The sequence below is a fragment of the Myxocyprinus asiaticus genome, chromosome 6 (assembly GCF_019703515.2).
Source record: "Myxocyprinus asiaticus isolate MX2 ecotype Aquarium Trade chromosome 6, UBuf_Myxa_2, whole genome shotgun sequence".
Taxonomy (NCBI): Eukaryota; Metazoa; Chordata; class Actinopteri; order Cypriniformes; family Catostomidae; genus Myxocyprinus; species Myxocyprinus asiaticus.
In genome coordinates this window covers 46320570-46608927 of record NC_059349.1, presented here as the reverse complement: position 1 = coordinate 46608927, position 288358 = coordinate 46320570, and the positions used below count along the sequence as shown (strand labels likewise).

The 288358-nt window shown below is 39.3% G+C and overlaps 3 protein-coding genes across 3 annotated transcripts in view; all 3 read right to left on the bottom strand.

Moving 5' to 3' along the window:
• The window catches only part of LOC127443107 (ephrin type-B receptor 1-B), a 412296-nt gene extending 403656 nt beyond the window's left edge, over nucleotides 1-8640 (bottom strand). Inside the window, exon 1 of the mRNA XM_051701623.1 lies at nucleotides 8431-8640. Within this exon, the coding sequence (XP_051557583.1) occupies nucleotides 8431-8500 (70 nt within the window). The 5' untranslated portion in view covers nucleotides 8501-8640. The remainder of the gene's footprint in view (nucleotides 1-8430) is intronic.
• Nucleotides 8641-64711: 56071 nt separating this feature from the next.
• Nucleotides 64712-197951, bottom strand: LOC127443113 (glypican-1-like). The gene is made up of 9 exons (XM_051701632.1): nucleotides 197473-197951; nucleotides 127880-128038; nucleotides 99165-99556; nucleotides 75923-76088; nucleotides 74701-74831; nucleotides 74146-74262; nucleotides 73907-74037; nucleotides 71041-71216; nucleotides 64712-68725 (listed from the first exon to the last, which is right to left on the bottom strand). Exons 1-9 carry the CDS (start codon nucleotides 197615-197617, stop codon nucleotides 68517-68519), a joined length of 1626 nt encoding a protein of 541 aa, XP_051557592.1. The 5' UTR covers nucleotides 197618-197951; the 3' UTR covers nucleotides 64712-68516.
• Nucleotides 197952-243409: 45458 nt separating this feature from the next.
• Nucleotides 243410-288358, bottom strand: part of gpc5c (glypican 5c) — a 260885-nt gene continuing 215936 nt past the window's right edge. The window contains exon 9 of the mRNA XM_051701629.1: nucleotides 243410-243933. Coding sequence (XP_051557589.1) covers nucleotides 243779-243933 — 155 coding nt within the window. The 3' untranslated portion in view covers nucleotides 243410-243778. The remainder of the gene's footprint in view (nucleotides 243934-288358) is intronic.

Here is a 288358-nt window from a genome sequence, read left to right as displayed (position 1 = left end):
GCTTACCGAACCGTGGTTGGCGAACCGTACGGTTCGGGTTTTTTTACCGAGAACCATTACATCCCTAATAGACACACAGCTATAGAAATATATGATTATATCGGCACAGCCCTGGTTATGACCAGGCTTTTTAAAGACATTGCAGAATGAAATGGTTTTAATGTCAAATTTTGCATGGAAAGTGTTAAACATCTAATCAAGCTAAAAATATAAATATATATATCACGAATGTGTTAAAAAAAAAAAAAAAACCCATCTCAAAGCGTGTTAACTTTGGCAACCCTCAAAAGGTTAAAGCAGATTAATAATCTTTTGTTGATATGGACAAGGCAGGTGAGTTGAGGTCACCTCAGTACATGAATGGTAGTGATTTGTCCCTGCAGTGAGTGGAGATAAACCCTGCTTGGGTTGCTTTTTCTCTGACAGAACAACAGTGTCAGTCAGAACATTGGCTCAGTCTGTGGTGAGGTCATTTGATAAAACAGACTCGGACTACAGCAGGATCAGAGGACAGATTTGATGTGGTTTGTAGTGGGGTGGCTTTAGATAAGACATGTTTATTTGGGCCAGTCATGTGGGAACAAAAGTCTTCAGCGATGCACTTACCTACATGACCGCACTCAGACCTCTTTAACGGCGAGGGCTTGACCGAGGGTTTGGATGTCTGAGCGTGTATGCATGTGTTAGGAGGCTAGAGTGCTTTCTATAACCTATTTGATGTTTCCACAGAAAGAAAAATCTAAAAATGACAGGCACTTAAAATCCTGATTGAACATTTAAACCTACCACACTCATAAACACAAAAACAGAAATCATCACACTTGAGTGATGAATAAAGTGGCATTCTTTTTAATAATTTGAGAAAGGCCAATTTGAATATTTACTAATGTGTGCAGTTTAATGAGAAACACATGCGTGACATAATGTTGATTACCACAAAAAATTATTTTGACTTGTCCCAACTTTTTAAAAAAGGCAAAAATCACTGAGTGACTCCAGCCAGGTCTCCTAAGAAACCAAATTGGCCCGGTTGCTAGAGAGGGTAGAGTCACATGGGGTAACCTCCTCGTGGTCGCTATAATGTGGTTCTCGCTCTCGGTGGGGCGCGTGGCGAGTTGTGCGTGGATGCCGCGGAGAATAGCGTGAAGCCTCCACATGCGCAATGTCTCTGTGGTAACGCGCTTAACAAGCCACATGATAAGATGCGCGGACTGACGGCCTCGGACGCGGAGGCAACTGAGATACGTCCTCCGCCACCCGGATTGAGGCGAGTCACTATGCCACCACGCGGACCTAGAGTGCATTGGGAATTGGGCATTCCAAATTGGGGAGAAAAGGGGAGTAAAAAAAAGAAAACTTACAATGGAACTGAATGGGGCCAATTTTTGGAGGGTTTAAATGCAGAAATGTGTGAATCACTTAATTTTTCTTTTAAAACTTGTGTATTATTTGAGCTGTAAAGTTGTTTGAATCGTCGTTTACTGGGATCACAGGGTTTTCAGCATTAAGTTGTCATGGCAACGAAGCTGTAAAGTTGGATATAACTTTACACAGAAAAGGTTAGTAAGCGACGTTATCACAATACAATCATGTTAATAAATCATGTTAATATGCATATTGTATTATTAATAAGTCTTGTGGCTATACTAATGCTTACTGATTGGCCCCATTTACTTTCATTGTAAGTGTCTCACTGTAACTAAGATTTTTGCCTTTTTTTTTTCTTTTTTTTTTTTAGGAAAATAACATATTTTTTGTGGTAATCAACATTATGCCACAATGCTGTGGACAGAGCTTATCTTGTTTCTTCAACTTCAGGCACTTTCACCAAGGGGCCAATTTTTATTAAGACGAAATAATACAAATCATATAAAGCAAAAACTTAGTTACATTGAGACACTTACAATGAAAGTGAATGGTGCCAAGCCATAAACATTAAAATACTCACTGTTTCAAAAGTATAGCTACAAGATTTAAACAATATATAAAGGTCTAATTATAACTGAATCAGAAACTTATTAATATGCCTTCATTATTTATTTGTGGTACTTTACAAATGCCTTTTACATTTAGATTTTAATGTTTTAGCCTCGTCCTAGACTCAAAACTATGAAAATCCATTATAAAATTACGAATTATTACATGTTTAAAACTATTAAATTCTAAACAAAGAGTTAAATGCATATAAACCATTTCAATATTTACTGTGTAAAAATTATTTCTATACATTTTTCAAAAATTACAACTGTCCCACATCTGATTTTGACCCTAGCAAACTACTTGTACTTGGTAACCAATTCAACAAGTGTCTGTGTAGAGCGTGCTAGACATAAATGAGACAAGAAAAAAACAATTTAAAATTTAAGGTAAATATTACTTTACTGGGCATCCTTTCTAATCAAACTGTATTTTGCCACATTATTCCCCAAAAAATTGGAAATTAGGGATGCTCAGGATTTTTACAGCCGATACCAATCACCGATCTTCTTGTCACCTGATCGGCCGATACCAATCCCGATCACTTCACTTTTAATCAGGATGTCTGTCATAACTGGCTATATGTAAGTTTTCTGCACACTGTCACTATTAATTTAATTTTCCTCTTCCCAGTAATATCACTTTGCCTAGTTTTTGCTGACAAAATCAGTTTATTAAAAGACTTTAAAACAAGTATAGGCTAACAAAATATTATCTATATTAAGATAAGATATCTCTACAAAAAAATTAAGCTTAGTGTCAAACTGAAGACAAACTGATAACCCAAAGGTGCAATTAAACTTAATGTGACATTTTTGGTTATTGATTCCTTGTCATTATTTCATATACTTATTAATATTCCTTATTTTATTTTTGCATTATATTTAATACATAATATTATGTTATCTTAATATTGTATAAAGAATTATATTTGTAAATGCCTTCCCTGCCTTTTCATTTAGTTGTATGATTGTATTAATAGTTAATTTTTCACTTGTTGCTGCTTGAACTTTAATGAGGGGAACACGTGCTCTCTCATGAGGGAAAGAAATGAAAGGAAGGTGGAGAAACAGTGCAAGTTTCTGGACTCTACGGGTGCTACTATTGTTAATGAAGTTTAATTGGGAGATATTTAATAAAGATTTTTGAATTACACCACATCTTGTAACTCGCGTTATAACTGAGATGTCTATGCCCGGCGGAGACTGAGAAGCTGCCGCCACGAACGATAATAAATACCATTTCACAGCTCGCATTGTTTTCCCTTTGCATTGTCGCGTGTGAAACGCCACATTAACAGTACAGTACACAAACTTTTCATATTCGCCATACCTCTGCGATCCCCTGATGCAACAGTGCTGCTGATGTCTTAAAGGAGCCGCACGTCTTTTGCGACATGAGTGATCGGTTTATGCGATCGGACAAATTACCGATCACCGATCGAGTCATAGGACGCAAGGCCGGATCTACAACCGGGCCGATTGGGCTGGTGCCCAGGGGCCTCTGATGTCTAAGGGCCTCCTGCTGACGAGAGGAAATAATTAACGCAGCATTCTGAAATAGCTGAATCCCGCTTGCAGAGATTCAGTCTGAGATGTGTCCGCTTTCTCTTAGCCAATGGATGGCATTTTATGAACATTTTATAAATAAATAGCTTGTTATTGGCTTTTGTTTCCCAGAAACAGTATGGACCAATCAGAGGCCAGTATTTAGCACCGTGCCCATTTTTCACATTAGCAGTAGTTCATATTGATGTGAGGTTCATGGGGTACGAATGTAATAATGGAGTTTCGCCGGTCATGTAGTGGAGCCAAAAAAAGAAAAGTAAAGAAAGATAGATAGATAGAGAAGCAAGAGAGGCTGTAGTGTTGGCAGCAGTGCCAAACATCTCAAATTATATATATATATATATATATATATATATATATATATATATATATATAAATTAAAAAAAAGGAAAATATCTTAAATGTTGACTCCAGCCCCATCGACTCAGGAGGTGGATAAGCTATCTATCTTTCTATCTATCATATTTTAGCTTCCCTTAGTTAGAAAAGCTAGCTGTCTTTGCCTTGCTAATTTGTTTTTACTTAGAAAAAAACTATTGGTGTGACAGGTACAGCTGGCAATGTCAGGGCAAGATCAGTGTGTGATGAGGAGGGCATAGGGAGTGACGACACAGGTACAGAGGAGAACGGGATTAAGGACGACGAGCATGTACAAGATGAGAGTAAGCTAGCTATCTGTGCAATTTGAACAAAAAAGCTAGATATTGCGATTGCGATTTTAATTGCAATTTTGGTAAATTATTTTCCTTATGTTCAAAAATGCATTTCATTGTTCAGAAACACATTTCAGGAGGGAAAATGGTCTTTGCATAAATTATAGGTAATAGTGTTGGTTATAGGTTTTTTTTTTCTTCTTAGGCTATTCCTTAATCCAGTGTTTCCCAACCATTTTTCTGCCACGGCACACTTTTATTTTTTTATTACGAATAAAAAATCCCACTACACACCACTATCCTACTAAAACCATCATTGATAGTTTTCCTTTTCAAGAACTTGTCCATGTTTTCTTCTGTCTTAGTAGCGTGTTTACTCGTAATGTTCGAAATTCGGCTATGCAAAAACAAGTAACATAGGTACGCTGTTTAATGACGAACTGGGTAATGAAAAACCAACAAATTTGCATCTTTTCTAATTTTTAGATTTGTTCATGCAAATTAATTATTACAATGCCACAGCAAATATTTTTTTTATTTATGTATTTATTTACAGGGCTCCAGACTAAAAAATTTTAATGTTGAATGAATGCTCAGAGAGAATTAGAAAAGATTTTTCACAGAAGGAAAGCTCCAATGTATCCATAGTTTTACTGTGGTATTTGCAATAAGATAATAGTAACCAAAAGGTAAAACCACGATTAGCAGCAACCACAAAAAAAATTATCATTTTTCATAAGAAAAACACATCCAGAAATTAAATTGTATTCCTTCACTTCCCCGATATATCGATATAAGTTCATGGTAAAAAATAAATAAATAAAAAAATAATAATAATAATTATATATATATATATATATATATATATATATATATATATATATATATATATATATATATATATATATATATATATATCTGATGTGTGTGGACTGAAAGCCTTACCATTTCTGTCTGTTCATGGTGCAGAATACAGATTTCTCCTTTAATTCTTTTCATAGCTGTTTAGAATGTTAGGGCCATTTAATACGATTTTAAATAATGTATTCATTGACACATTATGGGTTTTCATAGAGGTTTTAAACAAATAATCAATGCTGAATCCACGACCCAGCCCATGCTTCTTGCACCGCTGTTTATGATGATCTGCGCTCGAGACCAGTCCACATGTAAATACATTTCTCTGCACTGATCTGTCCATTGAGCCTTGAGCCACGCTGATTGATCTGGGTAGAGCCATTTCCTTTCACGTTTTGAACGTTTGCCTTTTAATATTACTCATCCGCAACAAAAAACGACAGCGCACAGAGTCAGCCAACTTTGTAGTCGTACCAGTGCGACCTCTTGCAAAGTTTAATCGCACTGTTTGGGAAATATTTCATATCAGTCTGGAGCCCTGATTTATTTTGTGGAATTTGATAATTTTCCATGGCACACCTGACAGTCTTTCACGACAAAAAGACAAAAATGACATAAATCTCATTTAGAGCATGTACAATCAACATTGGACATTGATAGCAGACAAATTAACAAAACTAATATTGTGTGAAAAATTTTAAACCGAGACTTTACTTTCTAGAAGTCCACAGTGCTAATAGTGCCCAAGGTTAAAGAAACACCCATATCTGCATTATATCGGCCACGGTCTTTAAATATTGATCGATCACTATTAGGTCACCTCCTGGTCTCGCTGTACCAAAAACCTAATTTGCCTTAAGAAATGACCCTGTTCTTTTAACCACAGACTGCTGTTGGTATCACCATCTAATAAATAATACCTCACCTAGTATGATTTATGTTTTAATAATGTTTCACAAGTGCTGTACCATATGTGGGCATTCATAATTCATCAGATTTATGGTGTTATTAGGGACTGCTGGTGCACTGTACTTTAAGCCCACTGATGCATAGAAATCAAAGCAGAGTCACTCCAATTCCCACTAACCCAGATGGTCCCCAAGACCCTTGTCTTCCTCACAATTACACTTGCGCTCTCTCTCTCTCTCTCTCACACACACATACACAAACACTCTCTTTTCCTCTCCCTCCCCCATCCCTGTTATCTCCCCCTATCTCGTCCACCCGCTCTCTCGCTTCCTCTGAAGCACACATGGCTTTGACATATTGTTTGTGGTCACTGGGCTGCTCTGGCAGTTAGGAGCCATAATCTGATCTCTGACTGATACGGGCTCAAGAAGTGACTAATGCACACAAATCTACTACAGCAAACACGTTTTTAACCACAAAGGCCAATTCCCTTTCAATTAGCCACTAAAGAGGGGATCGCCAACCCCATTCTTTCCATCTGGCACCTTCAACAACACTTCCTCCAACCTGAAGTAAAAATAAAAAATAAAAACTCTCCTAAATAAATTTAAAAGGTGCTATTGTTTGTTCAGTCTGACTGAAATCAGAATGAGACACATTATGGCTTTTGCAGACGTAATTTAGTGCTGATTGTCTGTATTACATTTACATTACAATATGCATATGCATCTGGCAAACGCTTTTATCCAAAGTTACTTACAGTGCAGTGCGGTGCAAGCTATAAATTGTATAAGTGCGTGTTCCCAAGGAATCGAATCATGGAGTGGTTTATTTTACGATTAAAAAAAAAAGTGCACACACTTAAGCAGAGTGCTGTCACAATTGTGCATAAATAAAAAATGTTTTAGATACCCAGCAACACAGGGATGCCCAACAAACTGAGTGAGAACTAAACTCAGACTTGCAAAGCATAAACCTCTGTGCCAGTACGACTGTGTGCATTCAGACAGAGAGAGGGGCAAGGTGAACAGGTTGGTGATGGAGAGAATTGGACAGGCAGTAGAGATGGAGACAAACAGAGAATCCCTTCATGTTGGCTGTGTGTTCATTACAGATCTGGAGACCAATCACACACATACACACACACACACACACACACAAACACAACATCCCGAAATGAACGTCTGATTTCTGGCAAGGGGACAACAACCAGTCATCCACCATCTGTCAAATAGCAGACAAGGAGGGAGATTTTTTTCACTCTCTCTGTTTCTCGCTGCTTTTCTACGGGTGATTCGGTTTGATTTTCAGAATAAATCATACACTAACGTGACCTGAATACAACATGATACTGGTCACCACCAGTGATTTTTATTCCCAAAGCAGAAATAAAGTGTTTAAGTGCCTCCAACGCACCCATTCTCAACATTTAGATTAGTAGTCAACCAATATGGGTTTTCCAAATGGTTTATTCTTAAATTACTCCCCAATCCTAAATATGTGCCCCAGTCGCCTTCAGCTTGCTCACAGGGGTTCTAAATACAATTATTATTTAATTATTTAATTTCTACACCCATTTTACAGTCATATTTTACAAACTACACAATGGTCACTGTAAGATATTATAGATATTACAGTTTCATTTTATTTATTTTTATTGATGCATGATCTCCTGTAAAGCTGCTTTGAAACGATGTGTGTTTCAAAAGCACTATACAAATAAAAATAACTTGACTTGTGACAACATTTACGTTTTAAATGGACATATATATATATATATATATATATATATATATATATATATATATGTATGTGCTATAGTGTTTTTAAATGTATGTATGTGTGTGTGTGAGTATATATATATATATATATATATATATATATATATATCAGCACCTAAAGAGCGTTATAAAAAGTCTGATCAGTTAATTTTTACTGCCCAAATCCTGCCAATCACAGGATACCTGGTGCCAATTCCCACTTTAACAAGAAATACTCCTTTTTCCGCAAGAGAATTAGCGTAAACAGCAATTAATAGCAAAGGTATGAATGCAAATGCAATATTTACGACTTTAAGATCATCCTCGGTAAACGCGTAAAGGTGTGTCTGCAAAGAAATGGCGCTCATAAAATCGTACCCAAGTAATCCAACCAGCCAAAGTCCTGAATTTCGCTCTCATTCATTCCAAAACCTTCAGAACCAAAACAAACCCACTATAACAGAACCGCGGAACCACTACAATATAAACTGCTTTCCAACTTTATTTGATACCAACATTGTTTTTTGTTTTTTGTTTTTGTTTTTTTGTTTTTTCGTACTCAATTTAGCTAATAAATTTCAGCGCAATTATCGGTGAAAACCCAGCGCGCTCCACGAAACAACTTGAAGCGCGGGGCGCGCGTGATACACTCCACGGAGCGCGTCAAAGAGGCAACACAGGTAAAAGATGAAATCCAATATTTACCTTCCATCGCGAAAACCGCCGAAACCACGCACAAAATCTGTATTAATCCCACAGTCATGGTAAAAGGCATTGGCCGCTGCCGCGGTGTCCCCCTTTATTTTGGAAAACCGAGCGGCGTGGCGTGCGCGTAAAATCCGTCACTTGTCACACGGAGTGATATTCCAGTGGGCGAGCGGCGTGGAGACACATCGCAGGCAGTAGTAAGGAGTGAGTGGATTCTGTCACGGATGCGAAGCTCAGAGATGAGAGAGAGAGAGAGAGAGAGAGAGAGAGAGAGAGAGAGAGGAACGGAGAGAGACGAAAAACCCTTTAAAACGTTACAACCAATCACAGACTGTAAACCGAAATCCACCAACCAATGGTCTTTCCTTCCTGCATGCATTGTTATACTAAACAAAAACTTTTTCAGTGGCCTGTTTTAAGCGAGAATATGTGCTCGGCTGGAAGAGAACGAGTGCCCTCAGCTGGACAAAAATGCTCAAGTTCATGTTAAAAGCATCTATCAAGAGAGATGCGCCCTGGTTTGTGCCATTCTTATCTGCTGATGACTAATAGTGTAAGAATAAGTGCCTGACGTGAACCTTAATAAAAATGACATAGTGTTCGCAACAGGTACGTGAGTTATAAATCAAATCGTCCCTTGTCTCTCTAAAGATCTGGGCACGTTGTAGTAGGCCTGTAGATGATGGGAATGTAGAAAAAAGATGTAGAACTGGCAAAAAACAGGACGTATTTCATCATGCTGTGAGACTCAGCCACAAAGATAAACTGCAATTACGAACGCGAAAGTGGCATTCAAATTAGAGGGCGATAAGAATGGAGACACAGACAGAATGAGAGACTGTTGATAGTTGCACTTTGGGAACACTTAAGATGAAGTACTACATGCGAATAGGATATTTTTTTATATTTAAAAAAGAGGTTTGTTGGTTTAACCTAATGTATTTAGGTAAAATATTATTTTTGAATTGAATAAAAATAAATTATTTATTTATTTATTTGTTTATTTATTGGTTAACAAATGCGCATATTAAGTGACCCCACAGAAAATTTCACAAGTTTTATTCCATTTTGTCAAAATGTTATTGAACAAAATATTTAAAATAACACAATGCATGTAAGTGAACATCATTTTAGTGATTTTTAAGACAGAATGGCCATAAAAATTATATTGAAAAAAAAAAATAAGATTAATTTCTACAATGGCATCTGAAACTGAAAACTATTGATTTTAAATGATGCCGCATCCAAGCCACTAGGTGTCAGTTTAAGTCCAAGTTGACACAAAGACAAAAGTTACTGACTGCACCTTTAAAGCAAGTGTCTATATATATATATATATATATATATATATATATATATATATATATATATATATATATATATATGTGTATGATATGAGGTTCACGATTCGATGTAATCTTGATTCTATATAATAACAACTGAATGACAAAATATTACAGAAAATTTTTTCTTTTCTTAAAAAATGAGCAAAATGCACATTATAATTTCTCATCAAAATAAAGTTCTTTAACACACAATATAAATGCTCAACGTTTAAATAAGAGTTTCTCTATAAGAAAAGATCACAAACATATAAGCTTTCAAAAATAGTGGGGTACATTCAGGCTGATCAGGAACAGAATAAGCAATAAAACTGAACAGAACCTGACCTGAAAAAAGTATGTGAAAGTGTGTATTTATCTTTTAATAATTTGTCTGATATCATTATGAAAATCAAAATTGAACTTTGTAAAAATACAAACAATATACATTATATTAATTAATATATCATGAAATTGTATATATAATAATGATATGAGCTATCACTGTTTGAAATAATGTGTCAGTTGACAAGTAATTACATGGAGTTTACATTCATTTGTATCCACCTTTTTCCTGGGGGTCTTAGTGGGGAAACGAATGTGGGTGGGACTTCTGCCGGAAGTTGTTCTACAGCATTCTCTAGCTCCGGCTGCAGTCATTTTAAGACCCTGTTTACAGATGGTAATAAGATGCGTTTCAGATGATCCAATCGCAAATGGTCAGCGCTAAATATAGTTGTAAACGGGGTGCAAAATGTTTTGTGATTGGATCAAAAAAACAATACAGATGGTAGTCAAAAACCACATTGCATCTGAGGTTTAAAACGCCATCCTGATGCGTCCCAAAAAGCAGCAGCAAAGCACCACTTCTCACCAGTCAATCACCCAACAAACAAATGTTTAAACTTACATGCGGATTTAAAAGGAAATAACCGTCCGATCAGAAAACTTGAAAAAGCCATTACATACCCAAGGATGAGAACGTCACGGCTCTTTCTCAGTGTGTCTGTCTGATTTGAACATGCAGTGTGGCAAGATGACAAGCACACACATCTGAAGCTGAACTAACACATGTACTCCACTAAAACAACTAATAATTTTGCCCGGAATGTTGCTTTTGTGCTTAGATTAAATCTCAACTGCATCTGAGAGAAACAGCGCGCCGTTTTTTTTCTTTATGACTTTTTTGCAGTTTATTACCGTTAGTAACACACTGATATAGTGATTGATGTATGTCCATACAAAATCATACATGCTCTCCTCAAAATCCCAACACCACAATGAAAGAATGAATGGATGTATGCCGAACCACAGCTGTGTTTACTTGACAACGGAAGTAACGCCCATGTTTCTCGCTAAGCATCACGGGACGTAGCAAAAAGTTGGAAAAGAAATGCTAAAAAGGTACCGTCACTTTAAGGGTTCAACTTGCATCTCATTTGTTCTGGTTCAGTGAACGTTAGTGAGAATCTCTCGGTTTCTTTAGCGCATCCATGCTGTGTGTGATTAAAATTACTATTTCTTTTTACTTTTTTATATGACTGTAAAGAACAGAAAGGATATTAAGACACATTATTCAATGAAAGTAGAGTGCGCCTCATCTTTGATGGACACACATTACTCAGAGGAAACAATCCGTTTTAATCTCAAGCACTTTTCATCAAAACAAGGTGATTTTCTAAGTATTCCAGCACTTCAATTTCTAAAAGCTAAATTCAAGCACTTTAAGAACCTTGTGTGAACCCTGTAAACAGTGTAGAAAAAAAGCGCAGTAGTGGTAAAATCAAGCGATAGAGAGATTATGATGTTTGACAGGTTATTTCATTTATGATCGCATGGACTGAAAACAATATTGCAAATTTCGAAATATCGAGTTATGCCACGATATGGTTCGTCATTTTTTTGGTATATCATCCCATCCCTAAAGATGAACATAAAGGGGATACTTGTTAGTGTTTATGTTTTGTTATGTTGAGATTTAGAAGAGTTTGTGTTATGTTGGAATTTAGGGGGTTATCATTATGGTGAATAGTGGAGCCTGAGCTAAATATTTGGAAAGGAAGATGTTGCATATTAAATTGACTGTTCACTTTGTTGAGCAAATGCTCTGCTTACCATAGCATAGTTTCTAAACTACAATCTTTATTGCTTCCCACCAGCATGTTTCTAGTATGCTACAGTAACATTCAGTTTATTTATTACATAATTAAATAAAATATATTTATTTGAGTTACAATGACATGTCTAATTTTGTTAGGTTTACCTAATTCAAATAGGTTCTTTCTACACAAAGTGTTTGTGTTGAGATTACATAGTAATTTTAAATTATGAAACAAATTTCAAACACGTGGAACCACAGTCCACGACTGAATCAATCTTGTCTGAATCAAACTGAACTGAATCATTGTTTTGAGTGTAATAAATGTACCCCTATTTTCACATTTTGAAATGTATTTGTGTTAACTGGAGCTCTCCTCATTAGTGCACGGAGCTTAATAAGGAGCGGATGTGAATTAGTTCGGGCTGGCTGTGCGCAGTGGGGCACTGCTGGGGAACCACAGTTCTCGAGTCCCGACTTCACAAGACTGCAAGACAAGAACAAATACGACCTGTCGAGTGCACACACACACACACACACACACCAATGCGACAGCGCACCTTGTGTGTGACGCACAGTCAAACATGTGCGCAAGCCTTTCCAGCACCAGCAGAGCTGTTGTGAAAGTTGTGTGTGCATGCTGGAGCTGTCATTATCTTCATAAGGGCAGGAGGAAGACATTTGCATTCAAATTGGACAGTAATTGCCCTGCAAAGTCAAGGACATTTTATAATCTTATTTCTGCAAATGGCACACGCCATACTGTCTACTCTCCCTCAGTCTTTTCTCTCTGTTTCTCCTATTTTCCGCTTTTTTTCTTAGGCCATGTTCAGAATGGAATACTAGCATACTGCTTACTACATATTGTGCAGTATGCACTGAATACAGCCTGGTGTTTTTTATTATTAAATTTTTTATATAGTATGTGTAACAGTACACATTATGCAATGATAAAACATTTCAAACAAAGTACTATGCTACATTATTACATGACCTCATTACATGCCTGTTTAATTCATCGAGTGATGTCCAGTTATCATCTCGGACATAAAACTTTTTGTGTTTTTTGGTTTTCTTGCATTTTGTATCCCATTTTGCGAGAAAACAGTCAGATCAGAAAATGAGTCAAAAAATCAATAAAAAAAAAAAATAAATAAATAAAAAAATCATGACACAGCGGTAAAGTTAAGCACATTGTATTTTAGGACAAAATATTATGTTTACATTTTAGCAAATGTAGATGGTCAACTTAAAATGAGCACAGTATGCATACTGCAAAAGTAGTCAGAGTAGTATGGTAGCATGCTATTCCGAACAGCCTATTCTACAGTATGTTCACAACTGCACACTACCATACTACTCATACTATTTTAGAAGTATTCAGTATAGGGATGTCAAAAGTACCAATACTTCGCTACCAAGTTGATACTAAAATAAAAATGATGTCACGATTCCAGTGTTTCTCCAGTACCGATAGTACCGAGCACCCGCACACTGTCTGACTGACACACGACTGCTTCCAAATGCTCACACACGAATTTGACATATTTGGGGGAAAAATACATTTACAATTAATCAAATAAAAATTGTGAAATGTCCTAGTGTAATTATTATTCTGTGAAAGGCTGCAATCTTAGTCTGCTTGAGCTCCGTGCTTTAAAGTGAATGTGTGAAGCCGACCGCTCACACACTAGAACTCTAGTGCGCACTGTGTGTGTGTTGTATAAGATGACAGAGCACAGCACTCATCCACTGTGAAGCGTACAGCACATTGTGGTGATGGGGGCATGGTTGTGTGTCTGTTTGCGGGAGAGGAGGAGTGGTGTGGCTGGTCAGGCTGGTTGACATGATTTCTAACAGCTGTTTCTTGTTACAGTGATAGTGGGGAGAGACCTCAAAAGCAGCCAAAACACACCAGAGAGCAGAGAGAGAACGAGTGTGCAGCATTGGCATCTGTTTACACTGAGTGTTGAATCTGTGGCGTATTGTGAAGATGTTTATGTTTATTTTGAGAGTGTTGATTATTGAACTGAGTGAAACATTGAAAAGAGTACAAACGCTGCACACAAAGGCAAAGAAAATAAAAGCCTCACCTGAAGCGTGTCATTGCACCCCGTCCCCTCAATTTCCACCCATGAAACCCTGACGTGGTGTCACACACACATGTAGACTATATACACTGAACAAAATTATAAATGCAACACTTTTGTTTTTGCCCCATTTTTCATGAGCTGAACTCAAAGATCTAAGACTTTTTCTATGTACACAAAAGGCCTATTTTTCTCAAATATTGTTCACAAATCTGTCTAAATCTGTGTTAGTGAGCACTTCTCCTTTGCCGAGATACTCCATCCACCTCACAGGTGTGGCATATCAAGATGCTGATTAGACAGCATGATTATTGCACAGGTGTGCCTTAGGCTGGCCACAATAAAAGGCCACTCTAAAATGTGCAGTTTTACTGTATTGGGGGCGGGGGGGGGGGTCCGGGGGGGTCCGAAAAACAGTCAGTATCTGGTGTGACCACCATTTGCCTCACGCAGTGCAACACATCTCCTTCGCATAGAGTTGATCAGGTTGTTGATTGTGGCCTGTGGAATGTTGGTCCACTCCTCTTCAATGGCTGTGCGATGTTGCTGGATATTGGCAGGAACTGGAACACGCTGTCATATACGCCGATCCAGAGCATCCCAAACATGCTCAATGGGTGACATGTCCGGTGAGTATGCTGGCCATGCAAGAACTGGGATGTTTGCAACATGAGGTGATGGTCGTGGATGAATGGCACAACAATGGGCCTCAGGATCTCGTCACGGTATCTCTGTGCATTCAAAATGCCATCAATAAAATGCTTCTGTGTTCGTTGTCCATAACATATGCCTGCCCATACCATAACCCCACCGCCACCATGGGCCACTCGATCCACAACGTTGACATCAGCAAACCGCTCAAACACACGACGCCATACACGCTGTCTGCCATCTGCCCTGTACAGTGAAAACCGGGATTCATCCGTGAAGAGAACACCTCTCCAAAGTGCCAGACGCCATCGAATATGAGCATTTGCCCACTCAAGTCGGTTACGACGACGAACAGCAGTCAGGTCGAGACCCCGATGAGGATGGCGAGCATGCAGATGAGCTTCCCTGAGACGGTTTCTGACAGTTTGTGCAGAAATTCTTTGGTTATGCAAACCGATTGTTGCAGCAGCTGTCCGGGTGGCTGGTCTCAGACGATCTTGGAGGTGAAGATGCTGGATGTGGAGGTCCTGGGCTGGTGTGGTTACACGTGGTCTGCGGTTGTGAGGCCGGTTGGATGTACTGCCAAATTCTTTGAAATGCCTTTGGAGACGGCTTATGGTAGAGAAATGAACATTCAATTCATGGGTAACAGCTCTGGTGGACATTCCTGCAGTCAGCATGCCAATTGCACGCTCCCTCAAAACTTGCGACATCTGTGGCATTGTGCTGTGTGATAAAACTGCACATTTTAGAGTGGCCTTTTATTGTGGCCAGCCTAAGGCACACCTGTGCAATAATCATGCTGTCTAATCAGCATCTTGATATGCCACACCTGTGAGGTGGATGGAGTATCTCGGCAAAGGAGAAGTGCTCACTAACACAGATTTAGACAGATTTGTGAACAATATTTGAGAGAAATAGGCCTTTTGTGTAGATAGAAAAAGTCTTAGATCTTTGAGTTCAGCTCATGAAAAATGGGGGCAAAAACAAAAGTGTTGCATTTATAATTTTGTTCAGTGTATATTGTTAAATCACAGCATGTGTGCTTTAATGAACGCAGGGCCATGTAGCAAACTGCTAAACCAGAGGTGAGAAGCTTCCATCAAAAACACATGCCAAAATAAATGCTCACATAAAAAAATAAAAATAAAATCTTGGTTCAAAATAAAAAATAAATGCCTGAAATTAAAGAAATTGCGACAAAAATATATTACAAATGTATAGTAAAATGTAATATTCACTCTAGTAGTAGTAATAATAATTATGATAAATAATAAATAATGATTATTAATAATAATATTAATAATAATAAAATAATAATTCAGTTAAGCAAAATATACAAGCAAGAGTGCTTTTGTACTGAATAAATTTTGGCTTTTATTCCCCTTTTTCACCCAATTTGGAATGCCCAATTCCCAATGCGCTTTTAAGTCCTCGTGGTCGCGTAGTGATTCGCCTCAATCCGGGTGGCGGAGGACAAATTTCAGTTGCCGTCAACTCGCGCATCTTATCATGTGGCTTGTTGAGCGTGTTGCCACAGAGACATAGCGCATGTGGAGGCTTCACACCATCCACCGCGGCATCCACGCTCAACTCACCACGCGCCCCACCGAGAACGAACCACATTATAGCGACCACGAGGAGGTTACCCCATCTGACTCTACCCTCCCTTGCAACCGGGCCAATTTGGTTGCTTAGGAGACCTGGCTGGAGTCACTCAGCACACCCTGGGATTCGAACTAGTGAACTCCAGGGGTGGTAGCCAGCGTCTTTTACCACTGAGCTGAATGATGAAATTAAATTTACTTCATGGAATTCTGAAAAAATAAAATAAACAGGAAAACAGGATTCTGCAATTTCACTAGGGTCCTAATTAAAACACTTCAGCAATGCATACTTAATGGAGAAACACAAAGGAAACATGCATTTAAAAAAAACAAACAAACAAAAAAAAAAATTACCTTTTAAATAAGCTAAAGGAGTGTGTTCAATAGTGCATTACCATATTAGCATATTTTTGCTGTGGTATCCAATTTGGTATCGAGAACCTTGAAATGTCACTGGTATCGATACCCACTACTGAATTTTTAGTATCATGACAAGCCTAATACAGTATGTATGCAGTATAAATTAAAATGGCAAAATAAAAATGTCTGAACTCTGAACTGAACATATTTAAATAAATATGTAACATAGTGAGGTCAGTATTTAGCATACTACTATTTTAAACATTTATTATTGCAGTATGCTAGTATTCTACTTAAGAATTTTTTCAGTATGCAGTGTATACAGTGCAATGCAACATCAACCATGAAATGAAAACATTTATCGAAATGACATCTGAACTCATTTGAAATTAAACAAGCAACGAAGTGAGGTCATGTGACAACAATGTAGCATACTATTGTTTTATTGTAACATTTATTGTTGCATACTGTTTAACACACAATTTTTTTAAGGCAGTATATAGTCTGTACTGAGCAGTATGTAAAACACTAGTATTCCATTTATAACATCCTTAGGCCACATCCACACTAATACGTCCGGTTGAATACCTCCCATCCGCACTTGAATGGCATCAGTGTCTCTCTCTGAGGTGTGCTGAAACAGATGGTGCAGACAAAAAGTCCTACCCCAGCGACAGACAGTAGACAGGAGGGGCCTGTAGACCAGCTCTGCTGTATCCACTTCTACAGTTATCAATAGATGTGGCTCATGCAACCTGCCTCCACTCTTTTCCAGTTCAGCTCATCTGCATCCCATCAGACTCATTTGGCATTGGTCGCCCTGCACCTGATAGCACTCAAAGAGCGTCCACTACAACCATTGGTCTCTCTTTTCCCTCTACACACACACACACACACACACACACACACACACACATACAAACTCCTCTCTGGCTCCTATCTTTACTTGGTTGCTTTCCTAATATTGATGAGGAAATCTAATCCTGCTCCAATAATTTCCTCAAGGCCCACAGCCTGACCAATCTATGCCAACATGATCATCACACAACAGTATTGCATTGCAAACATACAGCATGCTATTTGCCCCAATACAGTAACAGCAGAACATGTGTTGCTGTATACTGACAGAATATTGATTTCGCCTGGCAAATTACAGCTACAGGCTGTACATTCTGAAACACCAGCAATGGCCCAGAAACACACTTCCAAGGCTGAAAACACAGCTGTGTGTTCGGAAAACATGAGAGGAATCAGCACGGGATGTGTAAATGGGAACATACAGTACATATTATTATACTATTCTTACTATACCTGCAGTATATACAATTGTTAGTTTTGTAACAGTGATACAGTTATATTTGTAACAAAATGTGTTCCTTAAAAAAAATGTATGAATGCCTTTGCATTATATAACAAAATATCAAATCACTGACATTTAATTTGAAGATACATGGAACCTTGTCTCAAAGAATCGCATTACTATAAACACATTTTGCAAAATGATTTTTATGTGGCTTGTATGTGTTGCAGCAGTTTCTGTGTGAAATAAACACTAGAGGTGCTATAACAATGACTTTTATTCACTTTTACACAAATCATGAGTAAAATGGTAGATTATCAGTTCATAAATACTAACTTTTCCCCCTGTTCTTCACACAGTGTTATCTATCAAATAGAACATGTATTGTAATGTGATACAGTTTAACATTTGCATTACATAACCAGCTACATTTACAAGCTTATTTGAAAATGACCAAGTTGTGCGGTAGCTCTACTGATAGAGCATTGCAGAAAGGAATTTTTTATTTATTTTTATATATAAAACGCGATAGCGTATTAACCTTAAAATCCTCATCTGTTCTGGAGAACATTTAATATGCTTTTAGTGGCACACAGTGGACATTTCACCTCTGAACTGCCACATTTGTTTTAAAGGGTCATAAAACACTACAACCAATTTTTTGAGATGTTAACATGTATAAATGTCTTGCACACAAGGGAAAAGAATGTTAGCATCCGTTCTTTTTATTTCAAGAGGAAAAGGGTTAATTTAGGGATTTTTCTGGCTCTTTTTGTCTTCTGTGTTTGAAATGAACATCGAGTCAACGTCACAGGTCATGATGTACCGGGTTTAACTTTCCATTTAATTTCAGCAAATCTACGTCACGGGTGTACTCTATATTATTCATGAGAAAGCGTGGCCTTTACCCTTTGACAAGTGAGTCATTGCCATGCATGTGACCAGCACTTCAAATTCTCAATCAGCGCCTCTGTGCAGAAAATAAAGTTATCTATGGGGTCCTACGCCAGTTTTTTTCTTTAATAAGGTCATAATAAGCTGAGGTTATTGCTGTTTCAAGGACAACAGCGGACAGTCACGTGCACTTAATCTTTATCAGCACACTTGGTTGTGACTGGTTAATGTTGTGTCTATACTGTACACCTATATGGCAAAAGGTCCGGCAGTTTATGAATTCTTTCCTTTTTTAAGTTATTTTATTGAGTTTACTTGCATGCAGACATAAAAATTGTAGTGCACTATAGGTTTGGTTTGAATAATTTTGATTTGCTTTTGTGTCTTTTCTATAATCTCCTTATTATTTTAGTGTTGTACTGCACCCAAAGCCACTGAGCTCAGCGTGAGCCACGTGGCAAAAATAGGCGCAACACCGAAACTATCCGCTCACTGCCATGTCTGGGACGCTTCAGGGACGTGTCACCTTGCGACTCACGCTTGCAGTGGGAACGCTGTAATCTGTTAATATGGGCGCAGAAACAAAAACGCGCCGCTCACGCCCCGCTCACGGAGGATGTGTGAACCTGGCATAAATGTGTTAACCAATCTAAGCACTTATATTTGTAAATCATTGTCTTGGAATAAGTTAAAGTTATTAAAGTGTAAAAAACATTAACATATATTTGATACAAAGTACATGGCTTGGCATTTATTTGAGTATTAAATTACAGATATAAATTACCAGTGTGAGTAATGTATTCTGAGCTTACAAAAGTGTATAATTAATTTGTGCATTCTTTTATGAGCAATTGTGAGAATCTTTGATGCTGTTAACTGCATTATTAAAATAAAGCTGAGTGACTGGATCAGACAGTTGTTGGGTTCACTCCCCCTTCTCCCCTCACTCCGCTGTTGATCACGCCCACTTTGAGTGCATCTTTTAAAAATGTGGTGAGAGCTCAACTGTGCTGAAACAGGGGGGTGCTTTAATGAACCACGTAATGTCATTTCGCAAAACTTTTGCCACAGTCATGTAATTTTCATATTGCACAAGCACACTTTTCAAGTAAAACATTTAACAAAAAGAAGTTTGTTAGGTTTTAAAAAACACAAAAACGATAGAAATTTGGACACTTTCTGGTTGACAAATTTTGCCATATGCCCATAGTCAATGTGATGAACTACAGCTGTGGTTACTCTTCTAGGACACTATGTGAATGTGAGGAGAACTGACTTTATACTGTACATCCACTAATTACCTGGAGACCAGTTGATTAAAAGCAATTGGCCATGAAAAGTGCTAGCTAGTTCTGAGAAAATGTCTATCATCATTTGTTTGCAGATACCACTTATTTTGATATTTGCTATCTAATGCAATGACATTCAGAACATTTTAAGTGTGACTTAGGTGCCCATAAACTTTTTATAGCCACGCTAGCATGTATACTGTGTGCACTGTGTGTGCAAAATGTCTGTATGCGTAGAATATTCACTACTGTTTCTAAAGGGTAGTAGGCAGTTTACTGGACAGTATTCAGTAAATAATAATATAGTATTTGATTTCCAAACAAAGCCTGTTTTATCTTTGCATTACCAAAATGGCCTACTAATGGGTGTCTTTGGATGTGGCCATTTATTCCAGCATACAAGAAGCATATGAGGTTTATAATGAAAGTTGCCTCCAAAAGTCTACAGTTGCCCTTGGATCTTTGAGCTGTGCTGTTATTCTGCCACTAATTGAGCTATGCTGTGGTATCCAATTTGGTATCGAGAACCTTGAAATGTCACTGGTATTGATACCATATAATGTTGCATTGTGGGACCCTGGGTAATTGTAAATTTTCAGGGAAAAACAGCAGTACAAACTTAAACTTAACTCTGATAACCGTCAGATTTCTCTACCGGTATATATATTTTAGGACTTAAACAGATAATCACATTCTACATGTTTTACACTCTTATAGTGTTTTTCAATGGAGTTTCATCAACAAGAGTAAGATCTAAGGATGTAACTCATTAAAATTCAAATCGCAACTCAAATGAATATATGAAATAAATCATGACCCAAACATATTTTAACAAGCATGCAAGAGCCAACAACAATGACTAATAACAGCTTGTGCAACGAAAGAGTTGGAATTGTTAGGGAGAAAGTGGTGCAGTATATAATGTGGCTGATTAAATTAAAAAACTGGGCAGGTGTGCATGTAACTATAGAAAGCAATTAATAAAAGTGTGATGACAGGGACCTATGTTGACCAAACTGGGTGTGGAATATGGCAAATAGTGTTAACCTTGGGCAGGAATCTCATCTTAAAATGATGAAAATGAAAACGAAAATTCCGAGAATCCAAAAATGAAAAGTTTTTGTATTTGTATATCATCAATTTGTAGGCAAATTTGAATGATATTTGAGAGCAATGGCAAAGGGAATACAATTTTCAGTGAATAACTTAAATTTCAGTCTGTTCCTCACACATAGCTATCGTATGGCTTCAGAACACTTTGAACATAGTGCACAAGTCGTATGGACTACCTTTTTGGTTCTGTTATTGTGCTTTTATGTCAGTTTTGGAACTTGACAGCTCATCACTATTCACTTTCATAATATGGGCAAGAGCAGCTTGGACATTCCACAAAATATCTCCTTTTGTGTTCCACAGATGTAAAAAAAGTCCAAAAAGCCCACAGTGATTCATGACATGGAGTCTGTAACTGGGTAAAAGGGAAAGGAGGAGGCAAGAACCGGCTTGACAATATAAATAATAATTTAATGATTAACTTAAAACAAAAGACATACAACACAAACGCATACAGGGCATCTGCCTGTAGCTCTCTCTCTGCCGAACTGCCGCCTCCGGCCGCCTTTATCTCTCTCGTCGGCTTGATTAGCCTGATTAGGGGCAGGGCATGCGTCATCACGGCCTGGCCCCGCCCTCCTCCTTGCCACACTCCTCCCTCCATTGCTTCAGACCAGGGAGCCCGCAGGTCTTTCCCACCTTCTTGGACTTGGAAGTGAGACAAGGGGAGGAAAAAAAAAACACCAAAAAAAAAAAAAAAAGAGAGGGAAAGGCCAACACGGAGCGACAGCGGGAGAGAGAGAAAAAAAAATCTTACTCACCATTTCTCTGATACGCCGTAGCCACCCTCTAGTGGATGACAGCCACTCCTCCCTGGGTGGATCGGAGGCAGTCCTCTGGCCCATGGCGGATGGAGCGCCCTGCTGCGTTTTGGTGGATGGTAAACCCATCCCCACTCGCGAACGGCGGTTTTATCTTTGACCCCGCCACATTTTAGCGGCCGGTAAGGGTCTCCTCCGCCCCTGGCCGACCACTTCTCAGTCCCCTGGCGGATGGCCGTGGCTGCTCTTTTGTGGTGGATGGTAGTGGCAAGGACTCGTATCCCTCCTCCTTCCTGGGCTTCGGCACCAATGTAACAGGGTAAAAGGGAAAGGAGGAGGCGAGAACTGGCTTGACAATATAAATAATAATTTAATGATTAACTTAAAACAAAAGATATACAACACAAACACATACAGGGTAGCTGCCTGTAGTTCTCACTCTGCCAAACTGCCACCTCCGGCCGCCTTTATCCCTCTCGTCGGCTTAATTAGCCTGATTATGGGCCAGGTGTGCGTCATCACGGCCCGGCCCCGCCCTCCTCCTTGCCACAGGGTCAAATTGCATTTTAATGCATGATATTAAATTGAGGTGCCTCTGTATATTAAACACAGTCACAATCTTATCGTTTTAATATTCCAGCAAAAGTGATTTCCTGTGCCAACACAAATACCCCATGTAAAGCTGGGTCTGTGTCCTAAGTTTGAACAAAAACAGAACTGGAGATCTATAATGTGAACATATGAAGACTGCTGTAATAGAAAAGAACAAGAGCATGTGTAGACTTCACAATCACATCAGAATGAGTGTGTGTGTGTGTGTGTGTCAGCTACAGAACTGGGGCAGAGTTTTACACAAAGCACAGCATTTTGTGTCACTCCTACTGTCTTATGCTTCCTCTAGTCTCTGAGCCCATTCATCATTTTTAATGGTGTCTCTCTGCCTCCTTTCTGTGTGTGTGTGTGTGTGTGTGTGTGTGTGTGTGTGTGTGTGTTTACTGTTCTGTGGATTAACAACAGTGTGTGTTTTGTTTTTTTTTTTGTTTTTTTTGTGGTTTTTTTTTGTGAAAAAAAATTGTCATGCCTATTTCTGACACACAAAATCCAACCTTTATCCTCTGGGTCATCTCCAGAGAGCAACTGGAGCCTAGACCAATCAATCCCTGTTTACACTCCGCGAACGCACAAGAGAGCGACAAGAAAACACACACACAAACTTGAGTTGAACTTGCACCTTCACACACATTTGCATTTTGGTCATGTTCACAATCACAACATGAAGATATACACATAAAAAAAAAAAAAAAAAAATACAAAAAATTAAGACTGCTAACTGAACAGAGTGATTGCAACTAAAATCAATACTGGCTTTGTTTGGGCAGTAACACTTTACAATAAGGTTCCATTTGTTAACATTAGTTAACAACATGTATTAACATTAACTAACAATGAACAATAATTTCACAGCATTTATTAATCTTAGTTCATGTTAATTTCTACATATAGTAATACATTTTTAAAATCTAAAGAATATGTTTACATTAGTTAAACTGACATAAACTAACAATGAACAATTATATTTTTATTATCTAACATTAACATAGATGAATAAATGCTGTAAAAAATAAATGACTCATTGTTAGTTCATGATACCTAATGCATTAACTAACGTTAATGAATGGAACCTTATTGAAAGTGTTAACCGTTTGGGCTTTATTGATACTGGTGTAGAAAGAGAGCAAGTGAGAAAGACAGAGAGAGCAAGAGAGAGGGGAGCATAATAATAGTGAGAAAATCGAGACAGCTCTCATTTCAAATGAGTCACTTTTAGTCAGGGCTACAACACATCAGTGGCTATTAAAAAGTTAATAACAGGAAACTGAGATCTAGGAAACTGCCAGGTAACAAGATATAGATATTACAAAATATAGATTTAGATATTTAAAAAAATGATTCACCCAGAAATGAAAATTTTGCCTTCATTTACTACCCCTCATGTTGTTCCAAACCTATATGACTTCATTTTATGCGTGGAATTACTCTAAAGCAGGGGTATATATATCACTTGTGAGCAGAACTTTTTTATTGGGCGTTATTTCCAATCAAAATATGCTAAAAGTGTACAAATATTATTTAACTGAGTGCATTTAGGATACATAAAATGTTAGCTATTAAATTAGCCTAAGTAAGACAAAGAGGTTGGCCTTTTTAATTAAAAAAACCTTTTAAACCCTGTCATTTTAAACACAATACAGAATTTTAGACAAGGTGGAAATGACACAGTGGTACACAAGTAAAAAAATTTATAACATTATTGTAAAAAAAGGTTTTATCAAGACTTTATAGAAGTCCTCAGTGCTAAAAGTGCTTGAAGCTGAAGAAACACCCACATATGTGGTTTGGATCAGGCATGTAAACATTATATATTATGTGTCAGATTTTTGCTATATGAACAAAGTCTAAGACACTATAAGGGCTACTCCCCCACAACTAATGAACCAGTGTGTTTCATAACTCCAATTAATAAGGTAGCTACTCAGAAAGACAAAACACAGAGTTCAAAACACTGGGACTAAATGTGAAAGAGTTATTAATCTGCTCAACACAGACAGATGGGTCCTGCTCTCTCCAAACACACAAGCACATACACACACGACTGCGTCTGTACGCCTGTGCTTTCACAATATCTATGGAATTCAATTAAGAACTTCCCAACTTTAGTTATGCAGGTGGGTACATTATATCATTAGCTCAAAGGAAAGCATGTGTATGTTACTGTAAACATAGAGAAGCTTTCATAATTAAAACTCATCCCCTGTTTGTCATCTAAGTCTCCCTGTAGCAGTCATGGTGATCTTCTGTTTATTGGATTTTGGTTGGATTAATGAGCGTTAACTTTATATGTCTTCGTTTGAGACTCTGATCTGACAGTCTAACAGAAGGTGGGCAGGTGGCAGCGGGGAGCTGACCTTTGACTTTAATTTATAAACATGACATTATCCAGTCAGGAATGGGTGATCAGTGAACTCTCTTACAGCTAATGTGACAGAGCACACAGTGTAACCATGTAAGATTCACATATCTGCCTTTAAACCTTCAAAACATTCACAAAACAAACACATTAAACTTTTACAATAAAGGTTGTTAAACATTTCCAGGGCTAACTGGTGTTTCGTTCACCCCAAATGCATGGCAAGTACATTTTTGGGAAAGGGTATCTGTTTAATTTAGATTTTCTTTAAATAGCTAGTGAGATGGAAGATGCCACTGCCTTTTTGTAACATGACTACAATAAATATATATGCAAACAATTTTAAAAATAACTTAACTTTTCTCATATATTCCAGATGGCAAAAAGATGTAAAACGTTAAAATGGAATGCAGGATTCTCCTTGCTTTTTGATGCCCTAACCATTCGCATGACCGTCATATCAGTGCCTATTCAGTATTCAGCAACTTGGCCCAATGAATGGCACCGAAATTTGCTTGTATTTCTGTCCTCCACTGTATAAAATATACATTGTAAATTGTAGATTGTATTGTGAATGTAATGTGTTCACATGAATGGTCTATTGTTGCATGTTGAACAGATTTCAAATATAACTGTACCTCCACATACTGTTGAATAAAAGACATTCTGACTTGATTCTTATCATAACTTTAATCATATTCTTAATGGATGAAAACACTGGAGTCTCATGGATTACTTTCATGCTGCCTTTATGTGCTTTTTGGAACTTTACATTTTTGTTCACCAATCACTTGCATTGCATGGACCGATGGAGCTGAGATATTTTTCAAAAAATCTCAGTTTGTGTTCTGCAGAAGAAAGAAAGTCATACATATCTAGGATGGCCTGAGGATGAGTAAATCATGAGAGAATTTTCATTTTTGGGTGAACTATTTCTTTAAAGGGATAGTTCGTTCAAAAATAAAAATTCTGTTATTCTACATAGGCCAAGTGCAGAATATGGACCCTTTAAAGTCTAAATCATTAATATCTGGTAAATATAATGACTTGTGGAAACCCTCAGGCATGCAAATTTTCTGCAAGTGCTCCTACATGCTTGTTCTGTTGGATTCATTCAAAAGAGACACACATATACACTTACAACCTTCCCAAAACCATTTTCTAACTACTTGCCAGCAGAATGTTTCAAAGTTTTCTTTGTTCCCCTTTGGAAAAACTGATGTTCTAGAGATAATAATAGCATAAATACTACATTCTCTCTTTTCCTTTGACAATTGCAGAGAGACAGAGAGAGTGAGAGCTTCTTAGATAAACACTTTCCCGAATGAAAACCCTGAGGAAAAGCTTGTTTTTTTTATTTATTTTTCAGGTCCCCATAAAATCTCCAGACTCACACACACCAAACCATTACTGGAGCCTACCAGTGACTGCAACTGACAGAAAAGCTTTATCGTATCACCATAACACACAAAAACTTCTCTCTAATCTCTTCCTGTAAAACGTTTGAACTTTACCTCCCTGAGCCGGTGGTGTGGTGAGAGCTGGCGAACTGTGACTGAAAAAGATAGAGGAGATAGATAGAGCAGCACTGTATATGTCTTGGGGTGAGGGTCAAACGCTCTTACCTGCCAGCGCGATATTTAAAGTATGGCTCCATTTCTCTTATACCAAAATTCACAGCAGGACAGGAAACCTTCTAAAACCCAATGTCTGGCTCAAAGATTGAACAACATCTAGTTTGTAATCCCAAATTTTAATCCCAAAAAAAGTGTTACCTTTTTCGATGTTGAAATACTTTCTCCTATCCCATCTTAACATGTAGAGACAACTACAGGAAAAGTTATTCTTAGGTTTATTTCCTCAAAAAGTGTAAACTGTCTCTGTGGCACTATAAAAATATTGCTCTGTTTGTCTGAGCGTCTCAACCATATGACATAGCAACACTGATTCAAGCAATGGCATGCATTTGGGGCGGGACTAGCTGTTTGTTCGATAAACGGCAGATATTCAGGAAAGCTGTTTGAAAGCAATGTTTATTTTTGCAATTCTGTTTAGTGCCGCTAGTGGCACAAAAATTACATTCTTTAGATTTAAAGCTGAAGTATGTAATGTCTGCGACACTACAAAAAGCTTTCCGAATACACCTTTAATCTGCCATTGGTCAAACAAAGAGATAGCCCCCCACATCCCCCCAACTCACACCACTGGTTGAGTAATGTTGTTGGGGCGGGTCGTAATAAATAAACAGGAATTGTAACACACGGTGTTTACAGTTTTCGAAAAATAATTAGGATATAATAATGGGATAGGGAAAAGTATTTAAACAGAAAAAATAACATACTTCAGCTTTAAAGGTGAAGGCTGTACTTTCTGCACATCTAGCATCACCATATGGAATTGCAAAAATAAACATTGTTTTCTAACAGTTTTCCCGAATATCTGCCTTTGATCTAACAGCTTGTCCCGCAACAAGGTGTTTCCTGAACACCTATCATTACCCTTCTCCATCTACAATTGGCCGGACAAACAGTTAGTCCCGCCCTACACCTATGCCATTGGTCGGGTCAATGTTGCTATGTCAGGCTGGTCGTGATGCTCAAACTAACAGAATAATGTTGTAATATCACCACAGTGTTAACAATTTTGGGGGAAATCAAACTATGAATGGCTTACTTAGCTGTCTCTGCATATTAAGCTGGGATACGTATAGAAGCCAGATTCCACCACAGAATAAAAAAAGTAGCCTAATACTGAATATATGTCTCCCAACATATATGTTGCTTGTGACTTTATTTCTCGTAATTATGAGATATACACTTGCAATTTGCAAGATGTAAAGTCTAAACTGTAAAACCTGAAGTTAGCAAGATATAGTTGTGACTTTATAATTTTGCAATTGGGAGAACTAAAGTTGCAGAATTACCTATTTTCTTTGATTTCCTCTGTGGCAGGATCAAGGCACCATAGATACAAGAAAGTATTTTTAACATAAAAAATAAATAAGTACATCACTTTTAAGGGCATTAAAACTTAAAACGCTTCCCTATTTCTGTCTCCAGTGTGTTATGATTCAATTATGTGACACTAAATACAATAGTCTCGTGATACCAATCAGTCGCCTTTTGTTAGTACAAAAAGAAACATATTTGGTATGACATTTCTGCAGTCTGACAGCATAATCCTACTGAGACAAACCTCATAATCAAGTTCACATCACATAATTGTAAAATTCACAAAGACACATTATATGACTTTTGCTTTATACAACCCTCTCTTTATTGCAACACATTGCAGAAATCTAACAGAAATTTGAGAGCACTGATTAAGTAAGTTCTAGCAACAGACTAATTTACCCTGCTAGGAATTCACATAACACCAGCTTCAGTCTTGTTGCTGGCCCAAGGTGGTCTACCAGCCTTAACAAACTTGACCAAGATGATGATGATACCAGGTCAACCTCAGCCCCACAAGCAAGTAATGCCTGCTGCAACACCCCTTGTGGCAATGCTAAGAATGCAACAAGCACTTGTCTATTGTTATGAATTGCGCAGACACATTTCAGAATGCAGTGTGAAATCGAGTTTGCGTATCGAGAAGTGTTTTTGTTCATGTACTTCTGTATGGTATGTTTCAGGCCTTAGGCCTTGTCCACACTAATACATTTTCGTTTGAAAACACATACATTTTGCTATGTTTGGCCTTCTGTCCACACTGAGATGATGTTTTTGTCCAGCAAAAACGGAGCTTTTCGAAAATGTGCTCCCAAGTGGATACATTTGAAAACGTAGTCTTCGCATTGTAGTGTGGACAGCAAAAACAGAGACATTGGCAATTCCATGAAAATGTCAACCATACCATGGAAAAATTGCAATTTCAATATTATTTAAATTCATCATGCAGTCTTGATGGGTATTATAACGTAATATAATATATCTTAGAGGTCGAAGTCTGCAGATTTCAAAGTGTTTGGAATGGTTTCCCCTCACGATGTAAGTGCTGCTTTCACAACTGTCATGTTCATAACGAAGAGATGTCACATCCGTAATGCTGTTTTTTCCCCATTTATGTGAAAACAAATATGAATAAAAAATAAATATTACATGTTCTTAGGAGCGCCAACCCTTCTAAATTCTGTGGCTATTATTATTTATGGATTGGGCATTTCAATTCACAGAGTTTTTACAAAGTGTGTGGTCTCCCAAAAACTTGTGTCCATTTTTGTCACATCCGTAACGCAAGCTCATATTCTGATCTAAACTGGAAAAAAAAACTGAAACTTTTCTGATGTCTGGACTCTATCTGAAGGGGTCTATGATTATACAAAAACATATTGATATACTTGTAATAAGTGCTTTATATATGAAGTTAAATTTCACATTTTCACTGATTGTGATATTCGTAAACGATGAAGTATTTGTTGTCATGTGATGCAGTCATGTGATCCATTAAACCCAAAACAATCAAAGAAGGAAGCTCATGTTGTAGCAACTTTGTTGTACCTGCTATCCATTTTATAGCATTGTTTAAGATAAATGTTACCTTGTACAACCTTCAAATATTCCTTCAAAGGCATTGGGAAGTTTACTTGGAATTGCTGTCCGGTGGTGGAACACTAGGACAGTTTCATACCATACAGGGCAATAACGCAGTGCCACACTTCTTACATTTTTCCGCATGAGCAGTAATGGGGTTTAAGTGTTTTCAGACATTTCAGTGTGGATAAGCAACTTTGGAAAAATGTTTGAAATGTGGACAGAGAGCGTTTTGAAAATAAAATGTTTTCAAATGTATCTGGATTAAAGTCTTAGTCTGCATCTCTAAAACCCTTCCTAGGACAAGATGCATCCTCTCTGGGACTAGCCAGAAGGTAACAGCCAGTGGCATTTCAGGATAGGGGTGATCTATAGCAAAGAGGCTATGCACTATGGTACCATAGGATCCGACCATCTTATTCTCACAGCGCGAGGAGAGGGATGAGCATTTAGACAAACAAATCATTTCAGCACAAGATTGCTCTGGCAGCACAGAGCTGTTCCATTACCACGCCACAGCTATCTGAGTAACGCTCAATTACAGTGTCATTAGGCTGAAGAGTGGTGCTGCCAGCCACCGGGAAATGAGGGGCTGACGAGAGAGAGATAGCGGGAGACACTGAACAAAGAAGATACTAGAATAGATTTAAAGAGCAGAAGGCAAGGCTTTGCTAAACCATTTTAACTGCAGCTCAAGACAACACTGAAATATGTCAAAGTATTAAATGTATTTTAAAACAGGGGTTTCTCAAGCTGGGGGCCGCAAGAGGGTCCCCGGAAAATTTAAAAGAAAAAAAAAATGTAAAAGAAAATAAATTGCCATTATTACTGTTCTACGTTCATTTTTACTCTATTACTCTCATTATTACCAGAGACTATCTAGCAGAGACGGGCCACTTATATTAAAGGGGTCATGTCTTAAGGAATACAATTTTCCTTGATATTTTGTCAAATAAAAGGTCAATCTACTATAAAAACATACAGTAAATTTGAGAGCTCAAAATTTAATCCCCAATGCATTAAAAGCATTTATTGTAACCAAGCTGCAAAAATGCCTTGATCTCTACTTCCACGACTTCCCTACGTCATTTGGGGGCCCATTAAAGGAATAGTTCATCCAAAAAATTAAAATTATCTCATTACTCACTTACCCTGATGCCATCCCAGATGTGTATGACTGTCTTTCTTCAGCAGAACACAAATGAAGATTTTTAGAAGAAGATAGAGCTCTGTCAGGGTCCTCATAATTGAAGTACACGGCTGCCAGCACTTTGATGGACCAAAAGTCATATTTAGAAGCATAAAAGTAATCCATGTGACTCCAGTCGACCAATGAATGTCTTCTGAAGCGATAAGTTTATGTTAGAAACAAGTCGATAATTAAAACAATTTTAACTTTAAATCAGCCCTTTCATCCAGGGCTCTGATGCAGTTTGAAATGGCCGAACTCTTGTGTGACATTCGTTCTTCTGTTGTAAATAAGCGCCGCTTCCGAATTCTCACATGAACTTGCTGACACGCTTATGCATGCTTTGCATCAGCTGCTGGCAGGAAGCGCTTTTTAAAAGATAATAACGTTAGAATTGTCCATTTATTATTTACACAAACTTATCATTTTGCTTCAGAAGACATTCATTGATTGACTGGAGTCATGTGGATTACTTTATTGCTGCCTAAATGTGACTTGTAGGAAATTAGCAACTTTGTGGCAGGGTATATTTACAACTGCCAGCATTCATCACCAACAATATGTAAGAATTTTATATGTAAATTAGTTTAGGAATCTTGGCCGCATTCGACCACCATTATATGAAGGATAAATGACAAACGATCAGATTAGTAATCTGAATAAAATTTCTCCACCATTAAATATGTAATACAACAGGCTTGTTGTATCTGCTCACAATTTATATGTAAGGGATTTTAGCTCAAAAAAGGAAATTATTATTCATTTGGGGAACATTGAAAAAATTAAAGTGTACATCTGATCACTCTGCCATGCTGAATTGATATGACACATCTGTTAACTCTTTAGAATAATACTATTCTCATGGCCATCGAAAATAATATCACAGATATGTTGAAATATTGTTCGAGCATGGAGTGTAGACCTTTAAGAATCAATTGACAAGATTATTTATCAAAACTCGAGGCAGTTGATGTGCCAACGTAGCCGCGGGCCCGTCCAGGAGCCGGCGGCTGCGTGCCCGTTGCATACAGCGCCCCAGCCCGTTTTGGAGGCGTCTGTCGTAACCACGACGTGCCTGGAGACCTGCTCTAGGGGAACGCCTGCCCGTAGAAATGTGAGGTCGGTCCAAGGGCTGAAGAGCACATAAAGATTTTGAAGGAAGGGTAGAGCATCACTCACATCTACAATGTTCCTTTGAGTATACTGAGTCTGTTTTAAAGAGTAATATCCACAGCGAGGAAAAAGTCTATTAGATAACTTTCTACAATAGTTTGTTACGTGTATGCCGAACTTTAAAAACAATCATCTCTAGCTACTTTTTCTTAGCAACACCTACTTGTTTAGTGCTGTTTCGTAATTACATTTTGTTTTCTTTTACAAATTTTTAAATGGAACGAATTATTCTCGTTCGTGTTTCAGTCATGAACGATTATTTTTATGAATTAATTAAATGAAAATTGCTCAATGACAAACTTATAACACCCAAAAGACGTTTGTTTGTTACAACCAGACAAATGCAAAAAATGGTGTTAAGTAAACAAATCTTTTTGATGAATGGATTTGAAAGTGTCATTTAGTTTAATCAAAATCCCCCTTTGCTACTTCTCCCAATATTTATTGATTGGATCAAATAGTAGTTATTCTACTGAAACCTCTGCAATATTGAATATGTTCTTAAAGGAATAGTTCACCCAAAAATGAAAATTTGCTGATAATTTACTCACCCTCAGGCCATCCAAGATGTATCTGAGTTTCTTTCTTCATCAAAACAGAATTTAAGACTTTTAGGATTTCATTTCAGGTCTCCTCCTCTAAACAATGCAAGTGAATGTCCTCCATTTTTTGACAGTCCAGAATGCATATTTAGGGTGCATCAAAATAATCCACACGACTCCAGTCAACAAATAAAGTTCTTCTGAACCCAAACGATTAATTATTTTTAGAAACAAAACAATACTTATATACCTTTTAACTACAAATGTTAGATTCCGTACATTTCTGTGGCGCGCGCTCATGAGAGGGATGACGTAAGCTCGTTGGTAAGGTCACGCGTCACGTGGAGGAGGAGACAGGAAGCGGGACATTGTTTACAAGAGATGCAGCGCTGTACAAAAGTTTAGTTGTCTTTGCTGTAGATTTGTATTTGTATGAGTGTATTGTTCAAAATGGTCATTTGGTGTGTTTATCCTGGATGCTTCAACCTTCAGAAACCCCAAAGAAAATGCACGCTGGGAAAAATATTAACTTTTCATCGATTGCCTATACGTGATTTTCTCAGAAATACAAAAAACTCTCACTTGTTGCACATAATTTGGGTTCAGAAGAACTTTATTATCAACTGGAGTAGTGTGGATTATTTTGATGCACCCTAAATATGCATTTTGGACCGTCAAAAAATGGAGGACATTCACTTGCATTGTTTAGAGGAGGAGGCCTGTAATGAAATCCTAAAAGTCTTAAATTCTGTTTTGATGAAGAAAGAAACTCAGATACATCTTGGATGGCCTGAGGGTGAGTAAATTATCAGCAAATTTTCATTTTTGGGTGAACTATTCCTTTAACACATTTTTCTTCCAAAAATATGTTAAAATAGCAATACAAATATGATACTGATATGGGAAAGGGGCAGTTAGAATGTTCAGGAAAACTATTTAAAAACAATAATTATTTCTGCAATGTTGTTCCGTGCAGCTAGTGGTGCAGAAATTACATCCTCCATGTTTTTATACCTTTTTAAAGAGACAGTATATTTTCAATAGAGATAATAAAGACAAGATAAATGAAAAAGAGTTATGTAAACAAATAACTATATGCACAGGGGTATAACAATATTATTTATCATTTTTTAATTTTTAATTTTAATCATTTTTACACACAAATCTGTCAAATAAAACTTTAATTAAATAGGAAAGGGATTTAAGGCTCTACAACAATCTCTATAATGTTAACAATATGTTAAAACATCAGAGGAAGCAGAGATGCTTTGGTGTTTCTTGGTCCCTCTAATATAATATAATATAAATATATAGTTCTAATTTTAACAGTACAAAATGTAATTTTCTCTTCGTCCATCTAGTGTTCAAATATGAAATATTACACAAAACAATAAATATATTAAGATTAAAGGTGTATCATAAAATATTTTATCATCTACAGAGTAATCTCAACACCAGTCTCCTAGAAGAAAATCTCAGTCATTTTATTCACACAATGAATAAACTAAAAATTGAAATAAATAATTTGAATAAAATTGAAACTTCTTGTATTATATTGAGGATTCCTCTCTGAAACTGTAAAACTTCCCACACCATAACCTTTTAAATTGAGGAAATGTAGAGTGTTTTCACTGTGTTCTGTGCACAACAAAAATACAGAGTCGACCAAATTAGCCAGTGACACGTACACAGACAGGCAGGCTGATAGCCAACAAATTGACCTTCTGATTTGAGCGGAGACCTTTACTGGTGACTGGCTCCTCGTTCACACAAACACATTCTAGCTTCACATCAATACACACACCACTCAGCCATCCCATAATCTCCCTGTTATCATCCCCATGACAATATGCAAAAGGGCCTGGGGACAGAAGCGCTACACTAAATGTCGGAGCTTGATAACAAACGACATTTTGCAAACAATTGGAATATTCCTGAGCGAGCCTGGGGTCATAACCTGATACTGCTGTGGCAAAATGAGACATTGTTCTATGAAGTCACTGCCTCACTTTGACATGCATTTCAGAAATACAGTCAACAGTTTTTGAATTTTATCTCAAGTATGTTTGCTTCGACTTTTTGAGAAATGCTTAAAGTTTAGGACTCTAACTTCAAAGAAAGAGTCACTTTCATCTTAACTGTCTTGAAGCAAGCCTCCCGGGCAGACCACAGGCAGTTGTGTTCGGATAGCCCAGGGATGTACATAATATATTCTGCATATCCTTCTAATAACCTGAAACCCATGAAGAGCTCCATAAACCTGCAATCATCATCAATTATATTGTGTTAAAATGGGACTGTACCAAAACAGTTTGATTGCTGCAGAATTGGGAGTTTTAATGTTACACATTAACACAAGTTGCTGCATATTGAACTTTTAATTTTTGTAATGTGTATTATGTATATGAAGCCCACTTTTGATACCTCAAAATCTGTCATATATTTATATATAAATCTCATGAAACCTGTCCAGAATATCATATTATATATATACATATATATATATATATATATACACAGTGCATCCGGAAAGTATTCACAGCGCTTCACTTTTTCCACATTTTGTTATGTTACAGCCTTATTCCAAAATGGATTAAATTCATTATTTTCCTCAAAATTCTACAAACAATACCCCATAATGACAACGTGAAAGAAGTTTGTTTGAAATCTTTGCAAATTTATAAAAAAACAAAACAAAAAAAAAACAACAACACATACATAAGTATTCACAGCCTTTGCTCAGTACTTTGTTGAAGCACCTTTGGCACCAATTACAGCCTCAAGTCTTTGAGTATGATGCTACAAGCTTGGCACACCTATTTTTGGGCAGTTTCTCCCATTCTTCTTTGCAGGACCTCTCAAGCTCTATCAGGTTGGATGGGGAGCGTCGGTGCACAGCCATTTTCAGATCTCTCCAGAGATGTTCAATCGGGTTCAAGTCTGGGCTCTGGCTGGGCCACTCAAGGACATTCACAGAGTTGTCCCGGAGCCACTCCTTTGTTATCTTGGCTGTGTGCTTAGGGTCATTGTCCTGTTGGAAGATGAACCTTCGCCCCAGTCTGAGGTCCAGAGCGCTCTGGAGCAGGTTTTCCTCAAGGATGTCTCTGGACATTGCTGCATTCATCTTTCCCTCGATCCTGACTAGTCTCCCAGTTCCTGCCGCTGAAAAACATCCCCACAGCATGATGCTGCCACCACCATGCTTCACTGTAGGGATGGTATTGGCCAGGTGATGAGCAGTGCCTGGTTTCCTCCAGACATGACGCTTGCCATTCAGGCCAAAGAGTTCAATCTTTGTTTCATCAGACCACAGAATTTTGTTTCTCATGGTCTGAGAGTCCTTCAGGTGCCTTTTGGCAAACTCCAGGCGGGCTGTCAGGTGCCTTTACTGAAGAGTGGCTTCCGTCTGGCCACTCTACCATACAGGCCTGATTGGTGGAGTGCTGCAGAGATGGTTGTTCTTCTGGAAGGTTTTCCTCTCTCCACAGAGAAATGCTGGAGCTCTGTCAGAGTGACCATCGGGTTCTTGGTCACCTCCCTGACTTAGGCCCTTCTCCCCGATCACTCAGTTTGGCCAGGCGGCCAGCTCTAGGAAGGGTCCTGGTGGTTCCAAACTTCTTCCATTTACGGATGATGGAGGCCACTGTGCTCATTGGGACCTTCAATGCTGCAGACATTTTTCTGTACCCTTCCCCAGATCTGTGCCTCGATACAATCCTGTCTCGGAGGTCTACAGACAATTCCTTGGACTTTATGGCTTGGTTTGTGCTCTGACATGCACTGTTAACTGTGGGACCTTATATAGACAGGTGTGTGCCTTTCCAAATCATGTCCAATCAACTGAATTTTCCACAGGTGGACTCCAATCAAGTTGTAGAAACATCTCAAGGATGATCAGTGGAAACAGGATGCACCTGAGCTCAATTTTGAGTGTCATGGCAAAGGCTGTGAATACTTATGTACATGTGATTTTTTTTTTTTTTTCGTTTTTATTTTTAATAAATTTGCAGAGATTTCAAACAAACTTCTTTCACGTTGTCATTATGGGATATTGTTTGTAGAATTTTGAGGAAAATAATGAATTTAATGCATTTTGGAATAAGGCTGTACCATAACAAAATGTGGAAAAAGTGAAGTGCTGTGAATACTTTCCGGATGCACTGTATATTGCATTAATTTGTTTTTTTGGGGGTTTTTTTAAGGAAAATTTGGTGGGTGTACATGTTCTCAATTGTAATGAAAATAATGTCATGGTCAGCAAGATCACTACAAAAAATAGTGTAATGCATTTCATTACGTTTAAGTGCATTACTTGGGTTACACATATTTCTAAAATAATATTATTTATTTAAAATACATGTTAAACATGAATTATGTTTATATGTGTGTGTTTCTGTGAAAGTTGAGGAGTGAACATCCCATAAAGAGACTGTAATAGGAAGAAATGCATGATGTGGAGTGTATGACTTTTGTGTGACAATGAACAAGGATTAAAAGTGATTATTTTTTCTATAAAGTAATCAATAAATTCAGTAATCTGATTACAATTTTAGAAAAATAATTAGAAATTTGTAGTAAAATATGACTCTGTCCCTCAGTTAATTTTCTTCATGGGATTTGACATTGAAATACACAATAAAATACAAGATCTTACATTTTTGTACTTGATTACTTGTCATTTAGCAGACACATTTTCCAAATTCACTTTTTGCCACAAATGTTTGACACCAGAAACTATAGTAACAGCAGAGAAGTTCCCCCTGGAGCAGCGTGATATGAAATGCTGTGTTAATGAGGTGTTCCTATTTCTCAGAAATACAAAAAACTCTCACCTGTTGCACATGACCCAATGGGTGCACCAATCAGAGGAGAACAAAGAACTGGGACACCGTCCAATCCATGAGCTAATTAGCAATTCTAAGAAAATGTTGGCTCCCTCAGTATTGCCCAAACAAGCCTTCATTGTGAGTTGTTTCTCTCAAGATGTAGCAGAAATGTCTCCAGCCATGTTTAGACATACAACTGGCCATTATTAGTGATGCAAGCCAAAATGTTCTGTCTTTAACAAGAAATTATACACACAAAATGCTGTACCTGTAGATTTTAAATTCATATTTGAAAAATTAAGGCTAGTATGGTACACTGTATTTACTCTGGAATGGACTAAAACTGGAAGTATTGAATTAATGGTGCTTGCATAAGGCAATCCTCAGAATCCTCAGAATCAGAATGATCTTTATTGTCAAGTATGCTAACACATCCAAGGAATTTGTCTTGGTGACAGAAGCTTCCAGCGCACAAAAAATACAACAAGACAGAGATAATAAAAAATAGATTAAAAATAAAAAGCGAAAAAACATATATATATATATATATATATATATATATATATACACACACACACACACACACACACATACACTGGTGGCCAAATGTTTGGAATAATTTTCAGATTTTGTTCTTATGGAAAGAAATTGGTACTTTTATTCACCAAAGTGGCATTCAACTGATCACAATGTATAGTCAGGACATTAATAATGTGAAAAATTACTATTACAATTTGAAAAAAATGTTCAGAACTTCTAAACTACTTCAAAGAGTTCTCATCAAAAAAATCCTCCACGTGCAGCAATGACAGACTTTGCAGATCCTTGGCATTCTAGCTGTCAGTTTGTCCAGATACTCAGGTGACATTTCACCCCACGCTTCCTGTAGCACTTGCCATAGATGTGGCTGTCTTGTCGGGCACTTCTCACGCACTAGCTGATTCCACAAAAGGTCAATGGGGTTAAGATCCATAACACTCTTTTCCAATGATCAGTTGTCCAATGTCTGTGTTTCTTTGCCCACTCTAACCTTTTCTTTTTGTTTTTCCATTTCAAAAGTGACTTTTTCTTTGCAATTCTTCCCATAAGGCCTGCACCCCTGAGTCTTCTCTTTACTGTTGTACATAAAACTGGTGTTGAATGGGTAGAATTCGATGAAGCTGTCAGCTGAGGACATGTGAGGAGTCTATTTCTCAAACTAGAGACTCTGATGTACGTATCCTCTTGTTTAGTTGTATATCTGGCCTTCCACATCTCTTTCTGTCCTTGTTAGAGCCAGTTGTCCTTTGTCTTTGAAGACTGTAGTGTACACCTTTGTATTCCTCAAAACAATGATTGACTGACGAGTATCTAGAGAAAGCTGTTTCTTTTTTGCTATTTTTGACCTAATATTGACCTTAAGACATGCCAGTCTATTGCATACAGTGACAACTCAAAAACAACCACAAAGACAATGTTAAGCTTCATTTAATGATCCAAATAGCTTTCAGCTGTGTTTGATATAATGGCAAGTGATTTTCTAGTACCAAATTAGCAATTTAGCATGATTACTCAAGGGTAAGGTGTTGGAGTGATGGCTGCTGGAAATGGGGCCTGTCTAGATTTGAGCAAACATTACTTTTTTCAAATAGTAATGGTGCTTTTTACATCAGTAATGTCCTGACTATACTTTGTGATCAGTTGAATGCCACTTTGGTGAATTAAAGTACCAATTTCCTTCCGAAACAGCTAAATCTGTACATTATTCCAAACTTTTGGCCTCCAGTGTGTGTGTGTGTGTGTGTGTGTGTGTGTGTGTATATATATATATATATGTATGTATGTATATGTATTTAAGTATGTACAAATACAAATCTGTTATATACAGATAGTGCAAGGGAATGTAATGGCAGAAGAGGTAGGATATGTTGGATAAATATAAATAGACTAAGCTGTGCATTGCACATAATTATTGCTCAATGGGGCAGTTTTAACTGTTCATGAGATGGATGGCCTGAGGGAAAAAACTGTTCTTATGCCTGACAGTTCTGGTGCTCAGTGCTCTGTAGCACCGGCCAGAAAGCAACAGTTCAAAAAGGTAGTGGGCTGGGTGAGTGGGGTCCAGAGTGATTTTTCCAGCCCTTTTCCTCCCTCTGGAAGTGTACAGTTCTTGAAGGGAGGGCAGGGGGCAACCAATAATCCACTCAGCAGTCCAAACTGTCCTTTGTATGTCTTCTGATGTTCGATTTCATAGTGCAGAGGACAGACTCAATGACTGCTGAGTCAGTGTGGGTCTCCCACTTCAGGTCCTGTGAGATGGTAGAGCCCATGAACCTGAATTACTCCACTGCTGCCACAGTGCTGTTCAGAATGGTGAGTGGGGTCAATGTTGGTGTGTTCCTCCTAAAGTCAACTATCATCTCCACTCTTTTGAGCGTGTTCAGCTCCAGGTTGTTTTGATTGCACCAGACAGCCAGCTGTTCAACCTCCCTTCTGTATGCAGACTCATCATCATCCTGGATGAGGCCAATGACAGTAGTGTCATCTGCAAACTTCAAGAGCTTGACAGAGGGGTCCTTGCCGGTGCAGTCATTTGTGTACAGGGAGAAGAGTAGTGCGGAGAGCACACATCCTTGGGGGGCACCAGTGCTGATCGTACAGGTGCTGGAAGTAAATTTCCCCAGTGTCACTAACTGCTGCCTATCTGTCAGAAAGGTGGTGATCCACTGACAGATAGAAGTGGGAACAAAGATTTGGTTTAATTTAGTCTGGAGAATAGCTTGGATGATGATGTTGAAAGCCAAATTGAAGTCCACAAAAGGATCCTTGCATGTGTCCCTGGTCTATCCAGATGTTGCAGGATACTGACTGCATCATCCACAGACCTGTTTGCTTGATAAGCAAATTGAAGGTGGGCCAACACCAGTCTCTCAAATGACTTCATGACAACAGATGTCAGAGCAACGGGTCTGTAGTTATTAAATCCTGTGATTTTGGGTTTCTTTGGGACAGGGATGATGGTGGAGCATTTGAAGCAGCAGGGAATTTCACACTGCTCCAGTGATCATGTTGAAGATCTGTGTAAAGATGGGGGCCAGCTGGTCAGCACATGATTTTAGACAAGTGGGTGAAACACTGTCTGGGCCCTGTGCTTTCCTTGTCTTTTGTTTCCGGAAGACCCGGCACACATCCTCTTCATAGATCTTAAGTGCAGGTTGAGTAGCAGGAGGGGGTAGGAGGGTGGTTGCAGGAGGTGTTGTTGTTTGTGTGACGTGAAGGTCAGAGGTGTGAGACTGGGCTTTTCAAATCTACAGTAAAACACATTCAGGTTGTCAGCCAGTAGTTGATTCCCTACAGTGTTGGGGATGGTATCTTGTAATTAGTAATGTTTTTCAGGCCTCTGCACTGATGCAGGGTCATTAGCTGAAAACTTGTTTTTCAGCTTCTCAGAGTAGCTTGTTTTAGCCACTCTAATCTCCTTTGTCAGTGTGTATTTGGCCTGATTGTACAAGATTTTATCCCCACTTTTGTAAGTATCCTCTTTGGCCTGATGAAGCTGCCTGATTTTTGCTGTAAACCATGGTTTGTCATTGTTGAACGCTAAATAAGTCCTAGTAGGAATGCACATCCCTAGTTAAGATGCATGATGCATTTTAACTATGACAAGCCCCGAGGGGGAAAAATACACAGCCCGGCATTAAAAAATCATGGACGTATCATTTGCATATAGTGCAGGAATTAAAGATCAGAATTATATATGTTTGGCGGAGACACAGTATGTGGCCAAGTAAATAGAATGTGCTTATTCAATCGGATAGCAGTCCAAACAATAAAAACGCATCAAGTGACCAAGTGCAAATACCCCCAATGACCCTGTTTATATCTGGTATTAAGATGCATCTCAGGTGATCCGATCACAATTGGTCAGGCGATGCACATTGCTGGTTACACCTGGTCGCTATATGCATCTCATGTGTCCACTTGTGTTTTGAAGGGGGTCTCTGATTTCATGACGACATACAGTGCATCAACCACTATGTGTCAATGTGCATCTGAATAAGCACAAACGCAACATTTCGAGCAGGATTATTCATTATATTTTAGTGGATTTCCTGTATTAACCTGAGTATCAGATGTGTGTGCTTGACATCTGTATACCTGCATGTTGATATCAGACACACTTAAGAAGATCTGTGAAATTCTCGTGCTAGTATATGTATCCACTTTTTCAAATTTTCTGAACAGACATTTATTTCCTTTTAAAATTGTTCGTAACTGGCAAAGCTTAAACTCTTGTTTAAGCACAGCAGTTTATTGACAGGTGTGGGGCATCCAGGTGTGTCCAGGACGCATTCAAGACAGATTAGTGTTCACACCTCAATTTTTTTGAATTTAATTTTTTTTAATAAAATAATGATTAAAAATACAGTAACTTTTTTTTTAAGACAAGAACTTGATGGAATTATGCCTATTGTCTCACTTGCTATATACGGTGTATACTGAGCAGTATTCAGAAGGTCGTAAGCTAGTTTAATTCTTAAAGGAATATTTCGGTTACAGTACAAGTTAAGCTCAATCAATAGCATAATGTTGATTTAAAAATTATTTCGACTTGTCCCTCGTTTAAAAAAAGCAAAAATAATGGTTACAGTACAGTGTGTACAATGGAAGGGGTGCCTGTCCATAAACGTTAAAATGCACATTGTTTCAAAAGTATAGCCACAATATGTAAACTTTACACATATTAACATGATTTAAGTTTGATAAAATTGCTTATTAACCGTATCCGTGTAAAGTTATATCCACTATTACAACTTCATTGCATGACGATGCCTAACCCTGTACACGATTTTATCACACTAAAATCATGTTAACATGTATAATGTTTACGTCTTGTGCTATACTTTTGAAACTATTTGTTTATGGACTGGCCCCATTCTCTTCCATTATAAGTGCCATACTGTAAGGCACCGCAAGTCTAAATAATTTTTATGTTAATCAACATTATGCTACAAATGCTGGCAATTGAGCTTATCTTGTATTGAACCCGGAACATACATGTAACAGTCTTTCACTGTTTTCCTCCCATAGACTCCTGTCAAATTGTGTTGAGATCCTGTTAAATTGCAGTGAGGTCCTGTTACTTGCCAATTTTCTAGTCAATGATTTTTCATTTTCCCCACAGTCCCTGGTTTCAGAGCTTGTTGGAGACCTGACATATGGGCCAATCAAAATGTATATGTGAGCGTGTGTGTGTGTGTGTGTGGTGTTCTCAGGGATGGAAAGGACTGGGGGTCTCAGTGTAGGAGAGGGAAGGGAGGTGGGACTGAGAAGGGGGCACCAGTGGACCAGTGGATCCACTGATCTGTGACCTGTTGGCTGCTGATTGCAGACAATGGTTGGAGGCTAGCACATGGAAAGTAAACCACAGCATTAAGGGTTGCAAATTGAAAACGCAGACATGCGGGGAGGCTCCATCGTGGGCAGAAATGTAGCACATCCTTGTCTCTATATTAAAATATTCCACAAATGTGCCCTAAGGGCTCTGTTTAGTATTATGAATAACCTGTTTGGCATAATCCATATCTATGCCTGTAAATGTTTAGCTGAAACACAAATCACTCCCTTGAGTGACTGCATATATATTACCTGTTGCAGAGTTCATAGCCTGGGGATTGCAATTTGTTTATGTCAATCAAAGGTAAGTACAGCATTTGCCTTTCATTTTCTTGCCTAATCTGCTGTCAGTTGACCACTTAAATATTATTGTCTGGATCGATGAGATCAACAGGTGTTTCTTGGAATCTGAGAAAGATAGCTGACATTCAAACATTGAATCTATACAGTGGTGTAGTAGTGTCTGAAAAGGTGGGCATTCTGTGAATTTATGAAACACATGCACCCGATCTCTAAAATTCATTTACATTTATATACAGTACATATGTAAAATGTGTACGTGTGTGTGTGTGTATATATATATATATATATATATACACACACACACACACACACACACACACACACACACAAACACACACATACATTTAGCAGGGAAATACATTTAAAATGCAAATTATGGTTACTCCAGTGATGCTTGTGCATCAGACGCTGGAAATGTCCCGTCCCTTACTGAAATGGAAAATATTATTGGTTAGCAAATATCTAATCGCGTCTGAAATGAACGTTCTGATTGGTGGATCAGCTTAGTCAGACTGTCTGTCTTGCCAGTGCCATCAGTTGCGCTCCCGCAGCTCTGTGCGCATTTAGAGAGACTCTCTCTAGAGGTCTTCACGGGTCCAAAAATTTGTGCCCGAACCCAAAGAGACCCGAAAATGTATTACCCGAACCAGACCCGTCTATTATTTGAAAGCTGGGACCCGGACCCAGCTGGGATACACAGACCCGATCGACACTGATTTCATAGCTGATTGCTATCAACAAGTTAATTTACAAGTTGTGAAAACAAAACTTTGTGTCTTACCTAATGTAATGTTAGTAGCTTTCTCCCCTGTGCTGCATATAATCCATCCTCCTTGCCAAGAAAGTTGGTCAAATACATTCAGTTTTTCTGTGGTTCCTCTCTTGCTGATTGAAACAGCATAGCTAATCCACTCATTATTTCAGCTTCAAAAGTCCACTTGCTGTCATGGTGACGGATGACAAACGTGGCTTGTTTAGAATCAGCTTTGCAGTTTTTTTTTTGTATCTCCCATAAGATAACTTCAACTGTTTGCCCTTTTGAACTATAATAACGATTACTCGTTCATTGCCACGGCTGCTAACGTTAGCATTGCTAATTTGCTATCGTGTGCCTTAACTCCGCTCTACCTCTGACGTCCCTCAGCTCATTGAGGCTCCGCTCCGTTTTTCACCTTATTTCCCGTCCGCACTTTCTCATCCTAATTTTACAATGTTTTAAGTTACAACACACAGCACCATCATAATCAGCACTGTCTGATCACGGCTGGGTCTTCTTGGATCGACTCGGGTATTACACATAATGTTAAACAGACCCGGGACCCACAGTAATAGAATGGGACATGACCCGGACCCAGCTGACTGTATAAAATGTGGATCCGAACCCGTACAGGTCCTGGGACAGGTCTCAGGTCCTCGGGTTAGGGTGGACCCGTGAAGACCTCTACTCTGTACACTTATTTACACAATTCACTCAATGGTGCTGCGGCATCGAGCTAGTAGATTGAAAAAGTTCCGGGTCAAAAATTATTTCAGGTGGGCATACGCAAAAAAAAACGCTGAGATTTTACAAAGTTTTTCTTTTCCTTCTGTTTTTTTACTGGACAAATGAGGCAGGACAGTTTTGGAATATCGACATCATCCATTAGGGCTGGGTACTGATACAGATTTCATGATTCAATTAGATTCCCATTCACAGATTCTCTATTCTATTACATTCTGATTTCCAATATCGATTCATATGGGTATATTGTCATGGCTCCGGTGAATTTGGTGGTTTGTTCTGTTTGTTTTGTTATTTCTCTCCCTCATGTTTCACAGGCACTGCTGGCATGCATGATCAGTGTTTCCATGGGAACACTGATTATTCCCAGGGGAACGCTGATTATGCTACTAATTAGCATGCTTGCAGCACCTGGTTCTCCACTGAGTCACTCCATACTTAATCCCTTCATATTGTCAGTATCTTTGCTAGATGTTGTTTGGTGTGAAGTAATTTACCTCACTCTCTCTGTCGAGTTGGTCCTGTCTCTTGTATGTGTTTGGTTGCCCGTCTCTGCCCACATGTCGGGAGTGTGGTTGCCTTCCAGTTTGCTGTATGCTTGTTCTCTGCACTCATGAATCTTCAACAGAGGATTCCTCATCTCTGCCCATATGTCAGGAGAGTGATTGCCTTCCAGTCTGCAGTGCACTTGTTCCGTGCACCTCATTAAGCTTTCACGTTTTTAGCTCTTGAAGTTTATTTTAAAGTTGTTGATTTAATGTCATGTACACTTGAAATAAATAAACCTGTATCTGCAGTATGGTAATAAATCTGTCAGTTTGCTGACACGTGGATAGCATTGTAGGTAGGATATACAGTAAAAAATGTGGCTTAAAGAAAAACACCTGGGCCTGTTTTTTTTGTTTTGTTTTTTTCTTCAGTTTAAGTTTCAGTTCTTTGCTCAGCTGGCCTCAGCACTGTTTTAACTTGCAGTATTTCTCTCTCGCACTTCAGGCTGACTAAAATGTTCAAACTCAGGACCTAATTTTCTCCAAATTGCTGAGAATTACATCAGGATTTTAAACCAGAACTTTCTTCTCACCATGAAGACATGTTTCACGAGGTACAATGCCCTCTCACACACCCACAAATATAATTTGACTCTAGATTGTATTTTATTTATTTTTTCAATTATAAAAAATATGAGTTTATTTTCCCACCTGAATTTGCTGAGCTCCAGATTAGTATGACTTGTGTATTTCAGGACTTATTATCCAGCCTTACAAAATAGTCTGTGGCAGAAGAGAGTAGAGATAGACCGATATATTGATTTTACCGATTAATCAGTGCCTAGTTGGACTCAAGATGGCACCGAGTATGGCTGCTGCATTGCGAGCTCCAACACAATGTTGCAGTTTTTTGTTTGTTTTGTCTACAATTCTTGTTTTTTGTCTTGGATGTTGTCTACAATAGACAAACACTTTTGGACATTGGTTCTGCAATAGCACACGAAAACTGGACTTTAAATACCTCAATGCCGATCCGCAGTTTACAAACACGACAGCGGAGCTCTTTGTCTGGCAGTCCAGCCGCAGAAATGCAGCCAGAAAAGGGGAAGGAGAGCCGGCGTTCTCATCAGACTAAGACGTCACGCAAATCGACCCCCGCTACCCAGTATTCTACTGGCAAATGTTCAGTCTCTGGACAACAAGCTCTGCGAGCTGAGAGTGCAGATCTCTTTCCAACGAGAGACGAGGGACTGCTGCATTATCTGCCTTACAGAAACTTGGATGTCTGCAGAGATTCCAGACTCAGCCAGCGAACCCACGGGGTTCTCAGTGCACCGAGTGGATAGAGCAAAAGACCTCTCGAGTAAAAGCAGAGGTGGTGGTGTATGTTTTATGATCAACAAATCCTGGTTTGATCAGAGGAATGTACATTCTATCAAGTCTTTCTGCTCTCCTGATCTGGAATTTCTCATGCTTCTGTGTCGACCATTCTGGCTACCAAGGGAATTCACAGCGGTCATTATCACAGATGTGTACATCCCCCCACAAGCCGACACAGACCAGCACTCAAGGAACTGTAAGGGAGTATAAGCAAGCAGGAAACCGCGCACCCTGAGGCTGCGTTCATCCTCAAATCAAAAGCACCGAAATACTACCAACACATCAGTTTCAACACACGAGGGGACCGGGTTTTGGACCATTGCTACTCTCCCTTCCGGGATGGCTACAAATCCCTCCCACGCCCACCATTTGGCAAATCAGACCACTCTTCCATTCTCCTTCTGCCGACTTATAAGCAGAAACTGAAGAAGGAAGCACCCGTCCTCAGAACGATCCAGTGTTGGTCGGACCAATCAGATTCTATGCTACAAGACTGTTTTGATCACGTGGACTGGGAGATGTTCCGGTCCGCCTCCGACGACGATATCGAGCTCTTTGCTGATAGCATAACGTGTTTCATCAGGAAGTGCATAGAGGATGTTGTACCGACCAAAACAATTCAGACCTACCCCAACCAGAAACCATGGATTAATAGTGATGTTCGTGCGGCACTTAATGCGTGGACTTCCGCTTTTAATTCTAGGAAAGTGGAGGAGCATAAAAAAGCCAGTTATGCCCTCCGCAATACTATCAGAGCAACCAAACGCCAGTACAGGGACAAAATTGAAGGACAGTTCAACACCACCGACTCTAGAAGCATGTGGTAGGGAATTAATATCATCATGGACTTCAAAGGGAATAAAAACTCTGCCGTAAACACCGCTGCCTCTCTCCCGGATGAGCTAAATACTTTTTATGCTCGTTTCAAGGGAAATAACACCGCCCTCGCGGAGAGAGCTCTTGTGGCCAAAGCTAGAGAGGTTAGTTCACTCTCCGTCTCTTTAGCGGATGTAACCTGATCCTTCCGACGGGTGAATATCCGTAAAGCCGCGTCCAAATAGCATTCTGGGCCGCGTCATCAGAGCGTGCGCGAACCAACTGGCTGGTATTTTTACGGACATTTTCAACCTTTCCCTCTCTTTGTCTGTAGTCCCCACATGCTCTAAAACGTACACCATTGTGCCTGTACCAAAGCAATCCAAAATCACTTGCTTAAATGACTGGCGTCTTGTTGCTCTGACCCCAGTCATCAGCAAATTCTTTGAGAGACTAATCAGAGATGACATCTGCTCTGTGCTGCCTACCTCACTGGACCCACTGCAGTTTGCTTACGACAACAACCGCTCCACTGATGATGCCATTGTATCTACACTACTCACTGCTCTCTCCCACCTGGAAAAAAGGAACACATATGTGAGAATGCTGTTTGTAGACTTCAGCTCAGCATTCAACACCATAGTTCCCTCCAAGCTTGATGAGAAACTCCAGGCTCTGGGCTTAAACAGCTTGCTGTGCAGCTGGATACTGGACTTCCTGTCAAGCAGACGCCAGGTGGTTAGAATGGGCAGCAACATCTCCTCATCACTGACCCTCAACTCTGGAGCCCCGCAGGGCTGTGTTCTCAGCCCACTCCTGTATTCCTTGTACACACATGACTGTGTGACATCACATAGCTCCAATGCCATCATTAAGTTTGCTGATGATACGACGGTGGTAGGTCTGATCACTGACAATGATGAAACAGCTTCCAGAGAGGAGGTGCACACTCTCCCTCAATGTCAACAAGACCAAGGAGCTTGTGGTGGACTTCAGGAGAAAAGACAGAGAACACAGCCCCATCACCATCAATGGAGCACTGGTGGAGAGAGTCAGCAGCTTCAAGTTCCTCTGTGTCCACATCACTGAGGAACTCACATGGTCTGTCCACACTGAGGCCATTGTGAAGAAGGCTCACCAGTGCCTCTTCTTCCTTAGACGGCTGAGGAAGTTTGGAATGAACCACCACATCCTCACACGTTTCTACACCAGCACTGTAGAGAGCATCCTGACTGGCTGCATCACTGCCTGGTACGGCAACAGCACTTTCCTCAACCGCAAAGCCCTGCAAAGGGTGGTGCAAACTACCAGACACATCATCAGAGGTGAGCTTCCCTCCCTCCAGGACATATATACCAGACAGTGTGTGAAAAAAAGCTTGGAGGATCATCAGGGACTCAAGTCACCCAAGCCATGGGCTGCTCTCACTGCTACCATCAGGCAGGCTGTATCGCAGCATCCATGACAGCTTCTTCCCCCAAGCAATCAGAATTCTGAACTCTTGATCTCTCACGATGAATATACATCAGCACTGCACTTTATTAATCTTATTATCTCACACTAGACTGTCATAAATTATATTCTCTCTTAACAACACACTGGCAACCGACTATCAACCGACAGCCTGAATGTCATTACAGCACATACAACCTACTGTATATTTTATATATATACTATTTGTATTGTATATATTGTATTTATTCTATATTGTGTGTATGTGTATTCTATATTGTGTGTATTGTATACTGTACATTGTATAGTATTATTTGTATATTGTGTTGTGTGTAATTATATGTATACTAGATATGTAAATTGTGTTGTGTAAATCTGATGTTTATTGTAAATTGGTATATGTCTCATCACTGTCATGTCTGCTATGTTGCTCAGATCTGCACCCAAGACTCTTACCCACTGTTGCCCTTGTGTATATGGTTGAGTGACAATAAACGGATTTGATTTTGATTTAATTTGATAGTTGTTTTTTTTTTTTTTTTTTTTTTACTTTTGGTTATCGGCAAAAATCTGTGCTGACAGTTGCTGATAGTTTTTTTTTTCTTTCAACATAAACAATATTCATCCAAATTTTAATCTTCACTTCAATGCATATTTTATTTCGATTAATCGAGTGTTTTAAATTGAAGCGAAGGCATACCAAGAAAAATGCGACTTTATGGAATCATGCTCAATCAGCTTCATATCTTGTGAATAATATTTCAAAATAAGAGCCCCTTATGTGTTTTGGGTTTGTTTACAGTTAAAATTCCAACATTCTGCACAAATAATTTTTTTTTTTATTATTATTTATTTATTTTTTATTCTTGGATTGGATTTTATTTATTTTTGGACTCTTGTAGCATTTATGTCTATGCCCGTCATAGTAATGAAAGACAATTTTAATATATATATATATACAATTGTCTTTTTGTGTGTGTGTATAGATTTTAAAATCGATTTACAGAATATATATATATATATATATATTCTGTAAATCGATTTTAAAATCTATCGGATGATTAATCGGTTTTCTGCCTTTTCCACCACCTTACTTATCACTGTCATCAAAATCGGTTGACCTCTAGTATACAGTAATGGTATCATATGGTACAGTAATACCATGGTACTCCAATACACTGGCCCAGGGATGCACAACACAGCGAAATAAGCAAAGCAAATAAAATCTGAAAACACAACGAAAGTAACCCTTACAAAAATCGAGAGTTCTGGCAAATTTGCTGCAAACTTGCAGAAAACATCCCACTCATTATTTTCACATGCAAATGAATTTTGCGGCAAATCCTTCATTGTTGACAAAGGTTTGCTGCAGGTCTACCTGTGAAGAGCTGAAAACTTCTGGCAAACATTTGTGGCGAATTGCACTTTCTGCAAGTTTGCAGCAAGTTTGTGGCAAGTTTGCCAGAACTCTAGGTTTTTTACAAGAGAAGCCTTTTCTCTTCTTTGCTTATGTTGTTGTGGTGTGCACCCCTGGGCCAGTGTACTCCATTGCACACTTTTTGGTATTTTTGTAAAGTGCAGTGCCTTTAGACAGATGCTCTACAGTTGCTTTTGTTGTTTCTTACCACTGACATTCAGAACCTTTTGCAGTGAGGACTTTAATATAAGCCTGGGATGCACTGCCTACCAGTGGACATGATGTGAAATTGCAGCCCCTTAAAATATGAAAGTACTGGCATTACCAAGGAAAGAAATATCTCATTAATACTGCAGCTGATTCTCCTTGAGAGCAGTTAAGAGATTCAATGGAGAGCAAATTGAGACTTTTGCTTACATCTCCTGCTTATCTGTTTTTTTTCTCATGAGAAAAAGACTCCTGTAATCTCACATGTCTCCTATAAACTTTGGTTAGATTTGCCAAATTAACAAAGTCTGTGATCAAAAGTCAGAGATTTCGATGTGTTCTCAAACATTTGTCATCAAATTCTTCCAAGGGACACTGTTGCTCTGGTATCTTGGTTTACAGGCCATAGAGAAACATACTCATGAGTTTTTGGGAGGGCTGTCTGCTGTTGAACATTGTAACCTGCTCTGCCCATTAAGAGCCAGTGGAATTTATTATCTTTGTGGGAACTGACCCAGACCAACCAAGCAAGAGGACATATTTTCTGTGGACAGCATCTATGGCAGGCTGTCAATTACCTACAGTAACACGTGAATAATGGAAGTCTCTGTGCACAATTGGGAACGTTGCAACACAGACTTCTAATGTCGGCACATAACTTTCAATATATTTATTTGTTTATTTATTATTGTATTTACAAATTTAGGAACAAATCAAAAGTATTTTCTATGGTAATTTACAACATGCCACAGATGAACACACACAGAGCTTAAGGTTTTTTTTTTTTTTTTTTTTTTACCCTGTAATATTGATTTAAGTTTGTTTAAAAATTTCATCATAGTGATCAGATATTTTCTTCAGAACTATACAGTCTGCATTAAATATATTGCTACTTTTGTTTCTACTTAAATAGTTATTTCATTTACATTATTTCTTCAAGTGTACATTCTAGGGACTTGCAGAAAGCACATTTCACTACTTCTGTGGGGTGTAAGACTACAATCATTCAGTATCATTTTGAACCACTAGATGGCAGCAGATGCTTTGCTTATTTGAAAAAATAATAATAATAAAAAAAATAAAATAAAAAAGAGTTTATAACTTGTTGGGATTAAAACCAACTGAACACTTAAATACATGACAGGTCTGTTATTAATACAACTGATGCAATAACTATTGGAAATTCCCCCTGAGAAGGATAGAGGGGGTAGATTATTAAGGAACAGATTTGTAATGTCCAAATAAAAACTGGGTGTACTTGAGGGCCGAACAATGTCCTCACTAATAAAAAAAGGTTCATAAACGGGTCAAATAATGGCTTCTTTAAAATCAACAGATGCCAAAATGTGCCTGTAGGGGGTATAGTATTGAAGGAGGGACCTGGGCCATATCAAGAGGACACTAGGATCAGAATACTTTAGAGACTTGATGCTGGACTCATTTGAATTGGGCCATTAAGCAACCACTTAGTAATCAGCCAAAACACCCTAGCAACCACCTAACACTGCTCTAGCAACCACTCAGCAGCACTCTGGCAACCATCCACAACACCTTGGCATTGTGGTGACATGCATGGGCAAACAACACTCACAAAAATACAATAAAAAAATCTAATTATAATTATCTTAATTCAAGATAAATAGACATTAATGGAGAGGCCTCAACAAGTGCAGTAGTTACAAACAAACCATGTGTGAGTGTGTAGGAAAGATCTAAGCAGAGAAGGAGAGAGAAAGAAAACATCCTCCACAGTAATACTTGGAAAGAGACTGACAGTAACTATCTTGTCTTGCCATCAGTGACATATTACTGAAGGGTGGTACAGTCAAAGCAATCAATCAGCCTACTATTAGGCAGTTCCTGAAGATATTGCACAAAATAGTTTAAGGCATGTCTATTCTGTCTGCAGGGTCAAGGCCCTGTTAATGTGAAACGCTATGAGTCAGTGAAGAGCTCGTTGATGCGGATAAATAACAGCATCGCTCAATTTAGTCTAGCAAGAAAAGAATGTTTTTTGTAGACGGAAGAATGTCTGAAAGAGATATGCTGCGCCTGAACCGCAGATATAATAAAATAACATTTGAACTCGCACACAAGAGTCTGAATAAAAACCGTATGGCATTTAAGATCTGGCCGGTGGTTCCACAAACACATAGAGGAATCTGAGATGTGGAATACTGTGGAAGTTGGACCGCACACTAGAAAGCACATTGTCACATTATTAACCATCATCCATCTGGAGGTGGGAGGAGATGGGCTTCAGATCTTCCTACACCCGTTGATCACTGTTAAATATAAATACAGAGGATGACACATTATCACACTAAAGCTTTTGTTTCAAGGGGTATCAGTGTGTTGGAATAAGACAACGGAAGTGGATGCTGGGCATTTTAAACGCAGGCGACATATAGGATGCACATCGTATTGCCTGTTGACCAGATTGCATCAAAGTGCGGGACACACAGCAGGGCCTTCATGTCACATGAAAGAGACATGCTTCAGTCAGAGCAATCTGAAGCTGCTGGGCTGCAGGCCTGGATGTACGGTAGCTTGCTGATAGAAACGTCACAAGTGCAAATGAACCAGAAATAGCTACAGCCCTGTAAACAAGATTGGTAAACCCTTACAAAAAATTGCAATGGTGCAGTGGGGGTATCAGATGGTAATATCATGGTTATATATATATATATATATATATATATATATATATATATATATATATATATATATATATATATACACACACTGGCGGCCAAAAGTTTGGAATAATGTACAGATTTTGCTGTTTTGGAAGGAAGTTGGTAGTTTAATTCACCAAAGTGGCATTCAGCTGATCACAAAGTATAGTCAGGACATTATTGATGAAAAACAGCACCATCACTATTTGAAAAAAGTCATTTTTGATCAAATCTAGACAGGTCCCATTTCCAGCAACCATCACTCCAACACCTTATCCTTGAGTAATCATGCTAAATTGCTAATTTGGTACTAGAAAATCACTTGCCATTATATCAAACTGCTAAAAGCTATGTGGTTCGTTAAATGAAGCTTAACATTGTATTTGTGTTTGTTTTTGAGTTGCCACAGTATGCAATAGATTGACATGTCTTAAGGTCAATATTAGTTAAAAAATGGCAAAAAAGAAACAATTTTCTCTCGAAACTCGTCAGTCAATCATTGTTTTGAGGAATGAATGCTTGAAATTGACAAAAAAAAAAAAAAAAAAAAATGGTTGCATACAAATGTGTACACTACAGTCTTCAAAGACAAATGACAGCTGGCTCTAACAAGGAAAGAAAGAGATGTGGAAGGCCAAATGTACAACTAAACAAGAGAATAAGTACATCAGAGTCTCTAGTTTGAGAAATAGATGCCTTTTAAATATTTACGTTTTTTCAGAGAATGTACTTTTAACATGTGTATTTTGACACTGTACTGGCAGAGTTTTTATAGTCAAAACAAGTAAAAAAATCTTCCAGTACTGAAGAAATAATCCAAAGTATTTAGAATACGTTACTGACCTTGAGTAATTTAACGGAATACGATACAAATTACATTTTACAGCATGTATTCTGTAATCTGTAGTGGAATACATTTCAAAAGTAGCCCTCCCAACCCTGTATATATATATATATATATATATATATATATACAGTATATGTAAGAAATAATTGATGACGGACAGTTGAATTATTGAAAAATAATGCACACCAGAGGTGGTAATGCGGTCACGACGTGCAGCAGAGCGCAAGGCTCGCTATCCTCCGTTGCTAGTTCTAAAGTGACATTTTCGAACTGGCAACAAATGCTTGAGCTGTATCAGAGCAAGATGCTGAATCCGTGGCGGAAGAAAGTAGTTCCACTCACAAGAGCGTTTTAGGGATGAAAACCAGAAAATGTCTTCGGATAAAACCTTGAACAATGTCTTAAGGTGTGGTAACCATGGTATAAGTGGAATAATTGACGACGGACCGTTGAATTATTGAAAAATAATGCACATCCGCTGTGCGTCGTGACCGCATTACCGCCTCGGGTGTGCATTATTTTTCAATAATTCAATGGTCCGTCGTCAATTATTACTTATGTAAACCTGAACAATTGTTTTCAACCCCACTGAGATGCAGGAGCGCACTGACATGACGGCTCTATTTTTTGCTCGCGAGTAAGTGTGTGCATAATGCGTATAATGTATGTGTGTCAACGTGTGTGGGGGTGTGTGTAAAGAGAGGGGGAGTGCAAGGGTGCTTCCCATAGATATTTCAGATAATATTGAAGTTTTATTGATCAAGTGTATCTAGCTCTGATACAGCTCAAGCCTTCGTTGCATCAACATCACTTTAGAACTATCAACGGAGGATGCACTGCTTTTTGGCATTGAAGTAAAAAGGTTCTGTGTGTGTGCATGTGTGAGCATGAGCAAAAAAGAGGGGGAGTGGTAGCGCAGTGCTTTCCATTATAGCTATGTGAGGCTGATTAGTGCAAAATACATTGAAACATAAAAAGTTTCACATATTATAAGTTATTTTGGATAATAGAAACTGTTGTATTGATCAAGTCACGGGGGGTGTGTGTGTGTGTGTGTGTGTGTATATGTGCATATGTATGTGTGTGAGTGTGTGTAAGTGTGGGGGAGACGAGGGAGCTATAGACATTGTATGACGATAACCGATTTTCTTTAACCAATGTTTTGGTTATATTGGTTATTTTTTTTGCTGCGGTAGCATGTACGATGTGTGTGTAATTGTGTGTAGGTGAGACGAGAGCGAAAGAGATAGAGAGAGAAAAAAGAGGGAGCCCAAGGATGCTTTTCAATCGAAATATAAATACATTTAGGATATTATAGACACTGTTCTTATCCGATGTACTTAACCAATGTCTTTGTTTTAATTGGTTATTTTGTTGTGGTAGCCTGTAGGGCTCTTTGAAATAACATAAATAATTAAGTGATGTGATATGGAACCATTATGCGGTCAAGACCTGGAACTACTTCATAGCCATGCGTTTACTTGAAAAAGAATTGCACACCTTAGAACATCTGTCAACCAATCAGAATCAATCATTCAACAGATATATATATACAGTACTGTGCAAAAGTTTTAGGCACTTAAGATGTTTCACAAAAACATTTGTCTTAAGATGGTTATTTATATATTCAGCTTTAGTGTGTCAATAGGAAAAATACATTTTAGACTCCCAAACATTACTTTTGCAAATAGAAAAGATTAGAATAGAAGAACAGGGCGCTCTGCAAGAGATGGCATTGCCCCAACAGAGCCCCCCACTGAACATCGAGTCTGGGATTACATGATGAGATAGAAGCAACTGAGACAGCCAAAATAAATAGAAGAACTGTGGTGAATTCTCCAAGAAGCTTGGAAAATCCTATCTGCTAACATCTGTCCAGGTGTACCTAAGAGAATTGGGGCTGTTTTAAAGGCAAAGGTGGCCACACCAAATATTGATTTAGCTTTTTTATGTTTACTGGACTTTGTATGATGTTAATTGATAAATTAAAAAAACTATTTATGGCATTATTTTTGAAGACATCCTCACTATACAACATTTTTCACAAGTGCCTTAAAAATTTGCACAATACTGTAAATATATATATATATATATATATATATACACACACATACACAGTATATAACAACATTATTGCGCTATTGTATATTTCTCTTTTTTTATCTGTTATATCTTATTTTTATTAAATGTCACTATATGTATATATCTTTAAATGTATGTGTTTGTATGTATATACATTGCATTCTCTTGCACGGGAAGCTTCTGTCACCATGACAAATTCTTTGTGTGTGTAAGCATACTTGGCAATAAAGCTCATTCTGATTCTGATTCTGATTTTTGTAAGGTAAACATTAATTAGGTCTCTAAACTCAGTAATCTGAAAAGTCAGATTTGAAATAGACAATAGAACAGATAAAAAAACACTGTTTTTATGATTATTTCATATCTACACTGAACAAAAATATAAACGCAACATGTAAAGTGTTGGTCCCATGTTTCATGAGCTGAAATAAAAGATCCCAGAAATGTTCCATATGCACAAAAAGCTTATTTCTCTCAAATTTTGTGCACAAATTTGTTTACATCCCTGTTAGTGAGCATTTCTTCATTGCCAAGATAATCCATCCACCTGACAGGTGTGGCATATCAAGAAGCTGATCATTACACAGGTGCACCTTGTGCTGGGGACAATAAAAGGCCACTAAAAATGTGCAGTTTTGTCACACAACACAATGCCACAGATGTCTCAGGTTTTGAGGGAGTGTGCAATTGGCATGCTGACTGCAGGAATGCCCACCAGAGCTGTTGCCAGAGAATTGAATGTTCATTTCTTCACCATAAGCCGCCTCCAACGTCGTTTTATAGAATTTGGCAGTACATCAAACCGGCCTCACAACCGCAGACCACGTGTAACCATGCCAGCCCAGAACCTCCACATCCGGCTTCTTCACCTGCTGGATCGTCTGTGACCAGCCACTCGGACAGCTGATGAAACTGTGTGTTTGCACAACCGAAGAATGTCTGCACAAACTGTCAGAAACCGTCTCAGGGAAGCTCATCTGCGTGTTCGTCGTCCTCACCAGGGTCTTGACCTGACTGCAGTTCGGCTTCGTAACCGACTTCAGTGGGCAAATGCTCACCTTCGATGGCCACTGGCATGCTGGAGAAGTGTGCTCTTCATGGATTAATCCCGGTTTCAACTGTACCGGGCAGATGGCAGACAGCATATATGGCGTCGTGTGGGCGAGCGGTTTGCTGATGTCAGCGTTGTGAACAGAGTGCCCCATGGTGGCGGTGGGGTTGTGGTATGGGCAGGCATAAGCTACGGACAACGAACACAATTGCATTTTATCGATGGCAATTTGAATGCACAAAGATACGTGACGAGATCCTGAGGACCATTGTCGTGCCATTCATCCGCCACCATCACCTCATGTTTCAGCATGATATTGCACAGCCCCATGTCGCAAGGATCTGTACACAATTCCATGAAGCTGAAAATGTCCCAGTTCTTCCATGGTCTGCATACTCACCAGACATGTCACCCATTGAGCATGATTGGGATGCTCTGGATTGACGTGTACGACAGCGTGTTCCAGTTCCTGCCAATATCCAGCAACTTCGCACAGCCATTGAAGAGGAGTGGGACAACATTCCACAGGCCACAATCAACAGCCTGATCAACTGGTGCTCACACTAGATACTGACTGGTTTCTGATCCAGTGATGGCCTCTACCTTTTTTTTTTTTTTTTTTTTAAGGTATCTGTGACCAACAGATGCATATCTGTATTCCCAGTCATGTGAAATCCATAGATTAGGGCCTAATTAATTTATTTCAATTGACTGATTTCCTTAAATGAACTGTAACTCAGTAAAATCTTTGAAATTGTTGTATGTTGCATTTATATTTTTGTTCAGTGTATTTAATTTACTATCACAGGATATTTATTTCTTAGTTCATTACAAGTGAAATGAGGACTATGTATTTATACAAATACATACTACTGTATATCACATTGATTTTCTATGCAACAATGGTGAATTATCAGTATTCCATATGTGGGTACACATACATATTATACATGCTATTTGTTACTCAGGGTGGCACTGTTGTTTCAGTGATTGAATTGATTTACATTTGACATTGCTATTTGATTAAGACACTACATGGAAGTAAACTATAGCAAGTACAACACATGAACAGTATTAGGGATATGACTGAAGCAGAATACCTTATTCGGAAAGGCACAAATAATGACTTCAAAATGAATAATCCAAAAAGCACAAGGATAAAGCAACATTTTAAATAAACATATCCAAAATTCCAAAGAAATGACAAGTCTGTGAAATCAATATTAGTAGCCTACTAAAGTGTAAAACTTAGGAATGAAAATGCACATGGTGTGATTTCAGATCGGATGGGCGCGATCTCGACTCAGTTTGTGGTCTCCGTTAGTTGTGCACGTCTGGAGCTTGTCAAATGTAACATTAACTAAGACACTACATCATATAAGCTACATTTTCCACTCCTTAAAATGTCTATATTAATGTATCACACGATTCACACGTAATGATTGCCATGTATTCATTTATAAACCAACCTGAGCATGATGTTAAATTCCTGACCTGAAGTAATGATTTCACAGCGGAGCTAGTCTATTCACCTCTAAAAGTTGACCACATTTATTTTCACATCACTGATTAAGGTAAGTATCTGGTTAAGACTTTATCCCCCCCCCCCCCCCTTTAAACTGTACTAAGTAAATGTGAATGTACCATTATTATTATTATTATTATTATTATTAGACTATTATTATTCTTTTCCCACTATTTCTCTAATTCTGTACATGTAATTTAACTAAATAATTATGTCCTCCACATTATGCTTAAATATGTGTGCACAAATCAGCCTCGAGTGTAAAATTCCTGATATATTTGTGGGACTTTCACCTATGTTTGTATTTAATGTTCACTGCAAAATGTGTGCTTGACATTTCACAATTGCTCGACACCTCGTGCCTCAGTTAACAACATATTCAACAGTTCATGAGCCTGCATATTCAGCTTCATCTGGTAAGCAAAAAATATGTAAAATAATAATATAATGTAATAATAATAGCACAATAATAATAATAATTAGTATTATTTTTATTAGGCTATTATTATGAATAGTCATATACAAGCAGAGTTGGGAGGGTTACTTTTGAAATGTATTTCACTACAGATTACAGAATACATGCTGTCAAATTTAATTTGTAACGTATTTTGTTAGATTACTCAAGGTCAGTAACGTATTCTAAATACAGTACTTTGGATTACTTCTCCAGCACTGGTAGATTTTTTCTCTTGTTTTGACTGCAAAAACTCTGCCAGTACAGTAAGACAAAATACACGTTTAAAATACATTATCTGAAAAAACTAAATATGATCCAACATGAATTTTCTTGATTAAAAAATATGATCGTGCCTGGTAACATGTGCATGTAAAATGGCTAGAAATAGCATTTTAGCTTAGCGTAAAGCTGACAATTTACACAAGGTTTATTTCGATTTCTTCTGCTCCAAACTTACTTCAAACTTATTTTCATACGTCTGCTCGTATGAATGTAACGCATCATAAGAATTGCATTTGCATTTGCATTCATAATGCATTTTGGATCGCATCATTTATAGGTATAAATGTTTTCCATCTGAAAGGACTAAATATTAAATGAAACAAATGACAATAAAATGCAAAGTAATCTCTTCAGTAATCAAAATACTTTTTGAATGTATCTGTATTACAATTACCAATGATTTAAATTGTAACTGTAGTGGAATACAGTTACTTATATTTTGTATTTTAAATACGTAATCCCGTTACATGTATTCCGTTACTCCCCAACACTGTATACAAGGCATTTTTTATTTATAAAAACTATACATGTAATGTTAAATTCTAAAAATGGGTGTTTCATTTAGTTTTGTCGTATTTCCGGTTTAAGCATACAGTTCTATCTGAATACAGAGACAGATACAGATAATTTTGCGATAGTAACGGATAGAGATACAAATATAGATAATGGCTGCGCTGCTCACCCCTAAACAGTATGATATGACTATTGTCATTTGGGTCTACTACTGAAATTGTGGATCTATTTAAACTCAGTATGTGCCTGAGAAATTTCAGTGTGAAAGTAATGAATCCTTTTCTAGATTTGTTGCATCATCTCTTTGATATATGAAAAATAAAACATTTAAATATATTTTATTCTATTATTTTCTGATTGTTTTGAAAATATTTTGAACATTTTACACTATCTGGCCATTTTTTAGATCCATTTGTGATAGATATATACGTGCCAGGTCTCTAAAGACCTGAATATGTAAGAGTGTTTGGTGAAATTCCCACAGCTTTAAAAAGGTAAAAAATATATCTCTGAACCCAGAAAAGTCATATTGAAACTCAAAAGTTAAACAGAGAAAAGTGAATATACGGAGGATAACAGATTAATTTGCCATCTTCCTTGTTCCTCAAGCTGTGTTTTATCACAAACAAAATGGAGTGGATAAAAACACTACTTTATGTAGACATTGCCCATCTGCTGTACTGAGTATGGAGTCTGTACTGAGTATGTGTGTTTTGGGAAGGGATGAGATGCTATTTCAGTCCTGCAATCACAGAGATGAGAGTATTCTCTGCAGAGCCATAGAAATAATGCCTCACAATAGAAACAATGTCTGTTTCTAAAATCAACCTCCGTAAATGGTCAAAATTAACACAGACCCACCTGATCAGCTAGAAAAGAGAAAGAGAGTCAAAGAGAAAGAGAGAGAAAGGTTGCAGAACAAATGCGATTAGGCAGAATAATCATGAGACACTGATACTGATCCCAGAGCAGATTCGCTGGCATGAACAGATTGGCACAATTAGACAGGAAATGGCTATTGACATCATCAGTCATGTGGAGGGCACAGATGGGCTCTACCCAGGAGACAAGCAGGTGAAAGCAAGAGAAAATATTTGAACCAACTATCATAGCAGAGAACATTTTAAATTGGTAGATAACACACCCAAAACACATACCAATTGGCAATTATTTATTATTGTTTTAAGCATAAATCTAACCAAATTTAGTGAGGTAAGAAACAAAACTGTTTGCCAATGGGGTAAGAAAGTAACTTAATTCGCAAACTCAAAAGTCATATTGTTAAGTCTTACATCACTGCTGACATATAAGAGGTCTTTCTATTATAAAAACACACTGTACATTTCAGAACTCAGAATTTAATCCCCAATGCAATAAAAGCATTTATTGAAACCAAACTGCCAAATTGCCTCTTTCTCTACATCCGTATATTAGTGATGTCACAAAGAGTACTCATTAATTCATGACCACCTCTACAGCAACAATGCCTACTTTAAAATCATCGCACCCATGGCCCTGCCCACTGGTGCTCACTTCATAAACAGAGAGACAGAGAGGAGGACAAAAGGCCTACTGTGGCCACACTACTCCTGAATGCCAAATGGGACCCATCTGGACTATTTTGAATTATTTTTGTATATAGGCATGCCCTACACAGATGTCTTTGACTGTTGCCATGTCTCTAGCATGCTTTTAAAAGAAGCAATGTCTGACTACCACCCTGAGTGACTCCAGCCAGGTTCCCAAAGCATCCAATTGGCCCGGTTGCTAGGGTGGGTAGAGTCACGTGGGTTACCTTCCTCACGGTCGCTTATAAGGTGGCTCTCGCTCTTGATGGGGCGCGTGGTGAGTTGTACGTGAATGCCGCGGTTAATATCGTGAGCTTTCACATGCGCTAAGTCTCTGCGGTAACATGCTCAGCAAGCCATGTGATAAGATGCGTGGGCTGACTGTCTCAGTAGTGGAAGCAACTGAGATTAGTCTTCCGCCACCCGGATTGAGGCGAGTCACTGCACCACCACAAGGAATAAGAGTGCATTGGGAATTGGGCATGCCAAATTGGGGAGAAAAGGGGATAATATCCCACCCCCCCACCCCCAAAAAAGTATGCAATGTCAAGTTTCAACTCTGAAGAGAAGATGAGGTTTCTTGTCCTGAGATTTTGGTGTATGTAAACATACACTAGATGGACGTCTTTGACCATTTTGATTTGTTTCCAGCGATGTGCACCTCATTGCAGGATATGACTGGAAACTAGATGTGTGCGTCTTGTGATGCAGTCATAAAACAAGTCAAGCTTTGCCAAGGAATTGACACTAAAGGATATGGGGCAGTTAAAACCTGTTGATGCTCATTGACCCCACCCATGGGCCTGACTTTACTTTGCTTAAATGAGTTCACATTTAATATCTAGTGTGCTGTTCAAAATTGTTCATAATGTTGACAAATTATACATATGTGTGTGTGTGTGTGTGTGTGTGTGTGTGTGTGTGGGGGGGGGGGGGGTGCATGCACATCAACTGGTTAAAAACACTATTGTGCCCGATCAAAAACGTTAGAAAACAGTTTAATTCATTAATATTTCAAATGTCATGTTTGTTTCATTGTTTATGGTGCTGACATGCTGTTTACATCGGGCACGTCGACACGTCAAAATGTTTCTTTATGTTGGCAACGGCAGTAGTACTGGCAGCGCAAAATGGAATGGGACACCTGTTTACTGTTGCCATGACGCACCGCAACGGACACTTCCATGGTAGACAGCATCATTAATTATAATGGGTTCTTCTACATCGTCCTGTGTAGACAGGGTGTGAGTGTTAACAGTTGTGCTTGAGATGAACAGTTTAATACATTCAGATGCAATGTGTTGGATGTACATTATGTGTAAACACTGACATTTAATTGTATAATGCTGTTGAGGTGCTTAGGCTAAAACCCAGTGTTTCAGACAGAGGGCCAGAGACAGGGTGGAAAATGATCATATATTACTAAATTATGCCTGTTTTAATGCAAACAAACTTTACTATCATTATCAGTGGACCTCAGGGAAGATAATAAAACTATAAATAGCATTTCATGACCCCTTTAAGTAAATGTATCTTGTTTTAAGGATGTTTAGATATTTATCTAGAAAACTACACAAAAATAAGCCATTGCATTTTTTGCAGTGTAAAGAGTGAAAATGGTTTCATGACACTGAAATATTAAATTGGTCTCAAACTTCTCAGTATACTGCATTAATGCACTTACAGATGGGGGTCATATAAGGATATTTCCATCTTAAAGGGCTGTTCTTCATATGACATTCATAGGACACATGGACTCTTTCATATAATGAATTTATGGGCAGCTTCTCGACATCCATTTGTGTGATATTCCATTATTCATATTTTCCACAGCTGTGGGCTCTCTACAAATGTGTTTGTATTATGAGGGTTAGCTTATGCATCATACAAATATTATGTGTTTCAAGTGCTAAAACAGACTTTGATAAGAGTTTCTGTAATACAAATTTAAGAGGATCCAAACACCATCAATGTTTTATTAGACTTTGTTTTTTAACTGCCTGAAAACTGCTTGTATAAAGGCCCATTAAACTGCTCTACAAATACAATTTTCTTCTTTGTGTTGAAGTATTTCCTATTGAAACAGGAAGTTGGGTTAGATCATTTTAAAGGGTTGACCTTTTAGGACATTTTACAGCTTTTAGACCAAGTTACTTCAGTTTAATCTTTAGTTTTTGTTCCAGCCTGGCTAAACCACACATAGATAGCTTATAACATGGATGAAAGCAATAAACAGTGGTGGCCTGTCAGAGGAGGCAAGGAATGCTGAGCCTCCTCAAAAATATATTAAAAATGGATGTAACGACAAAAGTAATCAAATTATCTGTTGTTTTAATCCATTTACCTACTTAAATACATAACTCAGATGCCTTTAATGGAAAAATATGTATTTTTATACATATAAAATGATGGTTCATTGAAGATACCCATGGTCATCATTGGGAGAGCGCTGATGTGTCTAAATGGTAGGCTGTCAAATTATTGCCTAACTATGTCGTGTCTTTGACCTCATGTCTACTTACTGTTGTATAAGTATCAGTGACAGGTGGTATTTATATTTAAGGGGGAGGGGACATTCTCATGCTAGAAAGCATTTTATTAGACAACATTTTGTTTAAGCCCCTGTGGATGTCATCAATAACAATATACAGTATTTGGCCCATTTTCCAGGAAGAGAAAGAAGCATTTATATGCTAGTATGTTTTTATTTAACATTTTATTTTGTCTATATATATCTATATCTATCTATCTGTCTATCTATCTGTCTATCTATCTATCTATCTATCTATCTATCTATCTATCTATCTATCATATATATATATATATATATATATATATATATATATATATATATATATATATTGTTTATTAAAAGTTTATTTTAACTTTTAGGAGTACACTAGCATATAAATAGCTTCAAAGCAGACATGGAGTAAAAATACAAAATTTAATTTTTTTATTTCATGGAGTAGCTTTAAACTAATAATGACAAAAAAAAAAAAAAAAAAAAAAGAATAAAAAGTAATTGGTTCTGTATCCATGTCATAATCAAATACAGTTGACACACTTAAATCTCTTCTTTAAATATCATTGGATTGGCAACACTTTACAAAAAGGTTTCATTTGTTAACATTAGTTAACAACATTAGTTAACATTCAACATACATTGATTGAATTGGTTTATAATATACAAATAATCAAAGTTTACAAATGGTAGTTTTTTTGGTAATACTTGAAGTTATATTTCACAATCCACAAATTTTGTAGATTAAACTTTGTCTGTAATTTAAAAAAAAGAAGAGACCCACCAATCCAGACTTCACTAACAAAAAAGTACCAAACATGGACACTATTTTTTCACCATTATCACGATTGTTCTCATTTGTTTTTTTATTGAGGTCTATAAGCTAGTATATTTTTATATATAATGTTTTTTTATTAGATAATTCCAGAATAAACAAAACTATGTGTAATAGATGACTGGGTTTTAGGGTCTTTCCCAAAAAAGATAAAGAGATTAAAAAAAAAAAGATTATTATGGAGAAGTGCAAAGTTAAAGGATATCACAAATGCCTGTGTGTTTAAAAACTTAAAAACTTATGAAATACACTTGACACAGATATTTTTAAAATCTTATTATGTATACAGTATAATTGACACAAGGGTTTTCTCTTTCCTTTTAAAGAACATACAACAACAACAATAATAATTTTTATCAGATTCCTCAAAAAAATCTACTTTCAATCTTGAACACAAACTCTCCATTATTGTTTAATTAAAAACAAACAAAAATAATATAGTATACGCATATACCACCAGAATGCATTATTTAGTTTTTTTTTCATATACATATATATATATATATATATATATATATATATATATATATATATATATATATATATATATATATAATTTTCCCCATCTCAGCACATTTCGACAATATCAGCAAAATTCATCAATAAGGAGGGTTACGCCTTTACTAGAGGTGGGACCGTTTTCCTTACCTGTAGTCAGACCACTAACTGTCACTGATCAGTAAACAAACATACTGTTGTGAATTAAGAATGATTTTGCTATAGTTTGTGCTATAACATCTGATCTCTATTGATCAAAACAATCCATAACACTGCCTGTGGGATATTTCTCTGCTAACAATCCTTTATCATGCAACCCAGTCATGTGGACATGCAATTCTATTGATGTGTGGCTGTGTACACCATGCAAAGTGCAGTGTTTTAAAATAGGGAGGAAGAGGGGGGGATGTTCTTCATGCGACATAATCATCTTTATGACCTGGTCAGATGACAACCTTAATCATCATTCAGGACAGCTTCCTGTAACTTCTACTTCCTGTAACAGACATGAGTCCACTTATGGTATGACAGACAGCAGCAAAGCCAACATGGTCTCATAGTGAAAACATGACTCTATATACAGTTTTGCAAAATTGTTATATGTGTCTCCAGGTACAATTACGTGCAGTTTCCAGGTGAAATTAACACTAGAGGTGCTACAACAACTGTGTTTTATTCACTTTCTCACAAATCATGACTTCAGTGGCTGATTATGACTTTATAAACACTTATTTTTCTCTCTATTACTCAGACCCTTCAATGTTATGATATCAAGACACTTTTACACTTTTGAAAAATTATCAATTTTAACACTTGTATTTCTGACCCACCTACATATATACACTTATTCCAATATGATTAGCTTGCATGGTAGCGTACCTCATAGAGCGTTGGACTTTGAACTCGGAAGACCAGAATTCAAGCTGACATGTGACACGACAGAGACACAGGAACGACGCAAATTGCCGTGGTTGCTTCAGAAAATGTGCTTTTCATCACCCATCTTCATTTTAAAACGCTATCGGTTACGGTTAGGTGTTAGTTAAGGATGTCTGTTTTGTTAAACTCTCATTTCTCTTTTCAGGCACTATTGGTTAAGTTTAGGGTAAAGTTTTAGTTTAGGGAGGTACGTTTTATTAAATCCTCCATCTAAAAGTCACCTTAAAAACCTTGTCTGATTACAACCTAATTTCGCTCAGTTTTGGCACCCCCTTCTGGACATTTCCCTTGAAAAGTGCAACCACACAAGTTATGAAGCACGTAATTTCAGTTTTGCAAAAACTTTGCAATGCTCACGTAAATTTCACGAGACCAGGCTGGCAACATCCTTCTCAGGTTTCATCAATCATTCTCTCTTAGGCCCGAAACATATTCCGCGAAAGTATGTGAATGCAAACACTTTTACATGTAAATTACATTTACATTTATTCACTTAGCAGATGCTTTTATCTAAAGTGACTTCCAGTGCATTCAAGGTATACATTTTATTAGTTTACGTTTACCCTGATAGCCTAATCGAACACAAGACATTGGCATTTCTTGCTTCATACTTTACCACTTGAGCTACGGGAACTCTTCAAGCTATGCAAGCTCGATTTTTACACGGAAATATTTCAAAATGCAATAATGCAGTGCAAGTACATGTCGGATTCTCAGCATTGCCACAAGGGATGCTAGCGGGCATTAGTGCAAACTTCTGCAGTCAGATTTCCCAACTACTGTCATGACTGAGCAACAATTTGAAGATAATCTTGTTTAGTAAGCCAGTTAATGTTAGTTAAACTGTCAACATGTTTATGTAACACATGAATAGTTACACGTGTGGTTTAATGGCAAGAATAATTGAAGGTAACTCTATTGTCCTCCCCTTGGATACTGAGGTTTGATACCGCCAGAGGAACGCAAGAATGCATATTAAGGGGCCGTACAAAAAGAACAAGTGTTGTGTCCGTCCACATGTTTTTTTCAATTGTTTTTCTATGTAAACATGTGCTATACAGCTGTCTTTGACTGTTTCATCCCCGTGCCTCACTGTTTTTTTCACCGTTTCGGGCAGAAGCGCTGTTTTTTGAGAAGCGGTGATGTTAACAAGAACGTAAACTTTTAAAAACTTATCTCGAACACCTGTGTTCTATTCATTGCACTGCGTCTAGCTTTTTTCTTATAGCGCAAGAATGCCTTTGCTTTGAACGGCCCCTTAAGTATGTTTAATAGCAGAGCATGCTTGCGATGTGTTGGCCGTGCATTAATGTTTATGTATTTGCATAAGGTATGTTTCTGGACTTACTGTCTGCACAGACCACAATCAGCAAACTTTTCTTGCTAAAATGTTGCAACAATGTTTCTCCATGTAGCTGAGCTGCATCGTTTCAACATTACCATTGTGCACATTCCATAACCAACTCAGCTAGTCCGCTGAGGGCAGGGTGTGGAGTTGGAAATTCTTGAGACACGTGGCGACTCCACTGATCTGATCTGACATTATCGCAGCATGTATTGAAAACACATGTATATTTGTCTAGTGAGCACTTAAAAACCAATGCTTCCTTTGAAGTACACAACCACTTTCACGTAATACAGGAGGAGTCACAATCATTCACAATCATAATCAAATTATCAACACTTTTCTGTGGTTTTTGAGCCTTTCATTCTCCAACTTTAGGCGTAAAATCCATTTCTAGGATGGCGATTATCGTATGTCGGTCCCACATTGAAAGTGTGGGGCTCTTTTTCTCTTTAGAGCACATAGTTTCATCTCTTTCTCACTGCTGGTGTATTACCTTCTCATCCCAAATAGTGCTCATATTGTTGAGGGTCCTCAAAGATTTACTGAAAATGTGACTGTGTTAGTACACGTTTATTTACAACCAGAGTAAATACATGTTGTGTTTTCTTTAAAATGGCCCCTGAAACCTGTTTGCGAAGCGGATTGTGAAAATTGTACAATAAATGAGAGAAAGAGACAGAGAGTGTGATACAGCTGGTCTTCATAGGCATTCAGTAGAGGTCATTTTCATGATTATAAAAGCTTCAAAACAAACATGAGAACACAAGAGGCTCTTTTAGTTGTTTTGTTCACGGGGACCAATTCCGTAAAATAGTTTTCATGCTAAAGGGGCCTGTACCGACTAATTTTTTACTGCTGCTAATAACAAGATTTGCTCTATAAACACCAGGGTATTATTTAATAAATAAATATAATCTAAAATTAAATTTTTGAATGCATAAAAACAAACATGTTTTGTTGGTTGGGGTGGATAGTGAGTTGAAAGCAGATACTCATAGCTATTGTTACAATTATTCATGGAACATGTCTTTGATACCTTTTTTCCACCACAGACATAAAGACAAGCTCTAGGGGTGCCATATATCAAATAGGAGACAAAAAAGTACAGAGATCTAAGAAAATTCCATGATATTGTTCCTATTGACGTCAAAAAAAGTGTTGCATTTACCGGTTTCCTTTAATGTTTGTTTGCATGTTTGTTTTGGCAATGTATCTAACCCTGACCCTCCACAATCCAACCCAGTCCTATACACAGTCCCAATTGGTGGAAACGCCTGTCAATTATCGCCTAAGCAAGACTGTGACCATTGAGAGAAGGTAGAGGTTGAAGCATGGAAGATTCTGGCTGCTTCTGCCTTTGACCACCTTCTTGTTCTCTGACGGATAGGCATAGACTTTGGGTGTGTCAGTGTTAGGGACTGTTACACGGGAGCCGCGGGAACATTGGTCCTCAGCACACATTCCACTACCTGAACCGCTGATGTCATCACCTATAAACAAGAACAAAATGAGTGATTTCATACTCATGAGATTTCAGGAATGTTCCAAAGCAGTGACTACCATCCAGGAGAAATTGATAAGAAGTTTGAATGAACCAATTTGCTAAAATGAATTAGTCTTCCCAGCTTTCACTAATTTGAAAACAGATGTAGCTACTGTAACAATACTGAAAAATTTAGCTACCATTTTCAGCAGTGCTATCTATAGTAGTTAACTAAGCTCAATATTTCAGTAGTTTTAGAGGCCTTTCAAACCGAACATGTTTTTGCTGCGTCTTTGAACATATTCGGTGTAAACAGCCCTTAATAATAGCTACACCTGTTTTTAAGTCTTTTTTTTAGTGAATTGGTCTGATCCGTTTTAACGAATTTGTTCATTTATTCAGTTCATTTCAATTATTCAATTAAAAAAAGATTCCCTAATTCACTTGCCAAGCTACATTTTTAGTAGTGTAATACTAACTACATCTTTCGAATAAGTTTAAGCTGGGAGGTCCAATTAAATTAACGAATTGGTCCGATTGATTTTACTGAATTGGTCATTTCATTCGGCTAATTTAAAGGTGAATTTTGTAATTTTTGCACTACTAGTGGCACCAAATGGAATCACAAAAAAAAAAGTACGTTTTCAAACAACCTTTGCCAACACCCCTTAGACTCATCATGCCCTTTTGCACTGTCTGATTCCCTATGAACAAATAGGCCATAGTAATAAAAGGTGATAAACTTTTAACATCGTAATAAACAAGACCACTATAACATATACAAACTGGACAGAAAGCATGGCAGAGGAATCAGGTCATCCGATAGCATCGCCAGATTGTATGGCAGCTAGGTGTGCAGTGCATCCAGCACATGAGGTAGGATGGTTTTTCTGGTAACTAGTAAGTGTAACGATACATATTCGTGTATCTTACGAATTTATCTGTAGCTCTACAGTAATGAGCTAATTTGTATGACAATACCTTTAGTGTAGCATACCTGTCGAGAAGCTACTCGGCAAGTTTGCCATCTCCATCGAACCCCAAAAATTCCCTCAAAGTCCTCCACCTTGTAAATGTGACGCCAGCATTAACTCTGCTTTTATCCGTTCACTGTCTCTGTCTTTTAGCAAGTCTTTGAATTTGGCTTTAACATCTGTAGGTGAAGCTAAATTTATTTTCCTTTGTAGACGTCTGCCATGGATGTTCATATTTCCCCGAACGCAAATATTCCCATGAAGCCATTCACATCTGGAGTGAACATTTGCACGCCAACATAGTGAGGTTTTTTCTTTTACGGTGAGTGTGTTGTTTATTGTTTTTTCTTCGCCCTGCAATGAAATGCTCTGACCAATAAAATATGAGCTTCATGTGTCACATGCCACTGCAGTTCCCAAAACCAGCACAACTGGTGGCGCTAAAGCACAGAAAGCTGTTTTGACCACCAACATTAAATGCTGAAGTAACTCAAGGAATAAATCCTGAACCAGCAGAGAGGATGTGTATTTAATTTGCATCAAATGCCATAAAAAATTCTCGTATGGGTTCTCTTAACATGTTAATGATACTGCTGCATCACTGCCTTGCATCCCCTTTAAAAAAAACTCTCTGATTTTACATGGATAGTCTTCATAATTTATTCCATATTGCTGCATTTTTTGCCTTTGTATTTAATTTTATGTGAGTTCTCTTATATCTCTAATATAACATACAGTATATTGCAGAATATTTGCCTTTGTGTCACTTTTTTTAATAAGCAACTTTATTTATCTTAAGGGTTTTTCTTCACCAAATTAATTATATTAATATTATTTCTGTGACTTGCAGTGCACACTGTATGTATGTCTTTGTATCAAATTGCCTTTGTATACCAAAAAAACATGGTCATGTTGGTTGTCGATTAGCGGCACCTATTGTAAAGGCGTGAATGTGTGAATGCTGATCATTTGCCTCGCTTTTGATGTGAAAGGGCCATTCATAAAAAAATGTTTTGCATTATTGCGTCGCTACTGGTGTGCAAAGGCCTTAAGACTGTTATTTTGTCAGATAAATAATGTTCTGACTTTAGTAAAATTGTATAATTAAAAAGACTTGGTGCTGTTAAACAGCTTGTATGTAGTTGCATGTAGTTGGTTGCTTGTAGTGTAGCTTATTACTTTTCCCACTGGGTCGCTTGACTGTAGTTTTAAAACTTTAAATTATAGCTTGTAGCTTTGCAACCAACAGTTTTAAAGTGTCTTCCTCAACACTGAGACATTTAATAGCAAAATCCACAACAACAGGTCAAGCTTCCTTTTAAATCTTTCTCTAAAGTGGTTTACTCACTGGTGTCCTGGAAATCCACGTCATTTCCATTGATAGCGAACTTCAGTCGGTTGATCATGATCCTGAGTTGCATGATCTGTTTGCGTACGGTCATGTCTGGTTTGGTGACGTCAATCTCTACCTCAGGATTATTAATCTGGCTGGCTAATCCGTCTCCCATCACCTCTGGTAGATACCTGATAGAACACAACACAAAAAGAAATATACTGCTGAATTACAACCAAATAACCATACAAGTAAATAACTATACAACAAATAACTACAAGCCTGAGTGACTCACACAAAATAACTACACAGCTGAATAACTCGTCAATTTAAGGGGGTCATATCAAGAGGAATCAAATTTTCCTTGATATTTTAACATTTAAGAGGTCATTGTACTATAAAAACATACTGTAAATTTCAGAACTCAAAACTTTATCTCTAGCCCAAAAAGAGCATTTATTGTTTCCACCCTGAAAAAACAACTAATTTTATAATCGGTCCCATAGTGATGTAGGAACGGGGCTAATTTGAATAGGCCCCACCTCAACAACATAAATAATCGTTGCAGTGAATTCATAGAGAGAGAGAGCGGCTGAGGGACTGTTAGTTTTTGTGTTTGTTTGATATGTAAGCAATTGTATAGTCAGCCATTTTAATCACATAATAAACCATGGTTAGTACTCCAACTTGGAGCAAATCATGCTTACTACACGATTACTTACCAAAGAAATACATAATTGGCCACAAAATATTGATTTGACACTTATTATTTTTATTATGTAAGAAGAACATGTAGTGCAGAGTGCAACGAAAGACAATGATGAAGTATTTGTTGTAAGGCTGCCAGCTGTCTCATTTTAGCCAGGACATCCTCTGTTTTGGCCGCAATTAATGCATTTGGATGCCTACTGTCCCATATTTAAGTTGAGATTCGACTGAGGGAGACCATCTCCACCGGTCAACCAGCGAATCGATCGAGGTGGAATCAACCCCAGCCGGTGAAAAATCCCATATTTTTTCTTGAACGCTTTCATTCTTTCATTCATGACCCCTTTAATATCTACACAACAGATAGGAACACGAGACTCAGATCACAAAACACAGTCTCTCTAAGAACAAACATTACAGGTGCATCTCAATAAATTAGAATGTCGTGGAAAAGTTCATTTATTTCAGTAATCCAACTCAAACTGTGAAACTCCAGTATTAAATAAATTCAATGCACACAGACTGAAGTAGTTTAAGTCTTTGGTTCTTTTAATTGTGATGATTTTGGCTCACATTTAACAAAAACCCACCAATTCACTATCTCAAAAAATTAGAATATTTTGACATGCCAATCAGCTAATCAACTCAAAACACCTGCAAAGGTTTCCTGAGCCTTCAAAATGGTCTCTCAGTTTGGTTCACTAGGCTACACAATCATGGGGACGACTGCTGATCTGACAGTTGTCCAGAAGACAATCATTGACACCCTTCACAAGGAGGGTAAGCCACAAACATTCATTGCCAAAGAAGCTGGCTGTTCACAGAGTGCTGTATCCAAGCATGTTAACAGAAAGTTGAGTGGAAGGAAAAAGTGTGGAAGAAAAAGATGCACAACCAACCGAGAGAACCGCAGCCTTATGATTGTCAAGCAAAATCGATTCAAGAATTTGGGTGAACTTCACAAGGAATGAACTGAGGCTGGGGTCAAGGCATCAAGAGCCACCACACACAGACGTGTCAAGGAATTTGGCTACAGTTGTTGTATTCCTCTTGTTAAGCCACTCCTGAACCACAGACAACGTCAGAGGCGTCTTACCTGGGCTAAGGAGAAGAAGAACTGGACTGTTGCCCAGTGTTCCAAAGTCCTCTTTTCAGATGAGAGCAAGTTTTGTATTTCATTTGGAAACCAAGGTCCTAGAGTCTGGAGGAAGGGTGGAGAAGCTCATAGCCCAAGTTGCTTGAAGTCCAGTGTTAAGTTTCCACAGTCTGTGATGATTTGGGGTGCAATGTCATCTGCTGGTGTTGGTCCATTGTGTTTTTTGAAAACCAAAGTCACTGCACCCGTTTACCAAGAAATTTTGGAGCACTTCATGCTTCCTTCTGCTGACCAGCTTTTTAAAGATGCTGATTTCATTTTCCAGCAGGATTTGGCACCTGCCCACACTGCCAAAAGCACCAAAAGTTGGTTAAATGACCATGGTGTTGGTGTGCTTGACTGGCCAGCAAACTCACCAGACCTGAACCCCATAGAGAATCTATGGGGTATTGTCAAGAGGAAAATGAGAAACAAGAGACCAAAAAATGCAGATGAGCTGAAGGCCACTGTCAAAGAAACCTGGGCTTCCATACCACCTCAGCAGTGCCACAAACTGATCACCTCCATGCCACGCCAAATTGAGGCAGTAATTAAAGCAAAAGGAGCCCCTACCAAGTATTGAGTACATATACAGTAAATGAACATACTTTCCAAAAGGCCAACAATTCACTAAAAATGTTTTTCTTATTGGTCTTATGATGTATTCTAATTTTTTGAGATAGTGAATTGGTGGGTTTTTGTTAAATGTGAGCCAAAATCATCACAATTAAAAGAACCAAAGACTTAAACTACTTCAGTCTGTGTGCATTGAATTTATTTAATACACGAGTTTCACAATTTGAGTTGAATTACTGAAATAAATGAACTTTTCCACGACATTCTAATTTATTGAGATGCACCTGTACATTTACATGTAAAACTTAGTGACCAAGTTCGAGTGTAATATAAAATACTCTACAGAGAGCAGGCCTGTTTTAGAAGCTGTGGTATACGTACTGAAGACATTCTGATTTGAGGAGTTTGAATGTGTTTCTGTTAAAACTGAGGTATAATAAGCTAATGTAAAAATGCATTTACCTATCAACACTCATGCCGTTCCAACATCTGTCTACCTCACTGAGTCCAATCTCACGATCCACACACATTTTACTGGGCAAATGAACCCAATACTGCATCATATCCCTCAACATTCTGGAAACATCTGATAACTGAGAAACGGAGAGAGAGGATTCATGGGTCACTGTTACAAATGAGATGTATTTGATGGAACATGAACATCTAGTAGATATCACCACATCACACAGTCAAACACTCACTAGTTTCTCCAGTTGAGCTCCAGGGGTGCTGCTGACCTCGTCTGCTGTGTTTCTCCCACGTTTGATCTGGTCCTCAGTGATGGAGCTCTGAGCAGGAGAACCACATGCCTGGAACACCTGAAGAACAAACTGTCACATCAGGGACTATAGTAGAACATGGGTCTCAGGGTTTGTGTTGGGGTTTGGGATAGGTTTGATATAAGAGCACTGGTTAGTTCTGGTTTATTTTTTACAATCTTAGAAATCACTTACAAACATAAAAATGATAAACCATGGAATTCATTGAAGTACTTTGGAATGCCATGAAAATATGGATCGTGGCAATCATAAAGTGCCATGTTATCAAAGTACCATGGTATTACCATTTGATACCATCATTATTCTCTAGTTCTGCCATAGTTATTTTTGTTAGGGATAGAGCAGAAGTGTAAGATTCATTTTAGGGAAACTGTTTATGGTTGAAGTAGGTAAATGTTAAGAATTAGAAATAAGGGATAGGATTATGGTTGAAGAAAAGGTTAAAGATGAAGGCTTTTAAGGTTTATAGTTTGTCACCTTATTGTTAAAGGTATTGAGGTTGTCTTGCATGTAGAGAATAGCCTCAGCAATACGCTTGGGCAGAGACAGAACCACAGAGTCCACACTGTAGGGACGGCTCAGTTTGTCAACGACCTGTAACATAGCATCTACACACACACAAACACAGAATAAACGTCTTTTACATTGGGTTGGCACTTGCAGCTCTATTTTAAAAACTTACCATAAAATTACTATCATAAAAAAGACTGTGTTCCTTTGTGCACATGCACTCTTAAACATAAAGGTTCTTCAATGCGTCTTTGCAGAACATAAGGTTAAAAAATGGCCTTCTTTTTGCCAGGAACCATTTTTTCACTTTATAGGGTTCTTAAATTGGCTATTTCATTCTTTGGAGATTAGAAATGTTCTTGATGTTACATTACAGGTTTTTCAGGAACATATAGTTTCTACAGAGTCTATAATCTATAACAGAGAAAAAAGTGAAACCCTCTTTAAAAACTTCTATGGCATCTGGCTATAAAACTCATTGTGGAACTTTTGTTTTTAAAGGAACATTTTGACTCATCCCTCTTTTCTTTAAATAAGTAACAAATCGAAGTGACCATGAGGCAAGTGAATGGAGCCAATTTTTGGAGGGTTAAAAGGCAGAAATATGATGCTTATAATTTAATAAAAGCACTTACATTATTTTGTTGTTGTTGAAAGTCTATTATTTGAGTTGTAAAGTCATTTAAATCATCGTTTTGGGTTTACGCCGTTCAGTCGTCATGGCTACAAAGTTGCAAAATTTGATATAACTTTACACAGAAAATGTTACTAAGTGATGTTATCACAATAAAATTATGTTAACACACATTTTTTTTTTCATGTTTACATCTTGTGGTTATACTTTTTAAACAGTGAGTATTTTAGCATTTACGGATTGGCCGCATTAACTTCCATTGTAAGTGCCTCACTGTAACCCAGATTTTTTCTTTTTAAGAAAAGGAGGGACAAATTGAAAATAATTTTGTAGTATTCAACAAGACAATATATCACAAATGCTGTTGACTGAGTTTAACTTCTATTGAACCCAGAGTACTCCTTTAAGATTATATACATACGGCATTTAACCTATAATGTACCACCTGTAGCTCTGTGGTGACAACCTCATTTTTTCTATACTGTCCATTGAAGCTATGTCTGTAGGTCCTTGTGCATGTAATTCTAATAAAGGATCCAACTTGGTCCTGCCCACCTGCCAGGTTCTTCCACTCAGAGTTGAGATCCGCTTGATTGGCGAGGCAGCCCTTCATTACGTTCTTACAGTAGTTTGAGCAGGGCTTGGCAAAGGCCACACCACTACAGTGAGGACAGTATGTCAGCTTCATGACAGCACGCACACATTCAGTGCTCAGAGACACCTGCAAGAGAGAGAGAGAGAGACTGATCAACATGTCAATATGCACCAAGAGTAAACATTTATTACTATAACAAGTGATTAATATGATGAGTGATTTATGACTGTAAAATATATTAAGAATTGAATACATTTTAGCAATATTTTAAATGTTAAAGGGATAATTCACCCCAAAAATGAAAATTTACTTTTTTGGAGAAGATATTTTAAAGAATATTGATGCTGCTCTTTTCCATAAAAAGTGGATGGTGACTGAGGCTGTCAATCCCTAACATTCTGATAGACATCTTTTATTTTATTTTTTTTTATTTTTTTTTGGAGAAAGAAATAGAAATATGTGTTTGGAACAACATGGCGTGGATTAAATGATCACATAATTATCATATTGGGGCAAACTATCCCTTCACAAATCATGCCAATTAAGCTTTGTTGACTCTGAAAACATACTTCAGCTTTAACATTCTTACAGTAAGTTTCTACAGTCAGTGTTAAAGGTTCATTTTCATGAAAACTGTAAACACTGTTTCTGTTAAACCATGAAAATTGCTCTGTTTGTTTTGAGCGACCCGCTTAGACCCGCCCAAAAACGTTACTCAACCAATTCCGTGAGTTGTGGGCGGGTTTATCTCTTTGTTTGACCAATGGCAGATCTGAGGCGTATTCAGAAAGCTGTTTTGAAAACAAAGGTTATCAATGCAATTCGGTTTGGTGGTGCAGAAATTACATACTTTAGCTTTAAAGAGCCTGTTAGCTGTGGATATTGACCACAGAAAAGAATACCAGCATATATGAGCCAGACATTATAGTCAGTGACTCCTGCTGAATGAATGTGCATCACATTATGGAGTTAATTAACAGAGGTTCGGGAGGAGCATGTTCATTTTAATCTGAGAAATCACGGCCCGCGAGTAGGAGTATATAAGACACTGCTTACCTGCTTCCCATGACAATTATCCTGACATCCCTCCTCCACCCCATCTCCACTTGTACTCTAGATTAATCATTTATCTAAATGGGTGGGGGGGGGGGGGGGATCAGGACTCGAGTCGAGTCTCGAGCTCCGAGCCCTCCAGTATATGGACAGCAAGCCAAATAAATAAAATAAATGAATACGTTTACCTCTTTTATACAAGATTACGTTAACATACAAACTACTGAAGTCCCAACAGAGAATTAACACACACTCGGACACACACAGAGACACAAACCCTCCCATGCACACATGTATCTTTAATAGACTTGATATAGTACAGTATGTTGGATGAGTACACCAGCATCCAGTGTATGGTGTAAACACAGATTGCATAATCTTTCTGACTGCATCGATGAACGAGATCAGCTCTCAATCTGAACGGATTACAGATGTTCAGATTACACGGTTCAGATTGCATTTAAGAAACACAAGAGATTACAACACCAACAACACCACTCTGTATTGCCTCAGTTTCCCATTTATATTTCTTTTTAACATTGCAAAATTAAAAAGAAAATGGATATAGGCAGAGATGGTAAAGACCAAATGAGTTTTGTAAAAAAATATAAGGAAGAATTAAATACACATTTTAATTGTCTGTGAACAATAATCTCTGTACCCTCCTACAGGAGCCTCATGGGAGGAACTGACAGAGGCATATTTGCAGAACAGAAATATCTCAAAATTATTAGGTGAGACACAACATAATTCAAAGGCTATTTTCTTCAGTTACGAGAGATCGGCAGAGATGCGCATGGCTGCTAAACCATTGCTGTGGTCTAGTAGCACAAGGACGGCAACTGTCATAAAACAAAGATTATTAATAAAGTGTTTGTAGACTGGAATTTATTTAGGGACACAAGGCAAAAGCAAAGCAATGCAGAAAGATCTGGAACGGAAAGTAAATGTTCATAAGATTTGGTTTGGTTCGTAAAAGAAAACTTTGTAAAGGAAATTTACATGTGGCATCCTGTTTGTAAGAGCCACAAATTACTAAGATCAAAATATTAATATGTATTTATTTATATAGATGTGGATTTAATTATAAAGAATAATGTGTAATATAACATTTGAATATTTCTAATGATTTACTTGTGTTAGATAAATTGAAGCTCCAATAACGCTGCATAATGTTAGTGGCGTCATCTCTTTAGGACTTTTAGTTTAAAGATGTGAGCGTGAAGCAAGACAGTTTTTTTGACCATGTAACATTCTCTCTAGCTAATTATTTGTTTTAAAGGGGTCATGAAATAGAGAATCACATTTCCCTTGATATTTAGGCATATAAGAGGTAACTGTACTATAAAAACATACTGTAAATTTCAGAACTCAAAACTTCCTCCCCAGTTTAAAAGAGCATTTATAGTTACCACCCTGCTGAAACATCTCATTTTGAAATCTGTGTGTTTGTGACGTCACAAGACATTGCTCATTTGTATTTACACATCCCACAACATGTGTCATCGCACCCTTGTCCCCACCCACTGCTGTGCAGTTCGAGAGACAGAGAGAGAGCAGGACAGACAGGCCTTGTGTGGCTAACTATTCCTGAACATCAAAGGGGACCCATCTGGACTATTTTTAATTATTTTTGTATATAAACATGCACTAGACAGATGTCATTGACTGTTGTCATGTATTTCACGACACTTTTAAAAGATGCTATGTCAAGTTACAACTCAGAACAGGAGATGCCATTCTCTTTCATTCAGCTACTCTGACTCTTGCTGTTTTGAGCACAAACACGTCCTGTACATGCTCTTTCACACATCTGTGCTATTTTTAATTGTTGGAGTATGTAAACATGCACTAGATGGAGGGCTTTGATAGTTTTGATGTGTTTCTGGTGATGTGCACCTCAGTGCACCTATGTGGATCATTTCACCGTTCTTTGGACTATGTACATACGTTTTTTTTCGGCTCGTATAGCATGGATTATTTGTGAACCAGTCATAATACGATTCAAGCTTTGCAAAGGAAATTTTATTGAAGGATGGGGAAGCTAAAGACATTATTGGACCCAATGCAAAACCGTGAGTAAACAGTTTCATTCATGAATTATTCAAATGTCATGACTGTTTGATAGTTAATGGCACTGCTGTGCTTACAGTAAGTGAACAATTTAATATATTCGGATGCACTGTGTTGAATGCGCATTGTGCGTAAACCCTGAAATGTAGTTTTAGAATGTTGTGGAGCTTTGTTCATTCACTTCCGATTGAGTTTCAAATATGGCTATATTCGAGGGGCTGCACAATGTTAGCCAATCATAACAGTGGGAGTTTACGTTGAAGTTTAAAGGATACTGAGGCCAATACCGAGCATTTCATTCAGAGGGTCAGAGACACGGTGGAAAATTATGACTGTTTTGGTGCAAAAAAAACTTTACAAACATTATCAGTGGATCTCAGGGAAGATAATAAAATTATACAAAAATAGCATTTCATGGCCCCTTAAATAAAACATTCTTATAAGAAGTTATTGGAATACTGGATGTTACTTGCATTCAACTCATGCTCACAATTCATGGTGGTACAAAGAAATAAAGGAATTAGATGGAGTGCTACCACATTGTTGAAAAATAAGTCATGTGACCATGGATCAGCACCGCAACACATGGGAAGAAGATGCATTCTTCTCTGGATATTAATACTGTGCTGTTTAGTTACAAATAGATATGCCTCCTTCAAAGGAGTATAATATGTCTTTAAAGTGAAAATTTTACTGCATCAAAGTTGCCAAAAATGAAGTCATTTAGCCACATACTGAGACGTAAATATGAAAGTCTGTAACTGAAAAAGAAAAAAGAACTTGCATCAGATTCCCACACCCCTTAACACACACACACACACACACACACACACACATACACACACAAACACACTACCCTTCAGGGAGACCTGGCAGTGCTTGTTACCCTGGAATGACTCAACCAAACACTCTTTAATGAGGAGAGAAAAGGAGAACAAGAGATAATAAGATGAGAGAGGGAGATACAGAGAAAACAAAAATGGAGTGAATGTGAGAAGGAGGATGTGTGAAGATGCACAGGGGAGGAGAGAAGAAAAGAGAAAGAGTGTGAGAGAACAAGTCGAGGGAGGATATTATGGCACATCAAAGCTTCTGAGGATCTGTGATTCATCAGATCAGAGCAGGGCCAGATAGAACGAAAGTGTGCTGGCCAGTAGTGCTCTGTTATGACTCCGTAACCATGTTTAGGGGGCTGCTGCAGTTCTTGAATGCCAGGCTGGGAGTTCTAGATTCACCGAACAAATGATGTCCGAATAGAGAATTAATCGTTCTTTTAAAGGAATATTATGGCTTCAATACAAGCTAAGATCAATTGACAGCATTTGTGACACAATATTGATTGCCACAAAGATATTTTCCACCCATCCGTTATTTCATAATCGCTACAGTATGGCACTTACAATAAAAGTGAATGAAGCCAGTTCATAAATATTAAAATACACAATGTTTCAAAAATATTGCCAAAAGATGTAAAAATTATAAGTTTTAAGATGACTAGTCTAATAAAATATCTGTTCTACATGACTTTAGTGTGAAAAAACTGCTTATAGGGTTTACCGGCATTGCATTGTCATGGCAACAAAGCTATAATATTGAATATAACTTTACACAGATAAGGCCAGTAAGTGATTTTCTCACACTAAAATCATGTTCACACATAGAATGTTTACATATTGTGGCTTTACTTTTGAAACGGCGTATATTTGAATGTTTATGGACTGGCATCATTCACTTCCATTGTACGTGCCCTACTGTAACTGCGATTTTTGCTTTTTTTTTTAAATAAACAAGGGAATATTGTTTTTTTGTTTTTGTTGTGGTAATCAATATAATGCCACAAATTCAGCTGACAGAGCTTAACTTGAATTGAACATGGAATATTCTCTATGTCGGTTCTTTTCCAAATTAAAGGGCAAGTTCCCATAAAATGTTTAATTCATCAGTCATTTACTAACCCTCATGACTTCCAAAATAATAAAATAAGTTCTCACATGAACATACTTTTCTCATGCACTAATGAGCTCATACGAACATCAAGATGTTTGCTGAAAATGTTTTAAAACTTATTGTCTGTCTTCAGAAGACTTGGTGTATGATGCATGAGTTGCATTGACTACTTTTATCATACTTTTGGGTCCTTTTTTAAGCTTAAATTGAGGCACTAAAATTCCACTGAAATTGTATTGAAAAGACGGATATTCATTCAAACATCTTGTTTGTGTTCTGCATTAGAAAGAAAGTCATATAGGTTTGGAATGACATGAGGGTGAGACAGAATTAAAATTTTTGGGTGAACTATTCCTTTAAGAACTCAACTCATTCACAAACTGAATGAGTGAGAGAGGTTCTTGAGTTAACATGTCACTCACTTTAGAACTAGTAACGGCAGCTTGGGCTGTTTCTAACCAGTTATTGGAGAATCAAGGATGTGTGTGTGTGTGTGTGTATGTAAGTATGTGTGTGTGTGTAATTAACTCACTAACTGAACTGAAAATCTTTACATTTATTCATGATTCAAAACAAGCAGAGAACTGGTGAGTGGGTTTTAATAAATTGTATTTTGTGGAAAACTTTCCAAAATATTGCAAATACATATTACATATTACATGACAGTTATGTATGAGACTTTTAACATTGTTTAGTGTAAATGCAATCATTATTTTTTGAACTGACAATGAAATTGTGGCTGCTGTACAAAAGGGCAAGTTGCTTAGGACTACTGAACTAAAGCTTATGATACACTCACTGAGCACTTTATTAGGAACACTATGGTCCTAATAAAGTGCATGATATGGTCTTCTGCTGTTGTAGCCCATCTGCCTCAAGATGCGACATGTTGTGCATTCTGAGATGCTATTCTGCTCACTACAATTGAACATAGTGGTTATCTGAGTTACCGTAGCCTTTCTGTCGGCTCAAACCAGTCTTGCCATTCTCCGTTGACCCTCTAATCAACAAGATGTTTCCGTTCACAGAACTGCCACTCACTTGATGTTTTTTGTTTTTGGCACCATTCTGAGTAAACTCTAGAGACTGTTGTGCATGAAAATCCCAGGAGATCAGCAGTTTCAGAAATACTCAAACCAGCCCGTCTGGCACCAACAATCATGCCACGGTCGAAATCACTGAGATCACATTTCCCCTTTCTTTTGGTTGGTGTAAATATTAACTGAAGCTCCTACCCATATCTGCGGGATTTTATGCATTGCACCGCTGCCACACAATTGGCTGATTAGATAATTGCATGAAAATGTAGGTGAACAGGTGTTCCTAAAAAAGTGCTCAGTGAGTATATATGCATAAAGTGTTAGTTCACCCCAAAATGACAATTGTGTCATAATTTACCCACCATCATGTTGTTCTAAACCCATATTAATTTCTTTTTTTTTGTGGAACACAAAAGGAGATGTTAGGCAGAATGTAACTATTTACTTTTATTCCATTTTTATTCCACTCATTAAAGTGAATGGTGACTGAGGTGAACATTCTGCCCAACACTTAATTTTCTGTTCCTCAGAATACAGGTTTGAAACAATATGATGGTTTAGTCTGATTACAATAGTTTTTATTTTGAGTGAACTATTCTTTTTAGATACAAAGACTGAATATTTAGGCATCACTGCATACTGTAGGTGCATAACTGTAATTAAGCAACATGTCAGATCAATTCAATATTTGTCACATATATAATTTTAGTGTGTTAAAGTGCTGTAGGCAACAATTAGGGTGGGAGCAACAAACTGAACTGGAACACATAATAAACAATGAATCGTATTTTTAATTTTATAGAAATGAGTCTCTAAAGTCCACTACTCCAGAGTTCTGCCCAGAGATTCATAACATCTAGGACTCTAGAAGCCATGAAACTTTCAGAAAGATTGTTTTCCATTAACCTTTTATTGCTCTAGTAAAGAAAACCATTAAATAAAAATGACCACAGACAACAATCATTAGAAGAAGACGTTAACATAATTTACCGATTAAATTGATTACCAATTGATGATAACTAAAACTCCCAGAGAAACAAAGATTAACTATCTATAGCTATCAAAACCAAGCACTCACAGTATCTAGGTCTCTATTTTACTTGCCATCCACCCTTTGCATCTTAATGAGGACTCCTCAGCACATATGTAAGAATCTGTTTGGCACCAAAAACCAAAAACAACAAGCTTTATAGAATTAGCTGTTGAGCTTATGCCATGGTAGCTTGACAGCAACAGTGTGTAATGTAATCCTGTTATCTGTTCCAATCTTATCATCTGACGTCATTAATTGATGCAGTCCTGAATCAGACACCCTGGATAACAGATTACACACATATCCCCGATTTATGATAATTAGAAAGAACTGCTGCGATGTGTCACAAAACAATATAAAACAAGCCACACCAAATCTAATCAACAGAGGTGTTTGGAGTAACATAATAGGATAAAAGCACAAAATTAACTGACAGAGATATCAGATTATTTTTGTATTTTTTTGTATTTTTTTTTTGAAGGTTATTGGACCAATGTGGGGAAATCACCACATCCAAGACTAGTTCAGAGCCATAAATTAGACTTAAATGGGCTTAAATAGGCTACTGTCGACTCTTTTTATTTAAAGTAATTTAGGAAGTAAGTTGTTTGTAAAGAAAGACCATTTGAATCAAGCTGGGGTTACGTCATTGGGCAGCAAATGTTGCTTGCTTGTAACTGTTTTCAATGAGACTCAAAGGGGTTTCCCCTCAATGGGGCACTTATTGTTTTAGAGAGCCAAATTCTCCTTTAGGACACATTCAAATATCAGAAAATATGTTTGTCAAACAGGAGGCATTTGTAATCTAGAAAGTATTATGGTTTAAAACTGTTAATTTTTAAGGACTGGTATCTTCCCTTGCAACCTCTATGAAATCTTGATATAAAAAATTAAATAAAATCCTTATCCAGTAATCGTGATTGGTCCAGCCTGACAAGCACTGAAGAAATTAAAGGTACCACATGACAATGCCATGCATGAACTGCATCAATAACAATCTGGACAATAATTTACAACATAGTATTGACTCTGATAATAAACTTAAACAGCCACTGAATTGAAAATACACTGTGAAAAGTTAAAATACATTTTAAGGAATTTGATGCATTTAAAACACTGATATATACACTCACTGAGCACTTTATTAGGTACACCTGTACACCTACTTATTCATGCGATTATAATATCAGCTAATCGTGTGGCAGCAGTGCATTGCATAAAATCTTGCAGATATGGGTTAGGAGCTTTAGTTAATGTTCAAATCAACCATCAGAATGTGAAAAAAAAAAAAAATGATCTCAATGATTTAGACCGTGGCATGATTGTTGGTGCCAGATGGGCTGGTTTGAGTATTTCTGTAACTGCTGACCTCCTGGGATTTTCATGCACAACAGTCTCTAGTTTACTCAGAATGGTGCTAAAAACAAAAAACATCCTGTGAGCAACAGTGCTGAGGATGGAAATGCCTCGTTGATGAGAGGGGTCAATGGAGAATGACCAGACTGGTTTGAGCTGACAGAAAGGCTATGGTAACTCAGATAATGTAGGGCCATACAGCACGATTGCGAATGTGATATTGCTTATATACAACAGTTAGAAATAAAACAATGAGGAAAAACGAAGGACTGTCACAAAAAAACATGGAAGTACTTTCTTACGCCACAGGATCAGGATCTGCCATTGCTAGTTCAAAAGATGCGCCCAATCCTCCGTTACTAATTCGAAAACGTCACTTTAGAACTAGTAACTTGGGCTGTTTCTAACAATTTATGTAAGGAATAATTGACAACGGACTGTTGAATTATTGAAAAATAATGCACACCCGAGGTGGTAATGCGGTCACAAAGCACAGTGGAGTGACAGTTGCACCTCGGGTGTGCATTATTTTTCAATAATTCAACAGTCCGTTGTCAATTATTCCTTAAATAAATTGTTAGAAACAGCCAAAGTTACTAGTTCTAAAGTGACGTTTTCGAATTAGTAACGGTGTGTGCATGTGTTAGTGTGAGGGAGAGGAGGGAGATTTTCAACCGAAATTGAAATATATGTAGGATATTATAGACATTGTTTGACATTCTTAATCGATTTACTTTAACCAGTATCTTTGTTTATATGGTTATTTTGTTGTGGTAGCCTGTAGGTCTCTTTGAAATAACTGAAATAATTTGGCGAAGTGATATGGAACTGTTATGCGGTCAAGACCTGGAACTACTTCATAGCCCTGCGTTTACCTGAAAAATAATTGCACACCTTAGAACGTCCATCAACCAATCAGAATCAAGCATTCAACAGACCCGTGGTATAATGGAGAAACAAAGATGTGTGTTTGTGTTCGTGTGTGTTTGTGTTTGTGTTCGTGTGTGTGTGTTTGAGAGAGAGAAAGGGAGAGAGAGAGAGAGCGATTGAGCGATTACATGCATCTGTCATGCCTGGCAAGCAGAGATGCACAGTAAAGATATAGCTGTTTAAATCTATTCCACATCTTTAGTGTTAGTCAGCTGAAAATAATTTTCTCTGTTAAAAAATAGCTCTCTGAGCTGAGTTCTCCCTGAGTATTTTGTGGTAGCCAGTTTGTTTCTCTCCTCCTTCATGTTGAATGTTGTTTACATCTGAATTCTACTCCCATTGTGGAAACTCCGGTAGGTAAGCACCTTGTGCATGTGTGAATACTTTGTCTGTTGAGTCTCTCAGCTGTGATAAACCTTCATGCTGTATTTCGCAGTTGTAGTCTAGTAGTATACGAACGATAATGGAGTGAGAGGCAATTGCCGATGACTTCAAAGAAACCGCTCACTGACTGGCAGCGCTGACTGAAATGAACCAGTTTAACTCGCTTATAAAACATACAAATTGTCTTTTCTCGCCACCTGCTGGCTAAAATCTTTATTGTCACAGGGAAAAATTAAAAGATACATATCTAGCTTTTTACACATGTATGTTGCTCTTACATTGTTGTTTTAAATGCCACAAATAAAACTGGAGTGATACAAAGAGTGAAGCGTCTGACTACTGCTGTTCTCAGACATCAGCACTCAAGGAACATCTCTCGTAAAATCAGATTCGAGGACCGGAATAACTGTTGTATATTACTTCATCTAACATATCTAATATCTCTATCTCTAAACAACAAGGGATTTGGCCTCCAAATTTTCAAGTAATGAGACACCAAAATGTATCCTATTCATGGAACGTGACAGGAATATATGTCATTTTACAACAATGTAATTTTAGTTTCAGAGATTGTAAGTTCTCAATTTCAGAGGAGGTAACTTGTACTTATGGGAGCTCAGATTGTGATTAAAAATATCAGCTGTGCTATTGCTCTCAATATGCCTTGCGAGAATAATCTGTATTCTGCTCTGGGGTGCATTTCCCATACAATGATGTAACTTGCTGCTTTACCACCATTGTATGATGCATCCTTGGTGAAATAGCTAGGACTACTGTTTCCTGAAACCCTAGTAACTATGTTGCACATCCATAGTTCGAATCATGTTGGTTAAACAATATAGAGCTGTTGTTAATGTTACTCAGGGGGTGGAGTAATAACTTCTGCAAATATTAAATTATAATAGCTAATTTACACGTACACCAGAAAGCCGTTTAATGCGACAAAGTTGCTGAAGTCACGAAAGCGACATGCACTGTGTAAGGCAACAGATACATTGTGCTGCAATAGATAGGTTTCCCTCTACATCAGACGCTGGGATTCCCCCAGTGCACTTGAGCACATATGCATATGCACATTCTTCAAAAACATAAAAATGCTGCTTATGTATTAACACAAGTGCCGTGTTCTCCGACAGAATCCACGTATGATAAAGGCTGAATTCACGTTTGCATGACTTTTCAGAATGCCGGTTTTAGCAAAACCCCGGAATAAATCATTTTCTTAAATGCATGTAAATGTAGTCCAAGTCTTGACAGAATGAAATATATATATATATATATATATATATATATATATATATATATATATATATATATGGAATAAAAAATATTTAAGCCTCAGTGATGTCAAAGTATGTCTACAAAGCAAACTAACAAGAAACTGTGCTTCTACCCACAGGTTAACCACAGAGCTGTAGTTTCAACCACACAACTTTGCGATGCTGTTTGCGAATGTGCGTTGGAACTGTGGTTTCGGGAAAGACCAAATCGTTAAACTATGCTGGTAATAATGGAACTTGCTACCATAGTTGGTTAATGATGCTTTTGGGAAACGCACCCCTGCTTAGGGAAAATTTGTACCACCATTCATTAGTACCAATGCTAATACAATTAGCAATGCGTATCAGTTCCCTCTTATTTTCAATGAGGTGCCGACTGCTTAACAGGTAAAACTGTCTTTTATTTTGTGTGCATGTTATGTTTAGAATACATTAGGTTAATTGTAGGTTACATCACAGGCCTATTTTTTCTATCCTGTTTTCTTTTTTATTTGTTTTTATTTTATTTTTTTTACATCGTAACTGTTATTGGTTAACGTTCTTTACCGCACAGCTGTCATATTAGATCAATGGCTATTGCACGACAACACATCGTGAAATACACACAACTTTTCGGCGCATATTTGGCTTAGCCTACCTGTTAATTATTTTCAACAATGTACTGACTGTTTTAAGATGTTAAGTAACTTTTACTTGGTGAATTCCATTTAGAACAGGCTGGGTTGCTATATTGGTCCTACACTATTCATTCAATTGTTTTCAATAAATATGCCTGTTAAATATTCACTAACATTGATTCAGTGAATGTGTGTCATGTTCTATATTTAATGTACAATGGTCATAATGCAAGGCAAGCACGTCGCAGATAAATGGCCCTTTTCAGTGGAATTTAGCGTCGGATTTGGAAGAGATTAAGTATTTTAAATGGGTCACATTTTTTTTGAATGTTTTATGATGGTTGGTTTCTTTTTAGACTAGTCAACTAATCGACTTCAAAATATTCGTTTAAAGTCAGTGAAATTAGTCATTCCGCACATCCCTACCATAGATACGTAGGTTTATTCTCTTCTTTTCTTTGCCCTGCTTTATAAGGGTCTAGTTGTTCTTGCTGTCCTTAAATGGCACGTCTGATGAGGGATGTTTGCCTGTGTTCAAGGTCGCAGTCTAAATGTGGTCTCTTTACAGACGTTCACGCTTTAGTAATTAGAAAGAAATATGGCTGCTCTCTTCCAAGTTTGCAGAGAAAGATGTGCGGTGACTGGCCTACTTCTACGGACACGAGGAGCACACTCTGTTCTTAATAACCATGAATAAAACACAGGAACGACTGGAGACGAGAACAGGGAAGACCAACTGTGCTTCATCTCTCCTTTATTCTTTCATTTCCTTCCTTTATTTCAGCCTAATACTCCCCTAATACTCTTTCTCTTTCATTTAAACTCTTTCTTCCATTTTAATCACTAGATTTCTTTACTCACACAAAAACATTTTATGGCTTTTTGAATTTTTGTTTGTGTGGACCCCTTCAGAGACACTTTAAAGGGATAGTTCACCCAAAAATGAAAATTCAGTAACTGTTTACTCACCCCTGTTTTATTATTACCCCATATGATTTTCTTGCTTTTTATTAACACAAAGGGAGTAATTGTGAAAAGAAATTTGTTTTGTTTATGGTGACCACCTCTTCAAGCTTCAAAAGGACACTAAAGTAAAATTCATAAGTCTAATAAATTATTCCATGAGACTCATGATTGTTATGAATGCATACGATAAGGTTTGGTGTAAACCAAACCTAAATCTAATGTTTTATTTAGTAAAAATGCTCACTGACCGTTATTCTCCTGTGCGTTCATGAGTCTGCACGCGAGCTTTAGAGCTCTTTCCATGAGAGCAACAGTAGTTATGCAGCACACGCGAGATGGGGCATTCGAGTGAAAACTCGCTATGTTTCGCTTCAACAGGACCACCAGTGATATTAACAACAGAAAACACAACATAGCGTCACACAAACCAGAGAACAGAACTTACAATCATGTCTGAAGAGTTTGTAGTGGATAGATGCATTTCCATGTCCTGCCTGATTTGTTTGAAACAGAGTCCTCCATTAAACAGAGAGATGGGTCTGAAGATAGCTATAGTCACACCATGTCCTTCTCAGACGCCAAACGAAACACAGTAAAAGTTATCTTTTCTATGTTAATCAGTGTTTTTGTCCTAAGCAGCTGCAACAAGCAACGGGACATTCTGTCGATCGCTTGGTTTCTATATTTGGCATCGCTATGAACTGGCATCGGTCCACGACTGCTTTTGGGTCCTTGAATAAGGTATAACGTGTGAATAAGGGCAGTTGGTGAGCAATTCTTGAGCAGAGTCTCAAAAACTATGTTGTGTTATCTGTTGTTAATATCGCTGGTGGTCCTGTTGAAGCAGTCCTGTTGAAGCGGTCCCAAAATGAGTTTTTGCTTGAATGCCCTATCTCACGCATATTGCATAACTACTGCTGCTCTCGAGCAAGGAGCTCTAAAGCTTGCGTGCAGATTCATGAACGTGTTCAGAAGAATAACTGTCAGTGAACATTTTTACTAAATAATACATTCAATTTTGCTTGGTTTTGCACCAAACTTATCATACACTTTCATAACAATCATGAGTCTCATGGGATAATTTATTAGACTTCTGAATTAAAATATTAATATAACACAGGGTGAGTAAACAATGGCTGAATTTTCATTTCTGAGTGAACTAATCCTTTAATGGTGCTTTTGTTTGTTTGTTTTTGGTATCATTTTGGAGCTTGACAGTCCCAGTCCTCATTCCCTTTTATTATATGGAGTGGTCAGAATTTATTTATTTTTTATTCACCTTTCGTAATCCACTGAAGAAACAAAGTCATATGGGCTTGGAATGAAATGTGGATGATGAAAGAAATTTCATTTTTGGGGTGAACTATTCCTTTAATGACAGTACTGGATTGATTGACTCTCCCCTCTTCTGGTGCTTAGGGTGTCCAGTGAATGGCACTGGGCAGTCTGCATGACATATCAACTTTCAAACACTGAAAGGAGGAATGAAGGAGAGGTCAGGAAGTAGGCGACAGGATGTGTGGCGAATAACTCAGCTTGCTTAGTTCCTGAATATGTTTGAGTTGGTGAGCAGAATGCTAAACTTGTGAGTATGAGTATGCAATAGAACAAAATGAAAAACTGATTTATTATTATTTAACAGAAATAGAGAGGATGGAGGCAATACATAACCAAATCAAACTGGGGATTAGGGCACAACTGGAGATCAGGTTTCTAATATAAAAAAATAATAGGGATGTCAGTCCCTTTGCAAAACAATCAGCTTTAGATAGGGTTAGTTATGAAAGAGAACAAAAGAGAAAAAGAAAGATATGAAAGTATGTTTAATCAAATCTTGAAAGCAGCCAACAATGCAAAAGTAGAATGTTTAACTCCCTTTGACGCATACACACGTCCACACTAAGCATGTAATGATACACAAATTTCATGATACGATACGATACGATGCATAGACTCACAATACAATACAATATGAGCACCCACAAATGTTCCGTTCAAACTTATTCAAGGATTCGACATAAATGTCTTTTAAATCATAAATGCCACGAAAGTGTCTTACATTGGCAACAAAATGCAAAGCTCTAAGTAACTTCAACGACAGTACTGCATTTATTTTGTTTTATTGTTGAGAAAAACTAATATGAACTCACAATTGTCATGTTTTTCTTGAGAAAATACATTTGTCTACAATCTAGTCATTTATATTTGTATAGAACATTTCACATTACGCATAGTTTTACAGAAAAAAAGCAGCTTTATAGAAAATCATGCCTTGTTGTCTGAAAACCCCGAAGTGAATGTAGCAAGGAAAAAACTCCTTTCAAAGTTATTTAGTGGTAAAAATAATAATAATTGAAAAAAAAAAAAAAAAAAAACTTCAAGAACCTGACCTCTTGTTTATGATATATGTACATAATCCAATATTTTTTAGTCGCTTGAGCAAAAACGATTGGCACACGTAATTTTGTTTTTGCCCTCTTCCCCGTTTCACTTTGCATGCAAACTTTACTGCTGACATTACTGGCTTATAACACGTGCGCAAGTGTAGTTCTCAAAGCTGTTTACATTTCGAAGTCAAAAGCAGATAATTATAAGTCACATGTAATCGCAGGTTTTTTATGTTGTCGGTTTCTTGAATAAGGTGTTTTTTGATAGTTATAACTTATTAGCGTCTTGCTGTGCATGTCATGCTCAGTGTCGTCTGGGAGAGGCAGCTGTTAAACTTACTGCTTCTGTTTCTGCCTCAGAAATATACCGATTTGTGTGGTGATGTCTGTGTAAATAAAACAAAATTTTTAATGTACTGTAGCACCGGGATATGACACCATTGTTTGGCAAATTCGACAAGCTGTACTTCTACAATAGAATCTACTTGCCATCGATCTTCTCGCTTATGTACTGTAAATGTGTTGCTCTGTTGTCCTGTGAGCGCTCAGGGCCACCTCTCCGGGGAGGAGACTGTTCTGCAGCTCTCAATTTTGCGCTGCTTGGTTTTAATGACACTGTAATGTGTTTGTTTATGTATCGTACAATACATATGGTGTTGTACAGTGAGCATTGTATAGTACAATACAATACGATATAATATTATTTTATACTCCTAGTCCACACACATCCAATAGCTCTGTTCCAAAATGCCTTGATGTCTACTGTCTACATAGGCACCCACTCCCAAGGCCACATCCACAATAATATTCACTTTTGGTTGAAAACGCATTGATTTTGCCACGTTGAGGCCTCTCATCCACACTGGAATGCGTTTTCCTCCACCGAAAACAGAGACTTTCAAAAATGCTCTCTAGTACATAGAATTTCTAAACATACTTTGGAAACAGACACATGAATCTCAACATGAAAGAGTAGTGCTCTTTCCTCACTTATTCAGTATTTTTTATATAGTGGCTACCAGTGAGTACTTTATGTCAGCAAGAAGTAAACGAAATGATTGAGTGAATTTTGACACAGAGAGAAACAGTACTGGAGTTTGAGGAATCAACTTCTCATTTGGCCGTAATACATGGCTAAATTTGTATTGTAAAAAATTATATTCTGATGCTCAATGACGATGTAAGAGAAGTGAGCAAATCAAATGACATATACAGTAAACTATTCACTAAGAACATCTGTTTGTGACTCATGTTTTCTTACAGCTCTCACTTAACTACAAGTTTATCTAGGACACATAAAGGATTTTCTCAGAACTCATGTGGTAGCAGATATGTAGAAAATCTGAAAACATGTGGAACAAAATCACAATATGTCCATTATTACGAGTTCTTCATGATATCGGATCAACGTGTCTCCATGTGTTTGGTGCGGTTTGGTCAAGTGCAGTTTCACATAGAGACGGAGACTGGCTCAAGTGATACGATTTGATCACAAATATAGACTCAAAATCAGTTGTCACCTTATTGTGAAAAGGACAAGCATGTATTTTTAATAAAAAGAATGCAAAATATGGTTTCATATTATTAATAGAAATATTTATGGCCATTAATCATGCAGTTTTGGACATGTTGTCAAAGGATGGGCTTACTGTTTAAGACTTTGAAAACCCCTGGCCTAAAGGCCCGGGTATACTTAGTTTTTCTACGTTCCTCGTTGCTTTTCAAATACTCTTTTGTCTGCGAGCGAATACGAACACAGCCGTCTACAAGAACACTTTCAATAATTTTTCAACAATGGATAAAAGTTTACTGTTTGTGCATGTTTTTTGCCACCACTTCCATGTGTGACGTAAGGATTGGTCAACAGGCATAAAAATATGGTATATAGTACACAAATACTGGGTAAAAAAGTACATTTCTTAATTAGATTTAACAATTTTTATCTATACTTTTTGGTATTGAAGAAATATAAGTACCTATTTCTAAACAAAGTACAGTATCTATAGTTGACTTTGACATTTCCCTCACTTCATCCGCCATACTTTCGAAATGCATTCTGGGATTTTGCTATTTCTTAGAAGGCAGCACAATTATCCTGCCTACCTTTTGGAACAAACTTCATGGCATGGTGTATGTCTATGATGCCTTAAAATGGCATCTAGGTAGGCAGCTCACTAGGTTTCGGAGCAAATCTATGCATTCTCTCCCTCTTTCACACTTTGGTTAAAGGAAAACTCTTAATGATACAGAGCAGGCTAAATCTGCCAAATCAATCATCCCCCCACCTCAGTTCACAAACATGCACACACACACTGCCCTTTTCAATTTGCTGTCCCAGCAGTCCCTCTGTGTTGTCAACCTTGACTTATTTTGAACAGGTCAGAAGCAGAGTAAGGTTCCCTTCACTACTCATTTACATTTCAGGGGAGGAGGAGAGAGACTTGAGATGGGGAGATGGGAAGGAGAGGAAAATAATGAGAAGTATCCAGGAACAACAAAAAGAAATGTAACTGTTTGAAAAAGACATCTGTCTATGTAACTTACATTCCCTATCTGTCACTCACTCAATGTTGTGTCGATGTAGTGACACTAGGGGTCACCCTTGGGAGCCCCGAACACCTCTGATCTTTGAAAAATGCGCATGCCACTCCCCTGGACATACGGTATAAAAGGAGCTGGCTCACAACCACTCATTCAGATTTTCTCTTCAGAGCTGAGCGGTTGTGTTCAATGAGCTGAATTACTCTGCCGATCCATTCACCTCGAAAAGCTGTTGGATTTACAGTGCATTACAGCAGCTTCTCCCCCTCTTGCACTGGTGAAGTGCAGAGAACGCCCCTGGGCGCTTCAGCAGCTAAAAGAGTATATTCTTCCTACTGAAAGAGTATATTTTCCCTTCTAAAAGAGTGGCATTAACGGAGAGCGTCTTTTTAAAGATGCCTCTCCGTTTGTGTGTATTTCCTGGTTGCGGTCATTACCTCTCCGCTTCCGATGGCCACGGTCGCGGTCTTACGTGCTTGGGCGCTGCCCACGCGGAGACAGTGTTCGTGGACGGGTCATGTTCTCACTGCAAGAGCGTGACCATGGCAACGTTGCGGTCGCGGTTTTTCCTTCGTTAGAGGGAAAGACCACCCCAGCAGCTCCCCGCCTTGGTCCTTCTACCTACGGGATTGAAGCCACATCGGTTAGCACTGGGGGCGATTTGGGGACCCCAATGGGAGCCACTCCACCGGGTAACTCCCCACGGACCTCCCATTCCCCAGTACGCTCGTTTGCCCCGCTGGGATGAGACCGCCGGCTCGTCTCAGAGCGAGTTCACGATCTCGTTTCGCCGCTCGCGAAGTGGATGAGCTTTCAAAATTGCAGCATCGGAGAGCGGGCTGTCCAGTCTGATGCTGAGGACTCGACTGGGCTCCCACCTTCGGGTGCGATCGCCCAGTCACAATTCAGTTTGCCAGGTACTCGCCCAGGTTCAACAGCGTCCGCTTCACTTCGGTGAAAGGCGAGAACGCTGCTGCCTTTCACGCCTGTTTCTCCAGCCGAGATGAAGAAAGGGTTTTACAGTCCCACTTCATCGTACCTATAAAAGGAGGTGGGTTGTGGCCAATCTTGGACCTGCGAGTTCTGAACCGGGCCTTGCACAGACTCCCGTTCAAGATGCTGACACAAAAGTGCATTTTGGCGAGCGTCCGTCATCAAGATTGGTTCACGGCGGTAGACCTGAAGGACGCGTACTTCCACGTCTCGGTTCTACCTTGACACAGACTCTTCCTGCGGTTTGCTTTCGAGGGCCGGGCGTAACAGTACAAGGTCTGTCCCTGTCACCTCGCGCCTTCACGAAGGTCCCAGAGGCAGCCCTTGCCCCGTTAAGGGAAGTGGGCGTTCGCATCCTCAACGATCTCGACGACTGGCTGATTCTAGCTCACTCGCGGGACTTGTTGTGTGTGCACATGGACCTGGTGCTCAGGCACCTCAGCCGGTTGGGGCTTTGGGTCAACTGGGAAAAGAGCAATCTCTCCCCGGTTCAGAGCATCTCTTTTCTCGGCATGGAGTTAGACTCAGTATCAATGATGGCGTGCCTCACGAGCGAGTGCGCGCAGTTGGTGCTGAACTGTCTGAGAGCGTTCAGGTGGAAAATGTCGGTCCCACTGAAATTAATTCAGAGGCTCCTGGGGCAAATGGCATCCTCGGTGGCAGTCACACTGCTCAGTTTGATGCATATTAGACCGCTTCAGCACTGGCTTCAGACTCGAGTCCCGAGATGGGCATGGCGCCACGCAGCACACCGCATGCTCGTCATGCCGGTCTTCCGCCGTCTGTTCAGCCCTTGGACTGACCTGGCGTTTCTACTGGCAGGGGTTCCCCTAGAGCAGGTCTCCAGGCGTGTCGTGGTTATGATGGATGCCTCCAAGCATGGCTTGGGAACCGTGTACAACGGGCGTGCAGTTGCTAGCAGTATTTCTCACCCTGCAGAGGCTTTTGCCGTTGATCCAGGGCAAGCACGTGTTGGTCCGGACGGACAACACGGCAACGGTAGTGTACATCAACCGCCGGAGCGGTGTGCGCTCTCGTCGCATGTAGCAACTCGCCCGCCGTCTCCTCCTCTGGAGTCACCAGCGACTCAAGTCGTTGCGAGCCACTCACATCCCAGGCAACCTTAACAGCACAGCGGACGTGCTGTCGCGGCAGGTCACGCTTGGGGGAGAGTGAGACTCCACACTCATGAAGCGCCTCCCTCTATGAAGCGCCTGTATGCCTTGAAGTGATGTCTGTTCACTAAGTGGTGTTCTTCCCAACGCGAAGACCCCCAGAGATGCGCAGTTGGATCAGTGCTTTCCTTCCTGCAGGAGAGGCTGGAGGGGCGGCTGTCCCCCTCCACCTTGAAGGTGTATGTAGCCGCTATATCGGCACATCACGATGCAGTAGACGGTAAGTATTTGGGGAAGCATGAATTGATCGTCAGGTTCCTGAGAGACACTAGGAGGTTAAACCCCCCCAGATCACGTCTCATCCCCTCGTAGGATCTCTCTGTGGTCCTTTGGTGCCTACGGGGAGCTCCATTTGAGCCCCTAGAGTCAGCTGAGCTAAAGGCATTCTCTTTGAAGACTGCCCTCCTGACGGCGCTCACCTCCATCAAGAGGGTAGGGGAACTGCAGGTGTTGTCAATCAGCTAAACATTCCTGGAGTTCGGTCCGGGTTGCTCTCATGTAATCCTGAGACCCCGACCGGGCTATGTGCCCAAGGTTCCCAAGACCCCGTTTAGGGATCAGGTGGTGAACCTGCGCGAAGCTGCCTTGGGAGGAGGCAGACCCAGCCTTGACGATGCTGTGTCCGAATCATGTTTTGCGCATCTATTGGGATCACACGCAGAGCTCTAGATGCTCTGAGCAGCTCTTTGTCTGCTTTGGGGAACAGCGGAAAGGGAGCGCTGTCTCCAAACAGAGGATTGCCCACTGGGTCATTGATGCCATCGCTATGGCATATCACACCCAGGACGTGCCGCCCCCCTTGGGGCTACGAGCCCACTCTACTAGGAGTGTGGTGGCCTCCTGGGCTCTGACCAATGGCGCCTCTTTAGCAGACATTTGCAGACCGGCGGGCTGGGCAACACCCAACACCTTTGCGAGATTCTATAATCTCCGGGTTGAGCCGGTTTCGCCCCGTGTGTTTTCAGGTACGAACAGGTAAGTTCCGGGACAGCTGGCCAGGTGTGCCCCTTGCGCATAGCGCCTTTCCCCTCCCCCAGGTGAAGACGTGCGCTTTGACTCCCAGTCGTGTCCACAAAGTTGTGGACCCTGGATGACTTTCCTCCTTAGCCCTGTGGCAGGCGGGTTTGCGGAGAAACTCACTGACTGATGTGTGCTAACTAGGCCCTGTACTGGGGTAGGTGCTCCATATGCGCTGGTTCCCCGTAGGTAACCCCGTGTGATGTATCTTGCGCAAAATGGTTTCCCTGTTGGTAAACTGCGTCTTCCTGATTATGGTCATCGTGTCTGTAGAGCTCCTCCCCCCTCGGGTAGGACCTACCACAGGACTTCAAATCAAATCCAATCAAATCACATTTATTGTCACACAGCCATATACACAAGTGCAATGGTGTGTGAAATTCTTGGGTGCAGTTCCGATCAATATAGCAGTCGTGACAGTGATGAGACATATACCAATTTACAATAACATCAAATTAACACAACACAATTTAAAGTCTAATATACACATAATTACACACAACAGTATACAAAAAATAACATACACTGTATAGTATACAATATGCATAGATAGGGAACGTCCTGGTTAATTTTCGTAACCTCCGTTCCCTGATGGAGGGAACGAGACGTTGTGTCCCTCTTGCCACAACACTGAACTTCCCGCTGAAATGGCCGGGACCTTGTCTCGGCTCCTCAGCACAAAACCTGAATGAGTGGTTGCAAGCCAGCTCATTTTATACCAGTATGTCCGGGGGAGTGGCATGCAAATTCCACTTGCCAATTCCCATTGGCCTTTTTTCAAAGATCAGAGGTGTTCAGGGCTCCCATGGGCAACCCCTAGTGTCACTACATCGACACAACGTCTCGTTCCCTCCATCAGGGAATGGAGGTTACGAAAGTAACCAGGACGGTATTTACCATTTGGATGTAAATCCAAATTAGATTTCATGATGATCAAGTCTGTAATAGGTATCAATGGCCCACCCCCGAAAAATTATTTTAGAATTTATGGCCGTTATTAACGGAAATATTCAACTTGGCAACCAGGAAATCTGTATATAGAGCAGAACTACTATTATGCAGCATAAACACTACGCAAGATCAGTGAAAGAGGCCTTAGGATAAACCTATGAAGGCTACATCTATGCTTAACACTGAGAGCAGCTCCTGCTATAATCTCAGCATTAATTGAACAGGCACATTGCTTTTGTTGCCGCATGTTTGTGAGTGGGAGTATTTATTTGTACATTGATTGCTGCAGCCTCAGGGATATTCATTATGTGTCTTGTTTTCCCAAAGCATTGTTCCTACGCAGAGGCATCATGCCCATTCAGACTGAAGGAGTACGTGCCCCCTTAGACTTCTGAGCCAAAAGGATTTTCAATGGATTATTTGAAATTCCAAAAAATGTATTTGTACATTCGATAAATTCAATGATAATTGCATGTAAAAAAGAACGTCTGTGGCAGAAATCTTTATTCACATGTCTAAATTTTGTAAGTACAACGAGTCACAGGGCTGGTTCGAAGATCACACTCATGGTGTTATGGTAATAAAAATGAATTAATTGCGTCAACAACAGTGCAGTTAACGTTTGACAACTATGTCTGATCTCTTTGGAACAGTCGATCAGTTTTTTTCATTGTCTAATATAGATTATGTCTATGTTTTTGTTTCTCATTCAGAGATAGGCCGCATGCTTTCATTCTCTATTGAGCTGAAGCAGCTGTGGGCATTGCTGCATTTGTGCTAGCACCTTTTGCACAACCTCTTGTGTCGTGTATGGAAAATGCCTGCACAAAGGAGGAGATACATACAAAAAAAAAAAAAAAAAATTGTCAGATGTCAGACATGTTACACCTCACCTCAAAAAAATGCAACCATTACTGATATGCTTTTATTGACAAACAGCTGCAAACTTAATTGTTTTAAAAAGTGTGTGTGTGTGTGGGGGGGGGGGGGGGGGGGGGATTACCTTGGTGCCTTCTAAAACATTTTTTTTAAAAAGGGTGCATGACGCCCCTGATCCTATGCTTTTTACCTCAACATGCACCTTCATTAAAACTTATTGCCACAGGTGCATTTTCCAAATGTGATGAATTCTAAGAGGAAAGATGTTTATGAAATTGTATACTGTGTAATAACCAGGAGCGCTGCAACAAGTAAATTTTCTCTCCTCAATTAAAGCTGCAAGGAGCTGTTCACACCGAATGCATTTTTGTGTCTGTCAGTGCTGTTTTTAAATAGTTTTTCTATGTAAACATGCCCTAGATGGATGTCTTTGATCACTATACCACATCTCTCCGTTTTTTTGTTTGTTTTTGTTTGTTTGACATATGATTTATCCCTTGTGGCTTTATCACTTTTCAAGTGGCTAGGACACAGTTATAAAAAGAGTAAAGAAGAAGAAATAGAGAAAGAAAAGTTATACCTGCGAGACTTTCCGAACCGCTTCACCACTGATCACCAGACCCTGTGCAAAAGTTCTGGCAGCAATAACCGTCCGTGTGATTTTGGTCTTCAGTTCTCTGGGCGTGTCTCCAAATGGCTTCAGCGTCTCCGACTGTTTGGATACACAGTCCAGATATTCCTCTCCGATACTGTACTGAGGGTTTAAAGCTTTAAAGAGCCTCTCCAGCAGACGGGCCCAGAATTCATTCAGCACCTCCTCCAAGTTGACATTGGACCCTCGGTAGTAACGCCGAAGGTCAGAATACAGATCCTGAAGCACCTTTGCGGTCTGGGAGAAGAGGGATCCAAACCCGGTCTGGAAGGAGGTCTGGAGAGATGCTTCAGAACGGTTTATCAGCTCCAAGAAATAACCTGGAAACACACACATATACAGTACACAGACACTGATGAGAAGTTACATAACTGAGGATGAGTGTGTACTGTATTTTGTCAATATCAGAATTTTAGGTTAAAATTCTAAATGAGGGAAAGTGTATCAATCACATTGTTTCCTTCAATATTTAATTTTAAACAGTCTTGCAGTGTAAAAAAAAAAGAACATTTTGAAAGTATTCATGTGGAGTTTCTCAAATAATAAGAGGCCATAATAAACAGCATGCATAATCATAATTAAATAACAAGCAAAATGCTGTTTAAATCTTTTAGAATTTTTGGATCCACTTTATATTAGGTGTCTTTAACTACTATTTACTATTATTGATACAATGTACTTATTATGTACATATGTGTTGTTGCATTGTATTTACATTTAAAGTACCTGCAATTACATATGTAGTTACACTGTTAACCTTAACCCCTAATCCTAAACTTTACCCTACCCCAACACTTACCCTAAAACCTAACCCTAATCTAAACCCTACCCCTAAACCTACCTGTACCTCAACCTCAGTAGCAGCAAATGTGAATCACAATAAGTACATTGTACTGTATTTATTTTAATGGTATTACATAGTAGTTAAAGACACCTAATATAAAGTGTGACAGAATTTTTAGATATAGTATGTAGATATAGCAAGTATATTTTACAGTATAAAACACTACGCCGTGGGACATGCCAATATCCCCATTTTAGAATAGCTAAAATAAAATAAAAATATATTTAAAAAAATACAAATTATGGGAAATAATTAAATTTGTTCATGAAATATTTATTTTATATAACTAAAGCTTTGTTTTCCAAAAAAAATAAATAAAATAAAATAAATAAATAAAAATACAGTAATCACCAAAAAATATCACCTAACCTTATTAAGGCATCCATTGAAGTGCTACAGGTAATATTGTATCATTCCTCAATAGTTAAACTTCAAATCGTTTCATTACAAATTATAGTAGTTATAAAATCTGTAAAATATATCAGCATAACAATTCCGTAAAAAGTTACATTTAATAAATGCTTTAATGGCAACAGTCAAATTTGTTGTGGAAATTTTTTTTTTTATTGGGGCAGTGATCTGCCACCACACACACACACACACAGACACACACACACATGCACAAACTGTATATGCCTGAAGTCGATTAGTGTGATTTGTGGCTGTTGCATAATACAGCGATCATCATAAGCTCACAATATCCTGGTCGGATGTCAATCAATCTCACATTATCTAAAAGACATTATTTGAACACAGAAATAAAGCAAGAAATTGAGGAGTGTACACAAACACACACACAATTATTATTTTTTTTTACTTAAATAATGTGCTTTATGTGGTATCTAATTTAACTGGTCTAATTCAAGTCAAAAATATTATTTAAAATAATTGAAATCAACCTGAATATATAAGGTCACACCTACAAAACAAATTTTATGTGAAAGATTGGGCAGAAACAGCTCCTGAAGGTAACAATCACAGTGTACACATTTTTACATTGTACTTGTATTTAGCTATGCAGGTTTTTAAATACATTTATAAAATTACACATCCCAGATACACAAAGAATCATGACTATGAACCCACACCAGGTCACCCACCACCTCCCAAACAAAAATACAAAAACAAACAAACTTTGTTTGTGTGTGTGCATATATTCAAAGACATATATTGCACCAGTGGAATTATGTTGGTACTAATAATTCCATGATGAAATACAGTTCAGTATGCTTCAAGTAAGACCTTTTGTGCTCTACATTTGATAAAGCTGAAATGAATCACACTTTCTGACCAATATTCAATATTTTTCATGATATTATATCATATAAGGTCTATTAGCAGCATTTTTGCATAACATTTTTTTGTCAAAAGGTGCTTAGAATCTACTAATTTCACCGGCAACAACATTAAAGCAACTTCTCTCCAGATCATGGGCTGACTTTACCTGATATCAAACCAGCAACCATTGAGTTAAACCACAATCCTTAACCATTAGGCTGCCAGCACCACCACTTGCATGTGTTAGGGATTTTGTTAATTAAATTTTCATTTTGAGAAATAATTTAATTAGCATTAATCAAAGTAAATTGTAAGTGGTAAGGTACAGGACAGGACAGGATAGTATTTTTTATGCGTTACTACAGCATCACAGCAATTTACGTAAATTAGACCATTGAAAATAACAATATACAATCATATACTCAGCAATACAATACCAAAATACTGTAATCATATATATATAGTATATTGCAACAGTAATGCAATAATAAAACTATAGAGTTTTTCCAAAATAGACTATATTGAGTGCATAATAAATTACTACGTCACACAGAGACAAGCATTTCAATACTTATGCGTTAACCAAGTAAGTTATAAATACCTTTTTTTGTTATAAAAATCTCTAATTTGCTGAACTCTTGTCACATCACATTCACGTCTCCTGACACGATGAGAACACCACATCCATTTTCTCTTTTCTCGCTTCAGTGGATTCTTTTCTCTTCTTTTCATTTCTATAAAATCCACTCGAAGGTGTGTTACCACCAATATCATTTCACTCCCTGTCACAAGGCTTTTCAATTCTAGAGCAGGTTTTTAGGGTCTGTAAACTCCAGCTGATAACATAATACCATGGTCTTAGTCATTTTTTTATTGTTAGATTTCTATTTTGATGTGGTTTAGGTGGTATTATTGTTGTATAATGTATTGTTTTTATTTATGATCGGAAGGAGAATGACAAGTCATTGTGCATTTACCAGTGGCGTTTTCTCTGAGGAGGCAAGAGAGGCTGTGCCTCCTCAAAAATTCGGGCGTTGAATATAATCGAATGCACATAAATAAAACAATTTAAATATTACAAAATGTGAGCTCAAATAATATGCATTATAGCAGTTATATTTCTGCTATATTCAGCGACATCAGGGGATAATGTTTCAGAGGGAGGCAGCGTCTCACACACCCTTAAACTTGAGTTGAGCTTTGGCATGCATGAATGTGAGGCAGGGTAACCACAAAATACAGGCGAAAAGTCACATGAAGGCAGACATTGCCTTAACTTAGTGCTGATTCGTTCAATGCGCTGTCAATCAGTCAATAGAGATAATGCCCGCATCTCATATTCTCGTACTCACAGCGGGTCTCCACAGAGAATGGGACGAGCTGATGTAAGTGGAGGTACTATTTAAAGAGTAAACAACTAACTGACTCGGACAACTCCACTTTTGGTCACATCCAAATCAAAATGAACTTGAAATGACTTGAAACATGTAAAGTTTGTCAATGAGCTGTTTTTTAGTGAGCACTCGCTCTTAAAGATACAGCCCCAATCCACCATTATAGAGGAGTAGATGACTGATCCGAAAATAAGGTGAATAATAGCAGAACATTTAAAAGATACTTGATATATACTTGATATATGCTTTTTGCTGTATTATTGCAGGTATTATTTTGAAGCAACGTAAAAATTATAATTACTATAACACATAACCTTAAAGGAGCAATATGTAACATTGACATCAAGCGTTTAAAATGGGTACTGCAGTCCAAATTCAAAATATTGGAGAGAGTTGTCTCCCCCGCCCCCTCCTCCCCAGACTCAAAGCTCACGTGGGTTGCCATGTTGAAGACATGCAACAGGAACAAGCAAACTGACAATGGCAAGCGATGAGCCTTTCACTGTAAGTTGATCAGCTAATGCATACGTTTGCAATGTTTTTATTGTTTGCAAATTATAAACCAGCTCATGTGGATTTTTTTATAACTCTGTCAATGTTAGCTAGATGTATTGCTGGCTTCCATGGCTGCAGCGCGCTGTGTTTGCCTGCTAACTTGTTTCAAATCTGGCAACCCATGGTGTTGAAATACTATTGGGAAATGGGCAGTGGGCGGGATCACACAGGCCAAAACACAAACAGAAATTCCGTCCCGGAACGGACATTTCAAAGTAGAATATACTGGCTGTAGCATTGTTTTCTGAGAAGCCAGTATTTCAACTTAGCATGTTTCCTAAATCTCTGATAACATATTATAATAATGTTATGCTTTAGTACAGTAAATATATTACATATTGCACCTTTAATGAGTCTTTGACTTGATTTAATAAAGTCTGTTAATATGAACATACAAAAAATATAAGTATTGTATGCTTAGATAAAATGTATTTCATATGCCTTCCCTTATGGAAATCTAATATATGGCAATAAACATATATAAAACTATAGTTCATATATTTGGTATATAGCCTATACAGTATAGCCAATTCAAATTCCACTGTGATAGGAACATATATGTTAAAATATATATATGAAAACAGCTTTTTTTGTAGTATTTTGAAATATATGTTGTTGCAAATATTTGCAAGTATGTGACTAAACTGTACACCCTTTGATTTTTGGTTGATTTTCCTTGTTATAATTGCATTTTAAATTTTTAAATAATTTTTTTTTAAATAAAAGTTCAAATCTACTGTAAATTTTTTAAATACTTAGATAATGCTTTCTGCAACACAAACTGCGAAGAATACTGTGGTACTAACATGATTTTGTTTTTATATACCATGGTACATGGTACCATGTTTGTTTTTAACATGTAAAATACCATGGTAGCACCTTGGTATTCTTTGCAGTATCTTAGGCCAGGGGTTTTCAAACTGAGGTCCAGAAGGGGGTGTTAGGGGGTACACGGAATATTTAAGAGAAAATGTAGACATTATTTGACATTAGTACTGTTCATTCTGAAAGCATGAGAATACTAGCAATTATTTTATTCAATTGAGAGCCGTTGTTTTAAACAGTAATAAATAAAAAGATGCCGGCATATAATTTCATTTATTATGAAAAAATCGGTCCCACTTTATATTAGGTGTCTTTAACTACTATGTACTAACATTAAAATACATGCAATACAATGTACTTATTGTGTAACTACATGTTGTTCTGCAAAATTCTCACAAGATTCACATTTACTGCTATACTGAGGTACGGGTAAGTTTAGGGGAAGGGTATATCAAAGTAGTATGGTATTGTAATAATTTAAACAAATAATGCTAGACCTCTTCTCAGAATTAACATAGCTTCCCCCCCAAGCCCCCCCCCCCCCCCCCCCTTTACATCATGTTTAGTTAATGTACAATGTCAGTGTACTAGGTACAAGAAGAAGATATATGAAGAAATAAGAGATGAAGGCATGGAAACTTCTGTGAACCTCTGCTCCCTCACTACACCCTTCTCTGCTCTCTTCTCTTTCTAAATCCTCCATTAATCTCTGACAGGCGCGCAAGCATAATGACATCAGTGGCAACGTAACCGAACACGCCCGGATGTTAATTTGAAGCCGAATCCGTGATGGAGAGACAAGCAGCTGGGGACGATAGGTTGATGGAATGAGAGGAGAAAAAGAGTGAGGGGTAAAAGAAAAAGAGGAGGGATTTGAATAGGATTACACTTAATTGTATTCATCCATTCTGACAAAGTGCTTAATGACTAAATTAAAGGAGCACCAGCCCTCGCTCATCTTATTCCAATTTTTTGTAATGCATACACACAGACACGAACAAACAAACAAACAAACAAACACAGAGACCTTTAACTAGCAGTGGACAAAACAGACAATACCTAACCCTTAATTTTGATATTCTGTTAAAATATACATTATGTCAGCCTGAGGAGGATGAGTTTATAAGGTCACTATTTTTCTGTAAAGCTGTTTGGAACTTTATGTGTTGATGAATTAAATTCGATCCAGTGCTGGTCGGACCAATCATACACTATGCTACAAGACTGTTTTGATCACGTGGACTGGGAGATGTTCCAGTCCACCTCTGATGACGACATCGAGCTTTATGCTGATAGCGTCACGTGTTTCAGCGTAGAGGATGTTGTTCCGACCAAAACAATACGGATCAACCCGAACCAGAAACCTTGGATTAATAGTGATGTTTGCGCGGGCCTCCCTCACTGGACCCATTGCAGTTAGCTTACCGCAACAACCACTCCACTGATGATGCCATTGCATCTACAATACACACTGCTCTCTCCCACCTGGAAAAAAGGAACACTTATATAAGAAAGCTGTTTGTAGACTACAGCTCAACATTCAACACCATAGTGCCCTCCAAGCTTGATGTGAAACTCCGGGCTCTGGGCTTAAATAGCTCACTGTGCAGCTGGATCCTGGACTTCCTGTCAAGCAGATGCCAGGTGGTTAGAATGGGCAGCAACATCTCCTCATCACTGACCCTCAACACTGGAGCCCCACAGGGCTGTGTTCTCAGCCCACTCCTGTATTCCCTGTACACACATGACTGTGTGGCAACACATAGCTCCAATGCCATCATTAAGTTTGCTGATGATATGATGGTGGTAGGTCTGATCACTGACAATGATGAAACAGCTTACAGAGAGGAGGTGCACACTCTGACACGCTGGTGTCAGGAGCACAACATCTCCCTCAACGTCAGCAAGACAAAGGAGCTTGTGGTGGACTTCAGGAGAAGAGAAAGAGAACACAGCCCCATCACCATCAATGGAGCACCAGTGGAGAGAGTCAGCAGCTTCAAGTTCCTCGGTGTCCACATCACTGAGGATCTCACATGGCCTGTCCACACTGAGGCCGTTGTGAAGAAGGCTCATCAGCGCCTCTTCTTCCTGAGACGGCTGAGGAAGTTTGGAATGAACCACCACATCCTCAAACGGTTCTATACCAGCACTGTAGAGAGCATCCTGACTGGCTGCATCTCCGCCTGGTACGGCAATAGCACCGCCCACAACCGCAAAGCCCTGCAAAGGGTGGTGCGAACTGCCAGACACATCATCGGAGGTGAGCTTCCCTCCCTCCAGGACATATATACCAGGCAGTGTGTGAAAAAAGCTTGGAGGATCATCAGAGACTCCAGCCACCCGAGCCATGGGCTGCTCTCACTGCTACCATCAGGCAGGCGGTATCGCAGCATCAGGACCCGCACCAGCCAACTTCATGATAGCTTCTTCCCCCAAGCAATCAGACTTTTGAACTCTTGATCTCTCACGATCAATATACATCAGCACTGCACTTTATTAATCTTATTATCTCACACTAGACTGTCATAAATTATATTCTCTCTTAACAACACACTGGCAACTGACTATCAACTGACAGCCTGAATGTCAATACAGTACTATTCAACCTACTGTACTTTTTATATATACTATATATACTATTTTTCTATTGTATAATGTGTATTCTATATTGTGTGTATTGTATACTGTACATTGTATGTTATTATTTGTATATTGTGTTGTGTGTAATCATGTGTATATTAGATTTTAAATTGTGTTGTGTAAATCTGAAGTTTATTGTAAATTGATATATGTCTCATCACTGTCATGACTGCTATGTTGCTCGGAACTGCACCCAAGAATTTCACACACTATTGCACTTGTGTATAAGGTTGTGTGACAATAAAAGTGATTTGATTTGATTTTATTTGAAATTGAACTCAACTTTATTAGTTGGATTAAACAGAATTTAACCGAAACTATCTGAATTAAACTGAAACATCAAACTGACTGCAACTGCAACTAATTGAATTGAATTAAAATGAATTGAACACAATTGAACTGGAATTTTTTTTATTGAATTAAATCAAATTGAATGGAACTGAAACAAATTGATTTGAAATTAAACTAATAGAATTGAATTAAAATGACTGAACTGAATTACAATGAACTAAATTGAACTGAAACTAATTTAACTGAGTTAAAACTAATTGAATTTAAGTAAAACACTGAATTGAACTGAATTGAACTGAATTAAAATGAATTAAACTAAATTGAACAGATATTTGTATTAAATGTACTCAAACTGAAACTCAACTGAACTGAATAAAATGTAACTGCACTAAACTAAATTGAACTGAAATATAATTGAATCTAACTGAAACATATTTAATTAAGTTGAAACTAACTGAATTTAATTAAAATGAACTGAACTATTGAAAATATTTTTTTATTTTATTAAATTAAAACTAATTGAACTGAACTTCAACTAATTTAACTGAGTTAAAATGAAGAAAATTAAACTGAGTCAAACCAAATCAAAATGAAACTAATTAGATTAAACTGAATAAAATGTAACTGAAACAAACTAGATTAAACTGAAATTTATTAAACTGAACTGAATCACACTGAACTGAACCGAAACTATGGATTGAACTGAATTAACATGAACTGAACTAAATTAAACAGAATTTTTGAATTGAATTAAATCAAACTGAAATGAATTGAATGGAACTGAAAATTTGAACTGAACTTTAATTGATCTAACCTGAACTGACATCTATAGAAATTTGGCCTTCACAATTACAATAATACAAGTGTGCGCACATAAATACTTTTGTCACTTGTACTTTCAAAGGGTCAGTCACCTCAGTTGAAGAGGTCTGATAGGGGCTTGAGCCCATGTCCAGCTGGCAAAAGATGCAGCAGAGGGGTCATGTTCTCCACCTGTAGGTCTATCTTCACCGCGAGTCAGAAGTCATGTCTTTGGAAGTTCATGAATTTCATGAGCCTTACAGTCACAAGCCCAGAGGAGCGCTTTGCAGTCCTGTGTGTGCTCTACTTTAGAGGGCCTCATAAACACTAAAGCTCTTCCTGAAGGGTCTTAAATCAGACATACGCAAACATAAGCAGCAGCAGCAGCAGCTGTGGCCTGAATCTCAGAGAATGTGCTGTTTGTAACACACACATCTATAGCACCATGAGGATCTCCACAGGTGCACAGAGATAGTTGCACCTTCATGTCCATGCAGCCCATGATTCCACAATCTTTATATCTACACCGATTAGCCACAACATTAAAACCACCTGCCTAATATTGTGTAGGTCCCCCTCGTGCCGCCAAAACAGCGCCAACCTGCATCTCAGAATAACATTCTGAGATGATATTCTTCTCACCACAATTGTACAGAGCAGTTATCTGACTTAGCGTAGACCGTTGTGCATGAAAATCCCAGGAGATCAGCAGTTACAGAAATACTCAAACCAGCCCAGCTGGCACCAACAATCATCCATGCGATTATCTAATCAGCCAATAGTGTGGCAGCAGTGCAGTGCATAAAATCATTCAGTTACGGGTCAGGAGCTTCAGTTAATGTTAAGATCAACCATCAGAATGGGGGAAAAAATGTGATCTCAATGATTTGGAGTGTGGCATGATTGTTGGTGCCAGACGGGCTAGATTGAGTATTCCTGTAACTGCTGATCTCCTGGGATTTTCACGCACAACAGTCTCTAGAATTTACTCCGAATGGTGCCAAAATAAATAAAAAAAAACATCCAGTGAGTGGCAGTTCTGTGGACAGAAATGCTTTGTTGATGAGAGAGGTCAACAGAGAATGGCCAGACTGGTTCAAACTGACAAAGTCTACGGTAACTCAGATAACCTCTCTGTACATTTGTGGTGAGAAGAATAGAAGAATTCAGAAGAATTGCTTTTCTGATATGCGGGTTGGTGCTGTTTTGGTGGCACGAGGGGGACCTACACAATACTAGGCAGGTGGTTTTAATGTTGTGTTTGATTGGTGTATACTACCCTGCAAAGCCAAAATGCAGGTTATTTTTCTGCAAACAGAAACTGGGTCTCTTGATTAGCCTATATATAACATGAGTGACTACAGCATATATGCTATTTTATACCAGTTTTGAACATCCAGTCAGATTTTAGACCTAGAACTATACATTTTATTAACTTTATTTTAAAGGGATAGTTCGCCCAAAAATGAAAATTCTCTCATCATTTACACATCCTCATGCCATCCCAGATCTGTATGACTTTCTTCTGCTGAACACAAAAAAATATTTTTAGAAGAATATCTCAGCTTTGTAGGTCCATAAAATGTAAGTGAATGGGGTCCAAAACGTTAAAGCTGCAAAACGCACATAAAGGCAACATAAAGTAATCCATAAGAATCCAGTGGTTTAATCCATCCATTGATCCAATCAATTTGGGGCAAGAATATACCAAAATATAACTCTTTTTTTCACTGTACATCTTGCCATTGCAGTCTCAAGGGACGATCATGATTTTAAATTAGATTACACTTCCTTTTGCTTGACGCATGCACAACACACTAGATGGCGCTAGGAAGTGTAATCGAGCTTGAAATCATGATCGCCAAGGAGACTGCTGATGCCAAGGTTTATAGTGAAAAAGGAGTTATATTTTAGTCTTTTCTCCCCCAAAACCAGTTGGATCACTTCAGAAGACATACTGTAAGTTTATCCACTGGAATCTTATGGATTACTTTTATGCAGCTTTTATGTGTTTTTGGAGCTGTGCATGCCATTCTGTGAATGCTTGTGTGTAATTTTAACTAGAATAAATAGTCTTCTTTCGTGAAAAGTGAAGAATTTCAGTTCTGGGTTTTGGTTTCCCAAAACTGACTTATAATCCTAGGTTAGTGTGGTCTTAAAGGACAATAATCAGTATTCACATGGCCACATACACATACAGACAAACACACGCTCAAACATGCATTACACACAGCCTTTTGTCCACCACTGGAAACTTGGGAACTGTTTCAAAATGGCATTCAGAAGATGAAGAAAGAGACAGTGAGAAAAATTATTCATAACATAAAAATGGCCATGAGACAGAGAGATAGATAGAGAGAGAGAGAGAGAGAGAGAGAGAGAGAGAGAGAGAGATGTCTTTGGGATCATAAGTCTGGGCCACAGTAGGTCTTTCTCAACGTGATTTGCATGCCAACGTGAAACAGCCAATGAGGACGATCTTGTCACAGCTGTCCTTGTCGCAGATAACATCATCGGAGGTGACCTCCAACAGGAAATTATTTTCCTGCATGACTCTGTGTGATTGAAAATATTTCTTCAATATATCAGCATTTTAATTGCTTAGAGCCTCAAAGAGCTATTCAAACTCAAAATCACGACTATAATAAATGTTTTCAGCTAACAAAATTTCACCAATTAATCTGTAACAATTCAGCTAGAAGTGCTTTGCTGAACATGACACAGCTCTTTGTTTATAATGCATACATTTAATAATGTGATCTGATAAAATAGATTTATTATCTTCTACGCTGCAGTTTGAATAAATAAGTTATCTTTAACACAAACCCACACACATCTTCAGCTTTATAACTTATGACTGGACTCGTGTCTGACTCAAAAAGTTCCTGAATTTAACCAAAATACTGTACAGCAATTAAATCTCTTCCTTCTATTTCTGTTTGGCTTAACTATAGTTAGCTACTTAGCTATAATTTAAAAAAAAAAAAAAAAAACATTGATTATAAAGCAAATATTGTTTTTGTTTTTTGTTTTTCAAATTCTAAAAATGCTAAAAGTTTTATTTAAAATTAGGGTTACAGTTGAAGTCAGAAGTTTACATACACCTTAGCCAAATATATTTAAACTCAGTTTTTCACAATTCCTGACATTTAATCATAGAAAACGTCATGGTTACTGGTGTAACCTCCGTTCCCTGATGGAGGGAACGAGATGTTGGTGTCGATGTAGTGACACTAGGGGTCACTCTTGGGAGCCCGAGACACCTCTGGTCTTTGATAAAAGGCCAATGAAAATTGGCGAGTGGTATTTGCATGCCACTCCCCCGAACATACGGGTATAAAAGGAGCTGGTATGCAACCACTCATTCAGGTTTTATGCTGAGGAGCCGATATAAGGTCCGGCCATTTCAGCGAGTAGTTCAGCGTTGTGGCAGGAGGGACCAACGTCTCGTTCCCTCCATCAGGGAACGGAGGTTACACCAGTAACCATGACATTCCCTGTCTGTCACTCACTTGACGTTGGTGTCGATGTAGTGACACTAGGGGTCCCTATACAAAATGCCACAAGGCTGAACTGTGTTACGTGAACTGGCGGTGTGTGGTGGGCAGACTTGCTGTGTGCCTCATAGCCAGCACACCAGGTCGACACGTAACCTCCCCCAACACATTAATGAATGTCGAACGGCCCTTTTTGGGGACAAGTCGACTACCCAAAGATAGAGACAGGCTTAACCCAGTCGTGGCCTCTTTTCCCCTTCTCTTTTTCCACTCCCTAAAAAAGAAGGGGGATTATCTGACTGGGCCGCCAGGTCTAGTCGGGGGGTGTCCCTCCCAAGGGGAGGACACTGTGGAGACCACACCTCGCCCCAAGAGAGGGGGGGATATTTAAGTGGAAGAATACGTCACATGGTCTTTCCAACCATGTGGACAGCCTTCAAGGTAGTTTAGGAGTTACTACAAACATGGAGACTGGGGCAGAAGGCTCTGCCCAAGGAAGACGCAGTTTGCCAGCAGGGAAACGAATTAGTGGAAGATATAGATCGCATGGGGTTAGCCTTACAGGGAACCGCCACATGTGGAGCACCTACCCCAGAACCGGGCTCTTAGTTAGCGCGTGTACTGGGCCGGCAGTGAGTCTCTCCGAAAACTCGACTGCCACAGGGCTCGGAGGAAGTCAACCAGGGAACAAATTTTGTGAACACTACTGGGAATTAACAGCACACGTCTTCAGCTCAAAAGGAGGTGGAAGGCACTATGTGCAAGTGATACACCCGGCTGGCTATCCCGGGCTTATCCGCTTGTTGCGTGCCACTACCTGGGACGAAACCGGTTGCGCCCGGAGGTTGTAGAACCTTGCAAAGGTGTTGGGTGTTGCCCAACCCGCTGCTCTGCAAATGTCTGTTAGAGAGGCACCTCTGGCCAAGGCCCAAGAAGCTGCTACACCACAGGTAGAATGGGCTCGTAGCCCTACCGGGGGCGGCATGTTTTGGGCGAGATATGCCATAGTTATGGCGTAAACGAGCCAGTGGGCGATCCTCTGCTTGGAGACAGCGCTTCCTTTCCGCTGTGCACCAAAAGCAGACAAAGAGCTGCTCAGAGATTCTAAAGCTCTGCGTGCGATCCAAATAGATGCGTAAAGCATGCACCGGACACAGCGATGACAGGGCTGGGTCTGCCTCCTCCTGGGGCAGCACTTGCAGGTTCACCACCTAGTCCCTAAAGGGGTGGTGGGAACCTTGGGCACACAGCCCGGTCAGGGTCTCAGGATCACGTGAGAGTAACCTGGACTGAACTCCAGGCACGTTTCACTGACAGAGAACGCTTGCAGGTCACCTACCCTCTTGATGGAAGTGAGCACAGTCAGGAGGGCAGTCTTCAAGGAGAGTGCCTTAAGCTCGGTTGACTGCAAAGGCTCAGAAGGGGCTCTCTGTAGACCATGAAGAACTACAGAGGTCCGATGAGGGAACGAGGCACAGCCTGGAGGGATTCAGCCTCCTGGCGCCTCTTAGGAACCTGATGATCAAGTCATGCTTCCCTAAAGACTTACCGTCGAATGCGTCGTGGTGTGCTGCTATGGCAGCAACGTACACCTTCGAGGTGGAAGGGGACAGCCTCCCTTCCAACCTCTCTTGCAGGAAGGAAAGCACTGATCTGACTGCGCATTTCTGGGGGTCTTCCCGACGGGAAGAACACCACTTAGCGAACAGACGCCACTTAAAGGCATACAGGTGCCTCATAGAGGGAGCCCAAGCCTGAGTGATCGTGTCTACCATCGCAGGTGGGAGACAGCTTAGGTTTTCCACGTCCCGTCCAGGGGCCAGACATGGAGATTCCAGAGGTCTGGGTGCGGGTGCCGGATGGTGCCCCTTCCCTGAGAAAGAAGGTCCTTCCTCAGGGGAATTTGCCAGGGGGGAGCTGTCACGAGGAGCGTGAGGTCCGAGGACCACGTCTGGGCGGGCCAGTAGGGTGCTACCAGGACGACCTGCTCCTCATCCTCCCTGACCTTGCACAGGGTCTGTGCAAGCAGGCTCACTGGGGGAAACGTATATTTGCGAATGCCAGGGGGCCAGCTGTGTGCCAGCGCGTCTATGCCGAGGCGGGCAGTGGGGAGGATTCTTGGGAGGCGAACAGGTGCACCTGTGCCTGTCGAATCGACTCCAAATCAGCTGGACCACCTGAAGGTGGAGTCTCCACTCTCCCTTGAGGGTAACCTGTTGTGACGGCGCGTCCGCCGTAGTGTTGAGGTTGCCCGGGATGTGAGTGGCTTGCAGTGACTTGAGGTGCTGCTGACTCCAGAGGAGGAGATGGCGAGTGAGTTCTGACATACAACGAGAGCGCAACCCACCTTGGCGGTTGACATATGCTAACGTTGTCGTGTTGTCTGTCTGAACTAACATGTGCTTGCCCTGGATCAATGGCCGAAACCTCCGCAGGGTGAGCAGAATTGCCAGTAACTTGAGGCAGTTGATGTGCCAATGCAGTCGCGGACCCGTCCAGAGGCCGGCGGCTGCGTGCCCATTGCAAACAGCGCCCCAGCCCATTTTGGAGGTGTCTGTCGTGACCACAACGCGCCTGGTGACCAGTTCTAGGGGAACACCTGCTCGTAGAAATGAGAGGTCGGTCCAAGGGCTGAAAAGACGGTGACAGACCGACATAATGGCCACGCGGTGTGTCCCGTGGCGCCATGCCCGTCTCGGGACTCAAGTCTGGAGCAAGTGCTGAAGCGGCCTCATATGCATCAACCCGAGCGGGGTGGCCACAGCCGAGGATGCCATATGCCCCAGGAGCCTCTGAAAAAGTTTCAGTGGAACCGCTGTTTTCTGTTTGAACGCCTTCAAACAGGCCAGCACTGACTGGGCGCGCTCATTCGTCCAACTCCAAACCAAGAAAAGAGATGCTCTGAACTGGGAGGAGCTTGCTCTTTTCCCAGTTGACCCAAAGCCCTAGTCGGCTGACGTGTGAGAGCACCAGGTCCCTGTGTGCGCATAACACGTCTCGAGAGTGAGCTAAGATTAGCCAGTCATCGAGATAGTTGAGAATGCGAATGCCCACCTCCCTTAGCGGGACAAGGGCAGCCTCTGCGATCTTCGTAAAGACGCGAGGAGACAGGGACAGGCCGAAAGGGAGGACTTTGTACTGATATGCCTGACCCTCGAACGCGAACCACAGGAAGGGTCTGTGTCGAGGAAGGATCGAGACGTGAATGTACGCATCCTTCAGGTCTACCGCCGCGAACCAATCTTGATGCCGGACGCTCGCTAGAATGAATCTTTGCGTCAGCATCTTGAACGGGAGTCTGTGTAAAGCCCGGTTCAGTACTCGCAGGTCCAAGATTGGCCACAACCCACCACCTTTTTTCGGTACAATGAAGTAGGGGCTGTAAAACCCTTTCTTCATCTCGGCTGGAGGGACAGGTTCTATCGCGTCCTTCCGTAGAAGGGTAGCGATCTCCACGCAAGGTAGCAGCGTTTTCGTCTTTCACCAAGGTGAAGTGGACACAGCTGAACCTGGGCGGATGCCCGGCGAAGTGAATATGCAGCCGAGTCGGATGGTCCAGACCAGCCCTCATGACGGATTGGAAGGCACAAGCCATGCGTCCAAGTTCCGCACAAGGGGGACCAAAGGGACAACGTCATCGGATGTACTGGCAGGTGGGGCCTTGCGGCGGGGCGGAGCTCGAGGTGCCACACCACGTCGTGGCCGTGCTGAGTCTAAGGACATCGAAGCACTTACCTGGCTCCTTGTGACCACCCCTGGAACAGCCTGGGACGGGGGAGGAAGAGGCCTGTCCTCGTGACCCATGGAGACTGTCACATCGGGGGCGGATTTGTGCCATAGCTGGGCGCTCAGGGGCGGGAGACCGCCGCTGGAGCGCCAACCTGCCAAATGGAGTGGTGGACGGTGGTCGTGATGCCAGCCGTTCACACCGGATACGTGACCCAGGGAACAAGGAAACCGCTCTTGCTGAGCTCTTGAGCACTGCAGCCACTTGGGCATGCAGCGCAATTAAATGCAAAAGGTAACAAAAAGATGAAGATCTGCTTACCAGCTCCAGAGCAGCGGGTTTCGTTGTCCCTGGGTCGCCCGTCTCAAGGGCGCTTTGAAGCCTTTCACGGGTTCTGGGCGGCCGCGAGATTTGTGGCGTCTGCTTCCTGTGGTGGGCTCCACGCCGGGGCTGGGCCGAAGGGGCGGGCTGTGGCGGAGCCGGTGCAGTCACCGCAGGGGGACGCCCTTGGCGATGAGTAGACGGGGTGCGGGATCTTGAGCCACTCCGGGGCAGGATATGCCAGCTAGCATCCATCTACTGCTCTACCATCGAGAACTGCTGGGCAAAGTCCTCGACGGTGTCGCCAAATAGGACCGCCTGGGAAATGGGGGCAGCAAGGAATCGTGTCTTGTCGGCCTCACCCATCTCGACCAGGTTGAGCCAAAGGCGGCGCTCATGGACCACTAGTGTGGCCATCGTCCGCCCGAGAGGCCGTGCCGTGACCTCTGTCGCTCGGAGAGCGAGGTCGGTCGCCGAGCGAGGTCGGTCGCCGAGCGTAGTCCCTGCATCAATCCCGGGGTGGAACTACCCTCGTGCAGTGCCTTTAGCACCTTGGCGGACTTGCAGGAGAGCCATGGCGTGCAGGGCGGAGGTGGCTTGTCCAGCGGCACCGTAGGCCTTGGCCGTTAGAGACGACATAAACCTACAAGCCTTGGACGGGGACAAATGTCTGATTGAGGTCACTCTAATACCTTGACTTTGTTGTCCTTAAGCCATTTTGCCATAACTTTTGAGGTATGCTTGGGGTCATTGTCCATTTGGAAGACTCATTTGCAACCGAGCTTTAACTTCCTGGCTGATGTCTTGAGATTTTGCTTCAATATATCCACATAATTTTCCATCCTCATGATGCCATCTATTTTGTGAAGTGCACCAGTCCCTCCTGCAGCAAAGCACCTGCACAACATGATGCTGCCACCCCCATGTTTCACAGTTGGGATGGTGTTCTTCGGCTTGCAAGCCTCACCCTTTTTCCTCCAAACATAACGATGGTCATTATAGCCAAACAGTTAAATTTTTGTTTCATTAGACCAGAGGACATTTCTCCAAAAATTAAGATCTTTGTCTCCATGTGCACATGCAAACTGTAGTCTGGCTTTTTATGGCAGTTTTGTAGCATTGGCTTCTTCCTTGCTTAGTAGCCTTTCAGGTTATGTTGCTATAGGACTCGTTTTACTGTGGATATAGATACTTGTCTACCTTTTTCCTCCAGCATCTTCACAAGGTCCTTTGCTGTTGTTCTGGGATTGATTTGCACTTTTCGCACCAAACTATGTTCATCTCTAGGAGACAGAATTTGTCTCCTTCCTGAGCGGTATGATGGCTGCATGGTCCCATGCATACTATTGTTTGTACAGATGAACATGGTACCATCAGGCATTTGGAAATTGCTCCCAATGATGAACCAGACTTGTGGAGGTCCACAATTTTTTGTGCCTGATTTCTTTTGATTTTCCCATGATTTCAAGCAAAGAGGCTTTGAGTTTGTAGGTAGGCCTTAAAATACATCCACAGGTACACCTCCAATTCAGTACACCTCTATCAGAAACTAATTGGCTAATTGTCAATTGTCTAAAAGCTTGACATCATTTTCTGGAATTTTCCAAGCTGCTTAAAGGCACAGTTAACTTAGTGTAGGTAAACATCTGACCTACTGGAATTGTGATACAGTCAATTAAAAGTGAAACATTCTGTCTGTAAACAATTGTTGGAAATAATTACTCATGTCATGCACAAAGTAGATGTCCTAAACAACTTGCCAAAACTATAGTTTGCTAATATTAAATCTGTGGAGTGGTTAAAAAATGAGTTTTAATGACTTCAACCTAAGTGTATGTAAACTTCTGACTTCAACTGTATGTTTTAAGTTAACCTAAAAGGTAAAGTTAATCTATAGTAAATATAATTAACTGTTCTGTATATAAAAGCAATGGAAGTCAATGGTCTCTATTTACATAGTTAAGTAAAAGTGTGTGTTACTTTCAGAAAGGATCCCCTGCTGCAAACAGCCGCTCATAAATTCCTAAATACCACTGATAATCTCCTCACTTTTTAAGAGAATCCAATATCCAACACATACCCACTGCATACACATTCACACACACACACACACACACACACACACACACACACACACACACACACACCCTAAAAACACATTCACAGTCATACTTAACCTCCAGAAACAGACTCAAAACAGCTCATTACCCTCAAACATACTCTTAGCTCTGATACTAAGAAGGAAAAAATCTCCAAGAGAAAACACATTGAACTCCCACCAAACGGCACACACCTGATGACAGACAGACTGGTAGATAGACAGACAGACAGATAGAAAAAGATGAGGTCAGATTACAGTCAAGGCACACAAGAGATTAGAATCTTATCTACACTGCTCTTCACTGCCTCAAGTTTCCTCTTCTGAAAGACTCTGTTTCAATTAATTTTACAAAGCTATTAAATTGAAACTTGAAAAATGCGAGAGGAAGAGAGAAAGAAAATCTGAAATCAATGTAGAAATGAAAACTGTCTCTGAGATATATGATTCAGGAGACTTACAGTCAATTTGTTAAGAAAAAAATTACTTTTACAGTTAGTATGGAGACAAGTTTCCACGTCTTTGACAGCAGACCTGATTCAGAGAAGCTATTTTATTACACTCAAATTCCAAGATATTCCAATTTTCAGTGTGATTAAGCTTGTAGCCAGGGTACCAAATAAAATTGCCAAATGAGAGTTAAAATTGCCTTTTTGCCAGTAAATAAATTTACTTTCCAGTTGGCCATTAACTTTACAAGGAACTACAACATAATGCATTGTAATAATTTGCAAGAATGATAATTGAAAGACTGATAGACTCTAAGAATGATAATCTGAATGTCACTACAGTATGTTACAAATTTAACAACTGTAAATGTTTATTCAAACATTGACTATCAGATGCTTATTGTCACGGTTTGTGTAGGAATGAGGCGAGAGGATCCAAATGCAGCACTTTTAATGGATAACAAACAGAAGGAGGTAAATCAACGAAGAAGGTAAACAAACTAAACAGCAGTATGCTGGCTTACAATGCTCTACATACAAACAAGAACTGACAAAGGAACAAAGGACAAAGAGGGCATATACACACACACAAGGGCTTGCAAGACAACGAGGAACATATGTGATACAATTAGGGCAAAGGAACTGAAGACAGAGACAATGGAGGGAAACAAAGGAACTTTGGACTCTCTACAGGAGTCCAATATGTGGCCATAAATGCGGACAGGGGCAGGGGAAAGGCCTCCATGGCCGTGGATGCTGGCAATGGCAGGGAACGGCCTCCGTGGCCATGAGCACTGACAGTGGTGGGGGATCAGGAAAACAGGACAGAACTGGCCAAGAGGGTCAAGGGGCAGAGCCGCAGGAGGTAGAGGCTCCGAGGGCAGAGATGCCAGGGATGGTGACTCAGGAGATAGAGCTGCAGGATGCAAGGGCTCAGGGGGCGTAGCTGCAGGAGGCGGAGGCTCAAGAGGCAGAGCAGCTGGAAGTTCAGAGGGCGGTGCCACAGGAGGCTCAAGAGGCAGAGTAGCTGGAAGTACAGGAGGAGGTGCCTCAGGAGGCGAAGCGGACGGAGCCGTAGGATTGTCAGTATGCAGAGTTGGAGGAGTGACAGGAGGCGGAGCAGACCGAGCCGCAGCTTCAGTAGATGGAAGATTCGGGCTGTGAAGCCGTGGAAGACTCGGGGGGGCGGAACCACTGGAGGAGGAGCGGTATGTGGAAGGGCCTCTGTCGAGGGGGTCTCCGGAACCACCGGAGCTAGGAGCAGAGGAGCCACATCCACCTCCTGGTGGTCAGCAGCGGACAAAGTTTGAGCAGCTGGTAAGGGCTGGCAGGTGGGAGAAGTGAAGTTGTGTTACCACAGCCCGAGTAGGAACCACTCCTCCATGATTTCAAAGACTCAATCTACCTGGGGATCTTCCCATAACTTCCAAACCACAGGCTCATCTAGTCCAGACAGGAAGAGGTATATCAGGGCGGCCTAATTATAACCCAAGCCTCGAGCCGCATCGAAGAGTAACTCGTCATAAACACCAAAAGTGTGGTTGCCTTGATGCCAGCTACCTGGATTGCAGCCCAAGGCCAAGTCATGGGAGTCCGGTTCCTGATGGACTGGATTAGGAGTTAAGAAAATGCGCATTGCCGCCGCTGGGTCCATTTTGTCGGTTGGTCTTTCTGTCACGGTTTGTGTAGGGATAAGGCGAGAGAGAGGATCCAAATGCAGTTCTTTTAATGGATAACAAATAGAAGGAGGTAAATCAACAAAGAAGGTAAACATATACTAAACAGCAGTATGCTGGCTTACAATGCTCTACATACAAACAAGAACACACAAAGGAACAAGGAACAAGAGGACATATATACACACAAGGGCTAACAAGATGACGAGGAACACCTGTGATACAATTAGGGTAAAGGAACTGACAATGGACAATGGAGGGAAACAAAGGAACTTTCAAAATAAGAGTCTTAACAAACTTTCAAATTAAGAGTCTCTACAGGAGTACAATACATGACACTTATGTAGAATGACTAAAGCTTTCTCTTAAAAAACTCCATGTGGTGAAACATGGAATATTCTTGTTTTAAGCCACCGATGTTACAATGGCCTGCCCTGTTTGTCACAAATTTGCAAGGAAAAACAGCTAAACAATCATATTGTCATAGGAAGAAAAATATATTTGTAATTAATATAATGCAACAGTTCCATGGTTACTAAGACATATTTACAATATTTATATATTAAAATTAAAATGTATTTATTATGTAGTATAATATTTCTATGTTTTCTCACTGCACCCAACATTGGCAGGTCATAGATGTAGAAAAAGTTAATTGTGGAGACTGTGGTTTTGCAAATCTGCACACACACTAGCACAAGCAAACATCCACACTTAAAAACAATACACACACAACAATACCCTGGGTGTAATCCTCCATATGTGCTTACTGAGCCAGGCATAATTAATACTAGGAAAAGCTCACACACACACTTTGTCCCAACCAGGGGTGTGTTTCCCAAAAGCATCGTTAGCCAACTATGGTCACAATTTCCATCGTTCACAACATAATTCAATGATTTGGTGTTTCCCAAAACCATAGTTCTAACATTCACAAACGAACTACAGCTCTCCATTTGTGGTTAGAAGCATAGTTTCTTATTAGTTTGCTGTTTGGACATACTGTAATTTGACTTTATTGAGGCTCCTATATCAAGAGTTTGACAATGTTTGCATGCACTTAAGAAAACTGTTTATTCCAGGGTTTTGCAGAATGCGGCTTTCTGAAACGTCACCATTTATCACACACAATTTCTGTGATGTGTTAATGTTAACGCATAAGTGCCGTTTATATGTTTTGAAGAATGCACATATGCGTATGTGATCGAGTGCATTGGGGGAACCCCGAAGTCTGATGTAGAGGGAAACCCATTTATTGCAGCATATGTATCTATACAGTGCATGCAGCTTTCCTGCATTAAGCAGCTTTCTGATGTATGTGTAAATGAGCTTTATTTTTTTTTAATGCCCAATTTTGGAATGCCCATTTCCCACTACTTACTAGGTCCTCATGGTGGTGCGGTTACTCACCTCAATTCGGGTGGCAGAGGACAAGTCTCAGTTGCCTCCGCTTCTGACACCGTCAATCTGTGCATCTTATCACGTGGCTCATTGTGCATGACACCACAGAGACTCCGCATGTGGAGGCTCATGCTATTCTCTGCAATCCACGCACAACTTACCATGCACCCTATTGAGAGTGAGAACCACTTAATCGTGACCACGAGGAGGTTATCCCATGTGATTCTACCCTCCCTAGCAACTGGGCCAATTTGTTTGCTTAGGAGACCTGGCTGGAGTCACTCAGCACACCCTGGATTCGAACTCGTGACTCCAGGGGTGGTAGTCAGCGTCAATTCTCATTGAGCTACCCAGGCCCTGTAAATGAGCTTTAATAATATAATATTCTAGAAAATTATTGCTCCACCCCATGCGTAATGTCATTAATGACAGCTCTATGTTGTTAAACCAACATGGTTTGAACGATGGAAGTGCAACATAGTTACTATGGTTTCAGAAACCAGTCATGACTAGCTAGTTAATTTCTCTAACTATGCATTGTATTATGGAGGTTAAGCAGTGAGTTACGCCATTGTATGGGAAATGCACCCCAGATCTTTTCCTCCTCCTGCCATAGCACTTGGAAAATAGTCACAGTGTCAGGATTAGAAACCAAAACTCACACAAGGGGGAAAAAACAAACATAAACTACCCCAAAGGGGAAAAAAGGGTAATCCAGGATGGGGCAGAGGGAATCAGGACCGACCGGACTGAAACAGGAACCAGGTAGGGGAAGCAGGACCAACAGGGAATAAACATGACCGGCCGACTGAACACACAAGACCGACTAAGTACACAAGATGAACTGGCACTGGACAGCACACACTAAGAGGCTAAAATAGGGTGAGAAATCAAACGGGTTAACAGGGGACAGGTGAGGCAAATAAACTAATAATAAGCAAACAAGGAGGCGGGATATGACATAAGACAGTGAGAGACGTGGCAATGCAGAAACAAAACAAGCCACGTGCTGAGCGCACATAGCCAAGACAATAAGGCAATATATGCCCATGTCAACCGACAAACAAGATGAGAGAATGCGTAGCAACACCAAACAAAGCAGTGCCACACATTCTCACACTTAACAAAACCCGAATGTACATCGCGAGGCATGCTACAGGTGACAAAAACAAGACAGGACACCTGTGCGAGAGTTCGACCACACACAAACCCAAAATCTCAGACCGAAGTGACCGAACCTCAGCACAACGTGAAGACAGCTCGCGACCCGGGCGCGCAGCGCAAAGTGAGTGCAATGCGCATCCACAAGAGACAGACACAGAACATGGAGCATGAGTGTCCAGATCCCGACACAAACCGAAACCGAACCAGACAGGGAAGTCAGGATCCAGACACCATGCTCTGGACATGTAACAAGACAGACCAAAGAGCGCATGGCAGGTAATTCAACCGAAACCGTGTGCTCACACAAAGACAGACAATGAAACACAAGACAGACATGGGACGACGATGCCATGGTCCTGTCGGACAAAAACCCAAACTGACAGAGTGTCAGGACTGTGACATTAACCCCCCCACAAAGGGACGCCTCCTGGTGTCCCAAAACGGGAACATCAAACAATACACAAGACAAACAAAATGAGCACTAACACAAATCAGAAAACGCAACAAAAAGGGAGGGAAAGGAGGGAAACCAGGGAGCGAGCTTAAGGAAAGGGGGGGTTCTGGGAGGAGGCCTCAGGACAGAGGTGGGGTATGGCGGCCTGGGAGGTGGCCTCAGGGCAGAGGCAGTGTCTGGTGGCCCGGGAGGTAGCCTCAGGGCAGAGGGGACAGAGTACTGGGAGGTGGCCGCTGGACAGGAGTCACAGGACTGGGTGGCGGCTGGACAGGGTTCAGGAGGGAACGGCTCAAGCAGAGCTGTGGAAAGCTCAGGCGGTGGAGCCATGGAAGGCTCGGGGGCAGAGCCACTGAATTCACAGAAGGTGGAGCCGCAAGGGGCTCAGAGGGTGGAGCCATGGAAGGCTCAGAGGGTTCGGAGGTCAAGAAGGCCTGGAATGCATATGCTGGCTCTGGGATGGGCGAGGCTTCAGGGACTTGCCCTTTGACCGTGGCAGACGTGGGCGCTGGCACATTGACCGTGGCTGGCATGGGCGCTGGCTGGTTGACTGTGGCAGGCGTGAGCACCAGCCATGGCAGGGGAATGTCCTCTATGGCCGTGAACTCTGGCAGTGACTGGGGAACAGCCTTCGTGGTCTTGAGAACTGGCATCTGCAACTTTGAAATGGCCTCCGTGGCCGTGAGCACTGGCAGGGAAGGGGGAATGGCCTCCGTGGCCGTGGGCACTGGCAGCGGCAAGGGAGCAACCTCTGTGGTCGTGAACACAGGCAGTGACTGGGGAATGACATCTGTGGTCGTGAGCATGGTCAGTGACAGGGGAATGACATCCGTAGTTGTGGGCACTGGCAGAGAAACAGCTTCCATGGATCTGAGCACAGGCAGTGACAGGGGAACGACCTCCATGGTCGTGGGCACTGGCAGAGACAGGTGAACAGCCTCCATGGCTGTGAGCACAGGCAGTGACAAGGGAACAACCTACATGGTTGAGGGCACTGGCAGTGGCAGGGGAATGACCTCTGGGGCCATAAGTGCTGGCAGCGGGAAGGGAACGGCTTCCATTGCCATTGGCAGCAACAGGAGAATGGCTTCCATGGCCATGGATGCTGGTAGCGCAGGGGAACGGCCTCCGTGGCTGTGGGCACTGGCAACGGCAGGGGAACGGCCTCCGTGGCTGTGGGCGCTGGCAACGGCAGGGGAATGGCCTCCATGGCTGTGGGTGCTGACAGCAGCAGGGGAACGGCCTCCATGGCCATGGACGCTGGCAGCGGCAGGGGAATGGCCTCTGTAACTGTGGCTGCTGGCAGCGGCAGGGGAACGGCCTCCGTGGCCGCTGGCAGCGACTGAGGAGTAGGTGCCCTTTTCCTCCTCCTCCTCTTCCGGGTGGTGAGGAGTTCTGCTGCTGTGACAGCCTCCGCCTCTTGGTAGTCAGCAGCGGGAACAACCACTGCCTCCAGGCGGTCAGCAGTGGTGGACTCGGCCGATGGGCTGGGCTTCCCTCTCCACTTCCTCCTTGGAGGTGCAGGGGTGTGCCCTCATCCTCGGATTGGGATGAGGATGGGAGGTCTCCTGAGGCAGCAGCTGTGATAACTTCCTCCCATTTAAGGGCTTGCCTGAATGCCTTGAGAAACTCATCCTCACCCCGTTCTGGGACACAAGATCTAATAGGTTAATTCAGACCTGCCCAAAAAATATCAGTTAGGCAGGTCTGATTATATCCCAGACCCGAGGACAATGACAAAAACTCCAGGGCATATCCCCACACGGACTTGTCCTCCTGCCTTACCCCACGCAGCCTCTTGACTTGCTCTGCATGCTGCTGAGCAGGAGAACCAGTTGATGGAAAAAAAAAAAAAACTCTGCTGGGTCCAACTTGGCCAGTTCATATTGTCAGGATTAGCAGAGAATAATGAGGATCAGGACCCAAACGCAGAGTGAAAATAAACAGGGAATTTATTAATACAAAAAAAATCATAAAACAAACCAAAATGGGGGAAAAACATACACAAACTACCCTAAAGGGGAAAAAGGGTAATCCAGGCTGGGGCAGAAGGAAACAGGACTGACCGGACTGAAACAGGTACCAGTTAGGGGAAACAGGTCTGACAGGGAATATACAAAACTGACCAACTGAACACACAAGACTGACTAGGTACACAAGACGAACTGACACTGGACAGCACACATGAGGAGGCTAAAATAGGGAGAGAAATCAAATGGGTTAACAGGGGACACGTGAGGCAAATGAACTAGGAGGCGGGGTATGACGTAAGACAGAGAGACACGTGGCAATGCAGAAACAAAACAAAGCCATGTGCTCTCACAAGACAACAAAACACCCGAATGGCATGAGTGCACATTGCCAAGACAATAAGGCAATATATGCCCATGCCAACCGACAAACAAGATGAGATAATGCATAGAATGCCAAATAAAGCGATGCAATGCATTCTCACACTAAACAAAACCTGAGTGTACATCGTGAGGCAAATGCCACAAGATGCATTCTACAGGTGACAAACACAAAACAGGACACCTGTGCACAAACCCGAAATCTCAGACCGAAGTGACCGAACTTCAGCACAATGTGAAGACAGCTTACGTCCCAGACACACAGCACAAAGCGAGTGCAATGCGCGTCCGTGGTCACGAGAGACAGACACAGAACATGGAGCATGAGTGTCCGGATCCCGACACAGACCGAAACTGAACCAGACAGGGAAGTCAGGATCCAGACACCATGCTCTGGACATGAAACACAAGACAGCTCATGACCCGGGCACACAGCCCAATGCGAGCGCAACGTGAGGTGCACCTGTGCTCATGAGGGACAGACATAAACTACTGACATGAGTGCATGCCTCCAAAATGACATAAGCATGATGCACCCACGTCAATAACAGACAGAACATGGAGCATGAGTGTTCCCGACACAGACCGAAACCGAACCTGACAGGAAGTAAGGATCCAGACACCATGCTCCGGACATGAAACAAGACAGACCGAAGAGTGTGTGTGTGTGTGTGTGTGTGTGTGTGTGTGTGTGTGTGTGATTGTGTTTGTGTTTGTACACACTGACTTGCTATTAACCCCAAAACTGGCACTAACAACAGAAAATATGTTAATGATCTTTCTCTAATTAAAGTACCCAAATCACCAACTGTACAATAATACAGATTACTCACGAAATGTCCAATGTCTTAATTCAAAATATAAAGAAAACATGTTGTGACATAATTTTAATGACAATAAAGACCCACCCCACCCTTCCAATTCTCAGCTGCCTAAAGTAATGTGAAAAAAAATCTCATTCTCATTAATGTAATGTTAAAAATAAGTATATTATTATTATGATTATTAGGCATATTATTGTTACTTTATTATTATTATTATTACATTTTAAAGTATATCCAGTATATCAGGGTGTCATTCTGCCTGTAAAAATTATTGTGTTTGTATTACATTAATGACAGTTTAATGGAGAAATGTGCTTAGTTGTTGTGACAATAATGTAATAATGCAAAAAAAATCTCAATGGTCCTAAAAAGGCTTCATTTCTTTATACAAAGTATATTTCTTTCTCTTTTTTTATTTGGTGTGAAAAATCACCTGGAGATTTCTTAGTGAGATTCACCCAAATGACAAAGCAAGAACACACACACACACACACATAAAAACACTTGAGTAAAACACTTGCACATGAAGAGAAAGAAAGTGCTGGGATTTTGAAGACAGACTGATAAAGAGAGAGAAAAGGAAAGACAAAGACACACATATATAGTGAGATGGTGTATGGCAAAACACTTGGCTTGAGGGCTCTCTCTCTCTCTCTCATCACTCAGGTACAGTGAGGAGATCATCTACATGCACAGTATTAAACAGACGTGCACGCACACACACACAAACAAACGCCATCTGTCTAATGCCATTAGGAGGTTTTATCAGAGTGGCTCTGAGTATGAAGCACAGGTCAGGCCAATTATGATTCACAAGTTCTCGATTCGATTCTGATGTTATTGAATTCTGATGCATTTGGATATATTTCAGTTATAATGTCAATTTTGCTTACATATGATAGAAATTCTCTCTCAGCTAATGCTGTAAATTATTCAGTGAACTTTCTTACTTGGTACATTATGAAAATGGTAACACTTTACAATAAGGTTCCATTCATTAATGTAAGTTAATGCATTAGGTATCATAAACTAACAAAGAACAATATATTTTTTTTTTCAGAACTGATTAATCTTTGTTAATGTTAGTTAATAAAAATACAATTGTTCGTTGTTAGTTCACGTTAGTTCGTAGTGAATTAAGTAATGTTACCATATACAACTTTTGATTTAAAAAACGTATTACTATATGCTGAAATTAACAAGATTAATAAATGCTGTAATGGTATTGTTCATTGTTAGTTGATGTTAACTTAATGTTAACTAATGTTAACAAATTGAACCCTATTGTAAAGTGTTACCACGAAAATATTAATTAAAAAAATAAACAACAGTGCCCAAACTATGCCATTCAATTGCTATTTGTTTTACAGAAATAGAAAAATGTTGTATTGTACTCTATTATTGTATTATTACAATAATACAATAATTAAAACAACCAAAACTGAAGTAAACTTTAAAGTAAAAGTATAAGATTGATCTTGGAATTTTAAGAATCAATATCGGGATGGTTCAAATGAAGATCACGATTAAGCGAAAAATCAACAACAACAAGGTCTGTTTAATTCTAATGGTCTCTCTGAGAGTGGAAAATAGTCAAGAGTAATCAAATAAATCATTTTGGTGCAAAAAATAAAATAAAAAATACTAACATTATAAGTGGATGTCTGGGGAAAATAACTCCAATAAAAGTGTAGAATATGGCCTCTTTACACCATGACTGATATTATACACTGTAATTTGTCTCTCATTATCCTTATCTATATATGAGAAAAACATTTGATATTCTTATATGACTAAATATTATTTATACTAAGTCACACATATATGATCCTAATATTTTTTGCCTTTAGCTGAATGCCATGTTAAGTATATCCCTGATGGTTAATTTTCTTTTTCTCAAAATAGTAGTAAGCACGAGAATTAGCTCAGTGGGCCAGTTCTTCTCAAACCCATGTGCTGAGTAATGGTAAAGAGGCCATTTTGAAACAAGGTCACAGAACTCAGCTTCCAGACACACACACATAGACATACAGTTGGCTTGGGTGCAACTCACCATCAAAACTCTTGTATTGGCCATTGAGAGAGGCCTGTAAGGTGCGTCCAGACTCTCTGACTTGCCTCTCAAACTCTTGTCTACTTAGGTTCACAAGGTTCTCCTCCATTGCAGTGGTGCAGCAGGTGTAACTCTGAGGACACACCCGCATGTGCTCACCTGTGAGAAAGACAATTAATAATGTTATCATGAACATCATTATACATGCATTTAACTATGCAATATCTGAAATGTAGTCATACTGTTCCACGAGAGAGAGATGCGTACATTACAATTACAGTACATTACAGTACATGCAAATTTAAAATAAATGTTTGCAACGGATACTTTTGTGTATATTGTCTTATTTGTGTATATTCTCTTAAAGGTGCAATAAGTGTCATTGGCCAATACCACAGACCTATCAGTGTAAATTCAGAGGCTGTTTAAGTTATTAAACAGTCGTGCTACTTTTGTTTGTGGTATTTCAATGTAAAAAACTGTGTCTTATTCACTAGCTCCTGCAATATAGTTTAAGCAGACACAATCGGTGTTTAAATAGTGCTGCATCTTGAGTATTTAAATAATACACAACACACCTCTTTTCTATGTAAATTAGGCTCATTAAAGATTGTGCTTCATTCACAAAACTCTGCAATAACCATCACGCTATTACCACCTGGGAAAAGCAACGGTGAACTGAATTTTATATAAAGATATGTTTTTCTATTGATAATGTCCGCAAGATTGGAAATTGAGCCATGCAAATTGCATTCAGAACAGATTTTATGGCTGTGTTTGTGCCGTTGCCTGATCTGCATAATTACTTTAGTGAATCAGTGCTAAACTAGCGCAGACAGCACGTGCAAATAAACTGCGCTTTTACCAGATTCAATGCATTCCCTCCTCAGTGTCATGCAACAGCTTAAGCAAACATTTTCACAGGTATATTTGTCACCCATTATTAATTTACTTTGCATTCGAAATTGTCAGTTAATAGAGGGTTTACCAAAATAAGGCGAGTAGTAATTGGCTGGTATGTCTGTTTGTCTGTCTGTCTATCTATCTATCTATCTATCTATTTTTATTTATCTGTATATCTCACACACACACACACACACACACACACACACACACACATTCAAAAGGAAGACCATTCCAGATCTGATGTATCTGTTTTCCTGGCTTATATACAGGTATCTGCTGTAAAGACTGAATTAAAGCAAGAGAGGGCTGCATAGCCGCAGACCGGTCAGAATGCCAATGATGACCCCTGTCCACCATTGTAAGAGCCTGCAATGGGCACGCGAGTGTCAGAACTGGACCTTGGAGCAGTGGAAGAAGGTCGCCTGGTCTGATGAGTCCTGTTTCCTTTACATCACGTGGACGGCTGTGTACGTGAGTGCCATTTACCTGGGGAAGTGATGGCACCAGGATGCACTGCGGGAAGATGACAAGCCGGGGGAGGGAGTGTGATGCTCTGGGCAATGTTCTGCTGGGTATTTTGAGTGGAAATACATCACATGGTCTTGCTGAGCTTTGTCGGAAGTATGTCATGTGGAGAAGTCCCACGGTAGGTCCTACCCTATGGAGGAGGAGTTTCTACAAACATGGTGACTGTGGCAGAGGGGCCTTTGCTCAAGGAAGACGCAGTTTACCAACAGGGAAACAAATTAGCAGAAGATATACGTCGCATGTGGTTACCTGTGGGGAACCAACACATGCGGAGCACCTACCCCAGTACAGGGCTTAGTTAGCACATGTACTGAGCCAGCAGCGAGTTTCTCCGCGAACTCGTCTGCCACAGGGCTCGGAGGAAATCATCCAGTGAACACAGTTTTGTGAACACTTCTGGGAGTCAACAGTGCACGTCTTCAGCTCAGGGGAGGTGAAAGGTGCTATGCTAAAGCGATACACCCGGCCAGCTGTCCCGGACTTACCTGCTTGTGCCTGCCACTTCATGGGACGAAACAATTTCCACCCAGAGATTGTAGAACCTTGCAAGGTGTTGGGTGTTGCCCAGCCCGCTGCTCTGCCAATGTCTATTAGAGAGGTGCCAATGGTCAAGGCCCAGGAGGCCGCTACACCCCTGGTAGAATGGGCTCGTAGCCCTGCCAGGGGCGGCACATCCTGGGTGTGAAATGCCATTGTTATGGCATCATTGAGCCAGTGGGTGATCCTCTGCTTGGAGACAGCGCTTCCTTTCCGCTGTCCACCAAAGTAGACAAAGAGCTGCTCAGAGACTCTAAAGCTATGCGTGCAATCCAAATAGATGCGTAAAGCAACGTCAGGGCTGGGTCTGCCTCCTCCTGGGGCAGCGCTTGCAGGTTCACCACCTGGTCTCTGAAAGGGGTCGTGGGAACCTTGGGCACATAACCCGGTCGGGGTCTCAGGATCACGTGAGAGTAGCCCGGACCGAACTCCAGGCACGTTTCGCTGACAAAGAACGCTTGCAGGTCTCCTACCCTCTTGATGGAAGTGAGCACATTCAGGAGGGCAGGAGAGTGCCTTAAGCTCAGCTGACTGCAAGGGCTCAAAGGGGGCTCTCCGTAGACCCTTAAGAAATACAGAGAGGTCCCATGAGGGAACGAGGTGCGGTCTGAAGGGATTCAACCTCCTGGCGCCTCTCAGGAACCTGATGATCAGGTTGTGCTTCCCTAAGGACGTTCCGTCCACTGTGTCATGGTGTGCCGCTATAGCGGCTACATACACCTTCAAGGTGGAGGGGGACAGCCACCCTTCCAACCTCAAGGAAAGCACCGATCCGACTGCGCATCTCTGGGGGTCTTCGCATAGCATACAGGCACCTCGTAGAGGGGGCCCTAGCCTGAGTGATCTAGTCTACCACCGCGGGTGGTAGGCCGCTTAAGTCTTCTGCATCCCGTCCAGAGGTCTGGTTGCGGGTGCCAGATGGTGCCCTGTCCCTGAGAAAGAAGGTCCTTCCTCAGGGGAATTCGCCATTGTGGCTGTCGTGAGGAGTGTGAGGTCTGATAACCATGTCTGGCTGGGCCAGTAGGGTGCTACCAGGATGACCTGCTCCTCGTCCTCCCCGACCTTGCACAGGGTCTGTGCAAGTAGGCTCACTGGGGGAAATGCATATTTGCGAAGTCCAGGGGCAAGCTGTGTGCCAGCGCGTCTATACCGAGAGGTGCCTCGGTCAGGACGTACCAGAGCGGGCAGTGGGAGGATTCTTGGGAAGCGAACAGGTCTACCTGTGCCTGCCCGAATCGACTCCAAATCAGCTTGACCACCTGAGGGTGGAGTCTCCACTCTCCCCTGAGGGTAACCTACCATGACAGCACGTCCGCTGCAGTGTTGAGGTCGCCCAGGATGTGAGTGGCTCACAGCGACTTGAGGTGCTGCTGACTCAAGAGGAGGAGACGGCGGGCGAGATGTGACATACAATGGGAGCGTAGACCGCATTGACGGTTGATATATGCTACCGTTGCCGTGTTGTCTGTCCGAACTAACAAATGCTTGCCCTGGATCAACAGCCGAAACCTCCGCAGAGCGAGCAGAATTACCAGCAACTCGAGGCAGTTCATGTGCCAACGTAGCCACAGGCCTGTCCAGGAGCCGGCGGCTGCGTGCCCATTGCATACAGTGCCCCAGCCCATTTTGGAGGCATCTGTCGTAACCACGACGCACCTGGAGACCTGCTCTAGGGGAACGCCTGCCCATAGAAATGTGAGGTCAGTCCAAGGGCTGAAGAGGTGGTGACAGACCGGCATGATGGCCACGCAATGTGTCCCGTGGCGCCATGCCAATCTCGGGACTTGAGTCTGGAGCCAGTGCTGAAGCGGTCTCATATGCATCAACCTGAGCGGAGTGGCCACCGCTGTGGATGCCATATGTCCCAGGAGCTTCTGAAAATGTTTCAGTGGAACCGCTGTCTTCTGTCTGAACGCCTTCAAACAGGTCAGCACCGACTGTGCGCTCGTTCGTGAGGCGCGCCATCAATGAGACTGAGTCCAACTCCAAGCTGAGAAAAGAGATGCTCTGAACCGGGAGGAGCTTGCTCTTTTCCCAATTGACCCGAAGCCCTAGTCAGCTGATGGTGCGAGAGCACCAGGTCCCTGTGTGCACACAACACATCCCGAGAGTGATCTAGGATTAACCAATCGTCGAGATAGTTGAGGATGCGAATACCCACTTCCCTTAGTTGGGCAAGGGCTGCCTCTGCAACCTTCTGGAAGACACTAGGGGACAAGGACAGGCCAAAAGGGAGGACCTTGTACTGATACGCCTGACCCTCGAATGCAAACCGCAGGTCTGCCACCGCGAATCAATCTTTGTTTTTGCATCAGCATCTTGAACGGGAGTCTGTGTAAAACCCAGTTCAGTACTCGTAGGTCCAAGATTGGCCGCAACCCACCGCCTTTTTTCGGTACAATGAAGTAGGGGCTGTAAAACCCCTTCTTCATCTCGGCCAGAGGGACAGGCTCTATCGCATCCTTCAGGAGGGAAGCGATCTCTGTGCGCAAGGTAGCGGCGTTCTTGCCCTTCATTGAGGTGAAGTGGACACCGCTGAACCTGGGCAGATGCCTGGTGAACTGAATCGCGTAGTCGAGTCAGACGGTCCGGACCAGCCATCACGACGGGTTGGAAAGGGCAAGCCACGTGTCCAAGCTCCAGGCGAGGGGGACCAAGGGAACAATCTCGTCGGATGTACCGGTGGGTGGGGCCTCGCGGCAGGGTGGAGCCTGAGGTGCCACGCCGTGTCGTGGCCTCGCTGAGTTCAGGGACATCGAAGCACTTACCTGGCTCCTTGTGACCACCCCAGAACAGCCTGGGACGGGGGAGGAAGAGGCCTGTCCTCGTGACCCATGGAGACTGTCACATCGGGGGCGGATTTGTGCCACAGCTGGGTGCGCAGGGGCAGGGAGACAGCCGCTGGAGCGCCAAACCTGCCAAAATGGAATGGTGGACGGTGGTCATGATGACGGCCGTGCACACCAGGTATGTGACCCAGGGAACAAGGAAACCGCTCTTTTGCTGAACTCTTGTGTACCGCAGCCACTTGGGCATGCAGCCATATTAAATGAAAAGGCAACAAAAGATTCTCCTCCCGGCACGCTACCGGGGGATGGAGTGGTCTGCTTACCAGCTCCAAAGCAGTGGGTTTCATCGTCCCTGGGTCACCCGTCTCAGGGGCGCTTCAAAGCCTTTCGTGGGTTCTTGGCGGCCGGCCGTGAGACGGGTGGCATCTGCTTCCTGCAGTGGGCTCCACGCTGGGGCCGGGCTGCAGGGGCGGGCTTTGGCAGAGCCGGTGCAGTCACCGCAGGGGAACGCCCTTGCCGACAAGCTGGCGGAGTGCGGGATCTTGAGCCGCACTGGGGCAGGATGTGCCGGATAGCCTCCGTCTGCTGCTTCACCGCCGAGAACAGCTGGGCAAAGTCCTCGACGGTGTTGCCGAACAGGCCAACCTGGGAAATGGGGGCAGCAAGGAACCGTGGCTTGTCGGCACCTCTCATCTCGACTAGGTTGAGCCAAAGGTGGCGCTCCTGGACCACCAAGGTGGACATCGCCCGCCCGAGAGACCGCACCATGACCTTCATCACCCGGAGAGCAAGGTCGGTCGCCGAGCGCAGCTCCTGCATCAATCCCGGGGTGGAACTACCCTTGTGCAGTTCTTTTAGCACCTTGGCTTGGTGGACTTGCATGGCGTGTAGGGCAGAGGCGGCTTGTCCAGTGGCACTGTAGGTTTTGGCCATCAGGGACGACGTAAACCTATAGGCCTTGGACGGGAGCTTTGGGCGCCCGCGCCAGGTGGTGGTGCTCTGCGGGCATCGGTGCATCGCAAGTGCCCGGGAAAGCATGTCTGTCATTTCCGTGTCAGCCTGTGACTCTGTGACCGTACCCAAGGGGGGAGCCCAGCTGAGGCTTCCGCATCAGACTGGACGAGCCCGCTCTCCAATGCTGCACTCGAGAGCTCATCGCCTTCGCGGGCTCCAAACAAGAGGTCGAACTCGTCATGAGATGAGCCAGCGGACTCATCCAGAAGACCGATTGGGGCAGACGAGCGTGCTGGGGAATGGGAGGTCCGTGGGGGGATACCCGGCGGAGGTGGTCCCATTGGGGTCCCCAAATCGCCCCCAGTGCTAGCCGCGCTGGCCTCATACCTGTAGGTAGAAGGACCGAGGCGGGGAGCCGCTGAGGTGGCTTGCTTTCTTATGAAGGCAAGCCGCAACCGCAACGTTGCCATGGTCATGTTCTCGCAATGAGTATATGATCCATCCACAAACGCTGTCTCCGCATGGGTCACGCCCAGACACGAAAGACAGCGATCGTGACCATCAGATGGCGAGAGATAACGACCGCAAACCAGGAATAACACACAATAGAAAGGCATCTTTAAAAAGACGTTCCGTGTGTGCCGCTCTTTTAGAGAAATATACTCTTTTATTTCTGCCGAAGCACCCAGGGGCATTCTCTGCAGTGCACCAGTGCAGAGGAGGGAGAAGCTGCTGAAATGTGCCGTCAGATCCAGCAGAGGTGAATGAATAGTCGTGGAATTCAGCTCAGTGAATATCGACCATTCGTCTCTGAAGAAAAAATCTGAATGAGTGGTTGCATACCAGCTCCTTTTATGCCCGTATGTCGGGGGGAGTGGTATGCAATTACCACTCGCCAATTTTCATTGGCCTTTCATTAAAGACCAGAGGTGTTTCGGGCTCCCAAGAGTGACCCCTAGTGTCACTACATCGACACAACGTCGAGTGAGTGACAGATAGGGAACAGCATATTAGGCAGGTGGTCATAATGTTTTGGCTCATCAGTGTATAATAGGCTTACAATGGTTTATTGCATGGATAAGTGGATTGTAATTATACAGTACAGTGTCAAAAACAGAGATCACACATGCTCTCAGAACTCCAGGAGTCATGCCCTTCACCAGCACCAGACATGATACACAAACACACACACACACACACACACACACACTCACACACGGAAATTATTTTATTTCTGCTGTTTCAGAAGGATGCAGCTGGTGCATTGCATATTAGGGGTGAGCTTCTTTTTAGTAAATATGTCTGTCTGCATTTTGCAAATATAATAAACCTCTAGACATGAATGCACAAATACAAATAAACCCCCAGCGGAGAATTTCAGAATGTGTCTGCTATATGATTGAATAATCAACATCCCAGCACGGTTATATAATATTGATGTTTGAAACAAGAGAGAGAGAAAGAGAGAGAGAGAGCTGCTGTAGAGGGAAGGCCAGGCTAAATCGTTATTAAAAGTTTCCACTCAATCGACAAGTGTTCACTCGTGTTTGAATAGAGTATTACAGAAGTGATGACACTGTTAATCGATATTTTAAAAGCAGCCTGTCTCTTTTTCTCTCTCAATATCAGTTTTAATGTGCTTTACTGGCATGACAAATTTTAAATTTGTATTGCCAAAGCATTTGCAGCTTAGCTGCACACAAAGACAATAATGTAAAACAAATATAGTGTAAAACAAAAACAGTGCAAAATCATCCAACAGTAACTGACAGTAAAATAATTGAAAAGATCAAATGGACACTATTCAAGATAAAAGATAATACAAACAGAGATAAAATAATAATCATATTTTTTTTTAGAATTATTACAAGAAAATTAACATGTTAGAATTAAATATAAATAAAATTATGTTTATATAATAATACAAACAACAACAACAACAACAACAACAACAACAACAATAATAATAATAATAATAATATGTATTTATATAGTGCCTTTCTAGCACTCAAGGTCACTTTACAAAGACAAAGAATGACATATGAAAGCAAAAACAAATCAAACCCCGATCAAATTAATCAATAATAAAAATCAGAAAACATCTAACATCTAACAGGAAAACAGAACAAGGACATGTTAAATAATCAGAAAATCACATTGACAAAACAAATATGGGAACATAAGAGGACCAGAAAACAGAACAAAATAAAAATAAAAATAAAAGAATTCAAAAGTAAAATGGTAAAATAAAAAACCCAAAGCATGAGAATAGCAAAGAGAGAGGGAAAAAATGTGTTTTCAACAGCTTATTGAAGGATGCAAAGAAACCTCCCAGTGGTTCTGAGGAAGGGAATTCCAGAGTCAAGGGGCAACAACACTAAATGACCTACCACCTAAGAAAGAAAATATGAACTTGGGAACAACCAAAAGACCAGCATCAGAGGACCTCAATGAGCAAGCAGGGGAGTAGGGCTTGAGAAGCTCAAATAAATATGGAGGAGCAAGATTATGAAGGATGAAGATTATATACTCTATAATAATACAATTTATTTAAACTAGTATTCTGTTCTTTTTAAACATTTTAATGATTATTTATGACTGCAAACATAGACACAGTCATCCAGGCCATTAACAGGTATGTTTTTGTGTGTGATTGTGTGTATCTTGCGTGCCAGGATGGTGTGTCAGTATGAAAAATTAAAGTGTCTACCTGTGTGTAGGGATGCACCGATCTGATACCTGGATCGGTATCGGCTCCGATACTGACGTTTTTTAACGGATCGGGTATCGGTCCGATGAACGGTCCAAATCCGATACTGTGTGTTAGTCATGTTTGTTACTGTCAAGCTCAAAAAATGACATAAAAGAACCATTAAAACACAATTCAAGTAGTTCATATGATTCGTGCATTTTATTCAAAGCCACTTGAAGACGTGCGATAGCAAAAGGCTGTGTTTAATAAGTAAATATATAAAATGCACTCCAGTGCATTATTGAATGGTACTGCTCTGTTTACACACATGCATGCCTATTTTTAGCCTTCACGCGGTGCACATTATTTGAGCGCTACTCATGAACAACGTCTCAGATGTAGATGCTCAATAGTTCGGTTCACTTATAATATGCATTTAGAATGGCACTGAAGGTGCTTTATTTCCCCCCAGAATTTGAATAAGAAGCTAATTAAACTACTGTGAACTTGCCTACAAACAGACACTGGATCTGTGACAAAAGGTGCACGATTGAGATATATTACTATATATTACTATTATAATATATTATTATTATTATCATTTGTTTACAAATTATAATAATATTTAAGTTGAATGGGTTCCAAAAAATTACTGTGTGAATGAAAAGTGAGCTGATTTCTTACAACTAAATTGAACAAAATAGAGATCTGAATCCTTTAAAGTCCAGATACAAGTTGAAAAAAAAATTGCCGGGCCAGCGTCCCGCGACATGGTCGATGGGCCAGCGTCCCGCATCATGGTCGATGGGCCAGAGTCCCGCGACATGGTCGACGATCCAGCGTCCCACGACATGGTCGACGAGCCAGCGTCCCGGGGTTCCTCGTCCCTCCGGCTACTCCTTGGTCTGTCGGTCACCTGGCGCCACCTTGGCTCTCCGATCCTCTGGCTGCACCTCGTCCCTCCGATCCATCAGCTCCACCAGGGACCTCCTTCCCTACGGCTCCACCTTGGTCCTCAGTCCCACAGGCTCCGCCTCAGTCTTCCGATCCCCCAGCTCCGCCTTGCTCCTCCGAGCCTCCAGCACCGCCTTGGTCCTCCTTGCCATCGGCTCCACCCTGTCCCTTCGAGTCTTCGGCTACTCTCTGGTTACCAAGTTCCATGGTGTCGCCCTCCAAGTCTCTCATGGCTCTGCTTTCCATGGCTCCGCCCCTCAAGTCTCTCACAACCCCACCTTCCACGGCTCCGCCCCTCGAGCCTCTCAGGGCCCCACCTTCCATTGACTCTGCCCTGGTCCCATGTCCCACGCCTCAAGTCAAATATATGAATATGAAAATGCCATAAACGGACATGACTGTTGTGAAAGCAGCACTTACCTATAGGCTACACGATGAGGGAAACCATCCAAAATGCTTTGAAACCAGCAGACATTGACTTCTGAGGTATCAGAAATTATATATATACACATAAGCCAAAGTTTCACGTCATGGCCGACAAGCCAGAGTTCCACGTCATGGCCATCAAGCCAGAGTTCCTCGTCATGGTCGCTGAGCTAGCGCCATATTTTGTCACAGCCACGCCTGAGCCTGCTCCATGCCATGTCACAGCAATGCCTCAGCCTGCTCCATGCCATGTCACAGCAATGCCTCAGCCTGCTCCATGCCATGTCACAGATAAGCCTGAGCCTGCTCCATGCCACGACACATTGACTTTCTGATACCTCAGAAGTCAATGTCTGCTGGTTCCAAAGCATTTTGGATGGTTTCCCTCATTGTGTAGCCTATAGATAAGTGCTGTTTTACAACAGTCACATCCGTGTATGGAGTTTTTTCCACATTAACATGAGAACGAGAAAGAATACAAATTTAATATTACAAGTTCTTAGGAGTGCCAACCCTTCTACATATTGTGGCTATTACTATTTCTGGATTGTGCATTTGAATTCACAGAGTTTTCTTTTCTTTTTTTTACAAAGAGAGTTACTAATTAAGTATAAATAAATCATCAGTGCTTTCATGCTTATAACCGTTATGCTGATGGTTTTAATTTGGTCAATAACTGGCCGATAAATGTTGGCAGCCGATACATCAGTGTATCCCTATTTTGCACAATGCCAAAATCCCCATAAAATAAATAGTGGTGGAAATATTTATATAGCATTTATTAAATAGCATTCTTGGTAACACTTAGGTTCCATTTGTTAACATAAGTTAACAACATAAGTTTACATGAACAAACAATGAACAATACTTTTACAGCATTTATTCATCTTAGTTAATGTTAACTTCAACATATAATAATAAATTTTTTAAATCAAAAGTTTGTTTACATTAGTCAGTGTACTATGAACTAACATGAACTAACAATGAACAACTGTATTTTTATTAACATTAACAAAGATGAATAATTGCATTAACAAATGTTAACGAATGGAACCTTATTGTAAAGTGTTACCACATGCATATCTCCCTATGGTATGCATGTTCTAATGATGGCCCATATGATATAATATTTTGCCCATTAAACATTTTGAAATAGCTCCAGAAACATACACTTGGAACACCTACAAACTCAAATTTAGTGAATCATTAGCGTTTATCCTTCAATATCCTTCAAGGTCTTAAAAGCCAACTTTCAGGTACAGTATATGGTAAAATACACAGCTGCATGGTGGCAAGCAATTTGCTGTGATCTTTTAGCAGTTAGTATTCAGTGTTTTGGCTGCAACAACCCCTGTTCGGTTTGGACTTGTATTGTGCTTGCTAAATTACCCATCAGAGATCAATAAAGTGCATCTCTCTAATCAAAGTGAGCTGGGCTGGAGTTCTATTCAGTTTCAGTAAATCTGAGGTAATATAAAAAGGATTACACAATAGATAAAACTAGAAACATATAAACATCCTGTAAACATAGAAGTATGCAGAAGAAAGACCTAAACTGACCCCTAATAAAAGCATTTAGTATATGGTGAGTAAATCCAGTGGTATTTTTCCCACTAAGGGCACTTATAACACATACACACACACACACACACACACACACACACACACACACACACACACACACACACACACACTACAAGTACGACTGGAAAAATAAAAATAAAAATAGGAAGAGGAAAACTCCTATTAGGATCCAATTAGACCACAGAATGAGAATCCAGGAAAACTTCTAACTGTTTTTGTGTGTGCAAGAGAGGGAAACAAGGTAATTTCACATAGATAGGAAGGAAATGATAAGTCACAAAGGAGCTTTAATCTGTTCACCTCAAGAGCAGTTACTCAGATAAAACTTGCTGACACACAACCATGAGTCTTTAACCAAGAGTAGCGGTAACTACACAGCTTTACCACATCTTCAAGGAAATTATTTTGGATGTGTATCTTAAAGTCCCTTAAAGAACACCAATTAAATACATTCCAGATTCCCAGAATGCATTTCTCCCCTGCTTTTCTGGCTTGTAAACATTTATTCCCATGTGTGAATGTACATCAAAGCCACTGTAGAGCTGTATTTCAAATATCACAGCTTTAAAAGCAAGCTAATCTTATAGATAATCTTGTTAGCTATTGGATGGTGTTGACTAGTGGTTACAGCAACAAAAGGTTGTAGGTTTAAATCCCAAGGGGGCAATCCAAGAGCCAATGTCACTGTGTTTTTGAGGAAGACACTTCAAGACTCCAATCATGCATTGTACACGCAACTGGTACCGTGGCCAAGCAAAACGTAACTGTGTATCTAGGTCCTTTCTTACCTCCACCAGGTATCCAAACAGTTCTTATTTGACTGTAATTACAGTTATTACCCTTCATTTTACTACCATTTCCTTCTCGGTATTGCTAGAGGTGTACAGCACAAAACTCCAGACAGGTTAATTATCTGGGTTGGCACAGGAAAAAGAAACACATAAGACAGAAAAAAAACTGCCATTGTCTGCTTACCCATTTCGACATATAAGGGACAAGTGTTAACAATGTGTCTTTCATTTTAGAATGTTATTTAGCTGAGAGTGCTGAGTGTGTGAAAGTCCATGTAGGAAAAAGCAAGTGATGATATCAAGTAGCTGAGTCCAAGTTTGTAGATTTTTCTCTATAACCATAACAGCACACACACACACACACACACACACACGTTTTTATTTTCTATCATGATGGGGGACTTGTTCTTATACTGAGCTAATTATATTTTCTATCCCCTACGTCTAAGGGTTTGCGTCCTTCTGCTCTGTTTTTCAACAGGTCTTCTATGTAAACATACGCTAGATGGACATCTTTGATTATAATGCCGCGTCTCACTGTTTTTTCAGTCTCACACAAAGGTTCCACATTTTTTGCCATGTCGGGTTAAAAAAAAGAATTCAACTGTTGAAAAAAAAAAGCTCTATTCATGGTTATGCATCTAGCTTTTTTTAAATCAAAAATACGGCTTAGGTGTGAACGCTCCCTAAACCTGACCATCGCACAAACCTTTCTGCAATTTTACATTTTCATTAAAACATTATTTAGTATGTTTATTAACCCTTTAAGCTTGGAAAACTGCTTTTGTTTTGTTTGGTCACTGCTTGTGACCAAACAAACTGCTTGGTCAACCAGCTTTAAAATTCAGTGCAGCTTAAAACAGTATATTTTACTGGTCCAGAATAAACCATCCTGAAGCAGAATGGAACTCATTATGGTTTAAAATGTTTTTGGTATTTTTTTGGTTTTTAGCAGGGGTGATTTAGCAGCAGGGACTCTTTAGCTCGGTGATTTGATAAGAGACATATAACACACCCGCTCTTTACCTCCCAATCAATACAACACAAGAGACCTCATCCTGAAGAGAAACACACATACACACACATATCGCTTCCCAGGTATGTGATGAATGAGTTTTCCAGTGTCATGCATTTCTCCTAACGATCCACTATAAAAGACTACGATTGTGGAACTGCATGTCTTGCATTAACGAGAGCATTTGAAGTGTGTGTAAGCTGGGATCACACACACACACTTGCACACACAAATCCTGGGAGCTTTCAGTAATATAACACTGTGGTGGTACGATTGTATAGGAATGGTATTAGATAGTATTACCGCAATACTGGTACTTAATGATTACCATATCCATATACCATGATATCAACATAATACACAAAGGGACTTCAAAGAATAACATATATTTAAAAAGGGTAATACTACTTGTGTTAGTGTCAGGTGCAAGCACTTCCATATAGTAACCAAGCATAGCAAGCATCATAATCCTGTTCTCCACTTCAGGTATTATTAGGTTCCACAAAAGAGGTCTATTATACCTAGAGAGAGCTAAGCTATCATTTCCAATAATTTCAATGGCAGTTGCAAAGCAGGAGCAACTTTTGTTTTTTACCCTTTCAACCACATTTTAGCTTTTTTCTTTTTTTTAATGTAAAGATTATTTGTAGCCTCTTCTATCCATATGATTTCATATTGCATTTATAATAATGACACGACCTGAAATTTCATGAGAGCTACACATTTTAACACAAAATTCACAGGATTGGAACCTAAAATGTTACATTTACAGTAAGTGTTTGTACTATGTAAAAAGTTCAGTGTGCCTGTCTTAGCTGTCTGAATGTGACCTGCAATGTCCGATTTGCCTCAGTGGGCATGGGAAAATGAACATTAACAGTGACAGCAAAACACCTCACTTACATTTCCACGTGTAGTGTGAAAAAATGTATTTTTCAGCTTGCAACTGGAAACGCATTTTCATTTGGGCATTTCTAACTTGCGCTTGCTCACAAGACGACAGAGAGGAGCGGTGAACACGGTGAACAGAGAGAGTCAAGATGAGGCCTCAAAGTTGGAGTTCAGATGCGGAGAACCAGAGGGTTGAGGTGTTAGTCTGACAATCAAAGATTAGTTTTTAGGTTTTCATATCCTCTTGAGAATGTGCCAAAAAAGACTTCTTTTTTTGGTACAGTGAGTTCTGCACGAGCTGAAGTTGTACCTCAAGGTGTCAGGACATATTGTTCTTACCTACTGAAGTGCGAAAGCTGCGGTTAAGTGGTGTTGCAGAATAGCTCGTGCATATCTTTGACAAGTGCTCGTAAATTTCAGGATCTCAGCAAAGCACGAGCACGGGTGTATTAGAGGCATCCTGTGTGTACAGACTGATGTCTGTACATTACTTGGAACAATAACAACTATAAAATCGAGCTCTCTCTGTAACCAGCTTCGAAACCTCATCAGGTCAAAAGGGCAACAAGTTCATATACTAAAAATTCAAAATGTATATACTTGAGCTCCCGCACGTTCCAGTTTCTGACGGGAACGTTGGACACACAAGGCACAAACCTTATACAAAGAGCATGAAGTACTCTTCACACACACACATATTGAACATATAAGGCTTACACCTGGTAACATACATGTATAAACACAGGGGTACAAGGATGGGCATATAAGGAATACATGGTGCACGAATACAGTGATATAGATATAAAGAATAAACATAAGTTGATTACATAAATGTGAGTATATGAATATGTATACTGCATAGCTTCTGATTATAGTTGAGTACATAAATGTGAATGTCTGAATATGCTGGTATAATATCAATGAGCAAAAGTATAAAAAATATAGGAAGGACTCTAGCCACTTGCATCAATCATCAAAACAATAACATAATGTGCAATAGCAAAGAAGCAGCTTTCCTTCCCTGAAAACGACACCAGAGACAATAGTTAAAAGGACATTAATTAAATGTTATCTGAGCTTGATAATACATGTAATTCGGAGTCGTTTCTTGAATCAGATATAAGACGACAGGAAGTGGAAAGGTGTGGCCTCTTCTAGAGTGATAAACTGTTAAACAAAACCCAGACAGAAATTCCACCTACACACTGTTCCTGTCACAGAGAGAAATAGTTATCAGGAACATGATGGATTACAGCACGTTTTAGAAATATCTGTATTAGCCGGACACACAAACACATACAGTACAGTGGCATTGAGAGTGACTGAACTGTAGCAATAAGGGCAAAGAGACAGGACAGATTATCCAATGTATAAAATCAAACACAGTCTAAAATATCTTTATGTCTACTACTGGATCACTGTGTTAATCTCACTGTGATTGTTTCCAACAAATTCAACTAATGTATGCATTTCATTGCATGTGTGGTCTTCATTGATTATGGATGCATAATTATACAAATGCTTAATTGTGCATCTGGATTTTTTTAACACTCTTCTCTATCATTTGATCATGGCAAATGTCCCTTTAAAAATAAAATTACATTTATTCCCACTTTCCATGCACTGTAAAAATGTTTTGCATTGTAACATAAAAGGTGGTAACATCTAAATTAACTATTTTAATCTAGTTAAAAATACTATTTAAATTAAAAAAAAAAAAAAAAAAAAAAAAGTGGTGTACTGTTTAGTTAACCTGCCCTTTTTTGCCAAAAAAATCTATTTCCCTTTACTTTTTGTTTTTGCAATCACGACACTGACAGCACAGACAGGTAATGCTGAGATTTCACATCATCAAGTTTTGCCGGGATGAGTATTTATGATCCACCCATATGCGTCTGTTTCGCTTATTTACAAGCAAAAATCACTTTAGCAGGCTGACTGGACAGTTTTTACACGCAGTCTTAACAGCAGTCCTTTATCAGTGTAAATGAGGCACTTGAGAAAAGAACTGCATTAAAATGTGATAAGTTGAGAAAATGAGGAGAAAAAAAAAAGAAAACCTGTCAGATGCTGCGATTTTACAGCTGCATTACAATACATGCGCCACCCTTGACTGTGAAATTTGTGAGGAACATTTATTTTGAGCAATTTTTAGAACTAAAATTGTTTTGCAGTTGCTTGGGTTAGGGGTTGCTTGGATTTTTATAATATCATAGAACACTACGCTCTTTGCCAAGGAAGACAGTCACAAGTAAAAGGCCCCGATATACTTCCGAAGAAGTCCTTCTGCATTCTTTGTTCAGGGATATAAAAAGTTCGAAAGAGCTGAGCAACAGTATACGGTTTGCGAACATTCAGACACCCACCACACTGCTGTGGGAGGCGTTTAGAAGTACATTAACATAAATATGAGGATGCTCAAGATGCTAATGTTACATTAAATGTGTTATCAATGACTTTATGTCTCATTCTATGAGTAGAATTCACATTAGGTCAGTAAAATAAACTGTTTTAACAATTCGATGATGATTTAAAATAATAGTGTATGCAATAGAAAATGTGGAATTTGTCTTGTTTACATTCTGAATTCATGACGCTAATGTGCTAACACACTATATGTGGCCATTATATGCGCATTACACTGTGTTATTGTAATTTATGATGACACTAATACTACTGCAAAGATGGGTGTATAAAATTATGTTATTGTTCAGATTACAGATAAAAGAATGACGATAGGCATATCTTACTTTGGGCAGATGTGTGAATGGCTTTCGCTGCAGATGGTACATGAGAGAATGGGCACTTGAGAGTATTTGATTAGATTTGATTCCATTTGTAGACCAATTAAACAAAAAAACAAAAAAAATTGCATGACATGTTCTTGGAAAATGCCTCTACACGATCGATTGTACAAATGTAGGTACATTTACACCAACTCGCTAATAATGGCATGCTGGTGTGTTCATGTTGACTGATCTTTACTGACTGAACAACATAAACAGAATTTGCTGTCGGTCTCAAAGTAGGTGGAGCTCCAGGTCATACCTACTGATGACTTGGACCAATGGCAGTAAGAAGGTGTTTAGACATTCTTACTGCCGTTAAGACGTTTTCCTAAAAGTTCACCTAGGCAAGCTGTTTTTTTTGGCTAGATTTTGTTCTAAATTACATCACACCCATTTGTTCTTTGATTTCGCAGGAAGTATTTTGGGGCCTTAAGGGTCAAAATGCCAAGGAATAAATGCATTTTGGACTAAATCTAAAATTTATCACCCAGACAGATAGCATTAGGCTGAAACTGACCTTGAGAATTTCTTTACAAAAAAGAACTGTGGTGGTACTGTGGTGCAGTGATGGTATCAGGTGATAATACCATGGTACATTGCTATATATCATGGTACTAGAATGATTGTCATATATATGTACTATGGTATTTATATGGTACTCCAAGGTACTGCAAAGAATCCCATTTTATTACCAAAAGTTATGTACCATTCTATTTACGCAGTACACCAAGGTTCAAATAATTTAATGGTACATGTTCAAAATGGTACAATGATGGGTTCATAATGTAATACCATGGTACTGTGATTTATACTATGGTACTGAAATTCATGTGCCATAGTATGTACATAGTACTCCAAAGTACTTCCAAGAATACCATTGTATTTGTCCTCAAAAAAAAAAAAAAAAAAGAAAAGAAAGAAAAAGAAAGAAAGAAAGAAACAACATGGAATTACAATGATACTTTTTGGTACTTTTTTAGTAAGCTGATGGGAATGCTGAATGGCTCACCTCAAGCTCTCTTCGCTGTAATAGCTTATTAGTGGTGAAAGTGAGCTGAGAGGCAGGTGGGTTCTGTGGCCCATGGTACAGCTTGTTTTGTTCCTGTGGGGGAGTGCTTCAGTGACACTGACATGGCTCTAATGTAAATCATAGACTAATCTGATCAGCTATCAGGCACACTGCCACCACGCAGGTGAGAGCACCAATGCCCTACATCTGCATGCTAACCTAGTTTTGAGTGTGTTTGCTGATTTGCTTTTCATACCAGTTGTCCCAGTTTTTGAATAAATCACACACACACTACATTAAACACATTTGCTGAATTAGAATGAAACTTGGGCGCCAGAGACAGCTTAAACACCTACACAGCATTTGAATAGTTTTTATCACATTCACTTTATCACATTCATAATGGTTGTCATGGTTTCTCCTGACCCGTATCTGCATGATTGTATGCAGTGCACTGCTGCCACATGATTGACTGTTAAGATAATTGCATGAATATGTAGGTGTACAGGTGTTCCTAATAAAGTTCTCAGTAGCCTAGTTTCCATCCACTTTTCGCGCTATTTTGTTACCGACGAAGTGAAAATGCGTAAAACAATTTTGCTAAATTTGCCGTCTTCTGCCTGTTTCCATTCAAATGGCCTTTTATTGATAAAAATGGTGTGCGTGATGACATCATGACTAAAAAAACACTTTGTCGAAGTTTTGGTTTAGCGCAAAAGAAATCTGCCCTGAAGGAGTTTCCATTCAGAAATGTGTGTTTATCGCTAATTCGCTTCCCAGATGTCCCTAGTTGTGGTAAAATGGGGAGAGTATTGAGACAATTCATTGAAATTAGCCAGCTTACTGTCATTTTAATTTCACAAATAAATGCAATCAGAAGAGGAGGAATTGCAATCAAAAGGGAACAGCTGCCCTTCTGATAGGACTGTAATATTGGTCCTGATGTTGCGCCTATCGCAGGTTGCCACCGGTTCCGACCCGAAAGCGAATCGTCATGGCCCTGTTCAAGCTGGCAACCTGCACCAAGTAGTGGGGGAAACTTTCGGTCTTAGTATAAGGACCATCCATCGATGAATATATGCTGTGTGCACAGCTATTAAAGAAACACTGATGCGGTGTAATATCAGGGTTTACATATGATACATTCCTGATATTCAATAGGCTATTTTGAACAATCATCTAATCTAAAGCATTGCCATCACAGCTGCATTATGTCCCATATATTTGTCCCACAACTTTTAACGACCAACTGAACTTGATTATCATCTCAAATTATTTTTAGTATCATAATGCAATTGACATTTTCTGAAGAAACTCAGCAAATGCGATCCTAGGTAAAGAGGGTTAGATTTAAAATATTTAAAAGTTTTAAAATTTTCAAAAGCTCATTTTCTGAAAGTGAACTCCGCATTGGACAAATAGTTCTGTTAGTTTATAGTCTTGAAGAGTAGAAAATGTAATTCAGCCAACTTTATTAGTCTGCAGAACAGGGTAAGACTAATTTAAGTTTGTGTAAAGAAAAGGCATATATAGGTCTGAAAATATTTTTTATTTTTTTTGTTTTGTTTGGTAATATTTTTTTTTTTTTTTTAATTTAATGCGTTTTTCGTTTGGTAATTTATTTAATTTAATACAGGGAATTTTTCCAGCATTTTTTCAAAAGTAAGCTAAACAATAATTTTATAGAATTGGGCTATATGGTAGTGTTCCAAAAAAGCACATGAAGCTTTTCTTCTAGTATTGTGCATATATTTTTAATTTAAAATATCTTTGTGCACAGAAATTACACAGTATGTTTTTTGTATTGTGGGCTAATTCCGTGACTGCCATCTATTATTTTGATTGGTGTGAAAAAGCAACTTTAATAAATAAACAGATGTCTACCACGATTAAATTAATCACAAACAGTGGCCATTCATTTGTTCACCGTGCATTTGTTGATGTGAATGATACGAGATATTTGTGTTGGCACTCCTGGAAGTGTCATGTTTGCAGTGATCGGATCTTTATGCCGTTCAGATCAATCCATAATCACGTACAATAAACTGGCTTTCAAGGATCCTATACCTTGTCATCATGATTAACACAGGCAAAGATTGGGGTAAATTCTGTCATGTGAAACTAAGTTTTTGCTTTAATGCCAGTTTTCTCGACAAAAAGTGTTTCTAAACCAGTTTTTCGCGACATTTGATGTATCGACATAGAGTTTATGCGCTAGAGTTAAACGGAAAATATTATGTCGACATAATTATGTTTTTAGCGATAAATTGCATTTTTTCGAAAATTTGTGTTATGATTGGCCGACCTCACAGACCGTCGTTAATCATTGCAGACAACATTGCAGAAAACTACATGGAATCTGGAATGTGGAAGTATACTATAACAAAAAAAGAAAAATCCACTATAATGTTTCCATGACTTTCCAAAGGAGTAACAAATAGATAGAGAGAGCTTGATAATGACAGTCAGAAGTCAGTCTGACTGTCACAACAGTGCTGACTACTTTATTTTATTTTTATTTTATTTTGTTAATTAATGCCAGGGTAATATAATACAAATAATAATGTTATAAATTTACATTAAATAATAATAATAATAATAATAATAAAAAGAAGTTGGCTAGATTTACACTGCTAAATTAAAGTGGAAATGCATCATCACAGTATGTGAAAAGGGTCCATAGGCATTGATATGTAAACATGGGCAGTCATTTCTTAATGTGCTCAAGGCTGTGACATAATAACCGTAACTATTTTTGAACAAACTTGTTCTGAGGCTTAGTTTCAATATATACTCTGTGTGGACTGGGTAAGGAGCTTTGCATAATTCACATTGGAGAAGGTTTGACATAGTACACAATTTTGTATGTACAAAAAGCAAGAGAAATCTTGTTTTCATGACAAAAGACTCAAGTATTTAGTGCTTGACCTGATCTACAGATGGGCTTTGGTTAATCTCTTATCTCTGCTTGTGTTCTAACATTCATTTCAGTTACAGTCTAGTGAAAAAGACAATCACATTTGTGTCTATGTGTGTGTGTTTTGACAGAATGAGATGAGCATGAGATACTTTTGACTTGTGTAATTGTTTGTGTCTGTGAGAGACTGAACACTCTGCTGTTTCATGCACCACATTCTAGAGACACAAAAAGGGTGTCACTGTTGTCTGCACTGTTTTAGCACCCAGTGTAAACACAGCCACCAAATTAATGTCAGTCCCAATTTGCACATGGAATTTCCCCATCTTGCATTCTGTTTCTAAGTGCTACACTAGGGTGTGGAGGATGCAGCAGAATACCACGATCTGGTATTCCTTAAATGGGACGGCATTGTATCATATCACCACTGCAACAGAGACACCTGATTCCTCCTTTTACAATGAGTGAATTTATGCTGTTTACATTACCCGTCCTCTCCATCATTTGATTATTATTTAATGAAAAGTGACCTGCTGCATCATTTTGAGTCACTTTGTCTCAGAAACATATTTGAGTTTTTAGCATTAAAAGGGAAATCTTACATGGAACTAGATAGATAGATAGATAGATAGACAGAGAGAGAGAGACAGACAGACAGACAGACAGACAGACAGACAGATATTGTCATATGTTGCTAACTTCTTATGACAAATGACAAACACACACTATGTAACACACAGCAATCAGCTCAGACAGCAGCTGTCCATGAATCAGCACACGCTGTGGTCCATCATGAGGTAAAAAAACAATTCAGCCCTTCACTAACTCTCTTTCTTTCACCAGCTCTGCTCTTCACTCCTTCAACACAACACCCACATCAGTCACCAGCCACTGACGATGAGTCACACACAGATCTGTGTTTGTCTGGAGAATCTTGACACCTCAGGCTGGATCAGAGCAAGTGCAAACTTCTTGTTTAACAACATTTTTTTTATTTTTTTTTATTATTTTATCTGAACCAGTCTGTCTGTTTCCTCTCTAGTTTGTTTTCTTTCTCCATCTATCTGTTGTTGCTGAAATCTGAGTCAGCTTTTTCTCCAGAGAGTAAATTCACAGTCGCCCCAAACACCGCTAGCAGAGCCGGGTATGTGTGTGTTTGAACTAGGAACTAGAGTCATCTTTGGTGGAATTGATGCAGTGCAGCAAGCAAGGGTCAATGGAGTCAAACCGAAAATAACAGAGACAAAATAAGTAATAGGAAAGAAAAATTACAAATGAGATCTCTTTAATATCTCTTCAAGACAGCAATGAAATTGAACCAAGCACAAACTGAGACTTTTGCTTAAAGTTATCATGAAATAGCATTTGCTAGCCATTTAACTTCTGTAGATAGATGTGTGATTTATTTTTGTGTGAAACAGGATATCCAAGGAGAAAACAATGTAGGGTGGTCTCTATATTACAGGTGGTTGACTAACTAAATCATCTGAATGTAACACAATTTTGTGAGGTTTACCCCTAAATCAAGAAAAAAGAAAAGTAAACATAATTCAATATATATTCTTTAAAAAAAAAGAAAAAAGTCTTATTATCTTGCACAATTTTGCTTCAAGTAAATGTATCTCCTTTTAAGAGTATTTTTAGATAATGCATTTTCCCAAGAAAACAAGAAAAAAAATACTAAATATAATAATTGTTTTGCATCGAGAGGACTGATACTCAAAAATGATCTATTTATTGTTTTACAAAATGTGTGATTTTATTATTTATTTAACATGAAAACAATTGCAGTTCATAAGATTTAAAGTGACAAAAAATTACTATACTGTATAAGAAAATAGTTGCTTATGACTGGATCTATTTCTCTTTCCACTACTCTAAAAAAAAAAACTCAGAAATGCTGAAAAACTCTAGCAGTCACAGACAGTGCTCAGTCACAGTGTTCATTTATTAAAATTGTGATTGAAAATCTTAATTTTTAATTAACAATAAACTAAAATAGATGTCTAATAATTTGTAGTTTAGGCCTATAAATAAAAATAATGGCTTTTAAATATTATGTTAAATGGCCCAATTTACCCATTTTATCCTCAGTACTCGCAATAACAAATCCATTTAATAGAGGTATTGGATTTGAAATTGGCAATATCGGATCGAAAATATATTAAGTGATATCACCCGATCCCTATTTTTCACAGTGTGATAATAGGACAGTAATCTCACATGTCTCTTTTACAATTCCATAGACATCTCAACAGTGTCTCAAACTGTGCTCAGAAATGCCAAGATACCAAAATCTGCAATGAAATGTCAGAGATTTCAATAAGAACTCCACCAAATGATTTATACTGTATATCTGTAACTGGTCCTGCTTGACCTGCTTCGAACGGGATTCGAACCGGTATCTCTGGTGTGGGAGGCCGGCGAGTTAACAAGGAGGCTAAAGACTACAGCCTCCAGCATCACTTGCTAGCGTGCACCTTGAGGCCAGGGGAGTGAGGTTTACACAATGCACAGCTACCTACCAGCTGGCTCCCATTACACTCACCCCCTAAACCTCACTCCCATCCAGGTCACGGCACCACTGTAACCAGTCCTGCTCGACCCACTTCGAACAGGATTCAAACCAACTTTTCTGGTGTGGGAAGCAGGTGTGCTAACAAGGAGGCTAAAGGCTACAGCCTCTAGCATCAGCATCAGCATCTTGAGGCCAGGGGAGTGAGGTTTACACACTGCACAGCTACCTACACATGGGCCAAACGATTTACTCATTTATTTATTTGTAGCAAGTTGTTGCTCACAATGATGTCAAAGAAAAGTCGTAGAAGTATGCTAAAAATCGTGCAAACGCCTTCATGCATTTTTAAGATAAGAGCGATAAAACATAGTGGCCACCCTATATACACACACACATGTGTCGACAATTGTCTCATCTGTTTCAATTTTGCTTTCTACAAAGAAATTTTAGGAGAAACATTTGAGAAAAAGTGGATTCTTAAGTAAAACATATCTGAGAACTAAATGACGTCTCCTAACCTAAAGAGTATCCTCTGAGCAATGAAATCTCCCTCTGAGCAGCTGTGAGCTCTTTCTCAAGAGCGCAGATGCACATTTGCCCCAGACAAACTAGGAACTAGACTTGAATTTAGTACAAGAGGTGTGGTGCAATGAGCAGAGGTCAACTGAGTCAATACTGATATCCACCAAGATATAAAATCTCAAAATAAGACTTTCCACACACACACACACACACACACACACACACGCACACATGCCTAAGGTGCGGTTCTGTTAAGTATGTGTATGTGTGTGTGTGTGTGTGTGTGTGTGTGTGTGAGAATAACAACAGTAATCTGTATGTCCTGAGAGCTAAATCTCTGTTTAGACATGGAAAGTTCTTTTTTTTTTAGGCAGCAAAACATACAAAAAGAGTACTGTACATAACAGGAGATACATAAATAGGGGTATAACAGGAGAAAAACATACATAATCACTTACATAGACATACAATACAGTGTCAAACACACTGTGGAGGTGGGGCGTGGTCAAGCGCTTATTTGTGAATGGAGAGCGAGACCAGGAGATGAGAGTGGTAAGGAGTTACACCTGTGGGTAATTTACTAACAGCTGTTCAGTGTTGCAGGCAACAGAGAGATAAAAGGGAAGATGAGATCCACAGAGGAGGAGAGTGACACGCATTGACTGTGTGTGTGTGTGTGTGTGTGTGTGTGTGTGTGTGTGTGTGTGTGTGTGGAGATTTATGTTGGAACACTAAAAAAGTGCTTTAATAAAAGATGAGAGGAGGAAATTCATTGGCTCCCGCTTCCTCATTTCAGGAGAGTTACAAGAATCTGTTACAGTGGTGTCGAAACCCCGGATATTTTATGAGAAAGAAACGCCATCATGGAGTCCTCGCCATTTGCTGAAGTCATCAAGACTCTTGCCGGCATCCACCAGACCAAACTCATACTGCAGCTGTGGTCACAGGAAGCATGATTTTATATTGGATTATTTGTATATTTGTATTTCTTCTAGGGATGGGCATTTTGGTCATTTTGTCTACTCGAGTACTCAAACTAATTACTCGAGTACTTGTCAAGTACTCGAGGGGCGATTACATGTTCAAAACTGTATATATAATAACATGTCTGACAAACATCTATGGCTGTTGCATTGCGCCTTGTTGTTCCAGTGTATCGTCTATTCATTATTATAGGCTGTTATAAAATAATATGTTACAAAATATATAAAAGATTCAAAATAAAATGCATCACATTTTATCATTTTGTGAAGATTCACTGTCCAACTCTGAAAGAATGCGCCCAACGCACGTCTGTCTGTTCTTCCTTCAGGTTACCGTAGTAATCTTAGTAAGCACGCACCAGTTTTTTTAGTGACTGTTGAACCGTCTATTTTCAAATAACAGGAGACGCCATAACCATTGCGTTTTTAATATGTGTGTTAAATTGAAGTTCAGTTTGAAGATGCTGCATTGTGTTCCATTTAGCTGCAATCTGTCTAGCTCTGTCTAGCTGTTTGAAACACTCGCCTGCTGTATATGCGTTGCTTCAGCGTGTTGAGTCCACTGCCACACGCGCCTGGTGTGTGTGTGTGTCCCCAAATGTTCACTCTTGTGAGGAAAGCCGCGATACTCTGTATTGTTGTTGCTATTATTCATGAAGCGTTCCATTCAATTCGGAAAATCTGAATTTCCACCTTTCAACTGGGGAAAGTGCAACGGAATGACACTTTATATTGGACATCTAAATTGGAAACTCGTGCAGAAATTTTCAACTCCCATTTTGTCGAGATGCAGGTGCGTGTTACTTCACGCAGGGCAGGGACGTTTACGGTCAGTGACAAACATTTACTTTTAATAAATATTATCCATTAACGAGTCAAAGTTACATGAAATGACAATAAAACGTGTTTAGCAAACGTTTTGCAGAGACAGGTGTTCAAAACACAGTTAATTACACTCTCTTTTGATTATCGTAAAGATAGCATTGCAGTGTTGCATTAGTTTGGTTGCTATGAAATGTTTCTGACAATCAGTGTACCCCTCAAAACCACAACGTAATCAATCTCAAAATTAAAAATAATCTCCCTCTTTGTTTGTGTGTTTAGTTGTCAGGTAATTGTCACTGGATTTTGAATTAAGTGAAAAGTCACAGTATGCGTGATTACTATCGATCATCGTTTTCATGATCGATCATTGCTGCCATGTCCGAGTACCCGAGTACTCGAGTACTCGTGCCCATCCCTAATTTCTTCTGAAACTGAATATGATTTTACAGGTTTGTTTCCAGAATTAATTATCAGTGGTGTTGCTGAGGTCTTGTTCCCATTTTGTGGCTGGTACTGAGCATGTAATATCTATAGATAATATTAAATTCCTAATCATGTTAATAAGTTATACATTTCAGATGTTGGTAATAATTTCAATAAGTGGTGGCGGTTTTAATTGTATGTTTCTGACACACTTTGTAGACACAGAAAGTTCAAGTAACATTGACTAGCCTTTGTTTCTCCCCAACAACTCCATTCCAACATTTAATGCCCAGCGGGCAGGAATCTTGTCATCCAGGCAGACTTAAATTCACTCTGGAATAGTGAAATATTCCTCATATCACCACAGGAGCAATGAATGAGAGGTGAAGGCAAATATAATTTAGCTGTCAGGATGGAGCCATGGAAGGGTTCTGCCATTATTTCCTGACAGTTTGTGGTTGAATTTGCATGCTGGCTAAGCTGGACAGGATAAAGCATCAAAATGTCATTAACACAAAACGTTAGCAGTTTTCTTTTTCTCATTAACAAATAAAATAACATAAAACTAAATTTTTACATTTTTTAAGTAAACGTGAGTTACACTTACCTAGAGGCTAGGGTGTTGTGGTTGGATTTTAGCATGTTCTGGGTTGCTTCTAAGGCATTGCTAGGTGGTTGCTAGGTGTTTGTTTACTGGCCAATTGTCAAAAAAGCCCACCCCCAAGTCTCTGTAATATTCTGGACCCTAGATATGGCTTCTTCAAAGTAAGTCTATGGAATTTTTCATCCATTTTTTTGTCTGAAAATTATAACTTCGATCACATAGAAAAGTAATAGCACATATCTTCTCAACATGCTGAACAAACAGTGCGGGACTGGTTTCAAACTAAATTTGAATACTAAGGGTTAGGGATTTGAACAAATTTCTCTTTAATTTGATACAAATTAAATGTATAACTTGGATGGACACAAAACTAGGGACAAGCCAATTTGGAAGAAACAAATCCTAAAATGATAGGCATGCTGCAAAAAAACATAAAAAACATCTCCAAATTAAAGTTCAAAACATAAACAACTTCTTTGCAACTAATTTAGACTACGTCAAATTCCACACTATACAGAAAGTGATTTCACACCCCTTTCATTTTCCAAGATTATGCATTGTGGAAAATGTCCATGCTGACCCATAACAGTGCCTCAACATCGCATGGTCACCTGACACAAAAGCGCGTGGGAAAGAGTCATTTGACCAATGCTGCTGACTCATATAGGCTATAATGTGATATTTCAGCACAATGTGCGCCTTTGAGTGATATCATACAAGCACTGGCATAAACACTGGCACAAAGTCATCGGAAACATGAGGATTAGCTCCTTAAATCTGACACACTCCTGCCAGTTTCGTACGTGACCGTCCAGGAATTCAGTCGCTCAGTTTTTCAAATTCCTTTTGACTGATTTGATTTTCTAGCAACAAGTATCAAATAAACACAATTTTACACAATCATTCAATCAACAACACCATCCTTTAGGTCGTGAAAATCAGGTATAATATTTTGATTAATTGGTCAGCTGGCATTATATCACAAATTAAGATTTGAATGCTGTATGCTGAAGTCAAGTAGGAATCCAGGTTGGGGACAGAGCTGACTTCACTTTACCCTGAAACACTGCTCAACCAGGCAGCCCATTGCCAGGCATCATGCCAGTCAGCTCTATCAGACCAACACACACACACACACACACACACACACACACTGGGCAAGGGACCACAAGAGTTCATCTGTCTCTGTCTTTACTCAAGCACAATACAAGTTACATTTTTCTAATTCCATCATCATTCACTCTCTCTTCTAGTCACCACCCTGAGCCCCATGCTCTCATCCTCATCACTGGGGTCACAAAAAAATAGACCTGTTTCAAGAGCAGCTTTCCCATGAAAATATGAGCAGTTGCCAAAAGAAGAGATGTCAAAGCTGATCCTGATTCAGCATCTTGCTTTAACACTGACTTTGTTTACACATACTTAAGGCGTGGTCACATTTACCTTTGCACAGCGGCGCTCTGAAATGTCATGTAAAACTCAGTTTTCCTTTCTCTGCCTAAGGGATTAAGACAAAGTGGTGTAACACACCTTGGTTTCTCCCGAAGAATGTGGCATATGTGGTTATGTATGTTTTTATAGGTTTTTGAGTTTGCATGTGCAAGCAAAAGAATGGATGACTAACATCAAAGGATGTAGCACTACATCAAATCAACAAGTCAACACAGCGAAAAGAATGTAACATTTCTGGGAGTACAGTGGGAAATGGGAAAAATCACACACACACACACACACACACACACACACACACACACACACACCAACTTGTTTTTATATCATTGTGGGGACTCTCCAGACTTCCATGCATTTTATGGATTTTATACAGATCTAATGATAATTTATATCCCCTAACCCTACCCCTAAACCTAACCCTCACAGAAACCTTTTTGTATTTTTACATTTAAAAAAAAAAACATAGTTCAGTATGTTTAATAAGCCATTTCCCTCTAGGGGACCGCTGGCTGGGTCCCACAAGGTAGTATAAACATGTACACACACACACACATTATAAACTATACCAGTTTAAACACATTAATTAAAATAATCTCAACTATTGTCCCTCATGTCCACGTATATACACTCAAGTACACTGACTGCACTGGGGGAATCCCGGAGTGTACATAAGAGGGAAACCCCACTATTGCAGCCCAAATCTGCTGCATGTTGTGATGGAACGTTAAGGAAACAAACACAGCAACAACTTTGGAATATCTGGAAATAAAGCGAAGCAACAGAGAATAAAAAATAAATACATCCAAAATTCTGCAGCCAGAGTGCTTACTTCAGGTAAAAAGTCTGCACACATCACTCCCTCTCTGCAACAGCTCTAATGGCTACCATTTACATATCGCATTCAATATAAGATATTGTTGATAACTTTCAAGACTCTTCACACACTTGCTCCTCAGTACATCAGTGAGTTGCTTCACCCTTATATTCCCACTCGCACTCTACGGGTTCCTGTTTGTCCCAAAGTTCAGGTTGTCTTCAATGGGAGGCAGGTCATTTACGACTGTTGCTCTTCGGCTTTGGAATGCTCTCCCACAACCCCTTCAGGAACTCGCCACCTTCTCCTCCTTTAAATTAAAGCTAAAAACTCATCTCTCAGTGTTATCTCTCGGCTGCTTGTTAAGGATTTTATTTTATTTTTTTAATGTATGTGTTATCTGTCCATTTGCTGTATTTCATGTATTTGCTCTCATGTAAAGAGACCTTGGGTTCAAGAAAGACACTATAGAAAACTAGCTAAGTCATCGCTTATTTACTCCAGTGTTGCTGTGGAGAAAGAGGCTTATTAATGGAGTGTAAAGAAATACGCTGCTTTCGAGTCTTACACAATAAATGACGTTCTGGTGTCCATGTAAATGAGCTAACTGTGTCCTAACCAGGCACGACACAAAAAATGACAAGCATCCTTACAATAAATTCTATATCTTCCATGTTAATCTGTTATCCTAGCCAACTGTGAGTAGCACCACCCACAATAAAATCTCATTAGTCCAAATCTTGCTCAAGAAAGCTATATATTAAACAATAAATATGTTCTGATTGGTTTCGATTTTGTAGCTTTGTGTGGTATTACACTTTAAGAAAAAATAAGGACAGAAGAAATATTTGATGCTAGAAGCTCGTCACGTCACATCTGGTTAGGAACAAAGTGTAAGTTTTCCATTGTGGGTCCAAGGATTCCAAACTCAAACCTTTTTTAGATAATTGAGGGTATTTTTGTCAGGCGGACAATAAAATGGCCAGAAAAAATAAACCCTTAGACTTACATTGAAGGAGGGAACCGAGTCATATCTAGGGACAAGAATATCAGTGTTTCCCACAGGATTTTGTCTCTAGGGGGATCCGGGGGCATGCTCCCCATAAGAAAATGTTATACATTTTAAAGTTAAATGCATCAATCTGGTGCACTTTGAGAGCAAAATTAAGAGGCTAGATCTATGAAGAACTTTTTGCTCTTGTAAACAATTTTGTGCTCTAGTAGTAAATTAATCAAGACAGTAATAAACCACAAGAAGGATGTTCCGTTTTCAGTCAGGGACTGTAAGGACAGTAAGCCCTCGTGTCATTGCCCACATAGGGTTTCAGCCACCCTTTGAATTCAGGGATTAACTCACATTCTTTTTTATACTTTTTGGAGTATATTTTAGAGTGTGACATGTTAGTTTTTTCTTTCTTTCTTTTTCTTTTTTTTTTTTTTTTTTTTTAATGTGTGTGTAATGTCCAAGGCTGTGTATATGAGTTTAATAAAGTTTAAAGCTTATTATGATGTGTTTGAATAAAGTACAATGTACAGACTTGTCTAAATAAATTATCTGAATTCAGAGAGTTCAGAAACGAGAATGAACTAAACCCCTGTGATAGTGAGTTATAAGATAGTGATAAGCACATGAGAAGAATAAAAAATATAATTAAACAGTGAAATTAAATTGTTTAAATTAAAACAAAGGAGGAGCAAACAATTTCAGATTAGTGATTGGTCCTTGGCAACACTGTTTGCACAAGAGCTGCTCATTCAAGTCAATGTCAGCTGCCGTGTGGTCGACTGAATGTGCCACTCCTCTCTGCCACTTAATGAACAGATAAGACACAGAGAGAGGTATGCCTGTGGCAGGAGAGCAAGACCTCGCACTCGCGGGGCAGTATTGGCGACTCTCTTCTATGGAAAGTAGCTAAGATTTGTCCAAAAAGTCGCTGGATTTGTCGCAAGGTGCTTTAAAAAAAAAAAAAAAAAAAAAAAAGTCGCAAAAGGGGTCTGAAAAGTCGATAAATCTAGCCACAAAGTCGCTAAATTGGCAAAACGGTGGACTGACTGGGAGTGAGAGATGCTATGCCGAAGTAATGGCACAAAACACAAAGTTAGAGATTTTTTATGTTATTATGAGAAGTGTAAAAACATTGTGAAACTGTGGCAGGACAAATTAGATGGGCCGCTACAGTCTAGGTAATTAATGGGAAACACTGGAATATTATAGAGACTTGGGTGTGGTACAACCACCAAGAACACCCTCCGAGCATCCACTCAGAACACCCCAGCAAACACCTAGCAATGCCCTAACAACCATCTAGAACACTCTAGCAACTGCATAGCAATGCCCTAGCAACCTCCCACAGCACCCTAGCATCGTGGTGGCACTTTCTACATGATCAAGCACCATTCCACCAAAAGTAATAGTTGACCCAAAAATGAAATTCTGTAATCCTTTACTAACCTTCATGTTGTTACAAACCTATGTGCTAATCATTTCTTCAGTTCAGGCAGAATGTTAGACTTAGTTACCATTCACTATTAGTGTATGGAAAAAAAGATGCAATGAAAGTGAATGATGACTGAGGCTAACATTCTGCCTAACATCTGCTTTTGTCATTGAAAGTCATTATTTATTCCCTTCTGATTGGTCAAATTGGGCCAGGAGAAATCATCCAGGCCTTTTTGATCTGAGGCCCTTGGCAAATGTAGAAATACAACTCAGTCTTTCCAGTCTAATAGCAATTATAATCCATTTAATGAAAGAAGTCTCAGCCAGGTAGACATGCCAAAGATTTATTTATGAGATGGTCTGAACAAACCTGCCAATCTCAGTCTCGCTCTTGACCTAACCATAACCTGACCTTAAAGGTTGGTGCTCCTGCTGAGCAAATAAGATCAAAACTTGACAGCCAGACCATCCACATTTGAACTCAACAACCTTCCAGTTCCATGACCTCTGGAAGTTCCTGATTGGCTGAGGCTGAGGATTTGAAAACTTTATTCAACTCATTTGTCTGTTGATTAAATATTAGTTTATATACAGTGTCAGTATGACGGTGTAAGAGTCCCTCCATGCATTCATGTGTGTTTGTTTAGATAAATGTTGTTGGCAGGGATATTTCAGATGTGGCCACACTTATATCATTTTACCCTCCACCACAGTGCTGTACAAAGCACTTATTGTCAAATTCTCTCTCTCTCTCTTCCAATTATTATATGCTGTCTGAATGAATGGTTGATTCACGTTTAATTCAGTTTAATATCTGTCAGTCTGCTAAGTGCTGGGCCAAAAACTAAAAAGTACATGTCAAATCATGTGCCATTGGATGTTTGAGGAGGCCTCTCTTGGTTTTCCATAACATATTTCCAAAGCATTCAATCAATAAAGGAACTGTACTGAATGGAGAAAACATAGGCATTGGTGAAAGTCATGTAGAACATAAGAGTGAGTATAAAGTGAGTTTATACTTCAAAATAAATTGTACAAACATGCACAACTCACAAATGCTGTGAGATGATGCAAACAGATCTTAAAGTAGGGTGTAGATCATTGAGAGCTAATGGGAAGGTATTGGCATCCTCATTGTTACTGAGGAAGTGGCATTCAATTCTACATTTTGCTACAGCATAATGTGGAAAGTTTTCTAAATTGCATAACCCTCAAAGTTTACAGAAAGTCGACAAAGAACATTTTATTCTCTAGTTCTTTATGCTTTGTTCACGTTGCACCCAATTCTGATTTGTATTTCAAATTTGATCTTTAGGACTGACTGTCTGCAATGAATTCCCTATTTATTGCATAACACATGCAATATAGTTCAGTATAAAGGGATAAAGTATAATTAGTGAGCCAACATCAGTGAATTAGCACATGCATGTTGCTGTGCAAGTACACTGTGTATGATGTTACCCATCGGCTGCCAAATTATGAAAAAAAAAAAAAAAAACTGAAATCCGATTTGACCGTTCAGACTGAAACTCATTTACAAAAAACAGATTTAAATCAGACTTCTAACCACTTACAAATTACTCTGACGTCACACAGCAGGCAACCGTGCTTCCAGGTTCTTGTGAATACCAGCTTTCAATGGTGGATAAGGGCAGTGTTGAGATTTTAATAGTCTATGAAGCATAATATGTTATAACAATGTTATGTTAATAATGTTTAGTCATGGTTTATAGTGAAGAAATATATGTAGACTCTTTTAGAACTATTGACAAAACCTATTTTAACTTGATTAAATAAGCCTGTATGATTTTGTCAGACATGTAGGCTTAAATGGTTAATGAATACAAACAGTATACTTACGTCTAACACACTATCTGAAATGTGACATATAAAAATAAAAATTACAATAAGACATGCAATATGAATCTTTACTGCTTAAATTATTGGTCTATCTACAGTAAATGATAATATTTGACATATTAAATATTCAAACAGGTGATTTAGATTGAACAAGTTACTGAATTTGAAATAAATAGGTTAGGGTTAAGTAGTACATTATTTGTATTAGCATATCCATTTACAAACAGCCAGTACGTGTGTAGAAGGGGTCCGGTTCATCCCGCTAAATTTTCCATGGTGTTATGCGATCATCGTTAGGTCATATTTGGCCTATCCATCACAGTGGTTGCACGATTCCTAAGTTAAAAGTTCAGCAGCTGTGTGGCAAATAGGTCTTAATAGAGCAGATGCGATAATGATGGTGATCCATGAAATATCATAATTTATGTCAAATCTTGAGTTTTTCCTAATGCACTGATCCTGATGGAAATCTAAAGAAAACCAAATCTCCAATAATCTTTTGGAAATAGGGTGTTTCAACTCCATAAACAGTACATTTTGAACATTGAGGCCAACATTTCAAAAGCCGACCATATGTAAACAGTAACATCATCTATAATGTAACATCAATAACTTTTTTAAAGGGGTTATGACATGAGGAAACAAATTTTCCTTGATCTTTTGACATATAAGAGGTCATTGTACTATAAAAACATACTGTAAGTTTCAGAACTCAAACTTCCTTCACATTGTGATGTCACACAGTAGTAAACATTTGCGTCTGACTGCTTCCACAACAACACATCAATGCCCACTTTATCTTATTACTTCCATAGTCCCACACCATAGCGGTGAGCAGTGAGATGGCAAGTAGAGAGAGCAGTTCAGTCAAGATCAGAGAGCCAATCATTACAGTGGGTGTTTACTGTCAACAATTAAAGGAGAAGCAGCACCAAAACCAAGCGTTTCTCACAGATGGTCAGAATAAGGGTGGAAAATGATCATGTTTTACATATATATGACTGTTTTTTTGGCGCAAAAAACTTTATTAATATTTTAAGTGAACCTCAAGGAATGTTAAAATAATAAAAAAGGCATGACATGATCCCTTTAATCTCCAAAGATCTACATAGCAAATTCAAATACCTGTCATGCAGTGGAAAATAGTTCTTGATAGGTTGGCTGAACCTAAAGTACTACAAATTACCACTGAAGAACCTAGAATGAGTGTAGATATCATTCTAGATGCTCTAATAGAATAACTTCCCATCATTAAATGGGTAGTTCACCAAAAAGTGAAAATTCTGTCATCATTTGCCAACCCTCATGTTGTAACAAGCCCATATGACTTTCTCCCTTCCTTGAAAAACAAAAGGAGATGTTTGGCAGAATGATAGCATTAGTCACCATTCACTTTCATTGCATCTTTTTTCAATACAACAAAAGTGAATAGTGACTGATGGTAACAATCTGCTTAAATGTATCTTTTTAATGTTAGATGGATGAGGGAAAGTCTGTTTAATATACTGATACTAGTTTGAAACAATATTGATGATGGAATTGTAATTTTTGGGTGAACTGTCCTTCTAACACAACTGAGGTCCTTGGCCTATGAATATGGAATACGTGAAGAGCCGCCCAAAACAGAACAAACCCTGAACTCAAGTAAAGGTTACGCTGAAAATCATGATTCAGTGCTAATGTCAGGCTTTCTAAGGCAGTGACACATTCAACTCAAAGACACATCAATGCTGTAAGCGTCATCCAGAAACTGAACAGCTCGTTATAACCAAATGACCTCAAATGTGAGTCATACTCTTTAAAGTCATATGTCAGAAGAAAGGAAAAAGGTTACTTAAAAAAATAAATAAATAAAAAACACTTCCTAGAGGGGGAACTATTCAAAATGAAATGACATTTTCTAGAGGGCTCTTAAACAGCAAAACAAATCACTCAAATTGAGGTCAAATGCTTGACGGATCCTTAAAAACAACAACTCGATTTTCTAAAAAAAATGTGAGTGGTGCTTGCCGATGCAAAACCCACTACAACAATGCTAGGACATTGTCAGTAGTGCATTGCTATGTGGTTGCTTAGGTATGCTAAAGAGGGTTTTAGAGTGTTGCTTCGCGGTTGTTAGGTGGTTGTAAACTGTACTGGCCCAAGACAAAACAATCCATCTCTATGATATTTTGATCCCTTAATATAGGGATAATGTAGTCCCTCCTTCAATGCAAGTCTATGGTATTTATTTTATTTTTTATTTTTTTGCCTGTTCTATTGTATATAAATCTATATATATATAATATGTTTAATTGATTAGAAAAGTAATAGCACACTTGCTTGCTTTTGTCTGCAATCTGCATAATTGACTGTTGTCCAATTAATTATCAGCAGTCAATTATACCTATTTCCTGCATAGCTGTGCTAGTTTCATGTCATTCGTATAACTCTACAGTCTTTCTTTTCACATAATAAAATAATTTTGACTCAGCTGAATACTTTGTTCATTTAATTATTATTATTATTATTTTTTTTTTTGGTTTTTTTTGTTAAGTAGCCATATATTAAGCAGGATAATGTTCAATAAAGCCCTTTACGGTGCTATAAGAAGACATCCTGATCACCCTGTCAGGATTTATTCTGCTCTAATGTCCGGCTGACTGTATATTATCCCTTGCATGTACCATGATATTTACATGGTACTCCAAGGACTTCAAAGAATATCAATACATGGGCAAAATACATGTTGTGCATATACAACACACTTAAACACCGAACGAGAGATAAAAAAAAAGAGAAAAAAGTACATGGGAAAGAGAGAACAAACCAACTTAGCAATACACACATAGTGAAACACTCTGTATCTGCCCTTCACTCAGGATTGTGTAGGGCAGAACACCCGTGCCCTCAGTGGGGTCATAGAGTCTCCAAGACCATGATAAATTCTGTTTGATAAACATGCTGAGAATTCTTTCCTTACTTAAGTGCAGGACATAAATAAAACAAAGTCCAGAAGATTAAAAATCATGCATGTCCTCTCTGCTTTCATAAACGCACACATGTTCATACACATATTTACTGTATACACACATACTCTCATATACTGTGTCTCCAGTGCTTCACAGGGCAAGGAGTTCATTCACATGAACATTTTGTCACAATTAAAAATGTATCATATTAAGCTGCGAAATGAGACGTGAAGAGAAAAACACAATGAGAGAGACAGAGAGAGACTTTAGTCGCTTAATTAATGTCACTGTCTATATTTATTCCTTTTTGATAAATTTGTGGATTATTACTTTAAATTTTTTGAAACTGTTTTTAATTTTTTTTTATTGTATTTTTTTTTTTTTTTTTAGTGCTTATTTTGCACTCTTGGTATTTTATGCATTGACTTTTATTAAATTAAATAAAAAAATGTCACTGTTCATATATTTGTTTTGTACATTCTTAGTTTATTTTATAAATGTATTTATTTTTGTTTTAATTTTTTTATTATTTTTTATTATTATTTTAAAAATGTAATTTAATGTCATTATTTTAAATATTTAAAAAATAATAATAAAATAAACTAAGAAATCACAAAACAAATATATCAACAGTGAATTATTATTTAAATTTTTTATTAATTACATTTTTGTATTTTACTCCATTGGTTAATATTACGTTTTCTCAATTTGCAATTCTGTTTAGATAAAGAAAGATGCGAGACAAAGAGGGAAGCATTACGAGAGCGGTAACCACCAGGCATTAGAAGATCAGAAACAGGAGGATGTGAGGGAGAGATGGAAGATTACAGAGGAGTAAAACAAAGGGAGAGTAGGAAAAAGAATGATAGACAGAAGACAAATTGAAAAGAGGGAGACAGAGAACAAGGAAAGAAAAACGGGTGGAGTCTCTGTGTGTGGAGAAAAGGGATTATGGCCTTGATGTTCCTCAGATATTCAATTTCTCAGAGGCATTTTAATCCCATGGGAAACAAACCCTGAGATTTCTTTCTCTCTCTCTCTCTCTCCCTCTCTCTCTGTTTGTCTGTTGTGTCTCTTCTCTGTCTTTTGTTAAACTGAAGAACAAATACTGAGTTCAACAAGTAGTACAGAACACCACGTCTCTGCCAGAAAGCCGAAAGAGCCTGAAATGTCCCCTTTTCGCAACCTTCACCCCAACTAACAAACCACACATCACCCATAATTCTTTGATTTTGCTTGATCTTAATTTGGCTCTGGCATGAACGTCTACTCCCCACACCTTCACATTAATCCATGGCTCGTTACAATAAAGCATCTGCAATTTTACAACAATCTCATGCGGGGCTACTTTTCTCAGTTCTTGCCTCTAGTTTTATTCAGATGGAATAATGAAGTATACGTTACAGCCTACATTATGGCCCTTCTCTTTCGACTGAAACTAACATTCTCCATAACATCTCCTTTTGAGTCACAATGAAGAAAATAAGTCATACTGGTTTGCAACAAGAATTCTCATTTTTGGGTGAATCGTCCCTTTAAGAGTAGCATACAAGTCAATACTCAACACATACATTAAAAATGGCCACTCCATGTTGACAAAATCCATTGAAAATGTTAAAGGGTTATTTCACCCAAAAATAAAAATTCTCTCATCATTTACTACCCTCATACCATCAAATATGTGTAAGACTTTCTTTTTTCTGCAGAACACAAACAAAGATTTTTAGAACAATATCTCTGTAGGTCCATGCAACGTAAGTGAATGGTGATCAGGTCTTTGAAGCTCCAAAAAGCAGATAAAGTCACTATGAACATAATCCATCAGACGCCAGTGTTTTAATCAATGTCTTCTGAAGCGATCCAATTGGTTTTAGGTGAGAACAGACCAAAATGTAACTTCTTTTTCACTGTACATCTTGCCATTGCAGTCTCTAGGCACAATCATGATTTCAAGCTCGATTACACTTCCTATAGTGTGATCTAGCGTTCTGTGCATGGTTCAAGCACTAGAAAGTGTAATGAAGTTTGAAATAGGGCTGCTTGATTATGGCAAAAATCATAATCATAATTATTTTGGTCAATATTGAGATCACGATTATTTAACACGATTACTCATTGACTTTGGAAACATCATGCATTTATTGAATTTTTTTTTTTTTAAATGTCTTTTTAACAGTGGGTTTCCTTGAACTTGAAATGTAAACTGCACTGGGTAGGGGAGGAGGCTATTGTCATATGATAATTATTTTATGTTACGTATGGTAGTCAAATAAAGGAAAGCCTCCATCGCCACCATTTGCAGCAGGGTTGCTCACACTTCTATGGAATGAGATCTACTTTTTCATCATGTTACTGCAGCAAGATCTACCATGCACAATAAAGGCTATACATTATCACAATACCAACATTTCAGTAGTCGGTAGTGAAATTTGATGATTCTCAATACCAGCTTCAAAACCACAAAAAATAACACTTGTTAATTATGGAAGAACGGTTTCAAGTTCTTAAGTAAATATTCAAGACCAGTAAACAGTCAGTAATAAAATAACAATAAAAAACAGCAATAAACAGAAATAGATTAAAAATAATAGAACAAAAATACAAATTAAGAAAATCCAGTGCTTTTTGTAACAGCTTTAAAAGTTTTTAATAGCAGAAGGCTATTAAGTATACAAGTAAACATTCAGAATGAAATGCAACATAAAACTATACTGCTCTTCACTGTATGATTATAATACATTAATACTTTTTAATACTACTAAGGTTACCCAGTCAAGAGCAGTGAGTGTTTTCTCATTTTCTTGTTATGGTTGTTTAATTATTATAATGACACACTAGACAGCAGCAGGTCTATTAGCTTACATTTATACTTACAAGTCCGACATTTTAATACAAATCTGCTTTTTTCTCTGCTGTTTACGTTCACTTTAGACATCACTCTCTGTGATTACATAAATACCTCACATAAAGAATTTTGAAATGTATTTGACCGTTCAGGTGCACATTAGCGTCTACACTCTCTCACCTTTATGTTCACTTCGATCTATCTCTAACTCACAAAAAAACAAACTTTCTCTTCTTAATAGAGCAGCGTATTTCTTCATGATAAGATACAAACAGTGAATGTGATGCATATATTATGATTCACTACATCACGACCCATCACTTTATAATCTAGCTGCAGCAAATGTGTGTGAGTGACGAGCGTCCCCATGTCAGAGTGTGCATCAGCCAGGAGAAGATTCAGTCTCTTCCCCGGTCACTTCATGCAACTCACAGATGCTGCTTTATTTTCATAAATCGCTTCCTTATTATTTTAATTTTAATAAAGGATACTTTAAAGATATAACGCCAGGATGTTTCATTGCGAAACGGAATGCGGCACAATAATAGTTTTAGCTCGATTATCTTGTTTTCATCATTGTTGGAAGCCAAAATCGTAATTGAAAATAAAATTAGATTAATCGCCCAGCCCTAGTTTGAAATCATGAATGGCCTAGAGACTGCAATGGCAAGATGTATAGTGAAAAAGGAGTTATATTTTGGTCTGTTCTCACCCAAAACCAACTGGACTGTAGCCTCAGTCACCATTCATTTTAATTGCATCATCTTTTTTATAAATACAATGAAAGTGAATGGTGACTGACACTTAAAGCTGCTGTGAGTGATTTCAGCGTTCTACTTCCACGAGACTGAGCTGTTGGATTAGCAACACCACCCCCCCCGCCCAACAAAATTAGCTTTATTGAGAGCAGAAATGTTTGTTAAAAACAACAGCAGCAAAAGAGCGCCCTCAACTGACAACTGTTATGAAAAACATGGTATAAAAATGCACTATGCCTCAATAATTCGCTGCAACTACAGTACTATAAGAATGTGCTAAATGATTGACCGGCAGAAAGTGTCATTGTCCGTGGACATTTTTGTTTCAGAGTCTAGAGCTGTCACAGAAACAGGTGAGATATCTCATGGGCACTTATTTCATTAATATCTTTCAGGGAGTAGGAACACTTTTGCATAAATTTCCATGAAAAAAAAAAAAAAAAAAATCGCTTACAGCACCTTGAACATACTGCCAAGCATCTTTTGTGTTACACAGAAGAAAGAAAGTTATAGGGGTTTGGAAAAACATGAGGGTGAGTAAATATTTTTGAGTCTATCAGCCATATGTTAATGTGCTCATGGTTATTACGACATCAATATATTGACAACCAATTTTGCGTCTTAGTTTTAATAAGTTATTTACATTTTCATGAAATTATCTGAGGAGTTTTGCGTTGTGAAAAATAGAGTGGCTACACAGTACATTCAAAAGAGCAAGGAAAGTCCCATTTTCAGTTATATGCCCCTGTGTGCTTAGTTCATTGGTATTTTAAAACTAAAAGTAACACTTTATTATATCTTTCAATAATAAGAACATTACCAAATCATTATATTATATAATCCCAGGGGCATAAATTCTGGGGGGATGGGGAGAGGTAACCCCCCAATAATCAAGACTAGCAAGTATAGGGGGCCTGGGTAGCTCAGTGGTAAAATACGCTGGCTACCACCCCTGGAGTTCGCTAGTTCGCTAGTTTGCTAGTTCGAACCCTAGGGCGTGCTGAGTGACTCCAGCCAGGTCTCCTAAGCAACCAAATCGGCCCGGTTGCTAGGGAGGGTAGAGTCACATGGGGTAACCTCCTCGTGGTCGCTATAATGTGGTTTGTTCTCGGTGGGGCGCATGGTGAATTGAGCGTGGTTGCCGCGGTGGATGGTGTGAAGCCTCCACACGCGCTATGTCTCCGTGGCAACACGCTCAACAAGCCACGTGATAAGATGCGTGGGTTGACTGTCTCAGACGCGGAGGCAAATGGGATTCGTCCTCCGCCACCTGGACTGAGGCGAATCACTATGCGACCACGAGGACTTAGAGCGCATTGGGAATTGGGCATTCCAAATTGGGAGAAAAAGGGGAAAAAATCCCCCCCCCAAAAAAAGACTAGCAAGTATATATTCAAGTAAATTTAAATAATTTTTATAAAATTATAAGCTTTACATTTCTGCCTTTAAACCTTGATTTCTGCATTTTAAAGAAGGGACAAGTTAATTTTTTTTTTTTTTTTTTTTTTTTTTTTTGTGGTAATCAACATTATGCCACAAATTCTGTTGATTAAGCATAACTAGCTATTGAACTGTTAAAGGAATATTCCGGGTTCAATACAAAAGTACATTCAAATAGTACATTTGATTAATATATTTTCCAGTATATTCATAGCTGAATGTCATGCACAGGTGTCTCAAGACACATTTTTAAAAGTTGAAGTTCTTTTGAACTTGACACAGCGTTTAAAAATGCCCTGAATAAACTGCGAGATGCAGTGCAAAATCTGTCTAGCGCATGTTTACATGGAAATACAATTTTAAAAACTGGTTTGGTGCGAACGGAACCTTAAAAATAAGACTTTTCATAACATTTTTCATAACATGAGAAACTTTTCATAACATTCTACTGGAGAATGTGTCATATGCATTTTAATATTGTTATTTAATAAACCGAATAACTATTGTCTTCAACCCTCAGCTGTGATGTCATAGGCCTCTGGGGTTGTTTAGTGTGTTTTCTCTTTCTACGTCTCTCCCTTTTACAGTAATTGCACAGAGTTCTGTCAACACGCTCATTGTCATCTCATCGCCTTGAAAGGCTTTAATCTGAGAGCCGCTGTAACACCCTGTATCATGGCCCAGCTCTGCTCAAACTCAATATGATGTCATTAGTCTCCCAGCATGCCTCATTAAAGCCACACAGGGTGATCATCTAACCCAAAATGCCCTGAAGTAGAGGATTACACATACAGTGACACACATCAGTGCAGCAGGTGGAGTTGAACACCATCAACAAACCAGCACTACACATGACACCCTGACAATCAAAAAGATCCACAGCCTGAACAAAAGGTTATAGATGAAGCCTAAGCAGGGGACTTCAAAAAGTAAATAATATTAGTATGTTACAGTGTCATTCCAAACTTTGTAAGGTCCAGAATGATAGACATTTCGCAACCAGGGATGGGTTTTGATTTATGTCATGTCAACATAACCTCTGTTTGCAGTATTAACATGTCGTATGAATGCGGAACTACAAGTGATGGTTTTTAAAAAGGTTTATGCTGCCTTATCAAGAAATAAGGTAACTGCTGGTGATTAAATCTTTTCTGCAGTCATGAAACTATCGAATGTGAATGGGCTTAGGTAATCGAAATGTACCTACAAAAACTACCACAACTGGATCCAACAAAAGCTCTGTGCTTTTCTGTGCAGCTGAAGCAGTTCTGAGGAGCTGGCTGGGAATTGGAAATTAAAGAGCACAGATTTACGTAGCACAAACATGGAACCAACTGCTTATTGGAAATGTCAGAGCGCAATTTCAAACAGAGCCAATGTCGATGGAGTGTATACATCAATAACCACAAAACATTCATCATTTAGGAAAGTAATGAAAGTTGAGACTAAACACCCCCAAACACCTGGGACACAGAAGAGTGGTATAATCACACACAAACACACATTTCTCAACCTCTGACATTGCTCTAGCCCTGACTATCACACACTTAGTAAGGGTGGGTATAAGCAGGGATCTGGTGATACATTTTTAGTGATATCTTGGTCGCGGTAGAATAGGTGCTTTTCCTCCAATCTGCCGAATGGTAGTGATGGGTCTTTCTTAAATGATTTGCTCATTTTAAACAAATCTTTTATATGACTCGGGAACAACAAGTAGTCTCACAGAGTGATTCGTTCAGTTTGTCATAGCCGCCTGTAACGATGGCTGGCAATGACAGGCAGACGATGATGAGATGATGTGAAGAACCCAAGTGCAGTTTATTACAAACGTGAAATCCTAAAACCGTAAACCTAAACGTAAACAAAACATAAACATAAACATGGACTGGACTGGACTGGACTGGACCAAAAATGTGATACATGGACATGGGAAACATAAACCAATGAACAAACAGAACTCTAAACAAGATAACAAGAGAATGAGCATAAACCAATGACATGATAGAACCAATAACAAGACTATGAACCAATGGGAAACAGACACAATGAACATGAGGGAAACAGGATGATCACATGACTTGACATGGAAACAGGGAATCACATGACATGGCAGGGAAACAGGAAATAACTTGACATGGAACTACTTTTCAAAATAAAAGACATTAACACAAAACATGAACAAAAACACATCTAGACGTGACACTGCCCAAGTGCAAAATGTATAGTTCGTTTTTGTTAAATTGACACATGACAGCCACACAGCCTCTGTACAGGAAACAGAAATTAGTTCATACTCTCAACCTTCCTTAAATGCAAGTGGTTAGTTAGGTTTTATTTTTTTAGCCTTTAGCCTTCTTTTCCATAACATTGTATCTGTTAATAAAGAGTTAGTTAATGCTTTATATTTTATCTGATGGGAAAAATCACATTCATAAAGCAAGATGCCTTAAATTCAAGCCCAGTCTCAAACTGTTTATAATGGATTTACAACTTTTATCTTCTCTTCAAAAAAATATCATAGACTGCAAAAGCTATGAGGAAACCCCATATTATTGACTTGACTATTGAAATGATTTTGAAAAAACTGTCATTTATCTTTCTTTCATTTTTTATTCCCTTGCTGTATGATGTATGTCCTTTCTTATGTCCTTATTGTGAACTGTAGACCCAAATAGTGTAGGCTATGCCTTACAGAATTTCCTTTTGAATTTACTGATAGTCATCTAAGACCATTTTACTTTAATTTTACACTTGGCAGAGAATTTCTTGTAAACACCTCCTGCATTAAATACATAAAAATAATTCATCCTGATAATTTTGTATGATTTTAAAATGTCATTTAATTTCACACTGAGATGTATTGCTCATGATACAAACAACTGCAACACACTGAACTGTAAGCTCTAAAAAGAAAAATTAATGAAAGACACGTAATTGTCACTCGTTTGTCTTCTCTGCTGTGCCTAGTACGGTCACTGACAAATGAACAAAAGAATCGGATCCTCTATCACCTTCCATCACAAAATGCCCATCTGAAATGAAGGTGGTGCTCTAATGCATTTTAGCCATCACAGAAGTGCTCGTCCATAGACATTCAGTCTAATTTTTAGTTCATGCACCACCCCCATTATTTCATAGAATATATTGGCTTCTGAGTGGACTAGAAGCTCAATCTAGGTGTGATTAGAAAGCTGAGATCCTCCCCTTGGTGATGTTGTATAACAATTTATCATCAATAGTCAATTACATATATTTACGATGATTTGTTTAGCATGTTTTTTCCTGCTGGACTGCATATTTTGTTCTGGATATAAAACAAAAGCAAGTTCACTGACAAGTAAAATAAAAATCAATTGTTTGAGAAAACTGACTAAGGAAAAGCAGATATAAAGTTTTTAGCTATTTGGGACTTAAAAAGAGATGTTTGTATTTGATGTCTTACAAATATCATATTTTACTTTGATTCTTTTTGAAAATCTTTAAAACTGTGGTATTAGGGCAACAAAATAAACTGTGAAATAACATTCCTGAGAATGAGAGTTTCATTTTATATATGATTTGTCTATTTAAGTGCTATTTGAAAGACTTTTTTTTTTTTTTTTTTTTTACCACATCACCTCTAGGTGGCACTGATTCGTGACTCGAATGTTTTCAGGTATTATTTATTTATGTAATATAAATGCAGAAGTGATGTTATCTATGAAAAGTTCAGATTATATGCTTTCAAACCATACTCCATATGCCCCCCCTTTTTTCTGAAGAGGTTAAATAAAGATTCGTTCATTTTGCTAAAGGAGATTCAAAGATCAAAATCAGTAAAATTATCCGATCTCCCCATCAATACCGAACGGTTCTCATTGGGGAATTGTGTCGTTCCATACTGATCTGGGCTTATTGGCATTACTATCACTAAAGCCGTTCGACCAGCATGAGTCTCTGTCCTGAGCATGGTTAGCTAACGGTGCAGAGAATTCTAGGCCAGGAATGGTTTTTAATTGTACCGAACCATACTCAAGTGGAAATGCTACTAAAACCACTAACTCACCATAATCAGAACTTTTCGGCCAGAAAGTGGAAAAGCGCATAATAATATTGTAATATTGTGATTCTTTGTTTAGTGAACTGTGATGCAAAATGATTTAAAGCAATCTTTTCATTACTTGTTTCTCATTTATCTTCATTGGACTTTGGTGCTTTGCGCAACAAGTGCTGAAAATCCTGCTTTAATTTATTGTAGAGCTACAGAACTAGCATAGAGCGTAGGCAAATCTGTGTAAGTAAAAAATAAAAAATAAACAAGACATGAGGGAATACCCTGGAGCATGTTAATCATTATGCAAACACCTTTGCAGTTTAGCTGTATGGAGGGTCAGTACAGACATCCTTAGAAATGAAACAAGTTACAGATTTTGTATTTGGTCTTCTCACATAATTCTCAGAGTGATTGTCTCCTTTTTCCCAAAAAATATACTAAACATACTAAAATGTAAAAATATATTGAACTAGTGTCAGGTACGGATTACCTGATCTCAGAAGAGGATTAATGACTGTCACCTCAGCTAAAGCCTAAAAAGTCCAGATACTGTCCACCTACAGCATTTATCAATACAAGTTCTGAGTGTGTGATTGAGTCTATTCAATACAAAGCAACAAATCGCATGTTTGTTGATAACTGTGAGAATCAGGTCTAGATCAGTGTCAAAAGGAAATGTGTGTGTGTGTTTGTCAAGTAGATCAGTGTCAGAAACTGGACGAGTGTGTGTGTGTGTGTTTTTATACTTCTGCTGTATATCTGCTTTACTTTGAGGACAAAATTACATTTAAAAAAATCTGAAAAGTTAGCTGAATCAAACCCTCAAAACCTGCTTTTTTGGGATGTCCTAAGGGAAGTAAAAAAAAAAAAAAAAAAAACAATTAATAATGTTTTATATTCTAAAAATGCAAATGATAATAATAATAATAATAATAATAATAATAATAATGTTTTAAAGATAGGGTTAGGGTAAGGTGTAGCCTGTAGTACATACTGTTGCTTTTATTTCATTATATAAATTGTCTATATGGCAGGGTTTCCCAACCAAAACGAACGAGTTGAGATTGTGGTAGAAATGTCTAATGTCAATAGTAAATTAAAGTAGATACATTTTTATAAATTAAAAAACCTAAATAAATGCTCATTAAAAGCTTATATTTTAGATTCATAGTTCAGATTTGTACATTTAGATAGCTGAACGTGTGTGTATTAGGGTCAAGATCAGAGTTGGGAAGAGTCAGTGTATCATTTGTTTCTCAATCCATCCATTTCTTTTCCTTCTTTTGTCATCTACAAAGAACAACATCCCAATACCCAGCCAACATATAAACAATGCAGGTTATGCCTGACGTCAGACAAAATCAACAGCAGTCAGAAATCAGTCCGTTTATGTAACAATGCTAATCACTCTGATTCTCAACAGCTGGACTGACTCATTTACACAAAAGAGAGAGAGAGAGAGAGAGAGAGAGAGAGAGAGAGAGATTACCTAATTTTTGCCTTCATTTAACTTGTTCAAGTAATCAGAGAAGAATGCACTGTGAACAAAGTTTTTTAATTTGAATCAGTGTAAGTTTTTGTCTTTGAAATTAATTTTCTTATCAGAAAACACCACTACAGTCTTTTATGCTATAACATCCCATAATCCCATTTTCACAAAAATGAGTTATGAAGGTAGAACTTTTAAAACATTAATTTGAATACTGAATGATTCCAGGATCAAAACAAGTTAAGTTCAATTGACAGCATTTGTGGCATAATATTAATTACCACAAAAAATAATTTGGACTTGCCCCACCTTTTCTTTAAAAAAGTCTTGGTTACAGTAAAGCTCTTACAATGAAATTGAATGGGGGCCAATCCGTAAACGTTAAAATACTCTCTGTTTCAAAAGGATAGCCACATGACATAAACAATATGCGTGCTAACATGATTTTAGTGCAATAAAATCGTTTACTGACCTTTTCTTTGTAAAGTTATATTTAATTTTACAACTTTGTTGCCATGATGATGTGATCAGCAAACCCTACAACCTTAAAATTACTGTACAAATGACCTTAATCCTCCAAAAATTGGCCCCATTCACTTCCATTATAAGTGCCTCACTCAACACCCAGATTTTGCATTTAAAAAAAAAAAAAAAAAGAGGAACCAGTCGAAATTATTATTATTATTATTTTTTTTTTTTTTTTTTTTTGTGGTAATCAACATTATGCCACAAATGCTGTCTTAAGGTTTCCATCAAGGTTTATACATTGTCATTTATATACATTATACATAAATACATCAGTTACAAATCAATTTCTCTACAAAGATTTTAAATGAGATTTCAAAGGCCAAATGAAATAAAATTATTAGTTTTGTGGCTTTTAGTCCATGTCTGTATGCTTTGAAGTCATTTATATGGATGCTAGTGTAGTCCTAAACAGACCAAAAATATTGATGACTCATCCTGCACTCGCTCATTTTGTCCAATCAAATGTTCTGTAGAATAAGAATGTCCTCCTACTAATACTACCTACGTCATACTAGTAATAGCAAATCATGTTCGTGGCTGTGACATAAACTAAAAGCTTTTTGTTTTTTAAGAAGGAATGAGTCCTTTGGTAAGTCCCACTCAAATTTTCTGTTTCAACAGTAAATATGTCAATACAGGAAAGAAAACTTTGCTTGTCAAGCGATTTCATGGGGTTTTTAAATTCCAGAACCCTGCTGTTGCAGTAAATTAAACCAGTGTTTCCAAAAGTACTCCCGCAGCATCATCAGTAAGACTGAAGTACCCCTTCACTGACACAAATTATCTTAGCTAATGCTGTTAATTATACAGGGGACCTTCAAGCTTTGTACATTATGAAATCATTATTTCGGTCTGTGGGAAATTGAAGGTATGTGTGACCGGTCCTGCTCGACCCACTTCGAGCGGAATTTGAACCGGCGTCAGCCGGCATGGGAGGTGGGCGCACTAACGAGGAGGCTAAAAGCTACAACCCCTAGCATCAGTCACTACTGAACCTCTTGAGGCCAGGGAAGTGAGGTTTACACATACTGCACAGCTATCATATACCAGCTGGCTCCCGTTACATATGCACCCAAGCATACTGTAAATACACATTCACAATAAATGCACTGAGGAGCAGGAATCAATTCTCTGGAAGCAGCTACAGTTTTTTTACAGATAAAGTTGAAGCTTTATCAAAAACCCAATGAACAAGAAGAGGTTTTCAAGTGCACTGTAAATCAGCGGTGCATTTCTGTGCCATGCAACAATGAGATTGTAAAATGTAATGTACTGTACTGTAATGACTTTGAGGAGAGCCCACTAATAATAATACTGATGTGTCAGCAATTCTCTCATTCTTACTATTTTTCACTCCCTCTCTATGTCTTTCTGGCCCAATCCATCTCGCCCCTGCCCTTCCTCCCATGTGGATTTGTGATTCAATTTTGTTGAGTGATGCCATGTGGTTCGGTCACAGAGGAGAGGACCTCCTTTCAAAGCCAAAGAGACAGATTTCATTACCTTGCTGTACTAAATTAAGAGAAGCTCTGTTCACATTGACTAGCTACTGTACACCTGTCATACAACTCTAAGAGGAGGCTGATCTGCTGTTACTGCAGTGGATGCTACTGTAGACGGATATACATACTTCAGTATTTTATTTAGATTATCCAAGTTTATTTATGGATGGATAGACGGACTTGACTTTCTTCCATGGAACTGAAAGACCCCGTTTACACCTGGTAATAAGATGCGTCTCACCTGATCCAATCACAAGTGGTTAGGCAAGACACACCATTTACACCTGGTTGCTCAAATGTGTCTCCTGTAACCACTTGTGTTCAGATTTCAAGAAGAGGGTCTCCGATTTCAAGACGACATACATCAATCTCTATGTCAGTGCAATACATCTCGGTTGCTGTCGTTACCTCCGTTCCCTGATGGAGGGAACGAGATGTTGTGTCAATGTAGTGACACTAGGGGTCATAGATTTAGATGGAGAAGCGTGGGAAATGCGGCAAGAGATGCTGAACGTGCCAGCAATGCTGATGAAGGTCGTTGCTGACTTGGAGAATCTTGCTGTGATACATCAATCGATCGCTGCCATGGAAGCGAAGTTCACTGAGATGGTTACAAGAGTGGGGGATGTCTAGAAACAGATTGATTATCTGGAGTCATCGGAGAGGGAATTATCTGCTAATCCGCTAGCGACCAAGGTGGATTTGGAGCATGTCTAGGAGAAGTTGGAGGACATGGAGAACCGTAGCCTGCGGAATAACGTCCAATTCGTCAGAATTCCTGAGGGCGAAGAAGGACAGGATTTGGTGAAATTCCTAGATGGGCTCCTTCCGAATCTGCTCGACATAGCAGGCCATAAGCTGGAAATCGAGCGAGCTCACAGGGTTCCAGCTTGGAGATCTGTGGAGGGAGGCAGGCCCCCTTATCAATTATGGCAAAAGTTTTGAGATCATCCTATAAAGATCTTGCGTTACGTGAGGCGAGGAGTAAAGGAAGGCTTTCTTGGAAAAATCGCAGCATTTTCTTGTTCCCAGACTTTGCGAATTCGACAAGAGGGAAACGTGAACGATTCAAGGAATGCAAGAAACTTTTACATAAACGGAAGATCGCTTTTGCACTGATATTTATGGAGTTCCTCCATAAACTTGCCTGCCACAGGGCTGAGGAAGGACATCCAGGGTCCACGACTTCGTGAACACGACTGGGGTTAAAAAGCGTACGTCTTCACCTCAGGGGAGGGGAAAGGTGCTATGCGCAACAAACGGGATAAGACCGGCTCAACCCAGAGATTATAGAATCTCACAAAGGCGTTGGGTGTTGACCAGCCCGCTGCTCTGCAGATGTCTGCTAAAGAGGCGCCATTGGTCAGAGCCCAGGAGGCCATCACACTCCTAGTAGAGTGGGCTCGTAGCCCCAAGGGGGGCGGCATGTCCTGGGCATGATATGCCATAGCGATGGCGTCAATGACCCAGTGGGCAACCCTCTGTTTGGAGACAGCGCTCCCTTTCCGAAAGCAGACAAAGAGCTGTTCGGAGCTCCTAAAGCACTGGGTGCTATCCAAATAGATGCGCAAAACACACACCGGACACAGCAACGCCAAGGCTGGGTCTGCCTCATCCTGGGGCCGTGCTTGCAGGTTCACCACCTGATCCCTAAAAGGGGTCGTGGGAACCTTGGGTACATAGCCCGGTCGGGGTCTCAGGATCACATGAGAGTAACCCGGACCGAATTCCAGGCACGTTTCGCTGACAGAAAACGCCTGCAGTTCCCCTACCCTCTTGATGGAAGTGAGCGCAGTCAAGAGGGTAGTCTTCAAAAAGAGTGCCTTTAGCTCCACTGACTCCAGGGGCTCAAATGGAGCTCCCCGTAGGCCCCGAAAGACCACAGAGAGGTCCCACGAGGGGATGAGACGCGATCTGGGGAGGTTTAACACCCTAGAGCCTCTCAGGAACCTGACAATCAAATCATGCTTCCCTAAATACTTACCGTCTACTGCATCATGATGTGCCGATATAGCGGCTACATACACCTTCAAGGTGGAGGGGGACAGCCACCCCTCCAGCCTCTCCTGCAGGAAGGAAAGCACTGATCTGACTGCGCATCTCTGGGGGTCTTCGCGTCGGGAAGAACACCACTTAGCGAACAGACGCCACTTCAGGGCATACAGGCGCCTCGTAGAGGGAGCCCTGGCCTGAGCGATTGTGTCTAGCACTGCAGGTGTTAGGCCACTTAGGTCTTCCACGTCCTGTCCAAGGGCCAGACATGGAGTTTCCAGAGGTCTGGTCGCGGGTGACAGATAGTGCCCTGTCGCGAGGAGCGTGAGGTCCGAGAACCAAGTCTGGGTGGGCCAGTAAGGTGCTATTAGGACGACCTGCTCTTTGTCCTCTCTGACCTTGCGCAACAACTGTGCAAGTAGGCTCACAGGGGGGAACGCATACTTGTGTAGCCCCGGGGGCTAGCTGTGTGCCAGCACGTCTGTGCTGAGGGGGGCCTCGGTCAGGGCATACCAGAGCAGGCAGTGGGAGGATTCCCGGGAAGCGAACAGGTCCACCTGTGCTTGACCGAATCGACTCCAATTCAACTGAACCACCTGGGGGTGGAGTCTCCACTCTCCCCTGAGCGTGACCTGCCGAGACAGTGTGTCCACTGTGCTGTTGAGGTTGCCTGGGATGTGAGTGGCTCGCAACGACTTGAGTCGCTGCTCACTCCAGAGGAGGAGACGGCAGGCGAATTGCAACATGCGACGAGAGCGCACACCGCCTTGGCGGTTGATGTATGCTACCGTTGCCATGTTGTCCATCCGGACCAACAAGTGCTTGCCCTTGATCATGTTATGCTGAAAAGCAAAGTTTGTTGTTACACTGAAAAGTGGGAAAATAAAACCCAAGTTGGATTGTTCATCCGGCTCCCATTTCCTCCTTCAAAGCAGCATGAGATCTGTCACACTATAACATTCTGCCTTATATCTCTTTTTATGTTCCAAGGTAGAACAAAAGTCAAACAGGTATGGAACAACATAAGGGTGAGTAAATGATGACCGCAACTATCCTTTTATAACAAATAAAAGTAAGCGAATTGTAAGAATTTTGTAGTATTAACCATGTTAACTTCGTAGGTCAGAATGCCTTGCTTTCTTTGAAGTACACGAGATGCTCTTTGGAACATTCTGTAGGGTCACTCTGTGTCAACCTGGCTAAAATTGTTTATTTTGTTAATACTTTTTCTGCAGAAATATGAACATAAATGAAGAGGAAAGCCAAAACATCACATGTCAGGGATCAATATTTACTGAGTAATCTATTATTTTGTAAAGGGGGGTCACAATGACAATTTTCATCTATGATTATGGAGCAAAACTACAGGTAAAAAACAAAATTACCTTGGAAAGATGGCAGCTTCATATTTATTTTTATTTATTTATTTATTTTTATTTTTTTTGTGTATTACTAAAATCAGTTGATTTCAGCACATTATATGCCAATGGTGTCATTCCAAAAACAAAAAAACAAAAAACACACGTGTTTCTAAATGTTTTTGAACTTTGTTATTTGACATGGAATAACCCTAAAGTCAAGCTGGGCTTTACATGGTTTTGCAATAACTTGTGGAGTCAATGCCAGTTTTGAGTGTGTACTATCATTATGTACATTTTATGTAGACAGGCAGACAGAAAGATAGCATTTACAAGTAATTCTGGACACAGTGGGAACACTAACTGTAATGTCCAGCCCGAGAACCCTCCCTGATATACATCCATGAGGCAGCAGACACATACAGTATATAAGCAAATACCCGTGTACAAAATTTCTTTGTACACCGGGTACAAATCTGGTAGGATTTAAAAGGGACAGAGCTCTGATAATACACACAAACATACACATGACTGAGCATGATCTGTCTACATCAAAACAAAGCTGGATTATCTGTAATATTTATGAACAACTCTAACTCAGGAGAACGAAAATAGACAAAGAGATTTATATAAAAAGAAAAAGAGAAAACAAGTGATACTTTCAAGCTTTGTCTGTAGTCTCACACACAAACAAAGAGATTACGGTCTATACTTTTTGCACGGTGTTATCCTAATGTTAGCTGTTTCTCAGGAGAATGAGAGAGAGAGAAATGTATCACCCTGAGCTTTTAGCACATCTAAAAATACATCATTCTCATCCAACTCACAGAAAAAAAAAAAAAATCTCACTCCTCCATCTCGAAGCCTGTCTCCAAAAGACAATAGACAGACATTATCTGCATTTAAAAACTGGTGATGAAATACCCTGCTCAGTACTGAAACCAATCCAATACTGAACTTGGTGTTGGTAGCACTTGAGAGACGCCTTGTATGTACTGTACATACATACAATATTGAAGTATTTAAACATTATGGGAGTATTTGATGTACTAAATTATTTTAATAATAATAAAAAATAAACAAATGTGAACGGACAGGAAGCTTTTTATTACTATATTACAGTAATGACAATTATCATTTTGAATAATGAGAATAACTTGCCAACTAAAAAGAAACATCTGGATGCACTATATTAATGAAAATTATATATACATAAACTCAGCAAAAAAATAAACGTCCTCTCACTTTCAGCTGCTTTTATTTTCAGCAAACTTAACATGTGTAAATATTTGTATGAACATAAAAATATTCAACAACTAAGACATAAACTGAACAAGATTCACAGACATGTGACTAACAGAAATGGAATAATGTGTCCCTGAACAAAGGGGGGGGGTCAGTGCATCTCCTCCTCATGGACTGCACCAGATTTGCCAGTTCTTGCTGTGAGATGTTACCCCACTCTTCCACCAAGGCACTTGCAAGTTCCCAGACATTTCTGGGGGGAATGGCCCTAGCCCTCAACCTCCAATCCAACAGGTCCCAGACGTGCTCAATGGGATTGAGATCCGGGCTCTTCGCTGAACATGGCAGAACACTGACATTCCTGTCTTGCAGGAAATCATGCACAGAATGAGCAGTATGGCTGGTGGCATTGTCATGCTGGAGGATCATATCAGGATGAGCCTGCAGGAAGGGTACCACATGAGAGAAGAGGATGTCTTCCCTGTAACGCACAGCATTGAGATTGCCTGCAATGACAACAAGCTCAGTCTGATGATGCAGTGACACACTGCCCCAGACCATGACGGACCCTCCACCTCCAAATCGATCCCGCTCCAGAGTACAGGCCTCGGTGTTAACATTCATTCCTTCAAAGATAAACGCAAGTCCGACCATCACCCCTGGTGAGACAAAACCTCGACTCGTCAGTGAAGAGCACTTTTTGCCAGTCCTGTCTGGTCCAGCGAAGGTGGGTCTGTGCCCATAGGCGACGTTGTTGCCGGTGATGTCTGGTAAGGACCTACCTTACAACAGGCCTATAAGCCCTCAGTCCTCTCTATTGTGGACAGTCTGAGCACTGATGGAGGGATTGTGTGTTCCTGGTGTAACTCAGGCAGTTGTTGTTGCCATCCTGTATCTGTCCCGCAGGTGTGATATTTGGATGTACAGATCCTGCGCAGGTGTTGTTACACGTGGTCTGCCACTGCGAGGACGATCAGCTGTCCTTCCTGTCTCCCTGTAGAGCTGTCTTAGGTATCTCACAGTACGGACATTGCAATTTATTGCCCTGGCCACATCTGCAGTCCTCATGCCTCCATGCAGCATGCCTAAGGCACGTTCCCGCAGATGAGCAGGGACCCTGGGCATCTTTCTTTTGGTGTTTTTCAGAGTCATTAGAAAGGTCTCTTTAGTGTCCTAAGTTTTTTAACTGTTAGTGTCTTAACGACCGTTCCACAGGTGCATGTTCATTAATTGTTTATGGTTCAAAGAACAAGCATGGAAAACATTGTTTAAACCCTTTACAATAAAGATCTGTAAAGTTATTTGGATTTTTACAAAATGATCTTTAAAATACAGTGTCCTGAAAAAGGGATGTTTCTTTATTTGCTGAGTTTATAAACATATATATATATATATATATATATATATATATATATATATATATATATATATATATATATATATATATATATATTGTATTATATTATTATTATTATTATTATTATTATTATTACTTTTTTCATAACAGTAATGAGAATTGGAGGAGGGGTGCTTTATTGTCATGAAAACAATGTAAATACAAAAATTCTTCATGTTACAAAAATAGGCTTCATTTTCTGTAAGTAAAATATATTTTTTATTTTATATTATTGTATGCTATTTTATTGATTTTGGAGCAAAATATGACGATTCACCCCCAAAGTAGTGTCCAAAACCTTTTTGTCATTTGCATAATTTCTTTGCAACTGGTTAACAACAACTGGAAATGGGTATTTTTGGCACAAACACAGGTTACCATGGTAAATTTTGGCATGGGTACATGGGTGTATTTAAAAGTTCAGAGCATTATTCCAGATCCTTCCAAACCTTTTGGGATGCATCAGCAATCCACACAACTCCAGACCTTGTGCACATTTCAATGGTGACTCCAACACATTTTGTGTACAAACACAAAGTGAGGGCATTGGAAGCTTAATGGTTAAAGATCTGAGCTGCTAACACAAAGATTGCAAGTTTTACCCAAATAAATGTGAACTGCTGTTATGAAAATCCCTCTCAATCTCCATAGAAGCTGTCAACAAGACACTTAACCTTGGTCTGCCTGCGGGAGGACAAGCACTGCAATTAGCATACTGTAGACTGAATGTCTCTTCATATTTCTGGGACACAATGAACATTTTAGAAAAGTTATAATAAATTAAAGGGCTATTCAGTAGTTCTCTAGCTTGCGTTAGCATTGCTCTTCTTCGTGTACTTTAAGTACCGATGTGACAGTGGTGTTAGATGCTGTACTGCCATCTTTCGATGTGGATCAGCATGATCATCTCTGCTGCCCCCGTCAGCTCTGGAATATCATTTGCATCTGTAAAATGCCGGAGTTTGAGGTAATTTATAAAGTTACTTATTACTCCTATAATATAATTGCTTGCCTAAAGACAAATTTCAGAAATCAAGCGAACATGCTTCTACTGTTAAGGACAGATTATTATTGTCCCTTGTATCAATAATCTTTGGAGACTGTCTATGCTTCACGTTATTTTTAAAGACAGTTATTACCTTTAATAGAGAACTGCTTAGCGTAAAATAAATCTCATTTTTCTAGCGATACAGAATGTCAAGGTAAAGGAAAGTTTAGAACTGTTTTTGCTGATCAAATTTAGCATGTCAATGAATACGGTATTTGCTGAAATTTTTATGTTTCCAAGCAACCAAAGTCATGGTTTACACAAAATCCACAACAATCGCTGTGCCAAGCTACTTTGCACTAAACAAATTAAATCGAGTGCCATTTCATTGAGATGGAGGTAGATGGGCCCCCCTTACTATAGCTGTGATAACAAAGAAAAGATAATTACATGTTGCTTTCCAGTTGCGTTTGTTAACACAGCTGAAAACTGTCCATTACTAACATATGTTGACAACACACGTCATTTTAAAAAGTTTGAAAGGAAATTTGTATGAGTTTTCTCTAAATTCCACTGATACTAACCAGGGGGGCACCACACTACACCATTTTTTTAAATTGTCTTAGGTCTGTTTTTATTTCAATGGATATTAAAGTGTTTCAGTATATATAATCAGGTGTAAATTATTGTTTAAAGGTCCGAACAGCTACCGAAGCGGCGCATAAAAAAAGACAGTGGACTAAAAAATAAATAATTTCTTACATGTCCAACAAAAAAGAAGCAACATCAGCATCACTACAAATGTTTTTCTTCGTCATCAAATCTTTCCAACTTGTGTATGCCGTACCGATGTTTACTTATGTTTTTTGCCTTTGCCGGTCTTTCTATCTTTTTGCTTCAGACCTTTTTTGCTTCTTCTGCAGTACAGCTACTGAATCTCCTGTCGTCTCCACAGCTAAAGTACGATAAATAAGTATGTTCCGTTGTGTTCTTTTCGCTCTTCGCATCACCAAACAACAAAACTGTCTGATAAATAAGCATAGCCAAGTGTATCTTCTTAGGCGGCAGCCAATGAGCGCAAGGATTATCTTCTTCGGCGTTTTGTGAAACACCAAAGGTCATGTGATTTCAACATGGCGTAACACATTGAAGGGGGTGACCCGCACCATGTATAATAAAATACTTTTTATAGAAAACTATTGAGTACAGTCTTCATCTCATCTCATGGAGTGTACACCATTCAGATCACTCTTCACAAAAACACAATTCATTCGTTAATGTGTAAAACGTTTTAAATTAGCCCCAAATTACTGAATGCACCTTTAATATTTGAGCCAAAAGAGAAGCAAACAACATAACATCGCATTACAAAATTATGAATTGCAAATTAACATTGTGTTTTCTAGGCTATATAACCCATGTTTCAATTTACACATTTTAAAATTTCACTCCCCTCTCAAAGCTACATGTAGATTCTCATTGTCTCTTTCCACAGACTGTTAATAAAAACCAAGCCAGCCAGGATGAACAAGTACATAACAGATTTAATGAGACTGCAACTTCACAAATCCAGTCTGTATCTCTCTATTTGTTCCTTCTTTATTAAAAATGCCTTCTGTTCGAATATATTTTTTCACTTTCATTTTTCTTTTTTCCATACAGTGAAAGTGAAGGGTGACTGGGGCCGTCTTCATGGAAGATGCTTAACATCCTACCAAACATCTCCTTTTGTGTTCCACAACAAAATAATCTTAAGAATGTTGGCGCTGCTTTTTGTTCCATAGAATGAAAGAGAATGGGGACTGGGGCCATCTTTCATGGAAGATAGAAAGTAATACGGGTTTGGTTTGGAACACTTACAGCACTTTTTCCACAGCTCTGGTGCTTGTGTATGTGCAAGACTTTTATGAGCCTGTTGCACATACTAAGAGTTTCTCATAACCACCATTAGTGACTGCTATTACGTCAGATGCTCCCATGATGGATGGAGTGAAATCTCACTCCGTTTTCTACACCTCCCCACAGCTGCTCCAAGCCCAGCCAAACTAAATATGCTTCCCCCCTTCCACTGCCCTGTAGCCCTGCTGCAAATTCACTGTCATGAATGTCCAAATCAGAATTCACCCCATCTCTAAAGGGATGGTTTCCCCGAAAATGAAAAATGTCATTTATTCACCCTTATGTTGTTCCAAACCCCCACAACTTTCTTTCATCCATGGATCACAAAAGGAGAATTATTTGATGAATATCCTGACCACTCTTTTGAAAATAATGAAAGTGAATGAGGACTCGGGCTGACAAGCTTCCAAATTATAATTTTTTTTTTTTTTTAAATATTAACAGGACGTCCCATAGATTTTCACATGTGAGATCAAACTGCTAGTTCAAATTTCCCAGAATGCTCTTGTTTGAACTCTACTTTGATTTTAGTGCATTTAGTGCCCCAGATCCCCAATCCCTGTCTCTCTTAGGTTGTGCCTCTTTTCCCAACCATTCTTTAGTCCTCACAGAACTGTAGAAGCATTACGCTCCAAGACTCCAGGGGTTAGAGAAAGGCTGCTGTTAGAAGCGTCAGCACAGAGAATGTAGCTCATGCTAAAATTAAAACAGCATTTGACAATTTCTAAGAACTTTCAAGATTTGTTCTGAGTTCTGTCTCTCTAAGGAAGTAAGGGAGTCATTATGGGAACCCCGTGGGTTGGTTCTACATGGTAATTTAAGAAATGAGTCATAACTCATTCCTTTAAAACACATGTCAGGAGTTATACTGTAGTTTTAACATAGACATCAACATGATATATGTTTATTCAACTGAGGATTCAATTTGGGTTCTCAGCCTAGTGGCATCAAAATCACAATTTTAGAACTGAAAGATCCCATAAAGACCTGAGGACCTTGTATAAATTATTTTATTTTATACAAAAATAAAAATAACCAATCGAGTGCATCGGTCTCGTTCTGAAAGTAAAAGTCCCATTTATATTTTCTATAGGGGTATTGATTCCCTCATGAAAGACGGTAAGTACACAGTCTCGTACTTTTGTCTTCTTGTCTAATTTTAGGCCATGTCCACACTAACAAGTTTTCATTTGAAAACGCATCTTTTTCTCTATGTTTTGGCCTTCCGTCCATTCTGAGATGATGATTTTGACAGCGAAAATTCAGCTTTTCGAAAACACTCTACCAAGTGAATACATTCGAAAACGCCAACTTCACATTGTAGTGTGGACAGAGAAAATAGAGATATATGAAAACTTTGACGTATTTGTTGTCATGTGATGCAATCATGTGATCCATTCAACCCAAAACAATCAAGATGGCGGACCACATTGTAGCAGCATTGTTGTGCCTGATATATTAACTAGTATAAATAGTTAAAGATAAAGATGTGAAGTTTACTCGGAATTGCTGCTGACGAAAAACGAGGACAATTGTGTTTCAGACCGTAAATAGATAGCAATTTATGGCATGTGCAGTAAGGAGATTTAAGATTTTTCATACGTTTCAGTGTCAACGAGAAACTTTTGGAAAATGCTTGAAAACGCCAGTGTGGACGGAGAGCATTTTGAAAGAAAATGCCATTTTTGCTTCAAATCAAAGTTTGTAATGTTGTTATTCACCTCAGAGCTGGTTGAATTGGTTAAAGGCTTAAAACTCTTTATTGAAATACTTTATGAAATCCCTATGGGGAAAAAGAGAATGGGAGAAATACCCCCGGAACCAAGACGGCTGAAAAAGTGAGCATTTGTATGGACTAAAAGATGCAATGAAAGTGAATGGTGACTGAGACTAACATACAGCCTAACATCATCTTTTCTGTTCCACGGAAGAAAGTAAGTCATAAGGGTTTGGAACGACATGTGAGGTGAGTAAATGATGACAGAATCTTTCTAGATGAACTAACCCTTTAACAGGAAACAAGAAGGAAATGCCAGTCAGCATCTTTTTTAAATTTCAGGTTGAGCTTCAAACAGAAAGACAGAGCAAGAGATAGAGGGAAACAGCTGACTTATTAAAGGAGTTTGTAAACCCTTTTAAGAGGAAGATGACTTTAAACATGTGCATACATGCTGAAATGTGTGTGTGTATGTGTTTGAGATAAGGTGTTTTAAGTGAGTGCAGTGTGTTTTGAAAAGTTTATCTCTGGTCAGTGTGCACAGGATGTCTCTGAAAGACAATGACACAGGCTGAAGGAAGTTAAATGGCAGTAATCAGGTTCAGAGAGAAAGAAACGAGTGAGATCATTCTGAAGTCAGAAAGCATCAATATCTGTGTATACTTGCAGAGTAAGGTTTTGGTATTTTACGATGAACAAGGCTTGTTGCAGCACCAAATGTGGTTAAGATTATTACAAATAAATCAAACTAATTCCAGAGAACAGATTGCCCCTCCCTCTCTTTCTCTCAGAGTCAGGCTCAACAAAACTTAATTTGGCTTGACTTCAACAAATTACAATACTGTCAAAGCATTCAAGTAGTTAGAGTATAGGTAAATAAATGAAATAGGTTAAAACATAAACAAAAAAAAACAAACAAAAAAGTAACATGGTATTACCATGTTTTTTGGACATGAATTATTGTATTTCCCAGTGAAAACAACAGCTTAAATCAGTCTAAACTGGTTTGCTGGTCTTAGCTGGTTTACGCTGGTCTCCAAGATCGAATGAAAGTAAATAGATTGAAGTAATATACAGTAAACAAATACATATATTCACATACACAGATATGTTTGAACTGTCATGTAAATATACAACTATCTGCTATACAATGTGACCCTCGCTCTTTCTGTCTCTCTCTCTGCCTTCAAAGGATGTCACACAATAGCAAATCCATCAAAAATGTCTTCGTATAAAAGTCACCTTGGCCTGTCCCATGTCTCTCTCTCTCTCCTCTGGGAGGGCCGTGAGTTCTTCACTCACAGGAAGGCTGAGAACTACATTACACTGCATGTATAACAGTCTGAGTCAGTTATTTGTCATATTTATTGCCTAGATAATTCAATAGACCTTGATCTGGACTGCAGATTTACATCACGTCTCTGTCCTGGTGTTATCTGATTTCAGAAGTATCATATTCAGCTGCGTTTTGCATCCTGGGACAGAGGCCAAGGTCTCTCTGTCTTTACAGATACAGAGTTTTATGTTTTACCAATTACCAAAAACTCAAGAGTCGGGTGTGTCTGCCTAAAATAGGACAATTACACTCAAAACAAATCCCTGACAACCGATCAACCCAGCTGAAAAGATTGGCTTGGACCAGCATAAATTTCAGTGCTGATTCAGACTTAACTTCACTGCCACATCTCATCAACCGCCTGGTCTTGCAGGTTTGCACTTTACCACATCAGGAAAATCAGACCTTTGCTGTCTGAATAATGCTCTGGTCATTTCAAGACTGGACAGCTGTAATGCTCTATTGGTCAGTCTCCCAGCTAGCACGTTTAAACCACCACAATGGTTCAAAATGCAGCGGGGCATCTGGTCTTTAATCAGCCAAAGAGGGCTCACGTCACACCACTCTTGAGTTCACTCCACTGGTTACCTGTAGCTGCCCGCATCAAATTCAAGGCTTTGGCTCTGGCCTTCTGGACAGCCTGAGGAACAGCACCCTCACCCCTCCAGGTCTATGTCCCAACTCGCTCTCTGTGGTCAAAGAACGAGCGGCACCTGGTGGTCCCGTCGCAAAAAGGCACAAAGTCTATTTCAGGATCATTCACTTTCTTTGTGGTGGAATGAGCTTCCTACCTCCACATGATCTGCTTATACCATCTCAACATTCAAGAACCAGCTGAAAACACATCTGTTCCGAGAGCATTTAACCAATCCACACTAAATGCACTTACTTAATATTAAGTCTCTTTCTTCAACGCTAGCTTCAATACTACTCTAGCCACTTTGAGAACTTGGAAGTGCGATAGTGCAGATATTGCTGACTTTTGTAAGCACTCCAGATATACTTCAGTTAAACATTTGCTTAATTACAAATATGTTAGGCCATTACAAGTGTCTAAACCAATATAAAGTGACCCCATGGCTCTGGGGTTTTGTGGACCGAGGAGGAGATGAGAGCATTTCACCATGTTTGGAAGGAGGAGCTCAAAGCTGTTGTCAACACAAACAATAACACGTCTTCCTTCAGTTTTCTGCCAAAAGTAAAGGCTGGAAATTATTACAGAAATATTTTATTGCTATTGTATATTGCAATATAATAAAAAATTATGATAGTAATAATAATTAAAAACAGATATCTTAAAGAGAACTCAAGTGCAAACATCCTACAGAGTAAGGGCTGATTCACACATACTCCATGAACGAGGCGTGGGCAGCGCGTTTTCGTTTTGGCGCCCACGTTAACAGATTACACCCTTCACATTGCAAGTGTAAGACGTGAGATGACGTGTCCTGGAAGCATCTCAGATGCAGCAGTGAGTGGATAATTTCAGCACTGAGCCTATTTTTGCCACGCAGCTCATGCTGAACTCAGCGGCTCTGGGTTCAGTAGAAAACTAAAATAATCAGGAAATTTTAGAAAAGACGCAAAAGCAAATAAACAATATTTAAATCGAACCTACTATACACTACAATTTATAGGTCTGCATAAAAAACAAATACAAAATAACTAAATAAAGGAAAGAATTAATATATTACATTGCAGGACTTTTGCCGATATATAGAGAGACTTTAGAAGAGATGGACCATTGGTATTAAAACGAATGGGAGAAATTGGAACAGATGTTGAAAGGAAGTCCCGCTTTAAAAGAGCCAATCACCTTTTAGATACAGACATCGGCAGTCTTTCCCCATTCAAGTAGATCAAGAGTCGTACATTTATGTTGCTTGTTTACAAAAAAAATAGCTCCCCAGCCTGCCCGAAAGCATTCCGAAGATTACCGCAGAGTAGATTGACTTGACTTGAAAGGGACTTTGATCATTTATCAATCATGACCAAGTATGCTGTCAAACAAGTGCACGTGACTGCCTGTCATTGCTGTAGGAATCTATAAAAGAAACGCGGCCAATGTGAAAGCCCAAACGCAACGTGTTGCTCATGCCTCGCTCATGCCCCACTCACGCTTCACTCACAGAGTATGTTAATCATGCTATTGACAGCAAAGCATGGGCAAAACATGACTTAATTTTGGTCAGAAGCAATCATTAATTAGATTGTAGTTTTAACACCTTGTTCAACATGAAAGCTGCAGTTTTATTTTTATTTTTTTATTTTTTGAATTTATATCAAAGCACTGAAATTTTTTTTTTTCAAATTGTGCATCCCTGTAATAAAAAAAAAAAAATATCAAATGACAGAATAACTGTGATTAATAATCATGATTAAAATGTTGAGCTAAATAATCGTGATTATCATTTTCACTATTATCGTGCAGCCTTAGTCTGGAACAACATGAGGGTGAGTAAATGAAGACAGAATTTTCATTTTGGAGTTTACTTTCCCTTTTACCATATTCTTCCATTTTGCTATATAAACTTCTCAGACTTAGTCATTGAACTAGATCACCTCAATCCCTTCAACCATATTCCCATGTTTCTAAAATCAGGCCCTAAAAAGACACATCAGCCATCCTGATGTCAGCAAACCTGAACCTGTTAGGTTAGTTTTACTAGCATAACTGAAAAAGGGGACTGTCCCCTTACTCTTTTCCCCTTTTTTCTGCCATTTACAGAGCCATGGGCTATCACAAAGACAGGTGTGATTTCTCAAGGCAGCTATTTAATGGATATCTGTCAGAGAGTCAAGACATTTTATGTATTGTATTCCACAAAGAATCCATGAAATTGGTGCAGATGACAAGTGCCGTTTTTTTTTTTAAAAAATCATTTTGACCCAATCAAAATGACCCAAATCATTTTTGTTTGTTTAATAAAAATGGTTTCCTTAATCTGAGCGGTACAAGGCTTGGTGACTTTTCCTAAACTTGCCACCTGAACACACAAAAACAATTTGGACTAGATTAAATGAGTCTAGGTGGTAAACAGTCCCCCATTCATACTGTTCGCTTCAAATTTGACCCGCCATAGGAAATGAATGGGTGAGAATATAACAAAGAGCATTTTGTTTTTATTGGTCAAATAAAAATCAATAAAGCAGACACGATGCACACACACACACATAAATGAACGGGTGAGACTATAATTATAAAAAAAATAAGGTCAAAAATACCATAAAATCCCAAAGGAAATGCATGAATTTAGTGGGTACTTTAGAGAAGATAGTGTTATTACATTTCTTTAAAAAAGAAAATGGGGGGCTTCACATCTGATGTTTCGGGAACGTGGTTCTCTATTGATAAATGTATAAGCAGAACATATCAAAGGGTTCATCCCTTCAAAAGAAAAACAATTAACCATGATTCGCGACTTCATTTGATTAATTTTTCTCTAATTACTGCTGCCATGATGGATAGAAAATGTACACAAACATCTTTTAATAAAATTTAGTGTTAATTGCGCTGAGCAAATACCACAGAGTTTTGTAAATGCAGCGCAATCTACTGTATTATTAGCCTAAATTACATAAAAAAAATACAATTTCAGAATTATGATAACCCTGCTGTGGACACCACCACATGGTCTCATTCAGTGGACCAGCATCCAAATCACAACATGTGCTGGTCATTTCAGCCTGGAAAAAAATCACAGTAATGTTGCTACAGCATCGGGAAGGGGACAACACATCACAAGAGGCAATATTTTATTAAAACACTAGTACTTCCAGAGACCAAAAACATTTGTTTTTCCTGATTAAGAGGACAGAGGATGAAGAGACTGAGGAGTCTTAGTATTTCTCTTTCTCAACAATATCTTTTCTTCACTGATGCAGTGTGCTGAGCAGCTCCTCTGCTCTGCAGGACATCAAACACTGAAGTGAGTTTCAGGCTCCAGAGAGCAGATTACAGCTTAATGCCTTTAACATCTACTGCATCAGCACTAAATACACTTCACTGTGTCTATGTGTGTGTGTGTGTGTGTGTGTGTCAGAGAGGGGGAAAATAAAATGTGAGTCTGGGAATGCCCCGTTCTCCATACCTCTTCTTCTTGTTATTGATTGGAGGTTAAATGCACAAATGCATTTTGAAAGCATGTACAGGTGACCCCCCCCCCCCCCCCCCCGAAAAAACATCTAAAATCAAAGCATTCAAATCAATACAAATAAATTCAGAACACAATACATATGTGCACAGGCTGTTGACATGAAACACTTAAAGGAAGTTGACGTATGTCCTGCGATGTGACACGTTATACTGCATCTAAAACAGCTTTGCTATTTCTTCCATAATTAGTATGCATATGCATGCAGTTTTATGATCTCATATTAATTAATGGAATTAGAAACTAATGGAATATTTATACTTTTAAAAATATATTAGTCACTGCAGGACTGTGAAGGCTAAATTATTATTAGAAATGGCGAAAAACTTACAAGAAATCTATTTGAGGACCTAAGAGGTAAACATTCCATTTACATTCATATACATTTTAACCAGAAATCTTGATGTCTATAGAAACATCACTGCCATTGACATGTTATGCATCAATTGCATATGTACACAATACACATGCATCAGAAAAAATTGGGAATTAGGTACTATGGCCCACAGCATACACGCTCATGCAACTTAAATATTAAAATGTACATGCAAAAAGAACTTTTTACCCCTGAGATCCTGCAGTCTATATATGTTAGCATGGATCCCACAGGGCGTTTCTCTTTCGAGAAACCATCATTTTCTCCAGCAGACACAGTAGCGGCTGTCATGTCATGGGCTGCCACAGCTCAGGGACCTCATTAGTGTCCCCATGCTCTGCTGCGTCCATGACTTTAACATGACTAACATGACAGCAGCTCCTTAATGACCACTGCCAGCTCTAAGGTCACAGCAAGGGGGCGCTATACATCATCATCATGGATGGTACATGTTGTTGAGATGCTACAGGTTACATTCTGTGGTTCCATCCTAATTCTATTAGGCTTTGTTCACACTGCAGGAAAAATCTGATTTTTTAGACTGACTGTTCAAACTGCAGGTTATATGTGATCAGATCAGATTTTTTTCTGTTCAGACTGCAGTCATTTTTGCTAGCACGTCCACAATAGTTGTTATATAGTAACGATGCACAAGCCTACACTCTCAAACTATATTTTCATATATCTGCAATTTTGCAACAAAACTTTATATACTTATAATCAACAACTTTGAAATTAATAGTTTTAACTTGATTACGTCATTTGCAGTGCTTCATGGGATTGTAGTTTATTCCCTCGTTAACCCTTAGACGCAGAGACCCGGGACCTAATTTTACCCCCTGTACCTCATCCATTTTTTGGAGCTGTGTCCACACCTCTTTAGTATTCCGCAATTTATCACTTATAAAGAGTGTAAAAAAGTGTATAGGGTCATTAGAGACCCTAGGCATGTAATAGTGTCAGGTTTTTTTTTGTTTGTTTGTTTGTTTTTTTTTTTGTTTTTTGCATCTCCATAAATTATATTTTTTTATGACTATTTCATATCTATATACGTCTATATATTACTATCATAGGATATCCATTTATTTGTTTATTACAAGAGAAATTAGTACTACATTCATACAAACAAATACTATATCATGTTGATTTTCTGTGCAACAGTGGTCAATTATCAGTATCCCATATGCGTGTAAATGTACATAATAAACAGTGCATGCTATTCTTACTCAAGGTGACATTGCTATTTGATAAATAACAACATGGAAGTAAACTATAGCAAGTACAACACATGAACAGTATGATATGACTATTGTCATTTGGGCGTACTATTGAAATTAGGTAAATTGGGTATCAATATAGACTCATTAAGTGCCTGAGAAAATACTTATATGCAGATTATGTGCTATGTGTAGCTCAATATGTGTTTGACAGCCAGTTGCGTCTCATTAAATTTCAGTGTGAAAGTAATGAAACCTGTTCTAGATTTGTCCTTATATGTTGCATTATCTCTTTGATATATAAAAAATAAAACATCATAATATATCTAAATATATTTTATTTGATTCTTTTCTAGTTGCCTTGAAAATATTTTGAAAATATTACATGGTTTTGGCATTTTGTAGGTGCCAGGTCTCTAAAGACCCTACATATGTAAGAAGGTTTGTTGAAATGCCCATGCATTTAAGGGTTAAAACATTACACAGTCTTGTACCTTTGTCTTTTCATCCATTTTTAAATACTTTTTGGCTTCAAATCAAAGTTTGTAATGTTGTGTTTTACCTCAAATCTGGTTAGTCTGGTTTATGGCACAGAACTCTTTTATGAAAGATTTGATACAATTAAAAAAAAAAAAAATGAAAAGGGGAAAAATACTTCTGGAACCAAGAAAGTGATTTGTGATTGGAGCAGGTCCATTGGAGTATGTTCTCTAAGTCTGACTCAACCAATCAGATTCTCCCTAAATGTTTTCTGTCACATGGCATCAGTTTGCATGTTCTAAATCCTTTAACAAAATGATAGTGTTGCACTGGGTGTCACTTTCATTACTACATAAGGAGAGAGAGAGAGAGGAAAGGATAAGAACTAAATCAGGACAGAGGGAAGTTGAAATTGGCTTGCTTTCCCAAAATGATTCCTGAGCTGAGTACATTCAGATACAACTGACAAGAGCTGTCCATGTCTATCACTGAATCCCTCTAATGTTAGGCTGAAATGAGGTCAGGTACAGATTATGGCTGTGCATTCTAATAACCTCAGGTACTGGTGTAGCTAATGTCAGGTTGTTCGGTTGTGTCATCTTTGTGGTGTTCTACTAGATTTCTACACAAGACTCACAAATATGACTGGAGTCAAACCATAGCTCTCAAGGGAATGTGGATTCTGAAGCTCAACTAGTAGAACAAGGCACTAACAAGGCCATGGCCATGGGTTTGATATCCGAGGAACATTCATATTGATGAAATGAATACATTGAATAAATTGCTTTGGATAAAAGTGTCTGCCAAATGCATAAATGTACTGGATTCAAGTCCATCTCAAATGAGTCAGAGAAAAGCTGTTACACAATCCTGAAAGTTCTAATCCAGCCTTATAAATCCAAATGAAGCTTTTAAGACTTCACCTATCAAAAATTTAAGATACTCCCTGAATCAGACTCTTCCATTTAATAGTAATGCTGATTACTGAATGGAAGCAGGAAGGGAAAAAAATGGGGAAAAAGTGAGAAAAGTTGGAAAAAGGGTCCATGCATTCACATCACGAAAGCAAGTAAAGAAGATCCATGTTCAGATTTCCCATCCAGACTGCTGACAACAGTCATGCAATGTTAATAATCACACACAAAAAAAATCCGATTTCCGTAGCTTCACGCATGGGAGGGTAAGTATGTCAGCTCTTGAGTGGAGACCCAGAGATATATCTCTGCTGATGATAATAAAAAAAAATTTTTTTAAAAAAACTAGCACAGTATAATTGCAAAACATTTCCTGTGGGAAACTTCTAACTCTAAAACAATTACTTTCGATTAATTCTCATTTTCTCTGTATGGTTAAGAAGGCACGTGTGAGCTGGAATTGGTCCCTAGACGTTTAGATGTTCTCCTGTCAGTTTCATACTGACAGAGCACGGCACTAGCAATACCACGGCCAAGTGTTCGATTCCCATGAAACACACAAACTGATAAAATGTATACCTTGTATGCAAGTTGCTTTGTATAAAAGCATCTCTCTGCCAAATGCATTAATGTAAATGTCAAAGAGAATGCTGTTGCAAACCATGGCCCTTCCCACCACTGCTATCGTCTAATTGAAGTGATTGCAGTGATGAATCACTATGACTGAATGTGTCTGGACATGATGAATGTGTTTATGAGGATAATAACTCCATCACATTAACATCCAGCAGCTAACACCTGATTTTCACCTCTACTGATCTTCTAAATGGAGGATGCTTTATGATCATTAGGGAATACTAGCCCGGATCAACTTGTGCTTCACACAAAGAGGATAAAATGTCAAAATGTAGTCAGGCAGCAATGGTAAGCACAGCAGAGGCATTTTAGTTTGTAGAATAATTTGTTGAAACAAAGACAATCCAAGGTTTTCAGTGCGTGTGGTCAGAGCATGAAATCACTACAACTATGTGGACAGCTCACCAGCACGCCCAGCGTGTTTGAGCCCAGCTCAGGGTCAGAGGTTTAATTATTTCAGCTTACACTGTGTGTCTCAAAAAGGAAAACTCTAACCCTGCGGGGCAATTGTAGGTGAAATACAACTATTGCACCCTGAACCACACATTCACACAAACACCAGCAACAATGAAACTTTCAGACTATTACAACATAGTCTTTATATGTAAACATAACTATTATCTATCTATTAAGCATTAACTATTTCCTATCAAATTTAAGGATGCATAAAAGCAGACTATTGTCCCATAACTATTAAGTTGTCATGTCATTTGACAACCTTAAATCATAGTCGAATGCAGTTAGAATAACTCCTAAAATGTCACTTTTAACTGGCTGATTTATGATCCTGAGAAGAATTGTCAAATGTAGGCTACTTTACCTTTTCATTCACTTGAAATTACTATGGCATTTTTATTTATTTTTTTATCATTATTGTATAAGCTACTGTACTTTACTATACATTTATTGCACTGTTAACACGTCTTACTGTATGTATTGTAGCTGTTTTGCTGCATTTTTACGTCTGTACTGCTGTTTTATAAATGCAATGAAAGAAAAAAAAAGTGAATTTGAATGTCATTGTTCTTGTACATAATGCAATGAAGCAATGCACTCTAATTCGTGTCTGTATTCGAAGTCTATAATACAGCAGGACAGAAGGACCGTTTCACTCACCGGATATTTCTGATTGCGGGACTCCGTTCAGACTGAACCCCTTGCTGTGGTAGAACTGCCGGAGGTCCGAGCATGTCTTGGCGTTACTCTCCCCGAACACCGGCATGGTAAGAGCGCACAGCACGAGCAGCACGAGAAATCCCATCGTGCACAGAATAAGTGTGATGTGCAAATCAAATCCAAAGGTCGAAGAGAAGCGCGTCCGTTCCTACGCGAGTAAACGCATCCACGCAGCTGATTTCTAAAGCAAACCAATGGCTTCAGCAGACTTCAGTGTGCACCGGTTCCTTCCCACGCGAAGTTTCTAATTAAAAATCAATAACTTGAATTAAAATGTCAGAGGTCTCAATATAACGGAGAGAACATTCCTATGTAAGAGAAGACAGAAGAACTTATGAGGGATGTACAATGACAGCACACTGGAGCGCAAGGTCCGGCGCGTTGTGGGTTGTTGCTGCTGCGGCGGCTCGCTTGTACTGAGATGCGTCTCGTGCGCTCCCTGTCAACTCGAATGTGAGGCGGAGCAGGGCGGACGCGAGAAGGCACAATCTGCAGGGCAACGGGTTCGTCTACCGCTGCCGCCGCCCGCGATCCTCCACAGGATGTTACATCAAATCAGCCCGCTGACCAATAAAGACGGGATTCGATTTCCCCACAGACTCGTTAATCGTCTCTTCAGCATTATGGGATAAGGATCTCAGGGATTCCTCTTGTAATTTGGGGGAATTCTGACTTTGAGATGTCATGGACCTTATGAAGCGACCTATTTAATTTTTTGACATGAGTAGAAGTACAGTCTCTCCAATGTTCTGTATAGGCTGTTGTTATGTTGGCTTGACGACATATTTAATATGCTGTTATTTTACAAACGTTGGCCGAAATCCAGTCGAAAGTGATCATCCCTATGCCCTATTCACTATGAAAGACAGCGCTATTGATGTGGGCACTCTGAAGGGAGCATGGCATTACAGTTTAAATATGTCCTTCACTAAACGTCTTGTGAATTGCCCTTTGTGAAAAGCTGTACATTTCTTACTTTTGTTTGAAACGACCGTTTGAGTGGCGTCACCTTCCTGAAGTGCCCTTCAAGGGTGTAAAAATGCAGTTTGGAAAACGGCCTTTTTTCTTCTTCTTCTTCTTCTTCTTCTTCTTCTTCTTCAAAATCCCTAAACCGAGACCAAATTTTCTAACACTAACTCCTCCCATAATTTTCAAGCTACATATTCACCAAACTTGACACAGACCTTCAAATTGTTCTGGAATAGCAGACAATCAAAAATTGGAAAAATCACATAGACTTACATTGACGGAATGTTCAAATGGACTAATAGAATGCTTGCTATTTCAAACCCCCAACTGGCAGAAATTTAAATGCAAACAAACCCCAACAAGGCCTTTAATCTGCTTGATGTTTCTCCAGAAAACACCAGTTGTGAAAATTCCGTTATCTCGGACATTTATACAGCGCATTTCATTGAAGAGACTGTCAGGCCATCCCTCACAGCTTCGTTTCCATTCCCATCAAAAATTAAATATGGCGCTGCTCTGAATAAGGTGTATCTCTCACAGAACAAGCTGCTGGATGACAATCAGTCAGGCTTTAAAAGTGGACACTCCACCGAGACTGCCCTGCTGTCTGTCACCGAGTCGCTGAGATGGGCGAAAGCTGAATCAAGATCATCAGTCCTGATTCTGCTGGACCTTTCTGCAGCCTTTGACACAGTCAACCATCAGATCTTACTCTCTACCCTCTCCTCGCTGGGCATCACAGGAACTGTGCTTGACTGGTTTAATTCCTATCTCTCAGGTAGGTCCTTCAAGGTAGCCTGGAGAGGTGAGGTATCCAAGCAACATCAGCTACTTACTGGGGTACTTCAGGGATCAGTGCTTGGGCCACTTCTCTTCTCTATATACACAACATCACTGGGACCCATCATTCAGGCACATGGTTTCTCTTACCACTGTTACGCTGATGACACGCAACTCTACTTGTCTTTCCAGCCCAACGACACCACAGTGACTGCTCGAATTTCTGCCTGCCTGGCGGACATCTCGGCCTGGATGAAGGAGCACCACCTGCAACTCAACCCAGCCAAGACTGAACTCCTTGTCTTTCCAGCCAACCCTGATGTTGAACACAACATCACCGCGCAACTGGGTGCAACTACAGTAACGCCTTCCAAATCGGTCAGAAATCTAGGGGTAACCATCGACAACAGACTAAATTTCACAGACCACATCTCAAAGACTGCAAGATCATGTAGATTTACACTCTACAATATCAGGAAGATAAGATCCTTCCTCTCTGAACATGCCACACAACTGCTTGTCCAGTCACTTGTCATAACTAGACTGGACTACTGTAACGCTCTCATTGCAGGCCTCCCTGCATGTGCAACTAGACCCCTCCAAATGATCCAGAATGCAGCAGCACTGTCTGGTCTTTAATGAACCAAAGAGAGCACATGTTACACCACTCCCTGTCTCTCTCCACTGGCTACCGATTGATGCACGTATCAAGTTCAAGGCTCTGATGCTGGCATACAGAACAGTCACTGGGTCTGCTCCAGCATACCTAAATTCATTTATGCAGAGCTACGCGCCCACTAGAAGTCTGCGGTCGGCTAAGGAACGTCACCTTGTTGTACCATCACAAAGAGGCACCCAAGCACTTTTCATACCACTGTCTCCTAAGATGATTCGCTTATGTTTTCCTCTCTTGTAAGTCGCTTTGGATAAAAGCGTCTGCCAAATGCATAAATGTAAATGTAAATGTAAAAATTTCAAATGGAATGAGATAAGTAATTTAAATAAAAATGATACCTATTGGAATTTCAGTCATAATTTGGGAATTTTCCTGGGATTCCAAATGGAATACTAGCATACTGCAAAGTGTGCTGAATACTGCCTAGTATTTTTTAAGTAGTATGTGAAACAGTACACATTTTGCAACAATAAACATTCCAAACTGTATACATTGTTTTCACATGGCTGCATCCCCTTTTTTACACAGTGTCACATGACCTCATTACGATTATGTTTTAATTCAGCATTCAGCATCAAGTTATCGTTTTGGCAAAAATATAGTTAATTTGTAAAATTTAAAGTAAATCTATGGAGTTCAGTACAAGTTAAGCCCATTGATTTTAGTGATAAATTCGCTTACAGGGTTTTACAGTGTTACATTGTCATGGTGACAAAGTTGTAGCTTTGGATATAACTTTACATTGATAATCCATGCTAGAATGTATAATGTTTATGTCTTGTGGCTATGCTTTTGAAACTGTGTATTTTAATGTTTATTGACTGGCCTTATTCACTTCCATTGTAAGCCCTTACTGTAACTGCAATTTTTGCTTTTTTGAAATAAATAAGGGACGAGTCAAAATTATTATTTTTTTGTAAACAATATAATGCAGCAAATGCTGTTAATGGAGATTAACTTGCACTGATACCAGAACATTCTTTTAAGTTTTGGGAGTCAAAATAAAATAATCAACCAACGATTTGAAAAAGAAAAAACGATTTGAAAAATAATCAAATGATGTAAACAATAAATAATAAAAAAAAACAAACAAACAAAAAAAAAAACACAGCTTTTATTAGTTCCACTTGATTGGTAATACTAAAAATAGAATTTCATGAACTAGCCTATTCCATGCAGTATGCTCTGCTGTATACTACACATTTTGGCACATGTCATAGGTCTTCCAAATATTCAGAAAATATGCTTACAGTATACATAATGCATACTAAGATACCATAGTATGGTATACTATTCTGTCCATGGCCCAGATCTTAGAATGCATAGTTCCCAATGGGACATTCCATAATATCCAAAAGGATTCTAGGAGTCAAATAAAATCTTACACCACAAACTGAAATTCATTTAGGAATTCTTGACTTGGGGAATGAAATCCCTTTCTATCATCCGCAAAATGCCTCTCGATAAGAGAGTTGGAGGATTACACTGATTTATTTATGAGGGAAATAATAGGGTGGAATCCTGGCCTCTCTGTTTCACGTTGCATGTAATTGTCTGCCATACATATAATGGTCCCAGACTGTCAATCCCTCTATGGACAGACCAGATATTGACACGTTTCAAAGATGCAGTACATTTCTGAACAAGCTGCAGCTCGCCTGCAACTATTACCACACACACCCATAGCTGTTTCTTGACAGTCACAATTTTTTTCTGAGCCATGTTTTAGGCATGCAATTTGACAAATATGACTGGAAACACTTCTTCACTCTGAGAGAAATAGACCGACCCCTGGACCACAAACAAGAGCCAGCAGTATATTAAAAAGATAATCCAAAGGAAATGTGTTGCTGAAAAGAGACTAAAGGAGAGGGAAAATGAACAGAAGATTGGTGAAAAGCAGTGGCACTAAAAAGGGTGAGCAATAACACAGTGAGTGACAGTATACTTACATAACAACCGAACAGAGCAGCCAGGGACATTTGTGTGGGGAATAATGGGGTGTGGTATGAGTGAAGGTTAAAACTGTTTTATAGAGAGACACTGACTGAGTTAAATGCTTTGAAGAGTGCCCTTTCTTTCCTCCTGTAGCCAAATAGTGAAACTCACTCGAATGATGGGGAAGTTAACAAAAACATTGTTTCTAAAAATAGAATGTTGTGAACCTAAGGTAGTGATGTCTGATTAATGAATGAGTCATTCTTTTGAGTCACTGTTTTTTTTTTTTTTTTTTTTTTTTTTACCTATCAAATCAATTTGCAAAGCATTTGCGAATCACTGGACTATAAAGGAGTTTTTTTGGAGTGTAAATCTATGCTTAGTGATATGTTGGAACCATAAACAATGCAATATACTGCATGACAAAACATTTTCTTCAAACATGCCCTAAAAACTACATTTATCTGGAACAAACACAATAAGGATCTTAAGGTGACAGCCTCAAACTGGTAACAAAAAACATATTTATATAAACAGCAGTTTAAAGGAATAGTTTACCCCCCCCCCCCCCCCCCCCCAAAAAAAAAAAAAAATCATTATTTACTCACCGCCATGCCATCCCAGATGTGTATGACTTTCTTTCTTCTACTAAGCATAAACAAAGATTTTCAGAAAAATATCTCAGCTCTGTAGGTCCATACAATGCAAGTCAATGGTGGCCAGAAATTTGAAGGTCTAAAATGCAAATAAAGACAGCATAAAAATAATCCATATGACTCCAGTGGTTAAATCCATATCATCAGAAGCAATATGGTAGATCTCCACATTCACTTTCACATTCTTCTTCTTTTGTTTTTGGCAATTCACATTCTTTGTGCATATTGCCACCTACTAGGCACCAACAGGTCTTCAGTATTGATGTGTTTCTCACCCACACCTATGATATCACTTCTGAAGATATAGTTTTAACCACTGGAGTCCTTTGGTTTACTTTTATGCTGTCTTTGTGCTTTTTGGACCTTCAAAGTTCTGGCCACCATTCACTTGCTTTGTATGAACCTACAGAGCTGAGATATTCTTCTTATTCTAAAATGTTTTGGATAGACATGTGGGTTAATGGCTCAGATGAATCTGTGAATCAGTTACAATGAAACAAAATGCATCTTCTGAAAACATATTTAAGTAATGACTCTATGAATCTTTTTTTTTCTCTCTCTCTCATTAAAATGAAGCAAACTGAATCACAAAAAAAAAAAAAAAATGAATCAGACTACTCAAACCTAAACTCATTGTCTACTGAGATCTGAATATCTGCATAAGCTGCTAAAAATATATGGTTTGTAATAAATGCAGGCTATTCTCCAGCATTACCTCACATACAGTAATAATCAAAAACAATAAACCCAAAGCAAATTCTTGGTGCAATTTTATACAATTTGTGCATCAACACAAGTCTCTCAGGGAGTACTCTGCCGAGTCTGAGGGAAAGTGATATGCCATTTCAGTGAATGAGAGGAATAAATTCATCTCATCTTCACAAGAATAGCATCAGCAGTCAGGACCGTTATTTTTGTGATCGCAGCCCTTGTTCACTTGGTGCAATAGGTGAGATAAGACATAATCAAAGAATAAGAAAACACTAATATACTGTAACTAAGGTTATGCACCCTATTTGCTTACCGATACATTAAATATAAAGACAATGTGACGGTTGAGCCTATTTCTAAAAGCACATTTTGTCAATCTGTGGTTCAATACCTGACAAAGCTAGTCATCAATCATTCTCTGTCAGTAATTGTGAGCGTTTTTTATGCAAGTATGGAAAACGTGCCTTCGCACTGTGGTTTGGCTGGTCATTGTTAGTTTTTGGTTTGTTAACCCTGACTCTTTACAGCAGATTGTTTTGGAAGTTGCATTCAAAATCTGTGTTTGTCAGCAGTAGCATGGGGTTAAAACTCGACTAAGCCAAGCTGAGCTGAATTTTATGGTGCAGTAATCACCAAAGGTCAATCAGATCTGCTGGTCTTGACCCTTACTCTGTTCTCACAGCAGATGAGGTTACCTAGTGGCATTTGTGTGTTTGTGAGTGTGTGATCAGCTTGGTCTCTGTGAGTCAGGCCATCAGGGAGCTGAAAGGGCATTCAGTGGTTTGGGACCTGTATTCTGGTCTGTCCAGTCATGTGATGAAAGGCTTTTGGGAATTGCAGGACTGACTCATCGCTGCCCACTCATCTGACCGGTCATCACAACACAGACAGACAACATGCCTGTGATTTTGCTAAAAGACATGTTCCTGCAGGGTCACCCGGCCACAGTCTAAACAACACAATCACCTGTTGCTAATAACCAATAGTTCTAAATATGAATCATCTAAACAGCTGAATCTTTAATTAGACTCACCTGATCCAATAATGAGCTATTCATAGAAGCAAGATGTAAAAATAACATCTAAAAGGCTGGATTGTACTCCATTTGACAGCTGAGTAGAGTTTATTTCCTAAAAAAGAACAAAACCAAGTACTAAATTTCAATAACACACAACAAACACAAATTGGCTAAACATACCGTACAGTGGACGACCATGGTGGAATTCTTAATGGCTCAGAGTTTGCTCTTCAATAATTTAGAAGACTTTAAGTTCTCAGTGTCATTAAGAATAAACTTTCTGATATTTCTCCTAGAAGACAAATGAAAATAGACACAAATTCAGCAATTTTTGAGATTAATATGAGTACCAAACTATAAAATGAATGTGGATAGCATAGCTCAGATACTTTTGAGATTTTGGTTTATTTAAATCTCTCAGATTTGATTGCAGACTTTGGTATCTTTGCAAATCTGAGCACAGTGAGATGCTGTTGAGAACTTTCTTCTGAAACTTTAGAGACATGTCAGATCACTATAATAAACAAATTCTTAGGGAAAAATCTACAAATCTAGAAAAGAAAAATGACATCTAAGAGATATTAAAGAGATGAACCCCTTTTCTTTGTGATTTTCTTTCCTACGGTAAATGCGTATTTTCTAAAAAATATAGCCTGTAATGAGAGAAGTGAGGCACTTACAATGGAAGTGAATGAGGCCAAACCCTGAACATTAAAATCCTCACTGTTTGAAAACTATAGCCACAGGACATAAACAACATGCATGCTAACATGATTTTAGTGTGATAAAATCACTTACTAACCTTTTCTGTGTAAACTTATCAACTACACATTTAGCAACAATACACTGTACTTAGACTTACATTGACAGATTGTTCAGAACTTGACCCTAGCCACCAGAATATCTCTAAAAACACATTTCTTTGTAACAGTGACGTGGTTGTGTGGTTTGCTGATCTGGGGAAATGTGGTTGAGCCCATGCAGTGCTGGGCTGGTTTTCATAGCAGGTGGTGGAAGATCTGCAAAAGGGCTGTGCTGTTATTATTACGTAAATAAGCTTCTCTGCCCATGTTTGCTCCAGACAGACTCATTCAAGTTTTATTGGACCTGACAATGAAAGAGCCGTCAGCTAATGAGGAACAGGAGCTGTGAGTGTGTGTGTTTGTTGCAAAGGTAATGAGACACACACAAACTCAACTTGTTCACACAGATTCATGCATATGAAATCAAAGGATTGATGATGGTTAGTTGTCTAAATTAGTGCATATCATAGACTTCTGTTGTTTTATTTAAAGTTAATTATAATTGCTATGCATGAACCTGGTCTCGTAGACTCACGGTACTGTACCTACATTTCTGCTAAATTATTTTTACGTGGCTTGTTGCAGTATCGCGACTGTGAAAAGAACACTTGAGGTGCTACAACAACAATGACTTGATTCCCTTTCGCATGAATCGGCAGATAAACGGCAGATTATCAGTTCATAAACACTATACTTTTCGCCCTGTTCCTCACACAATGCTATCTTATGACATCTAAACATTTTTACTATATCAAATGACTTATAAGGCGATACATTTTAACATTTGTATTACACAGTCAACTACATTTACAAACTTGTCCAGTGGACAAATTATGCATTAGCTTCCTGGTGCAAAGTCCTGAAAATCAAACCAGTCAACATGTCAGACGAAGGAGTCATAGAAGCACCATAAAGTGACGTGACTGGTTCAGCAATTGCATTTTTCATCTCACATTTGCTTTTTAGGACACTATCGGTAAGGTTTAGGTTTAAGGTTTAGAGCATTATCCTTAAAGGTGTACTTAGTACTTTTTTCATCATTAAAAAGTTGAACTCCTAAAGACATGAATTGTAAATTTGCAATATGTAGGAAATCATAACCACTCACATTCAAATGAAAACTCCAGTCATATCAGTAACCTTATAAAAAAGCTGTTTCATTCTACATGGAGAGGGTCCCACATGGGGCTGCCATGTTAGGATCACATGACCGGCCGAATACTACTCACTTAATCTCAGTAACTGTCCTGTTATTTGACACTTTCACTCAGTGACTACATTCACATGGACACCAGAAAGTGGCTTATTGTGAAAAAAGTGGGTTATTGCGAGAAAGCATTGTTCTGGTTTACATGCACTTAATAAGCGGCATACTCTTTACTCCTGTATACATGCGGTTCAGTCAGTAAGCAGATTTTTCCACAGCAACATAATTTCCCCTTGACATTTGTGTAAATAACAAACATCGTATCTGTGGAAGACTTCACTATTTTATTTTCCGTTGCTTTGCTTTATTTCCAGATATTCCAGAGTTGCTGCTGTGTTTATTTCTTTAACTTTCCATCAAGAAATGCATCGGAATTACGCTGTAATAGTGGGGTTTCCCTCTTACATAAAACTCCGGGATTCCCTCAATGTACGAGCGCATTTACGCAAACGTGAGGGACAGATGATATTTTACATTGGTGTGTGTAAATGGGTATAGTTTATAGTCTATTTGCTTTTATCACTATACTCACAGAAATGTTTAATTCTTTCTGCTGTGTTGATATGTTTTTGGGCTCCATCCTACGACGTTTGCAATCTGGTCTATTCCACGCACATGCACACCCCTCAAAAACCTGCTAGAACGCCACTTACGTGTTTACATGGCCACATAAGCCGCGTTCTCCGGGAGAAACCTAGGTGTTTTAAACAGCTTACTCTTAATCCCTTAAACAGCGTAAGGAAATCTGTTCTCATTTACATGATGTTTCAGAATGCCGCTTTCTGCAAAATCCCTGGAATAAACCATTTTCTTAAGTGCAAATTACACTATAATATCACTGTAACTGACTCCACCCATCTCTGCACAGCCCTGGGGTTCAAACAACCTTCCCTGGAATATTTTGCTGTGAGCAATACCCATTTATTTGATTTTTAATAACAATCTCACAGCTCATTGTTCTGAGATTGACATTAGAGAATGTATTGGTTCTCTTCATTTTATTTCTCATGTGTACCGTCATGTTGGGAGGTGTACATATCATGTGCGTTTGTGTCATTTAATAACACATTATTATGCTGTGTGGTTGTTTAATATTACATAAGGGAGGGCATAAGTCATGTTTAATTAATTTCCCATTGTCAGAACAAGTGTGCATTATATAACCCTCATGGTTTAAAAAATGGGTTATATATCATGGAAAACAATATTGTCCTTGCTTTTTTAAAAGTCTTTGCTCTACTACAGTATGTAGACATACTGTACTGATATATTCATAACTCAAAACAATCCATAAAAAACATTAATTTAAACTAAGCTGCAAAAATGGCCCATTCTCTTTATGGCTGTGACGTCACCAAAAGCAATATACGTAACATTATTAAATCAATTACCTTTAGGATCATTCACAGAGTGACACGAAAAAAGAGTGAGAGAAGCAGACCACAGCATCCGTTAAACAGCATTCTGCTATCCTCAGATATTGTTAATTGTCATAATCCTGCCATTTTGCTCGTTTTATTCTCGTTGTGACAGGGTCGTGACAGTTTCCTCCACCTCTCTCTCAGGATGTCCATGTGCTTGTGTTTTCTTCTCTCCCTCGTGTTTACCCAGGTGCTGCTCTGTAGTGCAATCAGCATTGCTATGGCAGCGTTGATTAGCGCAGCTTGTGTTTATGGGCAACACCTGGTTTCAATTTCCTTTCCTCTTTATATTCTCTCCTTTGTCTTGTCTTCCCTGTCAGATCGTCTCCAGTCTGGCCGTGTCGTTCAGCTTGTCAAGTTTCCTGTCGTTTTTTTTTTGTGGGGTGGGGGGGGGGGGGAGGTTTCTCCCTTGTGAGTGTTTTTCTGTTTGATCCAGTTTTCTCCATTGGTTGTTTTCAGTTCTTGTTTTGCCTAGTATTTTATTTCTCCCTTCTAAGATTTGTTTGTATTTTGTTGATTCCTTTTTGTTTAAATAAAAAACATATTGCCATCCTGCATCTTGGGTCCGTCCTCAAAATACCCTGACAGAACGATCTGACCAAACTTTGGACCCAGTGGAGGCATGAGGGGAGTTTTATTGAGCCAAGCTCAGGCCCTTGGGGAATCAGTCTCCCAATGCCTCGCCCGGTTGCCCGATCCCTTGGCCTGCTTTCAGCACGGTCATCCCGTTGATGTCTTCGCTGAGGAGTTGGCCGAGTCAGTCTCTGGGCGGGATATTGATCCACAAGCTAATTTATTTGGCTAGTCTGGACAAGCCCATCAGTCCAGAGGAGCTGTGTTCGATTTTTCATTTTCCCTTTAGGTATTTGGTGGACCACCACTGCCGGATGGCAGAGATGGAACGTATGCTGCGAGGGTGGAACACAAAATCCCTCTCAGTCAACGTCTCTGCAGAGGCCTGCTGAGACTGTTATTATAAGTCTATTGCAGCTTCAGGGGGCATCTCTCAGGCTTCTCAATCCCTTCGCCAGAGGAAGAATGCTGCTGACCGCCTGGAGGCGGCGGCCATTACTACAGTGCTTTTTACCTCCCGGAAGAGGAGGAGAAGGGTCCCTACTCTTCAGGCGCTGCAAGTGTCCACGGCACAGAGGCCATTCCCCTGTTTCTGCCAGTGTCCATGGCCATTCCCCTGTTTCTGCCAGTGTCCATGGCCATGGAGGCCATTCCCCTGTTCTGCTAGTGCCCACAGCCACGGAGGTCATCCCTCTGCCACTGTAAGCACCCATGGAGGCCGTTCCTCTTCTGCTGCCAGCACTCCCGGCCACGGAGACCATTCTCCTGCCGCTGCCAGCACTCTTGGCCACGGAGGCCGTTCCCCCATCACTGCCTGTGCTCACGACCATGAAGGCCATTCCCCTGTCACTGCCTGTGCTCACGACCACGGAGGCTGTTCCCCTGTCACTGCCTGTGCTCACGATCACAGAGGCCATTCCCCTGGCACTGCTAGTGCTCACGACCATGGAGGCTGTTCCCCAGTCACTGCCAGTGCCTACGGCCGCAGAGGCCATTCTTCTGTTGCCTGACCCTGCTCCCGTCTTGGAGCCATCTGTCCTCACTTCCATCTTGGAGCCGACTGTCCTCGCTCCCATTCTGGAGCCACCAGTCCAGTTCCCTGTGGCTGTCGACGAGCCTGTTCAGTCCCCTGTGGCTGTCGACGAGTCCAGACTGGCTCAGGGAACTGTCCAGTCCCCTGTGACTGTCCAATTCCCTGAGGCTGTCAATGAGTCTGTCCAGTTCCCTAAGCCTGTCAATAACCCCATCCAGTTCCCTGTGGCTGTCGACGAGTCTATCCTGTTCCCTGAGGCCATTGAGGAATCTATCCTGTTCCCTGTAGCCATTACACCAAGCCAAACCATCACACCAAATCAAGCCACCACATCAAGTCATGCCATCAAATCAAGTCATCATTTCAAGTCTAGTTGCCCCTGTCATGATTAGTCATCATCTCACCAATTCAAACTGTCAAGCTTCCAAACCAACTCAAGCAGCCAAATATAATCAAGCCATCATGCCAGGTCAAGCTGTCATACCTACCCAAGCCATTACACCCAGTCAAACTGATAAATCCAGCCAAGTCACCAAGCCCAACCAAGTTACCTGGCCAAGCCCAGTCAAGTTGCCAAGCCCAGTTTAGGCATTCCACCCTGGCCTGCTCCACCAGTGCCACCCTGGCTTGTCTTTCCAGCTCTACCCTGGGCTCTCCAGCTGGTGCCACCCTGGCTTGTCCCGCTGGCTCTGTCCTGGTCTGTCCCGCCGGTTCTGCTCTTGACCTCACTTTATTTTCTGTTTATTTGGTTGGACTTATATTTCTGGTTCCTTGTCTGTTCTGTATGTTAGTGCCATCCACCTGTTTCCCCCACCCTCCCTGTAGTCTGGTCTTTTTTTTTGCCATTTTGATCTTGTTTTATTCTTGTTGTGGCATGGTTGTGACAGTTTCCTCTACCTCTCTCTCAGGTTGTCCATGTGCTTGTGTTTTCTTGTCTCCCTCATGTTTACCCAGGTGCTGCTCAGCAGTGCAATCAGTGTTGCTATGGCAGCACTGATTAATGTTGATTGTGTTTCTGGGCAGCACCTGGTTTCAATTTGCCTGCCTCTTTATATTCTCTCCTTTTGTCTTGTCTTCCCTGTCAGATTGTTGTATTTTGTTCAGTCTCCAATCCGGTTGTGTCGTTCAGCTTGTCAAGTTTCCTGTCAGTTTGTTTTCTGCTGTGTTGTTTTGGTTTTCTCCTTTATGAATGTTTTGTTTAAACTGACTATCAACCGACAGCTGAATGTCAATACAGTACAATACTGTACATTCTATATATACTATATATACTTTTTTATATATATTTTTATTTTTTTATTTTTATTGAATAATGTGTATCTATATAGTGCGTATTGTATACTGTACAGTGTATGTTATTATTTGTATATTGTTGAGTGTAATTATGTGTATATCAGATGTTTAAATTGTGTTGTGTTAATTTGATGTTATTGTAAATTGGTACTGTCTCATCACTGTCACGACTGCTATGTTGATCGGAACTGCACCCAAGAATTTCACACACCATTGCACTTGTGTATATGGCTGTGTGACAATAAAGTGATTTTATTTGATTTTATTTGATTTTGATTTTTTTCTGTTTGATCCAGTTTTTTCCGTTGGTTGTTTTCAGTTCTTGTTTTGCCTAGGATTTTATTTCTCCAACATGAGACTTTTGTTTGTATTTTGTTGATTTCATTTTTTTGTTTCAATAAAACATCTATCATTGCCATCCTGAATCTTCCTCAAAATACCCTGACAGTTAATTACTCACTGACATTTTGATGAATGAACATTTCATCACACCTCTCCCATTGCACTATAAAATACTTGATAAATCTGAGAGTTTGTCAAACGGTCTGCTAAGCTCAGTCCGTCTTCAAAGAGATTTAAATACACATCTAAACTCTTGAAATTAACTCTGTCAAAGCAGTTAAAACAAGTGTTATACAGATGCCTTTAAAATGTCCATCCCAGGTTATACTGTAACAAGGAGAAAGTATTGAGACCTTTTGTTCTCAATTAAAAGGAAATGGCTCCATGGGAAAAATGTTCTCTCTACATTATAGCTAGGCAACACACACTTACGATAAATCAACCACATGCTCTGTAGAACACAACATGCTTTCAGAATGATTGAGGAAGGGTCTGCCACAAGCTAATGACCTCTGTAAAACTAAAAAGCCAGGCTGTCTTAAAGTTCCTTAAAGCTGGTTTTTAAGACATGTATGGCACAATAACACATGGCAAGACTGAGGCACAGCCACATCAAGACCTTAAATGACCTATCATTTCATTCCTACCTTCATTCGTGGCACACAAATCATTGAGGGCTGACAAATATAGTGGAATTAGAGCTTTAAAACTAATCACTAGAATTTAGATATAATTTAGCTACAGAGAGAGTGACCGTGAACCCACTGTTGCTTATCTGTTACAGGCAGACCGCTGGCATTGTAAAAGAGAAATTTCATAATTACAAGAACTTCAGGCAGATGGACCTCAGGAGTAACCTATGTGTGAGTTGCATGTGTGGCTTGAGGCAGTGTGGAATGAACAAGGGAATGATGAAATGATTTAAAATAATTTGTAGTCCTTCTACCAGTTGCAACCTTTTTATTCAGGATCTTTATGTTGTTGTTGTTGTTTTTTTTGTTTTTTTTTCTTTTTTATAAATAATTGTTTTATAATAAAAAATAAAGCGAATTAGACAGACAGATAGATAGACAGATAGACAGTTTGATGCATTGCGTGCATGAATGTGTGTTTGTGTTTGTGTTTGTTCTCTAGGCAGTAGGGCTGACCTCAGTAATGATTGGAGGGTGTCTCTGGCCTTTTGAAGCCATTCTGTAGTGGATTTACTTCAATGTTTAGGGTCATTGTCCTGCTGCATCACACAACTTCTTCTGAGCTTCAGCTGGTGCACAGTGACCCTGACATTATCCTGTAGGATATCTTGATAAACTTGTGAATTAATTTTTCCCTCGATGATGACAAGTGATCCAGTGTGGGATTGTGATCTCTTTTTCAATCTATCTGTACAATACCCTCAGCTTAAAAGAGAAAGAAAGTGAAACAGAATGAAAGAGAGACATAAGCTGTGTTTCTCTAATGAAAGATCTCTTTCTCTCAGTTCTCTACAACTCTGTGTACACACTCGCCATTCAGACATGTTTAATGGGTTCTTTTGTACTGGGAGAACTGGGACAATTTACAAAACTCCAGTGGCTGAAACCACAGAAAGAGAATGACTGATATCTGATCCTTTTTGAACTGAAACAATGAGTGGAATTCAGAACTTCAAAGGCATATTAGAGAAGAAAAACATATTGGAGAATTTCAAACATTGATTCATATTCAGTGAGCAATCTCCAAAAATAGATCCTTACAAGTTCTGAGGTCATTATGTGATTCAAGACCCCTTCACTAGCTGAGGAGTCAAGCATTGATCTGTATGAAAAATAAGCTCTTAACTCGATTTCTGGGGTTCCCTGGAGATTCTTTCATCTGTATGTATATGTGAGACATTTCTCACATGAACTATGAGAACATTTATAAGAAGGACACACCAGAGGGCTTGTAGGAAGAGTTCATAAGTAGCTCAGAGACACTTTACAGTCATCAATCAAAATACATTTCCATACATTAGATGATTTTTTTTTTTCAATATGAGGAGAAAAATAGTTAGTTGTCATTGCCATGGCATGTTAAACACTTCAAGATCAAGATTGTTTTGTTTTTGTTTTTTTATTTATTTTCTTTCCTTCCTTCCTTCACAGATCTCACAGTAGGTATGTCTTTAATGGTTTATAAGTTTTCATTAATAATCAATTAATCGAGGGAGAAAATGAATGGTATTTTTACTTTTGGAACCAGACTGTTATGCTGTATATTAATAGTGGTGCTTGCCTTGGAAAACAATTTAAAGAGTCCATACTGAGCCAAACAAACCAGGGCCACTCCTGTATATTACTTACCGTCTGCATGCCAGAGAGACAGATGGATACAGAGAGGATCAAACACACTCAATCCATCCTCTTTTAGTCCTGCAATAGCTCATTCAGTGCCTCTGTCTGTTTTCATTTAATAAACTTCAGAATATGCTCACATTCCTGTGGGATCGACCTTTATTACCCGGCTCCCTGAATGCATCGTAACAATCCATGTTTATTTCCGTTTGGCCCCTGTATATCAGATATGATTTAATACCTCACCCCTCCAGTCACTGGAGAGAGAGTGAGAGACAATAATTAAGGGGAAAAAAATGCTAAAGTTTGTGTGCATGTTTATATGATTATCTCTACTCAATTCTACCATTATCTGGCATGCAGAACTTTAATAGTACATAATTGTCTGCTCCACCCATTAATTCATCACTCTCTGATGAGGGCCTAAAGGAAAATTTCATTGCTCAGAGGTTGCTCTTTCTTCACTCAGGGCTTGAAGGAATAGTTCACCTGAAAATGAAATGTTGTCGTCATCGACTCACCTTAATGTCATTCTATACAAATTTCTTTCTTACATGGAACACAAAAGGGACATTTTGCAGAATTCCCAAGCAACGTTTCCATACAAGTGACTGTGAACAGTGGCTATCAAGCTCCAAAAAGTATAAAAGCCAAGTCTGTCAAATGATTTTTTTTTTTACATTACATGACATGCCAATTAATTAATCGCAATTAATCGCATAAATCAATATTTGCATCATAAACCCTGCATTTTTAGGACACTGTGTCAAATTAAAAGTAGTTGAAACTTACGCAGACCCCACCACCCCCCTTATTGATGATGCTTGTAAAAACATTAAGTCAAATGAACTTCAAGCTTGAATTGCTCAGATGGTAGGAAAATACGTATTTTTATTAAAATTACACTATGTAAATTATGGCCCTCTAGCGGTTAAAAAATGAAACTGCATGCGGAAGAACATTGTTATGGTAATGACGTAAGTCGTGTTTCAGCTCTGCTCCTTTGCGTGGATGAATGTGGTTCGAGGCACCAGTGTACACAAGCATACAGGACATCTTATCAGAGCGAATGGACAAATAAATAATGAAAGAAAGTAAAAGACGGATATGTGAAAACATGTCATCTGAGCACGTAAGTGCCATATCTCATGCTGTTGTTTTGACTTATTGGAAACATTGATGTTTTGAAATAAATGACATTACAAAAGTTAGTCAGTGTTTGTTAACATTTGTAACGAATGGTTGCTGAGATGAGACAGGAGACGTAGGATCTTTGTGCAGGCTTTAATAAAATGATGACAGTGAAACAACAAACGGGAACTCAAAACAACAACAAACAAGAACTGACCAAGGAATGCAAGAACTAAAGTGTATTTATACAAACAAGAGCTAATGGGTAATGGAAAACAGGTGAGAACAATGAGGAACAGATGGCAGTGATGAGGGCAGTGCATACTGGGTAACGTAGTCTGGGGGAAAAGCTTTAAAATAAGAGTCCTAGGAAACACAAGGGAGACAGACTGTGACAACATTAGACACAATGATTGCTAGTCTGATAAGGTCAAACATTAACTGCAGGATATTCTAGCCAAATAGACCACTGTAGTAACTCATTTATAGATTGTCATTGTTACCAACCAGTGGTCAACATCATTTCAAGACTCACATATCCTTGGCAAGCCTAGGACTAAAGGATTTATTTATATAAATTATTGCCGTTATAAAGAAAAATACACACATGTGACAGCAAGTGAAATGTTCTGCACTGATTACAGTATAATTATTGTATTTCACTACACACACACAGATGTGTGTGTGTGATTACACAACTACACATAAACCATATCAATAAAATATCTTACCTATTGAGTAAGAAAAAAGCCATCTCTGGGTCGCTTTTAAATCCTTTCAGATCTCAGAGTTCTTGCCACCTCTGAAAAGCCAAGCCGATGTTGATTCGGGTTTTATTACGGACTCTGTTACTTTCCCTTTTTGCTTGTAGACTCTGCTCTGTTCGGGACTTCTTTGTTTTTACAACCGGTGATTCCCTGGAGGTTTGCCGTTTTGAATGATCCATGGTAAATTTTTCTCGTTCCTTGTGACAACAAACTTTCAGCTTCAGCTACTTCCACACATGCGCAACAGTAGTCGGAACTTATTTTCTCTGTGTGTACGGATATGACGTGACATGCATGGGCGAATGACGTATGTATACAACTTCCCAGTTTGGAAGATGGATTTTTGTTGCACTCTCTCATTAAAAACATTTTGTTGTTTTTTAACAAAAAAAAAAAGTTACATAGTTTAGCTTTAAGAAATGTACATACGTGTCAGGAGGCATGATTAATTGCATAAATTTTTTAACATGTTATTTTTTATTTATTTAATCACACTAACGTGTTAAACCAACAGCCCTAATAAAAGCACTAAAAGTACCATAAATGTAGTCAAAACAACTTATATTTCAGATCTTCTAAAGCCATGTGATAGCTTTGTGTAAGGAACAGACGGAAATTTCCATAGTAGCTCTCACATCTCATTCACGCTTAATCGGTCACATGACATGTGAGAAATTATAATATTTGACATCAAACTTGGCGTTATGTGTCATGAAGCGTAAGGTTTGAATATGCATAACTGTGAATGTGATTTGAAAGCTTAGAAAAAGTGTGCGTCCTTTCTCATTAATATGTACTCACTGGCTGATGCTGGTAGTCTTAAAGAGACAGTACTGATTTAGCATGTGTTCTACATGTCAATATAAATACTTGTAAATAGTACAAATTATGCATAGAAAAAATAAACATGTAAAAATGTTTTTGCTGTCAGTTGATTAAATGTTTTTTACTTTTTATCATGATTAATCTCATAATTTTTCATAGTTAATTGCCGGTTTTTAAAGTGCAGAAATTTTACTCTAAATATATTTATTTTCCTGTCAAAATGCAATTAATTCCTTCTTAGGAAAGAAAACAAAACAATATAATGCTTTATTAACATTTTCTAAACAAAACCTTCCACAGTATAAAGATATCAGCATCAAGCGTCGCTTTGAACTCCACATGAAAAGCGCTTGCAGACACAACGTCTCATTCTGCGTTTTGGTGACAGTTAAGACTTACCGTGCGTCTGTGTTAATTAAAATGTGCCTTACATAGCCTGAAAAATACTTTATTTAATGTCACAAGTTACATCTAGCCTTGTTTTGTACAATAAATAGCTGGTTTTCATAACAATTTATACTGGTTTATGCTGTATTAACGGTAAATGTGTTAATCATGAGTAAGAAAAATTAATGTGTTAAACTTTTTTAAATAATCACATTCATTATCGTGTTAATTTTGGAAGCTCTAATATATATATCTATATATATATATATATATATATATATATATATATATATATATATATATATATATACACACAATATAATATATGTAATTTCCAGACATTTATTGATGGAATAGACTTAATTTGAACATTTTTCAAAAGCTAAAATGTGACCAATACAATGAAAAACTAATAAAAATATAATTTCTAAAATTTATATTTTCAAATTGTTCCTAGAAGGTTAGAAGGTCTTTTTATAATGACCAGCACTAGCTGAGAGATAATTTTTTTCATATGTAAGTAAAATGGATATTGTAACAGAAATATGCCCATATGAATCGATATTAAATCAAATAGGGATCGAATTGAGAGCTTGTGAATATGAATTTGATCAAATTGGGAAATACAGTATGTATCAATACCCAGCCCTAGAAATGAATGAGACCGTTTTTGAGATACAGTAAAGAAAAGGGAGCCATAAAATACATGTGGATATCATAGCTCAGGATATCATTTGTTCTTGGAAGGATTTGGAAGTCATACTGAAATCTCTGACTTTTGATTGCAGACTTTGTCATCTTGGCAAATAAGAACACAGTTTTAGACATTGTTGTAATCTCTTTGAAATTCTAAGGAGGGGGGGTTTGGAGAATAATCAATGATGCCAGAAATGTAACCAAATGGTTCCATTTGCTCTCAGTTCAATCTCATTGTTGTCTAGAAGAAGATCTCCACAGTTTTTTTTTTCTTTCTTTCTTTCCTGTGAGAAGAACTGAATGTTCTATCTGTGGTAACTCTCTACACTGGACACTGGGCATCTAAATTATAAATCACAGTAAAACTGCAAACAAATATTTTTAATGCAGAAAAAAAGCATTTTCTTTTCCCCTGAGCTACACCTACCACAGTCTTAATAAGCCTCTCCATTCCTTCCTCCAAAGAGGATCCAAAACCCCGGCTGGATTCTGAATCATAAATACTCATTAGTTAGTGCAGTCCGAATGCGGTTAGTTCCTCACTAATGTTACAGTTGAGCTCTCCAGCCCTGAGGTGCTGTCTTCACTGCGGTTATGGACTCCTGAGAGTTGAGCTCACAGGCTATGATTGGAATTAAGGCGTTGTTGACAGAAAATAATAGAAAGTGAGACAGAGAGACAGAAAGTGAGAAAGATGGGAATATTTTGGTGTAGCTCCAGTGAGTGTGATTTAAGATTCACATTTATATTGAGTGGAATTTGGTTATTCTAGATTTTTCTAGAGTTAAAGCTGTGAGGAGGGCAGTATTGGAGGTGGTTAACTGAAAGTAACGACGCTACCCTGATAGCACAAGTATCACAGCCAAAAGTCTATTTAATGTACGTGTTAACATCTGAAAGACTTATTTTTATACATTGTTTGCTCATCTGCAATATGTCTACAGGACATTTCCTCTCGGAAGTCAAAAGCATAGGCGTAATTTATGGGTGGGACAGGTGGCACACGTCCCTACCACTTTTTGCCTTTGCCAATTTTGTTCCCACCACTTTTTGAAATAGCTTTCATTAGATAAGTGACTAATGTAGAAGAAACATCTCCATATCATGAGCAGGAGTTTCCATTTCATTTGTGTGTGTTATAATAAGTGGTGATCCAGCACTGGAGTTAGTTTTTTTAATGTTATGAAGAGTGGTCGTTGTGGCCAGTGCCAGCCCTACCTAATAAGCGACATATGCGGCTGCAAAGGGGCCACCAGGGGCCCCCCTACCACGGGTTTAAGTATAGCCAAATAATTAGTGTTAATATTACTGTCACATATCCCGGCTCTCTGCACGCCAGTAATCCGACAGAACCTGTCAAAACTATTCAAATTATTGCATACATGGAGAGATAAGTATGTGAATTTGACCTTCCTCTGCCTAAGATTTGATGTGGCTAATTAGTCAGACAGTTGATCAGTTGTGTGTGTGATCTGGGTTGAAGTCCACCTTTTGCCAATTTCACTATTCTCTCCTTATCAATCCATGTGAAGCGGAAACAGACAGAGGCTGTAAATGCCATCGGAAAGTAATTTATTTTATTTTTTAAATAAAAATAAACACAAAAGGTGTAAAGACAGCACCTAAGGGGAGTGTGATATCATTGAAAGTAGCCTAAACGCAGTGTTCTCATTGTGATTGGGGGCTCACTAAACATTGGGCAGTGCAGAGAAGTTTGGCAGATGGGCGCACACACGCCTTTACAGGTCTGTAATGTGTGGTTGCCGGCTTTTACCAGCGGCATCGCAGTGGCGACTCGGTTACCCGTTACTTGGACCTGAAGACACCACTCTAAAGCTGCGCCACGCATTTAAAGTGAGCAGTGACGATGACGAGGTACCATTACGTGACACATCAGGTGCGTTTCTTCCCACTGCCAGCGATGTAGTTATGTTTTATCACAATACTTATACTACATACATTGATGTTGTTACATACTGTTTTATTATACACCAGTGTGCAAATTGCATATTCCACTATTTACAGCAAGTGTAAATATCATCTACTGTAGCCTACCATACCTTAATTTGGTAATTTAATTCTTTCTTATTCATTTCCACCTAAGTTCATTAAATATATTTATTAACTTGTGCATTTGATATGTGTTTGTGTGTTTAAAAAAAAAATATATATATTTCTTTTTTTGTACTTCTGAAGTAGTTATACCTGTGCTGATAAACTACAGTTGATAGTTTTGCATTTTTAAGATTGCACAATTTAAACTTGCTTAGTTGTTGATGTTAAGTGTGTTTGGATAGGTGTACTTGTAGGTAGGGGGACCCGATTTTGAAAATCTGCTTAGGGCCCCCAAAATGCTAGGGCCGGCTCTGGTTGCAGCTGTTATAAGTGTTGTTGAGTGACAGTGGGCGGCGATGTTCTCTCGTGCATCAAGACGCTCACTCTACTTGTGCCGCAGTTCACACTCCTTTACAGTTAAATCACAAAGCAAAATGCAAAAGGTGTTTCCCCGATCATAATATGCATCCACTGACAAACAGATAAACGCTTCATTTATTAAAATAAAATGTTTTATTTGGGCCGTACATTTTACAACGAATAGCCCTGTAGCGTCACAAAACGCTACATTTGTTACATTTGTACTGCGAACACAGCAGTGGACCCAAAGGCGAAATCAAACAAGCTCACCTAAATGTCTTCTCTCTCTCTCTCGTAGCGCTGGAAAAACTAAATAATATAAGTGAAAATCGGTTCTTTCGGACAGTTCATGTAAATTAACTGGTTGAAATAAAAGATTCCCTTATATTTAGTGTTCATTTAGCATTCTGATTCATTTTAGTGAGTTGTTTTTTTTTGGACGATTCATGTAAATGAACTAGTTCACATAAATGCCCACAGAGCCTTAAACAGGACTTTGATATCTTTTTAAAGCAAAAATATTTTGTTAATTGCTGTTAATCAATTTATTTTGACTCAGTTATGTAAAATAAGTTGTTTTCTATATTAAGTAAATATAATGTTGTCACCCTATTTTTTTGAACCCTTATGAAAATTAGCCATAGTTTTACCATTATTGTTATACATTTGACTGTAGTGACCATGTTTTGTTTTTTGTTTTTGTTTTTTGGTGGAAACTATGGTTTTGATAGAGTTAACCATTGTTTTACTACAATAATACTGTAGTATCCATAAGTAACCATGTTTTTTAATATTGTAGTAGCCATGACTGTAGTAACCATGGTTAATTTTGTGGATATTATTGTTCTACTACAAATACCATGGTTAAACTATGGCTACTATACTAAAACCATGGTTAATTTACATAAGGGAATGTCACCATAATTAAAAATATAACTATCAGGTGATATTTTTATATTTTGCAATCAAACTGCAGAACTAAATATCATCTGATTGTTATATATCTAAAAATATTTTCTTATTTAACTTCACTGTAGTTAGCTACTTTTTGTAAGTAGCTTGCAGTGTAACTTACTACGTTTTTAAAAGAGTAGCTTGACTGCAGTTTAACTACTTTAAGTTATGAGTAGCTTGGGAGACAACGGTTTCATAGCAGCTTCCCCAACACTGCTGGAGAGAATGACCAGAGAGAGACAGACAGGAATGGGTGAGTTTAAGAGAACCATTCAAGAAGAGTGAGAGACAGACGGGAATAGAGTAAAAGGCAGGCAGGAACAGAGTGAGAGTGAATCTGAGACAGACAGACAGCTCTGTGTTTGGGTTACTCAGCTGACAGTGCACTGACAAAACACTATTTATGGCTCCTAAATGAACCAACTGAATTTGTGTGTGAGACTGTTTAAGTTCCACTGTTGGTCATCTGGTTTAGACTAACTAGACAAACATAATTTTAGTGGTGTATAAATGCTTATTTGTTTTCAGAATTGTCAATAAAAATTAAAAAATCACCCAAAAGTTCTTTGGAATTACTATGGTCAATTTTTAAAATCATTTCTAAACCTCTAGGTGCAGGAATGCCGAAGAATTGTCAATGGAATAAGTTAAGCAGCAATTTGTAATGTGATCAGTATGTTTAGATGAATCTGAAGCTGTGATGCTTAAGAAAAGCCAACTCTTAATATGCTAAGTTTAGAACCTGAAGAAAGGAAGGAAACACTGAGGTAAAAGGGAGTGCAGGATCGGTTTCTGATATTCAGAGTCTAGGCCCATTTGAGAAAGAGGAAGACCCTCCAACACATTTGATTGCATTACTTTCTCTCATTCGGTGCTATTTAAAGGCTGCTTGCTGGCTAGGCAGTTGTGTTGGCTCCAGTAGTTGCTATATTAGCATTAGCTGTGTGTGTGTGTCTGCACCAGTCTGACCTGTCAGTGCTACTGACTGAAGAGAGAATACAGAAATAACTGCATTCCTAGGCACACGAGCCGAAAGAGAAAGAGACAGAGACAGAGAACGATTCTGGAGTGAAGTTCAAATGGAAATGATTTTAATATAATTGAACGGAATTCAAAAATGAAAACAAATAACACTAAGGCAGACAGTCAGGCAGATGAATAAACCAGAGTAGATCTCAGTGTATGTGTGGTGAGCTTTTGGCTATCCCTGTGATGTTAAAATTTTTCAGAATGTCATCAGAAATATAACAAAACCTGCCTTAAAAAAAGGTCAAAAAAGTATTCAGTAATAGTTCTGTTGCAAACTCTAGAGAGCTACTTTGCTGTCTGTTGTCTACATAGGCAGAAATAGCACATGAAGATCACTGGAGACTCGACAAATTGTACTGTTCCAAGTTAAATACAAGTTAAACTTAATCAACAGCATTTGTGGCATAATTTTGATTACCACAGAAAATAATTTTGACTTGTCCCTGGTTAATGTAAGAAAAACACATTTACAGTAAAGCACTTACAATGGAAGTGAGATAAACATTAAAATACACAGTTTCAAAGGTAGAGCCACAAAATGTAAACATTATATGTAATAACATGGTTTTAGTGTAATAAAATTTATTACTAACCATATCTGTGTAAAGTTATATCCATTATTGCAACTTTGTTGTCATGATGACATAACACCAGTAAACCCTGTAATCCTAAAGCTAATATTAGAATCAGAATCAGAATCAGAATGAGCTTTATTGCCAAGTATACTTACACATACAAGGAATTTGTTTTGGTGACAGGAGCTTCCAGTACACAACAATACAAAACAGAAACAAGACTTAAAAATAATAATAAAAAATAATTAAAAAAATAAATAAATAAATTTAAAAAAAAATATTTAAAAGAAAAAAGTATATATAGAATACACAATAGACAATATATATATATATATATATATATATATATATATATATATATATATATATATATACACACACACACATATACATACATACATCCATACATACGCACACAGACACACACATACATACATACACACATACACATACGTAGTGCAAATCTAAATACAAATCGGTTATATACAGTGCAAGGGAATGTAATGGCAGAAGAGGTTGGATGTGTTGGATAATATAAAAAGACTAAGCTGTGTATTGCACATTAATTATTGCTCAATGGGGCAGTTCTAACTGTTCATGAGATGGATAGCCTGGGGGAAAAAACTGTTCCTGTGCCTGACGGTTCTGGTGCTCAGAGCTCTGAAGCGTCGGCCAGAAGGCAACAGTTCAAAAAGGTAGTAGGCAGGGTGAGTGGGGACCAAAGTGATTTTTCCAGTCTTTTTCCTCACTCTGGAAGTGTACAGTCCTTGAAGGGAGGGCAGGGGCCAACCAGTAATCCTCTCAGCAGTCCTAACTGCCCTTTGTAATTTTCTAATATCACATTTCATAGCTGAACCAAACCAGACAGTTATAGAAGTGCAGAGGACAGACTCAATGACTGCTGAGTAGAACTGTATCAGCAGCGCCTGTGGCAGGTTGAACTTCCTCAAATGGCGAAGGAAGCACAACCTCTGCTGGGCCTTTTTCGCAATGGAGTCAATGTGGGTCTCCCACTTCAGGTCCTGTGAGATGGTAGTGCCCAGGAACCTGAATGACTCCACTGCTGCCACAGTGCTGTTTAGAATGGTGAGGGGGGACAGTGTTGAGGTGTTCCTCCTAAAGTCCACAATCATCTCCACCATTTTGAACGTGTCCAGCTCAAAGTTGTTTTGACTGCACCAGACAGCCAGCTGTTTAACCTCCCTTCTGTATGCAGACTCAGTCCGCAGGCGCGGACTGGCCATTGGGAGAACCTGGACTTTCCCCAGTGGGCTGGCTGCAAAATGGGGCCACATGGGCCGCTGCGTTATGCAGAACGCACCACAAAACGGCGCCACGATATGCGGAAGGGGGCAGCGATATGCAGAAAAGGACAGCAACACCCCACCGCTCAACAACTTTTGGGCCACTTTCTATGTAAAATCCCAGGCTGCATTTTCTTCCCAGTCCGCCCCTGACTCATCTTCATCTCGATGAGGCCGATGACAGTGGTGTCATCTGCACACTTCAGGAGTTTGACAGAGGGGTCCTTGGCGATGCAGTCGTTGGTGTAGAGGGAGAAAAGTTGTGGGGAGAGCACACATCCCTGGGGGGCACCAGTGCTGAATGTACCTGTGCTGGAAATGAATTTTCCCTGTCTCACAAGCTGCTGCCTGTCCGTCAGAAAGCTGGTAATCCACTGACAGATAGACTTGGGAACAGAGAGTTGGTGTAATTTAGTCCGGAGAATAGCTGGGATGATGGTGTTGAAAGCTGAAATGAAGTCCACAAAAAGGATCCTTGCATATGTCCCTGGTCTGTCCAGATGTTGCAGGATATGATGCAATCCCATGTTGACCGCATCATCCACAGACCTGTTTGCTCGATAAGCAAATTGAAGGGGATCTAGAAAGGGTCCAGTGATGTCCTTCAAGTGGGCCAACACCAGTTTCTCAAATGACTTCATGACCACAGACGTCAGGGCGACAAGTCTGTAGTCATTAAGTCCTGTGATTTTTGGAGCAGCAGGGAACTTCACACTTCTCCAGTGATCTATTGAAAATCAGTGTGAAGATGGGGGGCAGCTGGTTAGCACAGGATCTAAGACATGCAGGTGAAACTCCATCTGGGCCCTGTGCTTTCCTTATCTAGGAAAGGAAAGAATATAGACTCCAATAAAGACTAATGGTAGCATGTTACTAAGTTAATGGTGCAATACTCTAACCATCACAAAAAATACAAACAATCACAAAAAATATTGGCTAAAATAAAGGCATTTTAGTTATATGGAACAATTTTTTACATTTATAATTGACATTTTTCTCTATTCTGTCTGGAATTTGTTGGAAAAAATTAGGAATGTTATTTTGCTATCCACCACGTGGAACAGTTTCTATAATGCCTAAGAATTCTGCCTTGATTGGGAGCTCACTAGGTTTTGGAGCTGATCAAATGTCTTCAATCAAATCTAAACATGCTAAAAGGCATATTTTAGAGTGTAAGGCCCAGATATACTTCATAGAACAAATGAAAAATGTGTCAAAAAGAAGTTTTTGCGTTTGTTTCAGTGGTTCGTAACAGCTCATCTGGGTAAACTTTTAGAAAATCTTCCAACCGGCTGCTGAACACCTTGCTGCCATTGGTCCATGTCATCGGTAGGTGTGACCTAAAGTCTACAAAAGGAATCAAATCTACTCAAATACTCTCAAGTGACCATTCACTCATGTGCCGTCTGCAGCGAAAGCCATGTACCCAAAGTAAGATATGCCTATCATCATTCTTTTGTCTTTATTCTGAATATGAACACTCTTTTATGAACCCATCTTTGCAGTAGTATCAGTGTCATCATAAATTACAATAACAGAGTGTAATCGGCACATATTATGACTACGTAAGTGCATTAGTGTCATGAATCTAAACAAGAACAATTAAACATTTTCTACTGTATATATGTTACTTTAAATAATCGAGTGGTTAAAAAAGCATCTTTTGCTGATCTAGAGTGAATTCTACTCATAGTATGAGGCACAAAGTCATTGATAACACATTTTAATGTCACATTAGTTAAGGTTTTACTGAGCATCCTCATATTTAAATGTACTTCTAAACGCCTCCCACAGCGGGGTGACCGGTGTCTGAATGTTCACAAAGAGTATACCATTGCTTGGCTATTTAGAACTTCTTTTTTTCTATATATATATATACATATATATATATATATATATATATATATATATATATATATATACATATACATATATATATATACATATATATATATATATATATATATATTTATTAACATCATTTAACTCCCCCCCTCCCCCTCCCTAACCCCGCCCCCCCAAAAAACAACCCTGTGGTCAAACTTAAGTAAATATCTAGAAATAAAAATCGAACAGACACACATATATACATATATATACATACATACATACACACACACACACACACATAATAATCATACTAACTATATTACACTACTCTCTCCACACTCCACTCGAGAGCCCTCCAAAAACTTCAAATACCTGCCCCATTTCAGTATAAACATATCCAAGCCACCCCGTCTTCCCGATGACACCTCCTTATAAGCTGCCACCCTCCCCACCTCCGTGCACCACTCCGGATATGGGGGCGCACCAGCTGACCTCCAACCCCTCAAAATAACCTGTCTTCACACAGGTCTCTTCACACAGGTCAGAACCCAGTTCTCTATATGGCCACCCCCCACATCGATGACCGCCCCATTGCCCAGAACACAAAGTCTGGGGCAAAACGAAACCCGAGTGCCCACCATGTCGCACATAAAATTCTGAACCTTCGATCAGAATTTCTGGATCTCGACACACCACCAAAAAACATGGGCAATGACTCCATCCTCCGATTGGCATCTCCAGCAGGTGGGTGTGTCTTTAAGACCAAGCCTATACAGTCTAGAGGGGGTCCAATAAAATCTATGCAAAATTTTGAATTGTATAAGATGCACCCTTGCATCTCTAGATGCAGACTTAACGTTTTTAAGAATCTTAGCCCACACTCCTTCCTCCAATGCCAAGTTGAAATCTTTCTCCCATACTCTCTTGAGAGAAGTCAAGGCTCTGTCCCCCAGACTCTGAATTAACAGTGAGTAGTACTCTGATGCCTCATGACCTTTTCCAAAAGCTGCAATCACCTCTCCCAAAGCATCTGCCTCCTTAGTGGGGTGTGTGCTACTCCCAAAAATAGTACAAAGCAGGTGGCGCAGTTGTAAATACCTATAAAACTGAGGTCTGGGGATCCCAAAATGTTGGACCAATTTTTCAAATGATCTCAACACTCCACTTTCATATAGGTCACCGAGTGTAGCAACCAGAGTCACAAACCACTCTGGCCAGCAGAAAGGGGACTTGCCAATACACAATCATGGGTTCTGCCATATGCTCGAGGCAACATTTAAATAAGTGTCCAATTTAAACAATCTGGACACTTTAGTCCATACCGAGTGTAAATGCGAAATAACGGGGTGTAACTTAACTTTTCCAATTAGTTTGATAGAGATGCTTTGTAATGGCGAAATAAGGGCAAGAACTGCCTGTTCAATGACAAACCAGGGAGGGGCTCTCTCAGGTGGAAGTGACCAATGAGCCAAATGTCTGAGACTGAACGCATAGTAATAAAACAAAATCTTGAGTAGGCCTATCCCACATTTGTCTATCGGCCTATGTAACTTATTAAAATGCAATCTGGGACATTTACCATTCCAAATGAAGGACTTCGCTATGCTATCAAATTGCTTGAAATAAGAGAGGGGGACATCTACAGGGAGAGATTGTAGCAGGTAGTTAAATTTTGGAATACAATTCATTTTAATAACATTAACCTTCCCAATCATCGATAAATGCAATGAAGCCCACCTGCCCACATCGCTCGAAAACCTTTTTATTAAAGGGTCAAAATTAACACTAACTAAATCAGACAAATTTGCTGGGAATAAAATCCCCAAATACTTACTGCCCTGTTTGGGCCACTGGAAGGTGTCTGGCTGGAAAGCCGTTACTGGACAGTACGCTGTCAGAGCCAAAACTTCGGATATAGACCAATTGACTTTGTATCCTGAGAACTTGGAAATGGAATTAATAATTCTGTGGAGGCAAGGCATAGATCTAGTAGGTTCAGAGACATATAATAAAATATCATCTGTGTTATGCGCCACACCTCCCGCAACCACCCCTGGAAAATCATCCTCCTTTCTTATCGCGGCTGCTAATGGTTCCAGGGCAAGACAGAACAATAATGGGGAAAGAGGGCAAACCTGCAGAGTGCCCCTATCCAGAGTAAAATAATTTGTTTGTACCGCTGCTACAGGGTGTCTATAAGTAACTTAATCCAACCAATAAATGTACTCCCAAACCCATACTTATCCAAAATCTTAAAAAGATAATCCCATTCTACCATATCAAACGCCTTTTCGGCATCAAGTGAGATGCAGCAACCGGAGACTGATCATTCGCTACTGACCACATGATATTGAAGAGATGCCTGATGTTATCAGAAGAACTGCGGCCCTGAATAAACCCCACTTGATCTACAGTATATGTATAAGAGATGTCATAACCTTACTTAATCGGTTAGCCAAAATTTTTGACAAAATTTTTACATCTAGTTGGATCAAGGAGATTGGACGGTAACTTTTACACTCACTTTGATCTTTGTCCTTTTTAAGAATCAGACTGATCTGAGCTTATGTCATGGTTGGAATAAACTTTCCATTCTTTAATGATTCAGTATAAACTTCTAACAAATGTGGAGCCAGTTCTGTAGCATAGGAGCTAAAAAATTCTGTGGCAAAACCATCTGGCCTTGCCAGCAGGTAGGGACTTAATTACCTCATCAAGCTCCTCCAAGGTTATCTCAGAATCAAGAGAATTTATTTGCTCAGTCTTCAGTTTAGGAAGATCTAATGGTTCCACGAAGTTTCTAATATCTTCATCAGTAGACGAAGTTGTGGAACTATAAAGATCAAGATAGAACTCTTTAAAGGCATTATTAATATCAATGGCTGAGGTAAAAATTTCACCACCAGCAGATTTCACTGAGGGAATGATAGAAAGAGACTCTCTCTGCTTTATATATCTAGCCAAAAGCTTCCCTGCTTTGTCCCCCGACTCAAAGTATGACTGTCTTGCCCCGAATAACCAAAACTCCACTTTCTGTGACAAAACAGTATTATATCTATATTTCAATCGGGTCAATTCTCTGAGGCCATCTGATGACATACTATATCTGCACCATATTTCTTTCCAACTCCACGACTTCTCGTGCTTTGGATTTTTTGATGAATGAGGCATACTGTATGATCCGACCCCTAAGAACCGCCTTAAGTGCCTCCCAAGCCATGCCCATAGAGGATACCGAGGACCAGCTGGTCTCCATATAAACACTGATTTCAGTCTTTAACATTTGTTGGAAATCAGGATTTTGCAAAAGGGATACATTAAGGCACCAACTATCTGATTTATTTTTCTCTATATGTGGCAACACCTCTAAACTCACCAAGGCGTGATCCGAGACTAAAATGTTTCCAATTGAGCAATCAACAACAGATGAGATGAGGGATTTGGATATAAAAAAAAATCTATTCTAGAATAAATCTTATGGACTGATGAAAAAAATGTATAGTCTCTACCAGATGGGTTGAAAAGTCTCCAAATATCTGTAAGACCAAGAGTTTACACATCCTGTGAAGCGTCAATGTTGCTCTAGGGGTCGTACAGACATTTGTTCACTATGATCAAGGACTGAGTCCATCAAAAAATTAAAGTCTCCTCCCAAAATGATATCATGAGGGGTGCCAGCGGCTTACAACATCCCTTCAAGATCTATAAAAAAGCCCTGATCATCAGTGTTAGGTGCATAAATATTATCCAAAATCAGACTTTTCCCCTGAATTTCAGCTAAAACAATAATGACTCTTCCTAATTTATCTTTAAACTGTTTGAGATATTTGAATTGTAAATGTTTATTTACCAATATAATGACTCCCTTGCTCTTACTTGAGCCAACACTAAAGAAAACATGTCCACCCCATATCTTCCCAAATTTTTCAACTTCCTGTGGAGAAAGATGCATTTCTTGAAGAAACACTATATCATATTTCTTACGCTTAAGAAAATAAATGACCTTCCTTCTTTCTATGGGGTGCCCCAACCCATTCACATTCCATGTGGAGAGAGACAATCCACTCATATTGACATTTTGATATAATAGAAAAAATAAATTGTGTGCCAAAAACAAAATTATGAAGACCACATTTCAACATTAATGCAACAATAAAACCCCGAACTTCCCCCCAAACAAAACAAACAAAAAAAGAAAAACACCAATCCCTTTAAACTCAAAGAGTCCATGTACGCCTACGAGAGCCCCCGCAACAGCTTTGCCATTGGATTGCTCAATTTTGCCTCACAAATTTGTAAGGCAAAATTACATAACATCAAATATTTTGTAAAACAAACCCCAGCCAATAGGCAGAATAAACACAAAGAACATGTAAACTCATTCACAGAACTGTCTCAAAGGTGTGTTCCTTCACAAAACAAATTCCAGCCAATATAAAGCCGTTCATTTTCCTCGGACAGACAAACGAATCTTCAGTGAGCCAGCAGATGATGTAATCATTCCAATGTCCCACGAAAATACTCCACAAATCATACTCCAGCCAATAGGAGGCATAAGCACAAGGAACTGACAGATTCATCCATAACTGTCCCAAAATAGTGTTATTTAACAAAACAAGCTCCAAACGCTAAGCGGAACCAGCACAAAAGGAAAGGAAACACGCATCCCGGTTCCTCAGATGGTCAAAAGTCAATTCCTTGGGGGCTGCATAAAAGTATATACCATGATTTACACAGTCTGCCAACTTTATAAAAGACATCCTTTGTGTGGGCATGTAGATATTTTGTGGTCGTCCGTAGTGTCTATTCTCAATCTGCCCGGGAACTTCATTGTAAAAGTGAACTTCCGTCAATGCAAACATTTCTTTAAGGAAAAGTGTTAATCCACAAAACAAAACAAACTCCAGCCACTCGGCAGAGCCAACACAAAAAAAAAAAAAAAAAAAATGGCACCCGCTTCCTCCGAAAGCCAGAGTATGTACAGTGAGTCAATCCACTCACAAGAAAAACACCCAATGGTTACTCACCCATTGTTTCAATTAAAGACATTGCCTGATTGGGACATGTAAATACTTTGCTGTCATCCTTGGTGTTTATTCTCAGTCCGGCTGGACATTTCAGAGCAAAAGTGATCTTCCACTGATGTAAGAGTTTCTTGCATTCCTTAAACTGATCACGTTTCACTCTTGTCGATTTCGCAAAGTCCGTGAACAAGAAAATATTGTAATTCTTCCAAGAAAGCTTTCCTTTGATCCTCGCCTGGTGCAACACGAGATCTTTATCGGATGATCTCAAAAATTTGGCCATAATCGATCGGGGCCTTTCTCCCTCAGCAGATCTGTGAGCTGGGACTCTGTGAGTTCGCTCGATTTCCAGCTTGTGGCCTGTTTTGTCGAGCAGACTCGGGAAAAGCTTGTCTAGGAATTTCACCATATTTCTGCCCTTCTAACAATTTTAATGTTATTCCTGCGGCTTCTACTCTCAAGATCTTCAAGCTTTTCAAGAACATGTTCCAAATCAACTTTGGTCGCGGGTGGATTAGCGGCTAATTCCCTCTCTGATGACTCCAAGTAATCGATTCGTCTTTCAACATCTGTCACTCTTGTGACTAACTCAAATAATTTTTTCTCCATCGCCGTAATCGATCGACGTATTACAGCGAGATCCTCCAAGCCACAAGTACCTTTGTCAACATCACCGACATGTTGGACAGTTGACGCTGGATTCCTTCTCCCGCTGCGCCATCCAAATTGAGTCCCCGGTCCACAGGCCTGTCTGGGCTTTCATCTTGAACCCGAAAATGTCTTTTAATGTCTCCAGAGCCCGAGGATTTTGACTTCTTTGCCATGTTTACCTCAAACAGCAAATGTGTAACTGGGAATTTCACCAGATAATATCATGAAAATAATTTAAAAAATTTGCAAAGTGTGCAGAGCTGTCTCTCACACGTCTGTCCTTCGCATGGCGTCACGTGGCTCCTATTTAGAACTTCTTTTTACCGCTGAATGAAGAACGAAGATGAACTTCTTCAGGAAGTATATTGGGGTTTTTAGTCTATTGTAAATATAATTACATCAAATTAAGACCAATAGATGTGAACGGGATGTTCACATAAGGGTACACTGTATATTCCAACATGATCACATGGGAAGTCAGCATGTTGTTTCTGAGAGTTCCAGTACCCTAGGATCGGCCACATTATGCCGACTCACTGACAAGCGGCATCCCCTATCAGACATTTTGGCATCGGCTCCAGTGTTTACCTTCCCTTGTGGCGCAACCGGATCCTGAGTTGAAACCAGGAAGTAATCGTGTTTGCATATTCAGTGATGAGCATGATTCGAATGTTGCATTTTTCCCATTAACATTACGTCCAACATCACTTACTGATTTGGCCACTGGGGGCAGTGTTTCAAAATTTTGGTAAGCACAGCCCGATTTTAGTTGAAGAAAAGTCAACCTACTGTTTTTGATTTCATGGCGAGTTCAGTCTGTTCACAAGCTTTGTGTGTGTGTGTGGAGGGTGTACTGAAAAGATGTCACCACAAACCCACACATAAGGGTTTAACTAAGATATATTTGAAATTGTGCCAAATAATGTCTAAATATAATGATTTGTCCACGCAGCGTGGGCTCACATTTATGACTCAGCTTCTCTGCAGACCCCAACTCCAGAAAGGTATTTTAAGGATGTGTAACTCAGGCTAAAACCCACTCCATTTTTAGGGCTCCTGAACACTATTATTCTGAATCAGATGGAAGGAAAGCAGGAATCTTTAATGGAGTTTCCATATTTCACAGAATAATAAAAGAGGTCTTAAGTTCCATAAAATCATCTGGACTTTTTCTCAACAATAAGTAAAAAGCAATTTCAAATTTTTACACTTTTAGCAATTCACATGTCCTTGTTCAGTCATATTAATAAGGTTCATTCATAAGTGCTGGGGGTTGATCAAGTACAGGGTTTTTATCAAGGTTGCTCTAATATGAATTTCCCACACTGCCAATTACTGTTCAATTGACTAGTTTAAACCACTTTGTGATCTATTTTATTGGATTTGGGGGAATTGTATTAACATTGTTTTACTAAATGGAATGCATATCTGCACTATACAATTTTTTTAGTGTGAGTTTACAGTTAATTCCTGGCTACTAGTTGCATGATTTTCACAGAATAGTTTACAGTAGTATTTCTACAATTTATTACAAATAAAAGACAACTGTAAACTGTGACTTCACAGTGAACAGGACCAATAAATTACTGTAATGCAGCAATGCTGTGTTGTAGAATCACAATGATCATCTGTATTTTTGTTATAAACATTGTCACCATGGTTGAGATTTGTATGCTGAGTGTTGATATCTTGCGTGCCTGATTGACAACTCATGATAAAAAGCTAATGAGCGATAAAACCAACCATATTATAGCCTAGCTTTGCAAACATCCCTTCCTCATTGTTCATTTAAAATGATGCTATTGCTTTACTATCAAATGCATCATATAGTGTAGTTTCTACATCATGGGCCGACATAAAGTCAACCACTAAATTGACTGTTTACTCCATACATTACAGTAAAATAAACTGTGTTCTTAAACACAATTACACCAACTGGGAGAACTGTAATTAGAAATAAAATAAGGTCCCATCGAAAGGGAACACTAACCACCATAAAGGTGACTTGAAACGAAGCACTACTTTCCCATAATGCAGTGCGATATTCAATATTATTTTTTCACAGTGATTTGTTGTGACAGAAAATGACCTAGCCTGCATTGATTTTACAGTAAAATATTGAAAACTGTATTTTATTCTAAGAAATTACTGTTAAATCTTGTACAATCCTGGCAATTTTTTTTACAGTGAGTGTTAAAAGGAGCTGGTGGGTTTAGAAATGCATAACTGGACACTTAAAGGGATGGTTCCCCCAAAAAATTAAGATTCTCTCATCATTTACTCACCCTCATGCCATCCCAGATGTGATTTTCTTTCTTCTGCTGAACACAAACAAAGATTTTTAAAAGAATTTCTCGGCACTGTCAGTCCTTACAATGCAAGAAAATGGTGACCAGACCTTTGAAGCTCCAAAAATTACATATCTTCAGAAGCATTATGATAGGTGTGGGTGAGACAGATGCTGCCACCCCCATACTTCATGGTTGGGATGGTGTTCTTTGGCTCGCAAGCCTCGCCCTTTTTCCTCCAAACATAACGATGGTCATTATGGCCAAAAAGTTACATTTTTGTTTCTTTAGACCAGAGGAAATTTCTTCAGATCTTTGTCCCCATGTGCACTTGCAAACTGTAGTCTGGCTTTTTTATGGCAGTTTTGGAGCACTGGCTTCTTCCTTGCTGAGCAGCCTTACAGGTTATGTCGATATAGGACTCGTTTTACTGTGGATATAGATACTTGTCTACCTGTTTCCTCCAGCATCTTCACTAGGTCCTTTGCTGTTGTTCTGGGATTGATTTGCACTTTTTGCCCCAAACTACGTTCATCTCTAGGAGACAGAATGTGCCTCCTTCCTGAGCGGTATGATGGCTGTGTGGTCACATGGTGCTTATACTTGCGTACTATTGTTTGTACAGATGAACATGCAGGGTTGGGGAGTAACGGAGTACATGTAACGGGATTACATATATAAAATACAAAATATAAGTAACTGTATTCCACTACAGTTACAATTTAAATCCTTGGTAATTAGAATACAGTTACATTCAAAAGGTTTTTTGATTACCATAGAGATTACTTTGCATTTTACTGTCATTTGTTTCTTTTAATGTTTAGTCCTTTCAGATGGAAAACATTTATACATATAAATGATGCAATCGAAAGTGCATTTGAACAGCAGTGAAACACTTTCTTATGATGTGTTACATTCATACGAGCAGACAGAGAAGCAAGTTTGGAGCAGAAGAAATAGAAATAAACCATGTGTAAACTGTCAGCTTTACGCTAAGCAAAAATGCTATTTCTAGCCATTTTACATGCACGTTACCAGGCACGATCATATTTTTTTATCAAGAAAATTCACGTTGGATCATAATTTCTTTTTTTCCAGTAAGACCTTAGATATTAGTGCAAAAATCTCATTCTTGATGTTAATTTTTTTTATTGTTTTCCTGTAAAAATATCTACAAATCCTTAAAATAAGATCAATTTGATTTTTTTTTTCCTCCCCTTTTCCTCAACAATTTGGAATGCCCAATGCACTCTAGGTCCTCGTGGTGGCGTAGTGACTCGCCTCAATCCGGGTGGTGGAGGACGAATCTCAGTTGCCTCCGCATCTGAGACCGCCAACCCACGCATCTTATCACGTGGCTTGTTGAGCGCGTTACCGCGGAGACATAGCATGTGCAGAGGCTTCACGCTATTCTCTGTAGCATCCACGCACAACTCACCATGCGCCCTACCGAGAGCGAGAACCACACATTATAGCGACCACGAGGAGGTTACCCCATGTGACTCTACCCTCCCTAGCAACCGGGCCAATTTGGCTGCTTTGGAGACCTGGCTGGAGTCACTCAGCATGCCCTGGGATTCGTACTCACGAACTCCAGGGGTGGTAGTCGGCGTCTTTACTCGATGAGTTACCCAGGCCCAGATCAGTTTGATTTATCTTGTTTTAGAAACAATACTGCATAACATATTTACACTTTTCAGAGAATGTATTTTTAACATGTGTATTTTGTATTACTGTACTGGCAGAGTTTTTATAGTCAAAACAAGTGAAAAAATCTACCAGTGCTGAAGAAGTAATCCACAGTATTTAGAATACGTTACTGACCTTGAGTAATCTTATGAAATATGTTACAAATGACCTTTTACAGCATGTATTCTGTAATCTGTAATGGAATACATTTCAAAAGTAACCCTCCCAACCCTGTGAATGTGATACCTTCAGGTGTTTGGAAATTGCTCCCAAGGATGAACCAGACTTGTGGAGGTCCACCATTTATTTTTTTTTCTGAGGTCTTGGCTGATTTCTTTTCATTTTCACATGATGTCAAGCAAAGAGGCACAAAGTAGATGTGCTAAACAACTTGCCAAAACTATAGTTTGCTAATATTAAATCTGTGACTTAATGACTTCAACCTAAGTGTATGTAAACTTCTGACTTTAACTGGTATATATATGAATAATATTAAAGTGAAAGAAAAATATGCAAGTTAAAGATCTCTATTCAGGTCTGAACATTTAAACCAAAGCTGTATATTTATTATTTTTAAAAGTTCAATCAACTGTGGAGATTTATTATTTTATTTCCAACATGAAAAGTTTATGGTCACCATGTTTGTGAAACAAGCACTGAATCAATTTGTTAGACATTTAACCTACTTCTCATATGTGCTGTGTATATCTGACAGGTCTTCAGTATGAACTGAGCTGATCAAACAGGCAATCAAACAAACAAAACACAGCAAACAAACTGTAATCCCAATTCAATTTTACAACCAAGAAACAACAGTTGTACTGTGTAAAAAAGAAAAAAATACAAAAAAATAAAAAATAAAAAATACAAAATGGTGCATTTACGAATGCGTAACTGTTGGGTGTGTGTCCAGTGTGCAAATTATACAATGACTTCTAGGGGGATACATTTTTTAGCGTAAAAAAAAAATAATAATAAAAAAAACAATTAAAAAGAACAGAAGTTTTTTTTTTTTTTTTTTTTTTTAAGTGATATACTTGAGATATGTAAAACTATCATAAAGGTATAAATAATGACAAGATTTATGTTTTGTCCAAATTGGTCACATAGAATGAATGTTCCTATAATTTCATTTTTGCAAATTGAGTTTCTGTTTCGCAGCAGTTTCCTGATGAAATTAAAAGTACGGGCGCTACAACAAGTGTGATTTTTATTAAATTTTACACAAAATACGAGTACAACTGCTGATTATGACTTTATAAACACTTATTACTCGCATATTGCTATGTTATTATATCGAAACACTTAGAAAAACGATACATTTTAACAATGTATCACAGACCCTCCTACTTCTACACATTTATTCCAATGTTATTAGCTTCTGCAGTAGCTCACCTGATAAATTGTTAGACTTTACAAGCCCAGCCAAGCACATAAACTGACACATGAGCCATAATTGTAATAGAAGTGACATGAAATGAGGTGGTTGCTTCAGAAAATGTGCTTTTCGTGTCACATTTGCTTATAGGACATTATCGGTTAGGTTTAGGTGTTAGTTTAGGGTAATTATATTTGTTTTGTTTACCTCTAATTTGCTTTTAGGACACTATTTGGTTAGGTTTAAGATAAATTATAGATTAAGGAGGTATGTTTTACTCATTAGAACCTCCATCTAGGATTCACCTTAAAACCCCTGTCTGATTGCGCCATTTCACTCGCTTTTGGCGCCCCCAGTGGACATTTCACTGGGAAACTGCAGCAAAACGTATAATGAAGCACTTTTTCAAAAATGTTGCCACGGTCACGTAATTTTCATGAGATCAGGCTGGTTTTGTCAGTTTAACGTACATTACTGATTTTAACAAAGCGAGCAGCCTACTGTTGCTATGGTTCCATCTTCAAGTTAAAGGAACTTTAAATGTGCAAATGCACATTTCGAGCGAACAAATAAATGTGATCTAACATTTGTGGTTACTAAAATGTTGTTTGAAAACATTTTGAAATATCTCAAACAGTTTAGTACTTTTAATAGATTTAAAAAATAATAATGTAATTATTTTTCATTTCTTTCACCTTTCTAATTCGCCATGTATCTGCTTTATGAGGCTGTATGGTTGACTTGCAAATGTTTAAGAATGTATGAAGATGTGTTATCATTAATATAAAAAAACACTGTAGAACCTATTTCAGATTTATGACAGAAATAAATCAAATATAGCAAATTATGTGCAATCAGAAAAAAGAAAAAGAAAAAAAAACAGCTTAAAAAAACAGTTTAAAAAATGTTTACACACTCATTAGAACTTTGTTTTTGTATAAGAACTATAGCAATGTTTTAATACTGACTCTTAAATGTTAACATACAATAGGCATTACGAACAGACTGCTAAAGAAGCTATTATAGAAAATATTTGGTATCTCTAAACCTCTTGCATTGTTTTGCTTTAAGTTTTTTTTTATATATATATATATAAAACAAAGGCATTCTGCATACTGTATATTTGGGCCTTTTAAACCCTTTTTTGTCTTTTCGCAACTGATTTTTTTTTTTTCATCAAATATTATAGAACATTCATGAAAAATCTGTAACACACTTCTGTGAGAAAAACAAAACAAAAAATATTTTAAATTGAATAAAGTAAGTTTAGTGCAATTTCAAATGCCATTCCCTCAAATTCATAAAACTCAAAGTGACAGAGTATATACTCTACTATGTTTAATACTTTACTATGTGTAATAAATGCTAAAGTTAAATGATTATTTTTTTTTATTTATTTTTTTTTTATAGAGGCAGTGCACTGGGGTGGTAAATAGAGGATAAACAAATACATTTAAAGTATTAAAGGGCTAGTTCACCCAAAACAGATATGTTAGGCAGAATATAAGCCAGAGTCACCATTCACTTTCATTGTATGAAAAAAAAAAAAAAAAGATGCACTGAAAGTGAATGGTGACATTGTGGTGACAGTGAGGCTAACATTGTGCTTAACATCTAATTTTGTGTTCCAAGGAAGAAAGAAAATCATACCGGTTTGGAACAACATAAGGGTGATCAATTGATGTCAGAATTTATTTTTTTTGGTAAACTATTCCTTTAAAGGGATAGTTTGAGCCTTTTAAGCCATTAAAGTCATGAAGGTAGCAGCAATGCCCCAGAGCATTGTCAATACTTTGTAAGATTTACACCATAATTGTGTGTCTGTGTGTGTACAGATGGGATGGATTTTGGTAAAAGCTGATGAATTGTTACAAAAATTTAATACTTAATTTAAACATTCATTGTTCTATAAATTCAGCGCCAGTCCAAACAATATACATACTATAATGTGCATATCATTCCTTATTTTTTAATCAATAATTCTGTGTATGTATGTGTGAGAGTAATGGTAATATCCCTTGCTGATTGTGCAGTATCTGTTTATTTATTTTTCTGTCAACTGCTCATGGGCGATGTTTCCACAGATGCACATATTTCGTCATGCATTCCTCAGTCGGAGACTGTGATGATAACAGTTTTGTTCTGATAATATGAATGTGAAGAGAGTGCTAACATTTAAACCCCAGGGAGGACTGTGAGTCTCTTTGATGGAGTATTCCACAAAAATGGGGCTGTCACAGAAGCCTGGGAACATAATGAAGTTACCTTAATATGTGAATTTTGGGACACTGTGTGGATAAATCTCACCAAAACTGTCAAGAACATCAAACTGTCAAGTCATATTTCACCCCAAAATCAAAATAAATAAATAATATATACTGCAAGAAGAAAATGAGAGCTATTTTTAAGACGATTAAGATTTTTTAGCAATGTGACATTAATTCCATGACAGTGCAGCACATTTATTCTTGGTAAGATGCCTTAATGTTAAAAATCATATCCTCACTGAGAACTTTATTAGGAACACCTGTGCACCTACTTATTCATGCGATCATTTAATCAGCCAATCGTGTGGCAGTAGTGCAATGCATAAAATCATGCAGATATGGGTCAGGAGCTTCAGTTAATGTTCACATTTTAGTTTTATAATGAAATAAATTAATATGGTGGCACAATTATATTTTTGTCTACAAAACTAATTTCAAACATTTATGCATATGCCTTCAGATCAAAAAATTTTTAAGATCATGAGAAACATTTCATTCAAGTGTTTCAAAACTTTTGACTGGTAGTGTATATATACACAGCTGTGCTCAAAAGTTTGCATACCCTGGCAGAAACTGTGAAATGTTGGCACTGATTTTGAAAAGGATAGTGATCATATGAAGCCATTTATCATCACATAGTTGTTTGGCTCCTTTTTTAATCATAATGATAACAGAAATCACCCAAATGGCCCTGATCAAAAGTTTACATACCCTTGAATGTTTGGCCTTGTTACAGACACACAAGGTGACACACACAGGTTTAAATGGCAATTAAAGGTTAATTTCCCACACCAGTGGCTTTTTAAATTGCAATTAGTGTCTGTGTATAAATAGTCAATGAGTTTGTTAGTTCTCACGTGGATGCACTGAGCAGGCTAGATACTGAGCCATGGGGAGCAGAAAAGAACTGTCAAAAAACCTGCATAACAAGGTAATGGAACTTTATAAAGATGGAAAAGGATATAAAAAGATATCCAAAGCCTTGAAAATGCCAGTCAGTACTGTTCAATCACTTATTAAGAAGTGGAAAATTCGGGGATCTCTTGATACCAAGCCAAGGTCAGGTAGACCAAGAAAGATTTCAGCCACAACTGCCAGAAGAATTGTTCGGGATACAAAGAAAAACCCACAGGGAACCTCAGGAGAAATACAGGCTGCTCTGGAAAAAGACGGTGTGGTTGTTTCAAGGAGCACAATATGACAATACTTGAACAAAAATGAGCTGCATGGTCGAGTTGCCAGAAAGAAGCCTTTACTGTGCCAATGCCACAAATGACACCTTGACACGCCTCACAGCTTCTGGCACACTGTAATTTGGTGTGACGAGACCAAAATAGAGCTTTATGGACACAACCATAAGCGCTATGTTTGGAGAGGGGTCAACAAGGCCTATAGTGAAAAGAATACCATCCACACTGTGAAGCATGGTGGTGGCTCACTTATGTTTTGGGGGTGTGTGAGCTCTAAAGGCACAGGGAGTCTTGTGAAAATTGATGGCAAGATGGATACAGCATGTTATCAGAAAGTACTGGCAGACAATTTGCATTCTTCTGCAAGAAGGCTGCGCATGGGACACTACTGGACTTTCCAGCACGACAATGACCCTAAGCACAAGGCCAAGTTGACCCTCCAGTGGTTACAGCAGAAAAAGGTGAAGGTTCTGGAGTGGCCATCACAGTCTCCTGACCTTAATATCATCGAGCCACTCTGGGGAGATCTCAAACATGCGGTTCATGCAAGACGATCAAAGACTTTGCATGACCTGGAGGCATTTTGCCAAGACGAATGGGCAGCTATACCACCTGCAAGAATTTGGGTTACTATTACAAAAGACTGTACGCTGTCATTGATGCTAAAGGGGGCAATACACAGTATTAAGAACTAAGGGTATGAAGACTTTTGAACAGGGGTCATTTCATTTTTTTCTTTGTTGCCATGTTTTGTTTTATGATTGTGCCATTCTGTTATACAGTTGTATATAGTATATGCACTGGCGGCCAAAAGTTTGGAATAATGTACAGATTTTACTGTTTTGAAAGGAAATTGGTACTTTAATTCACCAAAGTGGCATTCAACTGATCACAAAGTATAGTCAGGACATTACTGATGTAAAAAACAGCACCATCACAATTTGAAAAAAGTTAATTTTGATCAAATCAAGACAGGCCCCATTTCCAGCAGCCATCACTCCAACACCTTATCCTTGAGTATTCATGCTAAATTGCCAATTTGGTACTAGAAAATCACTAGAAAAGCTATTTGGTTCGTTAAATGAAGCTTAACATTGCCTTTGTGTTTGTTTTTGAGTTGCTACAGTATGCAATAGACTGGCATGTCTTAAGGTCAATATTAGGTCAAGAATGGCAAAAAAAAAAAAAAAAAAAAACATTTCTCTAGAAACTCATCAGTCAATCATTGTTTTGAGGAATGAAGGCTATACGCTTGTATACGATGCTATACAAAAGTGGCTTTTTCTTCGCTATTCTTCCCATAAGACCTGCACCCCCGAGTCTTTTCTTTACTGTTGTACATGAAACTGGTGTTGAATGGGTAGAATTCAATGAAGCTGTCACCTGAGAACATGTGAGGCGTCTATTTCTCAAACTAGAGACTCTGATGTACTTATCCTCTTGTTTAGTTGTACATCTGGCCTTCCACATCTCATTCTGTCCATGTTAGAGCCAGTTGTTCTTTGTCTTTGAAGACTGTAGTGTACACCTTTCTATGAAATCTTCAGTTTTTTGGCAATTTCAAGCATTGTATAGCCTTCATTCCTCAAAACAATGATTGGCTGATGAGTTTCAAGAGAAAGCTGTTTCTTTTTTGCCATTTTTGACCTAATAAAGACATGCCAGTCTATTGCATACTGTGGCAACTCAAAAATAAACACAAAGACAATGTTAAGCTTCATTTAATGAACCAAATAGCTTTCAACTGTGTTTGATATAATGGCAAGTGATTTTATAGTACCAAATTAGCAATTTAGCATGATTACTCAAGGATAAGGTGTTGGAGTGATGGCTGCTGGAAATGGGGCCTGTCTTGATTTTATCAAAATTAACTTTTTTCAAATAGTGATGGTGCTGTTTTTTACATCAGTAATGTCCTGACTATACTTTGTGATCAGTTGAATGCCACTTTGGTGAATTAAAGTATCAATTTCCTTTCGAAACAGCAAAATCTGTACATTATTACAAACGTTTGGCTGCCAGTGTGTGTGTGTGTGTATGTGTGTGTGTGTGTGTGTGTGTGTGTGTGTGTGTGTGTGTGTGTGTGTGTGTGTGTGTATCAGTCAGACGAAGAATACATCTGACACAGGCGATCCACACTCCAATCCAGAAGGGGGCGCACGCGGTAATGCAACGCTGTTAGCTAACCGCCACAACAGGAAAAAGAGCGGAAGAAGAAGAGACCATCTATGCACCAACCCAAAACAAGAATGGCTTCTCTTAATGCACAAGTTTTATTTTTCATTATTCTTTTTATTTTGTACTTTTATAACACAAGAGATGCTTTTCAGATTTGTAGCTGTTTGTGACCAAATACCTTTTGTTTTTAATCAACCCTACAAAAAAAAAATATGGCCTATGCAAGAGCGCATTCTGTTTACTGCTTAGTGCTTAATACACTAAAGGAGGCTGTACTGTACCAGCTACCTCAGGGGGGACTAAATTAGGGTGACCATACGTCCTCTTTTTCCTGGACATGTCCTCTTTTTCAGACCTTAAAAAAGCATCCGGCCGGGATTTCTAACTTTGCGAAAATGTCCGGGATTCGGCTTTAGTTGCATTATGATGTGCATCTGGTCTAATACTTCATTGTGTGTGCGCGCATACTTGCATTACTTTAACGCCTCTTTGTAAGTCCCGCCTTCTCGCACACCAATTGGTCAATTATAAGAGGCTTGCTCTATTGGCAAAATTCCTGCCTGTCAATCTCTCCGTGAACACGTGAAGCACTGTTGTGTTCGGCATCAAACAGTTGCTTGACAGTAGCAGCAAATGACAGCTGAGTGGAAACAATGCCCAAACGGAAGTGCAAATTTACAGAAGATTTGCACAAAAAATTCCCATGCTTTCGTCCAGGTCAAGATCCGTGGGAAGCAGAATGACATGTAAAGCTGGCCCTTATGTGTCAGTTGCTAATAAGGGTGCAAGTGATTTAGAAGCACACATTAGCTCTGCAAAGCATAAAGGGTCAGCAAAAGGTGAAAGTTCATCTTGTAAATTAACGGACTACTTTTTGTGACCAGGTAAAATTGTTATCACATTGCTTCATTTTCCATGGCCATTCAAAATAATAGTAATAGTAAATGAAGGTACAATCATGGCATCAAATATTTAATTTTAGTACATTGACATTCAAAAGAATGTTGGAAATGTTTATTTATTTATATATATTTATGTTATGCTAATAGAGTGTCTTTTTCACTGTATTAAAGTTTGCATTCATAGTAACACTATTTTGAATCCTAATACCCCCCCCCCCCCCCTGGCGGGAAAAAAAAAGGTGTCCTCTTTTTGGAAAACCAGAATATGGTCACCCTAGACTAAATGCTGCTAGGTGGAACAAACTGTAATTTGCACTACTGTCTGTTCAAAATAAATGAAAAGAAACCTAGCGTTTGGGATTTGTTGCTTTTTCCTGTTGTACCGAACTCGTATCGAACCGTGACCCCGAAACCGAGGTACGTACCGAACCGTGACTTCTGTGTACCGTTACACCCCTTATATATATATATATATATATATATATATATACACGCACATACACACACATATATGTGAAAATAACTAAAAATGTTTCCATGCAAAAATTCTGAATGGTCCTAAAATAGACTTAATTTTCTTACACAAAAATGCTACACAATTTCTTTTGATTTTAGAGGTGAAATATTTCCCAGACATTGCTTTGTGAGATTCAGCCATGATTGGATGTAACCAGTGTGTGTGTGTGTGTGCGTGTGCATGTGAGTGAGTTGGTTTTTGTGGTTTATGAGGACATTTTTATGTTACGCACCAGTAATTACGAGGATATTATGCTATAAATGTGATTTATGAGGACACCCCTAGTGTCCCTGTAATTCAAATGGCTTAAAAAACATACTTAACAATGCTTTTTTGAAAATGTAAAAATGCCAAAAGGTTTCTGTGAGGGTTAGGTTTAGGGGTAGGGGTAGGGTTAGGGGATAGAATATATAGTTTGTACAGTATAAAACTCATTATATCTATGGAGAGTCCTCATAATGATAGGAGTACCAACATGTGTGTGTGTGTGCGTGTGTGTGTGTGTAGTTGAGGCCTTTCAGATGAAAAACAACTGTAGCCCCAGAGTGAGGATGATGTTGATGAAGCTGGCCATGGAAAGTGAAGCATCAGATGCAGGTTTACTCCAGATGATGGGTGACTCGTGGAAAGGAACCTTCATCACTTTTTTGGATATATCATCTTCTGTTAGAGCTGGAAACAGAGAGAGAGAGAGAGAGAGAGAGAGAGAGAGAGCGAATAAGAGAATGATAGAGAGCAATAAAGTAACATCCTATTTACCCAACAAAACACACACTTTGTCCTGCATGTTGACTCATTGGTGAGGTAATTTCATCAGAAAAATATAATAGAAAGCACTTCAAACCACATTACAGCCAATCAAATATAAATACGAGAAATGAGGGATGTAACATCCTCCTAATTTATGTTTGTGACAAGTACCTTTATATCACATTAAATACCTTCCCCCTCCCATAATCCAGAACTCCTCAGTGCTGCTGAGGATTTCTAAAACGGTGCAATATCATGACATTTAATCAAAGTCAAATCTCAAAATGGCCAATTGTGATTGTTAAACTGCAAAAGAATGTGATTTAATTAAATAAACATACAGTTTGCATGCACAGCGCACTTCTACTTCTCACACACACAGGTCATGTGTGATGCTCAGGAAAAACAGTGTTTTCAGCATACGAGTAGCTGTAAACACTCCACACAAACTCTTCATCCAGTGCTGCTCTAAGAGTTTAGCCTGTGAGTATTTCAGCATTTCATTTGGAATAGGGAGATTAACGACCATCAAATACACACAGGAACTCAAAGTTCTGCCAAAATAAAAGCTCAAATGAACTGAAAGCATGAAATTACGTACATTACAATATAAAAATATTACTACTGTATAGAAAAACTGAATTCTCAAAACACTCTCAATATCAGCATGCTGTAATTCAGCTGTAACAGACTTGTGCACAGGTAATCAGATTTTTTACATGAATGTTTTCATTTATATTGTGAAGCTCTGTTGTGCAGAACTTTCTTTGTTGCCTAAGTATCGATTTAGTTTCGATTCCGAGGGACCAGGGCTGGTATCATACCAAAGCCAAAATGTTGGTCCTACATCCCTTACAATCACCACTGTCCATGTCTTCCATTCCCTTTACATACCCTTTAGCTTTTTCTCTCTCACCCATTGTCGTCTCTACATTAGGGGCAAATGTGGCTGAGCCCCACCAGATGTGGCATTATTGTGTGGCATCATAATAAATTTATTTTTACAAATCATATATTTTCTGCATCATAAACTTGTTTTATGTCCATTATACAAGACAAAAGTAAATATATATATATATTTTTTTAAGATTATCCCCTTTTTTCCAAGTTTGGAATGACCAATTCCCACTACTTAGTAGGTCCTCGTGGTGGCACGGCTACTCACCTCAATCTGGGTGCCAGAGGACAAGTCTCAGTTGCCTCCGCTTCTGAGGCCATCAATCCACACATTTTATATACATTTACATTTATGCATTTGGCAGATGCTTTTATCCAAAGCGACTTACAGTGCACTTATTACAGGGACAATTCCCCCAGAGCAACCTGGATTTAAGTGCCTTCAAGGACACAATGGTGGTGGCTGTGGGGATTGAACCAGCAACCTTCCGATTACCAGTTATGTGCATTAGCCCACTACGCCATCACCACTCACTATTTTATCAGGTGGCTCATTGTGCATGACACTGCAGAGACTCCGCATGTGGAGGCTCATGCTACTCTCCGCGATCCATGCACAACTTACCACGTGAGCAAGAACCCCTAATCACGACCACGAGGAGGTTACCGCATGTGACTCTACCCTCCCAAGCAACCGGGCCAATTTGGTTGCTTAGGAGACCTGGCTGGAGTCACTCAGCATGCCCTGGATTCAAACTCGTGACTCCAGGGGTGGTAGAAGTAAACATTCTTTTGAAAAGTTCTATTACTATTAAGGTCTGTTGTGTTAAAGTAATTTAATTGTTCCCTGGAGAACATCATGCACATGTGCAACAAATGTTTACTGATGGCCTGAAGGGTATGCCTTTGCCCCTTTGTCAATCAAAAGCTTTGTTCATATGTATATTAGGCTGTTGACATGGTCCTCGGAATTTACCGCTATTGAGTGCAGACTTGCATAGTGAACTTAATTTGGTACGTTTTAAAAGCTAATATTATTTTAATGTGCTGCTGGTTAGATTAGTTACAGTGCACCACTCAATATTTCAGTGTATTGCATGCCATTGCTTTGAAATGCTGTGTTGTTGATGGATTGGTTTGTGTTAGATTAATAAAAACGAACAGACTCTCAGTATTGAGCATTTATTATAGCTTTGGTGTTTTGTTCATTCGAGTTAGTGGATAATATGCACAGCCTTTGACGATTTGCTTAAATCTTGTTTGCTTTCACTGTCACTTGAGCTTTTGACGTGGATGTATTTGTTTTAGTGGTGTTTTGTGCTGATGAAATTATTAGGGATGTTTTTGCATGACATCATGTTCAGAGGCTGTGCTAGAAAAAAAGCTTTATCCACACTGTTAGACCTTACAGTGGTTTTTCTACAGTAACATACTGTTGCCAGCTAGTTACTGTAAAAAACTGATGATGGTAAGCTACTACAATTGTTGTGTACAGTTATTTACTGATTACTGTAATTGGTAGCTGAGTTATATTACTGTAAAAATATTAATTGTACAGAAACTATCTGTAAATATTGCATACTTATTATTTATTTTTATTGTATTATTATTTTATAATTTATTAATAGTAAAGAAAGCACATACGTTTTTTTTTAAATTATTTTTATTATTATTGGAGCATGACAAGAATAGGTGAACTGGATCATGACATACAGTAATTATATATGGTAAAACATTAAAGGGATAGTTTGCCCAAAAATGAAAATTCTCTTATATTTTACTCACCCTCATGCCATCCCAGATTTGTATGACTTTCTTTCTTCTGCAGAACACAAACAAAGATTTTTAGAAAACTATCTCAGCTATGTAGGTCCATACAATGCAAGTGAATGGTGACCAGAAGTTTGAATCTCCAAAAAGCACATAAAGGCAGCATAAAAGTAATCCAGACAACCCCAGGGGTTTAATCCATGTTTTCAGAAGTGATATGATAGGTGTGGGTGAGAAACAGATCAATATATAAGTATTTTGTTTTTCTTTAACAAAAATTTTCTTAATCTCCACCTTTGACCAGTCCCAACCAGTAGGTGATGATATGCATGAAGAATGCAAAAAAACAAAACAAAAAAAAAAACAAATACTAAAATAAAATAAAATAAAAAAATAATAAAAAAAATATATATATATATATATATATATATATATATATATATATATATATATATATATATATATATATATATATATATATATATAAACTTATGAGTAATGTGGAAGTGAAAGTGGAGATTTATAGTAAAATTGACTTAAATATTGATCTGTTTCTCACCCACACCTATCATATCACTTCGGAAGACATGGATTAAACTCCTGGAGTTGTCTGGATTACTTTTATGCTGCCTTTTGGACCTTCAAAGTCCTGGTCACCATTCACATGCATTGTATGGACCTACAGAGCTGAGATATTTTTTTCTAAAAATCTTAATTTGTGTTTCTGCTGAGGAAAGTCATACACATCTAGGATGACATGAGGGTGAGCAAATAATGAGAGAATTTTTGGGTGAACTATCCCTTTAAGTAAAAGACAACAAATACAGCAATTAAAAAGTTAACAAGGATAAGAATGTATACAGATTGAAGGAGAAGTCATTGTCAGTCAGAGCAGGGCCACAAGGATCAAGTGAACACTGAAAGAAAATAATATATGATCAGTGTTAATGTTAAAGTAATGAAGTCATCACATCCAATACTTCCCAAAATCTCCTTTAGCTTTGTGGCCATTCACACAAGACACGTTATTGTGCCCAAAACAGCAAGAAGGAGCACAAGGCAATAGTGAACACGTGGGTCTCAAACGTTGAACCGCTTTCAACATTACACACCATCTTACAAATGCAACTCTCATGACGCAAGAAAAAGCAGCAAAACGTGGGTCTCGAGACACATTTCAAAACGTTGAACTGCTTTCAATTGACGCACCATCTTAAAAACGCAACACTCGCGGCACGAGAAAAAACAGCTAGATGCGACGAAATGAATAAAGACGTACCAACACTTAAAAATAACGCAGATGGAAAGCAAGAACGCATCCTCTGTGAACAGCCCCAAAGACATAGTAAACTTTATAATTTCAATAACATTCGAGTTCTCTTCTTTCTCTATGAAAGTTTTTCTTGAATTACCATCTAATTACTGCTTATACTTACTTAATTTTATGTTTTCCAAACAAATTCAGTGGGACTCTGCTCTGCTCAAAGCTGCAGCTTTCCCTCAGACAGCTTTGCGGTTCGTCGGGGCTTGTACCTGAGCTAAAGTTTGTCTCCCACCATCGGGGGTGGAGGGAGGCCGAGAGAGAGACAAAGCCAAGAAGATTACAATTATCATTACAAATATATAGTTTATCTTATTACCGATACCAAACGTTAGAATTTTGAATATTATAGAGGCAAGTTTTATCGTTTAACTTACCTGAAGTTGTCTCTGTGTGTCATCCATTATAAACTGAGCATAACACTAGACGCTGACTGTGCATTTTACCTCTAGAAAAGCTCTGAGATCAAAAGGAGTCTGCCTATGTGCGTGTTAATGCAAATAATCACCAGGATTTATGAATAATAAAAAATTATAAAAAATTTAAAAAAGTATGACACAGAAAGACGCACACCTCTCAGGAAAAGACGTTGTGGTTTCACGCCGATATACAGCTACAGTAATTTGCTGTATTTAGTTACGGTTTGGTACTGTATTAATTTGATAAAAAGTAATTTACTTCTATTAATGAGTGAAGTCACCAAAATTACCCATGATGCAATGCATATTACAGTTAAATACTGTATTACTATATTATAGTAATTTACTGGTCATTTTACAATTATTTACCCTTTAAACTACAGTAAGGGTTAACAGTGCATCACTCTGACAAACAGAGTTGTAAAATTATCATGATCTACTGTACTTGTTTTCATTTTATAACTACTTGGCCACATTTAGGGGCGTAGCATCCATTATAATGGCATATACATGACAGTAGATATGCTTGACATATACAGTTATAGATTTTTTGACTCCCCATGCTTGATTCCGGTGAAACCAAGGAGTTCTAGGGTGAGCGTTCTACCTGTCAGTCAAGCGCTAAGCTAAAACAAGGTTTTTAAACTTTGCTGGTTAAAGTGCATACATGCACAAGTTCACACTAAGTTAATACAGTTACTGCACAAAAATAACTGACAATTCTGCTGTAATACTGTACAAGTATAATTGTCAAAAAGGATGCACTGCTTTTTTTGCGCTTTCTTTTTGTTACCATGCATTTTTGCGCTTTATTATTATGCGTTAAAACAGTGAAGTAATGACTGATGTATGAGACTAATCAGAGACCCACTATTTAAAATTCAAACAATACAAGGTAGAAATGAAGATGGTGCCTGTTAATATGTATCTTAATACCGCAGAATAAACCGGGCACACACACAGCAGGAATGTGAGAGACAGAGAGTGAAGTCAAAACTGATGCACTAGGTTAAAATATTTTTTTATTTATTTTTATTTTTATCAGTCAAAATGATGGACAGCATTTGGAATTTTCCGTCAATGTTTAAAAATAAATTCAACCAGTTTGCTTTTCTTTCATAGAACAATTTACTCAACAGATATCAGTCTGGCTTTAAAAAAGGGCACTCATGGAGACTGTCCTCTTGTCAGTAGTGGAATTCCTTCGACTGGTGAGAGCAAACTTCAAATCATCTGTCCTTATCCTTCTTGGCTTGTCTGCTGCTTTCGACACAGTGAACCACCAGATTCTCCTGTCCACTCTCTCTGACCTGGGAATCACAGGAACTGTGCTTGGATGGTTTGAGTCATACCTCACATGCAGATCCTTCAAGATCATCTGGAGAGGAGGGGTGTCCAAGTCACACCAGCTGACCACTGGTGTTCCTCAGGAATCAGTGCTTGGACCCCTCCTTTTCTCTAGCTACACTACATCACTCAGACCTATCATAAAGGCACATGGTTTCTCCTACTACTGCTACACAAATGATATGCAGATCTACCTGTCGTTCCAGCCTGATTGATCCACCATCTCAGCTCGTGTCTCTGCCTGCCACTCGGAAATCTCGGCCTGGATGAAGGAACGTCAGCTTCAGCTCAACCTTGCCAAGACAGAACTCCTCATGATCCCAGCCGGGTTGTCTGTTGACCACAACCTCTTTATTCATCTTTGTTCAACTACGATAACGGCAACCAGGACAGCCTGGAACCTGGGAGTGGTGATGGATGACCAGCTTAACATCACTGCCAACATCTTATCAACCGTCCATTCTTGCAGGTTCATGTTTTACATCATCAGGACAATCAAACCTTTCCTGTCTGAATATGCTACACAGCTCCTGATCCTAGCTCTGGTCACTTCAAGGCTGGACTACTGTAATGCCCTGTTGGCTGGTCTCCCATCTAGCATGATTAAGCCACTGCAGATGGTCCAGAATGCTGCAGAGTGGATTGTTTTTTAATCAGCCAAAGAGGGCTCACATCACCCCACTGTTGATTTCACTCCACTGGCTGCCAGTAGCTGCACGCATCAAATTCAAGGATTTGACTCTGGCCTTCAGGACAGATAATTGAACAGCTCCCTTGTCCTTCAATTCAAACCTCCAGGTCTATGTCCCAAAGCTATCTGCAGTCAATGAATGAGCGGCAGCTGGTGGTCCCATTGCAAAATGCCACAAAGTCCATTTCACAATCATTCACTCTCTCTGGTCATCTGTGGTGGAATGAGCTTCCAATCTCCACATGATCTGCTGATATAATCTCAGCAATCTTTGTCTGTTTCTTTCTTCTGTGCTAGCATTTTTACTTCTCCAGCCACTGTGAGAACTAGGCAGTGCGATACTGAAGATATTGTTGACTTTTGTATGACAAATTGCTTGTTTTGTTCCTCATTCGTAAGTCGATTTGTAATTTGTAAGTGGATAAAAGTGCCTTCTAAATAAATAAATGTAAAGAAAAATTACATCGGGTTAAGTGATTGTTTATGCCCCACCAGAAATAATGAGCCCGAGACCCCACTGCTCTTACCAAGGATTGGGAACCGAGATTCACATTTTTCTTTTTCTTTTTTTTTAAATACAGGAACCAAATTATTTTTATGAATTACAGTTCCATTAATAGTTCTCAAATGTGCATTCTTGGGGAAAGGACACCGTACTAAAATACTCTGACAGTGTTTTCTGCCCTACCGTTCAGCGGAACTGTAACATCACTACTAAATCCAATCTCTACTCTCACTCATTTTTTACACTGTTTTATGTCCCTGTAGCCAAGCATATTTCCTTTTCACTATTTCTGTCTGGATCGGAGTTATTCACGTTGTGTGTGTCCAGTGTGTTTTAACAGTGGTTTAACAGAGATTAAGTTGTGATTACACCAAACCAACACTGTCAGGCTTTGCACTCTTGCAATTATAGACATTTTGAAAGACATAACGTAGTACACATCACATGACTGAATGTTTTTACATAGAAACTTCAATAAAAGGCTACCATTCATGTTCATAGCATTGTTATTAACATGCAATAATCAGTTAATAACATATTGATTCTTGAATGAGCGTGAATCCATGGAAGTATGTAAGCAGCAAGACACAGGAGATCTGTTTTCACTAATATTATTATCTAATAATACTAATAAATGACTAATAATTCACTTTAATGTCTGGTCTACATTCAGTTCACATTTCAATGACCACAGGGAAAGAGAAGAATATCTTGATATCTTGAACTTGCAGTAGGAGCCTTCTCTATTCAGACACCAAAGAGACGGAACACTCCTGTAAAATTTTCCACCCATTCCATTTTGACATCATAATGCCCCAATCTGGTATTCCAGACTCTGAGAGGCTCATGACTCCTTCAGCAACAGCATCGGAATCTGCAGCCTAATGCTTTTGTTGTTATTAAGAACAACGGACATTTGGGTGATTCTTGGTGAGAATAAAGGAAGACAATAAAGAATGACACTCTGCAAGATGCAAGGTGGTCCATTCATTCATAAGTATAGACAAACATATGGGAACACGCATGTTAATGTCACTATACTCACAAAAATCTCTCTGTCTCTTGTCCTCCTTTAATTGTCAAATCATCCAGTCAACTCCTAAAAACACTTCATCCATGCCAGACAACACATTTGTTTATTTTACATATGATTTATGTAGACTTTTGCCAGCTCTGATGAAGGAGACAAACAATAAGCTCTATGTGTGGGATGGAAAACAACGTTCATGCTGAAAGCAGCCATGATCTCATTAGCGGCCATAGGACCAAGAACAAACTGGCCCTCTGTCAAAACTTACTTTCATGGTAATAGAGTAAACAACTCACAATCATTATGCTGACATGCTCAATAACAGCAATGTTGTCTGAGAGAAAAATTGCCATCATCCATTGATTACAGGCTGAGTCACCTTCTCTGAAATTTCTGGAATACTCTCCCAGACATTTAGGCCTGTTTGCCATCTAATGCTCTAGTTTAGCATTCACATTCACAGATTTCAGGGAGCTGTCAGGGAGAGGCTTATCTGGCAGATTTCTGGTGTGGTAAAGGTTGTTGTCTTGGTATATGTGTCAATGTTGTGTTTGTCTTTGTCGAGAGTGTGAGAGAGGGCATTAGATAAGAATTTCCAATTAGTCACCAATTAGCAGGAAACCCACACAACACTTCAACACAGACCTACATTAAGAGGTTGAGATTCGTGTTAGGAAAAAGTCTTTCAAAGTTTTCTCTAAATGTCAGTGTTGGGGAAGCTACTTGTAGCTTGCGTGTATGTTATCAAGCTACATGCAATGCTTGAAGTGGGTGGGTACGCAGTATCTGCTTTTATCTAATTTTGTCAACAGAGTACTGGCAGATTTTTTTTGTGTACCACCTTACACAACTTCTCAGAGTCTCCCAGTTTGATGTAATGTCTTTAATTAATGTAAGTCAGTGATTTGATGAGGCTTGCCAATCACTTTTATCTGACCTTCCAAACGATTTAGATAAAATCGCGGTAAACATCCGAACACTCTCTGCGCAAAACTCAGCGGTGAGTTTAACAACACTCAACACGTGCAACAGCATCGGTGGTCATCAAGCAAATCGTGTTCCAGTTCTGGAGAGGAGTGTGCATGTTTAAGCTTGTCTGGGCATAGTTCAGTTACACTCTTCTCCAAAACATGAAACATCAACTTTTAGGTGAGCACATTTTATTGTGTCTTATTCAATCAAATATATTTATGCAAATTGTTTAGCTTCTGAGTTGTAAAAAAATGTCATCTTATATGCACAAACTTTTCACAAAAGGGTAAATCGATGATGAAAAATAACCTTCAAAGAAAATACACAGTAAAATTAGCTTTTTACTCTCCATTCTTTTTAGTAGTGCTTTTAAAAAGATTATGCGAAGTGTCACTGAACCTGCCTATGTATATCCTGACAGTGTTTAGTTCTAGATGTGTATCAGCATCCACATTCTTGAACATCATCAAATCAGTTTGTTCTCCATTTACTAATGATTATCTGCACAAGTATCTGGCTCCTGTGTGCAAATGCATCATATGTGCAGGACAAGGAAAGGCTGATTGTCACCTCATTGAATGGGAGGATAATTATATAAAAAATAAATAAATAAATAAATAATACAAAATAAAAAACAGACATTACACACATTTTTCAGTTTTAGGCTACATTTAGTTTGTGTAAAAAGACAGTTCCCTATCTGTCACTCACTCGATGTTGTGTCGATGTAGTGACACTAGGGGTCACTCTTGGGAGCCCTAAACACCTCTGATTTTGAAAAAAGGCCAATGGGAATTGGCGAGTGGAATTTGTAAGCTACTCTCCCGAACATACGGGTATAAAAGGAGCTGGCTCGCAACCACTCATTCAGATTTCTCTTCAGAGCCGAGCGGTTGCGTTCAGTGCACTGAATTCAATCCCTCCACTATTCACCTCAAACTGCTGGATCTAAAGCACATTTCAGTGGCTTCTCCCCCTCTGCACCCGTGGAGTGCAGAGAACACCCCTGGGCACTTTGGCAGAACAAAAAAAAGACTATATTCTAAAAGAGTGTATTTCCTAACTAAAAGAGTGGCACTCACGGAATGTCTTTTTAAATATGCCCTTCCGTTTGTGTATTATTCCTGGTTGCGGTCGTTATCGCTCCGCTTCTGATGGCCACGATCGCTGTCTTACGTGTCTGGGTGCTACCCAATGCGGAGACATCATTCGTGGATGGGTCATGTCCTCATTGTGAGAACATGACTATGGCAACGTTGCGGTCGCAGCTTTCCTTCGTAAGAGGGCAAGCCACCCCAGCGCTCCCCGCCTCGGTCCTTCTACCTACGGGTATGAGGCAGCATCGGTTAGCACTGGGGGCGATTTGAGGACTTCAATGGGAGCACCTCCGCTGGGTAACCCCCCATGGACCTCCCATTCCTCAGCACGCTCACTTCCCCCGATCGGGCTCTCGGATGAGACCGCCGGCTCGTCTCAGGGCGAGTTCGACCTCTTATTCGGAGCCCGGGAAGACGATGAGCTCTTGATCGCAGCATCGGAGAGCAGGCTTGACCAGTCTTGACCAGTCTGATGTGGAAGCATCGACTGGACTTCCTCCTTCGGGTATGGTCGCCCAGTCTCAGGTTGATGCGGAGCTGACGGACATACTTTCCCAGGCGGCCGCGAGCCTCGGGCTAGAGTGGAACCCTCCACTCTCCTCTGAACCCTCGCAGCTCGATGATTGGTTCCTGGGCCCAGAGCGGCGCTCATGGCCCTGGTCCCTTTCTTCCCGGAGGTGCATGAGGAGCTGACGAGATCATGGGGGCACCTTTTACTACCTGATCGCGGTCTTTCAGCCCCCCCGCTCTCACTACCCTCGATGGTGGGTCGGCCAGGGGGTATTCGGTGATCCCCCAGGTGGATAAGGCACCCGAAGCTCCTGTCCAGGGCCTGTAGGCTTACGTTGTCTCTGACGACTAAGGCCTATGGTGCCGCTGGACAAGCCGCCTTCACCCTGCACGCCATGGCTCTCCTGCAGATACACCAAGCCAAGGTGCTAAAAGAGCTGCACGAGGGTAGTTCTGACCTGGGATTGATGCAGGAACTGCACTCAGTGACCGACCTCACTCTCCGGGCGACGAAGGTCACAGCACAGTCTCTCGGGGATGCGATGTCCACCCTGGTGGTCCAGGAGCGCCACCTTTGGCTCAACCTGGTCGAGATGCGAGAGGCTGACAAGGCGCGGTTCCTTGATGCCCCCATTTCCCAGGCTGGCCTGTTCGGCGACACCGTCGAGGACTTTGCCCAGCAGTTCTTGGCGGTGAGGCAGCAGATGGAGGCTATTCAACACATCCTGCGCCGGCACGGCTCAAGACCCCACACCCCGTCTGCTCATTGCCAAGGGCGTCCTCCTGCAGCAACAACACCGGCTCCGCCGCAGCCTGCCCCCGCAGCCCGGCCCCGGCGTGGAGCCCACCGCAGGAAGCAGATGCTACCCATCTCACGGCTGGCTGCCAAGAACCCAAGGAAGGCTTCAAAGCGCCCCTGAGACGGGCGACCCAGGGATGAGGAGACCCGCTACTCTGGAGCTGGTGGACAGACCACTCCATCCCCCAGTGGAGGGCCGGGAGGAGAATCTTTTGTTCCATTTTATTTCGCCGCATGCCCAAGAGGCTGCAGTACCCAAAAGTTCAACAAAAGAGCGTCGTCATGACCGCCGTCCACCGTCCCATTTCAGCAGGTTTGGCGCTCCAGCGGCGGGCCCCCCTCCCCTGCGTGTCCAGCTGTGGCATGAACACGCCCACACCGGGTTGGTTCCGATGGACTGCGGAGACGATATTCCTCCTCACCCCTTCCCGGTCAATCTTATGGTGGGTATCAGGAGCCAGGTAAGTGCTTCGATGTCCCTGGACTCAGCACGCCCACGGGGCTTGAGCCCCCTCGACGTGGCGCCTCAGGCTCTGCCCGGCCACGAGGCCCCACCCGCCGGTACGTCCGACGTGATTGTCCCCTTGGTCCCCCTTGCCCAGAGTTTGGACGCGTGGCTTACACTCTCCAACCCATCGTGATGGCTGACCCGGACCGTCCGACTCGGCTACGCGATTCAGTTGGACCCCCTCCCCTGCGCGCCCAGCTGTGGCACGAACACGCCCACACCGGGTTGGTTCGGATGGATAGCGGAGACGATATTCCTCCTCACCCCTTCCCGGTCAATCTTATGGTGGGTATCAGGAGCCAGGTAAGTGCTTCGATGTCCCTGGACTCAGCATGGCCATGGGGCTCAAGCCCCCACGACGTGGCGCCTCAGGCTCTGCCCGGCCGCGAGGCCCCACCCGCCGGTACGTCCGACATGATTGTCCCCTTGGTCTCCCTTGCCCAGAGTTTGGACGCGTGGCTTGCGCTCTCCAACCCGTCGCGATGGCTGACCCAGACCGTCCAACTCAGCTACGCGATTCAGTTTGCCAGGTGCCCGCCCAGGTTCAGCAGTGTCCGCTTCACTTCGGTGAAGGGCAAGAACGCCACTACCTTGCGTGCGGAGATCGCTACCCTTCTACAGAAGGGTGCGATAGAGCCTGTCCCTCTGGCTGAGATGAAGAAGGGGTTTTACAGCCCCTACTTCATCGTACCGAAGAAAGGCGGTGGGTTGCGGCCAATCTTGGACCTGCGAGTAATGAACTGGGCTTTGCACAGACTCCCGTTCAAGATGCTGACACAAAAATGCATTCTAACGAGCGTCCAGCATCAAGATTGGTTCGCGGTGGTAGACCTGAAGGATGCATACTTCCACGTCTTGGTTTTACCTCGACACAGACCCTTCCTGCAGTTTGCTTTCGAGGGCCGGGCGTACCAGTACAAGGTCCTCCCCTTCAGCCTGTTCTTGTCCCCTTGTGTCTTCACGAAGGTCACAGAGGCAGCCCTTGCCCCGCTAAGGAAAGTGGGCGTCCACATCCTCAACTATTTTGATGACTGGCAAATCCTAGCTCACCCTTGGGATGTGTTGTGTGCGCACAGGGACTTGGTGCTCACACACCTCAGCCGGCTGGGGCTTCGGGTCAACTGGGAAAGAGCAAGATCTCCCCGGTTCAGAGCATCTCTTTTCTCGGCTTGGAGTTGGACTCAGTCTCAATGACAGTGTGCCTCACGAACGAGCTCGCACAGTCGGTGCTGAACTGTTTGAAGGCGTTCAGACGGAGGACAGCAGTTCCACTGAAACTTTTTCAGAGGCTCCTGGGGCATATGGCATCCTCAGCGGTGGCCACACCGCTTGGGTTGATGCATATGAGACTGCTTCAGCACTGGCTTCAGACTCGAGTCCCGAGATGGGCATGGCGCTGCGTCGCCGCCTCTTCAGCCCTTGGACCGACCTAGCATTTCTACAGGCAGGGGTTTCCCTAGAGCAGGTCTCCAGGCACGTCATGGTTATGACGTATGCCTCCAAGATGGGCTGGGGTGCCGTATGCAACGGGCATGCAGCATCCGGCTCTTGGACTGGCCCACGGCTGTGTTGGCACATCAACTGCCTCGAGTTGTTGGCAGTACTGCTCGCCCTGTGGAGGCTCTGGTCATTGATCCAGGGCAAGCATGTTTTGGTCTGGATGGACAACAAGGCGACAGTAGCGTACATCAACCGCCAAGGCGGCCTACGCTCCCGTTGCATGTCACAACTCACCCACCGTCTCCTCCTCTGAAGTCAGCAGCGCCTCAAGTTGCTGCAAGCCACTCACATCCCAGGTGACCTCAACACCACAGGGGATGCGCTGTTACAACAGGTTACGCTCAGGAGAGAGTGGAGTCTCCACCCCCAGGTGGTCCAGCTGATTTGGAGTCGATTTGGTCGAGCACAGGTAGACCTGTTTGCTTCCTTTGAATCCTCCCACTGCCTGCTTTGGTACGCCCTGACCGAGGCACCCCACGGTATAGATGCGCTGGCACACAGCTGGCCCCTGGGACTATGCAAATATGCGTTTCCCTCAGTGAGCCTACTTGCACATACCCTGTGCAAGGTCAGGGAGGATGAGGAGCAGGTCGTCCTAGTAGAACCCTACTGGCCCACCCAGACATGGTTCTCTGACCTCACGCTCCTCGCAACAGCCCCCCGGCAAATTCCCCTGAGGAAGGACCTTCTTTCTCAGGGACGGGGCAAAATCTCGCACCTGTGACCAGACCTCTGGAATCTCCATGTCTGGCCTTTGGACGAGACGTGGAAGACCTAAGTGGCCTACCACCCACGGTGGTAGACATGATCACTCAGGCTAGAGCTCCCTCTACGAGGCGCCTATATGCCTTGAAGTGGCGTCTGTTCACTAAGTGGTGTTCTTCCCAATGCGAAGACCCCCAGAGATGTGCAGTCAGATCGGTGCTTTCCTTCCTGCAGGAGAGACTGGAGGGGCAGCTGTCCCCCTCCACCTTGAAGGTGTATGTAGCTGCCATTTCAGCACATCACGATGCAGTAGATGGTAAGTATTTGGGGAAGCACGACTTGATCATCAGGTTCCTGAGAGGCGCTAGGAGGTTGAATCCCTCCTGACCATGCCTCATCCCCTTGTGGGACCTCTCTGTAGTCCTTCGGGGTCTACGGGGAGCTCCCTTCGAGTCCCTGGAGTCAGTTGAGCTTAAGGCACTGCCCTCCTCACTGCGCTCACTTCCATCAAGAGGGTAGGGGACCTGCAGGCATTCTCTGTCAGCGAAATGTGCCTGGAGTTCGGTCCAGGCTACTCTCACATGATCCTGAGACCCTGACCAGGCTATGTGCCCAAGATTCCCTCGACCCCATATAAGGATCAGGTGGTGAACCTTCAAGCGCTGCCCCGGGAGGAGGTAGTCCCAGCCTTGGTGTTGCTGTGTCCGGTGCATGCTTTACGTATCTATTTGGATCACACACAGAGCTTTAGAAGTTCCGAGCAACTCTTTGTCTGCTTTGGTGGACAGTGGAAAGGGAGCGCTGTCTCCAAACAGAGGATCGCCCATTGGGTCATTGACGCCATCGTGATGGCATATCACACTCAGGACGTGCCGCCCCCCGTGGGGCTACAATCCCACCCTACTAGGAGTGTGGCGGCCTCCTGGGCCCTGACCAATGGTGCCTCTTTGGCAGACATCTGCAGAGCAGCGGCCTGGGCAACACCCAACACCTTTGCGAGGTTCTACAATCTCCGGGTTGAGCTGGTCTCGTCCCATATATTGTCAGGTACAAGCAGGTGAGTTCCGGGACAGCTGGCCGGGTGTACCACTTGCACATAGTGCCTTTCCCCTCCCCTGAGGTGAAGATGTGCAATTTTGACTCCCAGTCGTGTTCACAAGTTGTGATCCCTGGATGACTTTCCTCCTTAGCTCTGTGGCAGACGAGTTTGCGGAGAAACTCTCTGCCGGCCCTGTACATGTGCTAACTAAGCCCTGTACTGGAGTAGGTGCTCCACATGCGCTGGTTCCCCATAGGTGACCCCATGTGATATATCTTCTGCTAAATCGTTTCCCTTTTGGTAAACGGCGTCTTCCTTGGGCAGAGGTTCCTCTGCCCCTGGTCACCATGTTTGTAGAGCTCCTCCCCCCCTTGGGTAGGACCTACCATGGGACTTCTCCACACGACATACTTCCGATAAGACTTGGTAAAACCATGTGACGTATTTCCACTCGAAATGCCCCCCCCCTCCGTGCGGGTTGTGGTCTCCGCGGTGTCTTCCCTTTGGGAGTGACACCCCCCGACATAGACACTTATGGCCCCCAGCTGGTAAACAAAATTCCACTCTTTTTGTGGAAAAAAAAAGAGGAAAAGAGGCAAGGCTGGGCTAGCCTGTCCCTATTTGTTGGGCAAGTCGACTTGTTCCCAAAGGACCGTTCGACGCTCATAAGAGCATTGAGGGAGGTTACGTGTTGGCCTGGTGCGCTGGCTATGAGGCACACAGCGGTCTGCCCGTCTCGCACCACCAGTCCACGTAACACAGTTCAGCTTATTGTGGCATTTCATATAGGGACCCCTAGTGTCACTACATCGACACAACGTCGAGTGAGTGACAGATAGGGAATGTCCTGGTTACTTTCGTAACCTCCATTCCCTGATGGAGGGAACGAGACTTTGTGTCCCTCTTGCCACAAAACTGAACTACCCGCTGAAATGTCCAGGACCTTGTCTCAGCTCCTCAGCACAAAACCTGATTGAGTGGTTGCGAGCCAGCTCCTTTTATACCCGTATGTTCAGGGGAGTGGCATGCAAATTCCACTCGCCAATTCCCATTGGCCTTTTTTCAAATCAGAGGTGTTTGGGGCTCCCAAGAGTGACCCCTAGTGTCACTACATCGAGTACATTTCCCTCCATCAGGGAATGGAGGTTACGAAAGTAACCAGGACGTTCTACATTAAATTGCATTGTTCTCTTATGTGGGTTGATATTGTCAAAGATACAGACTTTTGCAGATCTAAATGTTCTTGCTCAGTTTTCATGAACAATAACTCTACATGTATGTTTTTATTTTCAAAGTTAAGTTAATTTGTTAGTTGAGGGTGTGAGGTCATGTTAATTCTTCAGCCAGATCTTAAGAAGGAATTTATGGCCAGACATTGAAAAAGTTAAATAAATACCTCTTTTAATGTAAATAAATATTATTTTAATGTAAAAAAAAAAAAGCATATTAACAGTGTTTTGTTTTTCATGTTAACATGTTAGTTACAATGAAAATGTTAGGTAAGATAAATACTGAAAAAAAGTTTGGCCCCTGTTGAGTTTTCATATGGATAATCTGGCCCCCGCAAGAAAGTAGTTGAAAAGCCCTGCTGTATAGTATAAAAAAACATAAATAAATAAACGTGTTTTTTTGTTTTTTAAATAAACATATGTTGCGAACAAAAACAGTCTCAGAGTATCATTTATAGTATCATTATAAAAAAATCAAATTTAATACTAACAAGGAGAGTACTTGCATTTTTTTTCTTCCATTTCAAGCACTGGCTATATGCATAATTATTATTAGCATATTATTATTAAAGTTATTAAACGATAAAGCTACTCTTTTGTACTAGTAAGCTACACTACAAATGAACAAAAAACCTAGATAACTACACTGAAGCTATTTAAGGAGGTCATTAACCTTCCTAAATAAAACTATTATTTTAATAGGAAAATCACTGTTGTGTACCACAGATAAAAGAGAAACGTTTGGGTTTTTAAAGAGCATACTTTCTAAGTTTAAGCTCTAACCCAAACATCAACCTAAACCTCACCATAAAATCTAGACCCTTCCACAAGCCTAAAACATAACCATGACTTTAATAGGAAAATAACTTTTGTGTACCATAGAAGAAAGAAAACATTGGGGTTTTGAATGAGATGAGGGAATATAACATGTTACCGACATACATCAGTCATTTGTATTGCATAAATATGGAACGAGTAATAAGTTGTTCACTGACATTTCCTCTTTTAAAATAAAGTGTTAGATAGGAGGCAAGCTACAATTTTATGACTGTATTGTATCGATTTTAAATTCTAATTGGGAATAAAAGTTGCACCTTTTTGTACGAGCCAAACTGTACAATAGCTTACAATTTTGCCATATTGTATAAATTATTACGAGTTGTAAATCAAAAACACTGAAACAATGAGTATTTTACTACCTGTTTTCTCAAATGAATCAAACGATTCAGAGAATCAGGTTTTTTAACTGGCACATTAAAATGTCAGGACAAAGAAATTCACTAAAACTGGGATGGGCAGACAATATTAGATTGAAGACTGATTTTAGTACATTGAAAAAGTGTTCATGTGAAGATTGCATTCAGGCTTGGGTGTTATTACTGCTATCTACCAGTAGAGGTCGCCTGTTCCAAACAATTAATGTTTTCTCCAAAATGAGTAATAAAACAAGAAAATTTATTACGAAAACCGCGTATTCAAGTCGAAATGGAAACAGATTTGTTTGGTGTGTTGGAGACAAAATCTGTCATGTAACATTTCAATCTGAATCACCATTACACCACTTTGCACACAACGAGATGTATGAAAGAGATACACCAGTGACATCAGATCTGCTCTCACCACAGATTTAAAAGATCAAATATATTGGCAGCAAAACGTTTTACCAAATCAGTGACAGTGCGAGAATCACTTAAGGCTTCTAATGCTGTTTCGCTTCAACCTTGCGAAAAACAAAAAAGTTGTTATTCGATAGGAACTGCAAAGAAATGCGTGATTGATATGGCCTGTTGGATTGTTGAAAAGCCTTGTGAACAGTGAGATTGGAACTTACCAGTCCGTGTGTGTGTGTTGCGGGGGGTGGTGTGGTGCAGAAATGTTTTGTAATTATGCACTGAAATGTTATGATCTTGAATTCAGTATTGTTACTGATGCTAATATTTGAATTTCGGTGATAATATTTGGATATTAATTATGATTTCTATTTATTTATTTTTGTTTTGTTTTTTGAATAAACACCCAAAAACCTTTCAGAGGTGGGGTTGAAAATGGGATTCTTGTTGGAAATGTTCAGACAATACAAATTTAGACATTGCATTTTCTTGATAATATGTATTATTGAAGTTGTATTGCTTGTCAATTGAACAAGAATTTGTCCATTTGAATGCATGTGTATGTACTACATTAGTTTTTATAGTTAATACAATTCTTTAAAACACATTGCATTAGTTGTGCACAGATTACCCAGATTAATATGGAAATTGAGTAATGGGGCGGACAATGTGAGAGTGCAGATTTGTTATCCGGCCCTTTGGTAGAAAGGAGAAAAATTCACAGTCAAATTTGCCCATTACTGCATTTCAACATGTTGTCACTCCCAAGGCGTCAAAACCTGATGCTTGTGCAAGAGCCCAGCGCCTCAACCTACAGACGCCAAAAGTGCCCTCCGGCGTCAGTTTCCAACATAACTGGCAAGTGCATTCTTTTCAATGAGAAACCTTTGAGGTCAACTGACTGACGCGAAAGGCATCAGAATTTTAACCTAGTTTAATTATACATTTGGGTACAATTTTCTCATCGTGACATGTTGAGGGAATGATTTTCATTTTTTCAAAACTATAGAGTGGTGGTGGCGTAGTGGACTAAAGCACTGAGTAAGTCGCTTTGGATAAAAGCGTCTGCCAAATGCATAAATGTAATTTTATTTTAAATCGGCAAACTTTATTCACAGTAGTTAATAAACTGTTGTTAATCTGTCTATTTAATCTGTCTGTACACATCCTGCACTGCTGAAGTGACCCATTTCATTCTGGGTGTATTCCTAGTCTTACAATCATTTTATGTGAAAAACAAATCCAAATGTAAGTTTTTAGTCACCGATTATGGTCACGCGGCATCCTCTGTAACACATCCTGCACAAGATTTTTTCTAACACATTAAAAAATTGCCACCTCAAGCGTTATGACACGGGTTTGATGTCAGCAAATCAGTGATTTTACCATTGGCTATCGCATGTCTTGTGACCAATTGTGACAAGCTCAAGTTTTTACCATTGGCCCTTGCGTGTCTTGTGACTGGTTGTGACAAGCTCAAGTTCGGTTGTATTCATTATTTCAATGAGATGTGCCGGTAGAATCAGGATGACAGTGCCTTTATAGAAGGGGAATATTTTCACAGAATAAAACCTTCAGTTTCTCTCTGCTTACTCACACAACGCAATCATGTGGTTTAGAATATTATTATAGTGCATTTCTAAAAATATATTATCATGTCTGTACTTTATCTGCTTGTTATGTATTTTATATTGTTCAGAACTGGTTAGGTTTAGGCATAAATGTGAGGTTGGTTGCTTAAAAATATCTATAAAATAGTGTAATGTATATCAAATTATTGTTACTAAACTTAAGTGTCTCTTTCATGTTTTATATTGTTGATAATTGATTAGGTTTAGAAATGGGGTTGGGTTATGGGATCTAAAATATTATAAATGATTGTATAATGTAATATCACACTAATATATTTATAAGTATTATAAAACATTGAGGTTTGGCACATAAAGTAATATTCAAGATTGATAACGGACACCAACGTTTTCTTGTTAAAAACAATGGGGTTTCTCAACACGTCAAGGAGAGGACGCCGGGGGCACCTTTTGATCATGGAGACGTGGACGGCTTCTGCACAAGCGTCAAAATGGATGTGTAGGGAATGAGAATGGGTTGTGCATTTAATTTTGGACAGTCCAATTCGCTACTGATAAGTGTGTTTGATAGTTGCGGCAGTTATAAAGCTGCATTTCACCACACCAGGCCACTACTTTTTGTAAAAAATAAAAAATAAAAAAACCTTATTACTAGAAAAGCTGCATTATTTTGAAAACAGCTGAACTACTGACATGCTACTGAAAATATAGTTAAATTAATAGCATGGCTACCTTAGTTACTGTAGATACTGCATGCACATGTGCAAATGTCTACAAAACATACCCTGTATTGCCATTAAAGCAAACACACACATGCTTGAAGCGTCTTCATATTTAAGAAACCATCTTTTAGCAGTGCACCAGCTATCTGGGCAGCTGTTTATTGCTCTTAATACTGCAGCACGTATTTGACCTCTAAAATAAACACTAGTTTATCTTACAGAGCTCATAAACAGGGCACTAAAATAGTTGCACTACTTACAATTGTACCTAAATAAACCCAGACCGTCTGCACAAGCGATTCACATTCAGCTCTTTCTAGACAGAGAAGCAAAACTACAAATCTCTCGAGAGCTTTCAGTGCTGCATCGTCTGGTTTGCACAAAGTGGAAAAAAGCTAAAACATGACTCTAAAGGTCCATAATAAAACGACAAAAATCAAAACACCTGCCGGCACTTAAAACAGTTGACCAAACGAGCACTCAAGGCAAAATAAACCCGCTTCAGGGTGACAAAAGACCCCTCCTTTTTTGCAATAATGACGGTACTGCCCTACAAACAGGGTTCCTAATCTTTTTTTACACTCTATTTTTGACTGATTTCCATGACAACACATTTTGTCAAAATGGAGTTATGACTGAAATTGGGTCTCTTAGACTATGATCTGTCCCGTTACAGACAGGTTTGGCTCAGCTATGCTCAGATACAGAGAAAATGGAGTTAGACTATTTTATAATCCACATTTGGCTGGACAATCAAAAAAAAGCTTTGAAGCAATTTTTCTCAGTTTCAGTGTTGCCATAGTTACTGCGTTTTGGCTTTGTAGTGCAGTTTAAGTCCACTGTCGATACAACCTGGCTTCACTTACCAATGTCAGTAGGAAAGAATTTCTTAAGATCCTATCATTTGCCATGTAACCAAAACTGCATGTGCAACAGACTCTGCTAAACTAAGCCACATTGGGAGGGTACTCATTTGCAATGACTAAAACATTTTTTTAAAGACAGAGAGAGAGAGAGAGAGAGAGAGAGAGAGAGAGAGAGAGCGAGCGCTTTCACTTGGTTAAATGTCTTGAAAAGGAAGAAAGTAGCGAAGTGTATGTTCTTTTTTTAATTTTTCATCTGAAATCATTGATTCTAACCACTGAATATAAAAGCTGCATTGAACCTCTTCAGATTGAGCTGACCATCTGAGATTTCGGAGGTCTCTGTTTTTATAAATCTTATTTAGATTCATTGACATGACTTGCAGTCTCACTGATTGTTAGTTGATTCAGCAATGTGGTGTTGTGGTAAGAGACAGACAGAGAAAGAGCGTTGGTGCTTTTATGACACAGACTGGGAGGGGATGTGATTAACAGCTGATGGGAAAGAGGAACCCATGATCTCTCACAAAAAACATATACAAATTTACGATTTTACAATAAGGCTCCATTTGTTAACATTAGTTAACATGAACAAACAATAAACAATAATTTAACAGCACTTATTAATCTGGGTTAATGTTCATTTCAACATTTCTACATTTTTAAAATAAAAAGTTGTATATGTTAACATTAATGGATGCATTATGAACTAACATGAACTAGCAATGAACAATTGTATTTTTATAAACTAATATTAAGATTAATATTAAGATTAATAAATGGTGTAAAAATAGATTGCTCATTGTTAGTTCATGATACTGTACCTAATGCATTTACTATTATTAACAAAAGGAAACTTACTGTAAAGTGTTACCAAGAATTTAATGTATACATACATAGATTTGTTGTTCTCAACTGGTTGGTAGCGACCCAAAAATGGGTTGCAGTTCTTTTCTGATAAGGATGCGGCCAGGAGGGGAAAACAGTGCTGAATACAAATAGTACAATGCAACTGACCAAATAATTGTCCATAGCTACAATGGCAAAATAAATAAGCTGATCAACTTTTAAAAGGGAAGAAAAAAACACATCCCATATCTTTTGTTGTTGACATCAAAGGCTGTTATGTTCCAACGCAAATTAATCTATCACTCGGTAGAAACTTGCTAAATTAAGCAGATGCCAACATGGACAGGCTGCGTGACATGCCCCCATCTTCATAAACTTTATAAAAAAAAAAAACTGTGCCAGGTAAAAGAAAAAATAATTCCTTAATTTCAAATTCCATATTAAAAATTGTGCATATTGTTGGGCCAATTTATGGTAATATTAATACATATTAATCAATTAAATTATTTTTAAAGATAATTTTTGGTTATTTATATGAAAAACAATTATTATAAGTAGCAGTATTACTATTATCCTCCTGAGACCCCCGCGTGACTTCTGTGTGCATTTTCAATTTCATTTTTTGATTTGTTACTAGTAGCACCTAATAAACAAGCAAAAAATAAAACAAATTCTAGAGCAAATAGATTTCCTAAAAATGTATGTCCTCATATGTGGACAGTAGGACTAAGTTGTGAAATTCTAACAAATACCAAGCTATAGATTTTTCATCAAATAGTTTATTATGTGTCCATGAGTGTTAGTTATTCATGTTTTTGAGAAGTTACAGACATTACAGCTGATTTTCTAGACAGTTGAATACATTTTTCTGATTAACAGTAATGGCCAGCATCATCAAATCACTGCCAATGATGTTAAAATAAAATTTTGAATTATAAAATTCTGAATCTATGTACTGATTATCATTGTCCCATGTCTGCCAAACATTTTGAGTGGTCCAAACATCATCTGCAGCCTGAAACTGAACTTTTGGTTAGATTTTAGGAGTGAATGCACTTAGCTGCATAGAAAAGCTACAGGATGCACCCTTGCTCCCTTGCTCCCTATTTAGTGAATAACTTAACCTCCAATGTGCTGTCTGTCTGCATCAAACAGTTTGAAATGCACCTTATTTTCATCCAAACTCCATATAAAGCCTCTGAAAGCAACATTTTTCAGCTTCTGGATGAATACATTTATTCTCAATGTGAAAATGCAGAGCAAATATATAGGAATGCATTTACTAATGTTAATGAATTAAACTGTATTGTACAGTGTTAACAAACAAAACTATAACAAAACTTAGATTAATATTAAGCGAAATGACCCACAAATTTGTTATTGTGAAAAGTTATTTAAAATAACGAACATGTTTTTGGAACATCTGTCAGAAAACCGGTCCACAGCACTCATCCGATTATTCATGTTTATCAGTGCACCAAAGAGTGAAAAATAAACAAAATATTTAAAGCAGCATATAAAAAACAAATAAAGTAGAGACGCTACTCTTTACAACCAAACAGGTTTCAAGGAAAACATTTGAAGAGGTTTCTAATCAGAGGCACTTTTGCAAATAGCGAATCCAAAATAGCGAGTCCTTGCATCAGGCCGCGGGGTCGCACAAGGTTATTATTAGAATTGGGCACCATCAAACCAGGAACATTCATTAAGAAAGAAGGGGCAATTTTGATTTAATTTTGACTTTAAGGGAAAGGAATCATTCAGTTTTTGAAAATTGTTTGTTCATTTTTTTAATGAAGGAGTGCATACAGACCAGTATACCCAACAAATAATGTTCAACTATTTCTTAACATATTAATTGGCTTTTCCATAACCTATGAAGTAATTAAGTTAAAGTAGTAATATTCCCAGTTATTAACAGCATCTGTATGCTTACAGTATGGCCTTGGCATTGCTAGAGCCATGCTCTATCAGTTGAGCAACAGGAACATTGAATATTTGATGAAGGATCTCTCATTAAGTTAGCAAAAATACAGGTTTCACTTTTCTGCTTTTAAACCCTGTGAGTGAGTCTGAATTGAAGACAATATCAGAAGCCCTGATGAGGAGGTGTGAAGGTGTTTGTGATCAGTGACTGTCCTTTCAAGCTAAAATAAGCATATTTCACACGGATTTGTTTATTCAATTCACAGACTGAAGCCACGACGACCATTTAAATGGGAGTTTGACCTTCTGTTGCCTGGCAATCTACCTTAAAAGAGTGACCTCCCTCTCGGTCTGATAAAGAGCATTCACTACCAACATAATAAAGGCCAGAAAGAGAGAGACAGTAGAGAGAGAGATGAGGACACGTTTTCACTTAATTATCAAAGTATGAAGTTGTTTAATTAACAGTTTGCAGATAAAACTGAAATCAGATATAACCCTTAGAGCAAAGCATAATACAGCAGTGTGCTCAAGGATATCTAGTTAACTTTTAATGAAAGGTCTAAAACTGAACTCTTTTAAATATCTTTCAATGATGCCATGAACCTTGCAGATTTTGGCTAATCCCATGACTACTTCTCTCCTTGAAAGCGCCCTTTGCAGTAGCCCGGACCCAAGACTTTTTATCTTTAATTGAGAAAAAAAAAAAAAAAAAAACTGCCAGTCAATCAGATTGGAGCTTGCATTTAACAAACCTCAAGTTTAGTAAACAGAAGCCAATCTTGCCACTAGTGTACTTGTTGGCGAGTGCATTCAGAGTGTTACAGACGTTGTTTAGTCAACAAGATCACATGGGAAATTTACATGTTGCTACTGAAAGTTAATGTATCCTGAAATCGACCACATTCATCTGAATTTCTGACAAACACCATCCCTCAGAGTTCAAGCATGAACACATTTCCCTCTATACTCAATATTTTTTGCTGCTTGATCAATTTACTTAATTAAAATGAACTAAAGCAGCACAATTCTAAAAACATTTTGCCACAACTTGATTTCACTGCATTCTATCCAGTTAAACTTGTAAAATGGAAGTTACTTAATCCATTTTTAGTTGGGACTACGTGAATACTTTTTGTGGTGTTAATGTAGCATTGATGAAACTTTCTCAGCATGCTTTGCATGGGACTCGATAGGGAAAGTAAATGTTAAAATTAAGTGTCATTTTATTTATTTTTGTGCAAAATGAAAATAAATACCGATACTTGTTAGTATTTCATTTTTTATTATGTTGAGATTTAGAAGAGTTTCTGTGATGTTGGAGTATTTGGGGTTACCATTATGGTGAAGAGTGGAGCTTTAACTAAAGATGAGGACAGGTAGCTGTCGCATAAGAAATTGATTTCTCGCTTTGTTGAGCAATTGCTTTGCTACTGTGTCAACCAGCAGCATTTAGCATGCTAACATCACTTTCACTAATTAGTACATAAAGAACTAAAAGAGATTTATTAGAGTTACATTGACATGTCTAATTTAGCTGGGTGACCCAATTCAACTAAGTTCTTTCTACACAAATTGTTTGTGTTGAGATTACATAGTAATTTTATATTGAGAAAATTAATTTCAAACACATGGAACCACTGTCAACGACTGAATCAAGTTTTGATTGACAAGCTATTTTTTAAATGTAGCACTGCTGATTACGCACTGCACGAGCAACCTCTGAGACATGGTTCTGGTTCAGTGGGAACCAGGAATTAATCGCTTCACATAAACAATGGTGAGCACAATTCGGAGGTTGTATTTTCACTCAAAAATTACATTTGTACTCCTCTGACTGTTATTAGTTTAGGCTTGGAGTTTAGGTTAGAGGGAAGAGTTAATAAAATATACATTCCCATTGACTGTGTTACATAATTTACAACTAAAAATACAAGTTGCTTTTGGCAACTCTGTGGCCATTGCAGCTGGAAACTGGAGCTCACACATTCCCATACATTCAACAACACTTCCAGCTTTGGCCATAGGGGGCAGTAATTTGAATTTCAGTAATTTGGTAAAAAGACTATTTCAGCAGCAAATCTTCACTTCACACTGTGATCAGTCCAATCAGTTTTATTGCGATTCACACAGCATAATAGCTCATAATGTGTGTATAGTTCTTAAAGGGTTAGTTCACCCAAAAATAAAAATTCTCACATGATTTACTTACCTTTCAGCCACCCCAGATATGCATGACTTTCGTTCTTTAGCAGAACCGAAGTGAAGATTTTTATAAGCACATTTCAGCTCTTTTTGTCCGTACAATGCAAGTAAACAGGTGCCATTAGACTGCTGGCTATTTGATGGTCCAAAAGGCAAATTTAGGCAGCATAAAAGTAATCCACACGACTCCAGTCGATCAATTAATGTCTTCTGAAATAAACTGATAGGTTGGTGTAAGAAAAAAATCGATAATTAAAATGTTTAACTTTAAATTGTTGCTTCCGTCCAGCGCTGTATAGCTGTTTGAAATGACCTAACTCTGCGTGACAATCGTTCCTCTGTTGTTAATAAAGCACGCGTGCTTACTTCACTGATGCTTCACTGATTCACTGACCGATACTACTGGCAGGAAGCATTATTTTAATTTTTTTAATTAAAAAAGTTTTAATTATCGATTTATTTTTACACATATCTATTGATTTGCTTTAGAAGACATTAAATGATCAACTGGAGTCATGTGGATTACTTTTATGCTGCCTATATATGCCTTTTGGACCGCCAAATAGGTATCAGCCTAATGGCACCTGTTTACTTGCATTGTATGGACAAAAAGAGCTGAAATGTGCTTATAAAAATCTTCACTTCGCTTCTGCTGAAGAACGAAAGTCATACACATCTGGAATGGCTTAAAGGTAAGTAAATCATGAGAGTAGTTTCATTTTTGGGTGAACTAACCCTTTAATGAAGCACTTTTTTGCTCAGTAGCGCCACTTCCATAATTTCATAATTTACTCACCCTTACGTTGTTCCAATCCATATGAATTTATTTCTTATGGGGAACACAAAAGGAATAGCTTGGTCCATATTTTTTTAAATTTTTTTATACTATGGCTGTTGACAGTGACTCACTTCAATGCCTAAAAAAGCACCTACATATATCACAAAAGTAGTTAATGTGGCTCGTGCATCATATTGCAAGTCTTCTGAAGGCATACAATAGTTTTGGTGAAAAACAATCCAAAATGTAAGTAATTTTTCATTCAAAATCTTGACATTCATTGAGCTATGAGAAAAGCTTGTTCAGAGTGTCATGCATGTTCACACAAAAACTTGCATTGGTTAGTGCTAAAAACAAAGCAAGTTCTTGTGTAATTGTGTGCCACTGTGAAGCTTCCTAATGGACCCATTATTTTCAGAATTTTTATTTTTGGGCGAACTATTTAATGAGGATAGATTAAGATGAGTATCTGACCTCTAAACATCCAGACATGTGCAGCTGCACAAGCTCTTAGATTGCCTGGTTTGTCTGTGTGCTTGTGTGTAAGAAAGAAACATCCTATTCACAATGACTTCTGTAAATGCAGGCAGTCGCCACAGTCTTCTCTACTGGGATGTGGTCAGACTCGGTCAGAGCTGCATGTAGGAGGACTGAACCACGAACAGAGGTCACAAAACAACACCCCCACAGACACACTCACAAACACACACACACACACACACACACACACACACACACACACACACACACACACACACACACACACACACACACACACACACACACATACACAGAGAGAGACAGAGAATAGCGGCTTGACATTAGGAGGCTTTGTGATGTTTGGCCGTTAATATCCAAACAAACAGGCAGAGGAAGAGAATACAGGATATGAACAAAGCACGTAGGTGTGCATTCATCCAAACACTCACCCAGCATGGGTAAAACAAATGGTCTGTGTATGTACGCAGTTGAAGTCCACAAAAAATCTGGGATTCAAGATTTATTACATTTAAACCTGGAAATAAACAAAATGTTTAACAAAGGAATGTAAAATGAATTAATGTTGAAGATTTTGCACTATTTCTTTTTTTTATTTTTTATTAATCAAATAACCAAATCTGTGGCATTGATCATGTTAACTTCAATAATGCATTGAAACTGCACAAGATGGAGTTCATGCCAGTCCAAGTGCATGCTGTCATTAAAGCAAAATGTTCGCTCAAATTGTTCGCATCATTCTAAAGAAAAATATGGTGAAGATTAACGTGTTTGTATGTGTCACAAACCCAAAGCACATCTATCTCTCACACTCCGCATAAACATTTTTCTTTTGGGCAAACACTCGAATCCAAATGTTTGTGTTTGAAAGCGTGTTTCTGGATAAACTCCGAGGACACTACACCAAATAGTCATCAAAGAAGAGCTAGGCCACTAATGGGACATACAGTAGATATTTCAAGCATTAAATCAACACTCTCCATCCATAATGAGTCACCCCACTTTTTTTCTCACACACAGAAGTACAAACACAGAACACTGGTGGACGTTTAGTCAATCCATCTGCGTGTGGTGAAAGAGAGTTTGTTTCCCAAACACTGCCATTGTTTTTGTACTATAATCCACAAGTTCTCTAAAGGTGCTGCCCAGCTGTTGCGACTGCCTGAAGGGGAACATTCTGGAACGTTCCGGGCTGTGTACAGGATATGGACAGCTCTCATCTGCCTTCCCAAGCTTAGGTCCCGATCCCCTGGATTATGCCCAAGACTTTTGCCCCAGCACGCACCTAACTTTCAACTCCATGCAAAGAACAAAGAAAATGAGTGAGCGAGATTGAGAGATGGGTGGATGGTTTCATCTGGTGTGTTGTTTAGGCTAAGTAGGACAAGAGAGATGCTGTCAACTTATATAGTCGGTTTCATCATCTGTGACGATTGTACAGGGTAGAAAAGAAAAGTGAAAAGCCTCCCTTAAAGAGACCCCTGGTCCGGCCTGCTTGGCAGATGTGGACCCAGTTGGACGGATATTGCAAACCTGTCTTAGCAATTTCCCTTTTGGCTTTTATATGAGATCCATAGCAGAGACTCAGTGGGTCCTATGGCCACAGTGGCCCTTAACACTGCCTTTAAGGGATAGTTCACCCAAAAATGAAAGCTCTGTCATCATTTAGTCTACCTTGTGTTGTTCCAAACCCATATGTTTCTTTCGTGGAACACAGAAGGAGATGTTTTAGTGAATATCACAGATCGTCTTTTCAATGCAATGGCAGTGGAAAATGTCTGTGTTTAAACCTTAAAGAGGTCATGTCCCCCTGGAGTTCGCTAGTTCGCTAGTTCGAATCCCAGAGCATGCTGAGTGACTCCAGCCAGGTCTCCTAAGCAACCAAATTGGCCCGGTTGCTAGGGAGGGTAGAGTCACATGGGGTAACCTCCTCGTGATCGCTATAATGTGGTTCGTTCTCGGTGGGGCGCGTGGTGAGTTGAGCGTGGTTGCCGCGGTGGATGGCGTGAAGCCTCCACACACGCTATGTCTCCGTGGCAACACGCTCAACAAGCCACGTGATAAGACGCGCGGGTTGACGATCTCAGACACGGAGGCAACTGGGATTCGTCCTCCGCCACCCGGACTGAGGCGAATCACTACGCAACCACGAGGACTTAAAAGCACATTGGGAACTGGGCATTCCAAATTGGGAGAAAAAGGGGAAAAATCCCCCCCTTGGCCCCACCCACTGGTGCTTCAGTTCGTAAACTGAGAGAGAAGGATAAAAACAAGGCCTACTGTGGCCTAACTATTCCTGAACACCGAAGGGGAACCATCTGGACTTTTTTTCAATTATTTTTGTATTTAAACATGCACAGACAGATGTCTTTGACCACTTGATCCATATCTCACGCTGCTTTTAAAAGACGTGTTGTCAAGTTACAACTCTGAAGAGGAGAATCCATTCTCTGTCATTCAGCTGCTGCCTCTTGCTGTTTTGAGAAAAAACACACCACGGATGTGTTCTTTCACCCAACTGTGCTATTTTTAATTGTTGGAGTATGAAAACATGCGCTGGATGGACGTCTTTGATTTTTTAGATGCGTTTCTGGCGACGTGCATTTCAGTGCAGGATGATACTGGAAACTGGATGTGTGTGCATCTAGTTCACACCGTGCTTTGGACAATGTGTGTGCGTCATGTGGATGTATCTTCAGCGTATTTCAGCGTGGATTACTTGTGAACCACTAGCATCCGGTGTAGACAGGGTGTGAGTGTTAACAGTTGTGCTTGAGATGAGCAGTTTAATATATTCAGATGCAATGTGTTGGATGTGTGTTACAAATAACCCCTGAAATTTAGTTTTATAATGTTGTGGAGCTTGTTCATTCTCTTCAGAATGAGTTTAAAAAATGGCTGTATTTGAGGGGCTGCGTGATGTTAGCCAATCAGAACAGTGGGCTTTAATATTGAAGTTTTAAGGAGGTGCTTATGCCAAAAACGTTTCAGATAGAGGGCCAGAGACAGTGTGGAAAATTATCATATATTACTAAATTATGACTGTTTTAATGCAAAACAACATTACTAAAATTATCAGTGGACCTCAGGGAAGATAATACAGCTATAAAAAAATAATTCATGACCACTTTAAAGGTTTTTGTTTTGTGCTAAAACAATGCATGTTCTCACACGAACATGCTTGCCACTGTAAACAAGCTTCTCTCTTAATGCTTGAAAACAACTTTTGTGTTACGCATAAGAAAATGTTTTATATGGGTTTGAAATGACATGAGTAAATGATTGAATTTCATTTTTGGCTGAACTATTCACTATCTTAACAATTCCTTTAAAGGCACCCTCACTCCATTCCAAGCTGATGTGACTTTATTTCAACCAACCAGTGGCTGTAAAGCTCTAAAAAAAAAAAAAAAAAAAAAAAAATAAACAAAATCACAATACAAGTACAATAAAAGGAGTCAATGTCACTTGTGCACTACAAGTCTTCTGAAGTCATTTTATAGCTTTGTGTGAGGAACAGACTGTAAATGATGTAGTTATTCACTGAAAATTTACTGTAGCTCTCAAATCTAATCTGAACTTGTGTTTTCAACCATGGTGGGTCATGTTTTGTTATGATATGAAAAAAAGAGCCAATGATGTTTTGCACCATTGATGTGAAATTGGCACAACGCGCTTTGTGGTCCACGCACAATTCGCAGAGCTTAAAAGCCCTTGAAGCACCAATGCCCATGTATTTTGTGAAATATTTCAGCTGACGTGTCTTTTTCTAAGCAAAAATGAATGAGGTCAACAATTCTGTCAAAATAGGATGATCAAGCTAAATTTTCTGACTCAACACGAGGAAAGCTGCTTCTCAGAGTGTGCTTAAGTCTTGCGGTCATGACTACACAACATCACACAACATTAATGATTCTGACGATGCTGCAAAATATTCCAGTCCAACTGCATGCCCACGTCAGCATGTCAATGTGAAGCTCATGAGATGTGCCAGACTGTGGCATCCGATCTTTAGTGTTTGTTTATTTGTTAGCCTGAGTCTGCACGTTTTGGCTGGCAGAAAGAGCCTTTAATTGCCACACGACCAGGATTAGTGGAGTTTGTTTCTAAAATTCACAACACATGCACAACATCGACTTCAAAGGGCAGTCTTAAAGGGATGGTTCACCCAAAATAAACATTCTATCATCGTTTACTTAACCTTATGTTGTTCTTGAGATTTCCGTAGAACTGTTTTCTTCAGTAGGGATAGTATTACCATGGTAATGTGTCCAAAAGATCATGGTAGTAATTGTTAGTGTAAGAAGCTGAAACCTATTGTTGCCATGCCTTTTTGGTCATATCTGTATTGCAGTGCAGTGTTAGTTCAGACACGGTAGGGAAAGACAGGTGTGCAATTGTGTGATTGAGAGGGCTGGTAATTAAGTAACGCTGGTAATTAAGGGACTCACTGGTCATTAAGCTCGCAGTGAGATCTCCTTCACAGCCAGGGCTAATTAAAGACCTGTTCAATTGTGCACTTGGGAAAATGACTAAGCACTTTCCTGACATAGAAAATGACGATTAAACAGAAGCCACAATGGCCAGCATTGACATATTCACTCCAGTGGCCTTCCAGGCAGATCTGGGGCTGGTGAGCTTTTTAAAAATGATTATAAAGAGTTAAGTATGTCATAAAAAGTTACTTGCAAGGTCAACCTCTACCTGGAGCATATGGTTCGGCAAAAGCCTTTGAGCAGGGGTGGAGGAGTATTGTTATCCTCCTAAAAAAATAATCAAATCAAATCAAATCACTTGCTGGTTCAATGTAGTCTACCAAGTCTAACAGGCTTGACCAAAGTGGGCTGCCAGGTCAACCAGGTTCAAACACTGGTAGTCCAGCTGATGAACCATCTAGACCAGCTAAACAAAGGGACTGACAAATAGAAAATTGTTGATTAATTTAATGTTTACTAAAAGTGTGTAGTGTTTAAATGTGTACTTAATAAGTTGTAAGTTGCGAGGTGGTGCCTCCATGGATCAGACATGTTGGTCCAGTGCATCCCATAGATGCTCAATTGGATTGAGATCTGGGGAATTAGGAGGCCAAATCAACACCTTGAACTCTTCGTCATGTTCCTCAAACCATTCCTGAATAATTTTTGTGTGGCAGGGCACATTATCCTGCTGAAAGAGGCCACTTCCATCAGGGAATACCATTGCCATGAAGGGGTGTACGTGGTCTACAACAATCTTTAGGTAGGTGGTACGTGTCAAAGTAACATCCACGTGAATGCTAGGACCCAGCAGGTTTCTGGTAGAAGGTTTCCCAGCAGAATAATGCCCAGAGCATCAAACTGCATCCGCCGGCCTGCCTTCTTCCCATAGTACATCCTGCTGCCATCTCTTCCCCAGGTAAACGACGCACATGCACCTGGCTGTCCACATGATCTAAAAGAAAATGTGATTCATCAGACCAGGCCACCTTCTTCCATTGCTCCATGGTCCAGTTTTGAAGCTCACGTGCACATTGTAGGCACTTTTGATGGTGGACGGGGTCAGCATGGGCATTCTGACTGGTCTGCGGCTACACAGTCACATACACAGCATGCTGCGATGCACTGTGTGCTCTGACACCTTTCTATCATGGCCAGCATAAAGTTTTTCAGCAATTTGTTCTACAGTAGCTCTTCAGTGTGATCAGACCAGACGGGCTAGCCTTCGCTCCCCATGTGCATCAATGAGCCTTGGGCGCCCATGACCCTATCACCGGTTCAGAGGTTGTCCTTCATTGGACCACTTTTGTTAGGTACTAACCACCGCATACTGGGAACACCCCACAAGACCTGCCATTTTGGAGATGCTCTGACCCAGTCATCTAACCATCACAATTTGGCCCTTGTCAAAGTCGCTTAGATCCTTATGCTTGCCCATTCTACCTGCTTCCAACACATGAAATTCAAGAACTGACTGTTTACTTGCTGCCTAATATATCCCAATAAATGTTATTCACTTCATCTGTCAGTGGTTTTAATGTTGTGGCTGATCAGAGTATATTTTTCAAAAAATCTCAATTTGTGTTCACTTGAAGAAAGAAAGTCATACACATCTGGGATGGCATGAGGGTGAGTAAATAATGAGAGCATTTTTTATTTTTTATTTTAGGTGAACAATCCCTTTAAGTAATTCAGAATGACAAGACTGATTACCCTGTTTAAGTTTACTCTGTGATGACCCGCTCATTGTACGTCTTATTATATGGCCTGAAAGGACAGTTTAAATATTATGCTGTATGTATAGCCAGACATTTTTCTGTGAGCATCATACTTACGAACAATATTTGTTTGATTATTGCTCCATCTCATTTTCTGCACTTAACGTCTCTTTGAACCCAGTTAACAGACTAAATTCCCTCTGTACGTTCACATTGACTGACATTATGGAGACATCAAGGCACACTTTTCTCCCTATCTTTTGATGGAGCTCTGAGCCCATCAACACCTCGATCACGTAAATATGAATGTCATAGAAATGTGGCCTTTACCATAATTACAAAAAGTGATGGATCACACAAGAGTGGAAAGGGAGAGATGCATGTAGAGTGGGTTACGCTATCAGTTAGCGAGTGACAATCATGAGCACGCTGCAGGTGGCCAATGGCAGCTCTGAGCTGAATGGAGCTAATGAGGGATGAATCGATAAGCAGACAGTGAGAGAAAGTGAGTGAAAGAGAGAGAGAGAGAGAGAGAGAGAGAGAGAGAGAGAGAGAGAGAGAGAGAGAGAGAGAGATGACAGCAGCTTGACATTGATGTACTGAAGTTTGGCTGGAAACAAAGTCAAATTATTTTGACCAAAATTGTCATGTTAATACTCATGCATGTTGTTGGGCCTGTGCAGTTCATGACAATATTAATACATTTCCTGTTTAATTTTAAAGACAATTGTGCTTCTTTTTTTATGATAAACAATTGCGATACTATGTCTGGGTGCTGAAGCAAAACCAGTTGAGAATCACTGCAGTACCAACTGTGCCAAAGCCCCAAAAAATATTTTTAGCATCTCTAATATTTCTAAAGATGTTAGTTTCCTTAATTGATCAGGAGGTACTTTCCAAAAATAATGCTTTTTATTTTTTTCTGAATGTCTGTACTGCCTAACAGAGTCAGTGGTTATTCAGGGCTTAGCCCAGACCTTCTGTGGATAGCCTACGTATTGATGAAATATTGGAATAGAATACAATTTATAGTAAAGCTGAAGTGTGTAATTTCCGCGGCACTAGCGCCACCTAATGGAATTGCAAAAATAAGCATTGTTTTCACATCTTTAAGAATTCAGCCTCTTTCTGCCATTAGTTGAACAATTGATAGTCTCGCCCCCAACTCACGCCATTGGTTGAGTCAATGTTGATGCATTGGGCCAATTAAAACAGAGGAATTTTTATAGGGCCGCACAGACACAATGTTTACAGTTTTCGAGAAAAATTTACCAGCGAATGGTTTACATCCATTTGTCTCTGCATATTAAACTGGGATTGGAGAAAGTATTTTAACACTGAAAACATTACACACTTAAGCTTTAAATGTTACATCTGCGAGGTGTCAATTTATATAGTAAATCTTTAAATATTACTGAAATTAAAACTAAAAAGTCCCACTAAATTTTATCTCAGTCTCAGATATGCTCAGAGTTTAGAAGGTGTATGCTTTTAACACAATGTACTTTAAAATATGATAAAAAAAAACTTTTTTGTCCCTTTCAGCTTTCCATAGTTCAACGCACGTGTACAGTTGACCGCTTTATAGCCTATTATTTAACCTCCTGAGACCTGAGCATGACTGCTGTGTGCATTTTCCATTCCCCTTTTTGATTTGTAACTAGTAACCCCTAAGAAACACGGACAAAAATGTATGTCCACATATGTGGACAGTGGGATTAAGTTGTTGAATTTTAAATAATTTTAAATAACCAAGCTATACAAAGTCATTTTTTTTTTTTTTTTATTATTATTATTAAATTGTTTATTATGTTTCCAGGAGTGTTGCTTTTTCAAGTTTTTGATATGTTACAGATATTACATCAGAAATTAGCATAAATACATCTGATTTAAAGTAATGGCCAGCATCATCCAACCACTGCCAACCATGTTAAAATAAAATTTTGCATGAAAAATTCTGAATCTATGTACTGATTACCATTGTCCTAAGTCTGCCAAACATATTGAGTGGTTTAAACATCATCTGCAGCCTGAAACTGACCTTTTGATAATAGGTTTGGATTGAATGCACTTAGCTGCATAGGAAAGCTATAGGATGCTCCCTTACTCCCTATTTAGTGAATGACTTAACCTCCAGTGTGCTGTCTATCTGCACTGGTCTCAGAAAACTTTGAAATGCACCTTATTTTCATCCTAACTCTGTATACAGCCTTTTAAAGCAACATCTATCACACTGCTGTTTCAGTGTGCTAACACGGCAACCTCCACCACCCCACCACCACCAGTTGAGTCCCATCCTGCACAGGGGTAGGCTCCTCGCCCCTGGCTCCTTTCTCCGGCAGGATATGACAGTTCCGAATACAAATTCTTCAGACCGCCAGACGGGGCTTAAGCCAAAGAGAGACATTACATTTCTGTTTTATATTCATCAAATAAATGTCATCTTAAATTTCACTCAAGTCTGCGAGTCTTCCTGATAGAAGAAGTTTTGATGGCATTTCTCCCAAAGACAAACTCCGCTGTGATCGACGCCATGTTGTTTGGTCACATGACTCTGTATGTCGAAAATGTACCCTTTTACTGACAGCACAGAGTCTCCTGAACTATGATCAGTCGGTTTAAATTAAATTAAATTATGCATTGCATATAGCGAAGCCCAAATACAATGTCCACACACAAGTTAGTTGAGGAGACAGCAGACTGTAAATAGGCTAAAATAGGTGATAATGAGAAAAAAGTTGCTAGATTTTGCAAAGTTTGTGAGGTTCATAGCACTGTGTCTTAATAAAAGTTTTGCAAAAAATGCATATTTCCTGGATCATGACTTGAAGTTTGCAAATTTCTCAAGCACATCTGTATATATTACTCTTTGTTTGCAGGGTTATATTTCTAAATATTTTATACTTACTGCATCTGGATGGACCAATTCTCAACACAGTTTCTAATCTCATCAAGACACACATTGTTTACAAGACTCATTGTTTACACACAGCCGCAATCATGTGTTTTGAGCGATTTTCTTGCATGTGCACATACACATGGTGCTGGAAAGCCCCCAACAGTGCTTGCATACTAAATTGAGTTGGTATTTATTTTTAGTACCTTGATACCGAAGCACTGGTACTTTTGAAATCACTACAGGATGATAAAAATATTTGTGGCTTCACTGAAAACATTTGTGGCTTAAGCCCCGGTAGCCCACCCCTTGCGTCACCCATGCTGCCTAATGAGAAAGGCTGGAATGATTGTATCGCTACAAGAAATCACTATTATCCACGAAACTCTCAGTCTTCCTTCCTTGTCCAGTCCACTTCACATGCTTTCTCTCTCATTCTCTTCTCTTACTTCCCTACTTCCACATTCAGTCACTGAGGCCCTCTCAATACCCCTGTTGCCACATTAGCGCCGGTTGCTAAGAGATCCTAAAGATTCCGGAATCCCCATGTGCCCCATCTGAGCCCACAGCCATTTAGATGGTGTTCTGTGTTCCCAGCTTCAGTTACCAAGGGAAGGAAATTGGTATTTTGGAGGAGAGGAGAGTACCAGAGCGAGAGAGAAAGGAGGAACTCAAAGCTGAAAACATCCAACAATCCATCTCATGCCCTGGTAGCCAAATAGTTAGGCCCATAAACAAAAGGCAACATGAAGAGTGATAAGCAATAATGAGCTGTCTGAAATGGCCGTCTCCTTACTCTTGGATCCAGAAAGTAGTGAAACACAGTTGAATAGCAAAACGACAAAGAGAAGACTTGTGGCAATTTGACAGTGACAGTTTGTTGAGTATGTTTGCCATACTGTTTCTTGGAAATTGAACTGGAAAAGAAAAAACAGTTGGTGGGGAAACAATTCTCAGTGGCTGATTACGAATGTTGCTTGTTACATTGTTTTGTGAGGTGAAGACATAACTATACTGTACACTACATTATAATTCTATATAAACTGAACCTTTACACCTGGCAAGAACATGCATTTTCACTATCAGAACAGAAAAACTAAAAAACTGATCTACAGTACAAAGCTACTAGCTGCAGAATATCATCCATCGTCCACAATCTCACATCTTGATCATGTTATTGAATGTTTCTTATCACATCATGTTTAGCGGTTATCCAATAATTGCTAAACTGGTGATGTATCAGTGGCAGCTGACATTTAGTTTTGGCTGGAGCATGTCCACAAATTCCTCTGAAGTTATAAATCAGTGATGGGTCTGAAATGAATCTGGCATCCGTTCCTGCGCAACGCAAACAGAACTCCATAAAACAAGAGACGCCTCAACACCCACAGAATACTAAACACAAGGATTAGGAGGGTAAATAAAGATCAATGTGTTTTTCTGTTGCTCAGCCCAATGGCTGATGGTTCCGCTAAGTTTTTATAGAGAATGAACCACATTAACACATGCTACAGCCTGACGTGTTAGCATCACTGCATCAATAAGCTTAACATGATTTACCCAAGAAGGACAACATCATTCCTATCAGCCAATCAGATTTTAGATTTAGGGTCTTGAACAACATTCTTAAACTTTCATTCCTCTCTGATTTCAGTGGCTGGTTATGATTATTAGGGTCAGTCATAGGGATGTGGTTTGAAATATGATTGGTTGAAAGAAATGTTTTTTTTTTTGTTGTTGTTGTTGTTGTTGTTGTTGTTTTTTTTTCAGGACCATCAAAGGATTTTAAAATAATAGTTCACCCAAAAATACAAATGTTGTCATAATTTACTCAACCTTATTTCAAAACCATAAGAGTTTTTTTTTTTTTTTTTTTTTTTTTTCTTATGAGGAACACTAAATACTAACGTCTTTGCAATAAAATGGCAGTGGATAGTGTCTTACTTTAAAGCTTAATAAAGGACCCACAAATTCCATAAACTGTCCATGCGACTGCTGCATCATATTCAGAGTCTTCTAAAGGCATATGATTTGGAGAGAACCAACCTAGAATTTAAATAATGTTTCAGCAAAAATCTTGACGTTTATTGCACATTCATGAGCGCTATGATAAAAGCTTGTTCACAGTGGCACACTAGTAATTTTCACAGACTTTTCATTTTTGGGTGAACTATTCCTTTGGCAAATCCATCATGTGTATCCACATGGTTAAAGACAGTTTAAGCCAGCATGAAATGGCATTCACAACCCATTTTACTTTGGTAATACTATGACAGCATTTTTGTGTGAAACAGGATATACAGCAAGTAAAAAACATAAAGGGGACATGATTTTAAGTTATATTAACATTAACTGGAATTAAATTACTGCAATAACTTCATGAGACCCGAGCCTGGCTGCTGTGTGCATTTTACATTTTCCTTTTTTAATTTGTAACTAGTAGCACATAACAAACAAGCAAAAAAAAAAAAAAAAAAAAAAAAAAACATTTATGTCGTATGTGTAAAGTGGGACAAAGTTGTGAAATTTTAAATAATACCAAGCTATAGAAAGTCAAAAAAAAAAAAAAAAAAATGCCATCATAGTGTTTATGTTTCCAGGAGTGTCAGTTATTCTCCTTTTTGAGATATTACAGACATTACATCAGAAATTAGCATAATTAATTCTGATTCCAAGTAATGTCCAGCATCATCCAATCACTGCCAACCATGTTAAAATAAAATAATACATTATAAATTCTGAATCTATGTACTGATTACTATGTACCCATGTCTGCCAAACATGTCAAGTGGTCCAAACATCATCTGCAGCCTGAAACTGAACTTTTGGTCGCACTTAGCTGCATAGGAAAGCTATAAGATGCTCCCTTGCTCACTATTTAGTGAATGACTTAACCTTCAGTGTGCTGTCTGTCTGCACTGGTCTCAGAACAGTTTGAAATGCAACTTATTTTCATTCTAACTCCATATTAAGCCTCTGAAAGCAAAATTTTTCAGCTTTTGGATGAACCCATTGATTCTCAATGTGAAAATGCACAGTGAATATAGGAATGCATTGACTAATGTTAATGAATTAAACTGTATTGTACAGTGATCACAAAATAAAATATGAAATATATATATATATATATATATATATATATATATATATATATATATATATACAGTTGTGCTCAAAAGTTTGCATGTTCTTGCAGGTGGTATAGCTACCCATTCGTCTTGGCAAAATGCCTCCAGGTCATGCAAAGTCTTTGGTCATCTTGCATGAACCGCACGTTTGAGATCTCCCCAGAGTGGCTCGATGATATTAAGGTCAGGAGACTGTGATGGCCACTCCAGAACCTTCACCTTTTTCTGCTGTAACCACTGGAGGGTCAACTTGGCCTTGTGCTTAGGGTAATTGTCGTACTGGAAAGTCCAAGAGCGTCCCATGCGCAGCTTTCGTGCAGAAGAATGCAAATTGTCTGCCAGTATTTTCTGATAACATGCTGCATTCATCTTGCCATCAGTTTTCACAAGATTCCCTGTGCCTTTAGAGCTCACACACCCCCAAAACATCAGTGAGCCACCACCATGCTTCACAGTGGGGATGGTATTCTTTTCACTATAGGCCTTGTTGACCCCACTCCAAACATAGCGCTTATGGTTGTGACCATAAAGTTCTATTTTGGTCTCATCACTCCAAATTACATTGTGCCAGAAGCTGTGAGGCGTGTCAAGGTGTTGTCGGGTATATTGTAACTGGGCTTTTTTGTGGCATTGGTGCAGTAAAGGCTTCTTTCTGGCAACTCGACCATGCAGCTCATTTTTGTTCAAGTAGTGTCATATTGTGCTCCTTGAAACAACCACACCATCTTTTTCCAGAGCAGCCTGTATTTCTCCTGAGGTTACCTGTGGGTTTTTCTTTGTATCATGAACAATTCTTCTGGCAGTTGTGGCTGAAATCTTTCTTGGTTTACCTGACCTTGGCTTGGTATCAAGAGATCCCCGAATTTTCCACTTCTTAATAAGTGATTGAACAGTACTGACTGGCATTTTCAAGGCTTTGGAGATCTTTTTATATCCTTTTCCATCTTTATAAAATTCCATTACCTTGTTACGCAGGTCTTTTGACAGTTCTTTTCTGCTCCCCATGGCTCAGTATCTAGCCTGCTCAGTGCATCCACGTGAGAGCTAACAAACTCATTGACTATTTATACACAGACACTAATTGCAATTTTAAAAGCCACAGGTGTGGGAAATTAATCTTTAATTGCCATTTAAACCTGTGTGTGTCACCTTGTGTGTCTGTAACAAGGCCAAACATTCAAGGGTATGTAAACTTTTGATCAGGGCCATTTGGGTGATTTCTGTTATCATTATGATTTAAAAAGGAGCCAAAAAACTATGTGATAATAAATGGCTTCATATGATCACTATCCTTAAATAAAAGGATCATATCAGGGAATGTCATATCAGTCATATTTTCAAAATCAATGCCAAAATTTCACAATTTCTGGCAGGGTATGCAAACTTTTGAGCACAACATATATATATATATATATATATATATATATATATATATATATATATATATATATATATATATATATATATATATATATATACAGTACTGTGCAAAAGTCTTTGCACATAAGATGTTTCACAAAAACATTTGTCTTAAGATGGTTATTTATATCTTCAGATTTATTGTGCAAACAGGTTATATACATTTTAGACTCCCAACCATTCTTTTTGCAAATAGAATAAAATAGAATAGAAGAACAGGGAGCCCTGCAACAGATGGCATGTCCCCCACAGAGTCCCCCACTGAACATTGAGTCAGTCTGGGATTACATGAAGAGACAGAAGCAACTGAGACAGCCTAAATTGATAGAAGAACTGTGTTCAATTCTCCAAAAAGCTTGGAATATCCCATTTGCCAAAAACCAATAAGAACTGTGTCCAGGTGTACATAGGAGAATTGGTGCTGTTTTGAAGGCAAAGGTGGTCACACCAAATATTTATTTAGCTTTTTTTTCTTTATGTTTATTGGACTTAATATGATGTTGAATTGATTAATGAAAACTATTTATGGCATTATTTTTGAAGACATCTTCACTATGCAACATTTTGCACAAGTGCCTAAAACTTTTGCACAGTACTGTAAAAATGAATCAAAATGACCCACAGATGTGTTAATGTTGAAAGTTATTCAAAATAACTAACATGTTTTTTCAACTTCTGAGGGAATAATGTCCCAAAAATGCGCAAAAAATGAATACATTTTTTAAAGCGGCATATCAAACGAAACTAGAGACGCTACTCTTTACACCCAAACTGGCTTCAATGCTTAAAGAGGTTTCTTTCTAGAGGCACTTTTGTTGGCTCTGCGCACGTAGAAGCGTTCACGGAAATCGACATGTTGTTGTGTCACATGACTCAGTGCACCAGAAGTTTAACCATTAAATGACAGTCTAGACTGTTGTGATCAGTATTCAATCAGTTTAAATTAATTAAAATTATGCTTAGCGTATAGCGAAGCCAAAATACAACATCCATGCATGTGGACGCGAGGTTGCACATGGTTAACTACTGATTTTAGAAGATTTTTTGAAGATTTAAGAAAAGCTGCATTACCTACAACAGTAAAACAATGCCTAAATAGCTGTTTGGCTATTGCTTAACATTAGGCATTAGACAGCATGGCCTTGATGACATCAGCTGAAAAGGAAAGTCATTTCAGAGACGGAGCAAGATTACAAAGACAAACTTTTTTTCTTTGGAATAAGTAACGAATCATACACAATAAGACTTGAAATGTCAATTTTGAGTTTATGTTGACTTTGTAGTCGACATTTAGTCTTAAAAGGATACTTACAAGGGATACTTCGCCATTTGTTGGCATTTTGGGGGCCAGTATGAACAAGCCTTAAACGAATAGTTCACCCAAAATCATTTACTCACTTTTATGTTGTTCCAAACCCATTTGGTTTCTTTCTTTTGTGGAACACAACATTTCTAATTCTAAATCCATCAGTCAATCAGAATCTTTTTGAATGTTTGAAATGTTGTCATTTGTTGGGGCAAATTGTACCAGCCTACACAAGGAAGATGGTATCACAGTAAAAACGTGGCAATGGTGAAAAATGTAACAACTGCTTGGTCTCATTGTGATATGAGCATTTGATACAGCCATAAATATCTACTACAACTGCCTAGGCTTAACATTACAGGATGAATAAATAATGAAAAAAAATAAATAAAAATAACATGGTGTCTGTTTGCCATGTCAGTCAAATCCAATGATGTAATACAGCTCAGTGTGTGAACTATTCAGCCCCCTAATATCGAACAATGGTGGGATGCTTAATGATCTAAATGTTCAGTTTCTGTTCTGACATTAGCAGTGTGGAACACACCTGCAAATGAATTAACAGCCCTGGGGTCAAAGGTCAAAGCATTTTATTACACTGAGCCTGCAGGCCTAGTGCCATGGCCTTGTCCTACTAAGGCTCTATCAATTTAAATGCCTTGCCATCATGACAACGACACCATGAGGCACAAGCTCAGGGGTCTAGCGAGAGGTGTGCAATGGTAAGCTCATGAAATACTGACCTTGAAAATGGGATTCATGGAACTTTAAATGGCATGAACATGATGGAACAGAATCAGAATTAGCTTTACTGCCAAGTATGCTTACACATACAAGGAATTTGTCTTGATGACAGAAGCTTCCACTGCACAAACAATACAACAAGACAGAGATAATAATAAAAAATAAAAAAAAAAATAGAATAAAAATAAAAAGTGAATATATATAGTATATATACAAATACACAATAAGACTATATATATAGTCTTATTGTGTATTTGTATATATACTTATATTTTATATATAATATAATATAATATATATATATGTGTGTGTGTGTGTGTGTGTGTGTGTGTGTGTGTGTGTACAATATACAAATTAAAATCTGTAATATACAGATGCAAGGGAATGTACGGCAGAAGAGGTATGGTATGTTGGATAAATATAAAAAGACTAAGCTGTGTATTGCACATAATTTATTGCTCAATGGGGCAGTTTTAATTGTTCAACTGTTTAAGGAATGATGGTGGTGTAATGGGCTAAAGCACATAACTGGTAATCAGAAGGTTGCTGGTTCAATCCCCACAGCCACCACCATTGTGTCCTTGAGCAAGGCACTTAACTCCAGGTTGCTCCAGGGGGATTGACCCTTGTGGCAGCGGGGGCATGGTCAAGCATCTCTCTGGAGAGAGAGAAAGCGGTAAGGGTGCTTACACATGAGCCAAATTATGTCTAACACCTGTCTCTTATTTCAGTGAGCACGGGGAGAGCGGCATAAAGAGGGCCACGCAGCACTCAGAGAGGAGAGAGTATCTGGGCACTAGAGACCTGATTGAGAAGCCAAGAGCTTAGTATCGTAAAGATGAGAGTTTATTTTTTCTGAAGTTGTTGTTTATGTTTAGACTGAGTTGTTGATCACGCTGAGAGCCCTGAAAGAGTGCATTTGCTGCAGTAGGGAGAATAAAATGCTTACCTGAACCAGAGAATCTGCTTCTCGTCTCCTCCTTTAACTAAGAAGACTTACACTGGTGCCGAAACCCGGGAAAAGGTTTGAAGATGGACGGAAGTTGCCCCGTAGAGTCCTCCCAGTTGGCGGAGATCCTCCAAGCCCTGGCCAGCTTACATCAGAATCACCAACAGACGCTGCTTGAGCTCCGACAAGATCAAGACCGCCGGTTTGTCGAGCTCATGCATGCTCAAGCCGAGGACCAGCATGCGATCCGGAGCCTCCTCAGCCAGGGGGCATCCTCAGCCGCGACCCTGGACACTCCCACACCGTTACCCCCACCAGCATTACAGAAAATGG

Coding starts and splice junctions, on each gene's coding strand:
- LOC127443113 (XM_051701632.1), bottom strand. CDS start 197,617: ATGGGATTTCTCGTGCTGCTCGTGCTGTGCGCTCTTACCATGCCGGTG. Junction 74,263..74,700: donor TCAATACCTTTAACAATAAG/GTGACAAACTAT, acceptor TTTGTTCTTCAG/GTGTTCCAGGCATGTGGTTC. Junction 74,038..74,145: donor GAGCTCAACTGGAGAAACTA/GTGAGTGTTTGA, acceptor TCCGTTTCTCAG/TTATCAGATGTTTCCAGAAT.